The sequence below is a fragment of the Tachyglossus aculeatus genome (assembly GCF_015852505.1).
Source record: "Tachyglossus aculeatus isolate mTacAcu1 chromosome 12 unlocalized genomic scaffold, mTacAcu1.pri SUPER_6_unloc_1, whole genome shotgun sequence".
Taxonomy (NCBI): Eukaryota; Metazoa; Chordata; class Mammalia; order Monotremata; family Tachyglossidae; genus Tachyglossus; species Tachyglossus aculeatus.
The window spans coordinates 2,885,075-3,173,432 of NW_024044828.1; the positions used below are offsets into that span (position 1 = coordinate 2,885,075).

General features: G+C 46.2%; 1 protein-coding gene and 1 long non-coding RNA gene across 4 annotated transcripts; one reads left to right on the forward strand and one right to left on the reverse strand.

The window, feature by feature from the left end:
• Positions 1–21,971: 21,971 nt before the first annotated feature.
• LHFPL3 (LHFPL tetraspan subfamily member 3) lies at positions 21,972–215,379 on the reverse strand. Of its 3 annotated transcripts, none has more exons than XM_038741252.1 (4): positions 214,958–215,379; positions 79,482–79,718; positions 31,429–31,456; positions 21,972–24,171 (listed from the first exon to the last, which is right to left on the reverse strand). In XM_038741252.1, exons 1-3 carry the CDS (start codon positions 215,361–215,363, stop codon positions 31,440–31,442), a joined length of 660 nt encoding a protein of 219 aa, XP_038597180.1. In that variant the 5' UTR covers positions 215,364–215,379; the 3' UTR covers positions 21,972–24,171; positions 31,429–31,439. The 3 variants fall into 3 exon arrangements, with proteins under 3 accessions (XP_038597180.1, XP_038597181.1, XP_038597179.1); XM_038741253.1 differs by having other exon boundaries at positions 31,409–31,456; XM_038741251.1 differs by lacking the exon at positions 31,429–31,456.
• LOC119920973 lies at positions 212,279–226,884 on the forward strand. The gene is made up of 3 exons (XR_005448451.1): positions 212,279–212,364; positions 212,538–212,615; positions 226,799–226,884. It is a non-coding gene; the product is annotated as an uncharacterized LOC119920973 (long non-coding RNA).
• Positions 226,885–288,358: the final 61,474 nt, after the last annotated feature.

Below are 288,358 nucleotides of genomic sequence, written 5' to 3' on the forward strand. Positions count from 1 at the left end.
TCGTATTTATTGAGCGCTTACCGTGTGCAGAGCACTGTACTAAGCGCTTGGGAAGTACAAGGTGGCAACATATAGAGACGGGCCCTACCCAACAGTGGGCTCACAGTCTAGAAGTCACACAGACGTCACATAGAAACCCTCACCCGTGTTCCCAAAGTGGCCAAAGAGTCCTGCACCGCTCAGTACGGGCAGCTCGGTCCCTTTGCCCTTCAGTTTCTCACCAACCGCTCAATCAATCAATCAATCGTATTGATTGAGCGCTTACTGTGTGCAGAGCACTGGACTAAGCGCTTAAAACATAACATAAACAAATAAACCAAATAGGTTCCAAGTCTCCACAGTGACGGAGGAGTCCGAGAATATGTGGACTCCTTAAGGTCGCTAAAACCGGTGGGGATTTTGTCGGGTGAGAATGGGGGTGGGTGGCGAAGGTTGCCGACTTGTACTTCCCAGGCCCTTGGTACAGTGCTCTGCACACAGTAAGCGCTCAATAAATACGACCGAATGAATGAAGGTGGAGGAGATTCTGAGGGCTTGTGAACAAACAGCCGAGTGGTGGTTAGGGAGAGAAATTGAAATCCCTCCTCTCTCCCTTTGCCCTTCCCAAGCCGCGTCCTCCCATGGCCCTCACTCTGGGATTAACCATCTATTGAGCACCTACTGGAAGCCTGCCATTTTTGCAGAAATTCAATTTGACGGTTCCTCAGAAAAGACCCTGCGTATGGACATTCACAATCTCTCTCTCAAACACACACACACACACTCATACAGCCCTACACACCTCCACAAATCCACTCATACAAACACCCTACCGATTTTTGTTTCTGTCTTGTGTACCCGTCCTTGTCTTTTCTGTTGTCCCGGTGTTCTAGTTTTTTTTTAAATGACATTTATTAAGCTCTTACTATGTGCAAAGCACTGTTCTAAGCGCTGGGGAGTTTACAAGGTGATCAGACTGTCCCACGTGGGGCTCACAGTCTTAATCCCCATTTTACAGATGAGGGAACTGAGGCATGGGGAAGTGAAGTGACTTGCCCACAGTCACACAGCTGACAATTGGCAGAGCCGGGATTTGAACCCATGACCTCTGACTCCAAAGCCCGCGCTCTTTCCGCTGAGCCACACTGCTTCTCTTCTATTGTTTCAACACTCCTTGTGTGTCTGACTCCCTCTCCCCTCTAACAGTTTTCTACTCTGAGCCCCTTGAGGGGTAGGAAATGTGTCTAATTTCCACTGGTGTATTCTTTCACAGTGCTTAGGACAGTGCTCAGCACAAAGAAAGCACTTAATAAATACAACTACAGGCATGTGCACTCCAATACATCGACTCGTGCAGACTCCACCAACAAAGTTCTCCCCTCCCACACCCCAAAATATTATTGGGCATCTAAGAGCCAGAAGACTGGGCCCCCACCCCACAAAAAAATACTTTTTTCTGGCATAAAGAATTCTAGTATAAAGATCTAGAGAATTTAAATCTCCCCCTTTTAGACTGTGAGCCCACTGTTGGGTAGGGACTGTCTCTATGTGTTGCCAACTTGTACTTCCCAAGCGCTTAGTACAGTGCTGTGCACACAGTAAGCGCTCAATAAATACAATTGATTGATTGAGAAGCAGCGTGGCTCAGTGGAAAAAGCACGGGCTTTGAAGTCAGAGGTCATGGGTTCAAATCCCGGCTCCACCACTTGTCAACTGTGTGACTTTGGGCAAGTCACTTAACTTCTCTGGGCCTCAGTTCCCTCATCTGTAAAATGGGGATGAAAACTGTGAGCCCCACGTGGGACAACCTGATCACCTTGTAAATTCCCCAGCCCTTAGAACAGTGCTCTGCACATAGTAAGCGCTTAATAAATGCCATTAAAACAAAACAAAACAAAACAAAACAACAAAAAACCATCTGTAAATGGCTTTATGTGCAGGGCAGATGTCCTTGGGTCATTTTAAGTAGGTTTAATGAAAAACTCAGATCCTATGGAAGGAAAATGGGGGAACTTGGAGCAAAATTCTCTACTACAAAGGACCCTTTGTGCTTCATTCATATGTAATGAAATATTCATTTGCCTATTGCTGAATAGAAATTTGAATCTCATTTCCTTAGTTATACAAACTTAGGTTTGCCCAGAGATTCCCGCTCCAAAAATAACACTCTAAAAGCAGGTTTAAAAACTAGGTTCTTAGGGATGCAGAAATTTTCTGTGCATATGGGTTCAAGAATCACCTCTGATCTTGCTGTCAGCCGTGGCTCATTGTGAGGATGGCTCAGCAGGCATTTCGGACGCGGGATCCCACCTGAAGCCCAGAAAATCCTCTACGCTATCCGTGAACCAACGATAAGTTCCTCGTCCAAAGCTGGATAAAATAATTCGCAAATAAAGTTAATCAGCCTTTAGGATGTAAAACAACTTCTCGTTCTCAGATTATTCTACGGTGTTCCCCATTGAGAAGAAAATGAGAAAAGCATCGCTGACGTTCTTAATCATCTCATTAGGCACGAGGATGATCTAATTTATCTAGGACGCTTGTTTCAATGACTAAACTCATTTTCTTGGCTAGACAGTTGGGTTAGAGAGGCTTGGCATAAAGAGGTTTGTCCAGGAGGAGATAAACAAGAAAAGTTTGCGAATAAAATAAGGCAAGACAGCCACCCAAACCACGGCCAATCCCGTACATGGCAAAACCAACGCTTACTTTTTTAAACAAACAAAAATCCAAATTCAAATGTTCAGCTCTTTCTCCATGAGGTCATGTTGCTCCCCAGTTTGTGTCATTATCGGCAAATAGGGAATTATTCAGCTGCCAATAGAGATTGCTTTTTTACTGTCCTAAAGTAGCAGCGGGATAAGACCGAACGCTAGATAGAGACTGAACCCCGTCCTTAATCTGAATTTATTCTGAACTTCCCAAATGCCTAGCATGATAAGGGTTTAATGAATACTACTCTAGAGTCTGAGCTCCTTGTAGGCAGAGAATGTGGCTACCAACTCTAATAATAATCATAATAATAACGATGGTAATTATTAAGCGCTTACTCTGCGCCAAGCACTGTTCTAAGCGCTGGGGGAGATACAAGGTAATCAGGTTGCCCGACGTGGGGCTCACGGTCTTCATCCCCATTTTAAAAGATGAGGTAACTGAGGCCCAGAGAAGGGAAGTAACTTGCCCAAAGTCACACAGCTGACAAGTGGCGGAGGCGGCATTAGAACCCACGACCTCTGACTCCTAAACCCGTGGTCTTTCCACTGAGCCACTCTGCTTCTTCACTCCATTATACTGTACTGGGTACATGAACACTTGGTGCTCAATAAACACGACCGGTTGGTTGTATTTATTTAGGTAGAAAGTTGGCCTGACTTGAGGTTGATATTTGTTGAGCGCTTACTGTGTGCCAGGCACCGTTCTAAGCAGTGGAGTAGATACAAGCTAATATATCAATCGTATTTATTGAGCGCTTACTGTGTGCAGAGCACTGTACTAAGTGCTTGGGAAGTCCAAGTTGGCAACATCTAGAGACAGTCCCTACCCAACAGTGGGCTCACAGTCTAAAAGGGGGAGACAGAGAACAAAACCAAACATACCAACAAAATAAAATAGATAGACTAGATATGTACAAGTAAAATAAATAGAGTAATAAATATGTACAAACATATATACATGGTGGGACACAACCCACGTCCCACATGGGGCTCACAGCATTAGTCCCCATTTGACAGATAAGGTAACTGAGGCGCAGAGAAGTAAAGTGACTTATCCAAGGTCACACAGCTGAAGTGGAGGAGCCGGGACTGGAACCCATGCTCTCCTGACTCCCGGCCCGTGCTCTATCCACTAGGCAATGCTGCTTTTCACCGACATACTGCTGCTGCTTCTGACTGACTGATTTGGGGCCTTTTATTAGTAGAGTACTCAAAGACAGAAAATTATATAATAATAATAGCATTTATTAAGCACTTACTACGTGCAAAGCACTGTTCTAAGCGCTGGCACTGTTCTAATCAAGACTGCTTAAGAGCCCATCCACTGCTCTACCATAAAAACAACCAAAGAGGTACTTTCTGGATACAGGTGGTCTTTGGATGCAGGTGGCCATCGGAGCAAGTTTCCCTCTAATTCCATAATCGAAGCGTTATTCCGAAATCGTGGTGCGCGGCCTAATCGCAAATTACTCTGACAGTTGTTACTCTTACCCCCTTGGGACTACGGTGCAATTTTGGTGCACTAAAGCAGGTTTTTAACCAAGCCGGATTTTAGAGACACCAGGAGGCTGGCAAACGTTAATTTATAAGGAGAAAAATGATCTGCTCTCAGGTGAAGACTGGAAGAGGAGACAGTGAAAAGGGTTTCGGGTGAAGCCGTGAAGGAAATTTAGGCTTCCGGAATAAATTCCAAATGAACTTCACATCACGATTCGCTGTTCATGAGCAGTAACAGCATCAATGCTAAAGTCACAGCAGGCTTAAGATGGATTTAGGGGAAATTATTTAGCCACGGGCTTATTGAGGGTATTAGAGGGAAAATTGGATGGGACAATGAAGATTAGTTTGTAAATTCCTTGAGGGGAGCGACTTAAGCTATTGTGCTTTCCCAGGCAGGGAGTACAGTGCTTTACGCAAAGTAAGTGCTCAAAGAATATTATTGATTAGTTGATTAACAGGGGCCCTGTCTTCTACTTCTATGTTCCCAAGTCAATCAATCAATCAATGCCATTTATTGAGGGCTTACTGAGTACAAAGCACAGTACTAAGTGCTTGAGACACTACACTGTAATAATAATAATAATAGTAATGGCATTTATTAAGCGCTTACTATGTTCTAAGCGCTGGGGAGGTTACAAGATGATCAGGTTGCCCCACAGGGGGCTCACGGTCTTAATCCCCATTTTACAGATAAGGTAACTGAGGTCCAGAGAAGTTAAGTGACTTGCCCAAAGTCACACAGCTGACAATTGGCGGGGCTGGGATTTGGACCCATGACCTCTGACTCCAAAGCCCGTGCTCTTTCCACTGAGCCACGCTGCTTCTGTGATCCTTGCCCACAGGGAGCTTAGTCTTCAGTACAGTGCTCTGAACACAGTGTATACCCAGTAGAAATTCAAAAAAATTCTGATGAGGAAGAAGAGGAAAAGTAGGAGGAAAGATATCAATCAATCAATCAATCGTATTTATTGAGCGCTTACTGTGTGCAGAGCACTGTACTAAGCGCTTGGGTAGTACAAGTAGGCAACACATAGAGACAGTCCCTACCCAACGGCGGGCTCACAGTCTAGAAGGGGGAGACAGAGAAGAAAACCAAACATACTAACAAAATAAAATAAATAGAATAGATATGTACAAGATAAATAAATAGAGTAATAAATATGTACAAACATATATACATATATACAGGTGCTGTGGGGAAGGGAAGGAGGTAAGATGGGGGGATTAAGGGGGGATGAGGGGGAGAGGAAGGTGGGCAATCATCATGCAGTTCCTCAATCAGTCAATCAAAAGTATTTATTGAGCATTTACTGTGTGCAGAAAACTGAACTAAGTGCTTGGGAGAGTACAACAATAATAATAACAATAATGGTATTTGTGAAGCACTTACTATGTGCCAGACTCAGCGCTTCTCCGCTGTGTGACCTTGGACAAGTCACTTCACTTCTCTGTGCCCCAGTCCCCTCATCTGTAAAATGGGGATTAAGACTGTGAGCCCCATGTGGGGCAGGGACTGGGTCCAACCTGATTCCCTTGTATCTAACCCCAGCGCTTAGGACAATGTCTGGCACATAGTAAGCGCTTAACACACACCAGAAAAAAAAGGAGCTTCCAAGAGTCCTCTGTTATTGCCATCTTACCTCCTTCCCTTCCCCACAGCACCTGTATATATGTATATATGTTTGTACATATTTATTACTCTATTTATTTTACTTGTACATATCTATTCTATTTATTTTATTTTGTTAGTACGTTTGGTTTTGTTCTCTGTCTCCCCCTTTTAGACTGTGAGCCCACTGTTGGGCAGGGACTGTCTCTAGATGTTGCCAATTTGTACTTCCCAAGCGCTTAGTACAGTGCTCTGCACACAGTAAGCGCTCAATAAATACGATTGATGATGATGATGATTGCGCAGGGTCTTATTTTCTTATCAGGAGGATCACAGTTTACTTCGACACCTTTGTGAGCTGAGGTCCTTCTGAGTCTACACAGTGTAACTGGACTCTTCTTGGGGAGGGCAGCTGTTGACTCTGAGTCACAGAGGAAACTAAACAAAACAAAAACGTTTCCCTTAATGTGCTTTCCGTGTTTGGTAATATTTGCAGTTCCCCAAACAACTGTGGGTAGGCTGGCTGTTCCACGGAGTAGCTCCCAACATCTGCAGTTTGGAGGGCGAGCGCCAGCATTCATTCATTCAGGAAAAGCAGCGTGGCTCAGTGAAATAATAATAATAATAATAACAATAATAATAATAGCATTTATTAAGCGCTTATGTGCATATTATGTGCTTATTATGTGCATATTATGTGCTTATTATGTGCTGTTCTAAGCGCTGGAGCCCGGGCTTGGGAGTCAGAGGTCATGGGTTCTAATCCTGCCTCCGCCCCTTGTCAGCTGTGTGACTTTGGGCAAGCCACTTAACTTCTCTGGGCCTCAGTTACCCCATCTGTAAACTGGGGATGAAGACTGTGAGCCCCATGTGGGACAACCTGATTACCTTGTATCTCCCCCCCACCCTCGGTGTTTAGAACAGTGCTTGGCACATAATAAGAGCTTAACAAATGCCATCATCATTATTATTATTCAATCATATTTATTGAGCGCTTACTGTGTGCCAGACATTGTTCTAAGCGCTGGGGTTAGATACAAGGGAATCAGGTTGGACCCAGTCCAACCTGTGGTAAGCGCTTGGGAAGTTCAAGTCGGCAACGTATAGAGACGGTCCCTACCCAACAACAGGCTCCCAGTCTAGAAGGGGGAGACCGACAACCAAACAAAACACTTAGACAGGTGTCAAAATCGTCGGAAAAATAGAATTAAAGAATTAAAGCAGCCAAAGGATAATCGGATTGCCTGGTCAGGAGTCTCGGTATAAAGTGGGGAGGAGGGGCAATCAATCTGCAGCCAAACTCAAACCTGATCACATAGGTTCTTGGTCAGGGCTTCCGCGCTGCCGTTGCCGCGAATCCGGGTGGGCCTGGGCTTGGGAGTCAGGAGGACCTGGGTTCGAATCCCAGCTCCATCACTCGTCTGCTGTGTGACCTTAGGCAAGTCACTTCACTTCTCTGTGCCTCAGTTCCCTCCTCTGGAAAATAGGGATTAATACAGTGAGCCCCATGTGGGACAAGGAAAGCGTCCAACCTTATTATCTTGTATCTACCCCAGTGCTTAGAACAGTGCCTGGCACATAACAAGTGTTTAAAAAATACCGCAATTATTATCCTTTCTGGCCACGCAAGCCGGGGCTCTGCCGGAGAAACTGGTGGTCTCGCCAAGAAATTCAGGGGCCTGCACTGATAATAATAATAATAATAATGATAGTATTTGTTAAGTGCTTACTAGTGCCAAGCACTGTTTTAAGCGCTGGAGTAGATACAAGATAATCAGTTTGTCCCACATGGGGCTCACAGTCTTTAATCCCCATTTTTACAGATGAGGTAACTGAGGCCCAGAGAAGTTAAGTGGCTTGCCCAAGGTTACACAGCAGACAAGTGGCAGAGCCAGGATTAGAACCTTTGTCTTCTAACTCCCAAGCCTGGGCTTTTTCCACTGCGCCACGCTGCCTGACACATACAGTTACTATTATCATTTCCTCATCTGTGAGGTTGACCTCCAGTTTTCAGACAGGGAGAGCGGGGCTCAGAGAGGTAAAGCGTTTTTTCCAGAGTCCCACAGCCTCAGAGGTGGGGGCTCCTGGCTCTCAATGGAACGAAGCTCAGCCCCTCCACGTTTCCAGCCCCTTCTCTTCAGGCCTGGATCAAACCCATCTTCCGGCTTCCTCCAGGATTTATAATAATAATAATAACTGTGGTATTTGTGAAGTGCTTACTATGTGCGAGACACTAAGCGCTGGGGTAGATGCAAGATAGTCGGGTTGGAGACAGTCCCCGTCCCATGTAGGGTTTACAGTCTTAATCCCCATTTTATAGAAGAGGGAACTGAGGCCCAGAGAGGTCACCCAGCGGACACGTGGCGGAGCCGGGATTAGAACCCAGGTCCTCCTGACTCTCAAACCTGTGCCCTAGCCACTAAGCCTCGCTGCTGGGTTCTGCCCTCCCAGACCGAGCCCCTTCCTTCCTCTCCCCCTCATCCCCCTCTCCATCCCCCCCATCTTACCTCCTTCCCTTCCCCACAGCACCTGTATGTATGTATATGTTTGTACATATTTATTACTGTATTTATTTTGCTTGTACATATCTATTCTATGTATTTTATTTCATTAGTATGTTTGGTTTTGTTCTCTGTCTCCCCCTTCTAGACTGTGAGCCCACTGTTGGGTAGGGACTGTCTCTAGATGTTGCCAATTTGTACTTCCCAAGCGCTTAGTACAGTGCTCTGCACCTAGTAAGCGCTCAATAAATACGATTTATGATGATGATGATGATGCCCTAACCCCAGAGAGGTGAAGTCCTGCGGTTTCCCGCCCCAGGGCCCCAGAGGCCTCCACTCGGCGAATCCAGGACGAACATGGGCTCCCAAGGAGCCAAGTGTTGTCTACCCTGGTCCTGGGCCAGCCATCGGCCCTCCCGTCCCCCCTCCTCCTCCTCTTCCTCCTCTTCCTCTTCTGTCCTCTCCCCTCCTCCCCGGACCGGGCCTCCTCTGGGTTTCCAAGCCCTTCCCGTTGTCCGGAGCGAGCCAGGCCGAGGGCTGCGTGCCAGGCCTGCCCCCGAGGCTCCTGTTCTACAAGGTTTTGGCAGAAGCGGGGGGAACCTCCCTGCCTTCTGTGGTTTGTGGGCTCCGTTGCCACGGTTACCCCGGCCACGTTGCCGTGACACATTTCCTCTGTGCGAGGCCGCGGCGGGGGCGGACAGGGAGGGGTGGCTAACCCGAGCCCCGGCCTTGGCTCCGGCCAAGAGGCCTCCCCGGCCGGGCCTCCGCCCGGCGTTCCTCCCCAAACATCTGAGATTTGGGAAAGGGGGGGCCCAAAGTCGCCGCGGAAAGAAGGCCGGGAGGTTCCCTCCAGCTTCCCAGCCCTGACGGATTCGCTCCACGGAATGAGGAGGGGGAACTGGGAGGCCCTGGAGCCAGGAAGGGAGGGAGAGAAGGAAGGATGGAGGCGGCCCCGGCGCAACCGGGAAGGGGCCTTTGCTGAGCCCGAATCTCCCTCCCGGGCCTGGCCGGGCCCTGTCTTCCCACCCTGACCCATCCTCCGATTGAAGCCACTGGCCACAGAACCGTGGACGAGTCATCTGGGTTGCGCTCCTGAACACGGAGGGCTTTAGGGGAGCGGGAGGAGGGTAGCAACTCCACTGTTGGCACGTCAAGGGCCAAACATGGCTGCTGCCACCCTGCCTCTGTCCCTGCCTATCCCACACACGAGGTCTTTGGCCGGACCCAGGGGAAAGGCCGCTTAGCCAGCCCCTAGGGTTCTGCGGACGCGGTAGCCCGTGTTTGGGGAGAAGGCGAGAGGTGCTGCAGGGGGCACGGAGGGCGTCACACTTCTTCTTCTGTCTCCTCCGGCCTCGTCCCCCAGTACTCTGGTCCTGGGTCAAGTGACAGTGCCCAGGCAAGACAGTTGATAAACTTCTCTGCTTCTCTCCCTCTTTCTGCCTCCCACCTGCTTCCTCCCCTCCTGTAGTCTCTACTTTTCTGCCTCTCCCTTCTTCCCTGTATGTCCCTCTCCTTTTTCTCTTTCCCTCTCCTTTCCTTCTTCTCCTCCTTCCCTCTCTTCTGTCCTTCTTTCTCTCTCCTTCTCCTCTTCCTTTCTCTCCTTTTTTCTCTTCTCTCCTCTTTCTCCCTCTCCTCCTCTCTCACTCCTATCCTCCTCCTCTCTTGTCCTCTATCCCTCCCCTCTTTCTTCCTCTCCACTCTCCCTCTTCCTCCCCTCCCTTGGTCTCTGCTCTTTTCCCTCTTTCTTCCTGCCTGCCTGCCTCCTCCCTTCTTCCTCTTCTCTCCCCCTCTCCTTCCCATTTCTGCCTCTGCTTTGCTCTTTCTCTTCTCCCACCCTCTTTTTCTCCTCCCCCTCTCTCTCTCCCACCTTCCCAGTCCTGCCAATCCCCCCCAACCCCAGATGCTTTAACCCCTTCTCAGGGACTCTCCCCTCCCTATCTGGAAAACTGGGTGTTGGTGAGTCCCCTGAATTGTTTAGACTCCAAAGTGGCAGGATGGGGAGATGGGGGGGCCCCCCCCTCAGTGACCTGGTAACAATGGCTTGGCCCCCAGCCTATCTGCTTACTCTGCCTGCCAGAAGCTCTTGGATCAGGAAGATGACACCAGCATGCCAAGCCCCGGGCTTCACATCAGTTCTCAGGGGCCCTGCCCTTCCATTCATTCATTCCATCGTATTTATTGAGCGCCTTCTGGGTGCAGAGCACTGTACCAAGCACTCGGGAGAGTACAATATTACAGTAAACAGACACATTCCCTGCCCACAAGCAGTCTTACAGTTGAGAGAAGCAGCATGGCCTGGGGCAAGAGCACGGGTTTGGAGTGTCAGAATGTGTGGGTTCTAATCCTGGCTCTTTGTGACTGTGTGACCTTGGGAAAGTCATTTCTCCAGGCCTCAGGTACCTCCCAGGCTCTATCCACTATGCCATGCTGCTTATAGGACTCTCACTCTGGGCATGGGCCTGGGGGTGAGAAAGACCACCAGAGTGTAGCTAGGAGCAGTTACTCAGCAGGCAGTTTGTTTTTCATCATCATCATCATCAATCGTATTTATTGAGCGCTTATTGTGTGCAGAGCACTGTACTAAGCGCTGTAGGACACGTTCCCTGGAGCGGGGAACACTACTGGTAGAGGAAATTCAGTGTGAGATCCCCCCCCCCCCACCCAGGCTCCATCCGGGAATCAATCAATCGTATTTATTGAGCGCTTACTGTGTGCAGAGCACTGTACTAAGCGCTTGGGAAGTACAAGATGGCAACATATAGAGACGGTCCCTACCCAACAGTGGGCTCACAGTCTAAAAGAAGGCCACATGAGGGATTTAGCTTCCATCCTGGACTTGCAACTGGTCCCTGTTTAAGCTCCTGGGAACAAGCAGTGCAGCCTAGTGGGAAAAGCATGGATCTGGAAGTAAAAGGATCAGCAGTTTGCCGATTGTGTCCATTTGAGCAAGTCACTGACTTCTCTATGCCTCTGTTTCCTCATCTGCAAAATGGGCATTAAATACCTGTTCTCTCCCCGGCTTAATCTGTGAGCCCACTTTAGGCCAGGGCCTGAATCAAAGGCCCTGATTCCTGATTTGCTTTCCCTTCAAAGCCCTACTGAGAGCTCACCTCCTCCAGGAGGCCTTCCCAGACTGAGCTCCCTCCTTCCTCTCCCCCTCCCCACGGCACCTGTATATATGTTTGTACACATTTATTACTCTATTTTACTTGTACATATTTATTCTATTTATTTTATTTTGTTAACATGTTTTGTTTTGTTGTCTGTCTCCCCCTTCTAGACTGTGAGCCCGCTGTGGGGTAGGGACCGTCTCTATGTGTTGCCAACTTGGACTTCCCAAGCGCTTAGTACAGTGCTCTGCACACAATAGGCACTCAATAAATACGATTGAATGAATGAAATGAATGAATCTGACTTTATTATCTGGCCTAGTGGAAAGAGCACGGCCCTGGAAGTCAGAAGGACCTGGGTTCTAATCCCAGCTCCGCCACTTGTCTGCTATGTGACCTTGGGTAAGTCATTTTACTCCTCTAGTCCTCAGTTCTCTCATCTGTAAAATGGGGATTAAGACTGCGAGCCCCATGTGGGACAGGGACTGTGTTCACCCCTATTAATTTGCAACCACTACGGTGAACTCTCCCCCTTTTAGACTGTGAGCCCACTGTTGGGTAGGGACTGTCTCTATATGTTGCCAATTTGTACTTCCCAAGCGCTTAGTACAGTGCTCTAAGCGCTCAATAAATACGATTGATGATGATGATGAACTCGTTATGGGCCGGGAATGTGTCTGTTGAGAAGCAGCGTGGCTCAGTGGAAAGAGCCTGGGCTCTGGAGTCAGAGGTCATGGGTTCTAATCCAGACTCCGCCAACTGTCAGCTGTGTAACTTTGGGTAAGTCAACTTAACTTCTCTGTGCCTCAGTTACCTCATCTGTAAAATGGGGATTAAAAAAACCTGACAACCTGATCACCTTGTAACCTCCCCAGTGCTTAGAACAGTGCTTTGCACATAGTAAGCGCTTAACAAATACCCTCATTATTATTATTGTTAGAGTGTACTCTCCCAGGCGCTTAGTACAGTGCCTTGCATTCGATCCGAATGAATGCTTGGCATGTAGTAAGTGCTTAACAGAAGCAGCGTGGCTCAGCGGAAAGAGACCGGGCTTTGGAGTCAGAGGTCATGGGTTCAAATTCCGGCTCTGCCAATTGTCAGCTGTGTGATTTTGGGAAAGTCACTTAACTTCTCTGGGCCTCAGTTACCTTGTCTGTAAAATGGGGATTAAGACTGTGAGCCCCACATGGGACAACCTGATCACCTTGTAACCTCCCCAGCGCTTAGAAAAGTGCTTTGCACATAGGAAGCGCTTAACAAATATCATTATTATTATTATTGTTAGAGTGTACTCTCCCAGGCACTTAGTACAGTGCCTTGCAGTCGACCCAAATGAATGATTGAATGCTTGGAACGTTCTAAGCGCTAAACAGAAGCAGCGTGGCTCAGTGGAAAGAGCCCGGGCTTTGGAGTCAGAGGTCATGGGTTCAAATCCCACTCTGCCAATCGTCAGCTGTGTCACTTTGGGAAAGTCACTTCACTTCTCTGTGCTTCAGTTACCTCATCTGTAAAATGAGGATTAAGACTGGGAGCCCCCCCGTGGGACAACCTGATCACCTTGTAACTTCCCCAGCGCTTAGAACAGTGCTTTGCACATGGTAGGCGCTTAATAAATGCCATTATTATCTGGAGTCTGAGGTCATGGGTTCAAATCCCAGCTCCGCCAATTGTCAGCTGTGTGACTTTGGGCAAGTCACTTCACTTCTCTGGGCCTGTTACCTCATCTGAGAAGCAGCGTGGCTCAGTGGAAAGAGCAAGGACTTTGGAGTCAGAGGACATGGGTTCAAATCCCGGCTCCGTCAGTTGTCAGCTGTGTGACTTTGGGCAAGTCACTTAACTTCTCTGGGCCTCAGTTACCTCATCTGTAAAATGGGAATGAAGACTGTGAGTCCCACGTGGGACAACCTGATCACCTTGTAACATCTCCAGCACTTAGAACAGTGCTTTGCACATAGTAAGCGCTTAATAAATGCCATCATTAATATTATTATTATTATCTGTAAAATGGGGATTAAGGCTGTGAGCCCCCCCGTGGGACAACCTGATCCCCAGCGCTTAGAACAGTGCTTTGTACTTCCCAAGCGCTTAGTACAGTGCTCTGCACACAGTAAGCGCTCAATAAATACGATTGAATGAATGAATGCTTCGCACATAGTAAGCACTTAATAAATGCATTATTATTAACAAACATCCTTTTTTATTTTTTCGCATGGTCCACTTATCGATTATTATTATTATTATTATTACTGTTAGTAAGCGCTTAATAAATGCCATTATTATTAACATCCTTTTTTATTTTTTCGCGTGGTCCACTTATCGATATTATTATTATTATTGTTAGTAAGCACTTAATAAATGCCATCATTATTATTATTAACAAACTTCCTTTTTTATTTTTTCGTGTGGTCCACTTATCGATTATTATTATTAGTAGTAAGCACTTAATAAATGCCATTATTATTATTATTAACAAACATCCTTCTTTATTTTTTCACGTAGCCCACTTATCGATTATTATTATTGCTAGTAAGCGCTTAATAAATGCATTATTATTATTAACAAACATCCTTTTTAATGTTTTCGCGTGGTCCACTTATCTATTATTATTATTATTTTTAGTAAGCGCTTAATAAACGCTATTATTATTACTAACAAACATCCTTTTTTATTTTTTCACGTGGTCCACTTATCGATTATCATTATTATTGTTAGTAAGTGCTTAATAAATGCCATTACCATTACTAACAAACATCCTTTTCTATCTTCTCGCGTGGTCCACTTATCGACCATTATTATTATTATTGTTAGTAAGCGCTTAATAAATGCCATGATTAACAAACATCTTTTTTTATTCTTTCGCGTGGTCCACTTGTCGATTATTATTATTAGTAGTAAGCGCTTAATAAATGCCATTATTATTATTATTATTACCAAAACATCCTTTTCTACTTTTTCGAGTGGTCCACTTATCAATCATCATTATTATTGTTAGTAAGCGATGAATAAATGTCATTATTATTATTAACAAGCATCCTTTTTTATTTTTTCGCGTGGCCCGCTTATCGATTATTATTATTATTGTTAGTAAGCGCTTAATAAATGCCATTATTATCAACAAACATCCTTTTATATTTTTTCGCGTGGTCCACTTATCGATTATTATTATTATTATTGCTAGTAAGCGCTTAATAAATGCCATTACCATTACTAACAAACATCCTTTTCTATCTTCTCGCGTGGTCCACTTATCGACCACTATTATTATTATTGCTAGTAAGCGCTTAATAAATGCCATTATCATGATTAACAAACATCTTTTTTTTAATTTTTTCACGTGGTCCACTTATCGATTATCATTAGTAGTAGTAGTAAGCGCTTAATAAATGCCATTATTATTATCATTACCAAAACATCCTTTTTTATTTTTTCGAGTGGTCCACCATCATTATTATTGTTAGTAAGTGATTAATAAATGCCATTATTATTATTATTATTATTAACAAGCATCCTTTTTTATTTTTTCGCGCGGCCCGCTTATCGATTATTATTATTATTGTTAGTAAGTGCTTAATAAATGCCATTATTATTAACAAACATCCTTTTTTATTCTTTCTCGTGGTCCACTTTATTATTGTAAGTGCTTAATAAATGCCATTATTATTATTATTAACAAGCATCCTTTTTTATTTTTTCGCGTGGCCCACTTATCATTATTATTATTGTTAGTAAGCGCTTAATAAATGCCATTATCATTACTAACAAACATCCTTTTCTATCTTCTCGCGTGGTCCACTTATCGACCACCATTATTATTATTGTTAGTAAGCGCTTAATAAATGCCATTATCATGATTAACATCTTTTTTTTATTTTTTCGCGTGGTCCACTTATCGATTACTATTAGTAGTAGTAGTAAGCGCTTAATAAATGCCATTATCATTACCAAAACATCCTTTTTTATTTTTTCGAGTGGTCCACTTATCCATCATCATTATTATTGTTAGTAAGCGATGAATAAATGCCATTATTATTATTAACAAGCATCCTTTTTTATTTTTTCGCGTGGCCCGCTTATCGATTATTATTATTATTGTTAGTAAGCGCTTAATAAATGCCATTATTATTATTAACAAACATCCTTTTTTATCTTTTCGCGTGGTCCACTTATCGATTATTATTATTATTGTTAGTAAGCGCTTAATAAATGCCATTATCATTACTAACATCCTTTTTTATTTTCTCGCGAGGTCCACTTATCGACTACTATTATTATTGTTAGTAAGCGCTTAATAAATGCCATTATCATGATTAACATCTTTTTTTATTTTTTCGCGTGGCCCACTTATCGATTATCATTAGTAGTAGTAGTAGTAGTAAGCGCTTAATAAATGCCATTATCATTATCATTACCAAAACATCCTTTTTTATTTTTTCGAGTGGTCCACTTATCCATCATCATTATTATTGTAAGCGATTAAAAAATGCCATTATTATTATTAACAAGCATCCTTTTTTATCTTTTCGCGTGGCCCGCTTATCGATTATTATTATTATTGTTAGTAAGCGCTTAATAAATGCCATTATTATTATTAACAAACATCCTTTTTTATCTTTTCGCGTGGTCCACTTATCGATTATTATTATTACTGTTAGTAAGCGCTAACAATAAAAAAATGAAAAATAATAAATAATAATAATAAATAATAAATACTAATAAATCCCATTATTATTAGCAAACATCCTTTTTTATTTTTTTCGCGGTATCGATGATTATTATGATGATGATGATGATGATGATGACTGTGAGGCCTGTGGCCGTGAGAGGCCTGTGGCGGTGAGGGCCGGGCCGACCGGAAGTTGGGGGCTCCTCCCCGGAAGTGGGCCTGAGGAGCGGGGCTCGCGCCGCCGCGCACTTCCGGTGCAGCGCCGGAAGTCGCCCCGTGGCGCTGAGGCAGCGGGGTCACGTCGTCGCTGCGGGGGCGCTCAGTCTAGCCACACGCAGCCCCACCCACCCCGTCACCCTGCAGCCTCACCCCCATGCCTACGTCTGTGCTTTTTCTTTCCATTAATGTCCGTGACCCCCTCCAGACCGTGAGCTGTTTGTGGGCAGGGATTGCCACCGTTTACTTTCCCTGGCGGTTAGTACAGTGTCCTGCACACACACACACACACACACACACTGAGCGCTTAATATGAGCGAATGAACCCGCGGTCGAACGCCCTGCTCCCGCGGGTCGCCATGGTGACCGGGGCTTTCCGCCATCGGCCCGTACTGCGCAGCCGCAGTCCAGACACCCCCATCTCCCCCCCGCGGTCCTCGGCTCACCAGCGACGCCTTCTGGCCACGCCGAGCAGCCACGGCCTGCTCGGAGGAGCCTCCTTCCCCAATCCGCGGCTCACCAGCGACGCCTTCTGGCCACCAGCCCGCCCTGCGCAGCCGCAGTCCACGCCCTGTCCGCGACTCCCTAGCGACGCCTTCTGGCCACCAGCCCGCCCTGCGCAGCCGCAGTCCGCGACTCCCGAGCGCCACCGTCTGGCCAGCAGCCCGCCCTGCGCGGCCCGGCTCGGAGGCGCCTCCTCCCCCGTCCGCGGCTCACCAGCGACACCGTCTGGCCACCAGCCGGCACTGAGCAGCCGCGGTTTCCACGGCCTGTTCGAAGAAGACTCCTTCTGCAGCCCGTGGCTCACCAGCAACTCCGTCTGGCCACCGGCCCTCACTGCGCAGCCGCGGTGAAGGAGAAGCCTCCTTCCCTCAGTCCGCGGCTCGCCAGCGACGCCTTCCGGCCAGCAGCCCGCACTGCGCAGCCGCGGTCCACGGCCGACTGGAGACGCCCCGTCTGCGGCTCAACAGCGACACCGTCTGGCCACTAACCCGCACTGCGCAGCCGCGGCCGGCTCGGTGAAGCCACTTTCCCTCAGTCCGCGGCTCGCCAGCGACACCTGCTGGCCACCAGCCCGCACTGCGCAGCCGCGGCCGGCTCGGAGAAGCCACTTTCCCTCAGTCCGCGGCTCGCCAGCGACGCCTGCTGGCCACCAGCCCGCACTGCGCAGCCGCGGCCGGCTCGGAGCGGCCTCCTTCCCTCAGTCCGCGGCTCGCCAGCGACGCCTGCTGGCCACCAGCCCGCACTGCGCATCCGCGGCCGGCTCGCCAGCGACGCCTTCTGGCCACCAGCCCGCACTGCGCAGCCGCGGCCGGCTCGCCAGCGACGCCTTCTGGCCACCAGCCCGCACTGCGCAGCCGCGGTCCCCGGCTCACTAGCGACACCGCCTGGCCGCTCTGCCGCACAGCAGCCTCCCGCGTCCTTCCAGTGGTTTTCGGTCAGTCTGTCAGTCAATCAATCAATCAATCAATCAATCGTATTTATTGAGCGCTTACTGTGTGCAGAGCACTGTACTGAGCGCTTGGGAAGTACAAGCTGGCAACATAGAGAGACAGTCCCTACCCAACAGTGGGCTCACAGTCTAGAAGGGGGAGACAGAGAACATCAATCATGTCTATTCACTCAGTCATTCAGCCATATTTACTGAGCGCCTACTGTGTGCAGAGCACTGTACTGAGCGCTTGGAAAGTAAAAATCGGCAACATAGAGGGACACCGACCCAACAACGGGCTCCCAGTCTGGAAGCGGGAGACAGATAACAACGCCCACGTCCATCCCCTGGCCTGGAATGCCCTCCCTCTACATTCATTAATTCATTCAATGGTATTTATTGAGCGCTTACTGTGTGCAGAGCACTGTACTAAGCGCTTGGGAAGTGCAAGTTGGCAACGTATAGAGACGGTCCCTACCCAACACATATCCACCAAACTAGCTCTCTTCCTCCCTTCAATCAATCAATCAGTCAATCGTATTTATTGAGCGCTTACTGTGTGCCGAGCACTGTACTAAGCGCTTGGGAAGTACAAGTCGGCAACACATAGAGACAGTCCCTACCCAACAGCGGGCTCACAGTCTAGAAGGGGGAGACAGAGAACAAAACCAAACATGTTAACAAAATAAAATAAATAGAATAGATATGTACAAGCAAAATACAAAGCCCTACTGAGAGCTCACCTCCTCCAGGAGGCCTTCCCAGACTGAGCCCCCTTTTTCCTTTCCTCCTCCCCCTCGCCCCCCTCTGCCCTACCTCCTTCCCCTCCCCACAGCACTTGCATATATTTGTACAGGTTTATCACTCTATTTATTTTACTTGTACATATTTACCATTCCATTTATTTTGTTAATGATGCTCACAATGAGAAGCAGCGTGGCTCAGTGGAAAGAGCCCGGGCTTTGGAGTCAGCGGTCATGAGTTCAAATCCCCGCTCGGCCAACTGCAAGCTGTGTGACTTTGGGCAAGTCACTTCACTTCTCTGGGCCGCAGTTACCTCACCTGTAAAATGGGGAGCCCCATGTGGGACAGCCTGATTACCTTGCATCCCCCCTAATGCTTAGAACAGTGCTAGGCACATAGTAAGTGCTTAAAAAATGCTATTATATTACAGAAGAGTTGATAGTATTTTTTTTATTTCCATCCTAGTTTGTTCTGCTGCTGGTCTCTCCCTCAAGAATATAATTCTTGCAGACATGCGCTCCGTCGGTGGACACCTCTCCCTGAGCCACTTTAAAAGGTATCTTGTTTTACAAGCTCTAAGACGGGGAGGGGGGGACGCGCCGTTAAGCACGGCTCAAAGAGTTAAGACCCTTTCTTTTGGGTCTTAACCCAACTCCGCGAGTTCGAATCGCCTTTATATTGATGCGATGTATTGATATATTGAGGGCAGGAATGTGTCTGTGGTTATGTTGTACTCTCTCAAACGTGCTTTGCGCCTAGTAAGCGCTCAAAAAAAATGAATGAATGAATAAGCACTTTATTTCTTTCCGTCCTAGCTTGCTCTGCTGCTGGATTGCTTTTTTTTTTTCTTTTTTTCTTCCTTCCTTCCTTTCTCCTTTCCTTCCCTCCTCCCACCCTCCCTCCAGCCCATCCGCCTTCCGTCTCTCTCTATTCCTCTCCCTCTCTCCTTCCACCGTCAGAGAATCGGCTTCGGAATGATTTTTCCTATTTAGGGGGTCTGAAGACTCGGCCAAGAATAAAATTGTGCCAGGCGTCATTCCTGCGCAGGCCCCCGTCTAAAGCGCTCTACTGTGCAACCTTGCCCTCTTAGAGTTTCCTGGGCCTGGTAAAGCTTGTTGTTATGCATAGCTCAAGCTCCTCACCTCATATTTTGGCCAATGTGAGTTGGAATCTCTTTTGTATTATTTCTACAGTAAGGTGCGACGGTACAATTTGTCTTTCCCTCGCCGCTTGCTTGGCCGCTGGGCTGGACTGGCTAAACTGGGCTAGACTGGGCTAAACTGGATTACTCGGGGCTGACAGGCCTGTACTTGGCTGGGTTGGCTACCCTGGACTAGTCCGGTCGGGCTGGGTTGGCAGAAGGGTACTTGGCTGGGCTGGGCTGAGCCAGGCTGCCTGGAAAAAGGCAAAAAAGCCGCATTTCACGTCATTAATGCTTCATAGGTGTGTTTTTAAGAAGTAGCATCCGGTAGCATTCTCCACCCAAACATCACTCATTTTCATTTTAGGATCAGTTCCTTCCAGAGCCAGGCATCTAGGTTTTTTGTTTTCGTGATTTGTGGCAGGCCAGTCCCACCAGAGCGGGTGAGTCGGGTTGGATAGTTGTTTGGGATTGCTACAGGTTATTTGAAGGAACAGTGCGATGGCTGCCCTCCGTGACCTTGTACATGAATTTATCCAAACCCCTCTCGGGCTTAGAGATGTTTTTTTTGCCTGCGCCATCGTAAAAGTAAATTTCACAGGTTTATTTGGCACCCGTCCACGTCAAATTTCAGTGGCTGCCCTTTTGTCTTAGTGAGGGATTTCATGAGAAGTTTTTCCCACCCTGGCTACTGTGGTAGCCTTCAGCCACATCTCTACGGACTAAGAATCTTTTCAGTCCGTAAACCCTCCCCGAAGCCAATAGTCCTCATTGGCTACGCGGAGCTAAATGCTGCCGCAGCATTCGGTTTCCCAGGCAGCAAGTTGGGCGGCGTTCGACAAGGAAATAGAAAATCAAATGAAAAAGGCCGGCTCCTCCTTTGGGAAACTGTCAAAAGACCTTGGTGACAGCAGGAGACAGGCTTCAAACTTAAGGTCCAGAGGTGTGGGCAGGGATTGTCTCTGTCTGTTGCTGAATTGTACTTCCCAAGCGCTTAGTGCAGTGCTCTGCACACAGTAAGCGCTCAATAAATACAACCGAACGAATGAATGACTCCGGGAGGCCAGGCTGGCCGGACTGGGCTGGGCTGTGCGGGCAGGACTGGGCCGGCTGGAGTGAGCTGGGTTGGCTGTAGTGGTCTGGGCCGGCTGGAGGGGCTGGAAAAGGCATCCGGGGGGCAGAGAGCTGCTGGGAGAGAGCTGACGGTTGGGGGAGAGCTCACCTCCTCCAGGAGGCCTTCCCACACTGAGCCCCCTCCTTCCTCTCCCCCTCCCCACAGCACCTGTATACATGTATATATGTTTGCACGCATTTATTACTCTATTTTAGAGAAGCAGCGTGGCTCAGTGGAAAGAGCCCGGGCTTTGGAGTCAGAGGTCACGGGTTCGAATCCCGGCTCCGCCAACTGTCAGCTGCGTGACTTTGGGCCAGTCACTTCACTTCTCCATGCCTCAGTTACCTCATCTGTAACATGGGGATTAAGACTGTGAGCCCCGCGTGGGACAACCCGATCACCTTGTAACCTCCCCGGCGCTTAGAACAGTGCTTTGCGCATAGTAAGCGCTTAATAAATGCCATTATTATTATTTGTACATATTTATTTTATTTTGTTAATATGTTCTGTTTCGTTGTCTGCCTCCCCCTTCTAGACTGTGAGCCTGCCGTTGGGTAGGGACCGTCTCTAGATGTTGCCGACTTGGACTTCCCAAGGGCTTAGTCCAGTGCTCTGCACACAGTAAGCGCTCAATAAATGCGATTGAAAAAAAGAACAGGGGGAAGAACAGAGGGAGAGAGAAAGGGAGGTATTAGATGGGGGGGGGAGAAAAGAGAGAGCAGGGTGAGGGGCACAGAGGTGAGTGGCAGAGAACAGGAGGGCAGCGAACTGCATCTGAGAGCCGGGGGGCAGGGAGCTGGCACAGAGAAAAGGGGGGAAGAGAAAGGGGGACACAAAAGAGGGAGCAGCGGACAGGGCACAGAGGACAGTGGATAGAAAGCGGGGAGGCAGAGGACATGGGGAACCCTGTAATAGATTTATATTAAATCTCTCTCCCCCTCTGGATTGTGAGCTCCTTGTGGGCAGGGAACGTTTGATGTTATAGCGTACTCTCCCAAGCACTTAGTACGGTGCTTTGCACACAGTAAGCACTCAATAAATACATTAATAATAACAATAATAGTGTCCGATGATTGCTCAGTGGCAGAGCAGCTAGTGGAATCCAAAACCACAGGGATTTCGGGGGAGTGATATTTCTGCGGTCCTTGTTCCCAGAAACAAGTCAGAGACCTCACGCTCGTTCTAGGTCTTTCTATTCTGCAAAACTTCCAGGTTGACCTTCATCAGGTGCCGTAATGCCAGGCATACTTTTAAGTAACAAAAACTTCTTTTTATTTTTGTTTTTTTTACAGAAAGTCAGGTATCCCAACAATTTTCTTTACATTTCCTGGACCTTAAAAAAAATCACACACAACGTTCCGGACACAGTACCATGGCACGGAATGGGAAAGGGGGTCACTTTTAAAAAGATAAAAACGGACTTTCCATACTCGGTTGACATTTAACGATTTACAGGATCTGGAACAGTTGGCTTGGTGTATGTACAAATGGCACACGTCACTGACCGATCTACAGAGCCCGGGGATGGCGGCGGGAGAGGGGGGTCCGTGAAATTAGGTTAAGGTTGGATGGCGGCTAGTTTAGCAATCTGTCTAGAGGGTGCTTTGGCACTCTCCAACGTTTTGTTGTTCTCATTGGATTCCCTTGTGCGTCTTCGCCGTCGGGCCCGTCTGGACAATCGCAACCGGGATCTCCGGTCGGAATGGGAAATTCCCGATCCAGCGACGACGGCGCCCAAGGGGCTGGGATGGGGGGAGAAGACGGCCGACGCTCGTAGTTTGGGGATCAGTCACGGTCCGGAGCGGAACCGAGACTGGAAACCCCAGCTTGGGTGAAGGTGAACGGCGAAGGCATCGAACGATGCTTAGGGGACGGAGAAAGCCAATTTCCCCACCTCCGTCCTGCTAATTGCTTTGCCTGCCTTTCTAAGAGCGTGTTTCACCGACGTGGGGAGGTGATCAGCATCGGCGGAGGCGTCCCGTCCGGCACTTCCAGCGTCGATACTCTGCTTCGCTTTGGTCCGGGCCTTGACTTCGTACGCTTGGCCCCATGGTAGGGGTGGGGAGATGGGGCGACTGGACGATCAACGGGGATTTGCCGATTGAATGGCAGCCACCGGTGGGTTGAACGTGCAGGACCGTGTTTCTGGCCCATCCCTGTGGGCGGTTGAATGTGAGGATGGGGGGCGGAGGGGTGTCTTGAGGGTTGTAGCTGGACTTCCCAGTGGGCGGCGGGTGGGAAAGAGAGAGGAAGAGGAGGGATATTCCTAATAAGATTGGCTAACGGGACACCGTCGCCTCTCCGCGTCAATGAAACACACCCGAATGTTCTGAAATGACCTTTCTAAGTACTCTGATCTATCCCTAAGGCTATTTAATTACGAACCCTCCTATGTTAGAAGTAGGCGTGTTCGTTAGGCATCTTTTAATTGAAAAAAAAAAAGCAACGCTAGATTCAGGTCAAGTTCAATCTAATCTGGGAGTCATGAGGAACACAGAGAGGGGCGATACCTACTTTTCATCGACTATGCATACCCTAGGAAGAAATAAAAAAGTGTTTATTGAACAGCAGCCTCTATGTTACATCCGAGCGGTTGAGGGTTAATGGGTTGTCTACATTCTCCAGAAATCCCTCGATCCGGTTGCTTGAAAGGTAGAGAGGTCTAGGTTGCCGGGTGGCCCGGAGGCTCGCTTTGATCGTTCCCAAACACTTGCTTTCCGCAGAATCGGTCGACGGTATTTACTGAGCGCTTACTGCGTGCGGAGCACCGCGCCGAGCGCTTGGGAGAGTACGACGCAACAGAGTTGGCGGGCACGTCCCCCGCCCGCGGCGACCGGCAGAAGCACGGTGCGTGTCAGAAAAATTCCTCGGGATTAAGTTTGGCAGACGCCGTGAAAGTTGGGAGCTTTACATCGGTTAACTGAATACTTAGAAGTAATTACACGGGGAGATGAAGCAAGTGCGGAGATTGTGCTGGAAAAGAAAACATTCAGCCGTCTCAGACGAGAGGGGTTTTTCCACCGGCCGTCGCCAGGCTGGTCCAAGTTTAAAGCTGTTGGTGTATTCGGTTCAATTAAAAAAAGACGGTTTTACAAACCTCTTGGGCGCGTGTGTAGATTTTACCCGTCGTTCAGGCGACAACCACATCCCTCTTCCTAAATGCGTTCCCCCCCCGTGTGACTTCTCGCGCGCTTCTCTGAAGATCTTACTCGAGGACGGTCGCTAACGAGCTGGTGGTTTGAACCGCGATGGCGTTGCGATCTGGAAAAATCACTTGCCGACTCTGCCGGTTTGGGTGGAGACGGCGGGGGCTGGTGTTTCCCGCGCGTCGGCGATCGTCTCCGTCTGAGGTCCTCTCTCCCAAGCGCCTTGCCGTTGGATGTTGATGTACAAAAGCTGATACTCGTTTTGTTTTGTGCTCATTCTAGAGAATAGTGGCTTAGCAGAACTGCGCAAAAACAGAGAGAAGAAGTGTCACCGTTGACCAGAAAGACTCAACGAGGACGATAATAATAATAATGATGGCATTTATTAAGCGCTCACTATGTGCAAAGCACTGTACTAAGCGCCGGGGAGGTTACAAGGTGATCAGGTTGTCCCACGGGGGGCTCACAGTCTTCATCCCCATTTGACAGATGAGGGAACTGAGGCACAGAGAGGCCAAGTCTCTCACAGCTGACAATTGGCGGAGCCGGAATTTGAACCCATGACCTCTGACTCCAGAGCCCGGGCTCTTTTCCACTGAGCCACGCTGACAATGTCTGGCCAGCACGGGCCTGGGACTGAGGGTTTTTTTTTTTATGGTATTTGTTAAGCGCTTACTATGTGCCAGGCACTGTTCTAAGCGCTGGGGTAGATACAAAGTAATCAGGTCGGACACAGTCCCTGTCCCTCCTGGGGCTCACGGTCTTAACCCCCATTTTACAGATGAGGTAACGGAGGCCCGGTGAAGTGGCTTGTCCAAAGTCCCACAGCGGACAAGTAGCGGAGGCAGGATTAGAACCCAAGTCCTTCTGACGCCCAGGCCTGTGCTCTATCCACTGGGCCACACCGCTCATCACTTCTCGCCCCGCTGGTCGGCGGAGATGCACCCACAGGGTGGGGAACGGAGGGGAGGTAGGGAGGCATCATCATCATCATCAATCGTATTTATTGAGTGCTTACTATGTGCAGAGCACTGTACTAAGCGCTTGGGAAGTACAAATTGAATTTTTCTTCCCAAATGGGAATGGAAGGATGTGGGGGAGAGGAGGGAGAGGTCAGGAGAAGGGAGGGAGGAAGAACGAGGTGGGAGGTGGGGGAAGTGCCAGGCCAGAAGCAGTTTTAAAATCAGACTTTGACCACACCATCAATTTCCTCTTCTCCCACTCCCTTCTGCATCACACTTGAACTTGGATTTCCACCCTTTTTGTCCATCAATCAATCAATCAATCAATCAATCATATTTATTGAGCGCTTACTGTGTGCAGAGCACTGTACTAAGCGCTTGGGAAGTCCAAGTTGGCAACATATAGAGACGGTCCCTACCCAAATTGAATCCCTGTTTTAAAGATGAGGAAACTGAAGCACTGAAACTGTGCACTGAAGAAGACACGCAGGACAGTACTCTTTGCCCAGGATTCATTCATTCATTCAATCGTATTTATTGAGCGCTTACTGTGTGCAGAGCACCGTACTAAGCGCTTGGGAAGTCCAAGTCGGCAACATATAGAGACAACGGTCCCTATCCAACAGTGGGCTCACAGTCTAAAAGGGGGAGACAGAGAACGAAACCAAACATACTAACAGAATAAAATAAATAGGATAGATAGGTACAAGTAAAATAAATAAATAAATAGAGTAATAAATATGTACAAACATATATACAGGTGCTGTGGCCCTCTCTCACCCCCACAGCCCTTATGTCCGTATCTGGAATTTACTTAGTGATATTAATGTCTGTCTCCCCCTCCAGATCGTAAGCTTGCTGTGGGGAGGGAATTGGACTACCAACTCTGCTACATTGTACTCTCCCAAGTGCCCTGCCCTTGGTAAGTGCTCAATTAATATTATCGACTGCCCCTCGCCCCCCCCTCCATCCCCCCGTCTTACCTCCTTCCCTTCCCCACAGCACCTGTATATATGTATATGTGTTTGTACATATCTATTCTATTTATTTTATTTTGTTAGTATGTTTGGTTTTGTTCTCTATCTCCCCCTTCTAGACTGTGAGCCCACTGTTGGGTAGGCAGTCTCTATATGTTGCCAACTTGGACTTCCCAAGCGCTTAGTACAGTGCTCTGCACACGGTAAGCGCTCAATAAATACGATTGATTGATCGATCGACTGAGTCATTGCAGACCGTGGCCCTGTGCAGCATCCCGGGTGGCCTGGAGATTCTAGATTGCAAGCTCATTTCGAGACCGTAAGGTTGGATCCTGTCTACCAGCTCGGTTGCATTGTACTCTCCCAAGCGCTTAATGCAGTGCCCTGCACAGATAAGTGCTCAGTAAATAGCACGGATGGATGGATGGAGACCCGGACCCCTGGACCAGCTCCTGGGGGGCTTCTTGAGCTTTTCTGTCAACGTCCCTTGCAGGCTACGGACAGCATCAAGTGGCAAGGCAGGATCTGAGTGGAACTTGTGAGAAGAACGGATGGCAATAAAGCGTCGTGGCTCAGTGGAAAGAGCCCGGGCTTTGGAGTCAGAGGTCATGGGTTCGAATCCCCGACTCCTCCACATGTCTGCTGTGTGATCTTGGGCAAGTCACTTCACTTCTCTGGGCCTCAGTTGCCTCATCTGTAAAATGGGGATTAAGACTGTGAGCCCCACGTGGGACAACCTGATCACCCTGTATCCTCCCCAGCGCTTAGAACGGTGCTTTGCACACAGTAAGCGCTTAACAAATGCCAGTTATTATTATTATTATTAAAGGCTAGAGAGAAGCAGTGTGGCCTAATGGAGAGAGCAGGGGCTTGGTGTGGAATCCCCATTTTATAGTTGAGGAAACTGAGGCATGGAGCAGCTAAGTAACTTGCCCACGGTCACACAGCAGGTCCGGGCTTTAGCCACCAGGCCACACCGCTTCCTCTCGATGATGAGAAGAAGGCACTCCGGAGATGCTTTCGATGATGATCATCATCAATCGTATTTATTGAGCGCTTACTGTGTACAGAGCACTGTACTAAGCGCTTGGGAAGTCCAAGTTGGCAACATATATAGAGACAGTCCCTACCCAACAGTGGGCTCACAGTCTAAAAGGTGATGAAGGTGATGATGAAGATGTCAGGATCGGATCCTGGCTGGAATTCACTCGCTGTAACTTTTTCACTCATTCCGGGCCCTGGCCGGTGGCCACCAACCGGGAGTGAATCGAGAGAAACACGACTGAATGAATGGATCTGAAGAGAAGAGCCGAGGCCGGAAAATATCGGAGGGAATGGAGAGGAGCAGCATGGCCTAGTGGAAATTGCAAGGGTCTGGGCGTCAGAGGACCTGGGTTCTAATCCCGGCTCCACCTGTGTCCGCTGCGTGACCTTGGGCAAGTTGCTTCACTGCTCTGGGCCTCAGTTCCCTCATCAATCAATCAATCAATCGTGTTTATTGAGCGCTTACTGTGTGCAGAGCACTGGACTAAGCGCTTGGGAAGTACAAGCTGGCGACATACAGAGACAGTCGCTACCCAACAGTGGGCTTACAGTCTAAAATGGAAAATAGGCATTAAGACTGTGGGCCCCATGTGGGACAGGCGTCGCATCCAGCCAGATTAGCCTGAATCTACCTCAACGCTCAGTCAGTGCTTAGAACAGTGCTCTGCACATAGCAAGCGCTTAATAAATGCCATTATTATTATTATTATAGAGTGCCCAGCGCATAATGTCATCATCATCATCATCATCAATCGTATTTATTGAGCGCTTACTATGTGCAGAGCACTGTACTAAGCGCTTGGGAAGTACAAATTGGCAACATATAGAGACAGTCCCTACCCAACAGTGGGCTCACAGTCTAAAAGGGGGAGACAGAGAACAAAACCAAACATACTAACAAAATAAAATAAATAGAATAGAGATGTACAAGTAAAATAAATAAATAAATAGAGTAATAAATATGTACAAACATATATACATATATACAGGTTCTGTGGGGAAGGGAAGGAGGTAAGATGGGGATGGAGAGGGGGACGAGGGGGAGAGGAGGGAAGGAGCTCAGTCTGGGAAGGCCTCCTGGAGGAGGTGAGCTCTCAGCAGGGCCTTGAGATAAGTGCTTAACAAGTACCACTAAAAAAAGGCCACTCACAGAAGCTGCCAAGACTCAGTCAATCCTATTTATCGAGTGCTTACCGTGTGCAGAGCACTATACTAAGCACTTGGGAGAGTGCGCAGTAGGGGCCACTGAAGTAGCAGTAATAATAGTAGTAATATTAATTGTGTTTATTGAGCACTCTCTGAGTGCAATGCACCGTACTAAGTGCTTGGGAAGTCCAAGCACCGTGGGAAGGTGCACAGAGGAGGCTCACTGGAGCTTGTGGGCAGGGAATGTGTCTGTTTATTGTTGTGTTGGACTCTCCCAAGTGCTTAGTACAGTGCGGTGCACACAGTAAGCGCTCATTAAATGCAACTGAATGAATGAAGGTGGAGAACGGGGCAGAGCCTGGCTATGGATTCAGATCCTGACTGCAGATGGGGGGGGCCGCATTCCCTTGGGTAAGGTGGATGCGGACCGCCGGCCCCTTCCCCCCCCCACCACTTCCCATTTCCTATCCCCACCTCCTCATACTGGTCCTCTTCTAGTACGTCAGCCACCCCGCCGAGATCCACGGGACTAGGGAAACCAGAAGCAGCATCGCCTAGTAGAGAGCGCACGGGCCTACGAGTCAGAAGGGTGTGGGTTCTGATCCCGGCTCCGCCACTTGTCTGCCCTGTGACCTGGAGCAAGTCACTTCACTTCTCTGGGCCTCAGTTCCCTCATCTTGTAAAATGGGGTTAAGACTGTGAGACCCCCGTGGGACAACCTGATCACCTTGGATCCCCCAGCGCTTAGAGCAGTGCTTTGCACATAGTAAGCGCTTAACAAATGCCATCATTATTATTATTATTATTATTATTCTCTGTGCCTCCGTTACCCTATCTGTAAAATGGGGATTGAGACTGTGAGCCCTATGTGGGTCAGGGGCTGCGTCCAACCCGATTTGCTTGTATCCACCCCATTGCGCACTATAGATACACAGTAAGCGCTTAACAAATACCATTATTATTATTATTGTTATTATTATTATTATTATTATTATTATTCTCTGTGCCTCCGTTACCTTATCTGTAAAATGGGGATTGAGACTGTGAGCCCTATGTGGGTCAGGGGCTGCGTCCAACCCCATTTGCTTGTATCCACCCCATTGCGTACTATAGATACACAGTAAGCGCTTAACAAATACCATTATTATTATTATCATTATTATTATTATTATTATTCTCTGTGCCTCCATTACCTTATCTGTAAAATGGGGATTGAGACTGTGAGCCCTATGTGGGTCAGGGGCTGCGTCCAACCCCATTTGCTTGTATCCACCCCATTGCATACTATAGATACACAGTAAGCGCTTAACAAATACCATCATCATTATTATTATTATTATTATTCTCTTTGCCTCCGTTACCTTATCTGTAAAATGGGGACTGAGACTGTGAGCCCTATGTTGGTCAGGGGCTGCGTCCAACCCCATTTGCTTGTATCCACCCCATTGCGTACTATAGACACACAGTAAGCGCTTAACAAATACCACAATTATTATTACTACATATCTATTCTATTTATTTTATTTTGTTAATATGTTTGGTTTTGTTCTCTGTCTCCCCCTTCTAGACTGTGAGCCCACTTTTGGGTAGGGACTGTCTCTAGATGTTGCCAACTTGGACTTCCCAAGCGCTTAGTACAGTGCTCTGCGCACAGTAAGTGCTCAATAAATACGATTGTTTGATGGATTGATTATTACTAGAGAGACCTTCCATCCTGGCTGACCTCTTTGGGGGTTGGATAATAATAACGAATAATAATGATGATATTTGGATGGCTGACCTCTGTGGGGATTGGAGAATAATAACCAATAATAATGACGATACTCGTTAAGCTCTTTCTGTGTGCCAAGCACTAGTCTAAGCACTGGGGTAACTACAACTTAATCAGGTTGGACACAGTCCCTGTCCCACGTGGGGCTCACGGCCAAAGATTTTATCCCCGTTTTACAGATGAGGAACTGAGGCCCAGGGAAGTGAAGCGACTTGCCCAAGGACACCCAGCAGACACGTGGCGGAGCAGGAATTAGAACCCAGGTCCTTCTGACTCCCGGGCCTGGGCTCTTTCTACTAGGCCATGCTGTGTCTCCCAGTCTCACCGTTCCTGGGAAGCCACAGAGCCCTGCGCAAACCTTTAACTCATTCACCCCCAACACGCTCGTTTCCGAATATCAAGCCTCGAACTCAGGACCCTGATTATACGCCCGGCAGCACCCCATCCAGACCCGAAGGCTGAGGACACCAGGCTTCATTTCCATTAATCAGCTCCCGTAAGGTTGCATCGCTCGTACTAGGGCACGCTTCTATTTTTAATCCCGTCTGCCACGGGTACGGGTAAAAATAACCCTCATTTCATTGATCATGCAGGCAGTTCAGGAAAGAAGCTCTGTTTAAGCTTCCTCCGAGAAGACATCCCTTTACGAGCCCCGATTGTTTCTGGGAACGCTTTATTCTCCGGGCTGAAATGTCTTCCGTGATCAATCAATCGTATTTATTGAGCGCTTACTGGGTGCAGAGCACTGGACTAAGCGCTTGGGAAGTCCAAGTTGGCAACGTATAGAGACGGCCCCTACCCAACAGTGGGCTCACGGTCTAGAAGGGGTGTAGTTCGTGATATAGTTCAAGCGCTTAGTGCAGTGCTCGGCACACAGTAAGCGCTCAATAAATACGATTGATGTTGATGATGATATAGTTCGCTGGTGCCCACAGCTGCATCCAGAGAAGGGAAGGGGACATGTAGACACCACTGTGGCCGGTTGGAGAGTTGGACCGTGTTTCTCTGGGAAACGAGTGGTTGTCCGGACCTGTGGTTTCTGCTCTGATTTTTAGTCCCCTGAAGGCCGCAGGCCTGGCTAATTCTCACCCGTGTACTCTTCCCCAGTGCTTAAATCTAGCATTTTGCACGCGGTAAGGGGCCAATCAATCAATCATTGATGTTTATTGTGCAGAACACTGTACTAAGTGCCTGGGTGAGCACTTTTTAGACCGTGAGCCCACTGTTGGGTAGGGACTGTTGCCAACTTGTACTTCCCAAGTGCTTAGTACGGTGCTCTGCACACAGTAAGCGCTCAATAAATACGATTGACTGACTGATTGATTAATCCCCATTTTAGAGCTGAGGCTCAGAGAAGTGAAGTGACTTGCTCAGGGTCATCTAACAGACATGTAGCGGAGCTGGGATTAGATCCCCGGTGCATCCCCGAAGAAGCTTCAAATAGCCCGTCTGGGGCCTGAATTGCAGACAGGTAGGTAACCGGGAACGGAGATGGAAGGCCTACTCCGGCAAAGCGATCGTTCATGCCAGCCAAGTGCCCGGGGCAGGATGGCGGGAGCGAAGCAGAAGGCATGCAGGCTGATGAAGAAGCGTACACAACCCGGCTCACCCACGGCGTGCCCCCCCGGCGCACACTTACGCTATTCGGTCTCACGCTACCTTGGTTTGGGTTAAGCATTTCCGTCCTCTGAGCGGTTGCGAGGGAAAAACAGAAGGGTTAGGAGAAACCGAGTTCCGCCTCAGCCACCGTCGCCCGTCAAACCCGGCCCCATCCTCGGAGGCTTCGTTCTCTGCGGGAGAGAATTCCCAGGGCCTGGTCGGGGGGAGGGAGGGAGGGAGCCACAGATGGACCAGGAAACCTATTCAGTAGCCGTCCAGGATGCCCAGAAGAACAGGAGGGCAGGGCTAGCTGGGGTTCGGCGAGCGTCATCGACGGTAAAATTCCCCTTTCCACACCCTTCCTCCGTCCTGGAACTCTCTCTGCCTTCACATCCAACAGTCCGCAGCTCTTCCCGGCTTCAGAGCCTTTCTGAAAAAGCACCTCCTCCGGGAAGCCTTCCCCGATCCATTGCTCCTATATTCCCCAACTGCTACTTCAGCGCTTTTGTACCACTTGTAACCCCACGACCTCCTCTGGCACTTAGGGCCGTATTTTCATGCTCTGTTAAGCACTAATTCATAAAACATAGCCTCCTTTCTGTCTTCCTCCTATCTGTAAATTATTTTTTTTTGCGTCTACCTCCCTGGCTAGATTGCCAGCTCCTTGAGATCAAGGATCATATCTACTAACAGTAGAAACAGCGTGGCTCGGTGGAAAGAGCACGGGCTTTGGAGTCGGAGGTCGTGGGTTCGAATGCCGGCTCCGCCAGTTGTCAGCTGTGTGTCTTTGGGCAAGTCACATAACTTCTCTGTGCCTCAGTTCCCTCATCTGTAAAATGGGGATTAAGACTGTAAGCCCCCTGTGGGACAACTTTATCACCTTGTAACCTCCCCAGCACTTAGAACAGTGCTTTGCCGGTTGACTGTGTATTATAATAATGAATTTAAGGTTGGGATAGCAATCATGTGTCTGAAGTATTTCAGATCTCTAGATATTTTATTTTGTTAGTATGTTTTGTTGTCTGTCTCCCCCTTCTAGACTGTGAGCCCGTTGTTGGGTAGGGACCGTCTCTATATGTTGCCGGCTTGTACTTCTCAAGCGCTTAGTACAGTGCTCTGCATACAGTAAGCGCTCAATAAATACGATTGAATGAATGCACATAGTAAGTGCTTAATAAATGCCATTGTTAACAGTGTTTTACTTCTCCAAGCATTTTGTAGAGTGTTCTACGCGCTGCAGAAACTCAATGGCATTTGTCGAGAGCCCACTCTGCGCAGAGCGCTGTACTAAGCACCTGAGAGTACAATATAACAGTGTTAATAGTATTGATTATATGCCGATGATGTTCTCACTGCGTATCACTCCAGTGCAATAGCTGCACTGCATATCGCTCCAGTGCAGGTGACACTGCACGTTACCCCCGAGTGACCCTATGTGACAGTCATCAAGCAGGTCTCTCCAGTGTGAGAGTCCATACTGCCTGGAATTGCAGTGTGATTGTCATAATGCTGGTCATCCCACTGACTATTGTTCCCTGCCGCTGAATTAATCACAGAGAATAATAATAATCGTTAATAATTATGGTATTTGTTAAGCGCTTACTATGTGCCAGGCACTGTTCTAAGCGCTGGGGTGGATACAAGGAAACCGGGTTGGACACAGTCCCTGTCCCACACGGGGCTCGCAGTCTCAATCCCCACTTTACAGATAAAGTAACTGAAGCCCAGGGAAGTGACTTGCCCAAAGCCACGCAGCAGACAAGGGGCGGAGCCGGGATTAGAACCCATGACCTTCTCACTCCCAGATCCGTGCTCTCAGAGTGGCCTAGCGGAAAGAGCACGGGCCTGGGAATCAGAGGACCTGGATTCTAATTCTGGCTCCTCCGCTGTCTGCTGTGTGACCGTGGGCAAGTCATTTCACTTCTCTGTGCATCAGTTACCGCATCTGTGAAATGGGGATTAAATCCTCTTCCCTCCAATTTAGACTCTGAACCCCCACCCGTGGGTTGGGGACCTAGTTCAATAAAATTATCCGATATCTACCCCAGCACTTAGTACAGTGCCTGACACATAGGAAGTGCTTAACAAGTACCATTATAACAACAAAACAAAACAAAAAACAAACAAACCAACAAAAATAAAGCAAATGACTCCAGGATAGTGGCCAGACTATACCTTACACCAGTTCATCTCCCCCTCTAGACTGTAAGCTCACTGTGGTAAGGAAATGTGTGTTATATTGTTGTGCTGTACACTCCCAAGTGATTAGTACAGTGCTCTGCACACAGTAAGTGCTCAATAAACAGGATTGATTGATTGACTGATTGTTACAATAGTTCCACTGTTTATCAATCAATCAATCAATCGTATTTATTGAGCACTTACTGTGTGCAGAGCACTGTACTAAGCGCTTGGGAAGCACAAGCTGGCAACATATAGAGACAGTCCCTACCCAACAGTGGGCTCACAGTCTAGAAGGGGGAGACAGAGAACAAAACCAAACATACTAACAAAATAAAATAAATAGAATGACCCCGGGGTGTATCACCTTGCCTGTCTCTCAGGGAAAATTGTCCTTTATACCCTCCAGTGTCCCTATAGTCTCACTGAATATTAGCCCAGAGTGGTGCAGCGGATAGAGCACGGGCCTGGGAATCAGAAGATCATGGGTTCTAATTCCGGCTCCACCGCATGTCTGCTGTGTGACCCTGGGCAAGTCACTTCACTTCTCTGGACCTTAGTTCCCTCGTCGGTAAAATGGGGTTTGAGACTTTGAGCCCCGGGTGTCTGATCTGATTTGCTCGTATCCACCCCAGTGCTCAGTACAGTGCCTGGCACGTAGTAAGTGCTTAACAAATACCACAATGATTATTATTATCACTATTAGTCATCTGGCATTGGAAGAGATCTGGGAGGGGAGGACCAATCCTAGCAAGAAGGGATTGCTGGGGAAAATTCCCCCTTTTAGACTGTGAGCCCACTGTTGGGTAGGAACCGTCTCTATATGTTGCCAGCTTGTACTTACCAAGTGCTTAGTACAGTGCTCTGCACACAGTAAGCGCTCAATAAATTTGATTGATTGATTGATTGATTGAAAAAACACCAAGGGGCCCTGGACCTGTCTCCAGTCAATCCATCAATGGTATTCACTGAGCGCTTACTATGTGCACAGCCCTGTCCTAAGCGCTTGGGAGAGTACAGGGCAACAGAAGTAGTGGCCAAATTCCCTGCCCACAACGAGCTCACAGTCTAGAACCAAGTTTACAGCTTCTTCCCGGGGTCACACACATCCCACCTCTCGCTGGTCTGAGAACTGCCACTGGACAGTCATATTTCAAGGTATTTGCTAAGTTCTTACTGTGTGCTAAACTAAGCACCGGGGGAGATACACGTCACTCAGTCAGTCGTATTTATTGAGCGCTTACTGTGTGCAGAGCACCGTGCTACGCACTTGAGAGAGGACAAGAGACCAACAAACAGACACATTCCCTGCCCACAACAAACTTACAGTGTAGAGGGATTACAAGCTAATCAGGATGGACACAGTCTCTGCCCCACACAGGGTTTACAGTCTTAATCATCATCAATCGTATTTATTGAGCGCTTACTGTGTGCAGAGCACTGTACTAAGCGCTTGGGAAGTACAAGTTGGCAACATATAGAGACGGTCCCTACCCCCCATTTTACGGATGAGGTCATTGGGGCACAGAGAAGTGAAGTGACTTGCACAGCAGGCAAGTGGCGGAGCCGGGATTAGAACTCAGGTCCTCCGATCCCCAGGCTCATGCTCTTTCCACTCAGCTGTTTCCAACACAACTATCGTTTTACTATAAAATGTGTCAGGGTGTCTACCATCGTGTATGGGCTCTCTTGAGATCTTATGCATTTTCCCCAGAGTACTTACTCTCAATAATAATAATAATAATAATGATGGCATTTGTTAAGCGCTTACTATGTACAAAGCACTGTTCTAAGCGCTGGGGGGATACAATGTGATCAAGTTGTCCCACGTGGGGCTCACAGTCTTAATCCCCATTTTTACAGATGAGGTAACTGATGCTCAGAGAAGTTAAGTGACTTGCCCAAGGTTACACAGCAGACGTGTGGCGGAGCCAGGATTCGAACCCATGACCTCTGACTCCAAAGCCCGGGCTCTTTCCACTGAGCCACGCTGCTTCTCAATGATAAAGACTAGTCTGATGGATCAATAAACAGATTTAGTTGCATCAGTTGAGCCATGGGGCTATTTATAACACTCAAAGCAGAAGACCAGATGCGGTCGCTAGGCTTTCGTTGGAGGCACTCAAGCTTGATGGCTCAGCTGTCTCATTCATTAAAAAAAAATTAATGAGTATATCCTACTCGATGAGTATTTTCATTAAACAGAGCCCTAAGAATGTTATTTACCGTACTTGCCAACCTGCTTCCCGGGCGACAGAAGATGATCCTGGAAAGTATTAGCCCTGACGGATGATACTAGCTGACTTGTCCCGTGGAAGGTGCAGCGGTGAAATGAAAGAGAAGCAAAACTGAATTTTAATAAAAATGAGCTGAGAGGGTTTGCAGGGAGCCTGCCCTGCTGGATATTTGGATTGAACGTTACTTGGAGAACAATGTTTTATAAGTGATTATTTAATCCTCCCAGCACCGCGGGAGACAGGGAAGAATTATTATTTTCATTTTACAGATGGGGAAACTAAGATCCAGTGAGGTGAATTCAGCGGTTACGCAAGCCAGAGGCAGAGCCAAGGTTATTACGTTCACTGCACTGTTGCTCTCAGCTCCATCCGTGCTGTTGTCCCCTTTGTCTAATATAAAACCCTCCTTTTTATTGTATTTGTTAAGCACTTCCTACGTGTGAAACTCTGTACTAAGTGCTGGGGTAGACACAAGTGGACACAGTCCCTGTCCCACAATAGGGCTCACAGTCTTAATCCTCATTTTGCAGACGAGGGAACTGAGGCACAGGAAAGTTAAGTGACTTGCCCCGGGTCACACAGCAGACAAGCGGCGGAGCTGGGATTTGAACCCAGGTCCCCTGACTCCCGGGCCTACGCTCTTTCCACGAGGCCATGAGGACATCTGAGGCCTGTTCCCCCTCTTTTCTCCATCTCTCCTTCCCTTTCTCCCTCTCATCCTCCTTCCTTCCCTCTTTTCCGCCTTCCCTATCTCCCGCCCCTCTCCTGCCTTCAGTTCTTTCCCAAGACTTTTCTGGGTTGAGCAGAAAAGCGTCTCCGAACTCCTACTGCCTCCTCAGACTTTACACAGCATTTTCCAGTTTTGTAACTGTAGATCTAGTGAATATGTGCTGAATGGTACATCCCTCTGGACCGTAGGCTAGACGACAGTGAGGATGAAGACGATGCCAGTGATGGTGAGATTCCGTCCGCAAGTAAGAGCCTGTCTCAGCGCGTACCCTTTGCTCACATCCTGCCTCTGCCCCGGAACTCCCCCCTTCATATCCAACAGACGATTCTGTTGGTGATTTCTTAAAATCACCTCTTCTCCGAGAGGTCTTCCCCAACTAAGCTCTCATTTCCCTCCTGTGTCACCCTTGCAATTGGATTTGTGCCCTTTATCTCACCCAATTCTCAGTCCCACAGGACCTATGTACATATCCGTAATTTACCGTCTGTCTCCCCATCTAGACTTTAAGCTTCTTGTAGGCGGGGAACATGCCTTCTGACTCTGTTATAGTGACCTCTCCCAAGCACTTAGTAGTGTTTCGCACAAAGAAAGTACTCAATGAATGCGATTGATTGGTATTAGTGAGGCTGAAAAGACCAAAGTGGGAGTCAGAAGGACCTGGGTTCTAATCCCATCCCCCACACTGGTCTGCTGCGTGTCTGCTGCGTGTCCTTGGGCAAGTCACTTAACTTCTCTGTGCCCCAGTTTCCTCATCTGTAAAATGGGGATTAAGACTGTGAGCCCCATGTGGATCAGGGGCTGTGTCCAACTCGATTTGCTTGTATCCCCCCCATTGCTTAGTATAGCCACACAGTAAGTGCACCCTATGTGGGACAGGGACTATGGCCAACCTGATTATAGAGTGCTCGTAGAGTGCCTGGCACATAGTAAGCGCCTTACAAATACCATAAAAAAAGCGCAAAAGCCAGAAACTGCCTCTTGATTTATTTGCCCGTTAACCCATTTCTGCTCTGATGGGTCGATCCTGCAGAGGGCCTGTTCCTGTTTTCGAGCCTGCCTTTGAATATCCCAGTTTTCCTAAGGCCTCCCCCTCCGGGAGGGGAACTAATCTTCCAATTTCTGTTGGCCACGGTGGGTCTCTCAGCAGCACACCAACCGCTCAAAGGATTCATTCAGTCGAGTCCTTCGGCACAGATTGCCAACTCCTGCTCTGGATAAACATCAGTCAGTCCATCAATCAGTCAGTCAGTCAGTATTCGTTGATCAGTCAGTCCATCAATCAATAGTATCCGTTGAGCATCTACTATGTGCAGAGCATTCAACTAATTGGACTCTGCCTTTTCCGATCCCCTCAGGAATGTCCTGATCTGTTCTTTTGTTTTCAAGTTTCTGAGTAGCCTTCACCCTCCTCCATCGTACCTATCTTTGGGAGCCTCACTGGCCTGTCTCCATCGGGGGCTGACTCCCATAGAATATCGATTTACTTTCCTAGTCCCTGGCTGTGTTTTCCTCCAGCTTTTTCCTCATTTGAGAGAGGAGTTTCAGTGAGGGAGACAGCAGGGAGGAAGGAAGACTTTGTGGGATGGGGCTGTGTCCAACCTGATTAGCTTAGAACAGTGCTTGACACATAGTAAGTGCTTAACATACCATTATTATTATTATTATTCCTAATAATAATAATATATCCTCCAGGCGTTTGATGTCCAACCGGCTGAAGGGCTTGGATTTGCCTTGGTGATCAATCTACCTATCGATGGTTTTTATCAAGCGCTGACTTTGTGCAGAGGCCTCTCCTGTTCCCTCAGCAGAAGCCTGGATGGTATCAGCCGATCCAGCGCTCAGCGAAGCGACTGTATTATTGGATCCGCTTCCCCCTCCCCGCCAAGGGGCTTCGCTGCCGGCTGAGGATCTAATCAATAAGGTGCCGTGGCTCGGATCTGGGCATAGCTTAGCGGCTAGAGCACAGGCTAGAGAAGCAGCGTGGCTCAGTGGAAAAGAGCCGGGGCTTTGGAGTCAGAGGTCATGGGTTCAAACCCCGGCTCCGCCAATTGTCAGCTGTGTGACTTTGGGCAAGTCACTTAACTTCTCTGTGCTTCAATTACCTCATCTGTGAAATGGGGATTAAAGACTGTGAGCCCCCCGTGGGACAACCTGACCACCTTGTAACCTCCCCAGTGCTTAGAACAGTGCTTTGCACATAGTGAGCGCTTATTAAATGCCATCATCATCACAGGCCTGGGAGTCAGAAGGACCTGGGTTCTAATCCCGGCTCCACCACAAGTCTACTGTGTGACCTTAGGCAAGTCACTTAGCTTTCCTGGGCCTCAGTTACTGTGACTGTGTCCAGCTTAATAATAATAATAATAATAATAATAATAATAGGCATTTGTTAAGCACTTACTATGTGCAAAGCACTGTTCTAAGTGCTGGAGAGGATACAGGCTGATCAGGTTGTCCCATGTGGGGCTCACAGTCTTAATCCCCATTTTACAGATGAGGTAACTGAGGCCCAGAGAAGTTAAGTGACTTGCCCAAGATCACACAGCAGACATGTGGCGGGGGCGGGATTCGAACCCATGACCTCTGACTCCAAAGCCCGTGCTCTTTCCACTGAACCACGCTGCTTCTCTTAACTTGTATCTACCCCAGTTCTTAGAACAGTGCTTGGCACGTGGTAAGCGCTTTACAAGTGCCATAATTATTATTATTTCAGCCGCCCTCTTCTTAGTTTGGGGCTGATGACGATCTGACTCTGGGCCTTCTGTTTGAGTGGATATAATAATAATAATAATAATGGTATTTGTTAAGTGCTTAGTATGTCCCAAGCACTGTTCTAAGCAATGGGGTAGAACCACGCTAATCAGATCATTCCACGTGGGGCTCACACTTTTAATCCTCCTTTTACAGATGAGGTAACTGAGGCACAGAGAAGTGAAGTGACTTGCTCAAGGTTACATAGTAGACACGTGGCGGAACCAGGATTAGAACCCACGTCCTCTGACTCCCAAGCCCGCACTCTTTCCATCAAGCCGCAGCGGACGGGAGCCAGATCAATTTTTCTCCCCGTGCTGGGTGGCCCAGTGCTTTTTCCTTCTGCTTTTTGGCATCGCAGAGATCTGTGAGGGGAAGAAGGCTCCAAAGATGTCAGCCACTGGGGCCGTGACGATCCGTGGGGAGCCCCTCTTTATTTTATTCGGGGTGTGCTGTGATGGGGACCGTCGGGTCCATGACGAGGGCCTGGAGCTTCTGTTTCAGAGCCCAGGGTCAGTGGATGAGCACTCATGCCTCGGATTCGTCCAACGTCTCAGAAAAGGGTTTGACTGGTGCAGGAAATGGGCGACAGGACGCGTGTTAAGGGCTTATTAGACTAAAGAACGCTTAGTACAGTGCTTTGCACACAGTAAGCACGCAATAAAGATGATTGAATGAATAAAGAAATTCCCCTTTAAAACCCAGATGTCAGCCGATGTTGTTTTATTTGTTTTGGGCAGTCCCCTTTTCTAAGCATCTTTCTTCCTGTTGCGTCGCCTCCCGTTTAAGAGAGGACTCCAGGTAGAACCGCCTCTTAAATCTCATTTATTAAGCTGATTAGTGTGGACTCCCTTCTGAGTTCTGAAACTTCTTCCGTCGCTATAAAACCCGATCTCCGAAGCCGCTCCGGCGGCTTTAGCCCGAAGCAGACATTATCCTATAAATTACACTATAGATTTGCCCAGCATGGACTTAGGGACATTAAATATCCCATAAGTGCTTTAAAATTAATTTGATCTTGAATGGGGCTGGGTGTGAATGGGTTTCGACATAAGCCTTTCAATTTTACGCTCCACTTCAAAGCGCGTTCGGAGTGCAGGCCGTAAATCACCGGTTTTAGGACACGGCCACTCTGCCTCACAAAGAGATGTCGCTGACGAACTAGAGAAAGGAAGGGCTTCAGGGAGCAGAAATTCCAGTCTCTCCTGCCCCTTTGGCCCCTGGGGTTTGATATCCCTCTAAAGAGCCAGCCCGAAGCTTGGAAAAATGAGCTCTCTACGGGATGAGTTAATGACTGGTCTCTGCGGGAAACTTAGGTGTGCTGAGTTCCAAGTCTGCTCAAAGAAACAAACCAGTTCCTGCAGGATTTCAGCAAGTAGAAGGTAACTGATTTCTGGAAAGGATCGAGACTTTTACAAAGGAAATGAATATAATAATGGTATTTGTTAAGTGCTTAGGATATGCCAATCTCCAAATACAATATAAACAGATTAGGCAGCCCCGGTCCCACAAGGGGCTCACGGACTAAGTGTCAATCAACTGTATTTATTGAGTGCTTGTGCAGAGCTCAGAATTAAGCGCCTGGGAGTGTACAGTATAACAGAGGTGGTGGACAAGTTACCTGTCCCCAGCAAGCTTACAGCCTAGAGACATTAGTATCAATAAATTACTAATATGTACATAAGTGCTGTGGGGCTGACGGGCAATGCAAATCCAAGTGCAAGGGCAAATCCAAGTGCAAGCGACTGTGTCCAGCCTGATGATAAACTCCTATCTACCTTAGCGCTTAGAACAGTGCTTGACACATAGTAACGCTTAATAGATACCATAAAAAAAGGGAGGCTGATGCAGTAATCAAAGTCAGAGAGGATAAATGCCTGGATTAACAGGGTAGCGGTCTGAATGGAGAGGAAAGGATGGATTTTAGCGGGGGGGAAGGTTGAACCGACAGGATTTGGTGACAGGTTGAATATGTGACTAAACAGAAGGGAAAGCAGGTATTAAATGGCCATTTTACAGTTAAGGAAACTGAGGTCCAGAGAAGTAAAGTGACTTGCCCAAGATCACCCAGCAGGGAAATGGTGGAGCTGATACTAGAACCCGGGTCCTCCGATTCCCAGGCCTGGGCTCTTTCCATTTGGCCACGTTGCTTCCCAAAGAGCTTGTACTCTAACAGGGGGAGAGAAACATAAAAAAAATATATTTAAATACTTCTCATAAAGATATACTTCTCATAAAATGAGAAGCAGCGTGGCTTAGTGGTTAGAGCACGGGCCTGGGAATCAGGACCCGGGTTCTAATCCCGAGTCTACCACATGTCTGCATCACTTCACTTCTCTGGGTCTCAGTTACCCCATCAGTAAAATGGGGATTAAGAATGTGTGCCCCTGTGGGATAGGGATGGTGCCCAACCTGATAAACGTGTATCTACCCCAGTGCTTAGAATAGTGCTTGGCACATAGTAAGTGCTTAACAAGTACCATAATTATTACTAATCATTACTCCCAGCTGGACTGGTCACAATACAGAACTGCTCAGCATGGGAATGTATAAATTCACCAGTGCCCGAGTGGGCTGGTGGATATGTACAGCTGAGGGGGCTGGGAGAATCAATCAATCAATCAATCGTATTTATTGAGCGCTTACTGTGTGCAGAGCACTGTACTATGATCAGAGAAGGTCTGTTGGAAGACCTCCCCCATAGGGTGAAGACAATGCCAAGGTAAGGACCGAGTCTTCTGCTTTTATTGCACGTTCCCAGTTGTCTAGTACGGGGCAATCAGTCAATCAATGGAATTTATTGAGCGCTTACTGTGTGCAGAGCACCGTTCTAAGCGCTTGGGAGAATATGATACAACATCATGGGTAGATACGTGCCCACAACAAGCTCACCAGAACACTCAGTAAATACTTATGGTGATGATGATGATGATGTCTGTTTATTGTTACATTGTACTCTCTCAAGTGCTTATTACAGTGTTCTGCACAGAGTAAGTGCTCAATAAATACAATTAAATTGATATGAGTGATGCTACTGAGGATAATGATCTTATTTGCTGGCTTCTTCAGGGTTGTGTTTAGGGGCGGTGAATTTATGCCCTAATGTTACTAAGCAGCGTGGTCTAGTGAAAAGACCACGGGCCTAGGTGTCAGAAGGACATTCATTCATTCATTCAATCCTATTTATTGAGCACTTACCGTGTGTAGAGCACTGTACTAAGTGCTTGGGAAGTACAAGTTGAGGTTTTAATTCCGGCTCTGCCACTTGTCTGCTGTGTGACCTTGGGGTAGTTCTTTAACTTCTCTGGGTCTCAGTTTTCTCATCTGTAAAATGGGGATTCAATACCTGTGCTCCCTTCTACTTAGACTTGGAGCAACATGTGGACTGTGTCCCTGTAAGTATAAGTATGTCCCTGTTAAGCACACAGTAAGCGCTTAACAAATGCCAGCATTAAGGAGCTGTGCTTGGCAGGGATGTCATTGCTTGGCACTGAAATTTCAGCTGGCAATTGAATTTAAGGTGAGAAACAGCACGGTCTAACGGATAGGGCACAAGCCTGAAAGTCAGAAGGACCTGGGTTCTAATTCTGGCTCTGCCATTTGTCTACTGTGTGACCCTGGGCAAGCAACTTCACTTCTTTTGTGTCTCAATTGTCTCATTTGTGAAATGGGGATTAAGATGGTGAGTCCCACGTGGGACACAGGCTGTGACCGACCTGATTAGCTCGTATCTACCCCAGCACTTATTACAGTGCCTGGCACATAGTAAGCACTTAACAAATACCATTAAACAAACAAACAAAAAAGATTTTATGCTCTTAAACTGCCTTGGCTGTAATTTTGCATTCAGCATCAGGAGAATTCTAAAGAGATTGCTTTGGTTAAGATACCAAAAAATAGTACAATAGGATTCTTCCATAGTGTAGATTTGAACCCTTTCCTCTGTGCCTCCCCCAATGCAATTCTTGCTAACAAGTAACAAAAAAGAACAAACAAACTCTTCCAGGGATTTCTTTGGTTAACACAAGCACAGAATTTCAGAAGCTCAGAGTGGTAAGGGGCCTGGGGGCGGTTAAGTCATCTATCTATTTATTCTATTTATTTATATTGATGCTACTGATGCCTGTTTACTCGTTTTGATGTCCGTCTTCCCCCTTCTAGACTGTGAGCCTGCTGTGGGCAGGGATTATCTCTATTTGCTGCTGAATTGTACTTTCCAAGCACTTAGTACAGTGCTCTGTACACAGTAGGCATTCAGTAAATACGATCGAATCACCATCCTCATCAATCGTATTTATTGAGCGCTTACTGGGTGCAGAGCACTGTACTAAGCGCTTGGGAAGTACAAGGTGGTAACATCTAGAGACAGTCCCTACCCAGCAGTGGGCTCCCAGTCTAAAAGGGGGAGACAGAGAACAAAACCAAACATACTAACAAAATAAAATAAATAGAATAGATAGGTACAAGTAACGAATGAATGATTGAATGAATCTAATGCCCAGAGCGGAAGTTCTTCATAAATGCTGCTCCACCTAAGCCATCCGGTTAGTTATACAATCCCCAGCGCTGCCTTCGTTTCCTCTTTTCCCACTCCCTTCCGCATCCTCCTGGCACTTGGATTTGCTCTTTTTATTCACCCCACCCTCAGCCCCACAGCACTTACGTACTTCTCCGTAATTTATTTATTGAACTTAATGCCTTTCTCCCCCTCTAGACCGTAAACTCACTTTGGGCAGAACACGTCTACCAACGTCTGCTGTACTGTACTCTCGCGAGTGCCGAGTGCAATCCCTCGCCCCCAATAAGCACTCAATAAATGTGATTGATTGATTGATCTGGGACAGATGGGAGTCTGTTCTTCTCTCAGAGATCTCCAGGACGGAGATTCCACAGATCTCTTGGGCAGCTCTTTTCTTGCATTCAGTTACAAGACAGTATCGCTAACAGGGAGATGGCACCCACTGGGGAAAGTGGAAACGGACAGTGCCTGTGGAAATAATGGTAGGCCCCCCCTTTTCTTCCCCCTTGCCATTCGGGGTGAACGCTGCTCAGACACAGCCTGGCCTAGTGGAAAGAGCACAGGCCTGGGAAACAGAGGACCTGAGTTCTAATGACGACCCTGTCACCTCTATTGCCACAGCGGCTCATGTATATACTGGCCGTACAACGCTCCTTTTCCCCCTTACCTGTATCTGCGTCTGTGGTTCAACCTAATTCACGGGGGTTTCTTTACCCAATAATGAAAAAAAATGATATTAATATTGGTATTAGTTAAGTGCTTACTATGTGCCAAGTATCATTCTAAGCGTTGGGGTAAATGCACGATCACTGGGTCCCACATGGGGCTCACAGGCTAAGGAGAAGGGAGAAGAGGGATTGAATGAATTACATTGCCAACTTGTACTTCCCAAGCGCTTAGTATGGTGCTCTGCACACAGTAAGCGCTCAATAAATATGATTGAATGAATGAATGAATTATTTGTACATATTGAATGAATTATGTTGCCAACTTGTACTTCCCAAGCGCTTAGTACGGTGCTCTGCACACAGTAAGCGCTCAATAAATACGATTGAATGAATGAATGAATTACTTGTGCATATCTATTACTTGTACATGTCTATTCTATTTATTTTATTTTGTTGGTATGTTTGGTTTTGTTCTCTGTCTCCCCCTTTTAGACTGTGAGCCCACTGTTGGGTAGGGACCGTCTCTATATCATCATCAATCGTATTTATTGAGCGCTTACTATGTGCAGAGCACTGTACTAAGCGCTTGGGAAGTACAAATTGGCAACATATAGAGACAGTCCCTACCCAACAGTGGGCTCACAGTCTAAAAGGAATAATGGTATTTGTTAAGCGCTTGCTATGAGTGAAGCACTTGGTGGGGAAACAAGGTGATCAGGTTGTCCCACGTGGGGCTCACAGTTTTAATCCCCATTTTACAGATGAGGTAACTGAGGCACAGAGAAGTTAAGTGGCTTGCCCAAGGTCACACAGCTGACAAGTGGCGGAGTCGGATTCGAACCCATGACCTCTGACTCCCAAGCCCGCGCTCTTTCCACTGAGCCACGCTGCTTCTCTATATGTTTCCAACTTGTACTTCCCAAGCGCTTAGTACGGTGCTCTGCACACAGTAAGCGCTCAATAAATACGATTGAATGAGTGAATGAATGACTCCCCGTTTTGCAGATGAGAGAACTGAGGAACAGAGAGGGTAAGGGGTTGCCCAAAGTCACCCAGAAGGTAAAGGGCAGAACGGGGATTAGAACCCAGGTCTTTTGACGCCCAGGCTCTTTCAACTAGGTCACGCTGCTTCTCTGACAGTCCGTGGTCCCAGAAAAAGACGTCCTTGAGACCTTCACCGTATCAGACCCAATGGGCTCCTCACCCTCACCCAAACTTTGAGTTTGACGCCCAAGAGTGGCCCCATGAGTGACTATAGGCCCTTTATCTGCCTTATGTAGTCATAGTAGCCTCCGTTTGAGGAGCAAAGTGAGTTCCCCTGGGCTTTTTGAACGTTCAAAATCACACTTTCTTCTGTATCATCATCACTGTATTCTGTATTATCGTCATCATCATTCTGTATTCTTATCATTATTCTTAACTGTGGCGTTTAGGTGCGTAATACATGCCAAACACTGTAGTAAACACTGGGGGGGAGATACAAGATGATCGGGTACCACATGGGGCCCGCAGTCTAAGTAGGAGGGAGAACAGGGATTGAGTCCCCATTTCGCGGATGGATGAACTGCTGAGGCACAGAGAGGTTAAGTTGTCTGCCCAAGGTCACACAGCAGGGAGGTAAGCGGCGGAGAGGGGATTAGAACCCAGGTTCTCTGACTGCCAGGACCATGCTCTTCCAACTAGACTATGAAGACTGGGAGCCCCACGTGGGACAACCCGATCACCTTGTAAATTCCCCAGCGCTTAGAACAGTGCTCTGCACATAGTAAGCGCTTAATAAATGCCATTATAAAAAAATAATAAAAAATAAAAATCAATCAGTGTTATTTATTGAGTGCTGACTGTGTGCAGAGCACTGTACTAAAAGCACTTGGGAGAGTAGAGAAGCAGCGTGGTTCAGTGGAAAGAGCCCGGGCTTTGGAGTCAGAGGTCATGGGTTCGAATCCCGGCTCCGCCACATGTCTGCTGTGTGATCTTGGGCACGTCACTTAACTTCTCGGATCCTCAGTTACCTCATCTGTAAAATGGGGATTAAGACTGTGAGCCCCACATGGGACAACCTGATCACTTTGTATCCCCCCAAGCGCTTAGAACAGTGCTTTGCACATAGTAAGCGCTTAACAAATGCCAACATTATTATTATTATTATTACAATACAATGTTACTTGCCCACAGTGAGCTTCCAGTCTAGAGAATTAGAGCCATCACCTCTAATTTGTTGCCGATTTGTACTTCCCAAGCGCTTAGTACAGTGCTCTGCACACAGTAAGCGCTCAATAAATACGATTGAACGAATGAATGAATGAATCCCAAAGGGATTGGGGAAGCTGGTCAGTATTCTCCCCTGCAAAAACCTCACTCTCTCCTACAGTACTTCACTGCTTGGGATAAGTTACCTAAACCTAAGGCTTGAAACGTTCAGAGAGGAAGAAAGACTTTCATTTTTGCTAGGGAAAATAATGAAAGGAAAAAAATATTCCTTTAATAACTTTTCTTGCATAATTTCCCACACATTTGCAATTACGGATATGCAAATGGATAGCCTGGCACTCATTTGTCTTTGACAAACTGGGTTATCTTAATCAAAATGGAATCACATCTGCCTACGTTTTCATCCTTAACTAAAAAAAGGGCTGGTTTCACCGCTGCCAAACCAGGCAGACTGGAACAATCAATCAATCAATCAATCAATCAATCGTATTTATTGAGCGCTTACTATGTGCAGAGCACTGTACTAAGCGCTTGGGAAGTACAAATTGGCAACATATAGAGACAGTCCCTACCCAACAGTGGGCTCACAGTCTAAAAGGGGGAGACAGAGAATAAAACACCAGAACACACCAGAGACTCTGCCACTTGTCTGTTATGTGACCTTGGGTGGGTCACTTCATTTCTCTGTGCCTCAGTTTCCTCATCTGAAAAACTGTGAAGAAGACGGGACAGAGACTGTGTCCAACCTTGTATCTACCGCAGCGCTTAGCGGAGCGCCTGGAACATAGAAGCGCTTAACAAATACCATTAAAAAAAAAAGAGCAGGTTTGGCTGAAAAAGGTTGCTCAGTCTTTCTTGGGGTTCCCGTTACCTGGTGTTATTACTTATTACTTATTACTCTATTTATTTATTTATTTATTTATTTTACTTGTACATATCTATTCTATTTATTTCATTTAGTATGTTTGGTTTTGTTCTCTGTCTCCCCCTTTTAGACTGTGAGCCCACTGTTGGGTAGGGACTGTCTCTATATGTTGCCAATTTGGACTTCCCAAGCGCTTAGTACAGTGCTCTGCACATAGTAAGCGCTCAATAAATACGATTGATGATGATGATGATGGTGTTTCAATGGGGAAGCCTCCCTCTGGAAAAATCCCAGAAGGATTTCCTCCGACTCTTCAGACTCCCAAAGATCTGGGCTCCACTCAGTGAAAATCAAGCCACTCAGGACCGCTCCTTTTGACATAACTACCCAGAGTATTTGTAGAGTAAACCACAGGTGAGCCTGCTAATCACTCCTCTTTACAGCCCCACCGATTCTGCAGCAGTTTAAGGGTTAAAGTCACTTTGGAATATTATCTATAAATTGGAAATGGCCCAGACTCCCCAGGAAGCCCCTTTATCTTAATGGAACCGTTCCATGCCACGTAATTAAATTGAGTTGAGAGTCTTTTAGACTGTGAGCCCACTGTTGGGTAGGGACTGTCTCTATATGTTGCCGACTTGTACTTCCCAAGCGCTTAGTACAGTGCTCTGCACACAGTGAGCGCTCAATAAATACGATTGATTGATTGAGAGGTGGCTTAGAGGGCAGCTGTTATCTCACAGTCTTGCCTTTCCAGACCAGAGGCCCTCCCCCACAAGCCCGTCTTATCCTGGGGTACCTTGTTGATAATAATAATCATTTGTGAAGCACTTACTATGTACCAGGCACTGTACTAAGCGCCAGGGTAGATGCCAGGTAATCAGGTTGGACCCAGTTCCTGTCCCACAGAGGGCTCACGGTCTTCATCCCCATTTTCCAGATGAGGTAACTGAGGCCCAGAGAAGTGAAGTGACTTGCCCAGGGTCATATGGCAGACAAGTGGAGGAGCCAAGACTAGAACCCACTTCCTTCTGACTCCCAAGCCCGTGCTGATCCATCAGGCCACACCGCTTCCCGTCCTCTCCCCACCCATCAATCAATCAATCAATCGTATTTATTGAGCGCTTACTGTGTGCAGAGCACTGTACTAAGCGCTTGGGAAGTACAAGTCGGCAACATATAGAGACGGTCCCTACCCAACAGCGGGCTCACAGTCTAGAAGGGGGAGACAGAGAACAAAACCAAACGTATTAACAAAATAAAATAAATAGAATAGATATGTACAAGTAAAATAAATAAATAAATAGAGTAATAAATCCGTACAAACATATATACAGGTGCTGTGAGGAAGGGAAGGAGGGAAGGCGGGGGGGTGGAGAGGGGGAGGAGGGGGCACCCATGTCCTGCCCAGAGGAGCTGGTTGTTGAGAGAGGTCACTGTGGGTAGGGAAACAGTGTGACTAAAATTCCAGCTCCGCCACTCACCCGCTTGGTGACCTTGGATAAATCACTGCTCTGGGTCTCAGTTTTCTCATCTGTAAAATGGAGATTTACTACCTATCCTCCTTCTTCCTCAGACTGCGGACACGTGGACTGCCCATGTGGGACAGGGACCGTGACTTATCTAATAATAATAATAATTCAGTTTCAATTCAATCATATTTATTGAGCGCTTACTGTGTGCAGAGCACTGTACTAAGCGCTTGTTTATTAAGGGCTTACCATGTGCAAAGCACTGTTCTAAGCGCTGGGGAGGTTACAAGGTGATCAGGTTGTCCCACGGGGGGCTCACAGTCTTCAGTTTACAGTTGAGGTAACGGAGGCACAGAGAAGTTAAGTGACTTGCCCAAAGTCACACAGCTGACAAGTGGAGGAGTTGGGATTTGAACCCATGACCTCTGACTCCAAAGCTCTTTCCACTGAGCTACGCTGCTTCTCATTATAGTTATTATAATAATAATTATTATAATGTACTACCCCAGCACTTAACACAGTGCTCGACAAACCAATACTGTAATTATCATTATGGGCGGTAGGAAACTTTAAGATTTTACAAAGAATTTCAGTCTGCTATTAAGTTTACACCAATACTGTAATTATCACTGTGGACGGTTAGGAAACTTTAAGATTTTACAAAGAATTTCAGTCTGCTATGAAGTTTACACCAATACTGTAATTATCATTGTGGACGGTTAGGAAACTTTAAGATTTTACAAATAATTTCAGTCTGCTATGAAGTTTACACCATCCAGGCACCGCTTCAAGCTTCTGCCCCCCTGACTTTGTGGGAGGTGTTGGAAAGTAAAGCAGCATGGCTTAGTGGATCGAACATGGGCCTCGAAGTCCTGAGTCTAATCCCTGCTCTGCCACCTGTCTGTAGTGTGACCTTGGGCAAGTCACTTCACTTCTCTGGGCCTCAGTTCCCTCATCTGGAAAGTGGGCAGGGACTGTGTCCAACTTGTAGCTTGTAGCTACCCCGGTACTTAGCACAGAGCTTTGCATATTTAACAAAACTCATAAAAAAAAAATGAATCCCGACCTCCAAATACCCTTCTGCGCCTTCATATCTGGTGCTCTAACTCATGGATACGGGCGGGGATTGTCTCTCTTTATTGCTGAATTGTACTTTCCAAGCGCTTACTACAGTGCTCTGCACACTGTGAGCACTCAATAAATACGACAATGAATGAATGAACTTGAGCCCTTTAGCTGCTGAGGTGATTAGCAAGCCATCCATGCTTTAACCTGGAGAGAAATATTGAAGAAAAGCCCCCAGCTGCCTATCCGCTCATTTCAATTCCCCGCAGTCAAAGAAGGTGAAATTCCCTGGAGCTATTTTCCGTGAAGATAAATTAATGGGCTTCACGTTTCCCGCCTCCATTTCTTGCCCGATATCGAAATGCTCCTGAATTTTCCAGTTTCCAAATGGAACCCAGTCCAGCCTGTATGTGAGAGAGAGAGAAGCAGCATGGCCTAGAGGAAATGACACAGTCGCGGAACATTTCAGCCCCTCGGTTTCCTCATCTGTCAAATGGGAAGTTAAAACCCATTAAAATCCCTCTTACTTAGACTGTAAGCCCCGTGCGGGACAGGGACTGTGGCTGATCTGGTTACCTTGTATCTTCCCCAGTGCTTAGAACAGTGCTTGGGACACTCTAGACTGTTGTGGGCAGGGACTGTCTCTATTGCTGTATTGCACTTTCCAAGCGCTTAGTACAGTGCTCTGCACACAGTAAGTGCTCAATAAATACGATTGAATGAATACATATAGCAAGCACTTAACAAATAATATTATTATAATAGAATAAGTAGCAGGGTGGGCTAGCTTCCAGCAGGGCACTGTGGGATTTATTATTGTTATTAATAATATTAAATAATAATAATAATAATAAGGGCTTATGTACAGATCCATAATTTATTTAAATGTCTGTCTCTCTGCCGTAAACTGTAAGCTCCCTGTGGGCAGGGAACATAGCTACCGCCTCTGTTGTATTGTACTTTCCCAAGCATTCAGTACAGCGCTCTGCACATAATAAGCGCTCTGTAAATGCCACTGATGATGATGATGGGGCAGCATCCTGAACTGAGGCAGGGTCTGTCTGGAATTGTTTTTTTTTCCTGTGCTCAGAGAAGCAGTATGGCCTAGTGGAAAGAGCCTGGGCCTGGGAATCAGAGGACCTGGGTTCTAATCCTAGCTCTGCCAATTAATAATAATGATGGTATTTGTTAAGCGCTTACTATGGGCAAAGCACTGTTCTAAGCGCTGGGGAGGTTACAAGGTGATCAGGTTGTCCCACGGGGGGCTCACAGTTTTAATCCCATTTTACAGATGAGGTAACTGAGGCACAGAGAAGTTAAGTGGCTTGCCCAAAGTCACCCAGCTGGCAGCTAGCGGAATCGGGATTTGAACCCATGACCTCTGACTCCAAAGCCCGGGCTCTTTCCACTGACCCACACTGCCAATTGGTCGCTGGGTGACTTTGGGCAAGTCACTTAAGTTCTCTGTGCCTCAGTTTCCTCTACTGTACAATGGGGATTTAATACCTGTGCTTCCTCCTAGTTTGAGTGCGAGCCTCATGTGGGACAAGAACGGTGTCTGAACTGATTAACTTGTACCTACCACTGCTTCGAACATTGACATATAGTAAGCACTTAACAAAAATAATAATAATAATGATAGCAATAATGCTCAGGTCTAAGTAGGATCTTCTGCTTAGCATATAGCAGCAGTGTGGCTCAATGGAAAAGAGCCTGGGCTTTGGAGTCAGAGGTCATGGGTTCAAATCCCGGCTCTGCCAATTGTCAGCTGTGTGACTTTGGGCAAGTCACTTAACTTCTCTGGGCCTCAGTTACCTCATCTGTAAAATGGGGATTAAGACTGTGAGTCCCCTGAGGGACAGCCTGATTGCCTTGTAACCTCCCCTGCGCTTAGAACAGTGCTTTGCACATAGTAAGCGCTTAATAAATGCCCTCATTATTATTATTATTATACAGCATTTAAAAAAATAGGATGAAGAGAAGCAGGAATGTGGGTGTCCAGACTTCTAGACTGGTCAATGGCGTGAGAATGAGATCTCCCCTCTCGATACCCTTCTAGACCGCGAGCCCGTTGTTGGGTAGGTATTGTCTCTATTTGTGGCCAAATTGTACTTTCCAAGCGCTTAGAACAGTGCTCTGCACACAGTAAGCGCTCAATAAACACGATTGAAGGAATGAATGAATGACTACCCATCTCTCTCCTGCCCTTTTGGCCTGAAAATGCCCGAAATGTGTGTTCGTGTGGTCAGTACAGCCCATTCTCCGTAACTGCCTGCCTGCTCCGCTTTCGAGGAGAATTGAGATTAAGACCTGTCAGCTGCATCTGATTTCATGTCACTTTTATTCGATCCTTATGAAGGATCGAATAAAAGTGACATGAAATCAGATTAGGCCCAACGGGAACAGTTCTGCGCTTTGTCAGACGCCTGAGATCACGTGGAATAAAGGCTACTGAGGCCGGCGAGGAAGCAGCCATGTATGCCCCTCGCCGCTGCTTCCCCTTCCAGACTCCTGTGGAATATTCTATTTATTTTATTTTGTTAGTAGGTTTGGTTTTGTTCTCCGTCTCCCCCTTTTAGACTGCGAGCCCACTGTTGGGTAGGGACTGTCTCTAGATGTTGCCAATTTGTACTTCCCAAGCGCTTAGTACAGTGCTCTGCACATAGTAAGCGCTCAATAAATACTATTGAATGAATGAATGAATAGGGGGCCCCTCATGTGATTCCCCTCATACCCTTTGCGGTAGTCGGGCCCTAGTCCGGCTTGATTGATATGTGCATCTCAAGCGCTTAGTACAGTGCTCTGCACACAGTAAGCGCTCAATAAATACGATTGATGATCTAGACCGGGAGCCCGCTGTTGGGTAGGGACCGTCTCTATATGTTGCCGACCTGTACCACCCAAGCGCTTGGTACAGTGTTCTGCACACAGTAAGCGCTCAATAAATACGATTGAATGAATGAATGTATCAATCAGCGGCATGGTGTAGTGGCTACGGCACAGGCCTGGGGGTTAGAAGGTCAGGGGTTCGAATCCTGGCTCCGCCACTTATCTGCTGGCCAGTCACTTCACTTCTCTTTATGCTTCTCTTGTAACCTCAGTTTGCAGTTCTCTCATCTGTATAATGGGGATTCATTCACTCATTCAATCCTATTTATTGAGCACTTACTGTGTGCCGAGCACTGTACTAAGCGCTTGAGACTGTGAGCCCCATGTGGGACAGGGACTGTGTCCAACTTGTATCCACCCCAGTGCTTAGTACAATGCCTGGCACATAGTAAGTGCTTAACAAATACCATAATTACTATTAGTATTACATATCTATCTATCTATCTATCTATCTATCTATATATATACACATGCACGCACACATATATTATATATTTATGCATACATATATGTGTTTGTGCATAGTAAGTGCTTACAAATGCCATATATATGTATGTAGCATATATGCATATATATATGTACATACATATATACATACATATCGATCAATCAATCAATCGTATTTATTGAGCGCTTACTGTGTGCAGAGCACTGTACTAAGCGCTTGGAAAGTACAAATTGGCAACATATAGGCATTTGTAAGCGCTTACTATGTGACAGACACTGCACTGGGATAGGTCAGTCAATCAATGGCATTTATTGAGCTCTTACTATATAGAGAGCACTGTGCTAAGCACTTGGGAGAGTAATATACAGCAGAATTAGCGTATTCCCTGCCCACAATGAGCTTACAGTCCAGAGGCAGAGACAGACATTAATATAAATAAATAATTTATAATATATAATCTATAATTTAAAGATATGCTGTGGAGTTGGGGGCGGGGTGCATATTAAATGTCCAATGGCCACAGATCCAAGTGCATAGAAGGGAGAGCAAGCCGGGGAAAAGAGGGCTCAATCAGGGAAGGCCTCCTGGAGGAGATGTGACTTTGAAGGTGGAGAGAGTGGGGGTCTGGTGTCTGTAGAGGGAGAGACGGTTCCAGGCTAGGGGGAGGATGCGGGAATGGGATCAATAAATCAATCAATCGTATTTATTGAGCGCTTACTGTGTGCAGAGCGCTGTACTAAGCGCTTGGGAAGTACAAGTTGTCAATGTATAGAGACGGTCCCTACCCAACAGTGGGCTCACCGTCTAAAATCAGTGGTGAAATAGATGAAATAGAGGCCTAGTGAGTAAGCTGGACCTATAGGAGTGGAGAGTGCGGGCTGGGCTGGAGTAGGAGATCAGTGAAGTGAGGTAAGTTGGGGCAAGCTGATGGACTTTATCCACGTTGTGAAGGTAGGACCGACAGGATTTGGTGACGGACTGAATATGCGGGTGGAATGAGAGAGACGAGTCAAGGACAGTGCCAATACTAAAGGCTTGTGAGATAGGGAGGATAGTGGTGCTGTCTACAGTGATGGGAAAGACGGGGGAGGACAAGGTTTGGGTGGGAAGATAGAGAGTTCTGCTTCAGATATGTTTAATTTGAGGTGACGGCACTTATTGAGCACTTTAGGCAGAGCAGTGTGTTAAACGCTTGGGAAAGTACAACAGAGTTGGTTGATGGGACAAGGAGCTTACTGTCTCCAGGGGGAGAAAGATGCTAAAATAAAGTCCGGAGAGAGGACATAGTTCAGCATAAAGATATTTCATAAGTGCTGTGGGGCTGGGGTGAGTGCCAAAGTGCTTAAGGGCTACACAACTAAGTTGAAACATAGGAGGGGGTCAGTGTGGCCTGGTGGACAGAGCATGGGCTTAGAAGTCAGAAGAACTTGGCTTCTAACCCTTAATAACAATAATAATAATGCTGTTGGTATTTCTTAAGCACTTCCTAGGTGCCAGGCACTGTACTAAGCGCTGGGGTGGATGCAAGCAAATCAGGTTGGGCACAATCCATGTCCCCCGTGGGGCTCGCAGCCTCGATCCCCATGTTACAAATGAGGTAACTGAGGCACAGAGGAAGTGAAGTGACTTGCCCAAGATCACACAGCATGCAAGTAGGGGAGCCGGGATTAGAACCCACAACCTTCTGACTCCCAGCCCCTGCTCTATCCACTATGCCGTACTGCTTCTCCAAATAAATGCCCGCCAGTGAGGATGGGATGGGAACCCATGAATGCAGAGCCCAATGGATTAACAGTCCAGCGCCTTAACCACTCGGATACCTCGTCACTTGTCTGCTGTTTGACCTTAGGCAAGTCACTTCACCACTCTGGGCCTCAGTGACCTCATCTGCAAAAGGGGGATTAAGACTGTGATCCCCATGTGGGACAGGGACCGTGTCCAACCTGATTAATTTATATCTATCCCAGCTCTTAGTACAGGGCCTGGCACATCATAAATGCTTAACAAATACCAATAAAAAAAAGCGGGGCGTGGAGAAGAGAAATAATCTGTAAAATGGGAATTCAGTGCCCATTCTCCCTTCCCCTTAGTCTCATATAGTCAGAGACTATGTCCGATCTGTTTCAACTGTAGGTACCCCAGTGCTTAGCACAGGGCTTGGCATATTATAAACACTTAAATACCACAGAAGACTTCTTCACTCATTTCAGGGGAAGCAGATTGATTGGGACTGAAAAGTGACTGAATATTTTTTGCCGGTTTCCCAGCCTAAGGAGACCTCCTCCCTCCCCGAAGATACAGATTCCTCGCTGTCAGCTTAATTGCCAGGTCAAGTTGGAGAAAGTCTGTGAAATAATTAACAGATTTTAGGGAGAGGTTTTCTGTTAGTCTAACGGAAATGGGTCGCTGTATCGATCGCTTTCTGGGCAAGAAGTCTCGAACAGCGGACAGGAGACTCACAGTGGGGAAATCTGCTGGAGGGCCAGTGGATCACAAAGCCAATGTCTGTGAACTCTGGTCTGCAGTGGGCTCTTCTGGGCATAACCTTCAGTTTAATAAGTGGGGAAGAGATATCGGGAACTTTATTGTTTACTTTTCACATCGCTCCTGAAATCTTCTGATCCCCAAGCCATTTATGGTATCGACCCTGGCTAATTCAGCTTTTCCCCTCTGGGCTCTAAAATACTAAAATAATCTCCCTACCCTCAAAGCCTTATTAAAATCACATCTTCTCCGAGAGGCCTTCCCCAACTAAGCCCTTATTTCCCCTATTCCCTCTCCCTTCTGCATCATCCTTGCACTTGGATTTGTACCCTTTATTCACCCCACCCTCAACTCCGCAGCACTTATGTACATATCCATAATTTATTTATTCATGTTAATGTCTGTCTCCCCCTCTAGACTGTAAACTCCCGTGGCCAGAGACTGTGTCTACCCCCTCTGTTATTACTGTACTCTCCCAAGCACTTAGTACAGTATTCCGCAAACAGTAAGCGCTTAATAAATATGATTGATTGATCAAATGATAGAACAGGACAGGGATTATTACATAACGCTGCTTCATTCCCTCAGTGGCTGGGAGAAGGTCAGACACAGCATCTTTCAACCCTGGCTTGACCAAGCATCCCATTTTGGAGCTCTGCACATAGTAAGCGCTCAATAAATACGATTGATGATGATCTTGGGTGAATTTCTCCGGACAGTCAAGTTTCCTTACAAATTTCCAAAGCCCCAGCCTGACAGTGACGTCTGATGCTCTAAATGCGGTAGAGTACCCAGAATGAGAGGGTATTGGGGAGTACACAGAAGGAGAGAAAAGCATTCGGAAAATCTGTCCATTGGAGTTCACAGATTAAGAGAGAAGAATAAAATGGGTACTTTTTCAAGGAATTCACAGGAAAGAGTATGGCGTAGTGGAGTATACTCAATTCCACAGTGAGAGGCCTGCAGTCTTAATCCTTCTAGACTGAAAGCTCATTGTGGGCAGGGAATGTGTCTTCCAACTCTGTTGTACTGGACTCTCCCATAGCTTAATACGGTGTTCTGCACACAGCAGGTACTCAATAAAGACTAATGATTGATTGGCTGATCAAGAAACTCCACATGAAGGAAAACTAACTCTGTAATTTATGCTCTGTTATTCCTCCTCTTTGTAATTTATTTTAATGCCTGTCTCCTTCCTAGACTGTAAGCTTTTTGAGGGGAGGGAGCATGTCTACCAACTCTATTGTAGTGTACTCTCCCCCTGTGCTGTCCCACCACATTATCTTGCCTCTCTTCTTAAGAGAAGCAGCGTGGCTTAGTGGAAAAGAGCCCGGGCTTGGGAGTCAGAGGTCATGGGTTCTAATCCCTGCTCAGCCGCTTGTCAACTGTGTGACTTTGGGCAAGTCACTTAACTTCTCTGTACCTCAGTTACCTCATCTGTAAAATGGGGATGAAGACTGAGCCTTACGGGGGACAACCTGATTACCTTGTAGCTACCCCAGTGCTTGGCACATAGAAAGCGCTTAACAAATACCAACATTATTATTATTATTATTGCCTCTTCGCCAGTGCTTAGTGCAGTGCCTGGCACATAGTAAGTGCTTAGCATCTAAATAAACTGAACAAACCCAAAAACCCACATAGTGTAGTGTTCCACACTCAGAAAATTCTCGATAAATGCCATTGATTGATTGATGATTGATTAGTTCTCAACGTTGCGTGCATGAGAACAGGCGGCTTCTTCAGTAATGCAGCATCAAAAGCCAAACAGGTTTGTGTTGCCAGAGAATGTACCTCACATTCCCTGATTGCATTCCAGGCAAAACATGTATTGAAGGCACGAGTTAGGCCAGTCAATCAGTCAGTCGTACTTATTAACCGCTTACTGTGTGCAGAGCACTGTACTAAGCGTATGGGAGAGTACAATATAACAATATAACAGACACATTCCTTGGCCGAAACCAGCTTACAGTCTAGAGGGGGAGACAGACATTAATATAACTAAAATTACAGATAGGTACATAAATGTTGTGGGGCTGGGGGGGATGAATAAAGGGAGCGAATCAAGGTGGGGCAGAAGGGAGTGGGAGAAGAGGAAAGGACGGCTTAGTAAGGGAAGGCTTCATGGAGGAGATGTGCCATCAATAAGTCTTTGAAGTGGGGGAGAGTAATTGTCAGATATGAAGAGGGAGGGCATTCCAGGTCAGAGGCAGGATGTGGGCGAGTGGTCAGAGGTAAGACTGCATCTCTCTAGACTGTAAGCTTGTTGTGGGCAGGTGATATATCTGTTTATTGTGATATTGGACTCTCCCAAGTGCTTAGTACGGCGCTCTGCACGCAGTAAGCGCTCAATAAATATGATTGACTGACTTACTGAGATAGACGAGCCCTAGGTAGAGTGAGAAGGCTGGCATTAGAGGAGCAAGTATGTGGGCTGGGTCAGAGAGTAGTGAGGTGAGGAAAGAGCGGGAAAGGTGATCAAGGGCTTTAAAACAGATGATAAGGAGTTATGGTAGAACTGAGAGAACGAAGAAAGGGTAGAACATTCCCAGCCTGGAGCCAAAGGGCTTCAGAGGATGGAAAGGTGGAACAAACCAAGGATTGTGTGTGTTCAGTGACGTATCCATAATGGGATGTTTGAGCTCACTGAGGTACCTCAGAATAGGGCCTTGGACCTGCAGAAAACTGGGAAAAGTTCGATAAGCTACAGAACGAAGGAAGCACAAGGAGATTTTCAATATCCGAGTGAGCTTCCTCAGTGAAGGGAACTTGGTTTCTCATTTTCCGAGCTAATTTTTTCACCCCTGAAGTAATACATTTCTGACCTTGAATGGCTGGTGACGTTCAGATTAGCTCTGATTCAGCTGATTACGCTTGAAAAGCGTCTTGTCTAAGTAATTGGATTTTGTAAGTGTGACCGGGGGAACCCGAGGCTGCCCGAGGCCCAGTTCTGGGCTCTTGAGGGAGTTAAGTGCCCTTGGGAGAGTGAAGAACGACAGTCAGAGGAAAGGAGTCTTGCTCCTGTTTGAGCTACTTTTACTAGACTGTAAGCTCTCCTTCCAGACTTGGCAGAGTTCATGCTTATTCATTCATTCGCCTATTCATTCAATCATAATTATTGAGCACTTGCTGTGTGTAAAGTACTCTACTGAGCCCTTGGGAGAGTACAATGTAGTAAAAAGCAGACACATTCCCTGCTCACAGTCTAGAGGGGGGGACAGATATTAGTATACATAAGTAAATATATAAATCATCGATATATAGATAAATGCCGTGGGGCCGAGAGGGTGGATGCGATGCAGAAGGGAGAAGATGAGAGGAGGGCTTAATCAGGGACTTCTTGGAGGAGAAGTACCTTCAATAAGACTTTGGAGGTGGGGAGAGAGCAGTTGTCTGCCGGAGATGAGGAGGAAGGGCATTCCAGGCCAGAGGCAGGGCATGTGCGAGAGGTCAGTGGTGAGATGGACGAGATCGAGGTGCAGTGAGAAGGTTAGCATTAGAGGGACGAAGAGTGCGGGCTGGGTTGTACAAGGAGAATAGTGAGGTGAGGTTGGAGGGGCGAGGTGATGGCGTGTTTTAAAGCCAGTGGTTAGGAGTTTTGGTTTGTCTGCTTACAAACTCTATTGCATTGTACTCTTTCAAGTGCTTAATACAGTGCTCGGCACACAGCAAGTGCTAAATAAATACCACGGATGGACTGACTTCCCACTTTCCACCGTTCCGCCCGGACCCCCGACTCACTGAAATGGGAGAAAACCCCACTGAGAATTGTGGTGAGAGAGGCAGTCAAGGGACCATGTTGACAGTTCTCAGTCATGAGACCCACCATCTAACTCATGGGACTCACTATCTAACGGCTTGAGCGCACCATCTATTTTTTTTCCTATGATATTTGTTAAGCGCTTACTACGTGCCAGACACTGTACTAAGCCCTGGGGTAGAAGCAAGGTTGGGCACCGGTCTATGTCCCAAATGGGGCTCACAGTCTTAATCCCCATTTTACAGATGAGGGAACCGAGGCCCAGAGAAGTTAAGTGATTTGCCTGAGATCACCCGGTGGACAAGCGGTGGGGCCGGGATTAGAACCCAGGACCCGTGCTGTATCCAGTAGGTTTTATTGAGTTGTCCCGGTGTGCTGTTCCTCGGCACAGATTTTGACAGGTTTAGTACAGTGCTCTGCGCACAGTAAGTGCTCAATAAATACGATTGAATGAATGCATGACAGGCCCAGCAAAGCCTCTTGCAGGCTAAGTGACAGCTGCTTTGTGGCCATAGGGAGATACAATCTGAGTGGTTTCCTTGCCTCATCACTGGACTCAAATCCTGCAAAACCTTCCCTCCCACCATGGAGACAGAGCTCTGACAGCCTTCAGGTTTGAACACACAGAACCTGAAAGGGAGAGGAGATGACGGGCGGTGGGCATCTGGGAAAGGAATCAAGGGAAATAAGAGGAGAGGGGAGAAGGAGGAAGAGAGTAGGAAGGAGAGCAGGGAAAGTAAGGCTGAAATGTGACAGTGGCAAATCAGAGTCCGTTGTTTTCTTGGACATATGTACTGATGCTTTTTCGGTATCGCTGTTGGCTTTCGTGCTGGCTGAAAGGCTCGGAGTAACCACCACTATGACCGAAGGGGTTTTTAACTTTTCCTCTGCCCTGTCCCTTTCCCCTCCACCATCAGACTCCCCCCCAAGAGCCATTTCTACATCTCTCTTCTCTTTGAGCTCTTCCGTTGACTCTAGATAGGTAGTTCAATTAAGCAACTGATGGTATTTTTTGAGCACTTATTGTGTGCAGAGATAAGCACTTGGGAGAGTACTGTAAAATAAGTAGACACAATCCCTGCTTTTTTGTGGTGCTTGAGAAGGGTTACTCTGTGCCAAGCACTGTGCTGGGCACTGGAGTGGATAGGAGATAATCAGATCAGACACGGTCCCTGTCCCTCACAGAACTCACAGCCTGTTAAGACAGCACACCTTCTACAGGAAATAGAGACACAGAAAAGGTACTTTACTGTATGCAGAGCACTGTACTAAGTGCTTGAATTAGCAAAGAGTCTAACTTTAAAAAAAATGCCAGATGCTTTTCTCTTTTTTCCACTAAAACTTTATGTCTCTTTCTCTCCCTCATTCAAGCAATCAGTCAGCGATATTTATTGAACTGTGTGCAGCGTACTAAGTGCTTGGCAGTGTACAATTCAAGTTTGTAGATGTGTTCCCTGCTCACAAGGAGCATACAGTCTAGAGAAGGAGACAGGCATTCTTATAAATACATTACCGATATGTGCATAAATGCTGTGGGGCTGAAGATGGGCTGAAGTTTTCTCCTCTGCCTTTTCTCCTTCGGCCTTTGATTCTCCACTGCCTTAACCCCCTAACCCACTCTTCACTCTGCCATTCCCTCTCCTCTGCCTGCCTCTCCCTAGCTGGCTTTTACAGTCAGGGCTGGTTTTTCAGTAATGTTCAAGTGGAAACTCCAGTCTGAAGTCTTGCAAATTCCAAATGGGTGATTCAAGCAATAATCATAACAATGATTATTACAATAAAGAATATTGAGCCGGGAGCTGAACTCCACTCTGTGTTGACTTTGAGTTACGTGCATTAGGTCCCTGGGAAATAAGTGCAAGAAAAAAAACCAGAGTGAGGAAATTAAAGGTAAAGAGAAATTTCGGTTTCTAGGAAATGAGTTTCCACTGCCCCTCTAGGCACTCTAACTCTGATTCCCTATGCCTGAGACTGATAGTTCTCGAATGGAAAATGTCTCACTTCTGCTTTCCGATGCTCAGCTTCCCTGAATGTCTAGCTTGATCAAACAAGAAGTATTATACCTTTGGGGAATTCTGTATTCTATTGGAAAACAGGAAACTAGCTGCTCCTCCAGAGGCCAGCTACTTCTGTTTTCCCCTACTCCCTCTCCCTTCTGTGTCGCCCTTGAGCTTGGATTTGTACCCTTTATTCACGCCACACTCAGCCCCAAAGCACTTACACACATATCCGTAATTTATTTTAATGTCTGTCTCCTACTGTAGGAGGTAAGCTCTTTGTGGGAGGGGAATGTGTCTACCAAATCTTTTCACTAGGCCACGCTCCTTACCAATATAACAAAGTATAGTACAGTACAATATTCTGTATGCACAAGGAGCATACAGCCTCCTTGCTGACCTCCCTGCCTCCTGTCTCTCCCCACTCCAGTCCATATTTCACTCTGCTCCCCGATTCATTTTTCTGCAAAGACATTCACTCCATGTTTCCCCACTCCTTGCCCCTCTATCTCCACATCAAATAGAAACTCTCAACATCAGCTTTAAGGTGCTTTATCACCTTGCCCCCTACTATCTTATCTCCCTGAATTTCTGCTACAACGCAGCACATTCATTTCGCTTCTCTAACACCAACCAACTCACTGCACCTAAATCTCAACTATCTCCCCACCGACCTCTCGCCCATATCCTGCCTCTGGCCTGGAAGTCCCTTCCAATCACTTAGTACAGTGTCCTGCCCCCAGATAAGTGCCCTATAAATATAGTCAAGATGGGACAGGATAAGTGCTTGGATTAACGTGATAGAAGTTTGGATGGGGAAGGAAGGGCAGATTTTAGCGATGTTTTGGAGGTGGAACGACAGGATTTAGCGAGTGATTGAATATTTGGGTGGAATGAAAAAGATGAGTCGAGAATCACGCCAAGGTTACGGGCTTGGGAGATAGGAAGGATGGGAAAGTCTGGGGAGGACAGGGCTTGGGTGGGAAGATAAGGAGTTCTGTTTGGACATGTCTCTTCTTGGGACATCCAAGTAGAGATATCCTGAAGGCAGGAGGAAATGAGAGGCTGCAGAGAGGGAGAGTGAGGTCAGGGCCACATATGAAGATTTGGGAATCATCCTCATAGAGATGGTAGTTGAAGCTTTGGGAGTGAATGAATTCTCCAAGAGAATGCACAACTCCCATTACAATCCGGCCTCATATTTCATCCCTGTAACACCAAACTACTCACTGTACCTCAGTCTTCTTTCTCTAACTGTTGACCTCTTGCTCCGCACCAGAACAACACCACTGTCGCTTCAAATGGTGAGGCATGGATTTTTGGGCTGACAGTTGGTCCTAGAATACCTTGCACGAAGTAAGTGCTTGACAAGTACCACTATTATTATTATTAATTAATCAATCAATCAATCGTATTTATTGAGTGCTTACTGTGTGCAGAGCACTCTACTCTTAGTATACTATAATAGCACAACAGAGTTGGCAGACACATTCCCTGCTCATGACGAGCTTACACTCTAGTGGAGAGTTTACCATTTCCGCACCCAGCGAGAAGATGCTCAAGACAGGTTGCGTGAAATGGGAAATACTCACGAGAATCGTATTTATTAAGCACTTGCTATGTGCCAAGGATTGTACTAAGTATTGGGCTAGATACAAGATAGTCAGGTCACACACAGTCCCTGTCCCACATGGGGCTTGCAGTTTAAGTAGGAGGGAGAACTAGTACTGACCCCTCATTTTACAGATGAGGGAACTGAGGCAAAAGAAGCTAAGGATTTGTCCCAGGTTACAACGGCAGGCAACTGGCAAACCCAGGATCAATCAGTGGTAATCAATCCATCAATCAATGGTATTTATTGAGCACTTACTGGGTGAAGAGCACTTGGGAGAGTACAGTGCAACAGAGTTGGTAGACACGTTCCCTCCCCACAAGAAGCTTACAGTCTCTATGTTCATTCATTCGATCGTACTTATTGAGGGCTTACTGTGTGCAAAACACTGTACTAAGCACTTGGGAGAGTACAACACAACAACAAGCAGACAACATTCCCTGCCCACACGAGCTTACAGTCTAGAGGGGGATTACAGCATAGGCCCTCTGGCTCCCAGGCCTGTGCTCTTCCCACTAGACCACACTGTTTCTCAAAGCACAGGACTTAGAGGAGGTTTTCGCGCAAGACCGAAAAGGTTGTGAAGGACACAGTTTTCCAGCCTGAAAAATCATCAATCGTATTTATTGAGCGCTTACTATGTGCAGAACACTGTACTAAGCGCTTGGGAAGTACAAATTGGCAACATATAGAGACAGTCCCTACCCAACAGTGGGCTCACAGTCTAAAAGTCTAAAATATGTACAAACATATATACATATATACAGGTGCTGTGGGGAAGGGAAGGAGGTAAGATGGGGGGGGATGGAGAGGGGGATGAGCCAGAGCTTACTGTGTGCAGAACACTGTACTAAACACTTGGGAGAGTACGATATAATAAACAGACGTGTTCCCTGCCCAAACGAGCTGATGGTCTAGATGGGGAGATGGACATTAATATCAATAAGTAAATGGCAGATATGGACATAAGTGCTGTGGGGTGATGAATAAAATGCTGGCAAATCCCGAGCAGGTGCTGGGGGAAGGAAGCCCTCTGCAAAAGCAAGTGAAGGCAGCAGCCTCCAGCCGCTCACTGCATCTCCTCTCCCCCTGCGCTCCACTTGTCATGATTAAGGATGAGGGCACCCGAGGAGCGGAGCAGGGATTCTGACAAATGGGTTCCGCGGGGCCGTTGCTCTCTGCCCCTGACTCCTGGCCCAACCGATCCATCTCAGACTCGGCCGGATCGGAGCCGGGGAGAAGCCGTCTGAATCTGGGGGGAGTCTTGGGGCTTAGGATTTCCCGTTGACATTTGTCCCCTAGCATCTCCTAACATCAGCATCACTAGCCTAGCGTCAGCCCAGGTTGGGGCGAAGCAGGAATGGGAGCCCACGTATTGGGGTGCGGGCGTTTAGACCGAGGGAGGAATTTTGGTTGTCCCACGCTGAATCTGCCTCCGTGCCCTCTACTATTCAGCAGGGATGTACAGACCTGCACAGTGCTCTAGGGTCAGGGATTTGGGATGATCTCTGTGTGGTGTCATCCATCAAGCTGTGCCTTCGACGTAACTCACGTGATCAACTGTCGTCACGTCAGGTGGAACGGGATGGGTTGGCACATTTTTAACTTCTGAATCTTCCTAAGATCTCAGGACAGCAGTCTGTACCCAGGACAGTCTTCCCACTAGGCAATCTGACCGGGGAAAGCGTGCGGGAGGAGAAGTGCCTTAAAGGAGAGGAATGGCAAAGCCCATTAGGATCTCTAGAGTCCAGGAATTAGGCTGGAATTCCTGGTTTCCATCATGTCTGGGGTTCTGATGGCTTCTGTCTTTTTTTTTTTTAAAGGTATTTGTTAAGCGTTTACTGTGTGCTAGGCACCGTATTAAGCCCTGGAGCAGGTACAGGTTTATCAGGTTGGACACAATCCCTTGTTTCACAGAGTTCACTGTCTTAATTCCTATTTTAAAGATAAGGAAACTGAGGCACAGAGAAGCGAAGTGACTCACCCAAGGTTGCAGAGCCGGGATTAGAACCCAGGCCCTTCTGAGTCTCAGGCCCGTGCTCTAGCCGCCAGGCTACGCCTTCCTCCTCCTCCTGCTCTCTAGATCCTCCTTCAAAGGGGCTAGTGCTGGGTCTCTCGCAGAAGCCTTAATTAATGGATTTGGGCGAGCAGAATTCAGCAAGGAGCTGCCTGAAGCCATTAATCCTCTGTGCAATTAGCAAACCCAGCAGTGGGAGAGAAGCCATCAAACAAACTAAAACAAATAACCGAAACCAAAAAAGAAGCCCAAAGAGGCAGCCACAGCCTGAAGCACAAACAGAAGCAGAAGCCATCCTGAGCAGACTGTGGCAGTGAAATAATAATAATAATAATGATAATAATGATAATAGTAATAATAATGATAAGAACAACAACAATAATATGATAATTGTAGTACTTGTTCATCAATCAAGCAATCGTGTTTATTAAGCACTTACAGTGTGCAGAGCCCTGTATTAAGTACTGGGGTTGATACAAGATAAACAGGTCCCACACGGGGCTCACAGTCTAAATAGGAGGGAGAATGGGAATTGAGAAGCAGATATGGTGAAGCAGAAGAAGCAGTGTGGCCCAATGGATAGAGCACGGATCTGGGAAGGAACTGGATTCTAATCCGGGCTCCACCACTTTTCTGCTGTGTGACCTTGGGCTTAGTCCCTTCACTTTTGTAATTTATTTATTTCTTTATATCAATGTCTGTCTCCCCCTTCTAGACTGTACACTCATTGTGTAGACTGTGTAGACCCTTTTAGACTGTGAGCCCACTGTTGGGTAGGGACTGTCTCTATATGTTGCCAATTTGTACTTCCCAAGAGCTTAGTACAGTGCTCTGCACACAGTAAGCGCTCAATAAATACGATTGATGATGATGATGATTGTGGGCAGGGAATATGTCTGCCTTCCTCTGCCCCCCACCGCCAAGACTTTCAGCTTGTTGTGGGCAGAAAATGTGCCTGTTTATTGTTGTATTGTTCTCTCCCAAGCACTTAGTAGCGCCTACTGCTCTTTTCACTAGGGCACCCAACCAGAGAAAGCAAGTGGGAAGGGATAAAAAGTCCCTTAAAGGAGACAACTTGACCCATTTGCAAGAAACCAGTCCCTTGAAACAAGGAGATTTTTCTCCAGTGTCACTGTCGAAGACAAATAACATCCAGGTACAAGAGGCCTAACGAAGTCTTCATTCGACTTTCCCTGATAAAGCCAGCAGGTCAATTAATATCACCCACCGGCCTCTGCCTGTCACTGATAAGGACCAGTGCTATCTTTAGATCAGCGAATCAATCTTTAGAGCAGGGTGGCACGATTTTCCACCATGGACAGTAAGAAGAGTGATCTAGGGCTGCGGACTGGATTATAGCTTCATTATTGGTGTTTCACTCAGCCCTCGGGTGAGGGCAGAAAATGATGGAAAGACCTTCACCCATTTCTCATTCGCTTCCCCACAGCACCTGTATATATGTATATATGTTTGTACATATTTATTATTCTATTTATTTATTTATTTATTTATTTATTTATTTATTTAACGTGTACATATCCATTCTATTTACTTTATTTTGTTAGTATGTTTGGTTTTGTTCTCTGTCTCCCCCTTTTAGACTGCGAGCCCACTGTTGGGTAGGGACTGTCTCTATATGTTGCCAACTTGGACTCCCCAAGCGCTCAGTACAGTGCTCTGCACACAGTAAGCGCTCAATAAATACGATTGATTGACTGATTGATTGATTTCTGTCTCAGTTCCCACCTTGGCATTCCTCTGATCCTCGAACTGGGATGGGGGTGGAGGATAAGGGAGATGGAGGCCCCTTTCCTAGCTTGTCTGACATTAACCAGGGTAATGCCAAGTTGCGCATTATATTCCTTCATTCAAACATATTTATTGAGCACTTACTATGTGCAGAGCACTGTATTAAGTGCTTGGGAGAGTACAATGCAACAGTGGACACATTCCCTGTCCACAGTGAGCTTGCAGTCCTTTTCACCTTGCTTCCTGCCAGGCAGCTGATGGGCCTCAATCAATCAATCAATCAATCAAGAGAGCTGGCGGGGTGGAGGGGGTGGGATGGTGTGCTCTCTGGATTTTCCTCAGGCACTCGCACCTCCGTCCCTCTGTCCGGCCCCGGGCATCCCCCTCCCGTGCCCCCGTGGGCAGAAAGCGAGCCCAGAAGATGACACAAGTGGCTCCTAGTGAGTTGCCACGGTGACCCCTGGATATCCTCCTCTGAAAGGCTCAGCGAGGCCTCCTCTGATCGGCTCGCTGACCTCCCGGCCCGCCGTCCCCGTGGCTGGAAGACCGACCCTGGGCTGCGGCAGGCTGGTGAACTCACAGTGGACTCCCCAAATGACTGATTTGGGGCCAAAGCAAAGCTCTTTGGGTGCGGCAGATCTGCCTCCCCCAAGCCTGTCCCTTCTCCTAGTTCCATCTTAATAAAAGCACATCTCCTCCAAGACACCTTCCCCAACTAAGCCCCCATTTCCTCTTCTCCCACTCCCTCAGAGTCACCCTTGCACTTGGATTGGCTCCTTTTATTCACCCCTCCCTCAGCCCCACAGCACTTATGTTCACATCTGTAATTTATTTACTTATACTAATTCATTCATTCAATCGTATTTATTGAGCGCTTACTGCGTGCAGAGCACTGTACTAAGCGCTTGGGAAGTACAAGTTGGGAACATCTAGAGACGGTCCCTACCCAACAGCGGGCTCACAGTCTAGAAGGGGGAGACAGACAACAAATCAAAACATATTAACCAAATAAAATAAATAGAATACATATGTACAAGTAAAATAAATAAATAAATAGAGTAATAAATACATACAAACATATGTACATATATACAGGTGCTGTGGGGAGGGGAAGGAGCTAAGGGGGGGATGGGGAGGGGGATGAGGGGGAGAGGAAGGAGGGGGCTCAGTCTGGGAAGGCCTCCTGGAGGAGGTGAGCTCTCAATAGGGCTTTGAAGGGAGCCCTACTTATTAAGCGCTTACTGTGTGCAGAGCACTGTACTAGGCGCTTGGGAAATACAAGTTGGCAACATGTAGAGTGTCTGTCTCCCCCTCTAGACTGTTAGCTCACTGTGGGAAGGGACTGTGCCTGCCAATTCTGCTGTATTGAACTCTCCCAAGTGCTTAATACAGTGCTCTGCACACAGTAAGTGCTCAATAAATATGGACGATTGATTAATTGGACAGCAGGCCTTGTTCTCTTCCTCAGTCCATTCTGTCTCTATCTCGCTCCAATGGTCCCTGAGGAAATTGCCTGCCTAGACCAGGGCTGGAACAGCTGCACAGTTTCGTTTTCCCAACCGGGGTTCTAAGGCGGATCTAAATAATAATCAATAATGATGGTATTTATTAAGCTTTTACTGGGTGTCAAGCCCTGGGGTGGCCTAGTGGAAAGAGCACGGGTTTGGGAGGCAGAGGACCTGAGTTCAACTCCCGGCTCCACCACGTGTCTCCTGTATGATCTCGGGCAAGTCACTTCACTTCTCCGGGCCTCAGTTACCTCATCTGTAAAATGGGGAGCCTTTAAGACCTGGTCTAACCTGATTATCTCATGTCTACCCCAGTGCTTAGAGCACATAGTAAGCAGGTAACAGATACCATTATTATGATGATGATCCGATCAGACACAGGCCCTGACCCAAGCTGGGCTCACAATCTGAGAGGTAGGGAGGGCAGGTGTCTTCTCCCCATTTTACAGATGAGGCAACTGAGGCCTTGTGGTGACTAGCCGAAGGTCACGCAGCGGATCAGTGTCAGAGCCGGGTTTTCAACCTGGGTCTCCTGACCCCCAGACTCCTATTCTTTCCTCTAGGTCCTGACAAAATGGGAGAAAGGGCAGAAATGGGCATCTTCTTCTTCAGTCATTCCTTCAGTTGTATTTACTGAGCACTTACTGGGTGCAAAGCACTGTATTAAGTGCTTGGGAGAGAACAAAAAAGCAATAAACAGACACATTCCTTACTCACAACGAGCCTACGGCCTAGAGTGGGAGATGGACATCAATAGAAATAAATGAATAAATTACATCTTCTCGTTATGGGCAGGGAACATGTCTGCCTACACAGTTGTACTCTCCCAAGCACTGAGTACAGTGCTCCTCACATAATAGGTGCTCAAAAAATGCTATTGGTGATAGTGATAATGATCTTCCACCTGGGCAGAGGTCATTCCGGTCATCCTTACTAGGAAGAAACAGCGAGAGCGAGCGTGGTCAGCTCCATCGGCGGCACGGACCCAGGCTTTCCCGGAAGCTCTGACTGTCCGCAGTGGGGGGAATAATCAAAACGGAAAAATACCACAGTAAAAACGCGATAAGACTTTCCTCGCAGAATGAGCCCCGGGAATGAAACCCGAATCCCTTTCTGGGGGAGGTTGGAAAGTCAGAGTTAAATCTTTCAATCAATCAATCAATCAATCAATCAATTGTATTTATTGAGTGCTTACTGTGTGCAGAGCACTGTACTTGGGAAGTACAAGTTGGCCACATCTAGAGACAGTCCCTACCCAACAGTGGACTCACAGTCTAAATGGGGGAGACAGAGAACAAAACCAAACATACTAACAAAATAAATAGAATAGATATGTACAAGTAAAATAAATAAATAGAGTAATAAATCTTATCTTTCTTATCAGCAGTTCCTCTTGAGCAGAACAAATTCGGAGAGGCAGTTGCTTTGTGCTGCCATCTTACTCCCACCTGGGCCAGGCTGGATTTCCCAGCCTTCGCTGAGCTGTTGTCTTGAAGCCTCAATGCCAGAATTCAGGTCTCAAAAGGGCCTCACTGGGCTGAGGTCCTGAGCTGGTTTTAATTTTTTTAATGGTAGTTGTTAAGAACGTACAATGTGCCAGGCAAGTACTATGTGCTAGGGTAGATACAAGTTTATCAAGGTGGACACAATCCACGTCCCCTAGTGGGCTCAAGGTTTTAATCCCCATTTTACAGATGAGGGGAATATGGCACAGAGAAGTTAAGTGACTTGCCCAATTTTATACAGCAGGAAATGGCTCCCCTTTTCAAAGCCTTACTGAAGGCACATCTCTTCCGAGCAGCCTTCCCTGACTAAGCCCTTCCTTCCTCTTCTCCCACGCCCTTTATCGCCCTGACTTACGCTCTTTATTTTCTCCCCTTCCAGCCCCACAGCACTTATGTCCATATCTGTAATTTATTAGTTTATAATGACATCTTTTTTTCCCCTTTCTACACAGTAAGTTCATTGTGGACAGGGAATGTGTCTGTTAATTGTTGTATTGTACTCTCCCAAGTGCTTAGTACAGTGCTCTGGTCATAATAAGCGCTCAATAAATATGATCAACTGACTGATTGCTCATCAGTTCTCTTCAGTGGCAGCCTTGGGGGTTGTTTGTTACAGTCTCACTAAGGGATTCATGGACGCCTCATTCAACATTGAGGCTTTGGATGCCTCTTCAAAGACGCAGCCACCCCCGTTAAAATAAAAAATCCAACCAACCCTGGGGTCTCACCCCCCAGTAAAGTAGGGGGACGGAGACCCGAGCGTGGAGGAGTAAGTTAGCATTCATTCATCCTATCGTATTTATTGAGCACTTACTGTGTGCAGAGCACTGTACTAAGCGCTTGGGAAGTACAAGTCGGCAACACACAGAGACGGTCCCTACCCAACAACAGGCTCACAGTCTAGCAACACAAAGCAAGTGTTCAGTTAAACTTGGAGCAATCCGACTGCCACTCCAGTCTTGCTCTGAGCCGGGAAGTTTAATCGCTTGAATGAATCTGCTTTTCCCAAGACAATGTTTTCTCATATATGGGCACCGGCAGTTTGATTGAGTCCTCTGAAACGATTTCAAGCTGGGCTTCAGCCCTCCAAGGACAAATGGGCTCTCGTTCTTCCTGCTTTACAATAGAAATTGAAAGGTTACTCCCTCATGTGCTATACGGCCAGACTTGGATGGCTTCAAACTCTGTTTCGGAGTAGAAGCTGACCACCAGGCGCAATGTACTAGGGAGAGATTTCACCGAATAACCTGAGCTAAGAGGTTCCAACAGCAGACTTTCTCTCCACTTCTTTGGGCTGTTCAGAACAATCGTTTCCTGTTCTCGCTGTCTAGGGATTGAGGCTGATGTCAGAGGTTTTCGTTTGAAGAGCCAGGCCTCGCTGGGAGGGCCTGGTGTCCCGAGGCCTCTGGAGAAAAATTACACTAGAGTAAAGGAGGACACCGCTATGCTCATCTCTATTAGCCCACATGGGGTTCGTGGAGAAACAGTGTGGTTTATTGAATAGAGCACGGGCCTGGGAATCAGAAGAACCTGGGATTTATTCTCAGCTCCACCATTTGTCTCCTTGGGCAAGTCACTTCACTTCTCTGGGCCTCAGATCATTTGTAAAATGGGCAATAAGACTATGAACCCCTTGTGGGACAGGGACTGTGTCCAACCCAATTAACTTGGATATGATAATAATAATGCTGATGGTATTTGTTAAGCACTCACTACATGCCAAGCACTGTTCTAAGCGCTGGGGTAGATCCAGGGTAGTTGGGTTGTCCCACGTGGGGCTCACAGCCTTCATCCCCATTTTACAGATGAGGTAACTGATAGAGAAGTTAAGCGACTGGCCCAAAGTCACAAGCTGACAAGTGGCAGAGGCGTGATTAGAACCCAAGACCTCTGACTTGGAACGATCCGACTGCCACTCCAGCCTTGCTCTGAGCAGGGAAGTTTAATCGCTTGAATGAATCTGCTTTCCCCAAGACAATGTTTTCTCATATGCGGGCGCTGGCATTCTGATTGAGTCTTGGCACATAGTAAGAGATTCACAGATACCTTAAAAAAAAATGGGGCTTGAAATATATCAAATGCCCAAGATAAGGAGCACTACCAGAAAAACAGGATGCTGCGTTTAGAATATTTATTTTGTGGGACTTCTGGGGTAATATGTAAGGTCACTCAGGGATGGAGAGATTAAGTGACTCAGTAGAAAATTCATCAGCAGAGCTAAAATTGGAATGCCTAACTCTTCAGCTCCCAGTCTGAGGAGCAGTTTAGTCTCTCTTTCTCTCACTTTCCCTGCACGGCTTTGCGGAAAAAGAAACGGAGACTGGAAGCGGACAGGCAGGAGTCGTTCAGCCGATGAACGATTGATTGATTGATTGATGAAGGGTTTGGGAAGATTTGACTTTGGAGAATGAGACCAGAAGTTAAACATGCACCGTTGGGGGTTGGGGTGGGAAATCTGTGATCTAAATGTATGTTTGGACTATTCATTAAACTGGTCAGCCCAAATCGATACAGGCTAGGAAGAATGGGTTCAAGCCCAAATGCAGAAGGGCTCATTAGAGCATCTCTTAGTGCTAGGAGCTGAATTCGAGGTCACTCCAGTTTGGGATCTAGAAGCCAGGGCCCTTAAGATGCTTGAACTTCACTGTGTCTTCCCCCCGCCCCTTCCCTCCTCACCCCCACAATCAGTCAATCAATCAATCAATCAATCAATCAGTCATATTTATTGAGCACTTACGGTGTGCAGAGCACTGTACTAAGCACTTGAGAAGTACAAGTTGGCAACATATAGAGACAGTCCCTACCCAACAGTGGGCTCACAGTCTAGAAGGGGGAGACGGAGAACAAAACCAAACATACTAACAAAATAAAATAGAATAGATATGTACAAGTAAAATAAATAAATAGAGTAATGTCCATCCCTGTCCTTCTTTCCCACAGCCACACCAAACCCCTCAATCCCCTACATCACATCTCACTAGCTATCTTTCACCCTACAACTCCCACTTATGTATATATCTCAACTTGTACTTCCCAAGCGCTTAGTACAGTGCTCTGGCACACAGTAAGCGCTCAATAAATACGACTGAATGAGTGAATGAATGAATATCTGTAGTTTTGTTTATTTGTAATGATGTCTGTCTCCCCACTTCTAGAACGAGAGCTCACTGTGGGCAGGGAATGTCACTGTTTATTGTTGTATTGTACTTTCCCAAGCACTTAGTGCAGTGCTCTGCACATAATAAGTGATTAATAAATATAATTGAATGAATGAATGAATGCTCCCCGCCCCATCCCAATTCCCCAGAGGCTAGACTGTGAGCCCGCTGTGGGCAGGGATTGTCTCTATTTGTTGCTGAACTGTACTTACCAAGCACTTAGTACAGTGCTCCGCACATGGTAAGCTCTCAATAAATACGACTGAATGACTGAACAAAAGTTCACCTTCTACTGGGCTCTCTATTCCCCCATAGCCCGATTTCCAAACTTCTGAGGGGTTTTGATACTTTTCTCACCTTCCCTCTCTCCTTCACCACCCTTACATTGCTCCTTGGGGACTTCAATGTCCAAGTGTCCATTCCTGATTCTTTTTTTTTTTAATGGTATGCGTTAAGTGCCGACTATATGTGTCAGGTGTTGTGCTATGCCCTGGGGTAGATTCAGCAGAACTGGGTTGGATTCAGTCCCCGTCCATCGTAAGGCTCAAAGTCTTAATCTCCATTTTTTAGCTGAGGTAACTGAGGCACAAAGAGGTTAAATCAATCAATCAACCAATCAATCAATCGTATTTATTGAGCGCTTACTATGTGCAGAGCACTGTACTAAGCGCTTGGGAAGTACAAATTGGCAACACATAGAGACAGTCCCTACCCAACAGTGGGCTCGCAGTCTAAAAGGGGGAGACAGAGAACAAAATCAAACATACCAACAAAATAAAATAAATAGGATAGATGTGTACAAGTAAAATAAATAAATAAATAAATAGAGTAATAAATATGTACAACCATATATACATATATACAGGTGCTGTGGGGAAGGGAAGGAGGTAAGATGGGGGGGATGGAGAGGGGGGCGAGGGGGAGAGGAAGGAAGGGGCTCAGTCTGGGAAGGCCTCCTGGAGGAGGTGAGCTCTCAGCAGGGCCTTGAAGGGAGGAAGAGAGCTAGCTTGGCGGATGGGCAGAGGGAGGGCATTCCAGGCCCGGGGGATGACGTGGGCCGGGGGTCGATGGCGGGACAGGCGAGAAATGACTCACTCAGGGTCACACAGCTGACAAGTGGCAGAGTCAGGATTAGAACTCGGGTCCTTCGGATTCCCAGGATCATGCTCTATGCACTAAGCCATGCTGATTCTCACTCTGCTGATCTCCAGCTCAGCCCACCGCACCCACTCGCCAACTTCGATACGTGCTTGATCTCAATACCTCTAACCCCTCTAACCTCACCAACTCTGAAATCCCCCTCTCTGACGGTAACCTCCTCACCGGCCGTCTCTCGCCCGCTCCTCCTCACTGAAGAAATTTTACAGATGAGAAAACGGAGGCGGGGAGAGCTCAAGTTGCTTCCCTGAGGTCACAGAGCAGGCTGAACTGGGGACCAGACCCTAAGCAGCGTGGCTCAGTGGAAAGAGCCCACTGTTGGGTAGGGGCTGTCTCTATATGTTGCCAACTTGTACTTCCCAAGTGCTTAGTACAGTGCTCTGCACACAGTAAGCGCTCAATAAATATGATTGATGATGATGATGATAATGATGAAAGATCGCGGGCTTGGGAGTCAGAGGTCGTGGGTTCACATCCCGGCTCCGCCAAGTCAGCTGTGTGACTTTGGGCAAGTCACTTCACTTCTCTGAGCCTCAGTTACCTCATCTGTAAAATGGGGATGTAGACTGTGAGCCCCCCCGGGGGACAACCTGATCACCCTGTAACCTCCCCAGCGCTAAGAACAGCGCTTTGCACATAGTAAGCCCTTAATAAATGCCATTATTTTTATTATTACTATTATTACCAGCACATCTCCTCCAAGGCACATCTCCCCCAAGAAGCCTTCCCTGACTAAACCTCCTCTCCTCTTGTCCCTTTCAATCAATCAACCAATCAATCGTATTTATTGAGCGCTTACTGTGTGCAGAGCACTGTACTAAGCGCTTGGGAAGTACAAGTTGGCAACATATAGAGACAGTCCCTACCCAACAGTGGGCTCACAGTCTAAAAGGGGGAGACAGAGAACAAAACCAAACAAACTAACAAAATAAAATAAATAGAATAGATATGTGCAAGTATCCCTTCTGCACTGCCCTGATTTCCTCCCTTTCTCCACCCTTCTCCCAGCCCCACAGCACATATGTATATATCTGTAATTTATTTATTTATTGATATTAATGTCTGTCTCCGCCTCTAAACTATGAGCTCATCGTGGGCGGGGAAGATATCTGGTTGTTGTTGTGCTCTCCCAAGCGCTTAGTACACTGCTTTGCAAACAGCAAATGCTCAGTAAATACAATTGAATGAATGACTGGTACACCCCAATTTGGTTATGGTGGAACAGAAAGTAAATGGAGTTCTTTGGTTACCTGAGTTTAAATTGGTGATAAAAATAACTAGGAGGCTCAGAAACCATAACCAGAAAATGTGATTAGATGTGAGGTGAGGAAATTAAAACAACCGGTGTTCTCTCTGATCACATCTCTCTCTTTCTCTCTCTCTCCATTTTCTCTCTCCGTGTTTTTCAACGCTTCGAGAAGGTGAATCTCCCTTGTCGGGGCTCCAGGACTTCTGTGTTATTTCTGTAGCCAATTTCAACCCAGCGAACCGCGAATCTCATTAAATTTCCCACTGTCGCTATTTTGGGTCGATAACCGTCTCCCTAACCGATAGGCTGAAACCCGAAATGAGAAATCTCTTTGTGCGGTAAGGGTTAGAGCTCATAATAAACACCAGTTGGAGGCCCAGTGAATTTAAAGGCGTTCATTTTCCAAATCTTCCCAGGGGTTTACTGCAGCCTGACTTTGCCCGAGCCTCAGCTCCTCCGGTCCAGAAGTGGAGGCTGTGCTGGGTGGGGTGGGGGGCTTGGCCTGATGCAGCAGAGGAAGAGGTAGCCCCCCAATCTTTGCCTGTGCATGGGATCTTCCCTCTGTGTGGCCCCCAGGCCCCAGTCAGGGCTGCCGCAGGATTGGGATCAGCTTGGTGAAAGCCCCCAGATAGGGAGGAATCATCCCAGGCTGAGCTGGCGTCACTTTTGGCATGGTAGGGCTCTCCCCTCCCCTTCTTTCTGCTCTGGCAAGGGCTGGGGGGCTAGGGAGACCCTTACCTGGGGCTGGAGGATAATAATAATAATAATTGTGGTATTTTTTAAGCGCTTACTATGTGTACTAAGCGCTGCGGTGGATACAAACAAATCAGGTTGGACCATCAGGTCCCACCTGGGGCTCACACTCTTAATCACACTCACACTCTTCAGCGCTTTGCACACAGTAAGCGCTTAAGAAATGCCATTATTATTAATCCCCATGTAACTGAGGCACGGAGAAGTGAAATGACTCGCCCAGGGTCACATAGCAGACAAGTGGTGGCGAAGGGACCCACGTCCCTCTGACTCCCGTGTCCGCGCCCAAAGCGTCTCAGGTTTTGGTCTCCGTGTGAGCCGGGGACGCGTCTACCAACTCTGGTATCCGGTGCTCTCCCCAGGCACACAGTAAGCACTCAGTAAATACCAGTGATTGATTAATTGATCCTGAGAGACGCGTTCCTTGGAGGGTGAAGCTTCATGGCCGGGTGGTGGGAATTGGGAACCCCAGGAGTGTGCTGAGGGGTTAATTCACATAACTAATTAGCGCTAATTTGGGGTGTCCCTGAGCCCCGAACAAATGGCTCTCCTGAGGAGTCTGAGAACACCGCCCCAAGCCGCTCAATCCAGAGCCCCACGTCAAAGTCAGTCAGTTGCATTTACTGAGCGCTCACTGCATGCGGAGCACAGTATGACAACAAACACTTTCCCTGCCCACAACGAGCTTTCAATCTAAAGGGGGAGACAGACATTAATATAAAAGTCACACAGCACGGGAGGTCAACAAGGAGACACCGCCTCCCGTCTCCAAAATTCCAACTCAAGATCGGGGAAGCAGCGTGGCCTAGGGGATAAAACCCGGGCCTGGGAAGCAGAAGGATCTGGGTTCTAATCCCTGCTCAGCCACAATATCTGCTGTGTGACCTTGGGCGAGTTACTTCACTTCTCTGGGACTCAGTTACCACACCTGTTAAAACGGGGGTTAAGCCATGGGGCGCAGGGACTGGGTCCATCCTTATTACCTTATTCCTACCCCAGTGCTTGGAACTGTGCCTGGCTCATAGTAAGTGCTTAACGAATCCTATTAAAAAAAAAATCCGCCGCTTCCAATCGTCAGAGACTCCAGCTCTCCAACTGGAGCCTCCGCCCTGTCAGTGGCAGGAACTCGCTGGCCTCAAGGGGCTGACACATAGTAAGCGCTTAATAAAGGCCATAAAATCCACAAAACCGCCCCCAAAAAACGAAAGTTTCCAAGCTATCACATGCCTCCCCCGGGCCCCTTGCTGGTAGCTCTGGATAGCATCTTTTCCCCCTCTCACGGCCACGTCAGAGCTCTCTCTTGTCAGGACTGGCAGCTACACTAGCCCCCGGCTATAAATCGGAATTCAGTCAATCAGCAAATCTTGTTTATGGAGCCCTTAAAGTGTTCAGAGCACTGTACTGAGCGCTTGGGAGAGTACAATATAGCCATATACTAATTCTGGTTTTTGTTAAGCACTTACTGTGTGCCAGGCAATGTACTAAGCACCGGGGTGGATGCGATAATAATAATAATTGTGGTATTTGTTAAGCGCTGGCTGTATGCTAGGCACTATGATAAGCATGGGTGGATGCAAGGAAATAGGGTTGGACACGGTCCTTGTGCCACAGGGGGCTCACAGTCTCAAGCCCACATTTTACAGATGAAGTAACTGAGGCAGACAGAAGTGAGGTGACTCGCCCAAGGTCACACAGCAGACAAGTGGCAGAGCCAGGATTAGAATTCAGGTGGCTTAGCAGAGAGAGCGCGGGCTTGGGAGTCAGAGGACGTGGGTTCTAATCCCGGCCTCACCACTTGTTTGCTGTGTGACCTTGGGCAAGCCACTGTCCTTCTCTGTGCCTCAGTTACCTCACCTGTAAAATGGGGATTAAGACTGTGAGCCCCACATGGGACAACCTGATTACCTTGTATCGACCCCAGTCCTAGCAACAGTGCTTGGCACATAGTAAACGCTTACAAATACCATAGTTATTATTCCATAATAATAACATTCCCTAATATAATATAATATTCCACAATAATAATATTATTATTATTTAGACTGTGAGCCCACTGTTGGGTCGGGACTATCTCTATATGTTGCCAACTTGTACTTCCCAAGCGCTTACTACAGTGCTCTGCACACAGTAAGCGCTCAATAAATACGATTGATGATGATGATTCCAGTGCTTAGAACAGTGCTTTGCATATAGTAAGCGCTTAACAAATGCCATCTTTATTATTATTATTAGGTCGCTGTCCCACATGGGGCTCACAGTCTCAGTGTCCACATGACAGACACAACCCCCGCCCACAACAAGGGAACATCGCCTAGCGACTCCGGGAATTCTCCAGACCTCCGGGACCGTGATCAGGCCTCTGGCACGGTCACCAGTAGCTGGAGCCCGGCTAGCGTGGACAAGAGTCCCGAGGTGGGGGGCTACTGAGGAAAAATGCTCTGAATGAGTCTGAAGCAGACAACCTAAATGACGCAACGGAGCTGGGAACTCACCGGAGTTCACTGACCGAGGGGGTTAACCGAGAAGCAGCACGGCCTAGTGGGTAGAGCCCGGCCCTGGGGATCAGAAGGACCTGGGTTCTAATCTCAGCTTCGCCCGCTGGGTAACCTTGGGCAAGTCGCTTCGCTTCTCGGGGCCTCAATTGCCTCATCTGTACAAACTGTGAGCCCCATGTGGGACAGAGACTGCATCCGACCTGATTAGCTTGTATCTGCCCCAGAGCTTAGAACAGCGTCTGGCACATAATAAGCACTTAACAAATACCTTTTTTTTTAAAAAAAAAAAAGCAGGATAGGGGACAAAGGAAACCACCCAACAGCAAAAATGCTGCCTTTCAGGGCCATGAGGCCTAGTAAACTCTTTGTGGGCAGGGGATGTGTCTGTTTATTTTTATATTGCACTCTTCCAAGCGCTTAGTACAGCGGTCTGCACACAGTAGGTGCTCAATAAACACGATTGCCTGACTGACTGGAGCACTGTGGCCAGGCCAGTTAAAATGGAAGCGGGCAGTGTCCAACAGGGCAAACAGGTGACCCAGGGAAGCTGGAGACCGAGGACTCGCAGGCTCTACAGCTTCCAGCTCGAGACCTCTCGGGCCGCGGGGCGGGGGTCCCCCAAGCCTTCTCACCTTTGTTTTCCGCCTTGAGCTCCTCCGCCATCAGGCCGTCCTGCCGGTTCCCAAGCACGAACGCCAGGAAGGAGAGGATCAGGGCGTCCAGGATCCCGATGATGGCCAGGATGTAGGCCCAGCGGACCGAACAAGCCCCCAGCGTGTACTTGTCTGTCTTGTCGCCGCACATCCGTCTGACCTCGGCGGAATCCCAGCCGACCGGAAAAATCATGCAGCCGAGCACCAGGCAGGCAGCTTGGGAGAGGAAGAGAATAACGAGAGTAACCATTGTGGTATTTGTTAAGCGCTTACTAGGGGCCAGGCACTGTGCTAAACGCCGGGCTGGATAGAAGCAGATCGGGGTGGACGCAGTCCCTGCCCACGTGGGGCTCACAGTCTCACTCCTCATTTTACAGATGAGGTAACTGAGGCCCAGAGAAGTGAAGTGATTTGCCCAAGGTCACCCAGCAAACAAGTGGCAGAGCTGGGATTAGAACCCAAGTTCTTCTGATTTCTAGGCCCATAATCTATCCACAAGGCCACGCTATTTCTCGCTCCCCTTCTTTTGGAGGGTGGCGGGAGCCCGGATGTGAGATCTTTGGAATTCTCAATTTCCTGGGAGACCCTCCTCCTTCCCCCCACGTGGGCCAGCAGTGATCCAAGTGAACCCCAGGCCCTAGAAAGACGGGATTCACCGGGGACCTTGGAAATGTGCCCCTGATCCCAGGCCTGGGCCTTCCAGTGGGCGGGGGTCGGAGGGGAAGGCGGTTTCTTCAATCCCAAGAATTGCACAGCCACAGAAGGGGATGGTTGGAGTGATGCCCGAGAGTTTTTCCAGACATATTTTAATCCTTCCAAAGCCGATTAGGAGATTTTTCTCAGGATGAAAATTGCTTTCAGTTAAGAGAAAAGAAATTGATTTTTTTTTTTTTTTTTTTTTGCACTTAAGAGTGGAAATGATTTAAGAAAGAAAAAGGACATTGTGGTGCTAACTGAACAAAACAGATGCTCGGGAAATGTGAGCTTTGATGTCTCCTTTAGCCCCCGTGGGGCACCTTCAAGAAAAGGCCATTGCTGGATTATGATGACGTCAGCACCCTCGCTCTCCTCCCTTCCCCTCCCGCCGTCCCCCCTAACCCCAGCAGTGAGGGTGGGGATTTGGTTTGTAGACACGATAAAAGGGGGATTAGTTTCTGTTGCCGTTAATGCTAATAATACCGATTCTAATAATACTAATAACTGTGGTATTTGTTAAGCTTTACTATGGGCCAAACATTGTACTAACTGCTGGGATCGATACAAGATGATGAGAGCAGGTATTTCGTCACCATTTTACTACCATTCAAGCCAACAATCATCAATCAATCAATCAATCAATCAATTGTATTTATTGAACGCTTACTGTGTGCAGAGCACTGTACCAAGCGCTTGGGAATTACAAGCTGGCAACATATAGAGACAGTCCCTACCCAACAGTGGGCTCACAGTCTAGAAGGGGGAGACAGAGAACAAAACCAAACATACTAACAAAATAAAATAAATAGGATAGATAGGTACAAGTAAAATAAATAAATAAATAGAGTAATAAATATGTACAAACATATATACATATATACAGGTGCTGTGGGGAAGGGAAGGAGGTAAGATGAGGGGGATGGAGAGGGGGACGAGAGGGAGAGGAAGGAAGGGGCTCAGTTCAATGGTATTTATTGAGTTCTTACTGTGTGCAGAGTACTGTACTAAGCACTTGGGAGAGTGTACTACAACAGAGTTGGTAGACATGCCATACCCACAACGACTTTACAATCTAGTGCTGTTATTATAGCTCAGTGTCAATTCAGCCCAAAAGGATAGAGTATGTCTGACTCTCTGTGCACTTTGTCCCCATGGTATTGCACATGGAGAGTCCCTTGTGAGTTGTTTTGATTGGACAGGTACTTATCAGCCTCCGTATCGGGCAAAAACTCCAAACATTGGCTTCGAAGCTGTCCATCACCTTGGCCCTTCTTACCTCACCTTCCTTCTCTCCTTCTCCATCCCAGCCTGCACACTCCGCTCCACTGGCACTAACCTTCTCCCTGTGCCTCGTTCTCACCCGTCCCGCCGTCGACCCCCGGCCCACGTCCTACCTCCGGCCTGAAGTGTCCTCCCTCCTCAAATCCTCCAAACTAACACATTTCCCCCCGTCAAAGCCCTACTAAAGCTCACCTCCTCCGGAAGGCCTTCCCAGACTAAACCCCTGTTTTCCTCTGCTCCCCCTCCCCTCCCCATCACCCAGATTCACTCCCTCTGCTCTACTCCCCTCCCTGCCCCACAGCACTTGCATATTTATGTACATATTTATAATTATAATTCTATTTTTATTAATGATATTTATACATCTATAATTATATTATATATAATATATAGATATATATATAGATATATATAGATATATATAGATATATAGATATTATATATCTATAATTGATTAATAGGATTGATTAATCCTCATTTTACAGGCGTGGGGAAGTTAAATGACTTGCCCTGGGTCTCACAGCAGACAAGCAGTAGAGCGGGGAATAGAACCCAGCTCCTTTCACATCCAGGCCCGGGCTCTTTCCACTAGGTCACATCATGTCTCATGTACATATTTATAATTATAATTCTATTTTTATTAATGATATTTATATATCTATAATTCTGTTTATTTATAATGATGCTACTGATGCCTGTTTACTTGTTTTGATGTCTGTCTCCCCCCTTCTAGACTGTGAGCCCGTTGTGGGCAGGGATTGTCTCTGTTGCTGAATTGTACTTCCCAAGCGCTTAGTACAGTGCTTTGCACACAGTGAGCGCTAAATAAATATGATTGAATGAATGAATGAATGAATGCATCATGCCCAAGATCACAAAGCAGACATGTAACAAAGTCGGGATTATTCATTCATTCAATAGTATTTACTGGACACTTACTGTGTGCAGAGCACTGTAGTAAGCACTTGGGAAGTACAAATTGGCAATACAATTTGTATTTGTATAGCAATACAATATAATATATAATATATTATGTGTATATTGTATATATGTATATATAATATATTATATTATATACTACATAATATATTATGTATATATGCATATTATATTATATATTATATTTTGTATGTTATAATACAATATATTATATATACACATATACAATATACACATAATATATTATATATTATATTGTATTGCTATACGTTGCCAATTTGTATGTATATATGCATATTATTATATTATATATTATATTATGTATATATTATTATATAATATAATATATTATATATCCGCCAACTGTTAGCTGTGTGACTTAAGGCAAGTCACTTCACTTCTCTGGGCCTCAGTTACCTCATCTGTAAAATGGGGATTAAAACTGTGAAACCCCCGTGGGACAACCTGATCACCTTCTAACCTCCCCAGTGCTTAGAACAGTGCTTTGCACATAGTAAGCGCTTAACAAATACCATCATTATTATAATATATAATAAAATTAATTAATTATAATTAATATAATATAGTATATTATTATATATACATATATAATATTATATATAGCATATATAATATATTATATATAATATAATGTAATACAGTGTAATATAATCCAATGCAACAATACAAATAATCAGGATTAGAACTCAGGTCTTCCGACTCCCACGCCTATGCTCTTTCTCACACATTTGCAATACGTCATTGCTTTGACCCTTTGAAATCTGAATTCGTTCGGACTTTCCTTACCACTCTATCCACCTCAGTTTTATCCTTGAAACTTCCCCATCCTCTTCCCCACCTAAGTGCTTAGAAATATTATTATTATTAGTAGTAGTATTAGTTTTATCCAGCCTCGCTCTGGCAAGCCTTGAGGACATCCCAGGGGTTTGGAAGAGCTCTGCCACTGGTAATAAATGACATAACCGCAGCAGAGCAATAGACCCTCGATGATGTATCACTGCTTCCCGGCAATAAATTTGACGATGATGCTTCTTGGGGAGGCAGGCTCTGATTTAAAAAATGACACCGCTTTCTCGCCAAAGTAGACACATCATTCTTTGAGCCGCAAAGGGCCGGGTGGAGTCGAATGCCAGAGTTCAGTTTACTTATCAGTATATGTATATACATATCATATACATATCAGAGAGGTGAGGATGATTTTGTGGCAGAGGGAGCGGAGAGGAGGATGTGTTTCTTTCTGTGAAACTTTCAAATCCATGACGACCCCTCTGAGATTCACCCTTCCCCCAGACCCCAGGACTCTCTTTCTAGTCCCTAAATCCCCCGTGGGCAGGGATTGTCAATACCTATTGTTTTGTAGTGTAATAATAATAATTATTATTATTATTATTAATTATAATTAGACTGTGAGCCCACTCTTTTGGACTGTGAGCCCACTCTTTTAGACTGTGAGCCCACTGTTGGGTAGGGACTGTCTCTAGATGTTGCCAACTTGTACTTCCCAAGCGCTTAGTGCAGTGCTCTGCACACAGTAAGCCCTCAATGAATACAATTAATCGATTGATTGATGGATTGTGGGGAAGGGAAGGAGGTAAGGCGGGGGGGATGGAGAGGGGGAAAGATCAAAACACTCATAGCTCCGGAGGACACTCAGGCTAAGACTTTCCAGTTGAATTCTCACTAGAGAGTTTCAGAAAAATCTACTATAACTGCTTATGAGCAACAGGACCAGGCCCCCCCAAAAGCACATTTTATTTTCCTTTGACAAATAAATGACTCAACTTTAAATCATTCAAGTTTACCTGTAGCCACCCATCTTTAAAGATTGGGGCATATATTTGAAGGGAAAACGTTCAAAAATAATGAAATTAGCGTGCAGGCATTTTGATGTAATTATCAAGCTGGCACGCTACATATTTCAATTAGGCTTTTCATTATGATACAATTAGCTCAGCATTACACATTCCATTAAGGGTGACATAAGCTTTTCCTCTTTCTTTAACAGCCAAACAGGGTCACTATCTGCACCTTCCTTTCCTTGTGATTCAGGGTGCCGATTCCACCCTCAGAGAACTAAGAGACCTCAGAAGTAAAGATAACCATGATATAACATCCTTCTGTTCAAACAGGGTGTCTCTGTTGGTGTGATATGATCTGTTCGCGCTGAAGGGACTTAGGTGAAATGGAAATGTGAAATGAGAAGCAGCGTGGCCTGGTGGAAAGAATACAGGCTTAGGAGTCAGGGAATCAGGGTCCACTTTCTGGCTCTCCACTTCACTCATTTAATTATTCAATCGTATTTATTGAGAGCTTACTGTGTGCAGAGCACTGTACTAAGCACTTGGGAGAGTAAAGTACAACAATAAACAGACACATTCCCCGTCCACAACAAGCTTACAGACTAGAGGGGGAGACAGACATTAATATAAATAAATAAATTGTGGATATGTATGTATGTGCTGTGGGGCTGCGGGAGGGTGGGGGTGAATAAAGGGAACAAGTCAGGGTGACAGAGAAGGGAGTGGGGAAAAGAGAAAAGGAGGGTTTAGCAGGGAAGACCTCTTGGAGGAGATGGGCCTTCTCCTATACCCACAGCACCTGTATATATGTATATGTGTTTGTACATATTTTTTACTCTATTTATTTATTTATTTATTTTACTTGTACATATCTATTCTATTTTATTTTGTTAGTATGTTTGGTTTTGTTCTCTGTCTCCCCCTTTTAGACTGTGAGCCCACTGTTGGGTAGGGACTGTCTCTATATGTTGCCAATTTGTACTTCCCAAGCGCTTAGTACAGTGCTCTGCACATAGTAAGCGCTCAATAAATACGATTGATGATGATGATGATACCTATTGTTTTGTAGTGAATAATTATGGTATTTGTTAAGTTCTTACTATGCACCAGGCACTTTTTTTATGGTATTTGTTAAGCGCTTACTACGAGGCTGGCACTGTTCTAAGCACAAGGGTACGTGCAAAGTTATGAGATTTAGACACAGCCCCTGTCATTCATTCATTCAGTGGTATTTATTGAGCTGGTATTTATCTGAAGCCAGGGAGAGTAACTGCCTGGAGGATTTGAGGAGGGAAAGGGGGTTCCAGCCCCGAAGCAGAATGTAGCAAGACAGACGACACTGAGTACAGTGAGAAGGTTGGCATTTAGAGGAGTGAAGTGTGTGGGCTGGGTTGGAGGAGGAGGGTAGCAAGGTGAGGTAGGAGCGGGCAAGGTAATTGAGTATTATGTATATATATGTATATATGGTTGTACATATTTATTACTCTATTTATTTATTTATTTTACTTGTACATTTCTATCCTATTTATTTTATTTTGTTGGTATGTTGGGTTCTGTTCTCTGTCTCCCCCTTTTAGACTGTGAGCCCACTGTTGGGTAGGGGCTGTCTCTATGTGTTGCCAATTTGTACTTCCCAAGCGCTTAGTACAGTGCTCTGCACATAGTAAGCGCTCAATAAATACGATTGATTGATTGATTGATTGATTGATTGATTAATCCTCATTTTACAGGCGTGGGGAAGTTAAATGACTTGCCCTGGGTCTCACAGCAGACAAGCAGTAGAGCGGGGAATAGAACCCAGCTCCTTTCACATCCAGGCCCGGGCTCTTTCCACTAGGCCACATCATGTCTCAGTTTTTGGGCTTCCTATTCAACCCAAAGTCTCCGCTGAACGCCTCACTGATTCTTCAATACCGCACACCAAACCGGGCTTGTCTGCTTCTGCTGTTCTCTCTCCCTTCATAACTAGTGAAGATACTAGTGCTTGATACTACTAGCCATAGTGCTTGAGGGTATCTTCCACAATGCTTTGAAATGCTTCTTCTATCCATCAGTGGTATTTATTGAGTGCCTACTGTCTGCACAGCACCCTACTAAGTGCCTGGGAGACAGCAACAGAGTTAGTGGCTATGATCCCTGCCCACCAGGAGCCGACCATCGAAATGGGGGGGAGACCTATGTCAAATAATTTACAAACAGGAGAAAAAGGGGCTCTCTCCCGTCTTTAGCTGGTGACTGGAATTCCTTCGGGATCTTTCTCGTCGCTTGTGTCGCTCAGCTTGAGGGAGATGTGACAGACCTTTCTCCCAACTTGTACTTCCCGAGCGCTTAGTACAGTGCTCTGCACACAGTAAGCGTTCAGTGAATACGATTGAATGAATGAATGAATGAATGACTGTGTCCCATGGTGGCACTGTGGGTGATTTGTGCCCTGCTAGCCCATGTGGAGTTTGGTTGGCAAGTGATAGAGGTAATCAATCAATCAATCAATCAATCGTATTTAAATTGTAAGCCCCATGTGGGACAGGGACTGTGTCCAACCCAATTACCTTATATCTACCTTAATGCGATTGATTGATCTACCCCAGCACGTAGTACAGTGCCTTCCACAGAGTAAGCGCTTAACAAGTACCATAATAATTCATTCATTCATTCAACCGTAAGTATTGAGCGCTTACTGTGTGCAGAGCACTGTACTAAGTGCTTGGGAAGTCCAAGTTGGCAACATATAATAATAATTGTGCTATTCATTAAGTGCTTCCTTTGTGCCAAGCCCCATACTAAGCGCTGGGGTAGACACAGGACAAGTGAATCAGCATGGGCTTGGGAGTCGGGGGACCTGGGTTCTAATCCTGGCTCTGCCACATGCCACCTGTGTGACCTTGGGCAAGTCACTTAGCTTCTCTGTGCCTCTATTTCCTCAGCCGTAAAATGGGGATTCAACGCTTGTTCTCTCTCATCATCATCATCAATCATATTTATTGAGCGCTTACTATGTGCAGAGCACTGTACTAAGCGCTTGGGAAGTACAAATTGGCAACATATAGAGACAGTCCCTACCCAACAGTGGGCTCACAGTCTAAAAGGGCCGTGAACACCATATGGGATAGGGACCCTGTCAAACCTGATTAACTTGTATCTAACCCGGCATTCAGAAGAGTTTTACACACAGTAAGCGCTTAATACAAGGAAATCGGGACGGACACAGTCCCGGTTGCACGTGGGGCTCAACAGTCTCAATCTCTGTTTTACAGAGGAGGTAACTGAGGCACAGAGAAGTGAAGTGACTTGCCTAAGGTCACCCAGCAGCCAAGTGGCGGAGCCAGAATTAGAACCCGTGACCTTAGGGCTTCCAGGCCCCTGCTCTATCCGCTTCGCCATGCTAAGCAAATTGAGTTGCACAGTGTCCTCCCTTCTTCCTGCCCTGGGCCCTCCCATCTCTGGGTCTCTAGACTGTAAGCTCACTGTGGGCAGGGAATGTTTCTGTCTCCCAAGTGCTTACTACAGTAAGCGCTCAGTAAATATGATTGGGACTCCCTCTGGGCTGCATCCAGGGTCACGACCTCAATTCAGTCGTACTTATTAAACAGTTACTGTGTGCGCAGCACCGTACTAAGCACTTGGGAAAGTACAGTACGGCAATAAATAGTGACAATCCCCGCCCACAACGAGCTCACAATCTAGAGGTGGGGAGACAGGCATCAAAACAAACACACATCATCATCATCATCATCATCAATCGTATTTATTGAGCGCTTACTGTGTGCAGAGCACTGGACTAAGCGCTTGGGAAGTACAAGTTGGCAACATCAAAACAAATAAATAAAATTACAGATCTAGACGTAAGTGCCGCGGGGCAGGATGAGGGGGGAAGAGCAAAAGGAGAAAGGAGTGGGAGATGAGGAAAAGTGGGGCTCAGTCTGGGAAGGCCTCTTGGAGGAGATGGGCCTTCAATAAGGCTTTGAAGAGGGGGAGAGTACTTGTATATATGTTTGTACATATTTATTACTCTATTTTACTTGTACCTATGTATTCTATTTATTTTATTTTGTTAGTATGTTTGGTTTTGCTCTCTGTCTCCCCCTTCTAGACTGTGAGCCCACTGTTGGGTAGGGACTGTCTCTATATGTTGCCAGCTTGTAGTTCCCAAGCGCTTAGTCCAGTGCTCTGCACACAGTAAGCGCTCAATAAATATGATTGATTGATTGATTGATTGTCTGGCAGATTCTAGACTGCGAGCCCACTGTTGGGTAGGGAGCGTCTCTATATGTTGCCAACTTGGACTTCCCAAGGGCTTAGTACGGTGCTCTGCACACAGTAAGCGCTCAATAAATACGATTAATTGATTGATTGATTGATTGATTGATTTGAGGAGGGAGGACTTGCCAGGCCAGAGGCAGGATGTGGGCTAGGGGTCGGCGGTGGGAGTGTGCGGGCTGGGTTGAGCCATTTCCTTTTGGCTCTCACTTTGTAGCCAGGCTCTTCCCTTCCCCAGAGTTGGGATTGTCTGATCTTGAATGCTGAAGAAAGAATATTTCCCCCTCCACGGCCAAGGGAAAGGAACTGTGTGGCCTAGAGTACGGGCCTGAGAGTTAGAAAGACCACCTCCTCCAGGAGGCCTTCCCAGACCGAGCCCCTTCCTTCCTCTCCCCCTCGTCCCCCTCTCCATCCCCCTCATCTTACCTCCTTCCCTTCTCCACAGCACCTGTATATATGTATATATGTTTGTACATATTTATTACTCTATTTATTTATTTTATTTGTACATATCTATTCTATTTATTTAATTTTTTTAGTATGTTTGGTTTTGTTCTCTGTCTCCCCCTTCTAGACTGTGAGCCCACTGTTGGGTAGGGACTGTCTCTATATGTTGCAAACTTGTACTTCCCAAGCGCTTAGTACAGTGCTCTGCACACAGTCAGCGCTCAATAAATACGATTGATTGATTGATTGATCATACTTCCCAAGCGCTTAGTACAGTGCTCTGCACGCAGTAAGCGCTCAATAAATACGATTGATTGATTATCCCTGCTCTGCCGCATGCCGCGGGACCTTGAGCGAGTCACTTAACTTCTCGGAACCTCAGTTCCCTCATCTGTAAAATGGTGATGATGACTGTGAGCCCCACGTGGGACAACCTGATCACCTTGTATCCCCCCCCGCCAGTGCTTAGAACAGCGCTCAGCGCTTAGAACAGTGCTTTGCACATAGTAAGCCCTTGATAAATGCCATCATCATTATTATGTCAGCCATGTGACCTTGGGCAAGCCACTTCACTTCTCTGTGTCTGGTACCTCATCTGTAAAATGAGGATTAAGACTGTGAGCCCCATGTGGGACAGGGATGGTGTCCAGCCCAATTAATTTGTATCTCCTCTAGAACTTAGAACAGTGCTTGGCACTTAGGAATAATTTAACAAGTAGCATAATAATAATTATAATAATTATTACTAGTGTAATACTTAATTATTAATATTAATAATCATTAATTATTACTATTATTATTATTGGGAGAGAGTATACAGGTGGGAATTAGACATGGTCCGCATCCCCCAGGAGGCTCCCAATCGAAGAGAATAATGAGAAGGGACTGGAGACACATCGGGAATGACGGAATGTTAAAATCCTATCCAGACAAATGCACAAAATAAGAACCAAGTGAGTAGGGTTCTGTGGCTAGAGGGGCAGAAATCCAGGTTCCCGCATCCTGCATCCAGGATGCAGTCAGTAGAGATATGCCAGCCCAACGGAAAACCGTACGGAACGATAACCCTCGGGAATTTCACTTTGGGAGGGGGTGGAGGCCAGGGAGGTGGGAACCACCATCCCATTTCCCAGGCCGGAAGGATTCTGATAGCACTGGCATCTGGGAGAAAAGCAGAACACCCAGCACCTGGGATTATCGGACTGGAACAAAAAGGAAAGCTAATCTTCCTCCCTGAATCCCACACGCATTGAAGACGCAGCACTGCCCCTTGCTTTGGAAAATCCTTCGCCTGGGACCGGAGATAAAGCCATGGAAATTTCACGACGAATCGGGCCGCCTGGTTCGTTCCCCGCCCTCAAAAAAGTTTCCGGCATAAGCAGAATGGGTAGCTGAGCCCTGGCCCACGGTGACTTCTCTGGACTTCAGTCCGGGGCTAAATCTTTTTAGAAACAGCATGGCGTAATGGATTCAACAAGGGGCTGGGAGTCAGAAGGTCATGGGTTCCAATTCCTGCTCTGCCACTGGTCTGCTGTGTGACCTTGGGCAAATCAGTTCACTTCTCTGGGTCTCGTCTGTAAAATGGGTATTGAGATGATGAGCCCCACGTGGGTGAGCCCACTGTTGGGTAGGGACTGTCTCTATATGTTGCCAATTTGTACTTCCCAAGCGCTTAGCACAGTGCTCTGCACATAGTAAGTGCTCAATAAATACGATTGATGATGATGACAGGGACTGTGTCCAACCCGATTTGCTTATATGCACCCCAGCGCTGAATACAGTGCCTGGCACATAGCGCTTAACAAATACCATAATAATTGATAAATATCCACCCCAGCGCTTAGTACAGTGCCTGGCACACAGCGCTGAACAAATACCATAATAATTGATAATAATCTCTTTGGTGTCACCTGCCTGCCCCCAGACGGGTCAGCCCCATGGGTGGGAGTCACCATTACTGGGAAATAATAATAATAATTGCGGTATTTGCTAAGCACTTACTGTGTGCCAGGCACTATAGTAGCCATTGGGACTGATGCAAAGCAAATTGGGTTGGACACAATCCCTGCCCTACGTGAAGCTCGCTGTCTCAATCCAGTGCTTTGCACATAGTAAGTGCTTAACAAATGCCATCATTATTATTATTATCCCCATTTTACAGATGAGGGACCTGAGGACCACAGAAGTGAAGAGACTTGCCCCAGGTCACACAACAGACAAGTAGCCGGGATTAGAACTCATGACCTTCTAACTCCCAGGCCTGGGCTCTAGCCACTATGCCATGCTGCTTCTCAGTGGGCAGAGCACTGTACTGAGTGCCTGTTGGGCGCACTGTACTTACCGATCGTTTCCCATGATCGGAGCACTACACCCGCTATGTGCAGAGCAGTGTACTGGCCGACTACTGCGGGTAGAACAGTGTACTGAGTGCCTTTTGTGTGCGGAATCAATCAGTCAATCAATTGAGCATATTTAGTGAGCGCTTACTTTGTACGGAGCACTGTATTAAGTGCTTGGAAGACCATCTGGGAAGAGCAGAGCTCTATACTGAGTGCCTGTCGTGTGCAGAGCAGTGTACCGACCTCATGACTTAGTGGATAGAGAATCAGAAGGTCATGGGTTCAAATCCTGACTCTGCCACTTGACTGTTGTATGGCCTCGGGCAAGTCACCTCACTTCTCTGGGCCTCAGTCACTTCATCTGATAAATGGGGATCCTTCTAGACTGTGAGCCCACTGTTGGGTAGGGACTGTCTCTATATGTTGCCAATTTGTACTTCCCAAGCGCTTAGTACAGTGCCCTGCACATAGTAAGCGCTCAATAAATACCATTGATGATGATGATGATCGAGACTGTGAGCCCTGCACGGGAAAGGGACTATGTCCAACGTGATTCACTTGTATCCGCCCCAGCGCTTAGTATAGCGCCTGGCATATAGTAAGCACTTAACAGGTACCGCAATTATTATCCCTCTAGACTGTGAGATCATCGTGGGCTGGGAATGCGTCTGTTTGTTGTTGTATCCTCCCAAGTGCTTAGTACAGTGCTTTGCGCACAGTAAGCGCTCAATAAATATGACTCTACTGAGGCAGAGCAGTGTACTGAGTGCCTGAAGTGTGCCCAGCCCCCAACTCGGGTTTCCTGAGACAAATCAAGGCAATCACCACCCTCCAAGCTTACCCACTTCACCCCAAACCTGCCCGATGGACAAACCAGGGGCCACCAGAAACGGCAAATTGATTTCAAACTACTCCAGTTTAATCAAATCCAGACTTTCACCCACTCTTAAATATTTATGGGAAGGCTTTTGTGTCTGTTCAAATTCAAATCTGTTTCTATTTTCCGGATACGTGAGTCACAATATTTAGCCTGAAATCCAACTTGGCGCGTTCACAATAAAAGACCCGTCAAGGGAACTATTCTTAAAGGGCTGGCGTGGAGGGAAATTATATCCCGAATTGTCAAACACACCCGTCTCCGCCAGCCGGAGTCCACGGCGGTTGGGAACCCCCTTCGGGCTTCTGTTTCCAATAAACTCCAGCCCAGACTTGGTTCCCTCACGCGGTTTCTTTAAGAGGTCTATCTGGGATCTGGATCACTGGATAAACCAATCAATCAATCAATCAATCAATCGTATTTATTGAGCGCTTACTGTGTGCAGAGCACTGGACTAAGCACTTGGGAAGTCCAAGTTGGCAACGCATAGAGACAGTCCCTACCCAACAGTGGGCTCACGGTCTAAACCAGCTCGATAATAACAATAATAACAGTAATAAAAATAATAATTGTGGTATTTGTTAAGCGCTTACTAGGTGCCAGGCACCGTACTAAGCGCCAGGGTGGAGACAAGCAAATCGGGTTGGACACAGTCCCTGTCCCATTTGGGGCTCACAGTCATAATCCCTATTTTGGGTAGGGACTGTCTCTATATGTTGCCAATTTGTACTTCCCAAGCGCTTAGTACGGTGCCCTGCACATAGTAAGCGCTCAGTAAATACAATTGATGATGATGATGATTTTACAGATGAGGGAACTGAGGCCCAGGGAAGTGAAGTGACTTGCCCAAGGCCATACAACAGAAAAGCGGTGGAGCCGGGATTAGGACCCGTGACCTTCTGACTCTTTGGTCTGTGCTCTATTTCTATCCGGTATTTTGATTTTAATTGCTAATATCCCTCCACCTCAATCAATCATTGACTGATTGATCAATCAATCCATCAATCTTTTAGACTGTGAGCCCACTGTTGCGTAGGGATGTTGCCAACTTGGACTTCCCAAGCGCTTAGTACAGGGCTCTGCACACAGTAAGCGCTCAATAAATACAATTGATTGATTGATTGATTGATTGATCGATATACGGGAGTATATTACTTGTACATATCTATTCTATTTATTTTATTTTGGTAGTATGTTTGGTTTTGTTCTCTGTCTCCCCCTTCTAGACTGTGAGCCCGCTGTTGGGTAGGGACTGTCTCTATATGTCGCCAACTTGGACTTCCCAAGCACTTCGTACGGTGCTCGGCACACAGTGAGTGCTCAATAAATACGATTGATGATGATGAGTATCATGAGGGGCTGTGAGTACTTAAGTGCCTCTGACAGAAAACGCTCCAGCTTGGTCCTGGAGAAAAATGGCCACATTAATGGAGCTCACAGGGACCTAGTAAGGCAGGACAGAGTTGAGAATGGACACCTCTGGCAATTTTCCCTGGAAATCCTGGAAACACTTGATTAAGAAGCAGGCCAGCTTTGAAACAACTCCCTGCGCAGAATTGGCTTCTGAAGCACACTGGATGTTTTAGACATTTGCTTGTCCTCTTTTCCTTCGGAGCTTTATTAAAATCACCGCTCCTCCAAGAGACCCTCCTCTTCATTCCCCCCTTTCACTCTTATTTCTGCATCACCAAAGCCCTTACACCTGTACCCTGAAACCTCTGGATATTCACCTCGCCCTCAGCCCCGCAACATTTACGTACCCAAGAAGCAGCACGGCCTAATGGATAGCGCACGGACCCGTGAGTCAGAGGCCCCGCGTTCTGCTGTGTGACCTTGGGCGAATCCCTCAACTTCTCTGTGCCTCAATCACCCCAAAAATGAGGATTAAGACTGTGAGCCCCAGGTAGGACAGGGACTGCGTCCCACCTGATTATGAACAGTGCATAGTAAGTGCTTAATAAATGCCATCATTATTATTATTATTATCTTCTATCTGTCCCAGCGCTTAGTACAGTGCCTGGCACATAGTGAGCACTAAACAAATACCATAAAAAAAATTAGCCATCTTGCAAGCTACCTGTTTGGGCAGAAAAGTGGTTAGGTTTAGGGAAGGAGGGGATGCATTTAAGGACCTTGAGAAATAGTTGTGGGCAGGGAATGTGGCTGTTATTATGGTATTGTACTCTCCCAAGAGTTCAGTACAGTGCTCTTCACACGGTAAGCGCTCAATAACTACGATTGACTGACTAGTTGGCTCAGGTAATAATTTCCGTCAAGCATGCCAGCTTCCAGAGTCTGGTTTACATTCTGCCTTCTTCTTTCTGACACCCTATTAATAATAATAATAATAATGATGGCATTTATTAAGCACTTACTATGTGCAAAGCACTGTTCTAAGCGCTGGGGGGGATCCAAGGTGATCAGGTTGTCCCACGTGGGACTCACAGTCTTCATCCCCATTTTACAGATGAGGGAACTGAGGCCCCGAGAAGTGAAGTGACTTGCCCAAAGTCACACAGCTGACAGTTGGCGGAGCCGGAATTTGAACCCATGACCTCTGACTCCAAAGCCCGTGCTCTTTTCCACTGAGCCACGCTGCTTCTATTACTTCTATGACTACTACTACTACTAATAATGGCATTTATTAAGCGCTTACTATGTGCAAAGCACTGTTCTAAGCACCGGGAAGGTTACAAGGTGATCAGGTTGTCCCACGGGGGGCTCACAGTCTTCATCCCCATTTTACAGATGAGGGAACTGAGGCCCCGAGAAGTGAAGTGACTTGCCCAAAGTCACGCAGCTGACAGTTGGCGGAGCCGGGATTTGAACCCGTGACCCCTGACTTCAAAGCCCGGGCTCTTTCCACTGAGCCATGCTGCTTCCCTGCTAATTGTGGCACATGTTAGGCACTTACCATGTGCCAAGCACTGTATTGATGACCTCCACTGACAGTTCCAGGAGCAAGTGACTTGCCCAGGGACACCCGGCAGAAAGTGGCAGAACTGGGATTTGAACCCACATCCCTGTGGTTTTCCCTGCTCTTTCCACTGCTTTCCACGCTTCACCGAGTCCTGAGGGTTGAAGTGAATTTCTGTTCTTTTAGACTGTGAGCCCAATGTTGGGTAGGGACTGTCTCTATATGTTGCCAATTTGTACTTCCCAAGCGCTTAGTACAGTGCTCTGCACATAGTAAGCGCTCAATAAATATGATTGATTGATTGATTGATTGATTGTTGGGTCTCCTTTGTGTGGGCCGTTTTTCGGTGTGGACATTACCCAGATCACTGAGGGCAGACTCATTTTCTAGCCCATTCTGACTGTGAAGCTGGAGACGTTGCTAATTAGAGTCAGCGAAGCAAATTAGATTCCGTGTTGTGACTAAAACCCCCAGTTAATCACAGCCAGCCTTGGGAGGAAATGCTAAAGCTCGCATATTTAAACAGGGTTTCAAAATACGTCCTCCTCTAGAAATGTGACAGGGAATTTTAAAGGGCTGTTATGGATTACAGCATTGGGTCTTGAATTTTCACCTGCCCTCAAGGAGCAGCGGGGGCAGCGGGCCTAGAAGAAATTACCGATAGAAAGATGTAATAGAGTATAAATTCGTCATTGATATCTTACTGTCTGTTTCCCCCTCTAGACTGAAAGCTCGTTGTGGGCAGGGAACGTGTCTGACAACACTGTTGTATTCTCTCAAGCGCGTAGGACAGTGCTCTGTACCTAGTAAGTGCCCAATAAATATAATTGATTGATTGATAGGCGTGTCGGGAGGGGTTGTGAGTACTTAAGTGTTCACTAAAGTGGTCCACACAGTCGAAAGGCAGGGAGGTCCTTTCCACTGTATTTTGTGGGTCAGTTCTGGTATTGTGGAAATAGATGAGGATGGAGATTATGGGCAAAAATGATTGAATTAAGAAGTTCTTAGCAGCTGCCCAACAGAGTCAAAGTTCTTTTTAATATGCCCCTAATACACACACTTTTTATTACTCTCCCCTTCTTCACTGTCTTTTAAAATCACATCCCCTTTCAGTCAGTCATCATCATCAATCGTATTTATTGAGCGCTTACTATGTGCAGAGCACTGTACTAAGCACTTGGGAAGTACAAATTGTCATATTTATTGAGTATTTATTGTGTGCAGAACAAGTACTGGGGGGAATACAGTTAAGAATAAAGGGAGACATTCCCTCCCCACAACAAGCTTACAGTCTAGAGTGGGAGAGAGACGTGAAAAGAAACAGATTCCTTCCCTGATTGTTTCTCATCTCCCCATTTTATGTTCCCAACTGTCATTTCAGCACTTCTGCTCCTCACTCACTCACTCACTCACTCACTCACTCACTCACTCAATCGTATTTATTGAGCGCTTACTGTGTGCAGAGCACCGTACTAAGCGCTTGGGAAGTCCAAGTCGGCAACATATAGAGACGGTCCCTACCCAACAGCGGGCTCACAGTCTAGAAGGGGGAGATGGAGAACAAAAGAAAACATATTAACAAAATAAAATAAATAGAATATGTACAAATAAATAAATGGAGTAGTAAATACGTACAAACATATATACATATATACAGGTGCTGTGGGGATGGGGAGGAGGGGGAGAGTTAGGAGGGGGCTCAGTCTGCTCCTGATCAATAGTATTTACTGAATGCTTACTGTATGCGGAGCACTGTACTAAGCACTTGCGAAAGCACAATATAGGAGTGGGTAGACATTAACATGAATTACAGAGAGGGGAAATAGTAAAGTATAAGAATATGGGTGTATACTCCTCTAAGCACTTAACTACTTGCAAGCATCCTTCAACCCCAGGATACATACGTTCGTATCTTTATACGCTATTGCATCCTCAGATCTGAAATTTATTTTAGAGTCTGACTCCTCCAACTAGATTGTTAGCTCCTCTAGACTTAACACTCATTAGTACTCTCCCAAGCACTTAGTACAGTGCTCTGCATACAGTAAGTGCCCAGTAAAAAAGCAGAGAAGTCACATGATCTAGTGGATAGAGTGGATAATAATATAATAATAATAATGATGGCATTTGTTAAGCGCTTACTATGTGCAGAGCACTGTTCTAAGCGCTGGGGGGGATACAAGGTGATCAGGTTGTCCCACCAGGGGCTCACAGTCTTAATCCCCATTTTACAGATGAGGGAACTGAGGCTCAGAGAAGTTAAGTGACTTGCCCAAGGTCACACAGCAGACATGTGGCGGAGCTGGGATTCGAACCCATGACCTCTGACTCCAAAGTCCGTGCTCTTTCCAATGAGCCATGCTGCTGCTTCTCTATAGTGGATAGTGGATTGATTGATTGATTGATTGATTGATTGATTGATAGAGCACGGGCCCGGGAATCAGAGGGTTCTGAGCAGAAGGACCTGCCACTTGTCTGCTGTGTGACCCTGGGCGGGTCCACTTCCCTTTAAGCAGCATGGCTCAGTGGAAAGAGCCCGGGCTTTGGAGTCAGAGGTCATGGGTTCGGATCCCGGCTCCGCCAACTGTCAGCTGTGTGACTTTGGGCAAGTCACTTCACTTCTCTGGGCCTCAGTGACCTCATCTGTAAAATGGGGATGAAGACTGTGAGCCCTCCCGTGGGACAACCTGATTACCCTGTATCTCCCCCAGCGCTTAGAACGGTGCTTTGCACATAGTAAGCGCTTAATAAATGTCATCATCATCATAATTATTCTCTGATCTGATTTAAGCTAGAGTTGCTTTGTGGAATGAACTCATTGTAGAGCTAGTTGGTTGGACTTGAACCTCTCCGCTCTGGTCTTCTACGAATGCCCTGATTCGTCTACACTGCTGTGTTCATATCGTGTGTGAAAGGCCCCGTAAAGCTGAAATCTAAGAGTCCATCCTCTATTCCAAGAAAGCATGGCGGCAAAACTGTCACCTAACGGTACTGAAGAGGCAGGAAAACATGATGCGGTCTGGTAAATTGGGTTAGTAATTGATAAGCTAGAGAAAATTGTCTTTCCCAAATGATTCAATAAAGACTGCTCTCTTCTGAAATGGTCTGCCAAAGTTGGCGGGGAAGTTATCTGCTGTGTTGTGATCTTCTAAGCACCAAGTACGGTGCTCTGTACATAGTAAGCACTCACTAAATCATCATCATCATCATCAATCGTATTTATTGAGCGCTTACTATGTGCAGAGCACTGTACTAAGCGCTTGGGAAGTACAAATTGGCAACAGAGAGAGACAGTCCCTACCCAACAGTGGGCTCACAGTCTAAAAGGGGGAGACAGAGAACAAAACCAAACACACTAACAAAATAAAATAAATAGAATAGATATATACAAGTAAAATAAATAAATAAATAGAGTAATAAATATCATCATCATCATCATCAATCGTATTTATTGAGCGCTTACTATGTGCAGAGCACTGTACTAAGCACTTGGGAAGTACAAATTGGCAACATAGAGAGACAGTCCCTACCCAACAGTGGGCTCACAGTCTAAAAGGGGGAGACAGAGAACAAAACCAAATATCCTGACAAAATAAAATAAATAGAATAGATATGTACAAGTAAAATAAATAAACAGAGTAATAAATATCATCATCATCATCAATCGTATTTATTGAGCACTTACTATGTGCAGAGCACTGTACTAAGCGCTTGGGAAGTACAAATTGGCAACATAGAGAGACAGTCCCTACCCAACAGTGGGCATTGTCCCCATCCCCCTGCCTTACCTCCTTCCCCTCCTCACAGCACCTGTATATATGTATATATGTTTGTACATATTTATTACTCTATTTTACTTGTACATATTCTATTTATTTTATTTGGTTTATATGTTTTGTTTTGTTGTCTGTTCTCCCCCTTCTAGACTGTGAGCCCGCTGTTGGGTAGGGACCGTCTTTATATGTTGCCAACTTGTACTTCCCAAGCGCTTAGTACAGTGCTCTGCACACAGTAAGCACTCAATAAATATGAATGAATGAATGAATAAGACCGAGAGTCCCATGTGGGACATGGACTGTGTCCAACCTGATGATCTTGTATTTACCCCAGCACTTAGTACAGCACCTGGCACATAGTAAGCGCTTAACAAATATAAAAAAAATTGATTGATTGATTCAATTGTTTTCTCCCAAGTGCCTACTACATTGTAGGTGCTCAATATATAGGATCGATTGAGGTCATTGCATTAGCGTAAGCTGCCAAGGGAGCCTTAATGCCAGGCATTACTTGCTGCAGGCACTTGGTCCTTGGTGCTAGAAACTAGGTGTAGGATCTCAAAAGTGCCCGAAGCCATCTCAGAGCTCACCTCACCATCTTCAGGCAATCGTATTTACTGAGCGCTTACTGTGTGCAGAGCAGTGTCCTGAGCGCTTGGGAGACTACGACAGACCAGACACATTCCCTGCCCGCAAAGAGCTTACAGTGTAGAGGGGGAGACAGACGTGAACATAAATACAAAAATTACAGACGTATGTATGTAAATGCTGTAGGGCTGGGAGGGGGATGAATAAAGGGAGCGAGTCAGGGTGACACAGAAGGGAGTGGGAGAAGAGGAAAGGAGGGCTTAGTCAGGGAAGGCCTCTTGGGGGAGGAGACTTTGAAGGGGAGGAGAGTAATTGTCTGTCGGATATGAGGAGGGAGGGCATTCCAGGCCAGAGGCAGGATGTGGGCGACAGGTTGGTGCTGAGATGGATGAGATCTCCCCCAACCCCACCCTTCCATTCTTGAGCGACAGCAGCACCCCTCGGTTCTGAAACCGACTCTCCCCAAACACCTGATGATCTTTTAGACTGTGAGCCCACTGTTGGGTAGGGACTGTCTCCATATGTTGCCAATTTGTACTTCCCAAGCGCTTAGTACAGTGCTCTGCACATAGTAAGCGCTCAATAACTACGATTGATGATGATGATGATAGAAAATTCCACCTCCCCGCCTCTCTCCGGCTGGTTGGCGACCCCACCCTGACGCACATCGAGGTTGAAACCACAACCCAATTTTCCTCCCGATCGGCTCGGCCCGAAGTCATCATTTGCAGTGATTACTTTGCGCCAAACACTCCTATTGACCCGGTGCTGGAGACACCATTGATTCCGTGTCCTTGGGGTTTAATAATGGGAGTCCTCTCCCACACCCTGCACCTGAAATCAATTGAAACGGATCGCTGTTTACAGATGACTCCGAACACAGGACTGCTGCCACGTAGAATTGCGGAATGCTCGAGCGCAAGATCACCCCGGAGTTTTTTCTCTCTCCCTGGGGCCCACGGGCATGTGGAATCTGTGGTATTCATTCAGTGTTTACTATGTGCTGGGCACCATTCTAAGCACTAGGATAGATACAAGCTAATTGGGTTGGACACGGTCCCTGTGCCACATTCACAGGCCGCAGGAAGACCGAGGTGTTCCCTCATCCCCATCCTGGGGTCTCCCCACCCTGCCCAGAAATCCCCATGGAAACTCAGCCTGGGGTCTAGAGGGGGCCATCTTGCTGAAGAGGTTATTAATATTAAGGATGGTACTTGTTATGTGTCAAGCGCTAAGGTTAGATTCAGGATATTCAAGTTGGGTACAGTCCCTGTCCCACATGGGGGTCTCCTTTTCCTAATTTGTAAAATGAAAGAAAATATCTGTCTCCCTTGTACTTACACCGTAGGCCCGTGTGGGGCCAATTGCCAATTGGCAAATTATGTTGCCAATTTGTACTTCCCAAGCGCTTAGTACGGTGCTCTGCACATAGCGCTCAATAAATACGATTGATGATGATGATGACAGGGATCGTGTAAACCTGATTATCTTCTACCTACCCTACTGCTTAGTATAGTGCTCGGCACAAAGTGGGTGCTTAACAAATACTACAGAGCTTGTCGTGTCTTACGCTGTCGAGTCATTTCTCACCAAGAGCAGCTTCACAGTTACATCTCTCCCAGAACGCCCCACCTCATCTGCAATCGTTCCGGTGGTGAATCCATAGAATTTTCTCGGTCGAAATAAGGAAGTGGTTTAGCCATTGCCTTCTTCCGCGCAGTAAACTCGAGTCTCCACCCTCGACTCTCTCCCATGCTGCTGCTGCCCAGAACACGTGAGTTTTGTGAGCCCACTGTTGGGTAGGAACCGTCTCTCTATGATGCCAACTTGTACTTCCCAAGCGCTCAGTACAGTGCTCTGCACACAGTAAGCGCTCAATAAATACGATTGATTGATTTTGACTTGTAGTGGATAGCCTTCCAATAGCCAAGCTAGTAAAGGAATGGGTATGTCTCTTCATGACTCTCTTTCCCCCCATAGCCGCGACTGGTAGAAGACTGGAAACTCTCCAGGTGCAATCCTACAAATCAGGAAACTGAGGCACGGAGAAATGAAGTGACTTGCCCAAGGTCACCTGGCGGGCCAGGGACGGAGTCAGGATTAGAACCCAGGCCCTCGGACTCCCATGGCCCTGGACCAGAGGGTCCGGCTGGAGCTTCCCATCGGTTTCCTAAGCTGATTTCCACTCTGCCATCAGGAACAGTCCTTTGTGCCGGCATAGCCTAGTGGCTAGAGCACAGGCCTTGGGGTCAGAAGGTCACGGCTTTTAATCCCTGTTCCGCCACTTGTCTGCTGTGTAACCTTGCGCAGGTCTCTTCACTCCTCTGGGCCTCAGTTCCCTCATCTGGAAAATGGGGATTCACTACCTGTTCTCCCTCCTGCTTGGATTGGGCCCCATGCGGGACCTGATTTCCTTGTATCTATCCCAGCGCTTAATACAGTGCTTTCATTCAGTCGTATTTCTTGAGCTCTTACTGTGTGCACAGCACTGTACTAAGCGCTTAGCTCGGCACGTAGTATGCACGTAACAAATATTCTGATTATTGGGGAGCAGAGGAGCAGGTTCCCGGCCACGTGGACCCTGTTTCCCCCCCAAAAAAGGGGACTACTACTCTCACTCCAAATAATTTAGGAAAGTGCCCAGTCAGGGCAAGGGAAAATGTGTGGTTCCCTCAGTGGCCTCACAGGCCTGGGAGTCAGAAGGTCATGGGTTCTAATCCCAGCTCCACCACTTGTCTGCCGTGTTACCTTGGGCAAGCCACTTTACTTCTCTGGGCCTCAGTTCCCTCCTCTGTAAAATAGGGATTGTGAGCCCCACATGGGACAGGGACTGCTTGTATCCACCCCAGCGCTCAGTTCAGTGCCTGGCACTTTAGTGAGCACAATTATTATTATTCGTGGGTCTTTTCTCTCCTTTAAAAAGTAGAGTCAGGAAACGAAGAGGTGCGAGAGGAGAGGACGAGGAGGGATGAATGAAACGTCGGACGCGATGGGCACTGGGGGAAAGGGAAACCTGCGGCTGCTTCCCCTGCCCCTCTTCCCCTTCATTTTCTTCATTTTCTGCCTCTCGCCAAGAGGGATTCCAACCTTAACCCTTTCCTCAGATCCACTCGCCCTCAGTTTCCCTTTCTTTCAGCCTACCTCCCGGAAGAGGACGGATTTCCCATTTCCACTGGCTTCCCCCCTCCCCTTATTTCCCAGCCCCACCTCCTGCATGATCTGAATTTCGATGATCATTCTGGCACTCTCTGCATTAATTCTCAACCGACTGACCCTCTTCATCTGTAATTATTACCATGAAGGTTTGGAATAGCATTAAATTCTTCTCACTGACTGCATTAACTTTAAAAGGTAATTTGATTCATTCTGCCAGTCACTGGTCGGGAGATTTAACACCTCGCAGAATGTGTGCACTATCAGTATTTTGCAGGCACGAGATCTGAAAGATAAATGCAAGCCCGGGAGATTAGATGAGAGAGCCGGGTTGTTTCGCCGAAAGATTTTAAGTAATTTCGTTAAGCTTTAAAAACAGTGTTCTAAATTGTTTTTCTCGGAATTACAAACATATCATTCGTCCATATTCCCCAACAGCCCTGCTCTAATCATTTCTCGTTGCTGTGGAACCCGTGCATTGGGAGCTCACAGAAAAGGGGGATCCACCTGGGAAAACACTGGGACCTGGGAACAGCTAGAGTTATCACCTGCCTGTTGCAGACTAATAATAATAATAACGATAATCATAACAACAATAATAATTATTATTGTGGAATTTGTTAAGTGCTTACTCTGTGCCAGGTACTGTACTAAGTGCTGGGGTAAATATTATTTAATTGGGTTAGACACAGTCCATGTCCCACTTGGGACTCCCAGTTTTAACCTCCATTTTCCAGATGAGGTAAATGAGGCAAAGAGCATAATAATAATAATAACTGTGGTATTTGTGAAGTGCTTACTATGTGCCAGGCATTATACTAAGCACTGGGGTAGATACAAGCAAATTGGGTTGGACACAGTCCCTATCCCTCATGGGCTCACAGTCTTAATCCCCATTTTAAAGGTGAGGTAACTCAGCCCAGAGAAGTGGAAGGACTTGTCCAAGGTTGCACAGGAGACAAGTGAGAGAGGATCATCATCATCATCATCATCATCAATCGTATTTATTGAGCGCTTACTATGTGCAGAGCACTGTACTAAGCGCTTGGGAAGTACAAATTGATTGCAGGATTAGAACCCAAGTCCTTTAGACTCCCAGGGCCACGCTGCTTCTCACTGCGGCAAGCTCGTGTGTCCGTGCCAGGACCTGGGCATTGAGAGACTCTGGCTAACTTCTACCCGAAAGCTCAGATCGCACACCTTTGCTCTCAACACAACTCACCCAAAGCCTTTGGGCAAAATTGGCATCTGAGTTTCTGGGTGCATTCGGAGGTCCTATTTGGATGACACCTTCTTTGTCTCAGATGGAGCCCAATGCAGTGGTTAGCGATAGGTATTTTGCTTGCAAGGAGGGGGCCCTTTGTCATCGCGGTCATCCTTTTTTTGGCGGTTCGATTTCTTTCCGGCCACTCGGTAGCCGCAACCAAGAGCCCAGCTCTCTCCGCAGAGCCTAATGCATTTCAATAAACTTGTCACTTTATCGAGGCTACGCATGGGGAGTTTCGAAGATTTGTCTGTGCATTTCTAAAGCGTAAATAATTGGAGGCACTTTCCATCGATAAAGAGTTACGTGAGTTTCTAAATCTCCCTTCCATCGGCCTGAGAGACATTCTCGCTTCCAGTTCTTCAGACTAATCAGCCCTTTAGGATTCCCCCAGTTTATTTTTCCACATGGGAACTGGTTGGGGAGGGGTCAGGCTCTGAGGTGGATGGGGGAAGAGGAGAAAGCAGGTTAGCCCTGGGTGGACAGAGGAGAGGAACAAACAGGATTCCTGTTAGGTCCAAGCTGGTTAAAAGTGATGATAATTGTGTATTTGTTAAGTAATTACTATGAGCCAAGCATTGTGCTCAACACTGGGGTAGAGACAAGATAAATCAGGTCCCAGCTGGGTCTCAGAGTCTAAGTATCCACTCCCCATTTTACAGATGAGGAGACTGAGGCCCAGAGAAGTGAAGTGACTTGCCTAGAGTCACAGAGCAGGCGAATGGCAGAACTCTGATCTCTCTGTGGATGTGGGCTGTGATTCAGGGCCTCCCCATTTCCATAGTATCCCCCACTGATTTTTAGTTTTGACCCCCTAAGAGGTCGCTCTCAGGGTAGCCTCATGAACCGGACTTCAGACCTGAACTGATGTCAACCAAATCTCCATCACTGCTCTCTTTAGGAAGCAGACTGGCCTAATGGCAGCTCTGACGCTTGCCTGCTGTGTGACCTGGGGCAAATCACTTCACTTCTCTATGCCTTCATTTCCTCAACTGTAAAATGGGAATTCCACACCTGTTCCCCCTCCTACTTAGACTGTGAGTCCCCATGCGGGACAGAGATTGTGTCCAACCAGATTAATTTATAGCAGGAGGCAGTGACAGAGTTTGAGGACTCTTCCCTCTTCCTTCTTTCCTTCCTCCACCTCCTCCCCTTTGTCCTTTCGTGCTGCTCCACTAACCGGTGCCCCGTTCCACAGTGTCTGTTTATTGTTCATTCAATCGTATTCATTGAGTGCTTACTGTGTGCAGAGCACTGTATTGTTGCAGTGCACTCTCTCAAGCGCTTAGTAGGGTTCTGTGTGCACAGCAAGCGCTCAGTAAATACAACTGAATGAATGAACAGCTGAGCAGAATTTGCCTCGCCGTCCCCTGTCTTTAAATCCAGCCCTGGCCTGAGGAGATGAACAGTGTGTAGATGGGATCAAGCCGGAGTTACAGCGTGAAAAGGGGCCTCAAAGACAGCAAGGAATGCAATCTCATCACTCCCTGAGTTTATTAAAACTCACAAGCTTAATGAATCTCTGCCCATCGTAAGGCCAACTCAATAGCTGCATCCCAGATGCTCTCCAAATGAGGTGAGATGGAGTTCTGCTCAGAGGTGGGGACTAATAAAATTCCCTTTGGAGGCTGTAGTGAAGGAGCTCTGCTCCAGAACCGGGATGCTGGAGCTCCTTAAGGGACCGAGATGGTCCGCGAGTCTATTAAAACTCACAAGCTGAATGAATCTCTGCCCATCGTAAGGCCAACTCAATAGCTGCATCCCAGATGCTCTCCAAATGAGGTGAGATGGAGTTCTGCTCAGGGATGGGGACTAATAAAATTCCGTTTGGAGGCTGGAGTGAAGGAACTCTGCTCCAGAACCGGGATGCTGGAGCTCCGTAAGGGACCGAGATGGTGGCGGTCTGTTCAGGGCTGGGATGACGGAGCCGCTCTGTGCCTGGATTCCCCTTGCCATGCAGGGGAAAGTGACTGAATGAAATTAAACAGGCATTTCTCACCCAGTTCTAGCTAGCGAGGATGCAAAGATGGCTCTAGAAGACACTTGCAGATGGGAGGCTTAATTTATAAACTACCGGTTTCCTGCAAACAGCTTTGGAAATGTGGTAGGGTACATATTTTTATGTTGTTTCTACCCCCTCCTTGCTGAGCCTTTCCTCTTCAACTTATATTTGGTATACACAAAAAAGCATTTTCCTCTCTCTCCCTCACACAAACACCTGCATTCACACTCCCACACGCCCGCTCACACCCGCAAAACACACACCAAGAAACACGTGTTCCAGTCAAATGATAATCCTGCTCTCACATCCTCCCTCCTGTGTGAAACTCCTTCCCCCTTCATATGGTAATTACGGCATTTGTTACCCGCTTACTATGTGCAAAGCGCTGTTCTAAGCGCTGAGGGGGAATCCAAGGTGATCAGGTTGTCCCATGTGGTCGAAGGGAATGCCAAGCTGGTAGTCTGAACCTCAGAATCCCATCATCTGACACCTGGGTGGGACCTGCCGAGTAGTGGTAGTAGTAATAGTAGTGCTTTGCACATAGTAAGCGCTTAATAAATGCCATTATTATAATAGTAAGAGCATTAACAGCAGTATCAATAGTAATATTAATAGTATTAGCTTCGTGATCTGCAAGGACCCAGCCCCCTTCCCCTCGGCCATAGAAGCAGCCTAGTGGATAGAGCACGGGGCTGGGATCAGCTTTTAGACTGTGAGCCCACTGTTGGGCAGGGACTGTCTCCATATGTTGCCGATTTGTACTTCCCAAGCGCTTAGTACAGTGCTCTGCACACAGTAAGCGCTCAATAAATACGATTGATGATGATGATGATGATGATCAGAAGGGTTCTAATCCGGGCTCCACCCCATGTCCGCTGTGTGACCTTGGACAAGTCACTTCTCTGGGCCTCAGTTCCCTCATCTGTAAAATGGGGATTAAGACTGTGAGCCCTGTGTGGGACGGGGACTTTTTTCCGACCTATCACGCATCTACCCCAGTGCTTAGGACGGTGCCTGGCACATAGTAAGCGCTTAACAGATACAATAATAGTAGTAGTAGTAACAGTGGCGGATCTGGGTTTAGAACCCAGGTCCTTCTGAATCCACTGGTTGGTTGATGCCACAGGGCCTGGTTTGCCATTTTATTAGTTGCCACCATCATCACTACCTGTCACTACCGCCCTTCTCCAAAGCCCTTCTCTCCCGGCTGTCCCAATCCGGCTCCTCAGCCTCATCCCAAGAAACATCTCTCAGCAAGCCGTCTAAACCTGCTGCTCCAACTAGAAACTCCTAGGAGTGGTCGCCCCTGCAACACTCAATCAATCACCCAAACAATCAACAGTGGCATTCATTGCGAGCTAGTTGGGTGAAGAGCACTGTACTAAGCACTTGGGAAGACTACAATAAATAAATACAATCCCTAGCCTCAATTCATTCATTCAATCGTATTTATTGAGCGCTTACTGTGTGCAGAGCACTGTACTAAGCGCTTGGGAAGTACAAGTTGGCAACATATAGAGACAGTCCCTACCCAACAGTGGGCTCACAGTCTAAAAGGGGGAGACAGAGAACAAAACCAAACATACTAACAAAATAAAATAAATAAAATAGATACGTACAAGTAAAATAAATAAATAAATAAATAGAGCAATAACGGTCAATCAATCAGCCAAACAATCAACAGTGGCATTCATTGCGAGCTAGTTGGGTGAAGAGCACTGTACTAAGCACTTGGGAAGACTACAATAAATAAATACAATCCCTAGCCTCAATTGATTCATTCAATCGTGTTTATTGAGCGCTTACTGTGTGTAGAGCACTGTACTAAGCGCTTGGGAAGTACAAGTTGGCAACATCTAGAGACGGTCCCTACCCAAGGATCTTACAATCCAGTGGGGGAGACAGACATTAAATAAATTACAGGTAGAGGGAAGCAGCGGAGTAAAAGGATATAGACATAAACGCTGTTGGGGGGAGAATCAGGATAATAATAAAAATAAGTGTGATTTTTGTTTAGTTCTTATTATGTGCCCGTTTACTTTTTTGATGCCGATCTCCCCACCTTCTAGATTATGAGCCCATTGTGGGCAAGGATTGTCTCTGTTGCTGAAGTGTACTTTCCAAGTGCTTAGTACAGTGCTCTGCACACGGTAAGCGCTCAATAAATATGACCGAACGAATGAATGAATATGCCCAGCATTGTGCTGTGCACTGGGGTAGACATCATGCAATCAAGTCGGACACAGTTCTTGCCCCCTGATGCTCCGTCCTTAGTGTCTACAAACCCGATGCATGGGTGATTCAGAAGGGAAGAAAATAGGATGGGGAGATGAGAGGCTAATCAGGGAAGGCTTCTGGGAGGAGATGTAATTTTAGTAGGTCTTGGAAGATGGTGTAAGAAGTTGTCTGTAGGATATGAAGCAGCTTGGCTCAGCGGAAAGAGCACGGGCTTTGGAGTCAGAGATCGTGGGTTCGAATCCCGGCTCCGCCACTTGTCAGCTGTGTGACTTTGGGCAGGTTACTTCACTTCTCTGTGCCTCAGTTCCCTCATCTGTAAAATGGGGATGAAGACTGTGAGCCCCACGTGGGACAACCTCATCACCTTGTATCCCCCCAGCATTTAGAACAGTGCTTTGCACATAGTATGCGCTTAATAAATGCCATCATTATTATAATTATTCACTTCTCTGAGCCTCAGTTCCCTCATCTGTAAAATGGGGATTAAGACTGCAAGCCCCACATGGGACAACCTGATCACCTTGTATTCCCCCTCAGCGCTTAGAACAGTGCTTTGCACATAGTAAGCGTGTGACAAATGCCATAATTACCATATGAAGGGGGAAGGAGTTTCAAACAGGAGGGAGGATGTGAGCAAGAGATGGATGGTGGGAGAGAGTCATTCATTCAATTGTATTTATTGAGCGCTTACTGTGTGCAGAGCACTGTACTAAGCGCTTGGGAATTATAAGTTGGTAACATATAGAGACGGTCCCTACCCAACATCGGGCTCACAGTCTAGAAGGGGGAGACAGACAACAAAACAAAACACGTGGACAGTTGTCAATTCATCAGAATAAATAGAATGAGTAGGTTGGTATCAGAGGGGTGAAGTTGGTGAATTGTGTTTTGTAGAGATACAAGGAGCAAGGATAGGTAAGGAGGAAAGAGATGGCTAAGTGCCTTAAAGCCTGTGGTCAGGAGGTTCTCTTTGATCCTGAGAGGAATGGGTAATCATTGGAGATTTTGGAGTTAGGAGATAATAAGAATAAGAATAATATTTGTTAAGCGCTTACTAAATGCCAAGCACCATACTAGGCACTAGAGTAGCTACAAGATAATGAGGTCCCTTGTGGGGCTCACAGGATTCAGTAGGAGGGAGAGCAGGTATTGAGTCCCTCCCCATTTTGCAGATGAGGAAACCAAAGCCCAGAGAAGTCAAGTGATTTGCCCAGGATCACACAGCAGGTAAGTGGCAGAGCTGGGATTAGGACGCAGGTTCCCTGATTCCCAGGACCGTGCTCTTTCCACTTGGCCACACTGCCTCTCTAATGGAGGCAGAACAGTGTTTAAGAGAAACGATCCGGGCAGTCGAGTGAAATATGGACTGGAGAGGGAAAAGGCCAGAGGCGGGAAAGTCAGAGAGGAGGCTGATGCAATAGTTGAGATTCATTCAATCGCTCATTTCATTCATTCAATGAACGATTGAATGGGATGGGAATGGGAATGGGAATGAGAATGGGATTGAGATGGGAATGACGAGTGTTTGGACTGGCACGGTGGCAGTTGGGGTGGATGGAGATGTGAAGACAGAACCGACAGGACTCGGGAACAAGCTGCTTCTCCCTATTTTGACGGAGAAATCCAGCTCCTGGAGAGGAAGCTCGGGATCGGCCCTCCCGCACCCGAACAACTGACTTCTTAGCACCCGCAATTTCACAAATGCCGAGGGAGATTCCCACGTGAACAGGGCAGGACATGGAAAACCAAGAGCGAGCCTTCCCGAGTGAGAACAGTCCTCCCAAACAGTCGGGAACCCCGGGAGCTTCCGTGGCCAGTCAGGCGATGGTGGCAGAAGCATGGCTTCATTTGTGACCCCGGGGTGTGGGTGTCATGGGGTTGGGATTGCTGGGGGGCATCTCTACAAAGAGGGGGATCACCGGCAGCCCGCATGAACGCCAGGCTCACCTTTGCAACTCGGAAGTTAAAATTCTCCGCGTTAGGAGCGTAATGCAACTTTAGGCATCAGAAATCGTACCTTTCGGAAATCTGCAGAGTGCGGAGCGTTTCCCCGGAGGTGGGGGGATTCCCGACTCTCCCCTTCCTCCCTGGAGCCTTGGGTTTCCCCTCCTCAGGCCTTGTAAGTGGAGGCACCACTTCTGAGCCATGATGCCGGGTGTCGGGGGGCCGAGGAAGAGTGAGGCTGGACTTTATAGGACTTTATATGGACTTTATAGGCTGGACGTTTTAGACTGTGAGCCCACTGTTGGGTAGGGACTGTCTCTATTAGTTGCCAACTTGTACTTCACAAGCGCTTAGTACACATAAGCGCTCAATAAATACGATTGATTGATTGATTTGTAAAAATAGAAATTCTGGACATAAGTCCGGCACCAGATCAGCTCCAAACGGGGCTTTGGTCAGCTGAACACTGGTCTATCCAGTGTCAAACTGGATGCCTGGCCATCTACCTAGAAGCAACAACTCTGTCGTACTGTGCTCTCCAAGTGCTTAGTAGAGTGAACAAGCACTCAATAAATATAATTGATTCATTCATTCATTTAATCGTATTTATTGAGCACTTCCTGTGTGCAGAGCACTGTACTAAGCGCTTGGGAAGTACAAGTTGGCAACGTCTAGAGACAGTCCCTACCCAAGAGCGGGCTCACAGTCTAGAAGGGGGAGACAGAGAACAAAACATATTAACAAAATAAAATAAATAGAATAAATATGTACAAATAAAATAAATAGAGTAATAAATACGTACAAACATATGTACATATATACAGGTGCTGTGGGGAAATAGAGTAATAAATACGTACAAACATATATACATATATACAGGTGCTGTGGGGAAGGGAAGGAGGTAAGGCAGGGGGGATGGAGAGGGGGAAGAGGGGAAGAGGAATGAGGGGGCTCAGTTTGGGAAGGCCTCCTGGAGGAGGTGAGCTCTCAGTAGGGCCTCAGTTGATGGATTGACTGATTGACTAACTGATAGTGCTATCAGTGGAGTAGCAGCATGGCTTAGTGGATAGAGGAAGGGCCTGGGAATCGGAAGGACCTGGATTCTAATCCTGGCTCTGCCATGTGTCTGCTGTGTGACCTTGGGCAAGTTGCTTAGCGTCTCCTATCTCGTATCTACCCAGCGTGTAGAAAAGTGCTTGGGACATAGAAAGTGCTGAACAAGTACCATGATTATTATTATTATTGCTATGGCATTAACTGTATATATGTACATATGTTTGTACATATTTATTTATTTTACTTGTACATATCTATTCTATTTATTTAATTTTGTTAGTATGTTTGGTTTTGTTTTCTGTCTCCCCCTTGTAGACTGTGAGCCCACTGTTGGGTAGGGACCGTCTCCATATGTTGCCAGCTTGTACTTCCCAAGCACTTAGTACAGTGCTCTGAACACAGTAAGTGCTCAATAAATATGATTGGTTGATTGATTGATTGATTGATTAACTCTGTCCTTGTCCTGCACACTCCACCTCTCATTTAACTCCATTTTCCTGACTCGGTGAAAGTCTGGAGAGCACAAGGAGATCGGAAGAAGGACTGGTGGAAAGGCATTCCCTTGTTTCCCGTGGCACCCAGAACTGCAAACATCCTCAAGGCGGCAAGTGAGAGGAACAGCTGTCCGCACACCAAATTCGCATAGGTCGCATGCTCCCAAATCCCCCGGGAATCTTTCCCAACATACCAACTCGCCCCCACTTGGAAGTTTGCGAGTTCTGTCCTCCCACGGGGGGTTGGCATCCCAAATGTGGCGCTAGGCTCCGGGAAGCTCGAGTTCTAAGCCAAGTTTGGATGCTCACGTTGGGGGTGGCAGCAGTATTTGTATTTGGCCCCGGCACAGCCCCCTGCCTGGCTGCCTGCACGTGGGCATGAGAATGAACACAGCCCGCTCTCTTCCCCCGCTCCCCCTCGGCTGGCATGACGTCCCGGCTGGAACCGCGGGCAGGCAGGGAGAGCCTGGATATTAACGCTGCTGCGGATCGGGCCCTCAAGATTCAGGGGTTGGTCACTTGGGCCCCATTGGCATCATGGCCTGAACAGAGAGTCAGTCAGTCAACTGACTGACTGTGTGTAATAAGCGCTCGGGAGAGTGCAATATAACGATGAACAGACACCAGCTCCTCTATCAATCAATCAATCAATCAATCAATCGTATTTATTGAGAGCTTACTGTGTGCAGAGCACTGTACTAAGCGCTTGGGAAGTCCAAGTTGGCAACATCTAGAGACAGTCCCTACCCAACAGTGGGCTCACAGTCTAGAAGGGGGAGACGGAGAACAAAACCAAACATACTAACAAAATAAAATAGAATAGATATGTACAAGTAAAATAAATAAATAAATAGGGTAATAAATATGTACAAACATACATACATATATACAGGTGCTGTGGGGAAGGGAAGGAGGTAAGACGGGGGAGATGGAGAGGGGGACGAGGGGGAGAGGAAGGAAGGGGCTCAGTGTGGGAAGGCCTCCTGGAGGAGGTGAGCTCTCAGTAGGGCCTTGAAGGGAGGAAGAGAGCTAGCTTGGCGGATGGGCAGGGGGCTTCAATTATATGTTCCCTATCATCCAGTGCGGTATAGTGGATAGAGCACGGGCCTGGGAGTTAGGAGGTCATGGGTTCTAATCCTGGCTCTGCCACGTGTCTGCTGTGTGACCTCGGGCAAGTCACTTCACTTCTCTTTGCCTCAGGTAGCTCAGCTGTAAAACGGGGATTGAGACTGTGAGCCCCACGTGGAATGCCCTCCCTCTGCCCATCAGCCAAGCTAGCTCTCTTCCTCCCTTCAAAGCCCCACTGAGCGCTCACCTCCTCCAGGAGGCCTTCCCAGACTCAGCCCCCTCCTTCCTCTCCCCCTCCTCATCCCCCCTGCCTTACCTCCTTCCCCTCCCCACAGCACCTGTATATATGTATATATGTTTGTACGTATTTATTACTCTATTTTATTTGTACATATTTACTCTATTTTATTTTGTTAATATGTTTGGTTTTGTTCTCTGTCTCCCCCTTCTAGACTGTGAGCCCACTGTTGGGTGGGGACCGTCTCTATAAGTTGCCAACTTGTACTTCCCAAGCGCTTAGTACAGTGCTCTGCACACAGTAAGCGCTCAATAAATATGACTGAATGAATTGAATGTGGGACAGGGACTGTGTCCAACCCAATTTGCTTATATCTATCCCAGCACTTAGTACAATGCCTTGCACATAGTAAACGCTGAACAAATACCATAATAATAATAATAATAATCCAGTACAGTGCTCTGCACACAGTCCCCTCCACACAGCAGGTACCTAATACAGAGCTCTGCATTAGTAGGTGCCAGGGAGATGCTTTGCTCACAGGAGGTGTTCAGTACAGTGCTCTGCACACATGCTAGCAGTGCATTGCATACAGCAGGTGCTCAGTAACTGCTCCTGCTCCCGATTAACCGAAGGTTTATCAGGGTAGCCCACTGAGGGCTAAGAAAGGAGCACGGCTGGAAGCCATCCAGTTGCATGGCTGGAAGTTGTTGCCAACTTGTACAGTGCTCTGCACACAGTAAGGGCTCAATAATAAATACGATTGATTGATTGATTGATTGATTGATCCCCATCCTACGCGGTTCAGGAGAAACCCTCCCGGCCTACACTGGCCAGTGAGAAATCCCTAGACCTGTAAATTAATCCAGAACAGCAGGCCACCAATTCCAACCGTGCCAGAGAGCTGCTTTATGAATAATATTGAAGCTAAAAGCAGCACACTGGGCTGAGTGATGACTAATGGCCATCTATAAATACCTAGAAGGTGTAAACGGCAAGGAGAGAGGAGAATTATTTAGACCCATGCTGCCCGGGAATAGCGGAGGGGGCAGAAGGAAGGGAGGAAAGGGGCAGGGAGGGCTTGGCCCACACTAAGTGCTCAGCTTGTCAGTGAATCTGGGTTTTTATTTTGGTATTTGTTAAGCATCTACTATGGACCAGACACTATCCTAAACTCTGGGGTAAATACAAGCTAATGGGAGTAGATACGGTCTGTGAGTCCCACGTGGGGCTCCCGGTCTTAATTCCCATTTTACAGGTGAGGTAACTGAGGCCCAGAGAAGTGGAGTGACTTGGCCAAGGTCACGCAGCAACCAAGGGGCAGAACCGGGATTAGAATCCAGGTCCTCTGGCTCCCAGGCCCCATGATCTATCCACTAGGCCGTGCTGCTTCTCGGGAGGGGTTTATCAGGAGGAATTTGTGGTCAGTGGGAAGCACCAGAGCAGGATTCTGCTAAATGGCTCACAGGGCAGTAGTGGCCGTAAGAACACAAGACCAATCAATCCTCTTTTAAAAAAAAATTGTATTTGTTAAGCATTTTAACAAGTTAATCAGGTTGGGCACAGTCCCTGTCCCACGCAGGTCATTCATTCAATCGTATTTATTGAGCGCTTACTGCGTGCAGAGCACTGCACTGAGCGCTTGGGAAGTACAAGTTGGCAACATGTAGGGACGGTCCCTACCCAAAGGTCTCAAAGTCTTAATTCCCAGCTTTCAGATGAGAGAACTGAGGCACAGAAAAGTGAAGTGATTTTGCCCAAGGTCACACAACAGACAAGTAGCACAGCCCGGGTCCTTCTGACTCCCTGTGCTGTGTTCACTTCTCTTTTCTCTTCTATTCTCCTCTCCTCTCCTCTCTTCTCTTTTCTCTTCTCTTCTTTCTTCCCCTATTCCCTTCTCTTCTTCCTTCTCCTCTTCTCTTCTTCCTACTTCTCTTCTCTTCTCTTCTCTTCTCTCCTTTCCTCTCCTCTCCTCTCCCTTCTCTCTTCTCTTCTCTTCTCTTCTCTTCTCTTCTCTTCTCTTCTCTTCTCTTCTCTTCTCTTCTCTTCTCTTCTCTTCTCTTCTCTTCTCTTCTCTTCTATCCTCTCCTCTCCTCTCCTCTCCATTCTCTCTTCTCTTCTCTTCTCTTCTCTTCTCTTCTCTTCTCTTCTCTTCTCTTCTCTTCTCTTCTCTTCTCTTCTCTCCTCTCCTCTCCTCTCCTCTCCTCTCCTCTCCTCTCCTCTCCTCTCCTCTCCTCTCCTCTCCTCTCCTCTCCTCTCCTCTCCCTTCTCTCTTCTCTTCTCTTCTCTTCTCTTCTCTTCTCTTCTCTTCTCTTCTCTTCTCTTCTCTTCTCGTCTCTTCTCTTCTCTTCTCTTCTCTTCTCTTCTCTTCTCTTCTCTTCTCTTCTCTTCTCTTCTCTTCTCTTCTCTTCTCTTCTCTTCTCATCTTCTCTCAGCATGGCCTAAACTTCAATCACTAGGAGAAGAAGCCATTTCAAGACTGTGAGCCCGTTGTTGGGTAGGAACCGTCTCTATATGTTGCTGACTTGTACTTCCCAAGCGCTTAGTATAGTGCTCTGCACACAGTAAGCGCTCAAGAAATACGACTGAATGAATGAATGAATTTCAAGTGACCCCCACCCTGGGCTGACATGGAAGCACCAATAATCAATAAATTGTATTTATTGAGCGCTTACTATGTGCAGAGCACTGTACTAAGCGCTTGGGAAGTACAAGTTGTCAACATATAGAGATGGTCCCTACCCGATAGTGGGCTCACAGTCTAGAAGGGGAGACAGAGAACAAAACAAACAAAACAAAACTGTGTGTTGGGCACACAGTCAGCACTCAAATGAAAATAAGAGCTACGACAAATTGGGAGAGTACAACAGAGCACAGTTGGTTATAATGAGAATGATATTTGTTGAGCACTTACCATGTGCCAAGCATTCATTCATTCGATCGTATTTACTGAGCACAGACCACTGTACTAAGCGCTTGGGAAGTACAAGTTGGCAACATATAGAGACGGTCCCTACCCAACAACGGGCTCACAGTCTAGAAGGGGGAGACAGACAACAAAACAAAACATGTGGACAGGTGTCAAGTCATCAGAATAAATAGAAGGAAAGCTAGCTGCCCATCATTAACAAAGTCAATAGAATAGTAAATATGGACAAGTAAAATAAATAGAGTGATAAAACTGTACAAACATACATACAGGTGTTGTGGGGAGGGGAAGGAGGTAGGGCTGGGGGGGATGAGGAGGGAGAGAGCTCAGTCTGGGGAGGTCTCCAAACCTCCAAGCACTGTTCTAAGCACTGGTAGACACATTCCCTGCCCACAGTGAGCTTAGAGTCTACAGGGGGAGAGAAGTAGACGTCCCAGAGACCTCTCTGCTGATACGGCGGTCTTAACGACGGTAAGCACTTGCTATGTGCCAAGCCCTGCACTAAGCACCGCATAGAAACCCAGGCCTCTGTTTGGCTCGGCCCTGGAGATGGGAAATGGAGGTGACCCCGGGGGCCACGTGGCCCACCGACGTGGGAAATGGAGGTGACCCCGGGGGCCGCATCGCCCACCGAGATGGGAAATGGAGGTGACCCCGGGGGCCGCGTCGCCCACCGAGATGGGAAATGGAGGCTGACCCCGGGGGGAAATGGAGGCCGAACCCGGGGCCACAGCCACCTCCGGCCGGGGAGCGTCTGCCTGAGAGGGCAGCCTCCCTCCTCCGGTGAGTGAAGTGACAGATATGAAGTGACAGATGGAGGGGCTTTCCCACCTCAGCACTGTTAAAGCAGGGCCGTGGTGGGAGGCGCCTACTAATTTACCTCCCAGAATACGTTGGCCGTTGCCATCTGTGAATTCAAAGTGTTACACTCCACAAACTGTGCTAGGCAAATGAGTGAGCGACTAGGGACGCCAAGCACCTCTGAGTTTGGGAGAGTACAATATAACAGCGTTGGTAGATATATTAATAATAATAATAATAATAATTAGCATTTGTTAAGCACTTACTATGTGCAAACCACCATTCTAAGCGCTGGGGAGGATACAGGGTGATCAGGTTGTCCCACGCGGGGCTCACAGTCTTAATCCCCATTTTACAGATGAGGTCACCGAGGCCCAGAGAAGTGAAGTGACTTGCCCAAGATCACACAGCAGACATGTGGCAGGGTTGGGATTCGAACCCATGACCTCTGACTCCAAAGCCCGGGCTCTTTCCACTGAGCCACGCTGCTTCTCTACCTGCCTACAAGGAGCTGAGTTCAGGAGAAGCAGCGTGGCCTAGTGGCGCTTAGCACGGTGCTCTGCACACAGCAAGCGCTCAGTAAATACGATTGAATGAATGAATGAAAAGCATGGGCTTCGGAGTCAGAGGACGTGGGTTCTAATCCCTCCACCACTTGCCTACTGTGTGACCTTGGGAAAGTCACTTAAGGTCTCTGTGCCTCACTTACCTCATCTGTAAAATAGGGATTAAGACTGTGAGTCCCATGTTGGACAACCTGATTACCTTGTATCTACCCCAGGGCTTAGAACAGTGCTTGGCACATAGTAAGCACTTAGAGAAGCAGCGTGGCCCAGTGGGAAGAGCTCGGGCTTTGGAGTCAGAGGTCATGGGTTCAAATCCCAGCTCTGCCAATTGTCAGCTGTGTGACTTTGGGCAAGTCACTTCACTTCCCTGTGCCTCAGTTACCTCACCTGTAAAATGGGGATTAAGACTGGGAGCCCCCCGTGGGACAACCTCATCACCTTGTAATCTCTCCAGCGCTTAGAACAGTGCTTTGCACATAGTAAGCGCTTAATACATGCCATGACAAATGCCATGATTATTATTAGTACAGAGCTAGTAAGACTTAACAAATACCATCATTATTATTATTATTTCCCTTTCAATTTTTTTTTTTATCTGTTTTACCTAATTAAGAGAGAAGCTTATTTCACACTGTCATGGTTGGCTAATTAGGACAGTGACGGGAGTTTGGTTGAACTGCTTCTATTCTAGACTTATTTGAACACATGATTTCTTCCTTCCGCTTAGTCATCCATTCATCATCTGGGCTTCCTTTCCTTAGACATCATTTGAGTGATTCACCTCAGCCTCTGCCCTTCTCTCAGAGGATTTTCCGCTTCTCCCACCGATGAAACACGGGAGGATCTCCGCGGGAATCGGAAATCTTAGCCTGAGCCTCGGGGATGGGAACGTCCCCCGATGCCCTGAGCTCCCCACTTCCCAAAGAGGTCGTCCTCAGAGGGGTGAGGCGCGGAGGGGGGACGGGAGTGTCATACTTAATCAATCAATCAATCAATCAATCGTATTTATTGAGCGCTTACTGTGTGCAAAGCACTGTACTAAGTGCTTGGGAAGTACAAGTTGGCAACATACAGAGACAGTCCCTACCCAACAGTGGGCTCGCAGTCTAAAACGGGGAGGCAGAGAACAAAACCAAACATACTAACAAAATAAAATAAATAGAATAGATCTGTACAAGGAAAAGAAATAAATAAATAGAGCAATAAATATGTACAAACATATATACATATATACAGGTGCTGTGGGGAAGGGAAGGAGGTAAGATGGGGGTGGCAAGAAAGGTCAGTGAAATTCTTTTTTTTTTTCCTAATGCTCTTTATCAAGTATTTGCTCTATGCTAGACACTTTACGAGGCCCGACACAGTCCATGCCCCACAGGGGGTCCCCAGTCTTAATCCCCATTTTACAGATAAGGGAACTGAGGCCAAGAGAGGGGAAGCGGCGTGGCTGGGAAGCAGCGTGGCTCAGCGGAAAGAGCCCGGGCTTTGGAGCCAGAGGGCATGGGTTCGAATCCCGGCTCCACCACAAGTCTGCTGTGTGACCTTGGGCAAGTCACTTAACTTCTCTGAGCCTCAGTTACCTCATCTGTAAAAATGGGGATTAAGACTGTGAGCCCCACGTGGGACAACTTGATCACATTGTATCCCCCCCAGCGCTTAGAACGGTGCTTTGCACATAGTAAGTGCTTAACAAATGCCATTATTATTATTATTATTATAATGAAGTGATTTGCCCAAGGTCACACAGCCGACAAGTGGGCAGGGTCAGGATTAGAACCCGGGTCTTCTGATGCCCAGGGCCGTGCTCTTTCCACTAGACCCCGCTGCTTCCCAACACAGTGTGAAAATGCATTTGTGAAAGGCCTCGTGAAAACTCTCCAAATCCCGGGATCGTGTCTTTTCTCCTTGTGAATATTTCTCAAATGCTCCGTATATTCACGATGCTCTGCGTTCAGTAGTCACCCAATTCAGCACGTTGCACAAAGTGGCTACTCCAGTCAGTGCTCATCATCATCATCATCACCATCATCAATCGTATTTATTGAGCGCTTACTGTGTGCAGAGCACTGTACTAAGCGCTTGGGAAGTACAAGTTGGGACACACAATTGCTACTCTGCTGTGTGACCTTGGGCAAGTCGCTTCACTTCTCCGAGCCTCAGTTACCTCATCTGTAAAATGGGGATGAAGACTGCGAGCCCCACGTGGGACAACCTGATCAGCTTGTATTTTGAACAGTGCTTTGCACATAGTAAGCTCTTAACAAATGCCACCGTTATTATTATTGTTATTATTATTATTACTCCACACGGTGCTGTAGTACAGTGCTCTGCATACAGTAGCTGCCTAGTAAAGTGCTCTTCACACAGTAGATGCCCAGGTCAGTGCTCAGCACACAGTTGGTACTCAGTACAGCATTCTGCGCACTGTTCGCACTTAATGCAGAGAGGCAGCATGGCCTAGTGGAAAGAACACAGGCCTGAGAGTAAGAGGAGCTGAGTTCTAATCCCACACTTGCCTTTAGCGTGAGCTTGGGCAAGTCACCTATCGCTCCGGTGCTTCCGTTTCCTCGTCTTTAAAACAGAGATTCAATGTGGGTAGGGACCGTCTCTGTATGTTGCCGACTTGTACTTCCCAAGCGCTTAGTACAGTGCTCTGCACCCAGTAAGCGCTCAATAAATACGATTGATGATGATGATGAATACCCGTCCTTCCTCCTACTTAGACTGAGAGGGAAGAAATCTAAGAACGTGGGCCTGGGAGCCAAAAGGACCCCTCATCCCCTTGTCCCCCTCTCCATCCCCCCCATCTTACCTCCTTCCCTTCCCCACAACACCTGTATATATGTATATATGTTTGTACATATTTATTACTCTATTTATTTATTTATTTATTTTACTTGTACCTATCTATTCTACTTATTTTATTTTGTTAGTATGTTTGGTTTTGTTCTCTGTCTCCCCCTTTTAGACTGTGAGCCCACTGTCGGGTAGGGACTGTCTCTATATGTTGCCAATTTGGACTTCCCAAGAGCTTAGTACAGTGCTCTGCACATAGTAAGCGCTCAATAAATACGATTGATGAAAAGGACCCGTGTTCCAGTGCCAGTTCTACCACACCTTTTCTGAGTGACCTTGGATGGGTCATTTCACTTCTCTGTGCCTCAGTTACCTCATCCACAAAATAGAGATTATGACTGTGAGCCCCAAGAGGGATAGGGACTGTATGTCCAATCTGCTTATTGTGTATCTACCCCAGTGCTTAGAACAGTGCCTAATTGCATAACAAATACCATAAAAACAAACCGCAAGCCCTATGTGGGACAGGGACCATGTCCAACCTGATTAACTTGTAACTTCCCTAGTGCTCAGTACGTGGTTTATAGTAAGTGCAAATACCACAATTGTTATTATATGGTGCTCTGCACACAACAGACAGTACATTGCTCTGCACGTAGAAGACACTCAGTTAATTCTGCCGGCATTGAGACTCTCGGCATTTATCGTGGCTTTGGAAAATCACACCTGAGATAAAATTCCGCAGATGTCCACATCTGCCTAGCTGGGGTAATCCATCAAAGGATGGACCAGAGTTGCTGGGATATTACCACGTTACTGGTCCAGAAATTACCGCGGGGAGGAGAACCGAATTTTGGTTCCACGCCATAGCACCTGGATAGAGAAGCAGCGTGGCTCAGTGGAAAGAGCCCAGGCTTTGGAGTCAGAGATCATGGGTTCGAATCCTGGCTCCACCAATTGTCAGCTGTGTGACTTTGGGCAAGTCACTTCACTTCTCTGGGCCTCAGTTACCTCATCTGTAAAATGGGGATGAAGACTGTGAGCCCCACGTGGGACAACCTGATCACCTTGTAACCTCCCCGGCGCTTAGAACAGTGCTTTGCGCATGGTAAGCGCTTAATAAATGCCATTATTATTATTATTATTATTAAAGAGGGAGAAGATGCTCATTGGCTTGGTTTGTCCCCCTCTTCTCTGGGCCTCAGTTACCTCAACTGTAAAATGGAGGTTAAGTCTGGGAACTCCCTGTGGGACAGGGACTGTGTCCAACCTGATTAGCTTGTACCTACCCCAGCGTTTAGAACAGTGCCTGGCATATGGTAAGCATTTAACAAATACCATAAAAGCCCTCCCCCCTAAACAAAAAAACCCCCACCCTACCTCAGGAAATGGGCTACAAATGGCCTCTCCCAGCAGAACCTAGGCCGGGAGGATTTCACTGCGGTATTTGTTCCATGCTTATTACGTGCCAAGCGTTAACCAAGATAATCAGATCCCACATAGGGCTCGCAGACTAAGTAGGTGATAGAACAGACGTTGATTCCCCCATTCTGCAGATGAGGGAACTGAGACCCAGAGAAGCAAAGTGACTCGCTCAAGGTCTCACGGCAGACAAGCGACAGAGCCAGGATTAGAACCCAGGTCCCAGGCCCGGGCTCTTTAAATTGCTTCATCCAGGACGGCCTCACTGGCCGTCAGGCTCAGGGCTTCGGCTACCCCGTCTCCACGGAGAAGAGAAAGCATCATCTCCGTTGGTTTGGGATGGCAGAGCCATTGCGGTGAGGGGCCCGTTGCAGATTTCCTAGACCAACCACTGGTCCAAAGACAAAACAGCTCAGTCTGTTTTGTTAATTCCTTTTTATTGTGGGGGTTTAGCTCTAACTAATGGTATTAATTACCTCAACTGCATTTTCACCAGCAAGCGCACCCAGGAGTACCTCTTTTACCAAGTACTGTTTGCCCTGGAGCTGAACAGAGCTCGCTGAATGAATTGTGGCGAATGAAGTAGACTCCAGGAGGGCTTTTGCCAGCCTTGCTTAGTAGAAGAAGGAAAATTACACAACAGGGAAACAAGGAGCCCTAAAGTAGGCTGGGGAAGTCATTTCTCACTTCCTTTGTTCCTGCTCCACTGCTTTTCTTCCCACCCAAACCCTGATCTATCCACAAGTTTCCTATCACTACAGACAGCACCACTATCTTTCCTGTTTCTCAAGTCCTCAACCTTGGCGTTATCCTTCGCTCTTCTCTCTCATTCAACCCACATAATCAATCTATCATAAATCCTGTCGGTTCCACCTACACGACATCTGATCTGTCCTCTTGATTACTCTATCGGCCTCCTTGCTGACTATCTTTCCTGTTTCTCAAGTCCTCAACCTCGGCGTTATCCTTCGCTCTTCTCTCTCATTCAACCCACATAATCAATCTATCACTAAATCCCGTCGGTTCCACCTACGCGACATCTGATCTGTCCTCTTGATTACTCTATCGGCCTCCTTGCTGACCTCCCTGCCTCCTGTGTCTCCTTACTTGCGTCTCTCCTATTACAATCCAGTTCTCACACTTGGCTGCTCTAATGCCAACCTACTCACTGTACCTTGATCCTGTCTATCTCCCCTCCGCCCCCCGAACTCTAGCCCACGTCCTACCTCTGGCCTGGATTCCCCTCCCTTTTCATAACCGACAGACAATGGGTCTCTCCACCTTCGAAGCTTTATTGAAGGCACATCTCCTCCAAGAGGCCTTCCCTGACTAAACCCTCATTTCTCACTACCTTCTGCTTCACTCTGATTTCAGCCCCACAGTACTTACGTCCATATCCTTTATTTGTTTATTAATATTAATGTCTGTCTCCCCAGTAGACTGTGAGTTCATTGTGGCCAGGGAACACGTCCACCAACTCTTATATTCTTCCACTGCTCTGCACACAGTAGGTGCTCAATAAATATGATCGACTGATGATTAATAAATACTATTCCTCCTCCTCCTACTAGTACTACTATTAGATATCCACTGGCTACAGCTTTCTTAAAGCCAACAAATTGTGAATATGACATGCCACGCAGGCGGGTGTTGAAGGTTGGGCTTGCTCCGCTTGACGTTACATCCAGCAACAGCCTTGTCTAAACAGACCTCGGCTCCCATGAGGAGTAATGCGTTTTACCCTTCTTTGAGACATCGATCGCCTATATCCTTGCAGGCTAATGGATATCCTGCGGTTTAGGGAATAGAACATGGGCCCGGGAATCAGAAGGAACTGAGTTTTTAATCCCAGCTCCGTCACTTGTCTGCTGTGAGACCTTGGGCAAGTCACTTAACTTCTCCGGGCCTCAGTGACCTCATCTATAAAATGGGGATTAAGACTGTGAGCCCCACGTGGGACAACCTGATTAACTTGCATCTACCTCGGTGCTTAGAACAGTGCTTGGCACATAGTAAGTGCTTAACAAGTACCATTATTATTGTTATCCATTCTGGACCTGTCACTTGTCTGCTTTGTGGCCTTGGCTAAGTCACTTCACTCCTCTGTGCCTCAGTTACCTCATCTGTAAAATAGGGATTGAGACGGTTGAGCCCTATGTGGGACAGGGACTATGTCCAACCCGATTTGTTTGTATGCACCCCAGCACTTAGTACTGTGTCTGGCACATAGTAAGTGCTTAACAAATACCACAATTATTATTATTATTATTATTATATGACCACTACCACAGGTGTTTGGTTACCTGAAGGAATTGCCCCGCAAATATCCACAGGAGTCTTGCTTTGAGTAGCTGGCTAGCCATCTAGACTGTAAGCCCATTTTGCCTAGGGAATTGTACTCTCCAAGCACTTAGTACAGTGCTCTGCATACAGTAAACACTCAATAAATAGGATTGAATGAGTGAATGAATGAATAAGCTCATTGTGGGCATAGAATGTGTGTGTTTATTGTTGTTTTGTATTCTCCCAAGCACTTAGTACAGTGCTCTTCCCATAGTAAGCGCTCCAGATGTTTAGCGTCCCCATCTATTGATTCCATCCATTTGCCCTCAAGAGGCATTTATGTTTCAGGTAGCAGACTTTGATTCTTGAGTAGAATACCAATACCCTGGGCCTGGAGTGTTTCCTTTTTCCTCTGAAACAAAATCCTTCCAAGACACCTCTCAAATGCCTCCACTCTGCCTGGAGGGTTTGCATTGTTCGTGATTTTTCTGATCTCAGAGTTGCCTATCAATCAGCCTTCCGGGGGTTCACTGCAGGGAAGAGTCCCCAAAAGAAGCAACGCGGCGACAGAGAAGCAGCCTGGTGTAGTGAATAGAGCCAGACCTGAGAGTCAGAAGGTCATGGGTTCTAATCCCGGCTCTGCCCCTTGTCTGCTCTGTGACCTTGGGCACTTCACTTCTCTGTGCCTCAGTTGCCTCACCTGTAAAATAATAATAATAATGGTATTTGTTAAGCACTCACTATGTGCCACACAAGCAAATCAAGTTGGACACAGTCGCTGTCCTATGTGGGGCTCACCATCTCGATCCCCATTTTACGGGTGAGGTAACTGAGGCACAGAGAAGCAAAGTGACCTGCCCGGGGCCACACAGCCGACAAGTGGCGGAGGTGGGATTAGAACCCGTGACCTTCTGACTCCAAGATCCCTGCTCTGTTCACTATGCCATGCTGCTTCTCTAGGGAGACTGTGAGCCCCACATGGGGCAGGGACGGTGGTCCAACACAATTTGCTTGTCTCCGTCCCATATATGTATGTATGTATAGTATAGTATGTATAGTATAGTAGAGTATAGTGCCCGGCACATAGTAAGGACTAAATAAATACCATACCAAGGCCCTACTGAGAGCTCACCTCCTCCAGGAGGCCTTCCCAGACTGAGCCCCTTCCTTCCTCTCCCCCTCGCCCCCCCTCCATCCCCCCATCTTACCTCCTTCCCTTCTCCACAGCACCTGTATATATGTATATATGCTTGTACATATTTATTACTCTATTTATTTTATTTTACTTGTACACGTCTATTCTATTTATTCTATTTTGTTAGTATGTTTGGTTTTGTTCTCTGTCTCCCCCTTTTAGACTGTGAGCCCACTGTTGGGTAGGGACCATCTCTATATGTTGCCAACTTGGACTTCCCAAGCGCTTAGTACAGTGCTCTGCACACAGTAAGCGCTCAATAAATGCGATTGATGATGAATACCATACTTATTATTATTCTTTTAGAAGGCACTGATTGTGCCCCTCCAGGCATCTTTAGAAATCAGTGCTTTCTTCCTGGGTCCTCTTCCAGTCCTCCCTAAAGACGTGAGATAGCTTGGAGGGTTGTGGTTGGGGTGGGGTCTCTTGTCCCTTTGCTTCTGGGGTTGGGAAGACCCCTCAGTCTGTAAATGAGGGGTTCCAGGGCCCTGCGGGGAGAAAGAGGAAGGAGCAGGGATTCTGCCTCTAGGAACTTTCAGGGAATACGTCATCAACTCAATCTCCCTGGTGAAGTCAGACTGGATTCGCTGAGCATCGCTGGGATGCGGCTTCTGGTTCATTCTGTCTCGCCACTGACTCCTTGCCCATGTCATCATCATCAATCGTATTTATTGAGCGCTTACTGCGTGCAGAGCACTGTACTAAGCGCTTGGGAAGTACAAATTGGCATCATATAGAGACAGTCCTTACCCAACAGTGGGCTTCTCCCTCCGGCCTGGAACGCCCTCCCTCCTCAAATCCGACAGATAATTACTCTCCTCCCCGCTTCAAAGCCTTAATGAAGGCACATCTCCAAGCAGGCCTTCCCTTACTTACTAAGCCCCACTTTCCTCTTCCACTCCCTTCCGCGTCTCCCTTACTTGCTCCCTTTTATTCACCCCTCTCTCAGCCATCATCATCATCATCAATCGTATTTATTGAGCACTTACTGGGTGCAGAGCACTGTACTAAGCGCTTGGGAAGTCCAAGTTGGCAACATACAGAGACAGTCCCTACCCAACAGTGGGCTCACAGTCTAAAAGGGGGAGACAGAGAACAAAACCAAACATACTAACAAAATAAAATAAATAGAATAGATATGTACAAGTAAAATAAATAAATAAATAGAGTCATAAATATGTACAAACATATATACATATATACAGGTGCTGTGGGGAAGGGAAAGTGGTAAGATGGGGGGGATGGAGAGGAGACAGAGAGCAAAACCAAACATACTAATAAAATTAATAGAACAGATATGTACAAGTAAAATAAATAAATAAATAGACTAATAAATATGTGCAAACATATATGCAGGTGCTGTGGGGAAGGGAAGGAGGTAAGATGGGGAGGATATCTGTAATTTATGATCTCTATCCATGTCCATCTTCTCCTCCAGACTGTAAGCTCGCTGTGGGCAGGGAATGGGTCCGTTTATTGTTGTACTGTAGCCTCCCAAGTGCTTAGTCCGGTGCTCTGCACACAGTAAGTGCTCAATAAATAGGATTGAATGAATGAATGAACTGGCCATTAGGCATATACTCATTTAATAATAATGTTGGCATTTGTTAAGCGCTTACTATGTGCAGAGCACTGTTCGAAGCACTGGGGGGGGATACAAAGTGATCAGGTTGTCCCACGTGGGGTTCACAGTCTTAATCCCCATTTTACAGAAGAGGTCACTGAGGCTCAGAGAAGTGAAGTGACTTGCCCAAGGTCACACAGCAGACATGTGGCAGAGCCAGGATACGAACCCATGACCTCTGATTCCAAAGCTCGTGCTCTTCCCACTGAGCCACTCTGCGGTCGTTTCAAAATTAAGCACTAAAATCCAATTTTTAAGTGTCTTTTGTGCGCAGAGCGCTCTCCTAACAGCTTGGGAGGGCGTGCTACACATAAGCATGATTTCTGCCCTCAAGGGGTGTTTAGCCCAGCACGGGAAACAGACATTAAACTAAATTACGGATGGGAGACTAGATTTCTGGACCGTTCTTTGTTCTATCAAAGAATGTAGCTGCTGATGATATGAGGGGGTGGAATTATTGAAGTTAGATTTATTAGGGATCACAATAGTCAAAAGCTGCGCAAGTGGGAATAGTATGCAACTGCTGTGCCCAATTTTGCCTCATTGTATGAAAACAGTGAGAACCGATAAATCAAACAGCCCCAAGCTCTTACTTAAACATGGAATAATTTGGCTCTCCCATCTGTCAGTCTGGAGAAGGTAGAAACGTCCCCGGGGAGTGGCGGAGGAAATAAGCAAGCTCCCTCCTCCATCCTTCCTTTTCTGTCCCCCTTCTTCCCCCAATCCACCTTTACTCTGTTCTCCTGGCTTAGTGGCTAGAGCACAGGCCTGAAAGTCAGAAGGACCTGGGTTCTAGTCCCCGGCTCCTCCACGCGACTGCTGCGTGACCCTGGGCAAGTCACGACTTCTCTGTGCCTCAGCCGCCTCATCCGTAAAATGGGAATTAGGAGCGTGAGCCGCCCGTGGTGAGCCCACTGTTGGGTAGGGACTGTCTCTATATGTTGCCAATTTGTACTTCCCAAGCGCTTAGTACAGTGCTCTGCACATAGTAAGCGCCCAATAAATGCGATTGATGATGAAGGACCGTGTCCAACCTGTGTCTACTCCAGCTTGGCATAGAGTAAGCACTTAACAAGTATCAATAATAATAATAATTATACTCTTCCCGATTTTCCAGGCGAAGCAGGGCTGAGCCTGCTCTAAGCCTCCTCTGACTCATTCCCACAGCAGCTATTCTAACCGGGTCATTGTCATTTATTTATATTACTGTCCGTTCCCCCTCTAACCTGTAAGGTCATTGTGGGCAGGCAATGTGTTAACCAACTCTGTTGTATTGTACCCTCCCAAGGGCTCAGTATAGTGCTCTGCACACCGGAAGCGCTCAATAAATTCCATTAATGATGATGATGATAATGATGATGATTAATGATTAATTCATCATTAATAATCCTCATAAATTCCATTAATGATGATGGGTCCTGTCGGAACGGCCACCAGGCCCTGCCGTTTCTCTGTTCTGGTTCCATCTCCGGGGATGCCCCCAAATGGCACTATCCCCCTGGGCCACACACTTCACTCCCGTAATGCCAACCTTCTCACTGTCCTTCATCCTCGTTTATCTCACCGCCAACCTCTTGCCCACGTCCTGCCTCTGTCCTGGAATGCCCTCCGTCCTCCTATCCGACAGACGATTACACTCCCCCGCTTCAAAGCCCTATTGAAGACACATCTCCACCTTAGCCTTCCTTTTCTTCAACTCCCTTCTGCGTCACCCTGAATTGCTCCTTTCAATCAATCAATCGTATTTATTGAGCGCTTACTGCGTGCAGAGCACTGTACTAAGCGCTTGGGAAGTCCAAGTTGGCAACATATAGAGACAGTCCCTACCCAACAGTGGGCTCACAGTCTAAAAGGGGGAGACAGAGAACAAAACCAAACATACTAACAAAATAAAATAAATAGAATAGATATGTACAAGCAAAATAAATAAACAAATAAACAGAGTAATAAATATGTACAAACATATATACGTATATACAGGTGCTGTGGGGAAGGGAAGGAGGTAAGATGGGGGGGATGGAGAGGGGGACAAGGGGGAGAGGAGTCCCTGTTCCATATGGGGCTCACAGTCTTAAGTAGGAGGGAGAACAGGTATTGAATCCCCATTTTACAATTGAGATAGCTGAGGCACAGAGAAGTTAAATGACTTGCCCAAGGTCACACAGCAATTGGCAGAGCTGGGATTAAAACCCAGGTCCTCTGTCTCCCAGGCCCATGGTCTTTCCGCTAGGTCCCACCGCTTCTCTAAATTACCACGATTGAGATTGTTCCTTGGACCCCAAAGAGGACCAGATCCTGTGTATCTACCCCACTCTTAGTACAGTACAGGGGAAGCAGCGTGGCTCAGTGGAAAGAGCACGGGCTTTGGAGTCAGAGGCCGTGGGTTCAAATCCCAGCTCCGCCACTTGTCAGCTGTGTGACATTGGGCAAGTCACTTCACTTCTCTGGGCCTCAGTTCCCTCATCTGTGAAATGGGGATGAAGACTGTGAGTCCCTTGTGGGACAACCTGATTACCTTGTACCTACCCCAGCGCTTAGAACAGTGCTTTGCACATAGTAAGCGCTTAACAAATACCAACATTATTATTATTACAGTAAATTATAGTGTACTCTCCCAACTGCTTAGTACAGTGCTTTGCACACAGGAAGCGCTCAATAAATAGGACTGAATGAGCACAGCACAGTACCATAATTATTAAATCACGATCTGACTTAATGGGCATCCTTCTCCGGGTACAGAGTGAGCTTGCCCTACTCAACGGTGATCTCCAGTGTTCATGACAATTCCAAGACATGTCCTTTTTCCACAAATGGTCACCGGTCACAGACAAATGGTGACAGAAAAAACCCCAGCTTGAGTTACTGGTCACCATGAACGTGGAGACCTCGAGGCATTAAAGGCAATGGCCTGTCTCCTAAAAGACGGTTACTGTCTGCCCATCCGTAACCACTGAGACCGTTTCAAGACTTCCCAGCCTTCTCCCTTCTGACCGGAAAAGCTTCTCAGCTGAAATGGAGTTCCTCTGTGGGGTCCTTTCATTCACCGGCCTTTCGACAGAGATCTATAGTTCCTGGGACGATCGTGAATCCTAAAATTCAAACCGAAACGACGAGGCGGGGATCGTGCCTGCCAACTGACCTGCCCTCTCCCGAGCGCCTAGTAGTAATAATAGTCGTGATATTTGTGCGGCGCTTACTTAAGCTCTGCGGTAGAGACTGGGTAATCAGGTTGTCCCACGCGGGGCTCACGGTCTCAGTCCCCATTTTACAGATGAGGTGACGGAGGCAGAGGAAGTGACCTGCTCAAGGTCACTCAGCTGACAAGCGGCGGAGGCGGGATTGGAACCCACCACCTCTGACTCCCAAGGCCCGGGCTCTTTCCACTGAGCCACCCTGCAAATCGGGTTGGACACGGTCCCCGTCCCGCGTGGGAAAAACTGTCTTGCCCAGCTGCGGATTTGTATCTCGTAATGTCTCGGCCGGTTTGAATATGTCTGAATTATGGAATCAATGCCTGAGGAAGATGCTATCCCACGTCCACCTCTTCAGGCCCACGCATTCATTCATTCAATCGTATTTGTTGAGCGCTTACTGTTTGCAGAGCGCTGTACTAAATGCTTGGCATGAAACCAGAAACCCGAATGACTAGGAGAGGTAACCATCACTTCCAAATGTGGGATTCACTCATTCAATCGTATATTACGTATTTACTATTCTATTGATTTTATTTGGTTAATTTGTTTTGTTGTCTGTCCTCCCCTTCTAGACTGTGAGCCCGCTGTTGGGTAGGGACCGTCTCTAGATGTTTCCAACTTGTACTTCCCAAGCGCTTAATACAGTGAGCGCTCAATAAATACGAATGAATGAATGAATGAATGAATGAATCCTCCCTCTCAGCCCCACACCACTTACGTATTTTTTAATTTCTTTTTTTCTATTAATGTCTGTCTCCCCCTGTGGACTATAAGCTCATTGTAGGCAGGAAATGTATCCGTTAAACTGTACTCTCCCAAGTGCTTAGTACAGTGCTCTGCACACAGTAAGAGCTCAATAAATACAACTGACTCTACGGAGACTGCGTGCCTTATGTGTGCCAACTTGTACTTCCCAAGCGCTTAATACAGTGCTCAGCACTCAGTAAGTGCTCAATAAATACGATTGAATGAATGAATGAATGAATTTATTTATTTATGTTACTTGTACATATTTATTCTATTTATTTTATTTTGTTAATATGTTCTGTTTTGTTGTCTGTCTCCCCCTTCTAGACTGTGAGCCCGCTGTTGGGTAGGGACCATCTCTATATGTTGCCAACTTGTACTTCCCAGGCGCTTAGTACAGTGCTCAGCACACAGTAAGCACTCAATAAATACTACTGAATGAATGAATGAATGTGTGCTGCCCATGGGATGGGCAATAATCTCCTCCCACCCCTCAGACGACGACGACGATGATGACTGTGGTATCTGTTAAGCGCTCACTATGTACCAGGCACTGATCTGAGCGCCGGGATAGACGCAAGGTAATCAGGTTGGACAGTCCCTGTCCCACATGGGACTCACAGTCTTAATCCCCACTTTTCAGATAAAGTAACTGAGGTACAGAGAAGTGAAGTGACTTGTCCAAGGTCACACTGCAGACAAGTGGCGGAGGCGGGATTAGAACCCACATCTTTCGACTCTCAGACCCGTGGTCTTTTGGGCCACACTGTTTCTCACAAGCAGGCGGGCCACCACCCCGTCCTGGCAATATTGTGGCACGGTTAACTGCGAATGATATTTTCCCAAACTCTTTACTATATAATAAAGCAGGGTTGTATACGACTTTAACGGTGCTCCTTTTTAAACAACACTCCTTCTACTCATTTAAAAGCCATTAAAGAGAGGAAGCATTCAGAGCGGATAAGCTGTAATTCTTGAGTCATTAGGGAATGGATGATACCACAGAAATGCTAATGTGGTTTCTTTCATCTTAACATAACCTTTCTCCATCCGAAGTCATGGGCACATAGAATGCTATTAAAACTTGGTGCTGTAGCCAAATTGCTCTGTTGGGTCACCAGGCTTTTCAATAATGATAATAATAATAATAATAATAATAATAATAATGGCATTTGTTAAGCGCTTACTATGTGCAAAGCACTGTTCTAAGCGCTGGGGAGGATGCAAGGTGATCAGGGTTGTCCCATGTGGGGCTCACAGTCTTAATCCCCATTTTACAGACAAGGTGACTGAGGCCCAGAGAAGCCAAGTGACTGGCCCAAGGTCACACAGCTGACAAGTGGCGGAGCTGGGATTTGAACCCATGACCTCCGACTCCCAAGCCCGGGCTCTTTCCATCGAGCCACGCTGCTTCTCATTCGTTAAGCGCTTAGTGGGTATCAGGCACTGTACTAAGCGCTGGGGTAGGTACAAGATAATCAGGCCAGACACAGTCTCTGTCCCAAACTGAGCCCCCTTCTTCCTCTCCTCCTCCCCATCCCCCCGACCCCACCTCCTTCCCCTCCCCACAGCACCTGTATGTATGTTCGTCTGATGTATTACTCTATTTATTTTACTTGTACATATTTCCTATTCTATTTATTTTGTTAATGATGTGCATCTAGCTTGATTTCTATTTATTCTGATGACTTGACACTGGTCCACATGTTTTGTTCTGTTGTCTGTCTCCCCCCTCTAGACTGTAAGCCTGTTGTTTGGGTAGGGACTGTCTCTATATGTCGCCAGCTTGTACTTCCTAAGCGCTTAGCACAGTGCTCTGCACACAGTAAGTGCTCAATAAATATGATTGAATGAATGAATAATAATAATGGCATTTATTAAGCGCTTACTATGTGCAGAGCACTGTTCTAAGCACTGGGAAGCATACAAGGCAATCAGGGTGTCCCACAGGGGGCTCACAGCCTTAATCCCCATTTTACAGATGAGGTCACCGAGGCACAGAGAAGCGAAGTGACTTGCCCAAAGTCCCACAGCTGACAATTGGCGGAGCTGGGATTTGAACCCATGACCTCTGACTCCAAAGCCCGTGACTGAATGTCCCACCTGGGGCTCCTACTCTAAGAAGGAGGGAGACTCCATATTCATCATCAATCGTATTTATTGAGCGCTTACTGTGTGCAGAGCACTGTACTAAGCGCTTGGGAAGTCCAAGTTGGCAACATATAGAGACGGTCCCTACCCAACAGTGGGCTCACAGTCTGAAAGGGGGAGACAGAGAACAAAACCAAACATACTAACAAAATAAAATAGAATAGATATGTACGAGTAAAATAAATAGAGTAATAAATATGTGCAAACACATATACATATATACAGGTGCTGTGGGGCAGGGAAGGAGGTAAGATGGGGGGATGGAGAAGGGGACGAGGGGGAGAGGAAGGAATCTCCATTCTGGGTGCAGGGTCAATCGTATTTATTGAGCGCTTACTGTGTGCACGGCACTGTACTAAGAGCTTGGGAGAGTACAATACAACAGCCGCATTCCCTGCCCACCACGAGCTTACAGTCTAGAGCGTTGCGTGGACGGTCAGGCCCGCGGATTGAGACGTGGGAATTTCAACCGCATGTGGGAGAACCCAGAAATGGGTGCTAAATCTGTGCTTCCAGCCGGGGGAATGGGCTGGGCTGCTCTGAGCCATGGGCTACCAGGGCCAAGCTGGGCAAGGAGACTTGGCCAGTCTGGGCCTGGGAAAACCAGGAAAAACCCAACCCAGCCCCGTGAACCCAAGGAAGTAAGAGCTAAAGGATGGGAGACAAGCTGGGAGGTGCGGGAGCTGCAACTCTTCGCACAGGGGAGGGACCTAGGGGGAACTGGTAGGATAACAGATCCGATCAATCAATCAATCGGTGGCATGGAAGTGTGTGTGCGTGTGTGTGTAGCTGTCCTTCACAGTCTACATAGTCAAAGTGCTTAGACGACGCTTTCAAACTGTGAGCCCACTATTGGGCAGGGACCGTCTCTATATGTTGCCAACTTGTGCTTCCCAAGCGCTTAGTACAGTGCTCTGCGCACAGTGAGCGCTCAATAAATACGATTGATGATGATGATGATGACGCAGAAGAAAGAGCGAGCTGGGGAAAAGAGGGCTTAAAAAAGGAAGGACTCCTGGAGATGTGACCTTAATAATTTTTTGACTCGAAAATTATGGAGGGCTGATACACACACACACACACACACACACACACACACGCGCGCGCGCGCACACAATGCAACAGAGCATTTACAAAGTGAACGACCAGGAGCTGGTCATAAAGTCTGGCTTAGAGCACACTTGGTACACACTACATATCTATTCTATTTTATTTTGTTAGTATGTTTGGTTTTGTCTCCCCCTTTTAGACTGTGAGCCCACTGTTGGGTAGGGACTGTCTCTATATGTTGCCAATTTGTACTTCCCAAGCGCTTAGTACAGTGCTCTGCACACAGTAAGCGCTCAATAAATACGATTGATGATGATGATGATGATGGGGGTGGGTTTCGTTCCTTAATGGGTTGTTGTTGTGTTTTCAAATGCATAACTTTCTATTGTAGCGATTCATTCATTCATTCAATCGTATTTATTGAGCGCTTACTGGGTGCAGAGCACTGTACTAAGCGCTTGGGAAGTACAAATTGGCAACATATAGAGACGGCCCCTACCCAACAGCGGGCTCACAGTCTGGAAGGGGGAGAATCAAAACAGCTGGCGGGGGTGAGCTATACAAAGAGGAAATCCTCCTTCCAGCCATTAGGCCTGAATAAGCAATGTCCAAGCCTCACAATCCTGTGTCCTTGGTGCGTTCTGAAACTGCGCTAGCCTCGTTCTCCCAGTCGAGTTGGTATTTATTCCGCCCCCCTCACCCCCCTCCTCACAAAAGCCATTTTCTATTTCCGGGAAGAATGTTTTTCCACCATTCTTCGCCCGCTGGTGAATAGAGGTGGACTCCATTTCGATAATTACAGAACGAGGGGCTCACAAATAAGGCATTTGTTGTCTTTCACGAAGCTCGTGGGTCAAGGTCGGCTACCTGGCTGACGATGCCACTCGCTGTGCCCGGGGAACTGACGGCCGCTCTCTCCCTTCTTGTGGCACGAAATGCCACGCAGGCTTGCAATTTTGCACAAAACGGCCGAGATCGGAGACCATTTAAACATCCATTTAAACATATGTTGCCAATTTGTACTTCCCAAGTGCTTAGTACAGTGCTCTGCACATAGTAAGCGCTCAATAAATATGATTGATTGATTGATTTAAACATCCAACATTCCCCCAGGCTACTGTGTTCATTTTGCCGTCCATGATGCTGTTGCCTAGGCAGAGAGGCAGTACGGCCTAATGGAAAGAGCATGGGAGTCTGCCAGTGGCCTTCTGGGTGACGGGCAAGTCAATTAATCTGTCCATGCCTCGGTTTCCCCTTCTATAAAATGAGGAAAAGACAAAATGGGGAAAAGATTGGAGTCAGAGGTCATGGGTTTGCATCCCGGCTCCACCAATTGTCAGCTGTGTGACCTTGGGCAAGTCACTTCACTTCTTGGGCCTCAGTTACCTCATCTGTAAAATGGGGATTAAGACTGTGAGCCCCACATGGGACAACCTGATCGCCTTGTAACCTCCCCAGCGCTTAGAACAGTGCTTTGCACATAGTAAGCGCTTAATAAATGCCATCATTATTATTATTATTATACCTGATCTCCCTCTAGTCTGTAAGTTTGTTATAGGCAGGGAACACGTCTGCCAACTCTGTTATACTCTCCCAAGCGCTTAGTACAGTGCTCTGCACATAGTAAGCGCTCTGTAGACGCCTTTGATTATCTCCTTAGACTGTGGGCCCTGATAATAATTGCGGTACTTGTTAGGTACTTACTATATGTGAGGCCCTGGGGTAGATACAAGATAATTGGGTTGGACACAGAGCCTGTCCCATATAAGGCTCACAGTCTTAATTCCCATTTTCCAGATGAGGTAACTGAGGTCCAGAGAGGAGAAGGGACTTGCCCAGGGTCACACAGCAGAGAAGCGGCAGAGCCGGGATTAGAAACCAGGTCCTTCCAACTCCCAGGCCTGTGCTCTAACCACTTGGCCATGCTACTTCTCTATTAGCTAGAAGCTAGGAGTCAAGCGCACAAGGGTGAAATGCTAGAGAAGCAGCGTGGCTCAGTGGAAAGATCGTGGGCTTTGGAGTCAGAGGGTATGGGTTCAAATCCCGGCTCCGCCAATTGTCAGCTGTGTGACTTTGAGCAAGTCACTTCACTTCGCTGGGCCTCAGTTCCCTCATCTGTAAAATGGGGATGAAGACTGTGAGCCCCCCGTGGGACAACCTGATCACCTTGTAACCTCCCCAGCACTTAGAACAGTGCTTGGCACATAGTAAGCACTTAATAAATGCCATCATTATCATCATTATTATTATTATTATTATCAGGCCCCCTTGTCTTTGGCAGGCTCCGCCAATGTGACCAATGGGCTCCGCCAAGCCCAAGCCTGAGCTCTTTCCACTAAGTCATGCTGCTTCTGGCTTAGTAATAATAATAGTAATAATTACTAATAATGCTAATTATAATTATTGCTTATGATAATTACTACTAATAATACTAATAGTAATAGTTGTGATATTTGTTCTAACGATTTTGACACCTGTCTACATGTTTTGTTTTGTTGTCTGTCTCTCCCTCCTAGACTGTGAGCCCGTTGTTGGGTAGGGACCGTCTCTGTTGCCGACTTGTACTTCCCAAGCGCTTAGTACAGTGCTCTGCACATAGCAAGTGCTCAATAAATACGACTGAATGAATGACTCTGAGCTACTTGTCCCCAAACAGAATCCCTATCTACATTTGCGTGTTAAAGACAGAGCTGATTAGCAAAAACTATGCCGCCCAAGCGAAAACCAAGGCTGTTTACTGTGAAGGCCTCTGTTATTAGTATACACTGAAATCTGTTATTGATCACCCTCAGGCACTAATACAAGGGCGTCTTGAGATGCAAAGCCCAGTGGATTCTGTTCAGGTTGGACATAATCAGTGGTATTTATTGAGCGGTGATTGGCTGCAGAGCACTGGTTGAGGCTCTTGGAAGAGTACAGTACCACAAAGTAGACACTGTCCCTGCCCACATCGAGTTTACAGTCTCCAGGAAAAGAGAGGTGACAGCATTTTTAAATGAAATGTTCCAGCTGCAGCAATTCAGATCAATCAATCAATCAATCGTATTTATTGAGCGCTTACTGTGTGCAGAGCACTGTACTAAGCGCTTGGGAAGTCCAAGTTGGCAACATATAGAGACAGTCCCTACCCAACAGTGGGCTCACAGTCTAAAAGGGGGAGACAGAGAACAAAACCAAACATACTAACAAAATAAAATAAATGGAAGAGATATGTACAAGTAAAATAAATAAATAAATAGAGTAATAAATATGTACAAACATATATACATGTATACAGATCAGCTTTGCAGCGGTGAGCCAGGCTGAGCTTGTGAAGGGGCAGCTCCTTGAAGACACTGGGCAACCCAACAGAGACCCAACGTGGATTTATTGCGTACAAGTGGCATGGCCGAATGGATAGAGCCTGGGCCTGGGAATCAGAAGGACCTGGGTTCTAAGCCCAGCTCCGCCGCTTGCATGCTGTGTGACCCTGGGCCAGTCGCTTCACTCCTCTGTGTCCGTCACCTCACCTGCAAAATGGGGATTAAGATTGTGAACCCTATGTGGGACATGGACGGTGTCCACCCTGGTTTGCTTGTATCTACCCCAGGGCTTAGAACAGTGCCTGGCACATAGTAAGCACTTAACAAATACCATAAAAAAATTGCTCAGTGGGGCCGTGACTACATCAAGTTAAAGCTCTTGGAGTATGTAGAATATATGTGTGTATATATACATATATATGTATATATATATGCTCACACACATACATACATATATATTTTACAAGCACACACACACAGTGACTTTGGGTCCCACATTGGGCTTTTTAGACACCTAGACAGACAGACACACACACGCTGCATAGCTAAGTGGAAATGTCCCATTCCCAGATCTGTGCGATCTTGGGCGAGTTACTTAACCCTCTCAGACTCAGTTTCTTCATCTGGAAAACAGGAATTAAATACCTGTTCTCCCTCCCTCTTAGGCGGTGAGCCCCGTGTAGGGCAGGGACTGTGCCTGCTCTGACTGTAGTGTCTCAATCTCAGTGGTTTAGCATTGTGCTTGGGACAGGGTAAGTGCTTAACAAATGCCACTATTATTATCATGAGAGTCAGGACCAGCCCAAGGGGCACAGGCGGTGGTGCCAGGCTGGGCAGGTGGAGAGTTTAAGGACCAGGTGTTAAGCCTTAAAATGCTCCGCCCCTGCTTTTAATCTCTCCAGCCCTCTCCTTCACTGGTTAAACCTCTAAGGTGGATGTAATCCCGTTACACTTGGTCATTCTTTTCTAAGGGTAAGTGCTGTATATGTGTTTGTACATATTTATTACTCTATTTATTTATTTATTTATTTTACTTGTACATATCTATTCTATTTATTTTATTTTGTTAGTATGTTTGGTTTAGTTCTCTGTCTCTCCCTTTTAGACTGTGAGCCCACTGTTGGGTAGGGACTGTCTCTATATGTTGCCAATTTGTACTTCCCAAGCGCTTAGTACAGTGCTCTGCACACAGTAAAGCGCTCAATAAATATGATTGGTTGATATGTTAGTACATATTTATTACTCTATTTATTTTACTTGTGCATATCTATTCTATTTATTTTATTTTGTTAGTATGTTTGGTTTAATTCTCTGTCTCCCCCTTTTAGACTGTGAGCCCACTGTTGGGTAGGGACTGTCTCTATATGTTGCCAATTTGTACTTCCCAAGCGCTTAGTACCGTGCTCTGCACATAGTAAGCGCTCAATAAATATGATTGATGATGGTGGAGCTGGGATTTGAACTCAGGTCTTTTGACTCTCAGTCCCACGCTCTTTTCACTAAGTTATGCTGTTGCTGAAGCTGTCTGGATAATCAGTGAACCACAACCACCTCTTCAAGACTGTAAGTTTGTTGTGGACAGGGAACGTTTCTGTTTATTGTTGCACTGTGTTCTCTCAAGTGCTCTGCACATAGGAAGTGCTCAGTAAATATAACTAAATGAATGGTATTGAGTGCTTCCTGCATTCAGAGCCCTATACTAAGGGCTTGGGTGTTTCTTGTTCTTACTCCCTTCATTCCAGATTCCTTGCTCTCTGTGACAAAAGCCAGTCCTGTTCAGATCTCTTCCCCCCGACTTCTCATCACCCCCCCCAGATTAAACATTAACCCAGTTTAATGGATGTTAAATCAGCCTATTCCAAATGGCATCAGCCTTTTGCCCTGCTGGGTGAGTTAGTACTTACCTTTCTGGATAATTTGCAACACGGTAATGGAAACTATTTGTCATAGGCTGATAATTCATGCTAGGCTGTGAAAAACCACAGGCATTCTTATGGCCTCATCCATTCTTATTACAGTTTAGAAAACCAAAGTAATCCAAAGTTGGGGAGTATCAGAGCGGTGAGCAGATGTACTTAAAAGACACTTAAGAAAGTAATCACTAGGGAGCTGCTGTTTGTTCACATGAAGAAAAAACCAGTGTCTTATACAAAGTCACGATTCACCTTTTCTAATACATTAGTTTTCGTTGTAGTGCATGGGTCCTTTTTCAGTGGTAACAAAGTTTAATTCTGTCACTGAGTTCTGCTACCAAGGCACTACACTGTCTGATGATGCACAGTGGATAAAGTAGTAGAAAATGGACTTTTAAAACCCTGTATGTCCTTTGGAGAGTGAAAAACAAAATGTAGTGTTAGGTTTCAGACCAAAGAATGGTCCATGCAGTCGTGGGCATTTGAATGTTCAAATAATAATAATAATTATTATAATTTATTATTATTATTATTATTTATTATTAATAATATTAATATGGTTATTAGACTTGCTCCAACCATAGAGAGGCACATCTGGTTCTTAAAGCAGTTTCCCTGTCACTTCATAGCAGTGACAGGACTACTAATAGGAAATCCTGGAACCTAGTCAGGTACCTGTACTGAAGTAATAGCCATCTATTCCTTCAGTTGTATTTATTGAGCATTTACTATGTGCTGTACTAAGCACTTGGGAGAATAGAGTACAACAATAAAGAGACACGTTCCCTGCCCACAATGATCTTACAGTCTAGAGGGAAAGACAGACATTAATAGAAACAAAATACAGGTATGTACATAAGTGCTGTGGGACTGGAAGGGGGAATAATAATAATAATAATGATGACATTTATTAAGCACTTACTATGTGCAAAGCACTGTTCTAAGCACTGGGGAGGTTACAAGGTGATCAGGTTGTCCCACGTGAGGCTCACGGTCTTAATCCCCATTTTACAGATGAGGCAACTGAGGCACAGAGAAGTTAAGCCCGGGCTCTTTTCCACTGAGCCACGCTGCTTCAAGCGCTTACTATGTGCCAAGCACTGGCATAGATATAAGGTAATAGGCTGTCCCACTTGGGGCTCACGGTTTTCATCCCCCTTTGACAGATGAGGTAACTGAGGCACAGAGAAGTTAAGTGACTTGCCCAAGGTCACACAGCTAAGTGGCAGAGTTGGGATTAGAACCCATGACCTTTGACTCCCAAGCCCAGGGTCTTTCCACTGGGTGATGCAGAATCGAGTGGGAGAAGAGGGAAGGAAGGCTTAGTCAGGGAAGGCTTCGAAGAGCTCAGAAACAACTCAGCAGTGCAGTGGGAAATCTGGGATTGCCTCCAAGGGAAGGGTATTGGTTTGGCATTTCAGTGTCTTTGGACTATGTAGCCATCCTCAGGGAGAGGGGCTGAGATCCCTTCCTGTCCCGAAGAAACTGTCTTAGTATTATTCCTCAGTCACCTGGCCTGCCGTGCCCTCCACGGGTGGTGGAAGGCTGGGGCGGATAGGAGACTGGGAGGCCAGAAAGCCAGGAATCTGGCAGTCTGAGGAGCTAGGAGACTGAGAGCACGCAGTGAGTGCTCGGTAAATAAGACTGACTGACTGAGAGATGTGTCCAGGGAATCGCTATGGGTCAGAGATGACTTGACATCATAAGACAAAATTGACTAAAACCCAGGGGAAGGATCAGTGGCAGGGGGAGGTGGGTTAGCAGCTGTGAGATTTTTTCACTGAGGGACCAGTAGTTTTCCTCAGGACATAGACACCGGGAATTCCCTAATGAGTTCGGATCACACGCCACAGAGGGTGTGGATCGCTTTATTAAATATCCCTCACTCAGGATGGGAAAAGAATGGGAGGGAGAGTGGATTGCGAGGGAAAACCAGTCAGCTCCACCTCCGTCACCCCGCCTCTGCATCGTGCATTCTCCTTTGGCTTTCGCCCCTCAGAAGGATAGAGGCAAAGTCAACCAAATCATTTCCTTGTGCCAGAAGTGGATCCTCTCTGACGATCAGAAGTGGCCCTATCTCAATTTGAATCTGAAAGGAGTTTTCGCAGAGGAGATTAACTCCCTGTCTGCAGGGTCCTTGGCGGTCCAGCCCACATCCTGAACGCATCTCCCTTCAGGGCCCTCACAACCCAGCCAGAAAACCAATTCCGGGTTTGAACGTTCAAAGGAAACTTTCAGCCGGGGCCAAGAAATCTGAAGGTTTTTTTTTTTTCTTTCCCTGTGGATTAAAAAAAAAATCACACACCGCTTTCCTTCCAGTCCCAAGAATGGTAGCTAATGGTTTTTGAGCCTCCTCGGATTTTGGCCTCAGCGGTATTTCTATTAATTATGCTCATTATGACAGTATCAGAGATAGAGAAGCTAACACCCCAGCCGAGTGACTGGAGCTTTTGAAATACCTCACGTTGCCGTAACGGTTGTTGGAGCCGGTTGGGAACTATGCAGGGCGAAGAATTAGCCGGAATCTGTGGATTGACAGGCTATTGACTGAATAACAACCATTTTTCAGGAAAATGACTAAACAAGTATTTTCTTGATGAACGGTAATGTAACGGCTCTAAAGGAGGCATTTTGCTCTATTGGCTAAATAGCGTATGTTGACAAAAATGGGGTAATTATCGGGGCGTCATTACACAGCCCCCTGTGTGTCTGCCAAAGCACCAGGAGAACCTGCGGAGGCTGGGGGAAGTTCTTGGGATTTGGCTCCATTACAGCGAACTCTGGCAGCCCCGTGGTCTCACATGCGTCCTCTGTTCATTGAGAGAGCGAAAGAAAGGAGACAGTGGACATTCTATGTGGACATCTTAAGAGTTCCTTCCATTTCAATGAAACGGAGACAGATACGTTTCTGCTGAATTTGCATTCAGGTCCATAAAGGCCTTTTCGCTGTGTCTGTACTTAGGATGCTGGGAGCCAGGGATGTGACTTAGAGATTGAACATAATAATTATCGTTGTATTTGTACTATCACACACTGTGCTAAGCGCTGGGGGAGATACAAGGTAATCAGGTCGGGCACAGCCCCTGTCCCACATGAAGGGGGAGGGACAACAGGTATCAAAGCCATGAAATGCAGCACGGCTTAGTGGAAAGAGCCCGGGTTTGGGGGTCAGAGGTCATGTTTCTAATTCTGGCTCTGCCACTTTATATATATATATATATATATATATATATATATATATATATATAAAATGGCATTTATTAAGTGCCTACTATGTGCAAAGCACTGTTCTAAGCGCTGGGGAGGTTCCAAGTTGATCAGGTTGTCCCACGGGGGGCTCACAGTCTTAATCCCCATTTTACAGGTGAGCTAACTGAGGCCCAGAGAAGTGAAGTGACTTGCCCAAAGTCACTCAGCTGACAATTGGCGGAGCCGGGACTCGAACCCTTGACCTCTGACTCCGAAGGCCAGGCTCTTTCCACTGAGCCATGCTGCTTCTCTACACTTGTCAGCTGTGTGACTTCGGGCAAGTCACTTAATTTATCTGTGCTTGTTACCTCATCTGTAAAATGTGGGACAACCTGATAACCTTGTATCTACCCCAGGGCTTAGAACAGTGCTTAACAAATACCATTATTATTACTATTATTATTTTACAGATGAAGAAACCGAGGCAGAGAGAAGTGAAGTGACATGTCCAAGGTCACACAACAGGCAAATGGTGGAGCTGGGGTAAGAACTCAAGTCCCCTGACTCTCAGATGCCGTTTCCAGTAGGCCGCTGTGCTTCCTAGACAGAAAGAAAAACCATTTGGTTTTGAAGTGAGCGATGGAGGTTTCCCAAGAGAAAAGACCAGAACAGCCTACTTTGAAAGTGCTTCTTTCCCTAAACAAAAATCAAATTCCTACCAGGGTTTCGAGCCTAGAGAATGAATGGAAGAGAGAAGAAGAGGGAGAAAAGGGAGACTGGGAACAGGCTGGAAAGAATGATGAGTGTTTTAACTGTAGAAGCACGTTTTCGTTCAGTCAAGCCAGCTAGCAGCGAGATTCCCTGGCCAAGATGTAGGAAGGAGAAAGCAAGGTTAAAAACATGGCTCTGTTGTCACACATACAGAGCAGCTGCTAGGAAATCGTCAACATACAGTCAGTCAGTGGCATTTGAGTGCTTACTGTGTGCAGAGCACTGTACTAAATGCTTGGAGGAGAAGCATTGTGGCCGAGTGGCTAGAGCTTGGGCCTGGGAATCAGAAGGACCGGGATTCCCAATCTGACTCTGCCGCTTGTCCTCCGTGTGACCTTGAGGAAGTCATTTCACTTCTCTGTGCCTCAGTTCCCTCCTCTGGAAAATTGGGATTAGGAAGGTAAACCCAACGTCAGACACAAGCGCTTAGTACAGTGCTCTGCACACAGTAAGCGCTCAATAAATACAATTGAATGAATGAATAATTGCTCTCTACCTCTTCAAAGCCTTATTAAAGGCACACCTCCTCCAGGAAGCCTTCCCTGACTAAGCCTTCCTTTCCTCTTCTCCCATTCCCTTTTAGACTGTGAGCCCACTGTTGGGTAGGGACTATCTCTATATGTTGCCAATTTGTACTTCCCAAGCGCTTAGTACAGTGCTCTGCACATAGTAAGCGCTCAATAAATACGATTGATGATGATGATTCCCTTCTGCCCCACTCTTTCTTGCTCCTTCATACACCCTCCCTCCCATCCCCACAGTCCATATGTATAGATTTGTAATTTTATTTATCCATTTATTTACAGTAATGTCTGGCTCTCCCTTAGAATGTGAGCTCGTTGTGGACAAGCATGTGTCTGTTGTTAAACTGCGCTCTCCCAAGTGCTCAGTGCAGTGCTTAGCACACAGTAAGTGCTCAATAAATCCGATTGAATGAATTTGGGATACGGGCTGCTTCCCTCCTGGTTGGCCTGTATCAAGCTCAGTGTTTAGTAGAGTGCCTGGAATGTAGTAAGCATTTAACAGATACTATTAAAGGGTGGAAAAAAAGGCAGTGGCTTCAGGAAGGGCCCACAACACCAGTTATGGATCCTGGGACAACAGGGAAAGGGAAGAAAGGGTTTTAAGAATCAAGTAGTCCTTAAGTAAGGGGGTTGGGGGAGATGGGGGCAATAGAAGGTGGTGGAGAGAAAAGAGAGATTTTCTTCCCTTCACATCAATCAATCATTTATTGAGAGCTTTCTGTGTGCAGAGCACTATGTACAATGTATCAAGAGTTGGTAGACACATTCTCTACCCGTATGAACTTACAGTCCAGAGGGGGAGATGGACATTAATGTAAATAAATCGCAGACATTCACATACGTGTTGTGGGGCTGAGGGAAGGGAGAATAAAGGGAGCAAAAGAGAACGGGAGAAGAGGAAATAAGGTCTTAATCAGGGGAGGCCTCTCTAGACTGTTACAAGCAGGGGCTGTCTATTGCTGTAGTCTCCCAAACAATTGGTGCAGTGCTTTGCACACAGTAAGCACTCAAATATGATTGATTGAATGAATGAATGTGCCTTCAATAAGACTTTGAAGGTGAGGAGAATGATTGTCTGGGGTATATGAAGAGGGAGGGCATTCCAGTCCAGAAGTAGGATGCGGGCCAGAGGTCGGCAGCAGGACAGACGAGATTGAGGTACGTGTAACCGAAAGCACAAACTCCCTTGGACAGGACAACGTTAGTTATTTGATCCCTAGAAAGCAAAGCTCAGAGACCCGAACTCCACCACCAAGGACAACCAGTAAAAGATGTTTAAAATGGCCCCAGGAAACAGTCACTGCACACACTCTGAATTCTCAGTAGCAGTGGGGAAAAAAAAATCCACGTTACTTCACAAGCAGGCAGAAAGAGCCAACTCCCAAACTGTAATTTATTGGCCTGGTACTCCGGTCCTAGGCTCAGTTGTCTGCACAGATGTGTTTTTTAAAACAGGTTCCTCCTATTACTTATAAAACTGGAAGATCTTTTTTTAAGGGACTAGCTGTTACCTATGAATCATTGCCAGAGTTTTAAGGTCCCCATTTCCCTGGCTCTACCTCCCCATAACTGAGAGTTCCACTTGCTCTCCTCCCCACTCCCTCACCCACTCCCAAAACCCACGAATTGTGGAAACAGACTCCAAATCCTATTATTAGATTATTGAAGAATGAAATCAGCTGGAGACCAAATTACCTGCTGTTTGTACCATTTCCGGGTGGGAGGGAGCCTTATAATGAGGGTTTGAAAACCTGGAGCAAAAAAAAATGTGCTTGCTTACGCTGGGGTTGAGGTTGATTTTGCTATGCTACAACCCACCCCCAAAATCTGATAATAGTAATGGTCCTTATTAAGTAAATACTGTGTGCCAAGCATGCTGGTAAGTGCTGGAGTAATCAGGTTGGACACAGATAGTCCCAGTCTTTTGTGGGGCTCACAGTCTTAATCCCCATTTTACAGATGAGGGAACTGAGGCACAGAGAAGTTAAGTGACCTACCTCAGGTCACGCAGCGGACAAGTGGCGAAGCTGAGATAAAAATCCACATCCTCTGGGTTCCAGGCTTGTGATTTAGCCACTAGGCCACAGGGCTTCCCTGACTTTGTCCTGGTAACAGGGATATTACCCTTGGGGCACTCAGAAGGGATGGGCAACCCAGCAGGACAGTGGAGTATGAGAATAAGCACAAAAATCCTTTTATTTGAAGCCTCGGGATGAACTGAACCCTTATTGGCAGTCCTGCCCGAGTGAAAATTTGCTTGCTTTAAAGTCACCATGAGAGTAAGAAATATCTCCACCAGGTGACATCTTTGGCCTCGACTATGAGAGCTGTCTGGGTCATCAGAAATTTCAAAGCTGCCTCCCTGGGGTCCCATGGTCTGAGTGTTCGCTGTAATTACCGGGGGTTATTTATAGCCTTGGATCCGGCCAAAGAAGTAGTCACTGTTCAGGGGGGTCTCTTGAAGGCTGTAAATCCCTCCCCCAACCCCAGTTCTAACTAAACTCTGAAATACCCACCCACCATGAGAACAGTGGGGGTTTCTGAATCAATCAATCAATCAGTCATATTTATTGAGTGCTTACTATGTGCAGAGCACTGTACTAAGCACTTGGGAAGTACAAGATCGCAACATATAGAGACGGTCCCTACCCAACAGTGGACTCACAGTCTAGAAGAAGATATAGGGACATAGGAGAGGCCACAGGAGGAGGAGCACGGTAGTGGTTTAAGGAAGAAGAGATGGAGAAAGAAGAGACTAGGAGGGAGGAAGGTGAGGAGGAGTGGCAGTGGAGTAGGAGCCAGAAGACAAGAGAGGTGAGGAAAGGAGGGACTTAGTCAAAAAAGGCCTCTTGGAGGAGATCTGCCTCCAATAAGGCTTTGAAGGGGGAGACAGTCATTGTCTGTTGGATTTAAAGTGGGACGGCATTCCAGGCCAGGGGCAGGACATGGGTGAGGGATCAGCGGCGGGTTGGACGGAGAGATGGCGAGATAGATTTCATGCCTCTTACCAGTGACTGGCTACCATAATCTATGTTCGGGTGCTCTCATTAACTGCTAAAACCAAAAGCAGAGGGTCCCTTTCCCAGCAAACCGTTCTCCATTCATTCATTCAATCGTATTTATTAAGAGCTTACGGAGTGCGGTGCTTAGGAAAGTACAGTACAGCAAGAAGGAGTGATAATCCTTGCCCACAATGAGCTCACAGTCTAGAGAGGAGGAGACAGACATCAATCATCATCATCATCATCAATCGTATTTATTGAGCACTTACTATGTGCGGAGCACTGTACTAAGCGCTTGGGAAGTACAAACTGGCAACACATAGAGACAGTCCCTACCCAACAGTGGGCTCACAGTCTAAAAGGGGGAGACAGAGAACAAAACCAAACATACCAACAAAATAAAATAAATAGGATAGATATGTACAAGTAAAATAAATAAATAGAGTAATATCATAAATAAAGAGACATTGATATAAATAAATAAAATTACAGATCTATACATAAGTGCTGCGGGGCAGGGAGAGGGGGGGAAGAGCAAAAGGAGCCAGGTAGGGTGATGCCAAAGAAAGTGGGAGATGAGGAAAAGTGGGGCTTAGTTTGGGAAGGCCTTTTGGAGAAAGGGCATCTTCCAGATCCTCCCTGTACTTCCCTCAAAGCGCCTGACATCTTAGATTCTGCTAGATCCTCCCCAAGGCTGACGCTGCTGATGTGGACACCCACCTGCACCCAAGTCTCGGTTCCAGTTCCAACACCTTTATGGTATTTAAGCGCTTACTATGAGCCAGGTACTGAACTAAACTCCGGGGTAGACACAAGCTAATCAGGCTGGACACAGCCCCATCCCTTGTGGGGCTCACAGTCTTAATCCCCATTTACAATGCTCTGCACACACTAAGTGCTCAGTAAATACGATTGAATGAATGAATTTTACAGTTGAGGTAAAGTCAGTGAGACGCATTCACTTCAGATCATTGAAGTCCAAGCTTTAGGTGTCAGGCTACAAGCCACGCAGAAACACAATCAAGTGAAAAAGGGGGTGAACCGAAATATATCAGACAAAGCCAGGAAGAAAGATGCGTGTTGACAGCAATTCAATAAGGGGAAAAAATTGTATCATTAGGCAAAGCTTCCAGAAGGAACAAATGAAAAAAGAAGAAATAGGTTCTGACATCTAATGCAGGGATTTCTGATTGGGTACACTCCTATAATCAGATAAATCCAGGAAATGTGTTCGTGGAAACAGTCTGAGTGTCCAGGGAGAGGGAGAGGCAGGAAGGAAAAGATGAGCCATTGACGGCGGAATGAGTCTGAAAATGACTCCGGCTTTAAAACCACAGCAGCCCGGAGATGAAAAGCTGTGTTTGTATCTACACCTCGGATAATTTAAGGGAAATGCATTCGTCCTCCCAGATTCATAATGTTATCCAGGGATAAGTAGGGGGAATCTGAGGCAAAGATGAGGACTAGTTTGATGAAAATTTGAAAAGGGACTACTCTCTCTACAGATGAAGTATCAAATAAGCTTAATTAGCCTGGGATCCAAATGAGGCAATTTACTGTTGGAATCAATCAATCAATCAATCGTATTGAGCGCTTACAGTGTGCAGAGCACTGTACTAAGCGCTTGGGAAGTACAAGTTGGCAACATATAGAGACAATCCCTACCCAACAGTGGGCTCACAGTGGAAGTGACTAGGGTATACACAGTGTTGTTGGTCTTTTGCTCTGCCCCGCGATCAGTGGTGCTGTACTAAGCGCTTGGGAGAATACAATACCACAGAGTTGGTAGATACATTCCCTGCCCAGAAGGAGCTTACAGTTTAGAGGGGGAGATAGAGAAGCAGCATGGCTCAGTGGAAAGAGCACGGACTTTGGAGTCAGAGGTCATGGGTTCGAATCCCGACTCCACCACGTCTGCTGTGTGATCTTGGGCAAGTCACTTAACTTCTCTGGGCCTCAGTTACCTCATCTGTAAAATGGGGATTAAGACTGTGAGCCCCACCTGGGACAACCTGATCACCCTGTATCCTCCCCAGCGCTTAGAACAGTGCTTTGCACATAGTAAGTGCTTAACAAATGCCAATCATTATTATTATTATTATCTTAAACTGTGGATATGTACGTAAAACCAACCTAACCAACTTTTGCTGCTAAAACCCAGTACTGAACCGGGCGGTATGAAGTGCTACGTGTCAAGTACCGTTCTAAGCTCTGGGCTCGATACAAACTAACCAGGTTGGACAGAGTCCCTGTCCCTCATAGGTCTCCCCGGCTTAATTCTCATTTCACAGATAAGGTAACTGAGGCACGGAGAAGTCAAGCGGGCCGGTGGCAGAGTCAGTGTTAGAACCCAGGTCCTTCAGACTCCTGGGCCCATGCTCTAGCCCCTAGACCATGCTGCCGTGAGACACGGTTTAGCTGGAGCCAACTGGTTTGGACTGATTTTCCCTTCCCGATCCAAATTATTTTGGAGACGCCGCTCCTGCCGGCTCGGCTGCCCGGCTCCTCTGAGAGAGAGCTCCTCTGTGCTGCCATGAAAGGCTGCCCTGTTCCAGCTCCCACGCAGGGGTGACCGCTGCCTTTGTGAGATACGGCAGGTGGTCCTCAGGCTCCCGGGCAACCCCTGGCAGCCGCCGGATGGGCCCCCGCCTCTCCGCGGGGACACCGGAGGCTGAGCTGCGGTGAAGGGCAGCTCCTTTCTCTCAGGACACCTGTCCTGTCCCGAGGCCAAGAGGTCAGCCGCAATGACAGGAAGCCAAATTGGAAGAGGACGCGTCCTCCCCGCCTTTGGAGAGGGGAAAAGCATTCAGGGGCGGGCCACTGAACCCCCTTCGGGCCCTGCCCTCGGCCTCACCATCCACTCTCAGTGTGGCTCAGAGCATGAGCCTCGGAGGGAGGCAGATTCGGGTTCTAATCTGACTCTGGGCAAATGGCTTCACTACCTGTGCCTCAGTTTCCTCAACCGTCTCTGTCCTCCCTCCTACTCAGACCGTGTGTGGGGTGGGGACTTTGTCCCGCCTGATGGACTCATACCCACTCCAGTGTTTAGAACAGTGTTTGACACACGGTAAGTGCTGAACAAATATGATAAAGAGGAAAATATCAGTTAGTCCTAGAACAGTGCTGGGCTTGTAGTAAGCGCTTAACAAATGCCATAATTATCATTTAGTGAGTGCTTGCTGTGTGCAGAGACTGTACTAAGTGGTTGGGAGAGTACAGTGTAGCAGAGTTGGGAGACACATTTACAGGGAGTGCTTAAATATAAAGAGGAAAATATCAATTAATGCTAGAACAGTGCTTGGCTTGTAGTAAGCACTTAACAAATACCATAATTATCATTTATTGAGTGCTTACTGTGTGCAGAGACTGTACTAAGCGGTTGGGAGACACATTTACAGTGAGCACTTAAATATAAAGAGGAAAATATCAATTAATCCTAGAACAGTGCTTGGCTTGCAGTAAGCGCTTAACAAATACCATAATTATCATTTATTGAGTGCTTACTGTGTGCAGAGACTGTACTAAGCGGTTGGGAGACACATTTACAGTGAGTGCTTAAATATAAAGAGGAAAATATCAATTAATCCTAGAACAGTGCTGGGCTTGTAGTAAGTGCTTAACAAATGCCACAATTATCATTTATTGAGTGCTTACTGTGTGCAGAGACTGTACTAAGTGGTTGGGAGAGTACAGGGTAACAGAGTTGGGAGACATATTTACGGGGAGTGCTTAAATATAAAGAGGAAAATATCAATTAATCCTAGAACAGTGCTGGGCTTGTAGTAAGCACTTAACAAATGCCATAATTATCATTTATTGAGTGCTTACTGTGTGCAGAGACTGTACTAAGCGGTTGGGAGAGTACAGTGTAACAGAGTTGGGAGACACATTTACAGGGAGCGCTTAAATATAAAGAGGAAAATATCAATTAATCCTAGAACAGTGCTGGGCTTGTAGTAAGTGCTTAACAAATACCACAATTATCATTTATTGAGTGCTTACTGTGTGCAGAGACTGTACTAAGTGGTTGGGAGAGTACAGTGTAACAGAATTGGGAGACACATTTACAGTGAGCACTTAAATCATCAATCGTATTTATTGAGTGCTTACTGTGTGCAGAGCACTGTACTAAGTGCTTATATATTAAATATAAAGAGGAAAAATATCAATTAATCCTAGAACAGTGCTGGGCTTGTAGTAAACACTTAACAAATGCCATAATTATCATTTATTGAGTGCTTACTGTGTGCAGAGACTGTACTAAGTGGTTGGGAGAGTACAGTGTAGCAGAGTTGGGAGACACATTTACAGGGAGCGCTTAAATATAAAGAGGAAAATATCAATTAATCCTAGAACAGTGCTTGGCTTGTAGTAAGTGCTTAACAAATACCATAATTATCATTTATTGAGTGCTTACTGTGTGCAGAGACTGTACTAAGTGGTTGGGAGAGTACAGTGTAGCAGAGTTGGGAGACACAGTTACAGTGAGCACTTAAATATAAAGAGAAAAATATCAATCAATCATATTTATAAATAATGATGATAATTGTGGTATTTAAGCGCTTTACTATGTGCCAAGCACTATACTAAGCACCGGGGTGGATACAAGCAAATAGGGTTGAACACAGTCTCTGTCCCACGTGGGGCTTAGTACAGTGCTCTGCACACAGTAAGTGCTCAATAAATACGATTGAATGAATGAATGCACCCCCATTTTACAGATGAGGGAACTGAGGCCCAGAGAAATGATGTGACTTGCCTGAGGTTACACTGCAAACAGGTGGAGCTGGGATTCGAACCCATGACCTTCCAACTCCCAGGCCCGTGCTCTATCCACAGTGCCACGAGTGCTTACTGTGTGGAGAGCACTGTACTAAGTGGTTAGGAGAGTTAGGAGAGTGGTTAGGAGGTTAAGAGAAGCAGCTGTGGCTTAATGGAGAGATCATGGGCTTTGGAGTCAGAGGTCATGGGTTCGAATCCCAGCTCTGCCCCTTGTCAGCTGTGTGACTTTGGGCAAGTCACTTCACTTCTCTGGGCCTCAGTTCACTCATCTGTAAGATGGGGACTAAGACTGTGAGCCCCATGTGGGACAACCTGATCACCTTGTATCTTCCCCGGCGCTTAGAACAGTGCTTTGCACGTAGTAAGCGCTTAACAAATACCATCATAATAATTACAATAATAATTATAATAATAATACATTATTATTATTATATGTTGCCAATTTGTACTTCCCAAGCACTTAGTACAGTGCTCTGCACACCGTAAGCGCTCAATAAATACGATTGATGATGATGATTACAATGTAACAGAGTGGGGAGATGCTTTCCCTGCCCACAGCGAACTCCTTTCCGTTCTCCTCGCCCACCCTAGCCGCGGTTACACCCTGCATCCGATTCTTTCCGCGAGTTCCGAAATTTACTTCCACGGTTCATTTTCAGCCTCCACGTTTTTTTTGGAATAAAGTCCCTGGCATCTCCCAGTGGCAACCGTGATTTTTTCTTTTTTCCACCCCATCTACCGTCTCGCAGTGACTCTCTCCTCTACCTCACCTCCACTGGGGTCGGGTTGGTTGGGGGTTCATCATCATCAATCGTATTTATTGAGCGCTTACTGTGTGCAGAGCACTGTACTAAGCGCTTGGGAAGTACAAATTGGCAACCTATAGAGACGGTCCCTACCCAACAGTGGGCTCACAGTCTAAAAGGGGGAGACAGAGAACAAAACCAAACATACTAACAAAATAAAATAAATAGAATAGATATGTACAAGTAAAATAAATAAAGAAATAAATAGTTCATGGCGTCGCATTCGATCCCTGCAGAGCCCAAGTCCTGCCCCGCTTCCCCCCTCGACCTCTGGAGAAACACTGGGGCCTAATAGATAGAGCGCAGGCCTGAGAGTCAGAAGAACCTGGGTATCTCCCCCTTTAATCAATCGTATTTACTGAGCGCTTACTGTGTGCAGAGCACTGTACTAAGCGCTTGGGAAGTACAAGTTGGCAACATATAGAGATGGTCCCTACCCAACAGTGGGCTCACAGTTTAAGCTGTAAATTCACTGTGGGCAGGGAACACGTCTTCCAACACTGTCGTATTGCACTCCTCCCTAGACGTTAGTAAAAAAAAATAATAATAATAATAACGGCACTTGATGATGATGGTGGTATTTGCTAAGCACTTACTACGTGCAAAGCACTGTTCTAAGCGCTGGGGAGGTTACAAAGTGATCAGGTTGTCCCATGGAGGGCTCACCGCCTTAATCCCCAGTTTCCAGATGAGGTAACTGAGGCACAGAGAATAATAATAATAATGAGTGCTTACATATTGAGCGCTTACTGTGTGCAGAGCACTGTACTAAGCGCTTGGGAAGTACAAGTTGGCAACATAAAGAGACGGTCCCTCCCCGGCAGCGGGCTTACAGTCTAGAAGGGGGAGACAGACAACAAAACAAAACATATTAACCAAATAAAATAAATAGAATAAATATGTACAAACAAAATATAGTAATAAGCTAAGAGCTTGGATTAATAATAATAATAATGGCATTAATATTAATAGCATTTATTTAAGCACTTACTATGTGCAAAGCACTGTTCTAAGCACTGGGGAGGCTACAAGGTGATCAGGTTGTCCCACGGGGGGGCTCACCATCTTCATCCCCATTTTCCAGATGAGGTAACTGAGGCCCAGAGAAGTTAAGCGACTTGCCCAAAGTCACCCAGCTGACGGGGAATTTGAACCCATGACCTCTGACTCCAAAGCCCGGGCTCTTTCCGCTGAGCCACGCTGCTTCTCAATTGTTAAGTGTTTACTTGTTAAGTGTTTACTGTCGGCCAAGCACCGGGATAGCTACACCTTAAGCTGGTCAATAAATACCATCGGTTGAATGAATGAATGATTGGTCAGCTCTCTGGAAGAGACTTTGATAAGTATTATTCTATTTATTTATTTGTTTTGCTTGTACATATCTATTCTATTTATTTTATTTTGTTAGTATGTTTGCTTTTGTTCTCTGTCTCCCCTTTGAGACTGTGAGCCCATTGTTGGGTAGGGACTGTCTCTATATGTTGCCAACTTGGACTTCCCAAGCGCTTAGTACAGTGCTCTGCACACAGTAAGCACTCAATAAATGCGATTGATTGATTGGTTGGACAGAGTCCCTGTCCCACATTGGGCTCACACTCTTAACATGCCCATTTTACAGAGGCTCAGAGAAATAAAATAATAATAACGGTGCTTAAGTGCTTACTATGTGCCGAGCACTGTTCTAAGCGCTGATGACTTGCCCAAGGTCGCACAGCAGATGTGTGGCAGAGCAGGGATTAGAACCCGGGTCCTTCTGATTCCCGGGCCCATGATCTAAGCCACGTTGTTTCTCAGGGGCGCTCAATAAATACCACTCTTTGATTAGCGTGCAGCTATGAGAGTACAGTCACAGTTTGGCGGGTGGTCTGTCTCCTTGGAGGAAAAAGCCCTCCCTTCAGGAAACCCAATGGAAATTTACCCCCGTCTCTCTGGGACCCATTGTGTCTTTGAAGAAACACCCACGGCCCACCAAAATCACACCACCTCTCCCTTTCCTTTCTTTCCTGAAACAAAAAATAAAAATTCGATTGTAAACATCAATTACAAGAGTAGATAATCGCTGTGGCAATCATAAAGTTTCTAGACCGCTGCTCTCTATCCTAGCCTGTGAGCCCGTTGTTGGGTAGGGATTGTCTCCATCTGTTGCCGAATTGGGCTTCATCATCATCAATCGTATTTATTGAGCGCTTACTGTGTGCAGAGCACTGTATTAAGCTCTCGGGAAGTACAAGTTACTTTCAATAAGTACTTTCCAATAATAATAATAATAATGGCATTTATTGAGCGCTTACTGTGTGCAGAGCACTGTACTAAGCTCTTGGGAAGTACGTTACTTTCAATAAGTACTTTCCAATAATAATAATAATAATAATAATAATAATGGCATTTATTAAGTGCTTACTATGTGCAAAGCACTGTTCTAAGCGCTGGACACTTAGTCCAGTGCTCTGCACACGGTAAGGGCTCAATAAATACTATTGAATATTAGCTCTGTCTTGGTGCAAGAACAGAAGGTAATACCACTCCAGTCAATCAGCCGTATTTATTGAGTGCTTACTGTGTGCAGAACACTGTACTAAGCACTTGGGAGAGTACACTAAAAGAGAGGTGGGAGACATGTCCCCTTCCCACAGTGTGCCTTCAACAGTAATATGCATTATCAGAGAAGCAGTGTGGTCTACTGGCTAGAGCAATCAATCATCATCTATCGTATTTATTGAGCGCTTACTGGGTGCAGAGCACTGTACTAAGCGCTTGGGAAGTACAAGTTGGCAACATATAGAGACAGTCCCTACCCAATAGTGGGCTCACAGTCTAAACAATCAATCAGTCGTATTTATTGAGCGCTTACTGTGTGCAGAGCACTGTACTAAGCGCTTGGGAAGTACAAGAGCACAGGCCTGGGAATCAGAAGGACCGGGGTTCTAATCCCAACTCCGCCACGTGTCTGTTGCGTGACCTTGGACAAGTCACTTCTGTCTCTCTGTGCCTCAGTTCCCTCATCTGTAAAATGGGGATCGAGACCGTGAGCCCCAAGTGGGAAGGGACAGTGCCCAACCCGATTAACTTGTATCTACCCTAGCGCTTAGAACAGTGCCAGGCACATAGTAAATGCTCAACAAATACCTTTTTTTAAAAAAAAATCCTAGCCTAATTTAATTTCCAGGAGGTTGGGTTGTAACTTCTCCCCATCTCTCTCTTCCTCTCAGATTCTCTCTCTAAATGTGAGTCTAAACTCTCCACCAAGAAGAAGAATGATTACTAAACACTGAATTAGGAAATGATTACAAAAATTTCAACTTTCACCTCTGGTTTGCATCTAATTTAAATTCATTTCTAGAATTCTACACAGCTGAATGCAAACCATGACACACAGCCAGCTAAAAACAGTTACGTGTTCAATGAGAGTGTTTCATGTGTTCAAAATGCTCCTGATTATGCGTGCAAAGTGCAGTAACATTTACAAAATGTTTGTACATGTTTATTACTCTATTTATTTTACTTGTACATATCTATTCTATTCATTTTATTTTGTTAGTATGTTTGGTTTTGTTCTCTGTCTCCCCCTTTTAGACTGTGAGCCCACTGTTGGGTAGGGACTGTCTCTATATGTTGCCAACTTGGACTTCCCAAGCGCTTAGTACAGTGCTCTGCACACAGTAAGCGCTCAATAAATACGATTGATGATGATGATGATAAAAATGTGATAACGGAAATAATGAAAATGTAGTTGCATGTTTGAAATGCAAAGCTCATCGCTATTCGAAAACTGATTCAGCCTGCTCACTGAAATTACACACAATATGAGCAATTCCTGGGAAAATGAGGCACAAATGAAATCATGCCACCCATTGCTTTAGCAGAGGAACAGATCCAAAGTGGGTAATAGAAGTAATGAAAATTTGGAATTAAAATAGTGAAAATTTAAAGCAAACTTTCAAACATCCCTTCCTCAAATGAAATCATGCCACCCATTGCTTTAGCAGAGGAACAAATCCAAAGTGGGTAATAGAAGTAATGAAAATTTGGAATTAAAATAGTGAAAATTTAAAGCAAGCTTTCAAACATCCCTTCCTAATTCGGTGTTGAGCCACCTATTTATTAGGCATCTTTTTTTTTTTCACTCCAGGAGCCTCAAACTGGGCTTTTGAAATTAAAAAAGCTTGGGTTGGTTCCCCCAGTCACAGGGAAGAGAGGCCATCGAAGAGAGGCAGATGCCACTCATGTTCCGAGCTGACGATGGGTTGATTCAGCTTTGGCGTGGATAAGTGGAGTAAGGAAACCTGGTTTCCTCCACTTGCCTGTTGAGTGACCTTGGGCCAGTCACTTGATGGTTCTGTGCCTCAGTTTCCTCATCTGTAAAATGGGGGTATAATACCTGTTCTCCCTCCCCCTTGGAGTGTGAATCCCGGGTGGGACAGGAGCCGTGCCTGAGCTGTTGCTGACTGCTTCCGACAGTTATAAGTGCTTTGCACGCAGTAAGTGCTCAGTAAATATGATTAAGTGAATGCATGGTCACAACTTCTCTGTGCCTCAGTTACCTCATCTGTAAAATGTAAAATCTGTAAAATGTAAAATCCGTAAAATGTAAAATGGGGATTGAGACTGCGAGCCCTCTTTGGGACAACCTGGTCACCTTGTAACCTCCCCAGCGCTTAGAACAGTGCTTTGCACATAGCAAGCGCTTAATAAATGCTGTCATTATTATTATTATTATTGTATCGACCGCAGAGAAGCAGCGTGGCTCAGTGGAAAGAGCCCGGGCTTTGCAGTCAGAGGTTACGGGTTCAAACCCCGGCTGTGCCAATTGTCAGCTGTGTGACTTTGGGCAAGTCACTTCACTTCTCCGGGCCTCAGTTACCTCATCTGGAAAATGGGGATTGACTGTGAGCCTCCCGTGGGACAACCTGATCACCTTGTAACCTCCCCGGCACTTATAACAGTGCTTTGCACATAGTAAGCGCTTAATAAATGCCATCATTATCATCATCATCATCAGAGAAGCAGCGTGGCTCAGCAGGAAGAGCCCGGGCTTTGGAGTCTGAGGTCATGGGTTCGAATCCCGGCTCCGCCACATGTCTGCTGTGTGACCTTGGGCAAGTCACTTCTCTGAGCCTCAGTTACCTCATCTGAAGCGCTTGGGAAGTCCAAGTTGGCAACGTAGAGAGACGGTGGGCTTACAGTCTAGAAGACTAGAAGAACCCCACATGGGGTTCACAGTCTTCATCCCCGTTTTGCAGATGAGGTAACTGAGGTGCAGAGAAGCGAAGTGACCTAGGGTCGCGCAGCGGGCAAGGGGCAGAGCCGGGATTAGAACCCAGATCCTTCCGACTCCCGGGGCCTGCTCTATTTCCGCCGGTTTTTTAAATTTGAATCACCTAGCGTCCCTCCGTCTCGCTCCTGCCGTCGAGGTCTGTGTCCCGTGGGACGGCGAGGGCAGCAGACGGGCCCGGGGCAGATCGGTGGGGTCAAAGATCCTCGCGGAGCCGGGCCCTGGGTTCGGTGGACTTCTGCAAAACGGTCAGTAGCCAGCGACGCCACGAGCCGGGGCGTGGGACGGCGTGAGCGGTGGGCTGTCTGGTGCCCGCCAAGGGCCCGCGGGAGCCCCTCTGACCTGCCCGTCTACGCTTTGTCCCGTCAACCAGGATTCAGGGGGCAGGATTCAGGATCCAGACTGCCTGCGCCCCATAAATACGATTGAATGTACAGGCCACGGCCTTCAGCGGGCTGGTGAGCGCTTAAAATATACAGTAGGGCCCTTCAAGAGCTCACCTCCTCCAGGAGGCCTTCCCAGACTGAGCCCCTTCCTTCCTCTCCCCCTCGTCCCCCTCTCCATCCCCCCATCTTTCCTCCTTCCCTTCCCCACAGCACCTGTATATATGTTTGTATATATTTATTACTCTATTTTACTTGTACATATCTATTCTATTTATTTTATTTTGTTAGTATGTTTGGTTTTGTTCTCTGTCTCCCCCTTTTAGACTGTGAGCCCACTGTTGGGTAGGGACTGTCTCTATGTGTTGCCGATTTGTACTTCCCAAGCGCTTAGTACAGTGCTCTGCACATAGTAAGCGCTCAATAAATACGATTGATGATGATGATGATGATTCAGTCATTTGTATTTTTATTTATTACTCTATTTGTTTATTTATTTTATTTGTACATATCTATCCTATTTATTTTATTTTGTTAGTATGTTTGGTTTTGTTCTCTGTCTCCCCCTTTTAGACTGTGAGCCCACTGTTGGGTAGGGACTGTCTCTATATGTTGCCAATTTGGACATCCCAAGCGCTTAGTACAGTGCTCTGCACATAGTAAGCGCTCAATAAATACGATTGATGATGATGATGATGATGTAAATGGGGATTGACTGTGAGCCCTACGTGGGACAACCTGATCATGTTATATCCCCCCAGCGCTTAGAACAGTGCTTTGCACATAGTAAGCGCTTAACAAATGCCATCATTATCAGCATCATTATAGTAAGTGCTTAACAAATACCATAATTATCACTATTATTATTATTATTATTATCATCATTATTATAGTAAGTGCTTAAAAACACCATAGTTATCACTATTATTATTATTATCATCATTATTATAGTAAGTGCTTAAAATACCATAATTATCACTATTATTATTATTATTATTATCATTATTATAGTAAGTGCTTAATAAATACCATAATTATCACTATTATTATTATTATTATTATCATCATTATTATAGTAAGTGCTTAATAAATACCATAATTATCACTATTATTACTATTATTATTATTATCATCATTATTATAGTAAGTGCTTAATAAATACCATAATTATCACTATTATTATTATTATTAGAACATCAATTTGAACGTCGGCTCTTTCAGAAAGGTTCTCCCCCCGTGGCATCGAGAGAGAACTCAGCCCCGCCAGCGACGCTGGCAAAAGGTGAGCCTGCCCCTGAAGCTACCCTGACCCCCATCCTGCCTCTCTCCCGATTCAGCCAAGGTCACTGAGTCCTTGCAGAAATCTAAAAACGTAAGCAGATCCTTCGGTGGCTTCAGGTTCTCAGCCACAGCTGCACATTTACAAATGGCTCCGTTTGTTCCCTCCTCTTTCAGAAGACAAAACCCCCCTAATGAATTGCACGCGGTGTCTTGGCCGTGTACTGCCTGTCGTGGTGGTGGTGGTGGCGGCGGCGATCCTCGTGGAGCTAAGCGCTTAGTACAGTGCTCTGCACACAGTAAGCGCTCAATAAATACGATTGATGATTGAGGATGGAGCTCCAGGCTCATGCTGCTGAGAAGCAGCGTGGGGAGAAAAGCGGAGTGGACTAGTGGATAGACTGTGAGCCCGCTGTTGGGTAGGGACCGTCTCTATAGGTTGCCAACTTGGACTTCCCAAGTGCTCTGCACACAGTAAGCGCTCAATAAATACGATTGAATGAATGAATCATCATCATCAATCGTATTTATTGAGCGCTGACTATGTGCAGAGCACTGTACTAAGCGCTTGGGAAGTACAAATTGGCAACATCTAGAGCCAGTCCCTACCCAACAGTGGGCTCACAGTCTAAAAGGGGGAGACAGAGAACAAAACCAAACATACTAACAAAATAAAATGAATAGGATAGATATGTACAAGTAAAATAAATAAATAGAGTAATAAATATGTACAAACATATATACATATATACAGGTGCTGTGGGGAAGGGAAGGAGGTAAGAAGGGGGGGTTTGGAGAGGGGGACGAGGGGGAGAGGAAGGAAGGGGCTCAGTCTGGGAAGGCCTCCTGGAGGAGGTGAGCTCTCAGCAGGGCCTTGAAGGGAGGAAGAGAGCTGAATGAATGAATAGAGCCCGGGCCCAAGAGTCAGAAGGACCTAGGTTCTAATCCCATCTCCACCACTGTTGTGTGACCTAGGGCAAATCACTTCCCTTCTCTGGGCCTTGGTTCCCTCAACTGAGATTAAGACTGTGAGCCCCTTGTGGGACAGGGACTGTGCCCAACCCGTTTTGCTTGCGTCTACCTCAGCGCTTAGTACAGCCTGGCCTGGCTCACAGACTGTGAGCCCTCTGTGGGACAACCTGATCACCTTGTAAACTCCCCATTCATCATCATCAATCGTATTTATTGAGCGCTTACTATGTGCAGAGCACTGTACTAAGCGCTTGGGAAGTACAAATTGGCAACACATAGAGACAGTCCCTACCCAACAGTGGGCTCACAGTCTAAAAGGTTAATCAGGTTGATCCATTCATTCCATTGTATTTATTGAGCGCTTACTGTGTGCAGAGCACTGTACCAAGCACTTGGGAAGTACAAGTTGGCAACATATAGAGACGGTCCCTACCCAACAGTGGGCTCACAGTCTAGTATTACGGGCTAAGCACTGTGCTAAGCGGTAGGATGGACAGACCGGGTGGGGGGGGAGCAGGTGTACTTAGGAGCATGCCTGCCCCTGGTTGGCCTCCAGCGCTTAGAACAGTGCTTTGCACACAGTAAGCACTCAATAAATGTCATTATTATTATTATTATTACATAGGAAGCGCTTAACAAATACCACGATTAATATGATTATTGCTGGGTGGCCTTTATACTTGGAGTGCCCGCACTTGATGGAAAAGTTCACCCTCTGGATTCACTCATTCTAACATATTTACTGTGTGCAGAGCACTGTACTAAGCGCTTGGGAAGTACAAGTTGGCAACATACAGAGACAGTCCCTACCCAACAACGGGCTCACAGGCGGTGAGGTGTAGGACAGACAGTTCTGACCACACCGTGTGCATACGTGGTGCTGGTGTGTTCGCCGTCGGCTGGCCCGGCTGTGTTTCAATTCTTACGCCTTTGTCTCACAATCCTCTTGGAGCTTTAGCTCAAAAAAACAGCCACTCTTTTCTGGATCGCGAGGCCTATGGCCGACGGGTCCGCCTTGGTCGTCTCCCAGCTTTCTGGATCGCAGGGAGTGAGGCTTGACCTCGCAGGGCAGCTGAGTGGGTTGGGCAAAGTCTCAATGCCCCCCCAAAATAGGCTTCGTTTCTTTTTGGTTCTGTCTTGCCATTTCAGGTGGAGTATGGCTCACACGTTATGCCGTTGGGGCTGCTCACGAGCCGAGTGCGGTGTTCTGGTAAATCTAGTCATCTGTTTGGGATCAAGGGTCGGAATAGTGCTGGGGGGGAACATACCCCCTTGCCCTGAACCCCGGGAGCCCGGCTCCTTTGAGCAGAACTCTTAGCGAAAGATACCAGCAGCCCCCCACATCCAAGAGACGCAGGGTGAAAGAGAATACGCCTAGGAGTCAGAGGACTTGGGTTCTAAGCCCGGTTCCACTGATCCTGTATGACCTTGGGCAAGTCAATTGACTCCTCCGTGCCTCAGTTCCCTCATCTGCAAAATAGGGATTCAATCCCTGTTCTCCCACCTACTTAGGCTGTGGACCTCATGTGTGCCCTGATTACTTTGCAACTACCCCAGCGCTTAGTACAGCACATACTGAGTGCTTAACAGATACTACAGTTATTTTTATTATCCTATCCCAGCTCCGCCACGTCAGCTGTGGGACTTTGGGCAAGTCACTTCTCTGGGCCTCAGTTCCCTCATCTGTAAAATGGGGATGAAGACTGTGAGCCCCCTGGGGGACAACCTGATCACCTTGTATCCCCCCAGCACTTAGAACAGGGCTTTGCACATAGTAAGCGCTTAACAAATACCATTATTATTATTATTATTATTATTATTATCTGAAGGAGCCTAGACAATAACTTTGGTCCTCTCTCCTTTTTTCTTCCTGAAGTTCTGGGTCGTTTGAAATGTCATTGGCCCACGTTCCTCCCTGAGGAAAATGCAGCTCGGTTCAAGTGGTGCTCAGCACTTTCTTCATCACGCCTTCCCCCTTTCTTCATTTCCTGCTCATTATTATTATTATTATTATTATTGTTATCTGAAGGAGCCCAGACAAAAACTTTGGTCCTCTCTCCTTTTTTCTTCCTGAAGTTCTGGGTCGTTTGAAATGTCATTGGCCCACGTTCCTCCCTGAGGAAAATGCAGCTCGGTTCAAGTGGTGCTCAGCACTTTCTTCATCACGCCTTCCCCCTTTCTTCATTTCCTGCTCATCAGGGTTTGCGATTAATAGATTTGATTGCACAAAACACAATTCACCTTGTGTCTGAGTCATGGGGAAATTCCTTTTTCAGCAAAGTTAAAAAAAAACAGTGAAATGAAAGACTTCAAACAGAATGTTCCATCTCCCCGCAGCCTTACCCTTTTTACATAAGACTCCGCACAACGCCATTTCTGGATTAATTCCACCGTCTGTCCAGCTCAGGACTCTGCCCCTCAAAGCAACATCAGGACATTCAGAGGAGCCTGGAGCTTGTATATTCCCAAGTGCTTAATACCGTGCTCTGCCCACAGTAAGTGTCTCTCCCAGATGCCCACCCTTACTCTGAAATTAAGCAGATTAAGCTGGAAAGACAACAAGCCTGGAAGTCGGAGGACCTGGGTTCTGATCCTGTCTCTGCCATATTCATTCATTCATTCAATCGTATTTATTGAGCACTTACTGTGTGCAGAGCACTGTACTAAGCGCTTGTGTGAATTTAGGCGAGCCACTTCAGTTTTCGGTGCCTCAGTGACCTCCCCTGTGATACGGAGATTCAATGCCTGTTCTCCTTCCTACTTAAGAATAGTAATAATTGTGGTATTTGTTAAGGGCTTACTATGTTCCAGGCACTGTACTAAGCGCTGGGGTGGATACTAGCAAATTGGGTCAGACACAATCAATCAATCAATCAATCAATCGTATTTATTGAGCGCTTACTATGTGCAGAGCACTGCACTAAGCGCTTGGGAAGTACAAATTGGCATCACATAGAGACAGTCCCTACCCAACAGTGGGCTCACAGTCTAAAAGAGTGGGCTCACAGTCTAAAATCCCTGTCCTACGTGGGGCTCATAGTCTCAACCTCCATTTTACAGATGAAAAATCTGTAAAATTTAGAATGTGAGCCCCATATGGAACCTGACTTTCTTTTCTCTACCTGAGTGCACAGTACAAGCTCTTGGCACAAGGGCTTAACAAAGACCACAGTTATTAATTTAGTTTAGGGAAACTCCCGTGAACTACGATGAACCATAGATGCCACCCGAGCCCAACGGCAAAAGTTTCGTCTGACTCACGTAGTTTGGACGTTTGGTAGTGGGGGAATGGTGGTGATCAAATCCAGGCCTATGGGTAACGGAGACCAAAAAGACCCTAGGCGCCCTTCATAGCCACAAGTTTGGGTGCTAACAGCTGCAGTTAGGCGACACTGCGACAACAACCCAAAGAAATTGACAAGTGCCAAGGGGCTACTGTCCTCTCTCAATCTCTGGCCAAAAGTCGGAACCATATTGCAACTCCTCCCTTGGGTGATGTTCATTCATTCATTCAATTGTATTTATTGGGCGCTTACTGTGTGCAGAGCACTGTACTAAGCGCTTGGGAAGTACAAGTTGTGAGGTTCCGTGTTCAATTGGTTGAACCCAGATTAAACCAGAGTTTAGTGGTGTTTGACATTATGGAAAATACAGTACCAGAATGATTGAAGATGGAGGTGGGGCGTGCTGGGAGAGACGTGTCCATTGGGTTGTTATGGATCACAGATGACTCGATGGCATAAGAAAAGACAATATACCTATAGGTATATATGGTATATAAAATTCCATATAGGAATTTTATGTTATTTTCCCATAGGGTCTGGAAGAGCCTTTAATTTAGAGAACTGAAGTCTGTCTAGGAGGCAGTTTTTCCCAGGATACGGCCGTTCATGAAACAGCCAGATTTCCAAGGCACACAACCCGGGGTATCACAGGGTATGAGAAGTAGCGTGGACTAGTGGAAAGAGCCCGGGCTTGGGAGTCAGAGGTCGTGGGTTCTAATCAATCAATCAATCGTATTTATTGAGCGCTTACTATGTGCAGAGCACTGTACTAAGGGCTTGGGAAGTACAAATTGGCAACACATAGAGACAGTCCCTACCCAACAGTGGGCTCACAGTCTAAAAATCTAATCCCGGCTCTGTCTCTTGTCAGCTGTGTGAGTTTGGGCACATCACTTCTCTGGACCTCAGTGACCTCATCTGCAAAATGGGGATGAAGACTGTGAGCCCTGCTTGGGGCAACCTGATAACCTTGTATCTTCCGCCAGCGCTTAGAACAGTGCTTGGCACATAGTAAGCACTTAACAAATACCAACATTATTATTATACGTTCAGAGGGCCAAATGATAGTTTTGTGCATGTGCAGGAAATACACTTAAAGAAATCTCCAAATTTTGTATTGCTTCCTGTTTCCATGGGGGGAAAGGAGCAAAGAGACGGACCCTCCCGGTGGCGCTATACGCAACTCAAATCGGCCTCTGGGATGGTTCATTTATTTTTCATTCATTCGGTCATATTTATTGAGCGCTTAAGGTGTGCAGAACACTGTACTAAGCACTCAGGAGAGTACACTATAATAAACAGACACATTCTCTGCCCAGACATATAGTAAGTGCTAAATACCACTAAAAAAAAAAAAGTCCTCTGGCTCACAGGCCCATGCTTTTTCCACTAGGTCAGACTGCCTCTCTGGAAAAGGGTAAGGGTATGTCAAAATGATTAGAAGGTCACTGGAACTCAGGCCAGCATTCTAGCCCAGAGCACGGCCCACAGCCACTAAATAACCCGCCCCACCTTCCGACCCCCATCATATCCTCTTTCACTACCGAGCCACGGACCAGAGATCACGGCTAAGTACCGTCGGCCTCTCCGAAATAAGCCTCCGTGTTCCAAACACGACTCACGATCCCACGAGTTACATTTCCAACTAAATAATTTCACGTCGAGCTTCACAACACCCTGTTTCCTCTCCAGAACGAGGCCCGTTTTTCCGCGAATCATTCCGGATTGCACCGAGCCCGCCAGCCTTAGTCGTTTTGCCTCTCTGATCGTGTCTTTCTTCAATTGTCTTGTACCGCATTGCTAATTTCCCATTTAGCGGCTTCCTGGTTGACTTATTAAGGCAGTTTGGTGATTATCTTCTTGCAATACATATTCATCACTGTTGGATTAAATACGGTCTGTACATATCATCCCCACTGCAGTGAGATCGGGCAGTATTTATGCCATTTGTATGAGTTCATTCTGACTCTCTTTAAATAAGGCCTGGCTAAAGTCATCAATATTTTCGGTGTACGTTTTAATGGCGATAATCATTTTGATTTGCGGATGACGGTTCCCGTTAGTCACTAAGTGGTCCGTTCTGGCACTGGTCTGTGAGCATAATTTATAGACAAGAATGGAGAAGGGATTTCAACCCTTCTTAGGGAAGCTGAGAGGCCTAGTAGGAAAAGCCCGGGCCCGGGAATCGGAAGGACTTGGGTTCTAATCCTAGTTCCGCCACTTGTGTGAACTGGGGCAAGTCACTTCACTTCTCTGTGCCTCAGCTACCTCACCTGTAAAATGGGAATTAAGACTACGAGCCCCACTGTGTCCAATCTGATTAGCTTGTATCAACCCCAGTGCTAAGTACAGTGCCTGGTACATTGTAAATGCTTACCAACTATCATTATTTATCCATTTATTTATATTAATATCTGTCTCCCCCTCTAGACTGTGAGCTCATTGTTGGCAGGGAATGTGTCTGATGATGATGGCATTTGTTAAGCACTCACTATGTGCAAAGCACTGTTCTAAGTGCTGGGGAAGATATAAGGTGATCAGGTTGTCCCTTGTGGGGCTCACAGTCTTAATCTCCATTTTATAGATGAGATAACTGAGGCATAGAGAAGTGACTTGCCTAAAGTCACACAGCTGACAAGAGGCAGAGCCGGGATTTGAACCCATGACCATGTCTGATTTTATATTGTACTCTCCCAGCGCTTAGTGCAGTGCTTTGCACACAGTAAGTGCTCAATAAATATGATTGAGTGAATGAATCATGGAAAAAAAGCAGAGGGAATCAAACCATTCACTGAGAACACTCCAGCACCCTAGACAGCCCAGTTTGAAGGTGGAGACCCCTTTCATGAAGCTCTGTCAGTCACCAAGCCTCCCCCCGGCCCCCCTTCCTGGGGGTGAAAGGTTCTTTGGCCTGCATGGATCCAGGGGAGATTTTGCACCACCTTCTCTATACTGTAAGCTCATTATGAGCAGGGAATGCTAACTCTTTTGTATGGTACTCTCCAAAGCGCTTAGTACAGTACTCTGCACCTAGTAAGCCCTCAATAAATACCACCGATTGATTGAGTCTACTGAGTCCATAGAGACTCCTTAGAGGAAGCATTTGACCTAAAGAGGGGACCGGGGACAGAGGACCGTCAAGAATCCCCAAACCCCAGATGAGATGCACAATAATCATTTTTTGTATTTGACAAATGCTTACCATATGCAGGCTCTGTATTAAGTGACGCAGTAAATGCAAGAAATTAATGTCAAGCTCAGTCTCTTGTCCCACAAGAACTCACAGTTTAAGAGAGAGACCTGGTTTTGAATCGCCATTATTACAGATGAGGGAATTGAGGCTCAGAGGAGTGAAGTGACTTGCCCAAGGTTGTGCAGCAGTTGAATGGCAGAGATGGGATTAGAACCCAGGTCCTTTGACTCCCCAGGCCTGCATTTGCTGGACCAGGTCTCTCTGCTCTGGGGCTCCCACAGGATGCCCACTGAGAGCTGCCACCTCACCAACTCTAGGGGTGTTTCAGGGGCCCAGATCTGGTGACGAGAAGAGGGAAGATCTGTGAGACTCCAGGGGCAGGAATCTGTGCTAACGAGGCTCTGGCTTGTCCAAGAAGAGCATTTCATTTCCATCTAGAGGGGCCTAAAGTCATAGGCTTTCCATGCCAACCCTGCCCTGTTAATGAAGACCAAGTCAGTGGGGCCTGGGAGAAGGAGAGGGAGAGAGAGAGAGAGAGAGACAGACAGGGAGAGAGGAGGAGAGAAGGAGACAGAGAGGAGGAAAGGCAGAGAGAGAGAGCTAAAGTGATAGGCTTTCCCTGCCAACACTGCCCTGTAATGAGGAGCAAGTCAATGGGGAGTGAGGGGGAGATAGAGGGGAAAAAAGGAGGGAGGAAGACAGAGATAGATGGTGGGAGAGAGCTAGAGAGAGGGAAAAGGGAGAGAGAGAGAGAGAGAGCACAAGAGAGCTGGCTGGCCACCACTCATACAATATTAATTTATCATTCAGGAAAAGGGATCTCAAATGCCATGTTTTTGCTTCCACTTGAAGCTTCTTTGATAGTAAAATGGCTTTGGAATTCTGAAAAATCCTAAGGCCTAAAATTGTAGAGCGCGGTAAGGCAGTACAGTGCTACCAAAATTCCAAACCAGGTAAAGAAAGGGAGTCAAAAGTTTCTGAACCAGTGGCTTTTCTGATACACAGGGTCTTATCTTCATGAAAAGCGTCCCCTTGTAGGCTATAAGCTCCTCATGGGCAGGGAACGCGTCTGTCAAATTAGTCGTATTTACTGAGCGCTTGCTGTGTGCACAGCACTGTAATAAGTGCTGGGGAGAGTAAAATACAAAGAAACCTGACTACCCAAGTGCTTAGTACAGTGCTCTGCACACAGCCAACACTCAATATTTACCATTGATTGATGATTGGGGTTTTTTGCCCCCCCAGAACCGGAGCAAAGTTTGAAAGCCAGAGCAGACAATGGCCAGAGAATGGTTAAAAGTGTGTGTGTGTGTGTGTAGGTGTCTGTTTCAGCAGAGGGCTCAGAAAGATTGATGGATCAATTGATTAATAGTTTTTTCCCCCCAGAAACCAGAGCTAAAGGAAGATAGTATGAGCAAACATACTTGGCGGGCAGACAGCAAGTAAATGGGGAGTCACTTTTGTTTAGCAGAGGCTTCAGAAAAATTATGATATCTAGATGTCGCATCACTAACTGTGAGGGGGAAGGCAAAGAGCAGAGGCCAATGAACTGCAGAGGGAATTTCACAGAATTGAAGGAATGTCAAGAGGGCATTCATTTTTCCTGTTACCCTCTCACTTGGATCCAGTTCATCTCCAGTAGCCTCAAATATGAGCCCCTCTCACTCTGAAGACCTTTTAGCTAGTAATTCAGATAATTAATTTTAATCATCTCTACAAACTGAACACCGAATTGCAAACACTGAACAATTGAAAGATCGGTGAGCCTCAAAGCAAATGTTGTCATCAGACCCCTCTAAAAGACGGTGGGAAAAATGACTAACTTCATAACTAGCCAGAACAGGTGGAAATCTGCAATAGAAGATCAAACAAAACCGCTTATAGGTTTGATTTGTTGATTAAGCCTTCCTAGGGCCTTTTCTTTTCATTCCTGAGACCCTTCCCTCATGGTTCAGTGACTGAGAGCATATTTACATTCTTCATCCTGGATTCCTGGACCGTTGTTATTTCAATCTAAGGGAAATACGTGAGGAGTCCCTCATGAACAATCCCCCCAACCAGCCCCCTTACTTTTTTTTAATGGTATTTATTAATCGTTTACTAGGTGCCAGGCACTGTACTTAGTGCTGGGGTAAATACGAGGTCATCAGGTTGGACACAGTCCATGTCAGTCATTCATTCAAAAATATTTATTGAGCACTTACTGTGTGCAATGTCCCACATGGAGTCACAGTCTTAATCCTCATTTTGTAAATGAGGGAACAAAGGAACAAAAAAGTGAAGTGACTCGCCCAGGGTCACGCAGCAGACAATTGATGGAGCCGGATTAGAAACGACGTCCTTCAGACTCCCAGCCCCAAGCTCTATCCACTAGACCGTGCTGCTTCTTAAATTGTTGTCCATGAGCTGTTGAAGAATTACACAAACAATACAAAACCGTTCTCCCTCCTACTTACACTGTGAGCCCCTTGCGGGACAGGGACTGTGTCTGACCTATTTCGCTTGTATCTACCCCAGCGCTTAGAATGGTGTTCAATAAATACCATTAATTCATTGATTGGAACAGAGTAAGCACTTCCCAAGTGCCACACTAAAAATAGTCATAGTCAGAAAGAGATGCATGGGGGGAAAGAGAGAAATGCACAGAGGAAGAGATATGGAAAGGAAGGAGGGGCAAGCGAGGGAGGGAGTCTAGTACAGTGCTCGATATTCAGGAGGGGTTCACTAGTGACACTGTTGAAACTATTGAGTCACTGCTGAATGACTTGCTGCTCATTTTGCTCAATCAATAGCATTCTCAGAAATGAACCCCACTGCCAATCAATCAATCTTAAGCACCTAGTACAGTGCTCTGCATTCAGTAAGAGCTCAGTCAGCACCAATGGTTGATGATGCACTTGATAGTCACCTCAGCCTCACAGCACTTATGTACATATCCATAATTTATTTTTATTAATGTCTGTTTCCCCCTCAGACTCTAAACTCTTTGTGGGCTAACTCTTTTGTACTCTCCCAAGTGCTTAGTACAGGGCTCTGCGCACAGTAAGTGCTCAATAAGTATGATCAATAGATTGATTTCTCAGCCCACAGGAAGCGCTCAATAAATGCCATAAATGCCATTGATTAATTCTCTCCTCCAGGAGGCCTTCCCTGATTCATCCCCTCACCCCATTTCTTCTCCACCCACTGCTTAAGCACTTCCCAGTCACCTAAGCACTTGGGTACTTTCACCCTCCACTATCACTGCACTTATAGACATATATTTCATCTCTAATACTTCCTTCTACCTGCATTTCCTACTTGTATCAGTTTCCCTGGCTAGACTATAAACTCCTTGATGGCAGGGACTGTGCTCACCCCCTCTATTGTACTCTCCCAAATGCTTAATACAATGCTCTGCACGGAGCAATCATTTAACAAATGCTATTGATTTGATTGGTTGGCTTTTTCTTTCAGTCTTTCAATAGTGTTTCTTGAGCACTTACCCTGATCTAAGTGCTTGGGAGAGTACGCTAGAATAAAATCCCCTAAATGCCTTTCATTTTTGGGGGGGTTCTTCCCCAGATTCTGGCCCTCTAATACTGGTTTTTTTCATTCGGGACGAACTCCATTCGACCACCAGTCCTCTCGACGGAGAGTGCAGGAGTCAGGATTTAGCCCCAACCACCAATTCCTATTTTATCTCCCTTCTGGAAGATTCCGACTCTTCCCAGATTTAGTTACTGCAGAGCACCTGACACTCAGCGTTTGAGTCCCCGCCCCCATCCCTGCCTCAAACAACACTGGCTTGGGTTTTGATTTTTGATGCCCGTCCACCTCAGAGATTACAAATATTTTTCTTCTCTGCTGATCTTTGTCCTTTTCTACTTAGCAAATGCTAATTATTTTCCAGTGCTTTGAGCGGCGCTGAAATTGATTTCGCTGTTTTGTTTAACAACAGAGTCAGCCGCGCTGTGATGCCAGCTATATTTTCTCCAGCCCTAACAATTAGCAGGCGAACAGCTCAGGGACTAGAGTGATTGCGAGCTGCTGTCAGCAAAAGTGTACATAATAATAATGATAGTATTTGTCAAGTGTTCACTATGTGCCAGGCATTGTATTAAGCACTGGTGTGGATACAAGCAAATCAGGTTGGACACAGTCCCTGTCCCACGTGGGGCTCGCAGTCTTAATCCCCACTTCACAAATGAGGTAACTGAGGCACAGAGAAGTAAAGTGACTTGCCCAAAGTCACACAGCAGACGAGCGACAGGGTTGGGATTAGTACTTATGACCTTCTGATTCCCAGGCCTATGCTCAGTCCACTAATAATAATGATGGTACTTGTTAAGCGCTTACTATGTCTCTATATGTTGCCAACTTGTACTTCCCAAGCGCTTAATACAGTGCTCTGCACACAGTAAGTGCTCAATAAATACAATTGATTGATTGATTACATGCAAAGCACTGTTCTAAGCGCTGGGCAGGTTACAAGGTGATCAGGTTGTCCCACGGGGGGCTCACAGTTTTAATCCCTATTTTACAGTTGAGGTAACTGAGGCCCAGAGAAGTTAAGTGACTTGCCCAAAGTCACACAGCTGACAGTTGGTGGAGCTGGGACTTGAACCCATGACCTCTGACTCCAAAGCCCGGGCTCTTTCCACTGAGCCACGCTGCTTCCCCAGCACTGTGCAGTGCGGCTTCCATGATTCCCAGGCCTGTGCTCAGTCCACTATGCCATGCTGCTTCCATGATGCTGAGGAAGAAGCGCGGAAAACTGAAGAGAAAAAGAATATTGACTTTGGTAAGGAGAGCAGAATTCAGCAAACCTTCGGGAACTGAGCGGGATCAAGGACGATGGAAGATAGCCTGGGAAAACCGGAAGTGTCAGGAACTCTGGAAGTTCTCTAAGAAAACATGTGACCAACACGGGGTGTGGTCACTCAATAGCACAGACCATCTCACCCGGGAGAATTTTCTCAGGTAACCAGACGTGCTAGCGCTTAGAACAGTGCTTTGCACATAGTAAGTGCTTAATAAATGCTATTATTATTATTATTGTATATGCCCTCCCTCTGCCCATCCGCCAAGCTAGCTCTCTTCCTCCCTTCAAGGCCCTACTGGGAGCTCACCTCCTCCAGGAGGCCTTCCCACACTGAGCCCCTTCCTTCCTCTCCCCCTCGTCCCCCTCTCCATCCTCCTCATCTTACCTCCTTCCCTTCCCCATAGCACCTCTATATATGTTTGTACATATTTATTACTCTATTTATTTTACTTGTACATATCTGTTCTATTTATTTCATTTTGTTAGTATGTTTGGTTTTGTTCTCTGTCTCCCCCAACAGTGAGCCCACTGTCGGGTAGGGACTGTCTCTATATGTTGCCAACTTGTACTTCCCGAGCACTTAGTACAGCGCTCTGCACACAGTAAGCGCTCAATAAATACGATTGATTGATTGATTCCAGCTTTGTTCGTTCATTCAATCGTTTTTATCGAAGGGGCACTGGGGTTACTCCGACTTCCTTCCCTCTCAGCGTGCTCTCTGCCCCCTGAAGCCAAGCAGAGCCCCACATCGTGGCAGGGGGTTTTCTAGTTCATCTCTGTGGCCTTTTTAGAATTTGAAGAAGAAAAAAAAAGCCACTTGTTTGTGCCGCAGCCTGAGATCTCTCCGATTCTGCCGCAACGCTCTTCATTCTTTCTGCTCTGCCTCCTTCCACCTTGCTCCGTTCTTCCACACTGATTATCCTGATTTTTAGAGTAGCCTTTTATTTTCAATTATTTTGATTCTCCCACTTGTGGGGTTTCTAGCCACCCAGTGAACTCGTTCTACAAAACCGGAAAATCAAAACGTCCCCGTCGTCCCTCTGTTCCCCGTCCACTCGGCTGCTAGATGAAATCTGACCGTGGTAAGGGCCGACACTGCTCCAGAAGGGAGGGGAGAGGTGGGAAATGGGGGAGAGATGGAAGAATTATTTTATATAGTGCTCTGCGCTCAATAAATACAACTGATTGACTGAGTACCTACTTTGGACTGTACTAAACTCTTGGGAGACTACAGTGGTGGGAAAGACAGAATGCCTCCCTTCAAGGAGGTTGTGATCTCTCTGGAGAGACAGACAGATGCAAATCATCTGCCGTTAGTGGAAACAAGAGGAAGGACAAAGAGAGAGCCGGCAATGACAAGTGCATGGAAGGCGAATAGATGGATCAGTGAGTGAATAATAAATAGTGTAGTAAATTGGTCTATCTATAATTACAACAGGGTGCTATATATACATACATATATATATACATACATATATATATATATTGGGGATTAAGACTGTGAACCCCAAATGGGACAGGGACTGTGTCCAACATGATTAGCTTGTGTCTCCACCAGTGCTTATTTCAATTCCTGGCACAATGTAAGCATTAGCAAATGCCATTTTTTTTTAAAGATCCAGGTCCTCTGACTCCCAGCCCTGTGCTCTTTCCACTAGGCTCTGCTGCCTTGCTGTTTGTCTTCACCTTGTAACCTCCCCAGCGCTTAGAACAGGGCTCTGCACATAGTAAGCGCTTAACAAATGCCGTTACTACTACTATTATATATATATTCTTAAGGGCTAAGGGTGCCATTGGAATGACACAATCCACACTTATCTTATCCCGCCTCGACTACTGCACTGAATCCTGCATTCTAATCCTGGCTGTGCCACATGTCTGCTGTGGGACCTTGGGCAAATCATCTCATTTCTCTGGGCCTCAGTTACCTCATCTGTAAAATGGGGATTAAGCCTGTGAGCCCCATGTGGGTCCCTGACTGTTCAACCCGATTACCTTATATCTACCGCAGTTTTTAGAACAGTGCTTGGCACGTAATAAGCACTTAGCAAGTACCATAATCATTATTATTATTATTTATCCATGCTGACCTCCCTCCCTTGGGGCTCTCCCCACCCCAGTCCATACTTCGCTCTCCTGCCCGGATCCTTTTTCTACAAAAATGTTCAGTCCACGTCTCCCCACTCCTCAAGAACCTCCATTGGTTGCCCATCCACCTCTGCATTAGACGGAAACTCCTTACCGTAGGCTTTAAAACCCTCAATCAGCTCACCCCCATCCACCTCATCTCATTTATCTCCTACTACAGCCCAGCCCGCATACTTCAGTTCCCTAGTACCAGCCTGTTCACCGTATCTTGATCTTGCCTATCTTACTGCTGACCCTTCGACCATGCGTGTGTGTGTATGTGAAAGTAGTCAATCAATCAGTCGTATTTATTGAGCGCTTACTGTGCACGGAGCACTATACTAAGCGGCTGGCAGACACGATCCCTGCCCACAAACGAGTTTACAATTTAGTAGGGGAGGCAGATGTTGATATAGATTCAGATTTTAGACTGTGAGCCCACTGTTGGGTAGGGACTGTCTCTATATGTACTTCCCAAGCGCTTAGTACAGTGCTCTGCACAAAGTAAACGCTCAATAAATGTGATTGATTGATATAGATGAATAGATTATGGATATGTACCTAAGTGCTATTAGGTTGAGGGTGAGGTGAATCAAGGGAACAAATCCAAATGCAAAGGGTAGTGAGTGCTTTTTTATGGCATTTGTTAAACGCTTACTATGTGTCAAACACTGTTCTAAGCGCTGGGGTAGATAAAATTTATTTAGGTCAGATGCAGTCTCTGTCCCGCCTGGGGCTCACAGGCTAAGTAGAAGGGGGAACAGGAGAACTATGTGGGGAGTGTGTGTATGTTTAAATATATGTATTTTGCTTTCCACGGACCATTGTCAGCTTTCTGAGCATATTTGTCAGAGCTCTGAATCAATAAGAATTGTAGCACTTCTGTTACGGGATTCCTTTGAGGCAAGTAAACGTCGTAGTTATTATTAAGTTATTAAATGTCATCCCAGTTGTCATTTTTCACCTGATCTGAAAAACAGTCACCCGGCTGTCAGCCAAGATTGGTTTTGGCCCCGTGGAATCAGTTGCTGGAGGAGGAAGCGGGGCGGCAGCAGCAGAGGGAAACCGTGAGAAGCGGTGTGGCCTCGTGGAAAGAGCACGGGCCTGGGATTCAGAAGGACCTGGGTTCTAATCCCGACTCCACCATTTATCTCCTAATCAATAAATCAAATCAATAAATCAATAAATCAATCGTATTTGTTGAGCACCTACTGTGTGCTGAGTACTGTGTGCACTGTACTAAGCGCTTGGGAAGTCCAAGTTGGCAACATATAGAGACAGTCCCTACCAAACAGTGGGCTCACAGTCTAAAAGGGGGAGACAGAGAATAAAACCAAACATACTAACAAAATAAAATAGAATAGATATGTACAAGTAAAATAAATATCTGTTTATCTCCTTTGTGACCTTGGGCAAGTCATTTCACTTCTCTGGGCCTCAGTTATTTCAACTGCAAAATGGGGATTAGTACCGTAAGCCCCATGTGGGACAGAGACTGTGTCCAACCTGATTAACTTGTGTCATCCCCAGTGCTTAGAACAGTGCTTCTCACATAGTAAGCATTTAACAAGTAACATAATAATAATGGTATTTGTTAAGCACTTACTCTGTGCGAAGCACCGTTCTAAGTGCTTGGGGGGGCGGGGGGATACAAGGTGATCAGATTGTGCGATGTGGGGCTCAGAGTCTTAATCCCCATTTTACAGATGAGGAGAGAAATCAAGTGACTTGCCCAAAGTCACGCAGCTGACAAGTGGTGGAGCCAGGATTTGAACCCATGACCTCTGACTCCCAAGCTCATGCTCTTTCCACTGAGCCACTGTGCCAGCTTTCTGAACTGCAAAATACCTCAATACCTGTTCTCCCTCCTACTTGGATTGCGAGCCCCATGTGGGACAGGGACTGTATCCAGCCTGATTAACTTGTATCTACCCCAGTGCTTAGAACAATGTTTGACGTATAGTAAGTGCTTAACAAATACCATTAATATATATATATATATATACACATATACACACACATATATTCCTATATATTAATGGCATTTGTTAATAATAATAATGATGGCATTTGTTAAGCGCTTACTATGTGCAGAGCACTGTTTTAAGTGCTGGGGGGATATAACGTGATCAGGTTGTCCCACGTGGGGCTCACAGTCAATCCCCATTTTACAGATGAGGTAACTGAGGCGCAGAGAAGTTAAGTGACTTGCCCAAGGTCACACAGCAGACATGTGGCGGAGCCGGGATTCGAACCCATGACCTCTGACTCCAAAGCCCGGGCTCTTTCCACTGAGCCACGCTGCTTCTCCTGAGCCACGCTGCTTAAGCACCTACTATATATGTAAACAGATTGGATACAGTTCCTGTCCCACCTGGGGTTCACAGTCTAAGAGTTAGGAAAAGCAAGTACCTTATCCTCAATCTACAGATGAGGAAACTGAGACTCAAAGAGACTCAGAGAGGTGAAGTGAGTGGCCCACGGTCTCACAGCAGGCCAGTGGTAGAGCTGGGACCCACGACCTTCTGACTCCCAGGTTGGTTGAGCACTTACTACATGCAGAGCGCCATACTAAGTGCTCGGGAAAGTACAATACACCAAGATAGTAGACATATTCTATGCCGTGAAGCGGTGAGTGTGTGATCCAGCGCTTAGAACAGTGCCTTGCACATAGTAAGCGCTTAATAAATGCTATCATTATTATTATTATTATCTAGCAGGACCGAAGAAGTGAATTTTTGACAGGTGACTCCTCCTTAACACCTCTCTGCACTCAGAGGCTGTCCTGCCTGCAGGTCTGAGGCCTGACTGGGGCAGGAACTTTGTCCAATCTGTTTATATGGTGCCAAGCCCAGTGCTTTGCACAGTGCTAGGCACATGGTAAGCATTTACCGAATAACACTGTGATGATTATAATACAGTCGTCATTGGCATCACTTTTGGGACCACAAGCCAGCACCATCTTGTATTCCTGGAAATTACTTTTCTCAAGGTCTTGCGTGTTTTTAATATTTCACACATTCTGATGGTCTTTCAAATGAAGATTTTGAGGAAAGGGGTATCGATTCCTTTTTTTTAATGGAGAGAAGGCAGGGCTTAATTTGCAGTGGAAGTGCCAGGGCTCTGAACTGCCAATTCCAGAGATGCCAAGGCTACGAACTGGCGAGCCCCAGCATAAATTAAGCATTAGTCCCTGATCCCTAACCCCCACCCCGCCAGGCCCAGAGAGTAAAGGGGTAATTTAGAGCCCTCCTGGGAACATGAGTCCGGTGACAGGACACCTCTCTCAGTTCAGGGATCTGTAACTTGGGCTGCGACACCGTCTTGCTGCAATTTGAATCCGTCACCCAGATCAAAGAACTAGCCGGATGGCCAGATTTTATTTTTCCTTTCATAAGTGAAATGAGGTTAGGAACTGCCAATCCAGAGTTGTGGGGGGGCACATATTAAGTGCTGATGAGGAAATTGAGGCCCGAAGGTGCTGAGAGAGAGGTTCAGAGATTTGCCCGAAGTCACACAGCAGGGACAGGGGTTCGTATTTCTAGGGCTCGGTGGGAGTGGTTAGAGGGAGAAAGAGGGAGTTTAAAGGACGTAACTTCTGCACTTAAGTCTCTCACCCCTCTTCTTTGCCCCCTTTTCCCACCCCCAGTCAATCAATCAATCAATCAATCGTACTTATTGAGCGCTTACTGTGTGCAGAGCACTGTACTAAGCGCTTGGGAAGTACAAGATGGCAACATATAGAGACAGTCCCTACCCAACAGTGGGCTCACAGTCTAAAAGTGCCAGAGTCCTGGCAGACCTGGGCCCACCTTGGGGACCAGGCTGTCTAACAAGACCGTCTCTCTGGGGAGAGCGCCTGCAAGGATGAGATATGGCCTAGTGGGCTGGCCTGGGATATGGATGTGACCTAGTGGAGATGGCCTGGGACTCAGAAGGACCTGGGTTTTAATCCCAGCCCCTCCACTTATCCGCTGGGTGACCGTGAGTAAGTCACTTAACTTCTCCAAGCTTCAGTTATCTCATCTGTCAAATGGGGATTAAGACTGTGAGCCCCATGTGGGACAGGGACCGTGTCCAACCTGACCAGCTTGTGTCTATCCCATGCTTAGAAGAGTGCTTGAAACATAGTGAGCGCTGAACAAATACCATCATTATTAATATCATTGTTATTAATTCAGAGAGGGTAAGGGGAGGCAGGCTGTCTCCCATACTGATTTTAGATGATTTTTCACATTCCCAGTTCATCTGCCTGATTAAAGCTGCAGCTAAACCTTGGGGCCGCACAGAAACCTGCTTCGAGTTTTGCCAACAGTGGCCTCTCAAGTTCCAGAACTGGCCTCTGACAACTTTTCTGATGGGTCAAGGCTTCCTCAACTTCAGTTTTAATAATTATGGGAGTTGTTAAGCACTTAGTAGGTGCCAAGCACTGTTCTAAGCCCTGGGGTAGGTACAAGGTAATCAGGTTGGACAGAGTCCCTGTCCCAGATGGGACTCACAGTCTTAAACCCCATTTTACGGATGAGGGAAGTGAGACACATACAAGTGAAGTGACTTGTCCAAGATTACACAATAGATATGTGGCAGAGCTGGGATTAGAACCCATGTCCTCTGATTTCCAGGCCCGTGCTCTTTCCATTAGGCCACACTGCTTGACCTCAGACTGTTTTTCGCGCCTGGCCTTTCTTAATCAGTTCATCAATTGATGATATTCATCATTTTCAGAACACTGTACTAGCCATATAGGAGCAGACAATAGAGTAAGTAGACACTGTGCTAGTTGCTGGAGAAAGACAGAAGAAATGGCATGATTCCTGCCCTTAAGGAGCACACTGAATGATGGCAAAGACAAGTGGACATAAATTGATGAAGATACAATAGTCAAAAAAAGCTTAGGAGTGGGTAAGGATTATAGACAGAGGAATAAATGGTAGATATACAGTTGTCCTTCAGATGTGAAATGGACAACGTTGGCGGCAAAGTTCACTTCTCAGCTTTTGTACTCCCTAAGTCGTAATAGTAATAACAATAACGATGGTATTTGTTAAGCGCTTACTATGTGCCGAGCACTGTTCTAAGTGCTGGGGTAGATACAAGGTCATCAGGTTGTCCCACGTAGGGTTCGCAGTCTTAATCTGTCTCCCCCTTTTAGACTGTGAGCCCACTGTTGGGTAGGGACTGTCTCTATATGTTGCCAACTTGTACTTCCCAAGTGCTTAGTACAGTGCTCTGCACACAGTAAGCGGTCAATAAATACGATTGATTGATTGATTAATCCCCATTTTACAGATGAGGTAACACAGGCACAGAGAAGTTAAGTGGCTTCCCCGAGGCCACACAGCAGACAAGGGGTGGAGCCAGGATTGGAACCCGTGTCCTCTGACTCCCAAACCCATGCTGTTGCCACTAAGCCATGCTGCTTCACAGGCAAATGGGGGAATCTACAGTCCCACACACAGTGTGCACACAGAAGGACAGATGATAGCGAGATAGGAAAGACCTTCACACTATCGCTAAAATCCACCCTTTCCTCTCCACCCCAACTGCTACCACATTAATTGAGAAGCAGAGTGGCTCAGTAGGAAAGAGCCCGGGCTTTGGCGTCAGAGGTCATGGGTTCAAATCCCGGCTCTGCTGACTGTCAGCTGTGTGACTTTGGGCACGTCACTACACTTCTCTGTGCCTCAGTTCCTCATCTGTAAAATGGGGATTAAGACTGTGAGCCCCACCAGGGACAACCTGATCACCTTATAACCTCCCCAGCGCTTAGAACAGTGCTTTGCACATAGTAAGCGCTTAATAAATGCCATTATTGTTATTAATCCAAGCTCTTAACCTGTCCAGAACCTCCAGTGGTTGCCCATCTACCTCCGCATCAAACAGAAACTTCTCACCAACGGCGTTAAAGCAGTCAATCGCCTTGTCCCCACCTACCTCACCTCACTGCAACGCTGGTCACACAGCTCGCTCCTCTAATGCAGACCTACTCACTGTACCTCCACCTCGTCTATCACACCGCCGACCACTGGCCCACGTCCTACCTCTGGCCTGGCACGCCCTTCCTCCTCATATCTGACAATTACTCTTGTCCACTTCAAAGACTTATTGAAGGCCCATCTCCTCCAAGAGGCCCTCTTTCCTCTTCTCCCACTCCCGTCTGCGTCACCCTGCTTTTCTCTCCCTACTGCTCCCCAAGTCCCTCATCCGTAGGAGTGTTCAAAAACAAATGGAAAATTAAAGCGTCTTTCCCAAACTCAATCTTGTGGGAATTTCGCATGTACCCGCCTCTGCTATTTAGAAAGCACCTCCCCTTTAAGCAGTCACTATCTCTGGAACCCAGAAACACTGACTAGCGTCCCACCGAGAATCAATAGAAAACTATAAATGAAATCAGTGCTCTGTCCAGAGGATCTCCTCAAACTGTGTTGGCTTTAAGACAGCAGACAGGACGGTGCTGGGGTGAGGAGGTAGGTAGGGGAAGGTCAAAAGGGAAATGCTTCGTTTCCTCCAAGGTGGCATGTTATTAATAATATTAATAATAATAATGATTATGGGATTTGTTAAGTGCTTACTATGTGCCAGGCACTGCAGCGCTGGGATGAATGCAAGCAAATCAGGTTGGACACGGTCCCCGTCCCATGTGGAGCTCACAGTCTTCATCCCCATTTTACAGATGAGGGAACTGAGGCCCAGAGAAGTGAAATGACTTACCCAAGGCCACACAGCAGACAAGTGGCAGAGCCAGGATTAGAATCCAGGTCCTTCTTATTTCCAGGCCTGTGCTCTATCCACTAGGCCATATTGTTTCTTCAGAACTGTATTTTCTGTTAGTATCCAGCTGCAGCCCTCTGACCCTCCCAGGATTCTCTCATTCTGCTCCAGGCAAGCAATGGCAAATAAACTCATATTTCACAGATTACCCTTCCTAAAGTGGAGCCCCAACTGGTCCAGAAAAGGGAAACACTGTTTTTTTTTTTATAGTTTTTTATGGTGTCTGTTAAACGCTTCCTATTTGCCAGGCAACTGAACTAAGCACCGGGTAGATAAAAGCAAATCAGGTTGGACGCAGTCCCTATCCCACATGGGACTCACCGTCTTAATCCCCGTTTACAAATGAGGTAACTGAGGCCCAGAGAAGTGAAGTGACTTACCCAAGATCACACAGCAGATCGGTGGCAGAGCCAGGATAAGAACCCAGGTTCTTCTGATTCCCAGGTCCGTGTTCTACCCACTAAACCACACTGCTTCTCAGCATGTACCTACACCAGCCCTTAGAACAGTGTTTGACACAGTATAAGCGCTTCACAAATACCATTAAAAAAACCAGACACACCGAGTGGATTCATTCATTCATTCAATCGTATTTATTGAGCACTTACTGTGTGCAGAGCACTGTACTAAGCGCTTGGGAAGTACAAGTTGGCAACATATAGAGACGGTCCCTACCCAACAGTGGGCTCACAGTCTAAAAGTCTAGAAGGGGGAGGACAGACAACAAAACAAAACATATCAACAAAATAAAATAGAATAGCAAATATCATCATCATCAATCATATTTATTGAGCGCTTACTGTGTGCAGAGCACTGTACTAAGCTCTTGGAAAGTACAATTTGGCAACATATAGAGATGGTCCCTACCCAACAGTGGGCTCACAGTCTAAAAGTCTAGAAGGGGGAGGACAGACAACAAAACAAAACATATTAACAAAGTAAAATAAATAGAATAGCAAATATCATCATCATCAATCGTATTTATTGAGTGCTTACTGTGTGCAGAGCACTGTACTAAGCACTTGGAAAGTACAAGTTGGCAACATATAGAGATGGTCCCTACCCGACAGTGGGCTCACAGTCTAAAAGTCTAGAAGGGGGAGGACAGACAACAAAACAAAATATTAACAAAATAAAATAAATAGAATAGCAAATATGTACAAGTAAAATAAATAGAGTAATAAAAGACGTAGCCTAGTGGCTAGAGCCCAGACCTGGGAGTAAGACGGACCTGGGTTCTAACCCTGGCTCTGCCCCTTGTTTCTGGGTGACCTTGAAGGAGTCATTTCCCTTCCGAGTCCCACCTCAGTTGTAAAATGGGAATTAAGGCTGAGAGCCCCACGCGGACAGGGACTGTGTCCAATCCGATCAGCCTGCATCCACCCCAGTGCTCAGTACAGTTCTGGCACACAGTATAAGCACTAAACCAATACCATAAAAAGAAAAAAAAAAAAAGACGCGGCATGAGAAATATCGCCATGTTAAGGTGAATGTTCTTTCCATTTTAAAATAACAAGGGTCAGAGGTCTCACCAGCGCCTACGGTTCTGGAAGACTGTAGGCTCGTTGTGGGCGGGGAACGTGTCTGTTTATTGTTGTACTGTCCTCTCCCAAGCGCTTAGAACAGTGCTCCGCACACAGTAAGTACTGAATAAGGACGACTGAAGGATGTTTGGCAGCAAGCCGATGGCAGAGTCTGGTGTGTTTCTGACCCCACAGAGGAACTCCGCTTCAGCTGAGAAGCTTTTCCGGTCAGAAAGGAGAAGGCCGGGAAGTCTTGAAACAGTCTTAGTGGTGACGGATGGGCAGACAGTAACCGTCTTTTAGGAGACAGGCCATTGCCTTTAATGCCTCGAGGAGCAGCCGGGCTCCATGTTCAGGGTGACCAGGAGAAGCAGTGTGGCTCACGAGAAAGAGCCCGGGCTTTGGAGTCAGAGTTCATGGGTTCAAATTCCGGCTCCGCCAATTGTCAGCTGTGTGACTTTGGGCAAGTCACTTCACTTCTCTGGGCCTCAGTTCCCTCATCTGTAAAATGGGGATGAAGACTGTGAGCCCCCCATGGGACAACCTGATCACCTTGTAAACTCCCCAGCGCTTAGAACAGTGCTTTGCACATAGTAAGCGCTTAATAAATGCCATCATTATTTTATTTTATTAACTCAAGCTGGGGTTTTTTCTGTCACCATTTGTCTGTGACCGGTGACCATTTGTGGAAAAAAGACATGTCTTGGAATTGTCATGAACACTGGAGATCACCGTGAGTAGGGCAAGCTCACTCTGTACCCTGAGAGGGATGCCCGTTACGTCAGATCGTGTTTTAATAATTATGGTACTGTGCTGCACTCATTCAGTCCTATTTATTGAGTGCTTACTGTGTGCAAAGCACTGTACTAAGCAGTTGGGAGAGTACACTATAATTTACTGTACTAAGAGTTGGGGTAGATACACAGGATCTGGTCCTCTTTTGGGGCCAAGGAACAATCTCAATCGCGGTAATTTAGAGAAGCAGTGGGACCTAGCGGAAAGACCATGGGCCTGGGAGACAGGGGGCCTGGGTTTTAATCCCAGCTCTGCCAATTGCTGTGTGACCTTGGGCAAGTCATTTAACTTCTCTGTGCCTCAGTTATCTCAATTGTAAAATGGGGATTCAATACCTGTTCTCTCCCCTACTTAAGACTGTGAGCCCCATATGGAACAGGGACTCCTCTCCCCCACGTCCCCCTCTCCATCCCTCCCATCTTACCTCCTTCCCTTCCCCACAGCACCTGTATATATGTATATATGTTTGTACATATTTATTACTCTATTTATTTATTTTGCTTGTACATGTCTATTCTATTAATTTTATTTTGTTAGCATGTTTGGTTTTGTTCTCTTTTAGACTGTGAGCCTGTTGGGTAGGGACTGTCTCTATATGTTGCCAACTTGTACTTCCCAAGCACTTAGTACAGTGCTCTGCACACAGTAAGCATTCAATAAATACGATTGATTGATTGATTGATTGACTGTGTTCAACCTAATTGTCTAGTACCTACCATTTGACACATAGTAAGTGCTTAACATGTACCATCAAACAATCTGGTTTGACACAGTCCCTGTCCCACATGGGGCTCACAGTCCAAGTAGGAAGGAGTAGGATTTAATCCCTGTTTTATAGACGAGGAAACAGAGGCACAAAGAAATGAAGTGACTTGCCCAAGATCCCACACAGCAGACAAGTGGTGGAGCCAGGATTAGAATCCAAGTCCTCTTAACTCCCAGGCTCGCACTCTTTCCACTAGGCCATGTTGCTTCTCTAGGTCATAGCTAATGTCGTGTAGTGAATGGTTTAGAATAATTTATTTCAGCCTCGCTGATAAATGTCTACCTATGCTAGCCCAGTTCCCAAACTACCTGTTAGGACACAGACCAGCTATATGCTAAAATAAATAAAACAAGCCCCCTTTTCTACAGACTCCTTATAAATCATCACTAGCCCCGGGCAGGTGGGCAAACATCTCTCTGTCAGCAATTCAACTGGGAAAATTAGCTTTCTGACTGCCAAACACAGTGGAATGAAAGATATCAGTATTGTACAGAAGAAACCTCCATTTTCTCTTCACAGAGACCATTCCTAGTGACACGTTAGGACCATTTAATGTGAACGGTTCATTCACTCACTCATTTAATCGTATTTATTAAGCGCTTACTGTGTGCAGGGCACTGCATGTAGAGCTTGGGAACAATGAAGAGTGACAGTCCCTGCCCACAGCGAGCTCACAGTCTAGAGAGAGGGAGACAGACATCAATACAAATAAATAAATAGAATTGCAGGTATATCCAAAAGTGCTGTGGGCTGGGAGAGGGGGGAAGAGCAAAGGGAGCAAGACAGGGCGACGCAGAAGGGAGTGGGAGATGAGGAAAAGGGGGGCTAGGATGTTGGCCAACATTGGAGGAGAAAATCCAAACCAATTATGGTCTTTAGCAATGTGTTACAGTGCCCTGCCCTTTCTATAATCCAGGAGGATGTAGAACGTGTGTGTTATCTTAACCAGTTGTAATTCAAGGGAGCAGATTCGATGTGTTTCATTCTTTATGTCAGCAAGGACCTTGGCTTTCTTTGGACACCTGTCAGATTACACAGAGAGTTAGAGTCCGGATGGGCGTTATCGAACTACATCGCTTGCTTCACTCTGGTGGGATCGGGAAGGATACAAGCGGTTGTATCAGCTAATAAATCCCTTCGGCCAACCTGCCGACAACAGCGTAATAAAAATAATAACAAGAATTGTGGCATTTGTTAAGTGCTCACTTTGTGCCAGACACTGTTGTAAGCACTGGGGTACATACAAAGTAATCAGATTGGACACAGTCCCTGTCCCACCTGGGACTTACAGTTTCCATCCCCATTTTACAGACGTGGGAACTGAGGACCAGAGAAGTGAAGTGACTCGGCCAAGGCCGAGTCCTGCTCCCCATCCCCCCCGGTCTTACCTCCTTCCCCTCCCCACAGCACCTGTATATATGTACATATGTTTGTACATATTTATTACTCCATTTTACTTGTACACATTTATTTTATTTGGTTCATATGTTTTGTTGTCTGTCTCCCCCTTCTAGACTGTGAACCCACTGTTGGGTAGGGACCGTCTCTATATGTTGCCAACTTGTATTTCCCAAGCGCTTAGTCCAGTGCTCTGCACACAGTAAGCGCTCAGTAAATACGATTGATTGAATGAATGAACGAAAAGGTCACCCAGCAGACATGTGGCAGAGCCAGGATTAGAATCCGCATCCTCTGACGCCTAGGCCCGCGCTCTTTCCACCAGACCATACTGCTTTAGACGATCCAAACCCGAGGACCCACTTCAGCAGCTAGAGTAGGGTGTCCTGGAGTCTTGAAGTTGACCTGCCTATCCTGGTGGGGAAAGTGGGAGTCTGTCGTGTATGAAGGAGAAATGAGTTCGAGGCCAGAGAGAAGACAATAATAATAATAATAATGGCATTTATTAAGCGCTTATTATGTGCAAAGCACTGTTCTAAGCGCTGGGGAGTTTACAAGGTGATCAGGTTGTCCCACGTGGGGCTCACAGTCTTAACCCCCATTTGACAGATGAGGTAACTGAGGCACAGAGAAGTTAGGTGACTTGCCCAAAGTCACACAGCTGACAATTGGCGGAGCTGGGATGTGAACCCATGAACTCTGACTCCAAAGCCCGGGCTCTTTCCAATGAGCCACGCTGCTTCTCAAGGGGCCGGTGGTTAGATAGATGAGATATTAAGACCGTGAGCCCCAAGCGGGACAGGGCTCTGTCCAACCCAATTGGCTTGTAACCACCCCAGCGCTCAGTACAGTGCCTGACACATAGGAAGCACTTGACAAATATCATAATTATCGTTATCGAGCTACAGTGAGTAGTTTCAGTGGGTAGCAACAGGACAGCAGCATGGTAAGGTAGGAGGGGGCGAGCTAATTAAGTGCTTTGAAGACGATGGTAAGAGGTATCGTAGAAAGTAGTGTAAATGTATCAGGAAGAGCGAGCTGGAGGAATAACTGAACAGACAAATAAAAATATATCTGGGAACATCAGATGGCAGATTTAGCTTGGTAGCTGAGGTTCAGATAAGCCATCAAAGAGCTCAGACTTTAAAGCAGCTATTATTACAAGTCTGTTTCCTGTTTTGCTTCAGCGAATACAGGTCAACCTTTAAAAGTAATTGTCTAGCGAAACCCACCCGGCGATTCCTACGGGACTAATGGTCTTCAACCCTCGCCACCTCTGCACGGGGCAAGTCCAGCTGGGCCCACGTCACTGACTCCACTTGTACCTCACCAGCACGGGCCGGGTCTGACTCGATAGCCCCACTAATGAGAGGAGGATCGCTAGCTGGGGATTTTTGATTCTAATTCAGCCCACCGGAAAACCTCAGGTCAGGGACAGTCAAAGAGGGAACTGGGGGGCTAAGACTGGGCCCTTATCTCCGTGTCCTGAGAGCCGCTTCCTAAATTTGACCTGGTCGCGAGCCTTTGCCCAGGAACGATGGACCTCTTCTGTCCTTGCCCCCCGTCTCCCTTTATCCGCCGCCACCCGGCCTGGTCTCCCCGCTGAGGATTCACGGGGCAGGGGAACGGGAAGGGTAGGGCGGAGGGGTGGGAACGCCTCAAATGCTGGCCCTTGGGCAGAGGTGCTGGGGTGGCCTTGAAAACAAGACTGGTGGTGTTAAGTGACTCCCTACTGTTGGGTCTTGGCTGCCTTGGGCAATCCCTATTAACATAATTAATAATAATAATAATAACAGCATTAGAGAGTGCACCCCCAAACCATGAGAATGAAAGTCCAGGAGGGCAGCCGTAATAATAATGTGTGGTATTTGTTAAGCGCTTACTGTGTGCCAGACACTGGACAAAGCACAGGGGGGGATACAAGCAAACGGGGTTGGACACAGTCCCTGCCTCACATGGGGCTCACAGTCTCAATCCCCATTTTGCAGGGGAGGAAACTGAGGGGCAGGGAAGTGAAGTGACTTGCCCAAGGTCACACAGCAGACAAGTAGCGGAGCCGGGATTAGAACACATGACCTTCTGCCTCCCAGGCCGGTGGTCTACTGCTACCGCAAGCCTCCTCCTTCGGGCTACTTCCAGAAATAGAATAGTAAGCTGTGAGAACCATTGATCTGACCTTTCAGTGGGTATTGATTTTTTTTTTCATGGTATTTGTTAAGCATTTACTATGTGCTAAGCACTGGGGTAGATACAAACGAATCAGGTTGGGCACAGTCTGTGTCCCACCTGGACCTCTCAGTCTTAATCCCTATTTTACAGATGAGGGAACTGAGGCCCAGAGAAGTGAAGTGACTTGCCCAGGGTCACACAGGAGACAAGTGGCAGAGCCAGGATTAGAACCCAGGTCCTTCTGACCTGGCTCAGGCTCTTTCCACTAGGCCTCGCTGCTTCCCTTAATAATGTTGAGTGTTAAGGTTATCATCGGGCCTTGGTTGGACCCAATACTGACTTCATTCCCATTTTATCTCTGACATAAGAGATAAAATGATCAGGCCCAAGGTCAGTCAATCATATTTATTCACTCATTCATTCGTTGTCGTATTTATTGAACGCTTACTGTGGGCAGACCACTGTACTAAGCGCTTGGGAGAGTACAAGACAACAATAAACAGGCACATTCCCTGCCCACGGTGAGCTGACAGTCTAGAGGGCTTACTGTGTGCAGAGCACCATACTAAGCACTTGGGAGAGTACAATATAACAGATACGTTCCCTGCCCACAATGAGCTTACAGTCTAGAGAGGGAGACAAACATTAGTGTAAATAAATAAAATGAAAGATATATACACAAGTGCTGTTCATCCTAGGATTCCATCTCTGACAGCGGCACCTGGATTCTAAGAGGAACAGGATGCTGGTTACTCTCCTAGACACCCATCCTCTTAGGGATGGACCATCTTAACATTCCCAACTTTTCTTTTCTTTCTTTTTTTTGGTGGTATTTGTCAAGCGCTTCCTCTGTGCCAGGCACTGTACTAAGCACTGGAGTAGATCCAAGCTAATCAGGTTGGACACAGTCCCTGTCCCACGTGAGGATCACAGTCTCTTCACCTTCATTTTACAGATGAGGGAACTGAGGAACAGAGATGCGAAGTGCTTGCCCAAAGTCACCCAACAGACAAGTGGTGGAATGGGGATAAGAACTCAGGTCCTTCTGACTCCCGGGCCGGGGCTCTCTCCATTAGGCCGTGCTGCTTCGCTTAATAACCCGTTTTGGAACTATTGCCTGTGAATTTATTGAAACCTTTCTTGAACCTTCTAGTTCCGGCATTATTAGATTGTTTGAGCTTTACAGAGACTAAAGACAGTATTGCCTGGAGCTCCTGAGTCCAACCCTATCATTCATTCCTTCGATCGTATTTATTGAGCACTTAGTGTGCAAAGCACTTTACTAAGCACTTGGGAAGTACAATTCAGCAACAAATCCATCCTCCTTTAGCCTTCGCTGTGCTAAAATACATGGGGCTTATAGTCTGAAGAGAAGGGAGAACAGGTATTTAATCCCCATTTTGCAGATGAGGAGACTAAGGCAGAGAAATTAAGCAACTCTCCAAGGTCACACAGGTTTCCTGATTCTCTGCCTTATTCTCTATTGCTTCCACCATGATTAATGACTGTTTTTGGCCTCCCAAACACCAAATCTCCAAAGTGGTGATGCCCCAGATTCATGCCAGAGTGCGAAGTTGACACTATGGTCTCAAAAAATTCTCACGGAGAAGAGGAGGAAGGGGCTGGGAAAAGAGCAGCTGAAGAGCAGGAATGGAAATCAATCAGTCAATCAATCAATCAATCGTATTTATTGAGCACTTACTGTGTGCAGAGCACTGTACTAAGCGCTTGGGAAGTACAAGTTGGCAAGTTGGAAAGAAGCATAGTACCCAAGGGGCTGAAAGAGAACACACAGAATCTGCCCATCAGATTGTGCATTTTTCTTCACAACCCAAGCTTAAAAGGGTAAATCCCAATTCAGGTGCACAGTTATGCTTCAAAGCTTCCTTGGCTCTCCACCTTCAAACTCTTGAGCTCCAAGAAAAAATACAGATTTAGAAGTGAGCTGTCAGTACATAGGCTAGGCCCAGGACATAAGGGAAAGTTGAACCAAGCCTACCCACCCTCCAGCTTCTCTACTAGTCTTCCTCCTCCTCTTATTCCTCTTTTTTTAATGGAATTTGTTAAGCACTTTCTATGTGTTGGGCACTGAACTAAGTGCTGGGGTAGTTACAAGCTAATCGGGTTGGACACAGTCCCTGTCCCACATGAGGCTCACAGCCTTAAGCTCCATTTTACAGATGAGGGCACTGAGGCCCAGCGAAGTGAAGTGACTTGCCCGAGGTCACGCAGCAAACAAGTGGCAGAGCCAGAATGAGAACCCTGGTCCCCTGACTCCCAGTTCCATTCTCTTTCCAATGGGCCTCACTGCTTCTCTTCCTCCTCTTCTTTCTCCTCCTCCCTTTAAAGCGCTTAGTACAGTGCTCTGCACACAGTAAGTGCTCAATAAATACAATTGATTGATTGATTTAAACTTGTCCTCCCCCTTAGTGCTTATCTTTCTCCTCCTAGTCCTCCTTTCCTCCTCTTCTTAGTTCTTCGCCTCTTCCTCCTCCTTCCCTTCTCTTTCTCCCCTTCGCCCTCCTCCTACTCCTCCTCATACTTGTCCACCACCTCTTAATGCTTATTTTCCTCCCCCTCCTAGCCCTTGTTTTCCTCTTCTTCCTCCTCTTTTTCTTCCTCCTCCTCCTTCTCCTCCTGCGCTCTACCCATTAGACCACACTGCAGAGCCTTGTGTTTTCCTCCCAGTTTCCTGTGAAAACAGGCTCTGTTTTCCAGTCATGGCACTCCTTGAGAGTAGCTGAGACTGAGGAAGTTGGACACTTAAAAATAAAAATGATGGCTCCAAACGACTGGCTATGAAAGTATCCCATGCCATATCCCTACCAGACTGGGGATGGACCAATCAATCAATCAATTGTATTTACTGAGTGCTTCCTAAGTGCAGAGCACTGTACTAAGTGCATGGGAGAGTACAACAGAATTGGCAGACATGGTCCCTGCCCATAACGAGTTTTCAGTCTAGAAGGGAAGACAGACATTAATGGACTTGACTAAGCCCTCAATCAATCAATCAATCAATCAATCAATCAATCATATTTATTGAGCACTTACTGTGTGCAGGGCACTGTACTAAGCACTTGGGAAGTACAAGTTGGCAACATATAGAGACAGTCCCTACCCAACAGTGGGCTCACAGTCTAGAAGGGGAAGACAGAGAACAAAACCAAACATACTAACAAAATAAAATAAATAGAATAGATATGTACAAGTTCAATAAATAGAGTAATAAATATGTACAAACATATATACATATATACAGGTGCTGTGGGGAAGGGAAGGAGGTAAGATGGGGGGATCAATCAATCAATCAATCATATTTATTGAGCGCTTAATGTGTGCAGAGCACTGTACTAAGCGCTTATTTCTCTCCTCCCACTCCCTTCTGTGTCACTCTGACTTGCTCCCTTTATTCACCCCCCCACCCAGCCTCGCCGCACTTACGTCCATATCTGTCATTTACTTATTTATTTATATTAATATCGGTCTCCCCCTCTAGACTGTAAGTTCGTGGTGGGCAAGGAATGCGACTGTTCATTGTTATATTGTACTCTTCCAAGTGCTTAGTAAAGTGCTGTGCACACAGTCAGCGCTCAATAAATACAGTTGAAAGAATGAATGAATAAATTGGTAATTTACAATATATAATTTAAAGATATGCTATATAATTTAAAGGCCGGCTGAAACAACCTGATTGTCCATCTTAAAACCGGATGCATAGCCGTGTCACTAGAGAAGCAGCATAGCCTAGTAGATAGAGCACAAGCCTGGGAGTCATAATCAATCAATCAATCCATAATCATATTTATTGAGCGCTTACTGTGTGCAGAGCACTGTACTAAGCGCTTGGGAAGTCCAAGTTGGCAACATATAGAGATGGTCCCTACCCAACAGCGGGCTCACAGTCTAGAAGGGGGAGACAGAGAACAAAACCAAACATACTAACAAAATAAAATAAATAGAATAGATAGGTACAAGTAAGATAAATAAATAATCCCTGCTCCGCCACTTGTCTGCTGTGTTACCTTGGGCAAATCACTTCAGTACTCTGTGCCTCAGTTACCTCACCCGAAAAATGGAGATTAAGACTGAATCCTGTGAGGGTCGGGGACTGCATCCAACCTGATTTTGCTTGTATCCACTTCAGCGTCAGGTACATAGTAAGCGATTAAGAAATATCACAGTTATGATCATCGTCGTTATTATATGATTGTGCCTAGCACAGTCAACGGGGGATGGTGAAGATGAGGATGAATCATTATACTAAAAGACCTTTTCTTCCCATCCCTCCTGCTTTTTCCCCTCTGTCCCTATCCCTTCCACTACCCCAGGGAGTTGTTCCTTATTTCAGGTTTGAAAGCCCCGGCTGAGAAAACTATCCCGGTTCCAATCCTCCCAAGATCACCCTTTCCTTCCGCGATTACCTTCTCCGCATAACCTGTTCCCCCATCTGGATGGAATCTGCTGTCTTTATTCATACACGAATGAATAATTTAGCACTTCAGCAGGAACACAGAATCAAACCTAAGCTTCGGGAAACATATAGGGAAAGGACTACTGTCATTTGATAAAAAAGACCCGTTTTAAATTTGAAGAAAAGTGGAATCCCTGGCGTTAGCTTCCGTCCGCAAGCGATCCGCCACCCAATCCCACCTCAGGGCCCCGAGCTCCATTTTGACATTTCCCACAACACTGCAGTGTTGAACGCCAGACCCGCCAATATCAACTGCAGCTGTATTTCTTCTAAACCCTCACAGGGACACTCGTAACTTCCTACCGCAGCGCTCAATTGGCATCAGTTCCATGGCCAATTCCATTTATTCCTCTTTGGCTTCTGGGGCGTTTCCTCAATTTGGAAATTTGGATGGTATTTATTGAGTGCTTACCGTGTGCAGAGCACTGTACTGAGCACTTGGGAGAGTGCAGTCCAGCAGAGTTGGTAGACACGGTCCCTGCCCTCATTGAGCTTAAGGTCCAGAGGAGGAGACAGACATTAAAATAAATTACAGAAACCAATCATTGGTATTTACGGATATATATATTGCCAACTTGTACTTCCCAAGCGCTTAGTACAGTGGTCTGCACACAGTAAGCGCTCAATAAATACGATCGATGATGACGATATGGAGCACTTACTGTGCACAAAGAGTAAGGATGTGAGTTGTAATCCTGGCTCCGCCACTTGTCGGCTGCGTGATCTTGGGCGAGTCGCTTCACTTCTCTGGGCCTCAGTTTCTTCAACTGTAAAATGGGGATTCAAAACCTGTTCTCCCTCCTAATTAGACTGTGAACCCCCAGGGGGGGCAGGGACAGGATCCAGCTTGATTAACAGTGTCTACCCAAGCACTTAGAACAGTGCCAGACACATAGTAAGAGCTTAAAAAATGCTGTGTGAAAAGAAGGTGCCAAGAAGAAAAGCAGTGTGGTCTGGTGGAAAGAGCACGGAAGACAGGTGTCTGGATTCGAATCCTGGCTCACCTGTTGTGGGACTTCGGGCAAGTCCCTTAATTTCTCTGTGCCTCAGTTTCCTCATCTGTAAAATGGGGATTTAGCACCTGTTCTCCTCCCCTACCTTAGAATGTGAGTCCAATGTGGAACTGGGACTCTCTCCAAACTGATTATTTTGTATCAAGGGCTTAGTACTCTGTGTGGCATACAGTAAGCACATAAATACCACAGCATTTATCTCTGTTATACCAGTACGGTATTCTGCACGCTTTAGAGAAGCAGCGTGGCTCATCAGTGGAAAGAGGCCGGGCTTGGGAACCAGAGGTCATGGGTTCTAATCCCGACTCTGCCACATGTCTCCTGTGTGACTTTGGGCAAGTCACTTCACTTCTCTGGGCCTCAGTTCCCTCATCTGTAAAAGGGGGATTAAAACCGTGAGCCCCACGTGGGACAACCTGGTCAGCTTGTATTCCCCCCAGCGCTTAGAACAGTGCTTTGCACATAGTAAGCGCTTAACAAATGCCATCATCATCATTATTATTATTACTTTAGGCATGCAGTACAACTCCGCATACAGTTAATGTGCGGTCCAGCTCTCTGCACACAGTAGATGTGAAATACAGTATTCTGCAAACAGAAGTTGTGTAGTATAGCCTTGCACACACAGTAATAATAGGAATTATGCTATTTTTTAAGCACTTACTGTGTGCTAGGCATGTAGTAAGTGATTAGTACAGTGCTCTGCACACAGTAAGCGCTCAATAAATACGATTGATGATTGATGATGTTGACTGTATTAAGCGCTAGGGTGGATATAAGCAAATCGGGTTGGACTCTTTATTTATTTTACTTGTACATATCTATTCTATTTATTTTATTTTGTTAGTATGCTTGGTTTTGTTCTCTGTCTCCCCCTTTTAGACTGTGGGCCCACTGCTGCATAGGAACTGTCTCTATATGTTACCAACTTGTACTTCCCAAGCGCTTAGTACGGTGCTCTGCACACAGTGAGCGCTCAATAAATACGATTGATGATGATGATGACAGAGTCCCTATCCCACGTGGGGCTCAAACTCCCAATCCCCATTTTCCAGATGAGATAGCTGAGACCCAGAGAAGTGAAGTGACATGTCCAAGGTCACACAGCAGCCAAGTGGCTGAGCTGGGATTAGAACCCACGACCTTCTGACCTGGCTCTATCCACCGTACCACGCTGCTTTCCCAGTAGATGTGCGGTAAAGTCTTCTTTACACAGAAGACCTGCCCTACGGTCTTCTGCACACAGTTGATGCACCAATAGTCACTTCTAGACTGTGAGCTTGTTATGGGCAGGAATGTATCTGTTTTTTGTTCTACTGTACTTTCCCAAGCGCTTAGTACAGTGCTTTGCGCACAGTAATATGATTGAATGAATTAATAGATTTGCAGTCCAGCCTTCTGCACACAAGAGATGTGCGTTACCGCCTTCGGCACACAGTAGGAACTCCATAAGCATTGTTGCTGCCGCTAATAAAATCTCCCTTCTGGGAGCGGTCTGGCGATTCTTCCAGTTATTCCGCAGCCAGAAAAAGCTGGCTAACGACGGAGCCGGCTGTTGGAAGTAGACTGTTGCTGGCAGAGCCTCTTCCCTTTCAGTCAGGCCATCCCCCTGTTCACGTCCCACTTTGAAGCCGCTTCTCCCAGCTGCTTCGGAGCCTCGGTGCCCTGTATGCTCCCTTTCTTCCTGTGGAAAATGAGGATTCAAATACCTGTTCTCCCTAAGGTGGCGAGGCCGGGGGCGGGGGTGAGCAGGGATTGTGCCTAATCGGATGGAAACTGCCCCAGAATTTGGCTCAGTGTTTGACACATAAGCGCTCAACAGATATCACAGGTATCACTGAAGCAATTAAAAAAAATGTATGGTATTTGTTAAGCGCTTCCTATGTGACGGTACTGTTCTAAGCGCTTGGGGTAGACCCAAGGTAATCAGATTGGACACAGTCCTTGTCCCACAGGGAGCTCACAGTCTCAATCCCCATTTCATAGATGAGGTGACTGAGGCACAGATAAGTGAAATGACTTGCCCAGGGCATGTCTGGTAGACTTCTGGATGCTGTTCTGTCTAGGCTCCCTCCCTCACCCACACAGGATTCAAAATCTGACGGATGCCAAGAAGCCTGGGAGAAAAATGATGCAAATACAGAAGTCTGCTCCAAATGAGGAGCTCTGGAGTAACTGTTAATCAATCAATCGTATTTATTGAGTGCTTACTGTGTGCAGAGCACTGTACTAAGCGCTTGGGAAGTACAAGTTGGCAACATATAGAGACGGTCCCTACCCAACAGTGGGCTCATGCAGAAAGCATGCAGAAGCATGCAGAGAAGCAGCGTGGCTCGGTGGAAAGAGCACGGGCTTTGAAGTCCGAGGTCCTGGATTCGTATCCCGACTCCGCCAACTGTCAGCTGTGTGACTTTGGGCAAGTCACTTCACTTCTCTGGGCCTCAGTTCCCTCATCTGTAAAATGGGGATTAAGACTGTGAGCCCCCCGTGGGACAACCTCATCACCTTTTAACCTCCCCGGCGCTTAGAACAGAGCTTTGCACATAGTAAGCGCTTAATAAATGCTATCATAAAAAGCCTAAAAACATCCCTCTTCCCTGACATGGCAGGAATCCCACGTCAACTAGCCAGTGATCTGAGTCGACTGTTAATGCTGCTGTTTAATAAAATAGCCATTACCATAGCAGCCTGACATCACCGATTACAGTAACACAAAGACAAAGAGAAACACTGCACGGTGTCACCTAGCAATATCACGGGGGGGTTTCTAGGAGAATTTGTAAACGTGAGAAAAGATTCATTTTCCAAAACTCTGGTTTTCCAGCTTCAGTTCTGCTTCATAATCACTCTCTTTGGTTGCAGGCACCAATTTCCTCTTCTCTGAAGGATCACTTATCAATAGAAAACATAACAAAGGAAAAGAGGCAATGCCACATGCCCCTTTAAGGTTTGGAAAGTGGTGGTTAGACTGTGAGCCCACTGTTGGGTAGGGACTGTCTCTATATGTCGCCAATTTGTGCTTCCCAAGCGCTTAGTACAGTGCTCTGCACATAGTAAGCGCTCAATAAATACGATTGATTGATTGATTGATTGATTGGTTAGGAGGCATGAGGTATCTCTCAAGACACCATTTTATTATTGTCCTGAGAATGACCAATTTGATGATTTCTTGCCGGATGCTCAAATTTATGTTTTCTTTTTATTTTTTTAATGGTATTTGTTAAGTGCTTACTGTGTTTCAGGTGCTGTATTTTGTGCTGGGGTATACGTAAGCTAATCAGGTTGGACACAGGCCACATCCCAGATGGGGTTTACAGTCTTAATCCCCATTTTACAGATGAGGTAGCTGAGGCACAGAGAAGTGTAGTAACTTGCCCTGGGTCACCCAGCAGACAAGTGGCAGAGCCAGGATTAGAACCCATGTGTCTCTTTCTTCCAGGCCAGTGCTGTATCCACTAGGCCGTGCTACTTCTCCTGAACTTAGCTTTTTGTGGGTAAGGAATATACCTTCCAACTCGGTTATATTATACTCTCCCAAGTGCTCAGTACAGTGCTCAGCACACAAGTGCTCAATAATAAATCCAGTATTTGTAAAGCACTTGCAATGTATCAAACACTGGGGTGGGGGTGGGGGGGGAATAAAGACAACAGTAATAATAATAATGGTATTTATCCAGCACTTACTATGTGCCAAGCAGTGTACCAAGCGCTGGGTTAGATAGAAGATCATCAGATCCCTCTTGGGGCTCACAGCCTAAATGGAAGGGAGAACGTGTATTCAATCCCCATTATGCAGATGAGGGAACTGAGGCAAAGAGAAATTCAGTGACTTGACCAAGCTCACACAGCAGGCAGCCAGGTTTAGAACCCAGGTCCTCTGACTCCGAGCCCTGTGGTCTTTCCATTAGGCCATGCTCAATGAATATGACTGATTGAAATACAATTGATTAAAGAAAGTATCCCTTTCTATAAAACCCAAACCAAATCAAGTAGAATTTAGTTGGGACCCTGGAAACCTATATCCTTCTTTGTCTCTCCCCTACTTCTATCATTATCACTATTATTATCCCACCCCGTGTCCCCCTCTGAAAAGGACACACAGCATGGGAGGGAATTTTTCTCCTTAAGATGGTTCCGGATTTCCATATTAAAAAGAAAAATGATGTTTTATATGGGTTTGGAATGAGAATACCACTCAGCTCTGATTTGGCTCTCAGATCTGAGAACTATCCTACTTTCTGACTAAATCGTTGATTATTCAAAGGACGATCCGGGGGAGACCTTCCGCAAGTGTGGAAGAAAGTTGCACTTTTAAAAATCAGTTCTGCAGTAGTATCCAAAGAAAGACGGAAGCAATTGTCAAATTAATATACATTAACGATCACCCTCCTTACAACTTCCTTACCTCGGAACTGAGTCTAAAAACGTATTAAATTCAATCCGCTCTGTCAATACAATATTAAGAGTTCCCAAGGCAATGCTAATGTGTTTTATCGAACAGCAATGCGATGTGTATTCTGTTTTGGATTTACTGTTTAGCCCTTGATGTCACTGCCTTTTACCGTACCTTAGTGCCTGATAGGGTTGCAAGGGGAGAGGAAGCCAGGGGAGCTGTGTTTTCGGAATAGAAGTTGAAGAAACCTTTCACACTGAGCTAGTGAGAAAGATTATGTGCTTTTTGCAGGCTGGTTCGCTCGTCGGGACAGGTTCTTCTCCCTAACCCCGCCCGAAGACTCTTAGAAGCAGCGTCAGAAGGACCTGGGTTCTAATTCCCGCTCTGCCACTTCACTCATTCAATAGTATTTATTTAGTGCTTACTGTGTGCAAAACACTGTACCAAGTGTTTGGGAGAGTACAATATTACAATAAACAGGTACGTTCCCTGCCCACAACAAGCTTACAGTCTAGAGATGAGCTTACTTGTCTGCCATGTGGCCTTAGACAAGTCACTTCACTTCTTAAATTCTTAAATTCACATTTAAATTCTTAAATTCATATTTAAATTCTTAAATTCACACTTAAATTCCTTCACCTGTAAAATTGGGATAAAGACTGTGAGCCCAGAATGGGACATGGACTGCGTCCAACCTTGTATCCATCCCAGCGCTTAGTATGGTGCCTGGCACATATTAAGCACTCAACAAATGCCATAAAAAATGATGCCTTGCTCACTCTCATCTTTGAGTTGAAAGGATGCGGGACGGCGATTGGACCATGTTCATAGAGGAGCATATTTATTTCCTCTTCGAGGGACTCCCCTTGGAGACCCACATTTACTGTTTGCAAAAGAAGCCTGGGGATCCTTCAGAAAAGGAAACCAGTCTGTAGAGGCAGAGCCTGGGAACCTGGGGGCCTGTGGTTCAAAACATAATATATGCCCATCACCAGTTGCTTCTCAGTCAATCAATCGATGGGATTTATTGGGCGCTTACTGTGTGCAGAGCCCTTTACTAAGCACTTGGGAGAGTGCAATATCACAGAGTTGGTCATTCCCTGCCCACAATGTCCTCCCGCTTATATTCTTAGACTGGGCACCCCCTCGGGGCCAGTGACCTAATCGATCAATTAATCAATCAACTAATCATAATGATTGGGTGCTTACTGTGTGCATATGCTGTACATATGTATATATACTGTATATATGTATATATGTTTGTACATATTTATTACTCTATTTATTTTACTTGTACATATCTATTCTATTTATTTTATTTTGTTAATATGTTTGGTTTTGTTCTCTGTCTCCCCCTTCTAGACTGTGAGCCCACTGTTGGGTAGGGACTGTCTCTCTATGTTGCCAACTTGTACTTCCCAAGCGCTTAGTACAGTGCTCTGCACACAGTAAGCGCTCAATAAATACGATTGATTGATTGATTGACTGCAGAACACCTGCCTTAGTGCTTGGGAGAGTTCAAAATAGCAATATAACTGAGTTGATAGATACATTCCCTGCCCACAACAAGGTTACTGTCTAGACACTAGGCCCGCCTAAACCCTCCCTAGGTATTCTTTCCCATCACTTGGTACACAATGAGCACTTAGTAAGAGCTCACAACATTTATGGAAGCCCCCTCATATGCTACTATTTCTCCCGCCTGTAATTTATTTTAACGTTTGTCTCCCCCTGAAGACTTGTAGGGAGGGAGCAGGTCTATCAGCTCCGTTTTGTTGTACTTTTCCAAACGCTTAGCTCAGTGCTCTGCACCCAGGAAGCGCTCAACGAATACCTGTGATTGATTGTCACTCTTGCCACTACAACAAGCTTTTGCACTGAGCTCTTCCAGTAAGGTTTCCTGCACATAGTAAGCGCTCAATAAATATGATTGATTGATTGATTGATTGATTGAATGGAATGGTCTATTTCAAAAAGTCTGGTAGGTAGAGAGTGGGTTCTCAAACTTTTCCAGCCTACAAGAATCCCAGGGGAGCAGAGTTTGAGGGGTGAGGTCTGGGTGCCCAACTGTACTGGTAAAATCCTTGTGGGAAGCAGCATGGTGTAGTGGATAGAGCACGGACTTGGAAGTCAGAAGGTCATGGGTTCTAATCCTGGCTCCACCGCTTGTCTGCTATGTGACCTTGGACAAAGGAACTTCACTTCTCTGGGCCTCAGTTATCTATATGTTTGTACATATTTATTACTCTATTTATTTTACTTGTACATATCTATTCTATTTATTTTATTTTGTTAGTATGTCTGGTTTTGTTCTCTGTCTCCCCCTTTTAGACTGTGAGCCCACTGTTGGGTAGGGACTGTCTCTATATGTTGCCAATTTGTACTTTCCAAGCGCTTAGTACAGTGCTCTGCACATAGTAAGCGCTCAATAAATACGACTGATAATGACAGGGTAGGGGCCTGGGAGTCACAAGGTTTGCTGCCGCTTGTCTGCTGCATGGGGACAGGGTAGAGGCCTGGGAGTCACAAGGTTTGCTGCCATTTGATTTTGTTCTCTGTCTCCCCCCTTTTAGACTGTGAGCCCACTGTTGGGTAGGGACTGTCTCTATATGTTGCCAATTTGTACTTCCCAAGCGCTTAGTACAGTGCTCTGCACATAGTAAGCGCTCAATAAATATGATTGATGATGAGAGGGTAGGGGCCTGGGAGTCACAAGGTTTGCTGCCATTTGTCTGCTGCGTAGGGACAGGGTAGGGGCCTGGGAGTCACAAGGTTTGCTGCCATTTGGTTTTGTTCTCTGTCTCCCCCTTTTAGACTGTGAGCCCACTGTTGGGTAGGGACTGTCTCTATATGTTGCCAATTTCTACTTCCCAAGTGCTTAGTACAGTGCTCTGCACATAGTAAGCGCTCAATAAATACGATTGATGATGACAGGGTAGGGGCCTGGGAGTCACAAGGCTTGCTGCTGATTGTCTGCTGCATGGGGACAGGGTAGGGGCCTGGGAATCACAAGGTTTGCTGCCATTTGTCTGCTGCGTAGGGACAGGGTAGGGGCCTGGGAGTCACAAGGTTTGCTGCCATTTGATTTTGTTCTCTGTCTCCCCCTTTTAGACTGTGAGCCCACTGTTGGGTAGGGACTGTCTCTAGATGTTGCCAATTTGTACTTCCCAAGGGCTTAGTACAGTGCTCTGCACATAGTAAGTGCTCAATAAATACTATTGATGATGACAGGGTAGGGGCCTGGGAGTCACAAGGTTTGCTGCCATTTGTCTGCTGCATGTGGACAGGGTAGGGGCCTGGGAGTCACAAAGTTTGCTGCCATTTGTCTGCTGCGTAGGGACAGGGTAGGGGCCTGGGAGTCACAAGGTTTGCTGCCATTTGGTTTTGTTCTCTGTCTCCCCCTTTTAGACTGTGAGCCCACTGTTGGGTAGGGACTGTCTCTATATGTTGCTAATTTGTACTTCCCAAGCGCTTAGTACAGTTCTCTGCACATAGTAAGCGCTCAATAAATACGATTGATGATGTTGGGGTACCGGCCTGGGAGTCACAAGGTTTGCTGCCGCTTGTCTGCTGCATGGGGACAGGGTAGAGGCCTGGGAGTCACAAGGTTTGCTGCCATTTGATTTTGTTCTCTGTCTCCCCCCTTTTAGACTGTGAGCCCACTGTTGGGTAGGGACTGTCTCTATATGTTGCCAATTTGTACTTCCCAAGCGCTTAGTACAGTGCTCTGCACATAGTAAGCGCTCAATAAATATGATTGATGATGAGAGGGTAGGGGCCTGGGAGTCACAAGGTTTGCTGCCATTTGTCTGCTGCGTAGGGACAGGGTAGGGGCCTGGGAGTCACAAGGTTTGCTGCCATTTGGTTTTGTTCTCTGTCTCCCCCTTTTAGACTGTGAGCCCACTGTTGGGTAGGGACTGTCTCTATATGTTGCCAATTTCTACTTCCCAAGTGCTTAGTACAGTGCTCTGCACATAGTAAGCGCTCAATAAATACGATTGATGATGACAGGGTAGGGGCCTGGGAGTCACAAGGCTTGCTGCTGATTGTCTGCTGCATGGGGACAGGGTAGGGGCCTGGGAATCACAAGGTTTGCTGCCATTTGTCTGCTGCGTAGGGACAGGGTAGGGGCCTGGGAGTCACAAGGTTTGCTGCCATTTGATTTTGTTCTCTGTCTCCCCCTTTTAGACTGTGAGCCCACTGTTGGGTAGGGACTGTCTCTAGATGTTGCCAATTTGTACTTCCCAAGGGCTTAGTACAGTGCTCTGCACATAGTAAGTGCTCAATAAATACTATTGATGATGACAGGGTAGGGGCCTGGGAGTCACAAGGTTTGCTGCCATTTGTCTGCTGCATGTGGACAGGGTAGGGGCCTGGGAGTCACAAAGTTTGCTGCCATTTGTCTGCTGCGTAGGGACAGGGTAGGGGCCTGGGAGTCACAAGGTTTGCTGCCATTTGGTTTTGTTCTCTGTCTCCCCCTTTTAGACTGTGAGCCCACTGTTGGGTAGGGACTGTCTCTATATGTTGCTAATTTGTACTTCCCAAGCGCTTAGTACAGTTCTCTGCACATAGTAAGCGCTCAATAAATACGATTGATGATGTTGGGGTACCGGCCTGGGAGTCACAAGGTTTGCTGCCGCTTGTCTGCTGCATGGGGACAGGGTAGAGGCCTGGGAGTCACAAGGTTTGCTGCCATTTGATTTTGTTCTCTGTCTCCCCCCTTTTAGACTGTGAGCCCACTGTTGGGTAGGGACTGTCTCTATATGTTGCCAATTTGTACTTCCCAAGCGCTTAGTACAGTGCTCTGCACATAGTAAGCGCTCAATAAATATGATTGATGATGAGAGGGTAGGGGCCTGGGAGTCACAAGGTTTGCTGCCATTTGTCTGCTGCGTAGGGACAGGGTAGGGGCCTGGGAGTCACAAGGTTTGCTGCCATTTGGTTTTGTTCTCTGTCTCCCCCTTTTAGACTGTGAGCCCACTGTTGGGTAGGGACTGTCTCTATATGTTGCCAATTTCTACTTCCCAAGTGCTTAGTACAGTGCTCTGCACATAGTAAGCGCTCAATAAATACGATTGATGATGACAGGGTAGGGGCCTGGGAGTCACAAGGCTTGCTGCTAATTGTCTGCTGCATGGGGACAGGGTAGGGGCCTGGGAATCACAAGGTTTGCTGCCATTTGTCTGCTGCGTAGGGACAGGGTAGGGGCCTGGGAGTCACAAGGTTTGCTGCCATTTGATTTTGTTCTCTGTCTCCCCCTTTTAGACTGTGAGCCCACTGTTGGGTAGGGACTGTCTCTAGATGTTGCCAATTTGTACTTCCCAAGGGCTTAGTACAGTGCTCTGCACATAGTAAGTGCTCAATAAATACTATTGATGATGACAGGGTAGGGGCCTGGGAGTCACAAGGTTTGCTGCCATTTGTCTGCTGCATGTGGACAGGGTAGGGGCCTGGGAGTCACAAAGTTTGCTGCCATTTGTCTGCTGCGTAGGGACAGGGTAGGGGCCTGGGAGTCACAAGGTTTGCTGCCATTTGGTTTTGTTCTCTGTCTCCCCCTTTTAGACTGTGAGCCCACTGTTGGGTAGGGACTGTCTCTATATGTTGCTAATTTGTACTTCCCAAGCGCTTAGTACAGTTCTCTGCACATAGTAAGCGCTCAATAAATACGATTGATGATGTTGGGGTACCGGCCTGGGAGTCACAAGGTTTGCTGCCATTTATCTGCTGCATGGGGACTGGATAGGGGCCTCGGAGTCACAAGGTTTGCTGCCATTTGGTTTTGTTCTCTGTCTCCCCCTTTTAGACTGTGAGCCCACTGTTGGGTAGGGACTGTCTCTATATGTTGCCTATTTGTACTTCCCAAGTGCTTAGTACAGTGCTCTGCACATAGTAAGCGCTCAATAAATACGATTGATGATAAAATGAGGATTGAGACTGTGAGTCCCATGTGGTACAGGGACGGCGTCAACCCAATTTGCTTGTATCCACCCCGGCGCTTAGAACAGTGCCTGGCACACAGTAAGCACTTAACAAATACCACAGTTATTATTACTACCGACTTTATTGTATTTGTATTCATTCATTCACTCAATCGTATTTATTGAGTGCTTACTCTGTGCAGAGTGCTTGGGAGAGGACAATATAAAGACAAACAGACATATTCCCTACCCACAATGAGCTTACTCTCCTAGGACAGTGCTCTGCACACAGTAAGAGCTTGAGAAATATAATTGATTGATTGACTGTTCGATTGGCCACAATGGTGACATTGGAGGAGCTCAGTGGTCCCTGGACCTTGTTTGTGAAGACACAACTTTATGATCTTTTGACCTCAAAACCCTAAAGGTCAGGGGACAGGTGGACGGTGGTGGGGGGGTGATGTTTTTGTTTTTGTTTAGTGTCTTTCTCATGCTGGCTTGTTTCAAGCCTTCTGCATATTATCTGCCACCCAGGATGAAAACGTATTTTTTCCATTGAACACCTCGATCACAGTGTCCGTTATACCCTTTTTTAAAGGATTTTCACCACAAATTTTCCTTCTCGGTAATCGGAATTTGCTCAGCGTTTCTAACAGTGATGCAAAGTTTAGCTATGCACTCTGTCCAACTGCCAATGTAGTTCTAACCTCGCTCTTAGCCATTGATGTTATCAACTTCTGCGGACTTTTCCGTCTCAAATTTCCTCAGTGTCTTTCCCATTCCACTCCACCTTAGCTGAGAAGATATTTGTGTTGTATTTCTTTTTTGCCCTCATTCTCCCGTGACCCTGTCGTTCTTCACAGGACCTTGTTTGGTTTGGCTGCTTTTCAAACACTGGGCCCATTGTCGGGCCAGACTACAAATGCCCAGCACTTAGAACAGTGCTTTGCACGTAGTAAGCGCTTAATAAATGCCATCATTATTATTATTATTATGTCCCAATACCATACTGCAGCATGGCTCTTTGTATCTTTCCTTTATCAAATTTATTGCTGTTCTTCACTCAGCTCAGAAAACTCACATTTTAAAGAAAGTCCACAGGCTATAAAAATAAACATGTGTCATTGGCTAAGATGATACAAAATGGTTTTGGATACTGGTTCCCTCTCCCTCCCTCTTAGACTGTGAGCCCCAGGTGGGCCAGAAACTGTGATCTAATCGTATTCAACCCTACTCCAGCACTTCACACATAACACATACTTGACACATACACTAAACACACATTTGGTACATTATAAGTGCTTTCACAAATACCACTATTAATATTATTACCTCCCTGATCATTTAATCAATCTTTGCCATATACAGCCTCTCCCCATTCCTCCTCATTACTTTCTCTTCGACCTTAACGAGGAGGAGGGGACTTCAATGTCTTAGTCTTTCCTTACGATCAATTAAAAATCCCATTTTTTGGTAGAGAAGAATTCAGATTCATTGGTGTAGGTGCGGGCCATAAAATTCCACTGTGGAAACAATCTCAGCCAATCCTTTCATTCGTTCCGTATCCAGAATTGAGATTCTTGCTGGGACTTTATTATCTCTCACCCTCTTTTCCCACCAAAATGACCTAAAAACCTTTCCCTGCCTTGTTCATCTCCATTCACTACTTTGACTACAGGCACCAGGTCATAACCTACAATGAAAAATCTGCTCCTATTTCCTTTTCCCGTTTGAAGTTTTGCTGTCACGGAGACGCAACATTCCGACCCTCGGAATTACGGTTTATCAGGTCATCGTCTTGTGCTAAATTAAAGCCGAATGGCAAAAGTACTAGTGTCGCTGCTGCAATCTTAGACAGTGTTTTGTGCAAGTTTGAGAGTTTTTTAAAGAAAAGGATTGTGGAAACACCTTGTTAACACTGTAGTACAGGAATAGTCTGTTAAGTGCACAAGCTTCTTTGCACAAAAATCCACTGTCTGCGTTTTTTGGAGACCTTTTTTTTTCACAGATGTTCACTTTGAAGTCGTTCTGTTTAACGGAATTGTTTGTTTTGACATATAAATTAATATATTTTCCAACGTCTCTTCAACTGGCACATCGCTTATGTCACTTCTTTTAAGAAAACGGAAATGTATAAGTTGCTAATTTCAAAAGCTTCCTTGTAAATCCAGCTTGCTGCACGGAAGACACAGTACGAACCTTAAGAAGGGTAATGAACTAAAGGGATTTTTTTTCAGCAAGGTCACCATGCTATCTCCACTGGCGCAATACAGAGTCATATTAAAATCAGAACTTGGAATAGAAAGGTTGTTTGGGGAGAGGGGGTGTATTCCTAAGAGGAACAAGAAAGGTCATTTGGGAGGGGTCTTGGGGGAAGGGTGTGGATTCCTTAGTCGGACACCCAGGAGAGGATGTTCTCTGAGTTTGACCGCTCATAGAAATCCAGAGCTTCTAGAAGAAAACCATATAGCAAAGGAAAACAAATAATGCAAAAGAGTCCCAAACCATGCCAAAAACAAACAGCAGGAATAAAAGGTCATCTCAGCTCCACCACTTGTCAGCTGTGTGACTTTGGGCAAGTTACTTCACTTCTCTGTGCCTCAGTTCCCTCATCTGTAAAATGGGGATGAAGACCGTGAACCCCACGTGGGACAACCTGATCATCTTGTATCCCCCCCAGTGCTTAGAACAGTGCTTTGCACATAGTAAGCGCTTAATAAATGCCATTATTATTATTATTATTATCTCCAGCTTAAAGGTAGACTCTCTTGTCAGTGACTGGGAAGACAGGGGAGATGGGGCCTAGTGCCCCGGTTCTTGCCCTGGTTCTGCCACTTGCCTGTCGTATAACTTCTTTGTGCCTCAGTTTCCACATCTGTAAAAAGGGGATTAAACAGCTGCTGTCCCTCTCCCTTGGACCGTGAGTCCCGTGTGGTCCTGGGCCTGTGTCCACTCTGATTATCTTGTATCCACCTCGGCCCTAACCACCGTCCTTGGTACACTGAAAGGGCTTAACAAATACCATTGGTCTTATTAAAGTTGGACGCCCTGGCTTGTCAAGGGTGTGCAGGTGTTGAGCATTTTTTGAGAGTCATGGCACATCAAGACAAAAAAAAAACCCGCTACTTTCTTCCTTCTTCGGCATCCCGCTTGAATCCCAATCACGTAACAAAAGGTACTACTTTGGGCTGAGAAATAGAAGTAGAGGCAGCAGTGTGTTTTATTGCACGCTGATGAATGTCAGCCTTAAATCTCATCTCCCCCCGAATGACTCCTGACTCCGTGGCTCAGTGGAAAGAGCCCGGGCTTTGGAGTCAGAGGTCATGAGTTCGAATCCCGGCTCCACCACAAGTCTGCTGGGTGACCTTGGGCAAGTCACTTCACTTCTCTGAGCCTCAGTTACCTCATCTGTAAAAATGGGGATGAAGACTGTGAGCCCCACGTGGGACAACTTGATCACATTGTATTCCCCCCCCCCAGCGCTTAGAACAGTGCTTTGCACATAGTAAGCGCTTAACAAATGCCGTTATTACATCGGGGTCATCGGCAAAAGCGAATGGACTTCAGCTAAAAGCTGGTGAGGCAGATGGAAGCTGGATGGTAAGAGAAAGCAGCTAGAATAAACTGCCAGTGAAAGACTCAGCTCTCCAGCTTCACTCTGCCTTTTTGACCCCTGGGGGGCTGGCCAGAGAGTACCCCCAGCTTCCTTCTGTACCCTCTGCATTCATCTTTGGGACCACCCCTCTTTCTTTCTTTTTTTTTTTAAGCGCTTACTACATACCAGGCTCCGAACTAAGTGCTGGGGCAGATACAAGCTAATCAGGTCGACACAGTCCTTGTCCCACATGGGGTAACCCTCATTTTACAGGTGAGGTAACTGAGGCATGGAGAAGTGACTTGCCCAAGATCACACAACAGGCCAGTGGTGGAGACGGGATTAGAACCCAGATCCTTCTGAATCCCAGGCCTAATACTATTACTAATGATAGCATTTGTTAAGCTCTTACTATGTGCAAAGCACTGTTCTAAGCGCTGGGGGGATACAACGTGATCAGGTTGTCCCGCGTGGGGCTCACAGTCATCATCCCCATTTTACAGATGAGGTAACTGAGGCTCCGAGAGGTTAAGTGACCTGCCCAACGCACACAGCAGACATGTGGCGGAGCCGGGATTCGAACCCGTGTCCTCTGACTCCAAAGCCCGTGCACTGAGCCACGCAGGCCTGCGCTCTATCCACCGGGCCACACTGCTTCTCAGGTGTCAATTCCTTCACTTGTCAGCCTGTACGTAGGAGTTCGTCCGGGTGTACATCATCATCATCATCATCAATCGTATTTATTGAGCGCTTACTCTGTGCAGAGCACTGTACTAAGCGCTTGGGAAGTACAAATTGGCAACATATAGAGACACTCCCTACCCAACAGTGGGCTCACAGTCTAAAAGGGGGAGACAAAACCAAACATACTACAAAATAAAATAGAATAGATATGTACAAGTAAAATAAATAAATAAATAAATAGAGTAATAAATATGCACAAACATATATACATCCCAGACTTCTGCAAAACACACCCAGCTGTTCAGAGACTTGCCACATGGCCTAGTGGAAAGAGCATGAACTCTGCCATTTGACGGCTTTGTTGCCTTAGGAAAGCCACTTGACTTCTCTGGACCTCAGTTTTCTCATCTGTAAAGTGGGGATTACATGCCCATCTTCCCTCCCCTAAAGACTGTGAGACCCATACGGGATGGGGACCTGTCTGATTTTGAATCTGCCCCAGTGTTTGGCACATAGTAAGTGTAGCCCCTCTGAGGGGAGGGGCTGTGTTTAATTCCCTCTTGTGTACCCCTTCCCAGTGGTTAGTACAGTGCTCTGTGCCAAGAAAGTGCTTAATAAGCACTACTACTGTGCTTAAATACTAGTATCATTTATCATTTTTTGCTGCTCGGAAAGTGACACAGAGCAGGCTTTCACTTGTTTTTCTTTTCTTGAACGGTATTTGTTAAGCGCTTACTATGTGCCTAGCGCTGTACTAGGGGGTAGATACAAATAAATCAGGTTGGACAAAGTCCATGTCCCTTCATTGGTTCTTTTTACATGAATTCACGCTGGCGTATTCCTGATACTATGAAAAACTGGATTTTCATGGAAGGACATGGACCCTTCATTGGTTCTTTTTACATGAATTCACGCTGGCGTATTCCTTACACTATGAAAAACTGGATTTTCATGGAAGGACATGGACACTTCATTGGTTCTTTTTACATGAATTCACACTGGCGTATTCCTGATACTAGGAAAAACTGGATTTTCATGGAAGGACATGGACCCTTCATTGGTTCTTTTTACATGAATTCACACTGGCGTATTCCTTATACTATGAAAAACTGGATTTTCATGGAAGGACATGGACCCTTCATTGGTTCCTTTTACATGAATTCACACTGGCGTATTCCTTACACTATGGAAAACTGGATTTTCACGGAAGGACATGGACCCTTCATTGGTTCTTTTTACATGAATTCACACTGGCGTACTCCTTATACTATGAAAAACTGGATTTGCTTTACAGATTAACAGTACCATGTATTATCAGCGAAGCAGCGTGGCCCTGTGCACAGAGCACAGGCCCGGAAGTCAGGAAGACCTGAACTGTAATCCCGGCTCTGCCGTTTGTCAGCCGTGTGACCTTGGGCGAATCCCTTCACTTCTCTGTGCCTTAGTTACCTCATCTGTAAAATGGGGATGACGACTCTGAGCCCCACATGAGACAGGGACCATGATCAACCGGATTCGTTTCTATCTTGGTTCAGTGCCTGGCATGTAGTAAGCACTTAAAAATTCCACAATTATCATTATTAGATTTGTTTTACATGCCTTTTCTCCAAATGCACCTGGATAGCAAAGGATTTCTGTATTTGTTTAGCGCTAGTTCAGGGCATGGCATATTACAAAATGCAGATTGACACTCAGCAGCTCCCAGATTTCAACTGGCATAAAGGACCAACTTCATTCCTTAGGGTTTCATGACCAGTTGTCCAAGAGTTGCTGAGGTGAACTAGGTTTCTTCCTCCCTTATCTAGTAGCAGTTATTGTATTTATTAAGTGCTTTCTTTGTGCAGGGCACTAAGTGCTGGGGAAAAATGCACAGAATCAATCAATCAATCGTATTTTTTGAGCACTTACTGGTGCGGAGCACTGTACTAAGCGCTTGGGAAGTAAAATGAAACACCATCTCTGGCCCTCAGTGGGCTCATAACCTAAGAATAAGGGAGGAGAAAAGTCCTGGACAACAGACACACAAGGAAGACTGAAACATTAAAAATACCAAAACAATATAAAAGACAATGACAATGATGCATACAACAAGAGGGATCAATCAATCAATCAATAGTATTCATTGAGTATTTACTGTGCTCAGAGCCCTCTGTACTAAGTGCTTGGGAGAGTACAATAGAGTTAATACTCAAGATTCCTGCCCTCCATGAACTTACAATTAAATTACAAGTATGAGGAAGCAACAAGGAAGCCTTCCCAGACTGAGCCCCCTTTTTCCTCTCCTCCTCCCCATCCCCCTGCCCTACCTCCTTCCCCTCCCCACAGCACCTGTATATATGTTTGTACAGATTTATTACTCTATTTATTTTACTTGTACATGTTTACTATTCTATTTATTTTGTTAATGATGGGCATTCAGCTTTAATTCTATTTATTCTGCCGACTTGATACCTGTCCACATGTTTTGTTTTGTTGTCTGTCTCCCCCTTCTAGACCGTGAGCCCGTTGTTGGGTAGGGACCATCTCTATATGTCGCCAACTTGTACTTCCCAAGTGCTTAGTACAGTGCTCTGCACACGGTAAGCGCTCAATAAATACGATTGAATGAATGAATGATCGAAGTTTAAAGTTAATAGTTAAAGTTAAAAGTGGCATTTGTTAAGTGCTCACTATCTGCCAAGGACTGTACTAAGCACTGAGGTAGAGACAAGATAATCAGTTCAGACACGGTCCATGTGGGCTTCACCATCTAAGGGATAATCAGTCAATGAGTTAATCATCCGTATTTTTTGAGTGCTTACTGTGTTCAGAGCATTGTACTAAGCGCTTTGATGAGTACACTATAGTGCAGTCGGTAGGCATGTTCCCTGTCCGGATAGATACAAAAGTGCTACCAGGAGGGTGTCGGCGGGGAGGAAGGGGTAAACACTCAAGTGCCTTGAGATGGAGATGGAGATTTTGTTAATATGTTTTGTTTTGTTGTCTGTCTCCCCCTTCTAGATTGTGAGCCCGCTGTTGGGTAGGGACCGTCTCTATATGTTGCCGACTTGTACTTCCCAAGCGCTTAGTACAGTGCTCTTCACACAGTAAGCGCTCAATAAATACGATTGAATGAATGAATGGAGGCACAGCGAGAAAGTTGGCACTATTCATTCAATAGAATTTATTGAGCGCGTACTGTGTGCAGAGCACTGTACTGAGCACAGAGGAGCAGAGTGTGCGGGCTGGGTTGTAGAAGGAGAAAAGCAAGGTGAGGTAGGAGGGGGCAAGGTGGCGGGCTGCTTTAAAGCAAATGGGGAGGAGTTTTTGTTAGGGTTTAGTGGCTAGGGCACGGGCCTGGAGTCAGAAAAACCTGGGTTCTAAAGCCGACTCCACCACTTGTCTGCTGTTTGAGCACTTTCCTATCTCCACGTCCTGCCTCTGGCCTGGAACACCCTCCCTCTTTATCTGCGACAGACAATTCCTCTCCCCCTGTTCAAGGCACATCTTGAAGGCACATATTGAAGGCACATCTCCTCCAAGAGGCCTTCCCAGACTATGCCCTCCCTTTCCTCCTCTCCCACTCGCTTCTGCATCACCCTGACTTGGTGTTCCCTTTTGTTCTTCCCCTCTCCCAGCCCCATAGTACTTATGTACGTAGCTGTCATTTTATTTATATGTATTCATGTCTGTCTCTCCTCCCCTCCCGCCCCTAGACTGTAAGCTCTTTGTGGGCAGGGAATGTATCTGCTTATTGTTGTACTGTACTCTTTCAAGTGCTTAGTACAGTGCTCTGCACACAGTAAGCGCTCAATAATAATAATAATGATGACATTTATTAAGTGCTTAATATGTGCAAAGCACTGTTCCAAGCGCTGGGGAGGTTACAAGGTGATCAGATTGTCCCACGCGGGGCTCACAGTCTTAATCCCCATTTTACAGATGAGGGAACTGAGGCCCAGAGAAGTTAAGTGACTTGCCCAAAGTCACACAGCTGACAAGTGGTGGAGCTGGAATTTGAACCCATGACCTCTGACTCCAAAGCCTGTGTTCTTTCCACTGAGCCACGCTGCTTCTCTTCTCAGTAAGTACGATTGAATGAATGAAACTAAGCCACGCTGCTTCTCGTTCACAGCAGAGAGCTGTAAAAGTTCCCTTCTAAACTCATTGCTGAATGTACTGTTGCATATAGGCTCTTTAGACGTTAGCATATCGCGATTTATAGCCGCTCTACTAGAAAGAGCTCTAATAACTGTGTTTTTTTTCTTAAAGTGCTTACTATGAGTCAAGCATGGGTCTCTAAGTGCTGAGGAAGATATAAAATCATCAGGTTGGCCACGGCCCCTGTCTCACACAGAGCGCGCAATCTAGGTAGGAGGGAGAAAAGGAATTGAATCCCCATTTTACAGATGAGGGAACTGAGGCCCAGAGAAGTGAGGTGACTTGCCCAAGATTAAAGAGCAGGCACGTGGCAGAGCCAGGATCAGAACCCAGGTCCCCTGACTTCCGAGCCCTTGCTCTTTCCACTAGGCCAAGCTGCTTTTCTAACACACAAGGAGATCAGTGGATTTTCCAGGGAAACGACGCATTCCCAAAATGCTTAATGAAGAAACACAGGTTAGCGCGGATGAATTTCGGCCGGAAAGAGCGTAAGGACTGTTGATGATTGAAAAGCAGCATGGTTTCAGACTACGGGGTTTTGAAGCCAGTTCATATATATAGAACATTTCTTGCACGATATAATTAAGTCTACCAAATGGAAAACCGTTTCAGAAGCAGCAGTCATTAGAGAATACGCTTTCAGAAATCTTCACTAACAAAACGAAGCAAATTCCATTATATCTGTCCTCGATTTGGTTCAGTTTGGAGATCGTAAATCAATAGTACGCCTTCACTATCACCCAACCCTTAAATGAGATTCATTTCTGATTGATAGAAAATGTGTTTTAAGAAATCCACGTTTATCAACGGATAGGGCACCCCCAAATCACCACTGGAGATCTACACGGATACGACCTCTACATCTCCTTAGGTGAATTGAGTCTCCTACAACTCCCGTTTAGTAATGAAGACCTCAGCATGTTCATACAAGAGAATGAGAAAGAAGAAGAGCAGACATCATTTTCTTCAGGTCTGGCACACGGTCTACTCATTCGAAGTTCTGGGGGGCCTTTTTAGGTTTCTACCTAAAATGGGGACAACCTGATCACCGTGTAACCTCCCCAGAGCTTAGTACAGTGCTTTGCACATAGTAAGCGCTTAATAAATGCCATCATTATTATTACTGTTGCCCCACCTAGCCTTTTACATCTTCTTTAAGACTCTGTGAACTACTGAGGCAGTTCCCAAAGCACCCAGAATAACGAGTGAGGAAAACAAGGAGGAATAATAGAGTTCTACGGTGATCCCAGCTGGTTACAACCGAAAAGCTGTGAACTTTTTCCAGAGCTGTCTTCCCTATCTAGAGTTGTAATATGCTTTTTTCTTTTTTTTTTCTTTTTCTGCTACAAAACCTCTCAGAGCATGAAATCTGTAAGGACACGCAGCTGAGGCACCTCTCATCGGAAAAGTTCCAGGCTTCCGGCTGAATGAGATGGCTGAGAGTGAGCTGAATCACCAAGTCTAAATAGGTCAGATAACACAGAAAAATTAAACTAGCAGCCCAGGGTCAAACCTTCCCCCAAACGCCTCGCATCACGCGTGCTTTTTCTCCACAGGACCAAACCGGGGGGGAGGGTCGAGACCGGTCCTGGGAAATGTTTCCATAACGTTAGCCATTTCTGAAGCTCTATTTTTCCATCAGAAATGGAAGCGGAACAATGCGGCTTGTACGTTGACAGTGGATCGGCTAAGGAATCGGAGAGGGAAGAAAGACGAAAAGGTAAACGGGGCAGAGGGGACAGATGGGCATTGACTCACTTGCCCGTGTTCCATACTCAGGGCCTGCAGAGCTTCTACGGGCCGATCCCGACCGACTTTACGGGACGGAAGCAGAAAATGCCTCCCACAGATTCCCACCTCCGACGGGATTCCCCTTTCAAGTGCCAAACCGATCCTCTAAGACATAGTGCCAAACCCCACTGCGGTCAGCTCCAGAAGGAGATAGATAACTTAACGTCTTGCCAGCTCTAAAACCCAACTCTGTGTGAACCCTGTTGGCCTGCCCAGAGAGCATTTCCTCTTCTTGAAGGAAACACCTTAGAAGCTGTCCACCGAAAATCAATCCATCCCTTCCTGACACTTTCTGCTGCCCCTTCCCTGGTCCTAATCTAGAGGAGACCTACCTTTGGCAGGCCTGATCGGGGGATGCCACTTAGTTAGGGCCTCACTAACCGGCCGAGGGGTGAGAGGAAGAGGAGAAGTGGAGGAAGGGGATGAGCCAGGAGGGCCAGAGTGGGAAGACGACCCGGAGAGACCCAAGCAGAGAGAGAAAACGAGACAGACCCCCACCCGCCCGCCCCCCTACTCTTTTCAGAGTGACTAAGAAATCACTTTTCCCTGGGGCTAGAAATTGCTCTGATGGGAATTGTATTTTCCATGTCTTTTTTTTCCTCCTGCCTCTTATGAACTGGCAGGAATCTTCCAGGGGGGGTCCCAGAGTGTCACAGAGCCTGTCTCCCAAATCTCATTCCCCAACCGGCTAGGGAAGAAAAGTGACCGTTCCCCCTCCCCTTTGCCCTGACCCCAGCTGATCTCTGGCCACCGGGGGACCACCAAGGAGCTCGGTCTTTTCCCGAGAAAATGTAGGGAACGGAACAGAGCTGGAATCTGTCTTCCACCTGGATGAAGGGGGGAGGGAGGGAGAAGGGAATAAACCCACCAGATCCAGTCCCCTGCTCTGGGCAGGAAAGAGGAGGGGCCGGAGGGAGGAGGAGGAGATGGAGAGGAGGGAGAGGGGCATCTCCAGAACCACCCCACTTGGCATCTTTCCCCACAAGCCCCTTCCAGCCCCCCCCCCCCCACGCCTAGATTTGCACCCCGCCTCTCCTCTCCGGTTGCACCCCGACAATTGCTCCCGGCCACGGTTCAGGGGGCCCTGATGGGGAAGGACCAGCCTTCCCCCCGCCTCACCCCCTAGATTAAGTTTCCACGCACGCACACGCATCGACCCCATTTGGGGAGGGGTCCTGGAGGCCCCCAAAGGACCAGCCTTGCCCCCCCATCCCCCAGATTAAGTTTCCCCGCACGCACACACCTCGCCCCCATTTGGGCGGCAGCCCCAATCTCCCTCCCTCCCTCCCTCTCTACTCCAGGCCCCTTCCCTTGGGTCTCCCCCAGCCTCCAGCCCCCCAACTCCTCCCTCTCCCTGACCTTCCCCCAGCCTCCAGCCCCCCCACACCTCCTTCCCCCGACCCTTTCCCCGCCTCCAGCCTCCCACCCCCCTTTCCCCAGCCTCCAGCCCCTCCACTCTCGCTTCCCAAGACCCTTCCCCAGCCTCCAGCCCCTCAAACCCTCCCTCCCTCAGACCCTCTCCCTGCCTCCAGCCCCCCAATACCTCCCTCCTCCTGACCCTCCCCAGCCTCCAGCCCCCCAACTCCTCCCTCTCCCTGACCTTCCCCCAGCCTCCAGCCCCCCACACCTCCCTCCCCCGACCCTTTCCCCGCCTCCAGCCTCCCACCCCCCTTTCCCCAGCCTCCAGCCCCTCCACTCTCGCTTCCCAAGACCCTTCCCCAGCCTCCAGCCCCTCAACCCCTCCTTCCCTCTGACCCTCTCCCTGCCTCCAGCCCCCCAATACCTCCCTCCTCCTGACCCTCTCCAGCCTCCAGCCCCCCAATACCTCCCTCCTCCTGACCCTCTCCAGCCTCCAGCCCCCAACACCTACCTCCCTCCCCCAGCCTCCAGCCCCCCTACTCCCCTCCCTAAGACCCTCCCCAGCCTCCAGACCCCATCCCTCCCCTCCCCTTCCCCCAGCCCCACCCCCCCCCCGACCCTCCCCAGCCTCCAGCCCCCCTCTCCCCCTTCCCCAGCCTCCAGCCCCCCACCCCCTGACCCTCCCCAGCCTCCAGCCCCCCACTCCCCCTTCCTCCAGTCCCCCACCCCCTGACCCTCCCCAGCCTCTGGTCCCCCACCTCCCATTCCCCCAGCCCCCCACCCCCGACCCTCCCCAGCCTCCAGCCCTCCTCTCCCCAGCCCCCCACCCCCTGACCCTCCCCAGCCTCCCCCTTCCCCCGGGGGTCCCCATGCCCCCATCCCCCCCCACCCCGCCCCGTCCCGTCCCCCCACCGGAGGTGAGCTGCATCCAGGCGCAGATCTTGTAGACGGTGGCGGTGTTGCAGAAGAAGAAGAGGGCGAAGCAGGCGATGCAGGCGACGGTGAGCATCATGGAGAGGCCGATGAAGAAGGAGGCGGCCTGGAAGGCGGCGGAGGGCAGCGTGGCCAGGTCGGCGAAGGTGCCGCGGCAGGTGAGCTCGCGGCCCGGCCCGCCGCCGCCCACGCAGTAGTGGAACAGGCCGAAGTAGCCGGCCTGCGGCGTGTCCACCCCGTCCCCGATCCAGTAGGGCTGGATGAAGCACACCACGTTGACGATGGCGAAGCAGATGGTGAAGATGGCCCACAGCACCCCGATGGCCCGAGAGTTCCGCACGTAGTTGCTGTGGTACAGCCGGGCGGCCTCCTGGGCGGGCAGCATCGCGGAACACGGACACCCGGCCCCGCTCCCGACGCCAGCCTTCTCCTACACCGCCTCCTCTTCCCCTCCTCCCTCTCCTCCTCCTCCTCCTCCTCCTCCTCTCCTCCTCCTCCTCCTCCTCCTCTCCCCCTCCTCTCCTCCTCCTCCTCTCCTCTCCTCCTCCCCTTCCTCCTCTCCCTCTTCCCCCTTCCTCCTCCTCTCCTTCCCCCTCTCCTCCTCTCCTCTTCTCCTTCTCCTCTCTCCCTCTTCTCCTCCTCCTCCTCCTCTCCTCTTCTCCTTCTCCTCTCCCCCTCCTCCTCCTCTTCTCCTCGTCCCCTCCTCCTTCCCTCCTCCTCCCCCTACTCCTTTTCCTCTCCTCCTCCTCCCCTCCTCTCCTCCTTCTTCCTTCCTCCTCTCCCTCCTCCTTTCCTCTTCCTCTCCTCCTCCCTTTCCCCCTCCACCCTTTCCCCCTCCTCCCCTTCCTCCTCCTCTCCCCTTCCTCCTCCTCTCCTCTTCCTCCTCTCCTTCTCCTCCCCTTCGTCCCCTCCTCCTCCTCCCCCTCCTGCTCCCCCCCTCCTTCCCTTCCTCCTTCTCCTCCTCCCGCCCCTTCCCCCCCCAATCCACACGTCCCTTTCCCGCCCCCCAGGCACGCCCCTGGAGTGTCCTCCCCGCAGCTCTTACTCCAGGGCTCCGCACCCGCCCCCAGGGGGGAGGGGGACCCAGGCATCCCTTCCCCTCGCAGAGAGCGACCCCCCACCCTACCACTCCGGAACCTCGGCACAGTGCTCCACGCACAAACACCCCATAAATGCGATCGAATAATGATAATAGTAATGCTGCTGCTGCTGCTGCTGCTGCTGCTGCTGGTGCTGCTGCTGCTGCTGCTGATGTACTAATTTAAATGCTCACTATGGGCCGGTCATTCATTCATTGATGATGATATTCGTTTAAGCACTCACTATGGGCCATTCATTCATTCATTCATTCATTCGTCTTTGTTGGGCGCTCACTGTGTGCAGACCGCTGCACTAAGCACCCGGGGTGGATAGGGGCCAATCGAGTTGGAATGAGTGAATGAATAAGGAGCTGACTTCATTTCCCCCGTCCCCCAGATTGGGAGCCCGTTGTGGGGTAGGAATTGGCCCCATTTGTTGATGAATTGTACTTTCCAAGCGCTTAGTACAGTGCTCTGCACACGGTAAGCACCCAATAAATGCGATTGAATGAATAAATGAATGAAAGGGCCTTCAAGGTGGGTAGAGGAATGTTTCTCTAGGAGTAATGGGGGAGTGAGGGCCAGGCCGCAGGGCTTGGGGGGCAGAGGGGTTAGAACAGAAATCGAAGTGTACAAATGCGAGAAGGCGAATGATTTCATAATAATAAGGGTATTTGTTAAGTAGTTACCATGTGCCAAGCCCTATTCTAAGCCCTGGGATAGATACAAGGTAATCGGGTTGTCATCATCAATCGTATTTATTGAGCGCTTACTGTGTGCAGAGCACTGTACTAAGCGGGGCTCACAGTCTTCATCTTAACTTCACTTAACTTCTCTGTGCCTCAGTTACCTCACCTGTAAAATGGGGATTAAGGCTATGAGTCCCACGTGGCACAGCCTGATCACCTTGTATCCTCCCCAGCGCTTAGAACAGTACTTTGCACATAGTAAGCGCTTAACAAATGCTGTCGTTATTATTATTATTATTCATCCCCATTTTACAGATGAGGGAACCGAGGCACTGAGAAGTTAAGTGGCTCACCCCAGGTCGCACAGCCGACACGTGGCAGAGCCGGGATTAGAACCCACATCCTCTGACTCCCAAGCCCGGGCTCTTTCCACTAATCCTCGCTGCTTCTCTACATAATCAATCAATCGTATTTATTGAGCGCTTACTGTGTGCAGAGCACTGTACTAAGCGCTTGGGAAGTACAAGTTGGCAACGTATAGAGACAGTCCCTACCCAACAGTGGGTTCACAGTCTAAAATACAGGACGGATATGTAAGTAAGTGCTGTGGGGTTGGCGGGGTTGGGGTTGGGGGCTCTGTGCACATTAAGCACCCAATAAATACTATTAACTGACTTACTAGTGAATAAAGGGAGCAAGTCAGGGTGACGCAGAAAGGAGTGGGAAAAGAGGAAAGGAAGGCTTAGTCAGGGAAGGCCTCTTGGAGGAGGTGTGCCTTCAATAAGGCTTTGAAGCGGGGGAGAGTCATTGTTGGATATGAGGAAGGAGGGCATTCCTAGGCATTGGGCAGAACTTGGGCGAGAGGTTTAATAATAATAATGATGGCATTTATTACACACTTACTATGTGCAAACCACTGTTCTAAGCACTGGGAGGTTACAAGGCGATCAGGCTGTCCCACGTGGGGCTCACAGTCTTCATCCCCATTTTACAGATGAGGTAACGGAGGCCCAGAGAAGTGAAGTGACTTGCCCAAAGTCACACAGCTGACAAGTGGCGCAGCCGGAATTTGAACCCATGACTTCTGACTCCAAAGCCCGGGCTCTTTCTGCTTAGAACAGTGCTTGGCACATAGCGCTTAAATGCCATTATTATTACGATTACTACAGATGAGCTGGAGGTACAATGAACTTTAGGTTAGCATTAGAGGAACAAAATGTGCGGGCTACGTTGGAGTGGGAGATTTTAGTGAGGTGAGGTAGGAGGGGGCAAGGGGATTGAGGGTTTAAAAGCTGACGGTGGTGAGGAGGGGTTTTTTTGATGCTCAGGTGGATGGGCAACAACTGGAGGGTCTTGAGGAGTGGGGAAACATGGCCTGGGGCAGGGGAGAGGGGAGGGGCAGAGCCAGGGGCAGGGACAGAGCACTAGATAGGATAATAATAATAATGATGGTATTTATTAAGTGCGTACTATGGGCCAGGCACTGTACTGAGCACTGGATAGAATGGGGTCACAGCGGCTTGGGTTGTGGGGTTGGAGACAAGGTGGGAAAGCTCGCTGTGGACAGGGAATATGTCGGTTTATCATTATCATCATCATCAATCATATTTATTGAGCGCTTACTGTGTGAAGAGCACTGTACTAAGCACTTGGGAAGTACAAATTGGCAACATATAGAGACAGTCCCTACCCAACAGTGGGCTCAAAGTCTAAAAGGGGGAGACAGAGAACAAAACCAGTTCATCAGTTTATCAGTTCATCCTACTCTCCCAAGCGTTTAGTACAGTGCTCTGCACCCGATAAACACAATTGAATGCATGAATAAGGAGCTGATTTCAGAAGGGCTTTCATGGTGGGTCGAGGAATGTTCCTCCAGGTGTGATGGGGGGAGGGAGCACCAGGCGGGAGGGGGGGACAACCGAGGGGTTGGTGGGGAGCGGGACGGGAACGGAAATCAAAGCGTACAAATATGAGAAGGAGAATGATTTCCTAGACCAATGCATGAGATAAAAAAAGATTGGGGTCCTTGAGGACCGCAAGCTGAAGAAGCCTAAGAAATAAAACTAGGGGTGAAAGAACAACCACGAAAACGGGATGCCAATAGGAGTACAGAAATGTAGACTCTAAAAACTTAAAGCTCTTGTGCACAGGGAACATTTCTACTAAGTCTGTTGTATTGTACTCTCCCAAGTGCGCTACAGTGAGCTACACCCAGTAAGTGCTCAATAAATATCACTGATAGGTTCATTCATTTATTCAGTCGTATTTATTGAGCGCTTACTGTGTGCAGAGCACTGTACTAAGCGCTTGGGAAGTACAAGTTGGTAACATATAGAGACGGTCCCTACCCAATAGCGGGCTCACAGTCTAGAAGGGGGAGACAGATAACAAAACACATATTAACAAAATAAAATAAACAGAATAGTAAATATGTACAAGTAAAATTGATCATCATCAATCATATTTATTGAGCACTTACTGTGTGCAGAGCACTGTACTAAGCGCTTGGGAAGTACAAATTGGCAACATATAGAGACAGTCCCTACCCAACAGTGGGCTCACAGTCTAAAAATTGATGGGTTAATTGATGGGTGAAGAAACCAAGGAAAACTGCAATCATGTCTACAACTGGTGGATATCACAGTTAGTGAAGCATCATCCTCCATCCCTGACTACCCCTCTAGTAATACTTTATGGACCACTTGTTTCTGAATTTATCTAAAGCCTTCTTGAATCAACTGGTATTTTCAGCCGCACAATCTACTCCGGTAACAAATTCGTATCCCGATCTGGGGGAAATGGCGTTTCTTTTTGCTGGTTTTCAGACTTCCACCCTCAAGCTTCGCTCCTGGTATTTGAGGGACTGGGTGAATCACAATTCTCTGTTTGCCCCATCATTCTTTTCTGGTATCTGTGAAGGGTTTACTATGTGCTGGGCACCGTACTGAGCACTGAATTAGGTTACACGACGATCGGTTGGACACAGTCCCTGTCCCACGTGGGGCTCGCAGTCTTAATCCCCATTTTGCAGATGAAGTAACTGAGGCCCAGAGAAGTAAAGTGACCTGCCCAAGGTCACACAGCAGACAAGCGGCGGAGCCGAGATTAGACCTGAGGTCCTTTAGACTCCCCTCTCAGACTCTTCAACTTAGCCTCAAACAGAAACCGCTCGGCCCCAGTGATCATTTTGGTTGCCTTTTTCTGTACTTTCCCCAGCAATGTCATGCCCTTCACAGGATTCCCGGTTGCAGGCGTACTGTGGTTTTTATACAGTGGTAAAAACGGTGCCTTGTATTTTGTTTTCTGTGTCCTCTCTGTGCTTATTATGGAGAGGAGAATGACAAATCTTTCTCCATGTCCACAGAAGACAGGGAAGAATAAACAACCCAAAATTGCAATCTGAGAGATTTAGATTAGATTTGACTAGGTAGTTGACATCTCTGAAGATTGTTTGACTTTGGAATGGATAACCGAGGGAGACTGCAAAATCTGCAGGGGCGTCTTTAAAAATAAAATGTCGTAAGGTCCTCGGCTAGTCTGAAAACTCCTTGAGGGCGGGGGTTAAATCTATTTACTCTGTTGTACTCTCCCAAATGCTTGGTACTGCAGGTGCTCAGACAGTATTGTTGAGCGATCGATAGATGTTCCTTTCTAGAATGAGGTATTTCGAGAAATACCTGAAAACAAGGGAATGTATGAGATGCTAAACCAATTAATCAGTCGTATCCACTGACTGCTTACTGAGTACCGAGCACTGTACCGAACCCTTGGTCCTCCTACCTTGTTGACACTTTGCGGACCTTTCGAGATTTCTCCTCACTTTGTCCCCTGGGAAGAAGACAAGTTTGTGTCTAGGAGGGAGCAGAAGACCTCGGGGTCAGACAGCTTTCATTCATTCAGTCGTATTTATTGAGCGCTTACTGTGTGCAGAGCACTGTAATAAGTGCCCGGGAGAATACAAGATAACAATAAAAAGACACATTCCCTGCCCACAACGAGCTTAAAGTCTAGAGGGGGAGACAGACATTAATATAAATAAAGAAATTATAGATATGTGCATAAGGGCTGGGAGGCTGGGAGGGAGGATGACTAAAGGGAGAGAGTCAGGGTGATGCCGACGGGAGTGGGAGAAGAGGAAAAGAGGGCTTAGTCAGGGAAGGCCTCTTAGAGGAGATACCCCTTCAATAAAGGCTGTGAAGGCGGGGAGAGAAATTGTCCGTCGGATGGCAGCCCTGGCTGACTCTGTAATCAATCAATTAATCAACTATTTTTATTGAGCACTTACTGTATGCAGAGAATGGTGCAACGTGCTTCAGAGAGTACGATATACCAATATTACAGGCACATTACCTGCCCACAGTGAGCTTAAGGAGAAAACCCGCTCTTCTTTCCAAAACATAATCCCTGATGCCGTGCGTTTTCCAACAGGGTCCGATCCCTTTCCTGGTAAACCCAAGGATACTGACCCCCAGTTTGCGATCTCCTCATATTTAGGGATGGTTTGGCAGCTTCCTTGGGCCACTGCAGATGGGAACCGGCGTCACCGGTGTTCAGACCTGCTTCCCGAGTGGCCGGAGAGAGTCTGCCTGATTGGCAGCTGCTGAGGAGGGGTGGGACGGTCCCTCTGCACCGCCAGCCGCTCCCACTCTGGATCCTGCCCTGAGCTTGCCGGGAAGCAATGGGGGAAGGTGGGCAGACAAGGCTTGGGATCAGGAAATCACCCAATCTTTTCCTTCATGATGATCTCAGAGGATTGGCTCTGAGGTAGCTCTTCCGTGGCTCTTCCGTGGCTCTCAGGTGGCTGCAAAGTGTCTTTAGCAATGCAGGGTTCCAGTGATGATAATAATAAATAATTATGGTCCTTAAGTGTTCACTACGTGCCCAGCACTGTTCTAAGCACTGGGATAGATACAAGTTAATCAGGTTGGACACAATCCACGCTCCACATGGGGCTCACAGTCTTTATCCCCATTTTACAGAGGAGGGAACTGAGGCACAGAGAAGTGAAGCGACTTGCCCAAAGTCACGCAACAGACCAGTGGAGAAGGTGGGATCAGAACCTAGATCCTTCCGACTTCCAGGCTCCTGCTTTATCTGCTAGGCCATGCTGCTCTCTGGAAACATGGAGATGATGATGGCATTTTTATTAAGCGCTTACTATGCACAAGGCACTGTTCTAAGCGCTAGGGAGGTTACAAGGCGATCAGGTTGTCCCACCGGGGGGCTCACGGTCTTCATCCCCATTTTCCAGGTGAGGTCACTGAGGCACAGAGAAGTTACGTGACTTGCCCAAAGTCACACAGCTGACAGTTGGCGGAGCCGGGATTTGAACCCGCATCCTCTGACTCCAAAGCCCGGGCTCTTTTCCACTGAGCCACGCTGCTTCTCACGGAAGATCATGGAAACCCAACTAATAATAATATTCATGCTATTTGGTAAGCGCTTACTATGTGCCAGGCACGTACTAAGCGCTGGGGTGGATACAATCAATCAATCAATCGTATTTATTGAGCGCTTACTGTGTGCAGAGCACTGTACTAAGCGCTTGGGAAGTACAAGCAAATCGGGTTGGACACGGTCCCCGTCCCAGGTGGGGCTCACGGTCTCAATCCCCATTTTACGGATGAGCTAGCTGAGGCACAGAGAAGTGAAGTGATTTTGCCTACGGCCACACAGCAGACAAGTGGAGGAGCCGGGATTAGGATCGAGGTCCTTCTGACGCCCAGGCCTGAGCTCTATCCACTAGGCCATGCTGCTCCTCGGCCTCAGCCCCACCGAGGCAGACCCCTGCCCTCCATTCACGGAGCCATGCCCCACAGAGTTGACCCACCCCAGCCATCCAGACAGGCAGGGAACATGTCTCTTTGTTGTCATATTGTACTCTCCCAAGTACTTAGTACAGTGCTCCGCACACAGTAAGCGCTCAGTAAATACAGACTGTGAGCCCACTGTTGGGTAGGGACTATCTCTATGTGTTGCCAATTTGTACTTCCCAAGCGCTTAGTACAGTGCTCTGCACATAGTAAGCGCTCAATAAATACGATTGATTGATTGATTGAATGAATGAACAACGTCTCCACACTCATGCCCATCGGCGCTATTCTTGCGTCGTGGTGCCGAGGCAGCTGAGAGTGTGGGAATCTGGTCTTCAGGCTCTAGGCTGTAAGTTCGTTGCGGGCAGGGAATCAATCAATCAATCAATCACTTGTATTTATAGAGCGCTTACTGTGTGCAGAGCACTGTACTTGGGAAGTACAAGTTGGCAACATATAGAGACGGTCCCTACCCAGCAGTGGGCTCACAGTCTAGAAGGGGGAGACAGAGAACAAAACCAAACATATTAACAAAATAAAATAAATAGAATAGATATGTACAAGTAAAATAAATAAATGGAGTAATAAATATGTGCAAACATATATACAGGTGGTGTGGGGAAGTGAGGAGGTAAGATGGGGGGGATGGAGAGGGGGGCAAGGGGGAGAGGAAGGAGGGAATGTGAATACCAACTCTCTTATGTTGGACTCTTCCAATCCCTTTGCATACGGTAAGCACTCGATTACGGCAGGGAACGTGTCTGTGCTGATTCATTCATTCAATCATGTTTATTCATTTCTATTTATTGAACGCTTACTATATGCAGGTACTTGTACTTCCCAAGTGCTTAGTACAGTGCTCTGCACACAGTAAGCGCTCAATAAATACAATTGAATGAATGAATGAATATGCAGAGCACTGTTTTAAGCACTTGGAATCAATCAATCAATCAATCGTATTTATTGAGCGCTTAATGTGTGCAGAGCACTGTACTAAGTGCTTGGGAAGTACAAGTTGGCAACATATAGAGACGGTCCCTACCCAACAGTGGGCTTGGAAGAGTATGATATAACACTGAACAGACACATTCCCTGCCCACAACGTTCTTATAGTCTAGAGACGAGTTCTTGTATCGTACTCTCCCAACCGCTTAGATATTGCTCTGCATATAGTAAGTGCTCAATAAATATGATTGATTGATTGTTTGAACTCCGTCAGTGGCTCAGCATGATGGAAAGAAAGATGTGTTTTCCCTCTCTTTCCTGTCTGGTGGAGGCGAGAGGATAAGATTGTCCTGCCTTACACTGGTTGGGGATAAAAGCACATTTGGAAAAGGCAACAGGAGTCATTCACATTAAATAATGAGTAGAGAGCTCTGCCACCAGCAGGACAGATTTGCAAACCAGGAGCTGGAAAACCCAAAGACACTAGGTCTATTGGGAGGCATTTCTCCCCAGCTGCCACAAAGGGACAGTAAAAGGACTAGAACAGTGCTTTGCACATAGTAAGCGCTTAAAAAATGCCATCATCATTATTATTATTATTATTCCATATGGGCCAGACTAGGAACGGGGCCGCTGCAACGGCCTCTGTGAATCACCAAGACCACCCTGGCCACTGCAGAAATGGTCACAGGCTCCGGAAGGGAGCCCGCACCTTCCCTTCATTGTCATCATCGTCACCTTCATCCTCATCGATGGCATTTACCGAGTGCTTACTCTGTTGCCGAGCACTGCACTAAGCGTTTGGGAGAGTACACGCAATACGACAGAGTTAGTAGACGCATTCCCTGCCCACAGTGCCATTTCGATGATGGAGTCTCTTGTCGAGGATGTCGGTTGCCCATCGGAATTGAGGGATTAAGAGTGTGAGCCCCATGTGGAACCTGGACTGTGTCCAACCTGATTGACTTTTATCTACCTCAGCACTTAGTACAGTGTCTGGCACATCGTAGGCACTAATAAATACCACTATTATTAATATTATTATTATTGGACCAAGGTTATTGTGGGAAGGGAACATGTCTACCAACTCTGTTCCACCACCCAAGTGCTCAGTAACAACAATAACAATAATAATGATGGTATTTAAGTGCTTACTATGTGCAAAGCACTGTTCTAAGCGCTGAGAGTGCTCTGTATCCAGTAAGCCCTCAATAAATATGATTGATTGACTAATTGACCAGTACCATGAATGACCAACAGATTAGTGGGAAAGAGAGGAGTGGATTTTTCTCTACTTCCACCCCACCTCTGCTTGCCAGGTCCTCCTCCTCCTCATCAATCGTATTTATTGAGCACTTACTTTGTGCAGAGCACTGTACTAAGCGCTTGGGAAGTACAAGTTGGCAACATATAGAGACAGTCCCTAACCAACAGTGGGCTCACAGTCTAAAAGGGGAAGACAGAGAACAAAACCAAACATACTAACAAAATAAAATAAATAGAATAGCTATGTACAAGTAAAATAAATAAATAAATAGAGTAATAAATATGTACAAACATATATACATATACACAGGTGCTGTGGGGAAGGGAAGGAGGTAAGATGGGGGGGATGCTGTGACATTGCTAGTGCTCTCTGGCTCAATCCCCTGCTCAGTCCCCAGGCAGAAGAAGAATAGAGCTCACTCTTTGGCTCTGGTGGAATGATGGAAGGAAGTAAGGATGGATGGATGGATGGATGGATGGATGGATGGATGGATGGATGGATGGACAATTGCGGGGAGAAGGTGGTCCTCTGTAGGACTTGACCTCAAACTGAGGGTTTGCCACCTGGCTACTCAGACCCCTTCAACATTAATAATAATAATAATAATTGGCATTTGTTAAGCGCTTACCATGTGCAAAGCACTGTTCTAAGCGCTGGGGAGGATATAGGGTAATCAGGTTGTCCCACATGGGGCTCACAGTCTTAATCCCCATTTTACAGATGAGGTAACTGAGGCCCAGAGAAGTTAAGTGACTTGCCCAAGATCACACAGCTGACATGTGGCAGAGTCAGGATTCGAACCCATGACCTCTGACTCCAAAGCCCGGGCTCTTTCCACCGAGCCACGCTGCTCTGCTTTTCTGCTTCTCAGGGACTGTCTCTATATGTTTCCAACCTGTACTTCCCAAGTGCTTAGTACAGTGCTCTGCACACAGTAAGTGCTCAATAAATACGATTGATTGATTGATTGATTAGTGGTGAGAGATTGAAAAAGGACCACAACCACCCCCCCGACCCTAGTCCATTCTTCTTTTCTAACACCCCTCATGGGAGGATGGAAAAAGAACCACTAGCCCGCCCCACCCAAGTCCATCTCAGGCAGGGCTATGTTACTCTTTCAGGCTTCTTCTGCTCCTCTCGGCTATAAGCTCGTCCTCTAGACTGTACACTCACTGTGGGCTGGTAATGTGTCTGCTCTACTGTTATATTGCACTCTCCCGAGAGCTTAGTACAGTGCTCTACCTACAGTAAGCGCTCAATAAATGTGACTGAACGATTGACTGAACTATCTGACACTTGTCACAGGAGGATGGAAAAAGTATCAGTAGCCTATCCCATCCCAGCCCATGTCAGGCAGGGCTAAGTTACTCTCTTGGGCTGCTTCTCACAACAAAAGGATGCCGCTTCTTCCAACTCTTTTGAGAGACCAGCTCCCACGCTGGCACCCAGGGAACACTGTTCCCGAGAACAGGCTCCACTTTCTGCCCCTTGTCGGATCCCACCACTACTGGTTGTGTTTCCCCGTTCCACATGAAGCAACTGTGTCTCTCCGGCGCATTCACAGTGTTCTGGTGACTGAACCACCGTCACGTTGGTCTCAGCCAAGCTCAGCCCATGTATTTCTTAAACTGACTACAGTCCTACTTGTCAGTGTGGCGCCTTATAAATCAATCAATCAATCAATTGTATTGAGCGCTTACTGTGTGCAGAGCACTGTATTAAGCGCTTGGGAAGTACAAGTTGGCAACATGTAGAGATGGTCCCTACCCAACAGTGGGCTCACGGTCTAGAAGGGGGAGACAGAGAACAAAACCAAACATATTAACAAAATAAAATAAATAGAATAGTTATGTACAAGTAAAATAAATAAATAAATAGAGTAATAAATATGTACTAACATATATACATATATACAGGTGCTGTGAGGAAGGGAAGGAGGTAAGATGGGGGGATGGAGAGGGGGAGAGGAAGGAGGGGGCTCAGTCTGGGAAGGCCTCTTCAATTCCCTCTTCAATTCCTCTTTCTAGTACAAGGACCCCGGAGAACAGAACGGAACAGACCAACTCTCTGATGTACTTCTTTGGGAAAACCCAGAACCCAAAACCCAGAAGCCTGACGGGTGAGAATATCATCATCCTTTCCTCTCATAAGCTCCCAAATGTGATGTGATCTTTGGCTCCCTTTTCTTTCATTTGCTTCCCGAATTCAGTCTCAAAGTAATACAATTTCATTTTGTGGATCTGCCCCCCCCCCCTTCTATGGTCACACAGCTCCCAGGGGCAAGTTTTCATTGCCTCCAAATCTGGTTTACTAGAATAGTCTGGAATAGTCTAGAATTACTAGAATAGGGCTTACTGACTTTCCAGCCTCCATCCTCTCCCTTGTTCAGTCTGTCCTTTATTCAGCTGCTGAGTCCCAAGCCCGTGCTCTTTCCACTAGGCCATACTACTTATCTATGGACATAAATCCTTGGGGACTGGGGAGAGGTTAGAGTGGAGTGAATATCAAAATGCTTAATGGGCGCACCCAAGTGCATAATGGCTTGATGGAGGAGAATGAAAGAATGCAGGCCCCCCCGAGGGCCTTCAAAGGAGAAAGGTCCCTAATCACCAAGACTCCCTCCACCTTGGATCCTGACCATTGTCACATCGGCTGCCTGTGGACACAGGGAAATTAGTGGGGATTCCCCAGAAAGGAACATAAACCATCTAGAGACGATCTGGACCTGCCGTCAACACGGCTGTTGAAGGAGAGAATTTGCAGCTGTGGGCATGGATAGTTTGGAGGGGGAGAGGGGAACGCTCAGGATAGAGAGGACGAGGAGAAAACTGACCTTTTATTATCTTTCACTACAAGAAGAGTTTCAGCATCCCCATTCTTTCCCAAGTGAAACCTTATTCAAAACTCTGGTTCTCCATTTTTTTTGGCTGAAAAGATTCACATGCTGATAAAATGGCCCAAGAGAAGCCGGGCCCATAATGGATTTTTTTAGTAGGCCGTACACAGAGACGGTATATTATCTTGTCTGGCTGGGAATGTGTTATCAGAAATGTCAACCATTTAGTGAACGAAAATAGCCGGGGGAGGAGGACGGGGTCACTTAGTCCTGCATGATTTGGAAAACCCTGAAGGAGGAACACTTTGAATGTTTGATCCATTTCATGGTATATGGTGATAATGTCATTTTTGGGAGTATAAATCAGTATATGTAGAGATATGGCTAGATATGCAGCTAAGTGACTTTCAGGATTCAAAGATAATATGAGTTTTGGTGAGAACTTATCAGTTTACGTATCTGACTGATAAGCACAGTATGTCATCAATCAATCCCTTCTGCGTTGTTGGTGGGTAATGTTGCACCCTTAAGCTGTATCATTTGCTGCCCACAGTTCCTTCCTCTTCATGGTGCAAATTCCCCACATCCTCTACTCTAAGAGTCACCTTATCTCTAATTGCTACAAACCAGGCTGATCTTTCTGCTGCTCCTGTCGTCCAGCTGTCTGTAACCATGTGCTATTATCCACATTTTACTTCACAATGTCTTTAAACCATCCCCTCACTTCAGTTCCTTTACCATAGCATTTGGTCAGCTCTTACTATGTGTCAAGCACTGTGCTAAGCGGAGGGGTAGGTTCATCAGGTTGGACACAGTTCACCATCTAAATTGGAGGGAGGAAGATTTAATCCCCATTTTCCAGAATAGGTAACTGAGGCCCAGAGAAGTGAAGTGACTTAACCCCACGTCACTCACGGTGGGCAAGTGGCAGAGCTGGAATTCGAACCCAGGTCCTCCGAATCCCAGGCCCGTGCTCTTTCCACTAGGCCACGCTGCTTCAGTTCACCATAAAGCGGGTGATGGGTTAGTCTGCTGGCATCCGTTCTCGTCCCGAATACCACCCAATGAAGGTGCAAGGTGTAGACAGTCAGTCAATCATATTTATTGAGGGCTTACTGTGTGCAGAGCACTGTACTAAGCACCTGGGTGAGTACAATATAACCTAAACATACACTTTCCCTACCCACTATTCATTCATTCATTCATTCACTCAATCGCATTTATTGAGCGCTTACTGTGTGCAGAGCACTGTACTAAGCACCTGGGTGAGTACAACATAACATAAACATACACTTTCCCTACCGACTATTCATTCATTCATTCATTCACTCAATCGCATTTATTGAGCGCTTACTGTGTGCAGAGCACTGTACTAAGCACTTGGGAAGTGCAAGTTGGCAACATATATAGACGGTCCCTACCCAACAGCAGGCTCACAGTCTAGAAGGGGGAGACAGACAACAGAACAAAACATATTAACAAATTATTACCCTATGAGCTTAGGGTAATAATAATAATAATAGTATTTTTTAAGCGCTTAATATATGCCAAGCACTGTTCTAAGTGCTGGGGGAGAGACAAAATAATCAGGTTGTCCCACGTGGGGCTCACAATCTTAATCCCCATTTTACAGATGAGACAACTGAAGCACAGAGAAGTTAAGTAACTTGCCCAAAGTCACTCAGCTGACAAGTGGCGGAGTCTGGCGGGGCCGGGATTAGAACCCACGAGCATCGTTGCTGGACTGACCGCGTCCAAGGGCCTGACTATTTATGATCTTGTCATAAATATGGCTCAGAGGTGACACTGATAGAACGATTCCGGAAATTGCCTACGACAAACTCGGTCAGCCCATGAGTCACAGGTGTGTAGAAGTCAGGGTGCTACAATTGATCTACAGACTTTCAGTATGGTCTGTTGTTTGATGTCACACTCTTGTCAGGGAACAACCTGAAGGAGATACTGCCTCCCAGGAATGATTAGAGGAGGCGGGAGGTATGGAGGTGGATCGGCCGACTTCCTGAAGCCCCTTCCTGTTCCACATTTTAATGAATTTCATTAGCTGGATTATTGCCACTGGATCCCCAATTCTGGTCCCTGAATATCTGAAGGCATTTAAGACTGAGAAGGAGTGCGGCCTAGCAGAAAGACCTGGGGGGGCAGAAGACCCGGGTTCAAATGCCGTCTATGCCACTTGCCTGCTGTGTGGCCTTGGATAAGTCGCTCAGCTTCTCTGTGCCTCTCTTTCTTCAGCTGTAAAATGAGCTGTCCTCTCTCCCTCTAAGACGCTGAGCCCCATGTGGGACAGGGACTCTGTCCAACTGGATTAGCCTGTATCTACCCCAGAGTTTGAGTGCCTGGCACATAGTAAGCGCTTAACAAATACCACCAGTGTCAAACTGGATGGTTAGCCATCCTAGGTAAGGCAAACACCGTGGTGATTCCTAGGCCACGGGGGGTGAGATCCAATGGGTGAGAAGTTAAAAGGAGGCCCAGTTGAAAAGCGTGTGGGTCACTGAGGTGAAGTGGGAAAAAGCGACCGTGAGGCAGACGCCATTTTACCAGCGTGGGAAGGTCGGAGGGACGGCCGCTCGGGTCCCACTTATTTCAAAACTCGCGTTTGTTTCTGAGACAGGAGATTAAATTGTAAATATTGTGGTTTGGAATTTCTAAACCATCTGCGGCGTGATCCCCACTCCCTAGAGCCAGGGAATCTGAAAGAGCCAGGAGAGTCTGGGAGGCCAGGGGCTCCATGTGCAGTGTGCTCGTCGCCATGGCAACGGCCTCCGCCATGCGCCGCGGCTGTCGTTCCAGAGGCACACAAAAAAGTCTTTAACTTTTCTATTTCTCTTCTTATTCCTGTCGATTTTTTGCCTCCTTGCCCCGGTAACTAGCCAAGCTCGGAGGAAGATGATGTTTGACGCTTGTAATTGGGGAGGACTGATGTTCCCTGCTTTAGGAAACTCAGGTTTTACCAAGAAAGACAAGAAAAAGATGACTTGAGGAATTGTTTTCAATTTAAATGTAATGTGTGTCACAGTAGAATCCCACGTAACGCAGTTTACTCTCCATCAGCACCGCTTATAACTTCCTGAAGATTGGATGATTGCTTGAAATTGACGCAGCATTTAATGTACTCCTTGCAGTCGGAGAAATTCCTCAGGGTTCTGGGGGAGATCCTCTCTAATGTCAAATAGATGTTTTTTTCACAAGTTGGCTGCAGTCAGTGGATGATAATGCCTTTTTGCAGTTCAAGCAGTGGTCCCCCAAATCATTTACGTTTCCCCTCAAAATGCTAGACTTTTGCAAAGGTTGAGTTGGTGGTCCTTAAGAGGAAGGATCGCCCACATCATTCACTTGGAGTAAGTTTCAACAGTCATTTCTTCCCTCAGCCAGCTTGTTTTAATAATTGAGGTAATAATAACGATCATGGCATTTGTTAAGCGCCTACTATGTGCCGAACACTGTCCTAAACGCGGGGATAGATACAAGATACTCAGGTCCCACATGGGGCTCACAGGCTAAAGAGAAGGGAGAACAGGTATTGAATCCCCACTTTGTAGATGAGGAAACTGAGGCATAGAGAAGGGACATGACCTGCCCAAGGGTGCACAGCAGATAAGTGGCAGAACTGGGATTAGAATCCAAGTCCTCTGACTCCTAGGTATGTGCCCTTTCCTCTAGGCCATGTTGTTACTCACATAACAAAAATAGTAAGCTCCATTCTCCTCTTCTAAGCTGGAAGAGTAAGTATGTTTTTTGTTTTTTTTTAAATGGCATTTATTAAGTGCTTACTATGCGCAAAGCACTATTCTAAGCACTGGGGAGATTACAAGGTGATCAGGTTGTCCCACGGGGGGGCTCACAGTCTTAATCCCCATTTTTACAGATGAGGTAACTGAGGCACAGAGAAGTTAAGTGACTTGCCCAAAGTCACACAGCTGACAACTGGCGGAGCTGGGATTTGAACCCATGACCCCTGATTCCAAAGCCCGTGCTCTTGGGGTGTATCCTCTGCCTTAAAGGCAGAGATATTGGAGAGATACTTGTCATCTAGGAGCTGCTTGTGGTCTTAAAAGTGCATTCACTGTGCTACTCAGTGGTTCACCAGTGACATTTGCCAGTGTTTGATTTCTTCAGAATGCTGTAGAGTTTGGGAAGGATATGGTGGGCTGGTAATCATAATATAATAATAATAATAATAATAATAATAGACTATAAGCTCATTGTGGGCATGGAATGCTGTTTATTGTTACATTGTACTCTCCCAAGCACTTAGTACAGTGCTTTGCACACAGTAAGTGCTCAATAAATACACTGTGAGCCCCATGTGGGCTACAACCTGATTAACTTGTATGTACTCCAGCACTTAGAACAGTGCTTGACACATAGTAAGTGCTTAACAAATAAGATTAGTATTATTATTGTTATTATATGGCCTCTTGGAGGAGATGTGCCTTCAATAAGGTTTGGAAGGTGGGGAGAGTGTCTGTCGGATAGAAATGGGGAGGGAGTTCTAGGCCAGAGGCAGGTCTTGGGCGAGAGGTCAATAGTGAGATAGACGAGATTGAGGTATAGCGAGTAGGTTGACATTAGAGGAGCGCAGTATGTGGGCTGGGTTGTAGTGGGAGATCAGCGAGGCGAGGTAGGAAGGGGCAAGGTGATTGAATGCTTCAAAGCCGATGGTAAGGAGTTTCTATTTGATGCAGAGGTGGATGGGCAACCCCTGGAGGAGTGGGGAGAGGCCTTACCAGACTGAGCCCCTTCCTTCCTCTCCCCCTTGTCCCAGTCTTCATCCCCCCCATCTTACCTCCTTCCCTTCCCCACAGCACCTGTATATATGTATATATATTTGTACATATTTATTACTCTATATATTTATTTATTTTACTTGTACATATCTATTTATTTTATTTTGTTAATATGTTTGGTTTTGTTCTCTGTCTCCCCCTTTTAGACTGTGAGCCCACTGTTGGGTAGGGACTGTCTCTATATGTTGCCAACTTAGTACAGTGCTCTGCACACAGTAAGCGCTCAATAAATACGATTGATGATGATGATGATGAGGAAACATGGACTGAACATTTTTGTAGAAAAATGGTCCGGGCAGCTGAGTGAAGTATGGACGGGAGTTGGGAGAGCCAGGAGGCAGGGAGGTCAGCAATGAGGCTGATGCAGTAATACATTGTTGGAACCACATAAACACATGGACTCAGTCCACTGTGGTTGGTATGCTGCTTGGCGAGAAAATGTTCAGTATCTTTTGCCATAATACAAATGGCATCAGGATCCTCTGAAAGAACAGTAGTGCTAGAAAATAGAACATGATTAAGAACATAACAACTCAAGAGATCCCAGTAGTGGATCAATCAATCATTCATTCATTTAGTCAATCATATTAAGCGCTTACTCCGCGTGAAGCTTGGGAGAGTACAATATAACAATAAACAGACACATTCCCTGCCCACAGTGAGCTTACAGTCTAGAGGGGGAGACAGGCATTTCAGATATGTAGCCCACTGTTGGGTGGGGACCGTCTCTATATGTTGCCAACTTGTACTTCCCAAGCGCTTAGTACAGTGCTCTGCACACAGTAAGCGCTCAATAAATGCGATTGAATGAATGAATGAATATGTACATATGTCGTGTATTTTTCGGTATTTATGAGAGCTTACTAAGTGCAGAGTGCCATACTAAGTGCTTAGAAGAGTACAGTGCAACAGAATTAGCAGACAAGTTCTCTGCCCACAACGAGCTTACAGTCTACCAGGGGAGACAGATACTGACATAAATAAATCATTTATAACATTTAATTTCAAGGTATGTACAGATATATAAGGAGATTTATAAGTACGGGTGTAGCAGATCAGATCCAGCAAATACCAACCTGAGTATTCGGTTCCAAACAGTAGGGTCAAGATGCTTGGAAGAACTGTGGGATGACTGTCCTCCTGGATGTCCATCTCAATGGTTCAGATGGCCCATCTAACATCCCTAACTCTTCCTTCTACATCCCTAAACTTTCCCACTATGGACTGCTCATCCATTTATAATTTTTGTCTTCCTCCCTAATTCCTTTTCTTTTTGTATTTGTTGCCCACTTACTATGTGCCAGGCACTGTACTACGCAATAGGGTTGATCCAAGCTAATCAGGTTGGAAGGGGCCCACGGTCTTAATCCCCATTCTACAGATGAGGGAACTGAGGCCCAGAGAAGTGAAGTGACTTGCCCAAGGGCACACAGCCGGCAAGTGGCAGAGCCAGGATTAGAACCCAATCTTTCCGACTTTTAGGCCTGTGCCTATCCTTTAGGCCATGCTGCTGAGTAAACTCGTTTATTTCAAGAGTGGCCCAGAGTTTGCAGAGATTCATGAAAGAGTAAATGGTTCAAGATGGGCTCGTACTCAGGAAGGCGAAAAAAAAGATAAAAGAGTTGTCCACCATCCACTGCAGCACCAAACACAGTTATAGCCTTTTTAGCTTCTCTTCTGAAGGTAAAATATCACCTCAACTGCACAGACTCTTCCCTGGAACTCTACTGTCCAAAATTTTTTTTATCATTTTACCACTCTCCTCAGGACCTTGTCTAAATTTACTTTTATAAGCCTGGGCTTGAAACAAAGCCCTTTGTTAGTGGAAAATGGATTTTCACATTATTCCAAGGAATTAGGTTTCAAGTTCAACACCGATCTTACTTTTTCAGCTGGAGGAAAGTCTTCCTGTATTCTAAAGTCCGATTTGAGTCTTAAAACTTCCATTCAGTGGATAATAATAATGGCGTTTATTAAGCGCTTACTTTGTGCAAAGCACTGTTCTAAGCGCTGGCGGGGGCTACAAGGTGATCAGGTTGTCCCACTTGGGGCTCACAGTCTTCATCCCCATTTTACAGATGAGGTAACTGAGGCACAGAGAAGTTAAGTGGCTTGCCTAAGGTCACACAGCTGACAAGTGGCGGAGCCGGGATTCGAACCCATGACCTCTGACTCCCAAGCCCGCACTCTTTCCACCGAGCCAGGTTGAATTTTAATCAGAAGCTGTTTGGGGGGAATCAACCAAATTGCTCCGTGCTCAGTGATTGCAGCAACGATTAGCTAACGGGCACGATCCCCACAACTTTCTGATACAAATTAGCGATGCAGCAGGAAAATTGAGAGTTCAGGTGTCATGAGGAGTTACCCGAATTGAAGTTGTCAAGCAAAAATATCCGTGATCAACTCGGCTCCATTAAAAAAAAAAACACAAAGGAAAAACTGATTATCTGCCAAGTGGAAAAGAACGAAATCATTGAGGGAATAGCGTATTTTCATGCTCGTAAGAGCTGCTTATGAAGAACTGTCAGCAAAAGTGATGAAAACTGAAAGATAACAATCAAACTTCAGGGTCGCCTTGCGTGATATGAATGACCTCAGTTTAGCCTTCAAGGGCATTTGGCAGCTACAGTCTCCATTTGACCCTGGACACAGCTCTCCATTTCTCCTGGAGATAATAATTATGGTATATTAAGTGCTGACTATGTGCCAACCGCTGGACTAAGCACCGGGGAAGATACAAGATAATCAAGTTGGATACAGTCCCTGTCCCACATGAGGCTCACAGTCTAAGTAGTAGTAAGAAAGCGCTTAGTACAGTGCTCTGCACACAGTAAGCGCTCAATAAATACAATCAATTTAAGTAGCGTGGCCTAGTGGATAGAGCACGGGTGTGGGATTTAGAAGATGCTGGGTTCTAATCCGGAACTAAAATAGGCAGACGTGAAATAGTCTACAGATTCGTAGAAGTGATCAAATAGTGAAGTGTGCAAAATGATAGGTACAACACTGCAGTGAGACATAATGAAGGTCAAAGCGGTGAGAAGATAATAATTCTGGTATCCGTTAAGCACTTACTATGTGCCAGGCACTGTACTAAGTGCTGGGGTGGCTATAAGCAAATTGGGTTGGACACAATCCTTGTTCTACTTGGGGCTCACCGCCTCAATCCCCATTTTCCAGATGAGGTAACCGAGACACAGAGTAGTGAAATGACTTGCCCACGGTCACGCAAACAGACAGGTGGCGAAGTCAGGATTAGAACCCAGGACCTCCTGACTCCCAGGCCTGGGCTCTATCGACTAGCCCATGCCGATGTGACCTGTACGTTGGGAGTAAGAGAGACCTGGAGAGAAGGACAAGCTTCTTGGGCAGGTGGAATTTCACAGAAGTTTTGAAGAAGGGGAGAACTGCGATATGGTCAGTTTAAAGGAGGAGTCCCAGTCAGTGGTCTCTCTGATCTCCCATCCTCATGTCTCTCCCCACTTCAATCCATACTTCATGCTGCTGCCCGGATTGTCTTTGTCCAGAAACGCTCTGAGCATGTTACTCCCCTCCTCAAAAATCTCCAGTGGCTACCAATCAATCTGCGCATCAGGCAGAAACTCCTCACCCTGGGCTTCAAGGCTGTCCATCCCCTCGCCCTCTCCTACCTCACCTCCCTTCTCTCCTTCTCCAGCCCAGCCCGCACCCTCCGCTCCTCCGCCGCTAACCTCCTCACCATGCCTCGTTCTCGCCTGTCCCGCCGTCGACCCCCGGCCCACGTCCTCCCCCAGGCCTGGAATGCCCTCCCTCCGCATATCCGCCAAGCTCGCTCTCTTCCTCCCTTCAAGCCCCTACTGAGAGCTCACCTCCTCCAGGAGGCCTTCCCAGACTGAGCCCCTTCCTTCCTCTCCCCCTCATCCCCCTCTCCATCCCCCCATCTTACCTCCTTCCCATCCCCACAGCACCTGTATATATGTATATATGTCTGTACATATTTATTACTCTATTTTACTTGTACATATCTATTCTATTTATTTTATTTTGTTAGTATCTTTGGTTTTGTTCTCCATCTCCCCCTTTTAGACTGTGAGCCCACTGTTAGGTAGGAACTGTCTCTATATGTACTTCCCAAGCGCTTAGTACAGTGCTCTGCACACAGTAAGCACTCAATAAATACGATTGATTGATTGATTGATTGATTGATTGGTCTAGACCTGCTGCCTCCACTTTCTCTCCTCCAATTCTCTCTTCGATCCCCTCCAATCTGGCTTCCATCCCTTCGCTCCACCAGAACTGCCCACTTGGAGGTCACCAATGATCTCCTTCTTGCCAAATCCAATGGCCTCTACTCCATGCTAACCCTCCTTGACCTCTCAGCTGCCTTCAACACTGTGGACCACCCCCTTCTCCCGGACCCATTATCCAAACTCGGCTTCACTGATGCTTCCTCTCCTGGTTCTCCTCTTATCTCTCTGGCCGTTCATTCTCAGTCTCTTGCGTGGGCTCCTCGCCTCCCTCCACCCCTGCACCTGGGTGAGTCCCTCAAATCTCACTTCTGGGTCTCCTTTTCTCCATCTTTTTTTTAAAATGGCATTTATTAAGTGCTCACTATGCGCAAAGCACTGTTCTAAGTGCTGGGGTGGTTACAAGGTGATCAGGTTGCCCCACGGAGAGCTCACAGTCTTAATCCCCATTTTACAGATGAGGGAACTGAGGCCCAGAGAAGTTAAATGAGTTGCCCAAAGTCACGCAGCTGACAACTGGCGGAGCCGGGATTTGAACCCATGACCTCTGACTTCAAAGCCCGTGCTTTTTTCCACTGAGCCACACTGCTTCTCTACAGTAGCGGGCATCCATCTACACCCACTCCCGTGGAAAACTCATTTGCTCCCACGGCTGCAACTGCCACCTCTATGCAGATGGTTCCCAAATCTACATTTTCAGCCCTGATCTCTCTCCTTCTCTGTAGTCTCATATCTCCTCCTGCCCTCCAGACATCTCCACTTGGATGTCCTGCCAACACCTCAAACTTAACACGGCCGACACAGAACTCCTCATATCGCTCTCCAACTCGGCCTTCTTCCTGACTTTCCCGTCACTGAAGACAGCAACACCCATGCTCCCTGTCTCAGTGTTATCCTCGACTCATCTCATTCAACCCACATACATAATCTGTCACCAAATCCTGTCAGTTCAACCTTCACCACATTGCTAAACTCCACCCTTTCCAATCCAAACCAACTGCTACCGTGTTAATCCAAGCACTTATCCTATCCCTCCTTGATTACAGCGTCAGCCTTCTTGCTGACCTCCCTGCCTCCTGGCTCTCCCCACTCCAGCCCATACTTCATGCTGCTGACCGGATCGTTTTCCTACAGTAACATTCAGTCCATGTTTCCCGACTCCTCAAGAACCTCCCGTGGTTACCCACCTACGTCAGCATCAAACAGGAACACCTTACAATAAATAGACTTTAAATCGCTTAATCTCTTTGCCCGCTCCTATCTTACCTCCCTGATTTCCTACGCTCATTTTGCTCTTTTAATGCCAACCTACATGCTGTATCTTGATCTCATCTATCTCGCCGCCGACCCCTAAGCCTCTTCCTGCCTCTGGCCTGGAACTCCCTCCTGCTTCATATTGGACAGATCAATCAATCAATCAATGAATCAATCAATCGTATTTATTGAGTGCTTACTGTGTGCAGAGCACTGTACTAAGCACTTGGGAAGTACAATTGCAGATGATCACTCTCCCCAGCTTCAAAGCCTTATCAATATCGCATCTCCTCCAAGAGGCCTTCCCCGATTAATCCCTCGTTTCCTCTTCTCTCACTCCTTTCTGCCCTGCCCTAGCACTTAGATTTGTGCCCTTTATTCACCCCGCACTACTTATTTTGTCTTTCAACAGTATTTGTTAAGCACTTACTATGTGCCATATAGTTCACAGGGCTGTTCTAAGCCCTGGAGTAGCTACAAGCTAATTAGGTTGGACATATTCTGTACCCCACATGGGACTCGCAGTCCTAATCCCCATTTTGTATATATATATATGTATATATGTTTGTACATATTTATTACTCTATTTATTTATTTTACTTGTACATATCTATTCTATTTATTTTATTTTGTTAGTATGTTTGGTTTTGTTCTCTGTCTCCCCCTTTTAGACTGCGAGCCCACTGTTGGGTAGAGACTGTCTCTATATGTTGCCAACTTGTACTTCCCAAGCGCTTAGTACAGTGCTCTGCACACAGTAAGCATTCAATAAATATGATTGATTGATTTTATGGATGATTGGGGCACAGAGAAGTTAAGCGACTTGCCCAAGTTCGCACAGCAGAAAAGTGGCAGGGCCGGGATTAGAACTCAGGTCCTTCTGATCCCTAGGCCCCTGCTCTATTCACTAGGCCATGCTGCTTCTCTGTGTACGTTTCGATAACTAATCATTTATATTAATGCCTGTCTCCTCGCTAGACTGTAAGCTCATTGTATTCAAGGAACGGGCCTACCTACTCTGTTATATTATACTCTCCCATGCGGCTTAGCACAGAGTAAACATTCCATAAATACGGTTGATTCGTTGATGATTTTGCTTTTGAAACGCTGCTTTGAGCTCAATTTTAAATGTATGACTTCCTCAGAACTTTGCCCCAGGAAAATTAAAATATTTCAGAAAATGGACTAAATCTCCATTTGTGAGATGTTGAGAGGGAAATGTGAAAGAGAACATGTAGTCAGGGGATTATATAATTTACCGGTCTTCTCTTTGTGTATTTATTTCCTTAATTACTGCATTGTAATGGAGCATTAGACCAAGGCTTTTGAGACAAGTGGTACTGAAGGATTAACAGGGTGAAGGCCTGGCCTCGGTAGAGATGGAAAGGGTGAAGACACAGATTCTGCTGCCACACATCAGTCCTCGACGTGGCAGAAGAGACGCTGAAGTTTCGTTTTTCCCTTTGAAACTAGGACAGAACCACCTTTGGTTTCTCGTTTGGCAGAGTGGCTTTGTAGTCTGGGTACTGAGACCTTATATTTACAAGAGGTCATTGCCACCATAAATGAATTAAATGGCAGAATGTAGGTGGCTAATTGAACCTTGATTATTACAGAAACAGCATTCCTACTCATCCTATTCATTTTAAATCAGAACCTTTATAATAATAATAATAGTGATAGCATTTATTAAGCACTTACTACGCGCAAAGCACTGTTCTAAACGCTAGGGACTTCTAGACTGTGAGCCCACTGTTGGGTAGGGACTGTCTCTATATGTTGCCAGCTTGTACTTCCCAAAGTGCTTAGTACAGTGCTCTGCACACAGTAAGCACTCAATAAATACGATTGATTGATTGATAGGGAGATTACAGGATGATCAGGTTGTCCCACAGGGGGCTCACAGTCTTAATCCCCATTTTACAGATGAGGTAACTGAGGCACAGAGAAGTTAAGTGGCTCGCCCAAAGTCACACAGCTGGTAATTGGCAGAGCTGGGATTTGAACCCATGACCTCTGACTCCAAAGCCCGGGCTCTTTCCATGAGCCAAGCTGCTTCTCTTTATCAAACTATTCCCTGTCCATGGCCCTGGGGCAGTAAAAAATACTCAGTTTTTCCAGTTTAACCCAGCTTTCCCAAACATCCCCGCAGAACGTGTTGGGTCCAGAATTGTACCTACTCTAGTTCTGCGCTGAGGATGATATCTGTGTGGGAAACAGGAACAATGGATTCTGGTTGGGATTGGTGACCATGGCGACTGATGAATGGAAACATTTGGTGGGGAAATCCCGGGCTCTACCTCGAGGCTCAGGGCTGGCACGGAAAAGTCATCTTTTCCCAGGCCTGGGATCCTTCCACTAGGCCAGGCTGCTTCTTTGAATAGGAAGGTAACCTTGATGCCAAAGCCACTTCTATTTGAGGAAGCTGCATTATGCACCTCTCGACTGCTCTGAGGGCTAAGATTGGAAATGGAATTCTTCATTTCCTGTCCCTAAAAGTTGCCGATGCGACACTGCCATGAAGTGTTAATATGAGCTGTTAACTTCTCACCCACAACTTGACTCTGGAGTAGAATGCCCTCTTCCTTCACATCCGACAGGTGATCGCTCTCCCCACCTTCATTCATTCATTCAGTCGTATTTATTGAGCGCTGACTGTGTGCAGAGCACTGGACTAAGCGCTTGGAAGCAACAGATAGAGACAATCCCTACCCAACAGCGGGCTCACAGTCTAGAAGGGGGAGACAGACCACAAAACCAAACACCTTCAAAGCCTTACTGAAGGCACATCTCTTCCTAGAGGCCTTCCCTGACTAAACCTTCATTTCTCTTCTCTCACTTTCCTCTGCTTCCCCTTTATTCACCCCTTCCTCAGCCCCACAGCACTTATTCATTCACTCATTCATTCAGTTGTATTTATTGAGCGCTTACTGTGTGCGGAGCACTGGACTAAGCGCTTGGGAAGTACAAATTGGCAACATATAGAGAACAGTCCCTACCCAACAACTGGCTCACAGTCTAGAAGGGGTAGACAGACAACAAGACAAAGCATGTGGACAGGTCATCAGAATAAATAGAAATAAAGCTAGATGCACATCATTAACACAATAAATAGAATAGTGAATATTTACAAGTAAAATAGAGTAATGCACTTGTCTGTTATTTATTAATTTATATTAATGTCTGTCTCCCCGTCTGGATTGTAAGCTCTCTGTGGGTAGGGAACAAGTGTAAAATGGGGATTAAGACTGTGAGCCCCCCGTGAGACAACCTTATCACCTTGTAACTTCCCCAGCGCTTAGAACAGTGCTTTGCACATAGTAAGCGCTTAATAAATGCCATTAAAAAAAGGTGTACTAACTCTGTTCTACTGTACTCTCCCATGCACTTAGTACAGTGCTCTAAGCACTCAATAAATACAACTGGTTGATTGATTGATTGATGAACAAAATACAAGGCATTATTGGAGAGAAAGTCAGGGACATAAGGTAGTAAATTAGGGCTGCTACTGTTATAAACGGGCCATTCTTAACCAATAGGATGTGGGTGTGGAAAGGGGATCCAATACCTGTTTTCTCTAAGCAGCCTGTTGCCCCTGTCAGAAATAGAGAACTCAACTGGACAGGTCATTGGTTTCATAATAACGATGGCATTTATTAAGCGCTTACTATGTGCAAAGCACTATTCTAAGCGCTGGGGAGGTTGCAAGGTGATCGGGTTGTCCCACGGGGGGCTCACAAACTTCATCCCCATTTTCCAGATGAGGTAACTGAGGCCCAGAGAAGTGAAGTGCCTTGCCCAGTCACACAGCTGACAGTTGGCGGAGCTGGGATTTGAACCCATGACCTCTGACTTTCCACTGAGCCACGCTGCTTCTCATCTAGGAATGGCGTTGCTTTTCTTCTTAAGTAACCAAGTGTTGCCAAATCCTCCTCTCTCAGCCTTACTAATTGATCTCCCCCGTCTCTAGCCATATTGAAGGTCCAAAATGGATTTTTCCAGTTGAAATATTGGCACTGCGTTCTTGGCTTGCCTGGTTTGGCTAGTGTAAGCGATGGATTCGTTTCATTCTGATGGGCCGCTTCCCGGGCTACTTCTCAGGCCTGGTACTTGACACCATTTATTGTAATATGTGTTGCCGACTTGTACTTCCCAAGCGCTTAGTACAGTGCTCTGCACACAGTAAGCGCTCAATAAATACGATTGATTGATTGATTGATTAATAGGGGCCTGCCCACTGACTCCTAGGAAATAATGTGGCATTCTTTGTCCAATTCCCAGGAGAGCGGGAGCTACAGAATCCGGGCTTTGATAACACATGCCATCCTCAAATCAAAGAAGCTGCATGGCCTCGTGGCGAGAGAGCAGGCTTGGTAGTCAGAGGATGTGGGTTCTAATCCAGGCTCTGTCACTTGTCTGCTGTGTGACCTTGGGGAAGTCACTTTACTTCTCTGTGCCTCAGTTGTCTCATCTGCCAAATGGGGATTACAACTGTGAGCCCTCTGTGGAACAGGGACTATGTCCAAACCGATTTGCTTGTATCCACCCCAGAGCTTAGTACGGTGCCTGGTATGAAGTAAGCACTTAACAAATGCCATTATTATTAACAATAATAATGATGACATTTATTAAGCGCTTGTGATGTGCAAAGCACTGCTCTAAGCGCTGGGGAGGCTACAAGGTGATCCGGTTGTCCCACGGGGGGCTCACAGTCTTAATCCCCGTTTGACAGATGAGGTAACTGAGGCACAGAAAAATGAGGTGATGCCCAAAGTCACACAGCTGACAATTGGCAGAGGCGGGATTTGAACCTATGACCTCTGACTCCCAAGCTAGTGCTCTTTCCCCTGAGCCATGCTGCTTCTCTGTTATTATTATTATTGATATTATTATTATAGTTATCCATGGCTCAGTGGAAAGAGCCCGGGCTTGGGAGTCAGAGGTCGTGGGTTCGAATCCCGGCTCCGCCACTTGTCAGCTGTGTGACCTTGGGCAAGCCACTTCACTTCTCTGGGCCTCAGTTACCTCATCTGGAAAATGGGGATTGTTACTGTGAGCCCCACGTGGGACAACCTGATCACCTTGCATCCCCCCAGCGCTTAGAACAGTGCTTTGCACATAGTAAGCACTTAACAAATGCCATTATTATTATTATTATCATTATTATTATATTTGGGCTATTTTAGGCCATGAAGATCGGGAAGGAAAGGTACAAGAATTCTTTATCACTGGCCCACCACAAATTCTCTCCTCTTGTCTCACGGGCCCTTAACGAACTGCAAGCTTTATATAAGAACCTCATTCTTGTCTGTACTTGTTGATAAATCCCAAATAAGGACACCAACTAAAACAAGTGTTTAGATTCCTGTTCCCTTAGGTAAAGCGAGCAGGAGCCTGGAATGAACACTTCTAATTGCAGTGCATTTCCAATGGAGTTCATCCATCACTGACCTTATATACTTAACCCATGCCATTTCTTAAGGCTTTCCAACTTTAAGTGCTTGTGAACATTCTTCTCTGTAGACAAATAAAATAGCCTACGTAGTCATTTTCCTTCATCAACCTTATTGCTTTTAGCATTTAACCAGTAATGCTAAATCCCTTCAAGGCCCTACTGAGAGCTCACCTCCTCCAGGAGGCCTTCCCAGACTGAGCCCCCTCTTTCCTCTCCCCCTCCTTCCCCTCTCCATCCCCCCCGCCTTGCCTCAATCAATCAATCAATCGTATTTATTGAGCGCTTACTGTGTGCAGAGCACTGTACTAAGCGCTTGGGAAGTACAAGCTGGCAACATATAGAGACAGTCCCTACCCAACAGTGGGCTCACAGTCTAGAAGGGGGCCTCCTTCCCTTCCCCACAGCACCTGTATATATGTATATATGTTTGTACGTATTTATTGCTCTATTTATTTATTTATTTTACTTGTACATATCCATTCTATTTCTTTTGTATATATGTATATATGTTTGTACATATTTATTACTCTATTTATTTATTTATTTATTTATTTTATTTGTACATATCTATTCTATTTATTTTATTTTGTTAATATGTTTGGTTTTGTTCTCTGTCTCCCCCTTCTAGACCGTGAGCCTACTGTTGGGTAGGGACCGTCTCTATATGTTGCCAACTTGGGCGTCCCAAGCGCTTAGTACAGTGCTCTGCGCACAGTAAGCGCTCAATAAATACGATTGATTGATTGATTGATTAATGCATAATAGAAAATAGTAAAAGTAGGAATAAAAGCGTGAGTGCTTTGTTAACAAATACTGCATTATTATTATATTATTACATTGCTATTATTATATATAATATAGTATTATATATAATAATATAATAATATATCGTAATATATAAATATATAACTACATATATAAATACATAATTACATATATTATACATATAACATATAATATATAAATAATATAATATAATATAACATGATATAACATAATATAATACAATATAATATATTATATAAAATAATATTACATAAAATAATATAATACACAATTATATTATATAAATTATATTATATTATATTATATTATATTATATTATATTATATTATATTATATTATATTATATTATATTGTTATGTAATATTATATCATGCTACATTATATTATATTATACTATACTATATATTATATATGATAATAATAATAACAACAATAACAATAATAATAAAACACCCTGATTGGAGACTCCAATCATCCAATCATCACGATCCACAGAGGGCGGATGGTTTCATAACACTGCCACCTACTGTGTCAGACATAAATTGCAAGAAGAATCGTTCAAGTACTGTAGACGTCACTTTCATTCATTCATTCAACCGTATTTATTGAGCGCCTACTGTGTGCAGAGCGCTGTACTGAGCGCTTGGGAAGTCCAAGTTGGCAACCTATAAAGGCGGTCCCTACCCAACAGCGGGCTCACAGTCTAGAAGGGGGAGACAGACAACAAGGCAAAACATATTAACAAGATAAAATAAATAGAATAAATATGCACAAATAAAATAAATAAATAGAGTAATAAATATGTACAACCATAATGCATATATACAGGTGCTGTGGGGAAGGGAAGGAGGTAAGTTGGTGGGGATGGAGAGGGGGACGAGGGGGAGAGGAAGGAAGGGGCTCAGTGTGGGAAGGCCTCCTGGAGGAGGTGAGCTCTCAGTAGGGCCTTGAAGGGAGGAAGAGAGCGAACTTGGCGGATGGGCAGAGGGAAGGAGGGCACTCCAGGCCAGGGGGAGGACGTGGGCCGGGGGTCGACGGCGGGACAGGCGAGAACGAGGCACAGTGAGGAGGTTAGCGGCAGAGGAGCGGAGGGTGCGGGCTGGACTGTTTTTCCCTATCCTATTTTGCTTTTTATTTTATTTTACTCTTTTTTATTCCCTGTCCTATTTTATTTCTTATGTTTCCACACACTTGCGATGGACCTACAACCTAAGACACTTCTTCCAAGAGGCCTTCCCAGACTGAGCCCCCTTTTTCCTCTCCTCCTCCCCATCCCCCCAGCCCTACCTCCTTCCCCTCCCCACAGCACCTGTACGTATGTTTATACAGACTTATTACTCTATTCATTTTACTTGCACATATTTACTATTCTATTTATTTTGTTAATGACGTGCATTTAGCTTTAATTCTATTTGTTCTGATGACTTGACACCTGTCCACATGTTTTGTTTTGTGGTCTGTCTCCCCCTTCTAGACTGTGAGCCCGTTGTTGGGTAGGGACCGTTTCTATATGTTGTCGACTTGTACTTCCCAAGCGCTTGGTACAGTGCTCTGCACACAGTAAGCGCTCAATAAATACGATTGAATGAATGAATGAGTGACATCATTACCAATGGTATTTATTGAGTGTTTACTCTATGCAGAGCACTGTACTAAGATACAGTAGAGTTGGTAGTCACGTTCCCTGTCCACAGTGAGCTTGCAGTGTAGACGGGGAAACAGACATTAATATAAACAATGTATTTGAACACAGACCACTCTGAGAAGCGGCCTCTATATGTTGCCAACTTGTACTTCCCAAGCGCTTAGTACAGTGCCCTGCACACAGTAAGTGCTCAATAAATACAATTGAATGAATGAATGATGGAGCACGGCTTGGGAGACAGGATTCTAATCCTGGCTCTGCCACCTGTCTGCATTGTGACCTTGGGCAAGCCACTTACCTTGTCTTTGTCTCAATTACCTCATCTGAAAATGGGGATTAAGAACGTGAGCCCCATGGGAGACATGGACTGTGTTCAACCTGGGAGTCAGAAGGTCGCAGGTTCTGATTTTAGCTCAGCCAGTTGTTCATTGTGGAACCTTGGACAAGTCATTTCACTTCTCTGGGACTCAGTTATCTCATCTGTAAAATGGGGATTGAGACCGGGAGCCCCATGTGGTATGTCCAACCTGATTTGCTTGTATCCACACTGATGCTTAGTACAGAGTACAGTGTCTGGCACATAGTAAGCACTTGCTGAAATACCTTATAAAAATAGTAACTGAAATTCAGAATTGAACAGGATTTAGGTGGTGAGATGACTAGAATGATGATGATGGTGATGGTATTTATTAAGTGCTTAATAAAGTAAGTATGCGGTTAACACATGCCATCATCATTATTATATTAAGCGCTTACTATGTGCAAAGCACTATTCTAAGCCTTGGGGTGGTTACAAGGTGATCAGGTTGTCCCACGGGGTGCTCACAGTCTTAATCCCCATTTTGCAGATGAGGTCACTGAGAAGTGAAGTGACTTGCCCAAAGTCACACAGCTGACAATTGGCAGAGCTGGGATTTGAACCCATGACCTCTGACTCCAAAGTCCATGCTCTTTCCACTGAGCCGCACTGCTTGTCTTATGTAGAATCTCAACATAAGGTTGCCTTAGGTTGCAAGAAAGCCAGTCTCTTTTAGAAGAGGAAATTGGACCCCTTATTCTGAAATCAATCAATCAATCGTATTTATTGAGCGCTTACTGTGTGCAGAGCACTGTACTAAGCGCTTGGGAAGTACAAGTTGGCAACATATAGAGACAGTCCTTACCCAACAGTGGGCTCACAGTCTAAAAAGAGGCCAAGGGCTTGATGTTGTCAGTCACTGATGAGAATCGCCTTGTGCAGTAACAGAATTGTATTTTTGGGGGAAAATATAAAGGTGACAGGGAGACCATCGACCTGTCAATCTAGTTTACAAGGTGCTTCAAAGGAAGTAAAGCAGTAATAAGGTATGAAATTAGTTCTTCTCCAACCAAATTATTAGGGGAAATAAAAGTTTACCTTCCGAGAAGGAGGGAAAACTCCCTGACTCTCACAGCAGTTTTCAAGTCCTGCTTGAGGGAATAGTTTGACAAATAAACGTTTATGAGAGGATTGTCTTTTGACCCTGTGCCACTTTTATATACCGAATCAGACAATAAAAAGAACGCGTGTTCTATGCTAAACCTCCGTCTTGCTGGGGAAATACTTGAAGAACCATGGTCATTTTGCTCTGTTGGCCTTTCAGTGAAGTGTGATCCTTTTACCGCTTGCATTGATTTTTCAGTTATTGTCTGGTGATACACAATACAGATGACACATTTCAGTTTCCGCATTGGCAAGCCGCACCGATAAGCAAGATCAATATCCCGACGGCTGCATGCATCAGAATCGTGAAGTCTTAATGCCGAGATGTGATCTTTAACAGGCTTGCCATTTCGAACGTGTCCTGCGTAACGGATTTCCTACCCCACTGAATTCCTAAATTCCGATGGTCCTCAGCAAAAGCTGGCTGAGTCAAAAACAATCTCATCCCTGGGCATCCTCAGCATTTTTATAGTTATTTAATTGAACATTCGATTGTGTATCTATAGTGACTACTATTTTAGACTACTATTTTAGACCGTGAGCCCACTGTTGGGTAGGGACTGTCTCTATATGTTGCCAACTTGTACTTCCCAAGTGCTTAGTACAGTGCTCTGCACACAGTAAGCGCTCAATAAATACGATTGATTGATTAAGCAATAATATTGCTGTGGGTGTAGAGCGACAGAAGTAACTTTGTCTCCACCCCCCTAGACTCTAAGCTCATTGTGGGCAGGGAATGTATCAGTTTATTATTGCATTCTACTCTCCCAAGTGCTTAGTATAGTGATCCACACACGGTAAGTGCTCAATAAATACAATTGAATGAATGAATGAATAATTGTGGTATTTATTAAGTGCTTACCATGTGCCAGGCACTGTTCTAAACACTGAGGTGGATTCAAGCAAATCGAGTTGTACACAGTCCCTGTCCCACATGGGGCTTACAGTCTTAATCCCCATTTTCCAGATGAGGGAACCGAGGAACAGAGAAGTGAAGTCAGCCGTCCAAGGTCACACAGGAGACAAGTGGCAGGGCCAGGATTATAATAATAATAATAATGGCATTTATTAAGCACTTGCTATGTGCCAAGCACTGTTCTACGCACTGGGGAGGGATACAAGGTGATCAGATTGTCCCACATGGGGCTCACAGTCTTCATCCCCATTTTACAGATGAGGGAACTGAGGAACAGAGAAGTGAAGTCACCTGTCCAAGGTCACACAGCAGACGAGTGGCAGGGTCAGGATTAGAACCCACGTCCTTCTGTCTCCCCGGCTCTATCCACGAGGTCATGCTGCTTCTCAATAACCTGACTTCTCAAGTAGTAGACACGCTTCCTGCCCGTGAAGCAGCATGGCTCAATGGAAAGAGCACGAGCACGGGAGTCAGAGATCGTGGGTTCAAATCCCGGCTCAGCTGTGTGACCTTGGGCAAGTCACTTCACTTCTCTGTGCTTCAGTTACCTCATTTGTAAAATGGGGATGAAGGCTGTGAGCCCCACATGGGACAACCTGATCACCTTGGATCCACCCCGGCGTTTAGAACAGTAAGCGCTTAACAAATGCCATCATTTGTTGGCATTGAGCCCACTGTTGGGTAGGGACCGTCTCTATATGTTGCCGACTTGTACTTCCCAAGCACTTAATACAGTGCTCTGCACACAGTAAGCGCTCAATAAATACGATTGATTGATTATTATTATTATTATTATGGGGAAGATAGACACTAGAATGAATTACAGGCGAGGGGAAGGACTAGAGTTTCAAGATGTGGACATCAGTGCTGTGAGAGGGTGTGACTGTATAGGCAGAAATGGAAGATTCCCTCTTGCCAGAGAAACAGTGTTGCTTAGTGGTTAGAGCACAGGTCAAGTAGATGGAGTCAACCAATCAATCAGTCATATTTATTGAGCACTTACTGTGCGCAGAGCACTTTACCAAGTGCTTGGGAGAGTCCAATGCAACAGACACATTCCCTGCCCCACAGTGAGCTTACAGTCCAGAGGGGGAGGCAGACATTAATAAAATAAATAAATTATAGATATGGACGTAAGTTCTGCGGGGCTAGGAGGGGGGAGTAAATAAAAGGAGCAAGTCAGAGTGGCGCAGAAGGAAGTGGGAGAAGAGGAACGGAGGGCTCAGTCAGGGAAGGCCTCTTGGAGGTGATGGGCCTACACTTAGGCTTTGAAAGTTGTGCCAACTTGTACTTCCCAAGCGCTTAGTACAGTGCTCTGCACACAGTAAGCGCTCAATAAATACGATTGATGATGATGATGATGATGAAAGTGGGCAGGGGAATTGTTGGATACGAAGAAGGAGGTTCCAGACCAGGACTTGGGTCACCCAATAGACAAGAGGCAGAGCAGGGATTAGAACCCAGGTCCCTGGCCTGTGGTCTACGCAGTAAGCCGCACTGCTCCTTGTAATCAATCAATCGTATTTATTGAGCGCTTACTGTGTGCAGAGCACTGTACTAGGCGCTTAAAGATAAAAGGCCCTTTCAGGGATGGAACCCCTGACCTTGGCGTGAATGGCACCACGTTCTAACCGAGTTTACCTACTGGCCCCGTTTATTCCATCACACTGAACGAGAGATACAAATACCGCAGAATACGTAGCATGCAGTTGAATTATGCTGAAGAGAAAAAATATAATCACCATGCAAAAAAAAAATTCTGATGCAAACTATTATTCCGAGTGCAGGGTGGCAATAGTTTCATTACTCAGTATTTTATGGCTTAATCATATTCCTGGGCAATAATATTACCGTCGCTATAATAGTCAATGATATTTTATTACTAGATGATGCACATTACAAATAATAATTGCTACAGCTTCATCGGCTGTCTCTTCTGGTCACCATGCTTCCGGCATTACAAGGAAGACCTTCGGTTGAAGTGTGTATTATCTAGGCATATAATAGACCGGGGTAGTGAAATTTTAATTCCCTCCAGGAACCTCAGTACTTGGTTGATAATAATACCCTTCTTTTTCTAATGAATGGAAAAGGTAAACGCAAATTACCTTGGAAGCAAAAGCTCAATTTAACTGGCCTTATTATAGCAAAATTTCCAGTCTTCAACTTCATCTTGTGCAATATAGAGAGGAATTGTTTTCATCAATTTGAAAGGGGAAAAAAAAATCTAATGGTGGGCAAAATGGTTGAACTGTGAAATGAACTGTGATTCAGAAATCTTCAAGGCTGACAGGAAAATGTAGTGATTGAGAAGATAAAAAAAATCAATCAATGGCTAGACTGTGATCTATCAAAATAATAATAATAATAATGGTATTTGTTAAGTGCTTACTATGTGCCAAGCACTGTTCTAAGTGCTGGGGTTGATAGATACAAAGTAAGTGGGTTGTCCCAGGTGGGGCTCACAGTCTTAATCCCCATTTTACAGATGAGGTAACTGAGGCACACAGAAAAGTTAAGTGACTTGCCCAAGGTCACATATCTGACCAGTGGCAGATGAAGAATTAGAACCCACAACCTCTGACTCCCTAGCCTGTGCTTTCCATGCTGCTTTCCACTAAGCCATGCTGCTTCTCATAGAAAGGGTGATGATCAGATTGCAAGTATTGCCTCATAAAGGACTGTGTCCAACCTGGTTAGCTTGTATCTATCCCAGTGCTTAGTACGGTGTCTGGCATATAGACACCGGCCGCTCATTCTCGGTCTCTTTTGCGGACTCCTCCTCCCCTTCCCATCCCCTTACTGTAGGGGTTCCTCAAGGGTCAGTTCTTGGTCCCCTTCTGTTCTCGATCTACACTCACTCCCTTGGTGACTTCATTCGCTCCCACCGCTTCAACTATCATCTCTACGCTGATGACGCCCAAATCTACATCTCTGCCCCTGCTCTCTCTCCCTCCCTCCAGGCTCGCATCTCCTCCTGCCTTCAGGACATCTCCATCTGGATGTCTGCCCGCCACCTAAAACTCAACATGTCCAAGACTGAACTCCTTGTCTTCCCTCCCAAACCCTGCCCTCTCCCTGACTTTCCCATCACTGTTGACAGCACTACCATCCTTCCCGTCTCACAAGCCCGCAACATTGGTGTCATGCTCGACTCTGCTCTCTCGTTCACCCCTCACATCCAATCCGTCACCAAAACCTGCCGGTCTCAGCACCGCAACGTCGCCAAGATCCGCCCTTTCCTCTCCATCCAAACCGCTACCCTGCTCGTTCAAGCTCTCATCCTATCCCGTCTGGATTACTGTATCAGCCTCCTCTCCGATCTCCCATCCTCCTGTCTCTCCCCACTTCAATCCATACTTCACACCGCTGCCCGGATCATCTTTGTCCAGAAACGCTCTGGGCATGTTACTCCCCTCCTCAAAAATCTCCAGTGGCTACCAATCAATCTGCGCATCAGGCAGAAACTCCTCACCCTGGGCTTCAAGGCTCTCCATCCCCTCGCCCCCTCCTACCTCACCTCCCTTCTCTCCTTCTCCAGCCCAGCCCGCACCCTCCGCTCCTCTGCGGCTAACTTCCTCACCGTGCCTCGTTCTCGCCTGTCCCACCATCGACCCCCGGCCCACGTCATCCCCCGGGCCTGGAATGCCCTCCCTCTGCCCATCCGCCAAGCTCTATCTCTTCCTTCCTTCAAAGCCCTACTGAGAGCTCACCTCCTCCAGGAGGCCTTCCCAGACTGAGCCCCCTCCTTCCTCTCCCCCTCCTCCCCCATCCTCCCCGCCTTACCTCCTTCCCCTCCCCACAGCACCTGTATATATGTATATATGTTTGTACGTATTTATTACTCTATTTATTTATTTTACTTGTACATATTTATTCTATATATTTTATTTTGTTAATATGTTTTGTTTTGTTGTCTGTCTCCCCCTTCTAGACTGTGAGTCCGCTGTTGGGTAGGGACCGTCTCTGTAGGTTGCTAACTTGTACTTCCCAAGCGCTTAGTTAGCAGGACCTCCAAGTGGAAGAGGGGCTTTCTCTGTCTTCTTCATTCCCTCCTCGCTGACCTGCAAAACTATTTAAGCCCCACTGCACCCACTTAGGTACAAGAAAGTTTTCATAAATATTGACTCATAAGAACTAAATTTAGCCTCTCTTCCCCCTTTGTTTTTCTCTCTCCATTTTAACCAAGAATTCCTCGGTCTTTGACTTCTGCGGATGACTTGAAAATGCCTGGAGTGACTGCCTTTTTTAACTCCCCCGCCGTTAGCCAAAACGCTCCGTAACATCCCTTTAACCCAGTTCAATTTTCTAAGTAACACGCTTCCAGAATAAGTAATACAGAACCGGGCCATTTCAGGACCAACAGCTAGGTCGTGCACCAAAGCTGAAATAAATGCAGTAGGAAAATATCCTTTCGAAGCAGGAACAAAACTACCAAAGGGTCAGTTAGGGAGGCTGGTCAAGGGTCCTGAGAGTGTGAGAAAAGCCCGCTTTGTCCGTGCTCTAGTCCTGGGACTATGATGAGCCCGAGAGCTTTTGAGTCTTTTTGACTTCTCTTTTTCCTCTAGTAATAATAATAAAAATGGTGGTGGTACTGTGATAATAAGGGTACTTGTAAAGCGCTTACGACTCTCTCAGGGTCACACCTGGAGAGTTTCCAGTCCTCTACCAGTCTCAGCTATGGGAGGGAGAGTCAAACAGAGGACTGTCCATTCCATCCCTAGCTTGGCCAGTGGCTAGTGAGTGGCCGGCAATCTGCTACAAGTCAAAACTCACCTGTTCTGGGCAGCAGCAGCAGCACGGGAGAGGGTTGAGAGTGGAGACTGTAGTTTACTGTGTGGAAGAAGTCAATGGTTAAGCACTTCCATATTTTTACCAAGAAAACTCTATGGATCCCCTACCAGAACGATTGCAGATGGAGGTGGGGGGTTCTGGGAGGGATGCCCCTTCCTTCCTCTCCCCCTCGTCCCCCTCTCCATCCCCCCCACCTTACCTCCTTCCCTTCCCCACAGCACCTGTATATATGTATATATGTTTGTACATATTTATTACTCTATTTATTTTACTTGTACATATCTATCCTATTTATTTTATTTTGTTAGTATGTTTGGTTTTGTTCTCTGTCTCCCCCTTTTAGACTGTGAGCCCACTGTTGGGTAGCGACTGTCTCCATATGTTGCCAATTTGTACTTCCCAAGCGCTTAGTACAGTGCTCTGCACATAGTAAGCGCTCAATAAATACGATTGATGATGATGATGATGATGACAGTCTAAAACAAGACAAGATTAAGTGCTTACTATGTGCCAAGCACTGTTTTAAGATTTGGGGTAGCTACAAGTTCATCAGGTTCCAAATGGGGCTCCAAGTCTAAGTAGGAGAGAGACCAGGAATTGAATCCTCATTTTCAAGGGAAGCAGCGTGACTCAGTGGAAAGAACCCGGGCTTGGGAGCCAGAGGTCGTGGGTTCTAATCCTGACTGCGCCACTTGTGGGCTGTGTGACTTTGGGCAAGTCACTTCACTTCTCTGGGCCTCAGTTCCCTCATCCGGAAAATGGGGATTAAGACTGTGAGCCCCAAGAGGGACAACCTGGTCACCTTTTATAATGGCATTTATTAAGCGCTTACTATGTGCAAAGCACTGTTCTAAGCGCTGGGGGGATACAAGGTGATCCCCTTGTAACCCCCCCAGCGCTTAGAACAGTGCTTTGCACATAGTTAAGAGCTTAACAAATGCCATCATCATCATCATCATTTTCCAGATGAGGATAGTGGGGTGACTCGCCCAAGGTCACAGAGCAGACAAGTGGCAGAGACGGGATTAGATGGGGGAACTGAGGCACAGAGAAGTGATTTGCCCAGACATGTGGTAGAGGCAGGATTAGAACCCAGGTCCTTCTGACTGCCAGGCCTGTGTTCTACCCACTAAGCAACGTTGCTTCTGTGCTGGGGCAGCTACAAGATAATCAGATCTGACACTGTCACTGCCACCCATGGAGCTCACAGTCTTAAGCAGGGGAGAGAATAGGAGTTGAATCCTCGTTTTCCAGATTCGTTCATTCATTCAATCGTATCTATTGAGCGCTTACTGTGTGCAGAGCACTGTACTAAGCGCTTGGGAAGTCCAAGTTGGCAACATATAGAGACGGTCCCTACCCAACAGTGGGCTCACAGTCTAGAAGGGGGGCTCACTGATGAAGATAGTGGGCACGGAGAAGCGAAGTGACTTGCCCAAAGTAAGAGACTGGATGAGAATCCAGGTCTTCAGGCCTATGCTCTTTCCACTAGGACTCACTGCTACCCAGTGGCATATGTGATTTCTAGCCTGTGAGCCCATTGATGGGTAGGGACCGTCTCTATATGTTGCTGACTTGTACTTCCCAAGCGCTTAGTACAGTGCCCTGCATTCAGTAAGCACTCAATAAATATGATTGAATGAATATGTGATACCTTGGAGTTTGGGAGTCGAAAACAGGGGAACTGTGAGGCGATTCATTCATTCCACCTTATTTATTGAGCGCTTACTGTGTGCAGAGCACCGTACTAAGCGCTTAATAGTGCAGAATGGAGAGTGTGGCCTGGGGTACAGGTGGAAAAGTGACTGGCAGAGAGCTTCAAGCTCACAGAAAGAGTTTCAATTTGACCAGAGAAGCCACATGGCTTAGTGGATCGAGCACAGGCCTGGAAATCAGAAGGACCTGGGTTCTAATCCCAGCTCCACCACACGCCTGCTGTGTGATTTTTGTCAAGTCACTTAACTTCTCTGGGCCTCAGTTCGCTCATCTGTAAAATGAGGATTAAGAGTGTGATCCCGATGTGTGGCATGGATTGGGCCCAACCTGATTAGCTTGTATCTACCCCAGCACTTTGAACAATCCTGGGCACATAGTAAGCGCCTAAGAAATAGCATAATTACCATTATTATTAACTGAGTTGTGGCTTGGAGTCGCCAAAGGCTACCGAGGAGGAGGGGAATGATGTGAGCGGATCGATCGGCCCTGGAGACAGGTGATTTATCATCATCAATCATATTTATTGAGCGCTTACTATGTGCAGAGCACTGTACTAAGCGCTTTCTTGGAGCCTGCAAGGCAGGGAAATCAGTAATGAGGCTGTTGGGGTCATCAAGCCTGGGAGTTTGTAAAAAATTTACTTCAGAAACCCAGACATCCATAACTATGGTAGCGATTCATTCCTGAGAACTCCGGCCGGCCTGGGAAGGGAATTCCCGGGAGTCAGTGTGGCCCCGGGGCCATGAGGAGATAACCACTTCTGCTGCCTGGCCTCAGTGACTCTACCTGTCCCTGCCCGGAGACCTACAAGGTCGCCCAACTAAATGGAATGGAAGCCTATTTATTGAGCGCTTAAAAAGCCTATTTATTGAGCTCTTACTGTGTGCAGACCATGATACCAAGTGCTTGGGAAACACATTCCCTGCCCACCACCAGCTTACGGTCTAGAGGGGAAGGCAGCATGACCTAGTGGGAAGTAGTGTGGTCTCATGGGAAGCAGCGAGGCCTAGTGGAAAGAGCATGGACGTGGGAGTCTCAGGGACCTGGGTTCTAATTCCGACTCTGCCACATGTTTGATCTTTCACAGCATTTATGTACATATAATAATAATAATAATAATGGCATTTATTAAGCACTTACTATATGCAAAGCACTGTTCTAAGCACTCGGGAGGTTACAAGGAGATCGGGTTGTCCCACTTGGGGCTCACAGTCTTCATCCCCATTTTACAGATGAGGTAACTGAGGCACAGAGAAGTTAAGGGACTTGCCCAAAGTTACACAGCTGACAAGTGGCGGAGCCGGGGTTTGAACCTATGACCTCTGACTCCCAAGCCCACACTCTTTCCACCGAGCCATGCTGGTAATTTATTCACTTATATTAGTATCTGTCTCTCCATTCATTCATTCCATCGTATTTACTGAGCGCTTACTGTGTGCAGAGCACTGTACTAAGTGCTTGGGAAGTACAAGTTGGCGACATATAGAGACAGTCCCTACTTAACAATGGGCTCACAGTCTAGAAGGGGGAGACAGACAACAAAACAAAACATGTGGACAGGTGTCAAGTCGTCAGAATAAATAGAAATAAAGCTAGATGCACATCATTAACAAAATAAATAGAATAGTAAACATGTACAAGTAAAACAAATAGAGTAATAAATCTGTACAAACATATATACAGGTACTGTAGGGAGGGGAAGGAGGTAGGGTGGGGGGATGGGGAGGAGGAGAGGAAAAAGGGGGCTCAGTCTGGGAAGGCCTCCTGGAGGAGGTGAGCTCCTAGTAGGAGAGTCTCTAGACTATAATAATAATAATAATGTTGGTATTTGTTAAGCGCTTACTATGCGCAGAGCACTGTTCTAAGCACTGATAAGCTCTTCGTGGGCAGGAAATTTGTCTGTTATTACGTTATATTGTACTCTTCCACGCACTTAGTACAGGGTTCTGTACAAAGTGACCATTCACTAAGTACGATTGACTGACCGACTTCTGCGTGACCTTGACCGAATCACTCCCCTTCTCAGTGCCTCGGTTCCCTCCTCTATAAAATGGGAATTCTGTATCTGTTCTCCCTCCTACTCAGACTGTGAACCCCACGTGAAAACCCCTGAATATCTGGGATCTATCCCAGCACTCAGTATAGCGTCTGGGACACAGTAAGTGCTTAACAACTATTCCGATTAATTGCAGCCCTGACGGAAACAGCCCACCAGAAAGAGGAGGGGGGTCCAGAGCCGGAGGCCAAACTTATCCATGAGTCTCCCCACTCTGTGCTTAGTACAGTGCCCTGCCCTGAGTAAGAATTAAATACGGTGGATTGACCAGTTGACGTGGCGGCGAAACGGCTTTGCCAGTCCGAGCCCCGCTCTGAGCTCCAGGCGGCTATCATCATCATCAATCGTATTTATTGAGCGCTTACTATGTGCAGAGCACTGTACTAAGCGCTTGGGAAGTACAAATTGACAACATATAGAGACAGTCCCTACCCAACAGTGGGCTATGCCAGATGAATCTGAGGGCTGGAAATCTGTTCCCCAAACAAGCATATGCCTCCGTGCTATTTGATGAAATGTGGGCTGCTGCACATTGTGAAGTTCATAATTACACATCTTTTTAAAGAAAATATTTGAGTTCAATAATTGACAGTGTGCCAAGCTGGAATCCTTTTCAAAGCTACTCTTCCAAGCGCTACACAGAGTAAGTGCTCAATAAATACCATTGATGGGCTGATGGAAAATAGTCCAGGCATTTTTTGCCAAGCCACGGGAGAAGCCCCACTGGACTGTAAGCTCCTAGAGGGTAGGGATTGTGTTCATCAACTCTATTGTACTCTCCCAAGTGCTTAGTACAGTGTTCTGCACACAATCAGTACTCAATAAATACCACTGGTTGGTGGGTTGACTGATTACGAGAGACCAGGGCATTGATGAAGGGAAAAAAATAGGCTCTGAGGAGATGGCGGGGGGTGGGGGGGTGGACTTGCTGTTCATAATTCATGCTTATTATTATTATTAACAATAATAATAGTAATATTTCTAAGGCTAATACAGCTGTGTGTTATTTCAAGGGACCGTCGTAATCCTAGTTATAATCTGTGATGTAACTTTAGATAGCTTAGCTCAGTTTAAAGAGCCCGGGCTTGGGAGTCAGAGGTCCTAGGTTCTAGTCTCGGCTCTGGCACTTGTCAGCTGTGTGACTTTGGGCAAGTCACTTAACTTCTCTGTGCCTCAGTTACCTCATCTGTAAAATGGGGATTAAGAATGTGAGCCCCACGTTGGACAACCTGATTACCTTGCCTCTCCCCCAGCGCTTCGAACAGTGCTTGGCACATGGTAAGCGCCTAACAAATGCCATTATTATTATTATTATTACTATACTGATGGAATAAAAGCAGCATGGCCCCGTTGAAAGAGCACAGGCCTGAGAGTCAGAGGACCTGGTTCTAATTCCAGCTTGGCCATATGTTTATTGTGTGAACTTGGGACTTATCTGTGCCTCAGTTCCCTCATCTGTAAAATGGGGATTAAGACTGTGAGCCTCAGATGGGACGTGGGCTGTGTCCAATCTGATTAGCTTGTATCTACCCCAGCATTTAGTACAGTGCCCAGCACATAGTAAGCCCTTAACAAATATCATTTAAAAAAAAAGACCTAATTTTCAAGCGCTTAGTTCAGTGCTCTGCCCACAGTGGGTGCTCAATAAATCCACTGATTGGTTTTGTCGCAGAACCCAGAAAAACTCATTTATGCCCAATCTTCCCAACTGTAATATTTGCAGTTTATATTAAACATACCCTCAGTATTGTCACTGCAACTCTTCTACGAGTCTCTACTTGTGGATTCTTAGTTATAACAAATGGTATTTTTGTAGAACTCTTGTGGTAAATGGTAAAAAAAACAGTTCCGTGCGGTCTTGAGATCCTAAACTGCTAAACTCCAGTGCTTTGAACCAAGCTCCATTTACTTAACGTTTAAAACCACAAACCAGCACTATGAACGCAGAGTTAGAGCTTGGGAGACTTTCTTCCCATTGGCTCCACTCCTCAGCAGAAATTTTCAGAGCGATGTCTGAAAATCCCAGGGGATTTTCTGGGCTGGACTCCAAGGCTTCATTCATTCATTCATTCATTCATTCATTCATTCGTATTTATTGAGCGCCTACTGTGTGCAGAGCACTGTACTAAGCGCTTGGGAAGTACAATTCGGCACGGGGACATTCCCTACCCAACAACGGGCTCACAGTCTAGAAGGGGGAGACAGACAACAAAACCAAACAAGTAGACAGGTGTCAGTGCCATCAAAAAAGATAAATACAATTATAGATATATACAAGGCTTGCTCATCTCACATCTCTGCCAAGACCCGATCAATCGATCAATCGTATTTATTGAGCGCTCACTGTGTGCAGAGCACTGTACTAAGCGCTTGGGAAGTACAAGTCGGCACGGGGACAGTCCCTACCCAACAACGGGCTCACAGTCTAGAAGCGGGAGGCAGACAACAAAACCAAACAAGTAGACAGGTGTCAATGCCACCAAAAAAGATAAATACAATTATAGATATATACAGGGCTTGCTCATCTCACATCTCTGCCAAGACCCGATCAATCAATCGATCAGTCATATTTATTGAGCGCTTACTGTGTGCAGAGCACTATACTAAGCGCTTGGGAAGTACCCTTCACATGATACCCTTCACATCTTACGTGGCCCCAAATGGTGGCTTTTCCACCCGTTAGCTCTTTGAAACCCGTCTCCCACCCCGTCGTTATCACCCCTAAAATCCCTGCCCCTTTTACACCCCCACATTCCAAGTGGGAAAAGTTGGCACCGGTGGTGGCGATTGTGATAAGGCCGAAAAAATGGGAACCGGCGAGCCGTTACAGTGGTGAGGGCTTCATTAGAGAGGAACGTAATCAGGGATGTGTTCAAATCAGTCAGTGACATTTATTGAGCATTTACTGTGTGCAAAGCACTGGGGAGAGTACAGTGCAACAGAGCTGATAGATGCATTCCCTGCCCTCAGTGAGCTTACTGTCATTTTCCCCCTCCTTTCCACTTCTCCCATTCCCTTCTGCGTCTCTCTGACTTGCTCCCTTTTCTCATGCCCCCGTCTCAGCCCCACAGCGCTTTCGTCCATATCTGCCATTTATTCATTCATATAATAATTATGGTATTTGTTAAGCGCTTACTATGTGCCAAGCACTATTCTTGTCTGCCTCCCCCTCTAGACTGTCAGCTCACTGTGGGCAGGGAGTGTGTCTGTTTATTGTTAAATCGTACTCTCCCAAGCGCTTAGTACAGTGTTCTGCACCCAGTGAGCTCTCAGTAAATACAGTTAAATAAATCAATGAATGACTGTTACTTGTAATTCCAGGTTTATTTGAAATATTTGTGCCAAAGCTCAATTTTGGAATTCTAAATCAAACCCAGAGCCCACCGTTGGGTAGGGACTGACGCTATATGTTGCCAACTTGTACTACCCAAGTGCTTGGTACAGTGCTCTGCACACAGTAAGCGCTCAATAAATTCGATTGATTGATTTGGTGACTGCTGTATGGTATTTTCTGAAGTCCTTCAGCCTATCTCTGCCTGGGCTCACAAATCCCTTTCTCTTGGTTTACCCTCCTTTCACCCTAAACGTGAGATCCAGAAAAAGAGAGCTTTAGATCAATCAAACTGCATTTCTTTTTCCTTGGTGTTACCACAAGACAGAGAAATCATTTTAACCGTGTAAGGGAAAAAAAGCCGAAACTGGATTTCTTCCTTTAGCATCTATTTCGACCGGGCTGAGTACGCGAGCGAGTCCACTTTCTGTATTAAAAGACAAAATTCCCAGGCTTGGCCCTGTAGTCAGTTATTCTAGCCACGCTTCTTCATTAGAATTCAGCTTGCCGTTTCAGGTTCCCATAAATCTCTGCCGGATGCTGGCGGGCCGCCACATCAAACCGTTTCTTCTCTTTACCAAATAAATGATAAAGCATGTGTCCCTTCAAAAATCCCCTCAGAAAATATAATTTGATCTCATGTAAGCTTTCACAGGAGTAAAGTTTTTCATTTTCTAAATTAGGATGGAGTGAAACAGTCCTGACTCTGGGATTATTCATCTACTTGCCGTTTAGACTGGTAAACCAGATTTATTCAAGACCAGAGAACGGATTCTAGCCGCAATCTTTGTCTCAACTCAGGATCCTGCAAAAATGTTTCTTTTCCTGATCCCGTTGTTTGCCAGACGTGTGAGAGAGCATAATTAATATCGGGTTCAGAAACCTAAAGGGACATTATTATAGCTTTAATTAGAACCATCTAATTAATACACAAAGATCTGCTCTGTTCTCTTTTATCTTACTGCTCTTTTAAGGTGGCTGTTCATCTGGAATTCAGCTGGGCGGTCCGGTTTTCAGTTGGCACATTCCCTCTGTAGACTGGGAATCAGACAGACCTGGGTTCTAATCCCGGCTCTGCCACTTATCGGCTGCGGGGCCTTGGGCAAGTCACGTCACTTCTCTGTGCCTCATTCATCATTCAGTCGTATTTATTGAGCACTTACTGTGTGCAGAGCACTGTACTAAGCGCTTGGGAAGTACAAGTTGGCAACATATAGAGACAGTCCCTACCCAACAGCGGGCTCACAGTCTAGCAGGGGGAGACAGACAACAAAACAAAACATTTATATGTTTATATTTATATGTTTATATTCCAAATAAAATAAATAGAATAAATATGTACAAGTAAAATAACCTCAGGTACTCTCATCTGCAAAATAATAATTATGGTATTTGCAAAGTGCTTACAACGTGCTAGGCACTTTACTAAGCACTGGGGCAAGCTAATCAGGTTGGACACAGTCTCTGTCCCACATGGGGCTCACGGTCTCCATCCCCATTTTACAGATGCGGTAACTGAGGCGCAGAGAAATGAAGTGCCTCTCCTAAGGTCACCCAGCAGAGCCGAGGTTCGAACCCATGCCCTTCTGACTCCCGGCCTATGCTTTTTCCACTGGACAGTGCTGCTGACCATGAGCCCCATGTGAGACATGGACTGGGTCCAACCTGATTAGACTGTGAGCCCACTGTTGGGTAGGGACTGTCTCTATATGTTGCCACCTTGTACTTCCCAAGCGCTTAGTACAGTGCTCTGCACACAGTAAGCGCTCAATAAATACAATTGATTGATTGATTGATTGATTAGCTTGTATCTACCTCAGCACTGATAACAGTCCCTGGCACAAATACCATAAACAACAACAACGTGGAACCAGATGCCTTTTTATGTCTGTCTTAGCGTGTCTGGTGCCCAACTCTCCCTCCGCTATGACCCTTAAACCCGAGTTCTGTGTCTCGGGCAAGTTGCTGGACTTCACACGGGTTTGGGAGGGGAATGCAAAAACTTGGGAGCGATCGGTGGGTGTTGGGAGCCCCCAGAGAAGCGCTCAAGAGCTGGGATGCTACTTGATGAACGGGGTGGCCTTCCGCAGGACGATGGCTGTGTGACAGCATGATGATGACGGCATTTGTTAGGCGCAAAGCACTGTTCTAAGCGCTGGGTAGGATACAAGATGATCAGATTGTCCCACATGGGGCTCACGGTCTTCCTCCCCATTTTCCAGGTGAGGCAACTGAGGCCCAGAGAAGTCAAGTGACTTGCCCAAGATCACACAGCTGACAATTGGCGGAGCCGGGATTTGAACCCATGACCTCTGACTCCAAAGCCTGTGCTCTTTCCATTGAGCCACGCTGCCCGCTGTGTGACCTCGGGCAGTCAATTTAACTTCTCTGTGTCTCAGCTACCTCACCTGTAAAATGAGGATTAATACTGTGAGCCCCAAGTGGGACAGGGAACGTGTCCAACCTAATCAGTGTCGATCCCCCTCAGCCTTCTATAATAATGGCATTTATTAAGCGCTTACTATGTGCAAAGCACTGTTCTAAGCGCTGGCACTGTTCTAAGCGCTGACTGTGAGACCATTATTGGGTAGGGACCATCTCTATATGTTGCCAACTTGTACTTCCCAAGCACTTAGTACAGTGCTCTGCACACAGTAAACACTCAATAAATACGATTGAATGATTGAATGAATGACCCCCACACTTAGTACAGAGCGTGGCACATAATAAGTGTTTTAAAAATTCCAAGAAAACCAAAAACAGCAACAAAAAAAATCCCCCTCTGAGACCTAACACATCCTTGATCTTCTTGTAAAGAGCTGTAGTTTTGGGAAGGGAAATTCTCTGGTTACCAAGAACTGCTCAAGAACAGTCTATTGACACCTATCAGATCCTAACTTTCCTGCACATTGCTTCAGCCATAGTATATGAATCTCCTTTCCCTCTTTGAGAACAAGATAATAATTCTAGTTGTCCTTCACATTTGTTATAAGCTATTGCTCCTATGCTATCCAATTCTCCCGAATCTGCTCTCTAAAATACTTCCACTCATTTTATAGCTACTGCCAGAATAATTTCCTCCGCTCTAATGAAGCTAAAGTATTTATTTATCAGCTACAACCATTGACTCCAAATTTTTTGGTGTTTTGAACATTGGTATCTTTCCCTTAACATCACACTGCACTACTGTGGGTAACTTGAAGAGGCTTCTTGGGCTCCTGGTATTCACGAGGACTGTCAGAGGTCGGTCACCTTATGGTCTTCCCCTTCTGACAACGTCTTTTCCCAGACGATTGTAAAGGAAAGTTTCCCAAATGGCAGATTGCAGAGTCTTCTCACATTATGAAGATCCAAATACCCAGCACACATGTCCATAGCCACCTCACTGTTTTGACTGTATTAACCTTTTCTAGGTGATGGTTGCTCCTGCACCACCGTGTGAGGTGTCACTCGAGGAGACATATTTTGTATTTCTCTAATTATAGAACTACCTCGAACATGACAGTCACTGCCTGTAATTACTCACATCAGTTTCCTCAGAATATTTTTTTTCCTCCAAAAACATGAAATACATGATCAGGGTTGACAGCTTGGTCTAAGATTGAACAAAAAAAAAATGACAATTTTCCCCAGCTTAAAAATTGTCTCCTTTCTCACCTCTTTCATCCCACCTGCTCTTCCCTTACCCTTAAGCTTACAGTCTAGAGAGTCTAGAGCATTCCTGAAACTCTCCCCTATACATGAATCCTGGGTGCCAAAGGAGATGAGTTAAATGGATAGTTCAGGATGAGGATAACTAGATGATCAAAAATTATTTCCAAAAATTGGGGGAGGGAAAAAGGGGAATGAAACTTGTTGCACCTCCACTGTCTGTTCTGTTAATTAGCATCTTGGTTAAAACTGTAGGCACCATTTCCCTCAATACATCAAATTTATTGACCGTCTACTGTGAGCAGAACACTGGGCTGAGTTCTTGAGAGAGTTCAACGGAGATAAATGATCTTACAATCTAACAGAGGGTAGGATACAGCGAGAAGGAAGAAGAGAATGGAAAGTGGCTGGAAGTGCTTAAAAAGAGTTTATAAGTCAATATTTATAGACGTGTTCCAGATGCTGTGAGTGAGTAAGTGCTGAGATGATGTGAAGTAGCTAGGTGGTGGTTGGGAGATTATGACTTGAGGAAAAGAAAATTAATTGGGGAAGACTCCTGGAGGAGGAAGGTTTTCAGAAGAGCTTTGAAGATGAACAGAGCCAGGGTTTGGAGTATTTGAGATTTGAGAAGCAGCATGGCTCAGTAGATAGAGCACAGACCTGGGATCAGAAGCATCTGGGTTCTAATCCTGGCCCTGCCACTTGTCTGCTGCGTGACCTTGAGCAAGTCGCTTTACATCTCTGGACCACAGTTACTCCATCTATAAAATGGAGTAACCGCTTATTTACAGTGCCTGGCACATAGTAAGCACTTAACAAATACCATAGTTATTATTATTATTAATAATGATAAAATGGGGATTAAAACTGTGAGCCCCATGTGGGGTAGAAACTATCTACCCCAGTGTTTAGTACAGCGCCTGGCACACAGTAAGCGCTTAACAAAAAACATAAATAAATAAATTAAATTGAAGAAAATGGGAAGGGGTTTCAGGCAACAGGAAGGGAAGGAGCAAGGTGTCAGAGCGAGACTGAGGCACAATGAGTAGGTAAACTCTAAAGTGACAAAGAGTGCAAGGACTTGGAGAATAGAATGGATAAGAGTGAGAGCTGATAGAGGGTTAGGAGCTTTTCAAGTACAAATTTGCTTTAGGGTTCGGATGTCTTGATCGGTGCTGAAGTTCAACATCTATGCAGTCAACGGTGTTTCTTCTGAAGTTCAATAACGTTTCAGTGGCTCATTTGTTGAGAATGGTGTCTTGATTCTTAAAAATCCAAAGGCATCATTCTTCAATCTTTTGAATTGCTGAGGCTCTGCTACGGGCCCTCGTCCAGAACACCTAAAATCGAAAAGGGGTGAGTTTAACAACCTCAATCTGACATGCACCCCTGATATTCCAAGTCATAGCAATATGGCCATGTTGGTCTAACATGGTTTAAGGCAAGGAGTTTCTGTTTGATGGGCAACATGACAGGTATTGGTAAGCAGCAGAGTATAAGGATCTGTCCATAAAATGCTATGAGTATCCAAATGCTTAATGGATACTGACCCAAGTGCCTGGGTGACACAGAAGGGAGGGAAAATAAGGTGGGGAGATGAGCAGGATATCAGGCCAGATTTCCTCATTTTAGGGGGACTTTGAAGATGTGGAGATTGGTGGTCTGTGGATTATGAAAGGGGAAGGTTTCCAGGCAAGAGGTCCATGGTGAGAGGGTCAGGGCTGAGGTTCATTGAGTAGGGCGGTTGCCATCCTAATTAACTTGTACCTACCCCAGAGTTAAGAACAGTGCTTGGCATGTAGTAAGTGCTTAACAAGTACCATAGTTATTATTTTCATTATTTCTAAGTGAGTGGGCTGGACCTCTGTGAGAAAGGATGAGAAAGAGGGGGAAGTCTTGATTAAGAGGTTTAAGGTCTGGTGTTAGAAGGGGAGGTGGATGGGCAACAATTGGAAGCTTTTGAGGAATGGGAGACGTGCACCAAATGACTCTTCAGAAAAATGATCGGGGCAGCAAAGTGAAGCATGGACTGTAGTGAGGGAGAGGCTGGAGGCAGGGAGGTCAGCTCGGAGGCCGATTGCCCTGGGTGGGACAAGGATTGTGTCCACTCAGATAGTAATGTGCCTATCCCAGTCCATATCATTATTATTATTATTGCCTTATGCTGCATCAAGGCATAGCATGCTTTCTGGGATTTATACTATGCGCTGAGTACCATTCTAAGTGCTGGGATAGAGAAGCAGCATGGTCTAATAGATAGAGCATGGGCTTGGGAGTCAGAAGGTTGTGGGTTCTAATCCCAGCGCTGCCACTTGTCTGCTGTGTGACCTTGAGCAAGTCACTTCACTTCTCTACGCCTCAATTCTCTCATCTGTAAAACGGGACTAAGACTGTGAGCCCCATTTGGGACAGGGACGGTGTCCAACCCAATTATCTTGTATCTACCCCAGTGCTTAGGACAGTGCCTGGCACATAGTAAGTGCTTAACAAATTCCATAATTATTAGATGCAAGGTCAGACCCAGTCCATGTCTTACATGGGGCTCACAGTCTAAGAGGGAGGGAGGACAGGTATTTCATCCCCGTTCTACAGATGAGGAAACTGAGGCTCAGAGAGGTAAAGTGACTGGTCCAAGGTCACAGAGCAGGCAAGTGAGCCCACTGTTGGGTAGGGACTGACTCTATATGTTGCCAATTTGTACTTCCCAAGCGCTTAGTACAGTGCTCTGCACATAGTAAGCGCTCAATAAATACGATTGATGATGATGATGATGGGGGGGGCGGGATTAAAAGCGAGGTCCCCTTGCTCTCAGGCCCATGTTCTCAGGCCCACTAGGCCCCATTGCCTCTGTTGTCGGGGGACAGCATGTACATCTTCTTATCTGATATATGGGGTATCCCTGAGTGACCACCCTACCCTTGATGGAAGAGTTAAAATGCCCCACCATTAGGAGAAGCCCCTTGTTGGAGACACATTCTCCTTCCTTTCACCTCCTTCCCCACCACACTCACTCTTCAATCAATCAATAGTATTTATTGAGTGCTTACTGTGTGCAGAGCACTCTTGTCAGTCACCCCTGCCACTCAGCTCAGAGTCAGCCAGTCAATTGTATTTATTGAGCACTTACTGTGTGCAGAGCACTGTACTATTTTAGTTGGGAGAGTAAAATACAGCAGTAAACAAACACATTCCCCGCCCGTAATGAGATTACAGTTTAGAGGGGAAGACAGACATTAATTACAGATATGGGCATATGTGCTGTGGAACTGGAAGGGGGGATGAATAAAGGGAGAAAGTCAGACCAACACAGAAGGGAATGGGAGAAGAGGAAAGGAAGGTTTAGTCAGGTAAGGCCTCTTGGAGGAGATGGGCCTTCAATAAGGCTTTGAAGTAGGGGAGACCACCGAGGTGGTGGGAAGAAAGTCGGACGTGAATGGATGGGAGAGGGAGATGGACTCATTGTTCATATCAATACTCCCTCCTATTCTCATTTCTGCGAGGAAATGTCCTGAAGAGGGCAAGAGGGCCAGGGTGAGTGTTGTAATCCTGCTCCAAATTCTACCCAACATGGCATTTACTCCAACCCAGGATTCTCCAAACAACGAGCGAAGGACATCCAGTCCCGGTTTTGAAAATCTGTCTTCCATATGCTTCTGTTTGAGCTAGAAGAGAGTTTCACAAATGTTTCCAAAGTTATGCATCTTTCCTTTCGTCTTGAAGAAATGTGCCGTTTCCCAAAATGTTGGACTTATTGTCTGACATTTTCTCCAAGTTCACAGTCTGATAAGGTGCTTCTTGGGCATTTACTAATTTATGGGGAAAACATTTACTGAGATTATAATGAAAGCACTAGGAACTCAGCTTTCTCTCCGTCTAAATCACAAACTTCTTGCCAGGCTAGAATTGTATGAGGAAAATGAAAAGTATAAAATACCCAAATCATATACCATGCCCTGTGTTACTGCTGGAATGCTCTTTATAACCTACTTTAATTTTTAATATTTTAAATGTACCAAATGTTGACACTGTCATCACTTTTGGAGTAACATTCTAGTTATCTATTAATTTCTATCAAGTGCCCTTCATCAGAGTCAGACCAAATTTTCAATCTATTACTGGCACAGTCAAGTTCCCTTGCAGGATAAATAAGACATAATCCTTGATATTTACACTTTTAAAATGGTTTTACACTGCTAACCCCATTGGTTCAAACATATCTAAACTATCTCACAGATCTATGTATTTATACTCTCTCAAGAGCTGAGTACAGTGCTCTGTACATAGTAAGCGCTCAGTAAATATCATTGATGATAAAGGTCTATGGGGTTGTAGTTCAGATACTAAGTGAAAATTTTCTTGAATATTTTTGTGAACCTAATATTTGAATTATGAATCTTACTCTTTAGCAGAATGGGAAAGCCAACTTTACTTTCCCTCTATCTGACTGATTTTGCTTTTATTTTTGCAACCTCCCTGCCCCCCACAATAGACATGTTGGACTCAATTCTGTGGATTCAGTTTTATGTATGTCAGTCTTTGGGTCACACTTGTAGAAAGAGCATGTTGCATAAATTCTTTGTGAAATCAGTAATGATCTAATACATGATCATTGAAGAGAATAAAATGAAATTAAGGTAGTATAGAGAGCTAAGTTTGTAATGTTTTTTTTCAGAAAGAATGTGAGGTGGTGGTGGGGAGGGGGAGTTTCCGTTTGGATGGGAGATGGTTCGAGAGTTCGGAAGGGAAAAGGGCAGAAAAGCGAGTGAGGGAAAGACAGAGAGGAAGAGAGGAAGAGAGAGAGAAAGAGAAAGTATCGGACACAGATACACACATCCCACACACCTTTCACAAGTACCAATACCTCCTACATCAGCAAACACACACATGCACATTCATTCATTCAATCGTATTTATTGAGCGCTTACTGTGTGCAGACACTGTACTAAATGCTTGGAAAGTACAATTCGGCAACACAGACCCTACCTATGTAAACTGACCCGATGTCTTGATTTGGGTGGGAGAATAGTAGTAGTAATAATAATTATGGTATTAAAGTGCTTACTACGTGTCCAGCACCGTTCTAAGACGTGGGGTAGATAAAAGCTAATCAGATTGGACGCAGTCCCTGTCCCACGAGGGGCTCACACTCTTAATCCCCGTTTTACAGATGAGGTAACTGAGGCCCAGAGAAGTTAAGCACTTGCCCAAGGTCACAGAGAGGACAAGTGGAGGAGCCAGGATTAGAACCCAGGTCCTTCCGACATGTAGGCCCGTGCTCTATCCAATCACTCCCCCCCCCACACCACTCCACTTTGGGCCAAGAAAGCGGGAGAGAATCCTGATGACTGTGGCCACAAATTTGGCAACAGAGGGGCAGCCCAGTAGGGAGAAGGAGAACAGATAACGGAGTCAAAGAGTCAGCATGGACTAGTGGTTAGAGCACGAGCCTGGGAGACAGAAGGACCTGAGTTCTAATCCCAGCTCCGCCACTTGTCTACTGGATGACCTTGGGCTAGTCATTTCACTTCCCTGGGCCTCAGTTACCTCACTTGTAAATTGGGGATTAAGTCTGTGAGCCCCCTATGAGACAGGGACGATGTCCACCCTGATTTACTTGTACCTACCCTGTACTTGGTACAATGTCTAACACATAGTAAGCGCCATACCATAAAAAAACCATATTTTTACATATACAATAAAAAATACCCAAGTCCTAGTCCTAAGTAGTCCTAAATCCTACATAAAAAAGGACAGTGACTGGAGTTTCTGGCATATCCAGAATTGTGTCATCTGGTGGCACTCGGAAATCAAACCAATGACTCAGAAGGGCCAGGCTTGATATCATCATCATCATCATCATCAATCGTATTTATTGAGCGCTTACTATGTGCAGAGCACTGTACTAAGCGCTTGGGAAGTACAAATTGGCAACATATAGAGACAGTCCCTACCCAACAGTGGGCTCACAGTCTAAAAGGGGGAGACAATATACGCAATCAGCCTTGATTCCTGCTGCCCCTAACCCTCTAGCCCTTCCAGGGGCCACCATTGGCCCACATCCCCGGGCAAACTGCAAGAGGTAGAGTATTCTTCTCAGTGAATATCGCTGAATTTTGCTGTCATAAATAGTACAAGAAAAATGAGAGTAATGAGTTTTGGGATAAGGAAGCTTCTTTTGCCTATAAGCAGAAGAGAAATGTAAAAATATACAAAAATTTGTACTGCTTTTTCATGGGAAAAAAAGTGTAGTTTAAGCGCTAAGGGAACTAATTTCCCCCAAATTAAATGGTCTATAAAATGTGCAGATAGGCAAAAAAGGGGAAATAAGAACAACAAAGGCCTCAAATATATGTATGTGTCATCTAGTTAGAAAATGGGTCAGGGCTATTGGTGAAAAAGTTTCCTTTAATGAGGTAAATGAAGATGATAGAATTTCTGTTAAGAGTACCATATTTAGTAACACAAATTTTACATGTTCTGTCGTGTTTTCTCTTCACTGAGGCACCATTACCTTTTGACTTGGTACCCATTTAATTCTTGTGCCATTTGCTTAGTAGTAGTAGTAGAAAAATAATGATGGCATTTGTTAAGCACTTACTATGTGCAAAGCACTGTTCTAAGCGCTGGGGAGGATTCAAGGTGATCAAGTTGTCCCACGGGGGGCTCACAGTCTTAATCCCCATTTTACAGATGAGGGAACTGAGGCACAGAGAAGTTAAGTTTCTTGCCCAAAGTAGTAGAGCAAGCTTTCCCCAGTCTTTACAACCTTAAGTAGTATTATGTCTTTTTAAATGTGTGTTAAATTAAAGTAATGTGAATTTTCTCTAGAAATGCAATTTTGCAAGCTTAAAAAGAAGTAATGTGAAAATAATATCTTGCTGTGGAAAAATTAACCCCATTGTTTTTCCCTCTTATATTGATTAAATTTCATTCTTCTATTGAATTTTTTATATTTCACTACACAAATCATTTGCGGTTATCTTTTGATTATGTATCTTTATTGCTTCTCTTTCCTCTCTGGTGTTTTATATTAAAAATGCATCTACTTCACTGTAGCTTCAGGAAATCAACCTAAATTTCTGGGCCTTTCAAAAGTTTGGTCATTCAAAATGTCCAGTGCTTAGTACAAGGCCTGTCTTAACAAGTACCAGAAGAAAAAATGCTATTGCATATATCTTCTCATAGCTATTAACTGCCAAATGGTGAGGTATTTCCTAGGAAGCTGACGTGTCTCATATAAGACATTTATGTAAGAGAAACAGCCTGGTTTATTGGATAGAGCACAGGCCTGGACGTCAGAAGGACCTGGGTTCTAATCCCAGCTTTGCCATTTGTCTGCTCTGTGACCTTGGGCAAGCCACTTCACTTCTCTGGGCCTCAGTTACCTCATCTGTAAAATGGTGATTAAAACTGAGAGCCCCACGTGGGACAGGGATTGGGTCCAACCTGATCAGCTTGTATCTTCCCCAGTGCTTAGTACAGTACCCGTCACACAGTAAGCATGTAACAAATACCCTAAAAAGTTATAAAGTTAACATTTAGAATGTACTAAGTGGAAAAAATATTTACACTTTTGCCAACCTGAAATAAAGGTTTGCAAATCTGGTGGGATTAGGAGTAACCTGTGCCTGGGATTAAGGGTTTCGTGCAGTGCTTTGCACACAGTAAGTGCTCAGTAAATATGATTGAATGAATGAGGTGGTGGGGAAAGGGAAATGGGAAAGTCGGTGGACTATTTCTGTGGAAGAAGAGAGGAAATGGGATGGTTTATCCTCCTCACTTCCCCAATATACACACACCCCGCCCTCCTTTTAAAGAGAGTGGGATAGTTTCTGGCCTCCCACCTCAGCTAGCCTGTGGGAGCCCAGGGAAGAACAAATGACTTAAATTGATGTTAATTCAAGAGATCCGGTTTGACCCATAGTTTGGACATCCACGATCATGGTGAAATCAATCAATCAATCAATTGTATTTATTGAGTGCTTACTGTGTGCAGAGCACTGTATGAAGTACAAGTTGGCAAAATATAGAGCCAGTCCCTACCCAAGCAGTCACAGAGCTACTTGTAGGCAAGGAATATGTCTGTCTGTTGTATTGTGCTCTCCCAAGTGCTTAGTACAGTGCTCTGCCTACAGTAAGCGCTCCATAAATATGATTGAATGAATGAATGAAATTAACGGAAGAATTTTGTCATTTGCGACAACATCTTCAAGTAGGAAGGATGATCATATGTACTATATCCCAGTTGCAGTTGATGAAAAAAAACACGCAGAAGCAATGTAAAAATGAAATGTAAATGAAGTGTAAAAATTCAGGTTAGGCCAAGTTAGAAAAAGGGTGAGTCCTATAATATAGTTGATGGAACCTCTTCAAACAAACTAATTGTTCCCAGGGTCATTATCACTCTGTGATTAAAAAAATAATAATTAGTAACTCAAACCTTTCAGGATAAATAAAAATTAAGAAGGCCGTTACAGTTGTCATAAAAATAAAGGTTTTTGCTTTATTCTTCTAGACAAGCTAACATGCTCTTTTCCCTAGTGAAACTGAAATAGGTGTGAAAACAAAAGTCACATAAGATGTAATAATACTAATTATGGTTCTTGTTAAGCGCTTACTGGGTGCCAAGCACTGTTCTAAGCACTGGGATAGCTCAGATTAATCAGATTGGACACAGTCCCAGTCCCACATAGGGCTCACAGGCTTAATCCCCATTTTACAGATGAGGCAACTGAGGCACAGAGAAGTGAAGTGACTTCCCCGAGGTCACAGAGCAGATAAGTGGAGGAGCGGGGATTAGAACCCAGGTCCTTCTGGCTCCCAGGCCCGTGATCTGGTTCTCCAGACAAAGGACATATTTTTCACAGGGAATTAATCTTCAAGTTGATCCGACCTCTATTCTGATTGTCAGGAAATCCTTAGAACTCAAGACCCTTTCCCCAAATTCTGATTTGAGTAAAAAGAGTTGAAGGGTAAGTATAAACTAGAGAAACAACCCTCAAGGTTTATTCTGATAGCTGTTACCTTGTATTATACTTTATAGTGCAACTTGACTATTCTTGCTACAATTGATGAGATGAGATTAATAGCATGCAGTTGAAACTCGGTAAATTGTCATAAAGATCAGGAAAACTATTATTTTAGCCAAATAGCATAAGAGAAGTCATTAAAACACCCGGGTCATTAGTTACAAACATCTAGCCTTGCCAAAACATTAAATTATTTGGTTACTTGCTTCTAAGCCTCAAATGTCACAACACCTGCTGACATAATGGGCCCAAATTGCTTTTCAGTTTCAAATGTCACCGAAACTGGAAGTCTTTGAGAATAAAAGTGAATAAAATAGGGAAGGCAAACTCTTTAATGACAGCCATTTTCAAGGGCAGTCGGCCTATTATTGAGGATAAAATGGAAGTGATGGAAACCCCTGCTAAGGGGCAAACACTGAGTACTTTCCTGAATTCTTGACTTAATTTATTAAATAAATACATACATCGTTTTAAAGGCTGGAGAAAAGAAAATCAATACAGAAAAGAGGAGAATATTTTCTTTGGTATTTCTATCTTTGTGCTTTTGACTCTCTCCCCATTCATTTGTAAAGTCCTTGAGAGCAGGGGAGAGATCTTTTCCTTTTTTTAAAATTGTACTCTCCTGAGGGCCTAGATCAGTGCTCTCTATAGAGTGGGAGTGCGGCTCAGTGAATGGAGCGTGGATGTTGGAGTCAGGAGGACCTGGGTTCTAATCCTGGCTCCATCACAGCTCTGCAGTGTGGCCTTGGGCAAGTCACTTCACTTCTCTGGGCCTCAGTTACCTCCTCTTTAAAATAGGGATTAAGAGCATGAAACTTCTCACTCTCGGCTTCAAGGCTGTCCATCACCTCACCCCCTCCTACCTCACCTCCCTTCTCTCTTTCTCCAGCCCAGCCCGCACCCTCCACTCCTCTCCAGCCATTAACCTCCTCACTGTGCCTCGTTCTCGCCTGTCCCGCCATCGACCCCTGGCCCATGTCCTTCCCCTGGCCTGGAATGCCCTCCCTCCACACATCCGCAAACCAGCTCTCTTCCTCCCTTCAAAGCCCAACTGAGAGCTCACCTCCTCCAGGAGGCCTTCCCAGACTGAGCCCCCTTTATCCTCTCCTCCTCCCCCCCACCAGGCCCTACCTCTTTCCCCTCCCCACAGCACTTGTATATGTTTGTATGTATTTATTACTCTATTTTACTTGTACATATTTACTACTCTGTTTTATTAATGATGTGCATATAGCTATAATTCTATATATTCTGACTGTTTTGACACCTGTCTACGTGTTTTGTTTTGTTGTCTGTCTCCCCCTTCTAGCCTGTGAGCCTGTTGTTGGGTAGGGACCATCTCTATAGGTTGCCGACTGGTACTTCCCAAGCTCTGCACACAGTCAGCGCTCAATAAATATGATTGAATGAATAAATGTGGGACAGGGACTGTGTCCAACCTGATTAACTTGTTTCCACCCCATTGCTTAGAAAAGTGTTTGGCACAAAGTCAGTGCTTAATGAGTACCATTATTATTATTAGTAGTAGTAGTAGTAGTAAATACAGTTGAATGAATTAAAAACAATATTGGATAAAGATATTCTTTCTCAACATGAAGGAATAACTTGGACTCCCCAAGCGCTTAGTACAGTGCTGTGCACACAAATGTGGGACAGGGACTGTGTCCAACCTGATTAACTTGTTTCCACCCCATTGCTTAGAACAGTGTTTGGCACAAAGTCAGTGCTTAATGAGTACCATTATTATTATTAGTAGTAGTAGTAGTAGTAAATACAGTTGAATGAATTAAAAAGAATATTGGATAAAGATATTCTTTCTCAACATGAAGGAATAACTTGTACTTCCCAAGCGCTTAGTACAGTGCTCTGCACACAATAAGTGCTCAATAAATATGATTGAATGAATGAATGAATGAATGAATGTGGGACAGGGACTGTGTCCAACCTGATTAACTTGTTTCCACCCCATTGCTTAGAAAAGTGTTTGGCACAAAGTCAGTGCTTAATGAGCACCATTATTATTATTATTAGTAGTAGTAAATACAGTTGAATGAATTAAAAACAATATTGGATAAAGATATTCTTTCTCAACATGAAGGAATAACTTGGACTCCCCAAGTGCTTAGTACAGTGCTGTGCACACAATAAGCGCTCAATAAATATGATTGAATGAATGAAAGTGGGACAGGGACTGTGTCCAACCTGATTAACTTGTTTCTACCCCATTGCTTAGAAAAGTGTTTGGCACAAAGTCAGTGCTTAATGAGTACCATTATTATTATTAGTAGTAGTAGTAGTAGTAAATTCAGTTGAATGAATTAAAAACAATATTGGATGAAGATATTCTTTCTCAACATGAAGGAATAACTTGGACTTCCCAAGAGCTTAGTACAGTGGTCTGCACACAATAAGCGCTCAATAAGTATGATTGAATGAGTGAATGAATGAATGAATGTGGGACAGGGACTGTGTCCAACCTGATTAACTTGTTTCCACCCCATTGCTTAGAACAGTGTTTGGCACAAAGTCAGTGCTTAATGAGTACCATTATTATTATTATTAGTAGTAGTAGTAGTAAATATAGTTGAATGAATTAAAAACAATATTGGATAAAGATATTCTTTCTCAACATGAAGGAATAACTTGGACTTCCCAACCGCTTAGTACAGTGCTCTGCACACAATCAGCACTCAATAAATATGATTGAATAAATGAATGTATGTGGGACAGGGACTGTGTCCAACCTGATTAACTTGTTTCTACCCCATTGCTTAGAAAAGTGTTTGGCACAAAGTCAGTGCTTAATGAGTACCATTATTATTATTAGTAGTAGTACTAGTAAATACAGTTGAATGAATTAAAAACAATATTAGATAAAGATATTCTTTCTCAACATGAAGGAACAACTTGTACTTCCCAAGCGCTTAGTACAGTGCTCTGCACACAGTAAGCTCTCAATAAATACGATTGAATGAATGAATGAATGAATAAAGACCTTTCAAGAAAATTCCAGAAGCAGAAGCCCGCAGGTTCCCAGGCAAGGTTAGACTCCCGCCTCAAGGCAGGTTGGATGATCTGACCTGGTTCCAAGACCCAGTGGGTGGGGGCTCTGAGTTGGGAATTTGAAAGTACGGGACCCTGAAGAGGGAGGGTTTCCATGCCAATCAAAGGAAGGGCTTCAAAACAGCCAATTTCACCACACTACATCTGCATAAAGCAGAGCTGGACTGTTACCTATGAACAGGCTAGTTTGGGAGCCAACTTTGCAACATTAAGCAAAACTTGCTGATGAAAGACAGCTAATAAAGGAAGGTGCCAGTTGATTAAAGTTTTTTTAGTGATATGTGTTAAGCACTTATTGTGTGCCAGGCACTTAGGACACTTAGTAGATCCACTATCCACTTGGGGTAGATCCAAGCTGATCAGGTTGAACACAGTCCCTGTCCCACATGGGGCTCACATTATTATTCCCCATTTTACAGATGAGGTAACTAAGGCCCAGAGCAGTGAAGTGGTTTGCCCAAGGTCACCCAGCAGACAAGTAGCATATCTGATTAGGTTAGTCAGATCTTCTGCCTCTCCTGCCCGCGCTCTTTCCACTACCCTTCACTGCCTCCACCAAGCCAAGTGGCTTCTAAGCCAATTGTTGTGATGTTGTGGTACTGCTACGACACTCATCCATCCTCTCTCACCCAAACCACGTCTTCCTGAAATGTCCACATTCAGACGGACTCCCTCCGTACTTCCTCAACTCTCAAAGGATGGCAGAGGGCAGTCATAGTGTGTGGCCCCATAAAGGCTGAGCGCAAGGGGATCGTATCTCCTCACTCTGGGAAAGGGCACTTGCCAGGAGACTGTGAGATAGTGCTTTAATTACCTTTAATAAAACAAATGAAATAAAATGCATGTTTAATTCCAGTTGGTTTTGTGAGAAGAATACAGTCGAGGAAAGACTAAAGGGCTGACCTCTTCTGGGTGGTTATTCCCGTCACAGTGAAGGGCAGTGATTTTGTAATTCATTTCCTTTCGCTCACTGTGGGCAGGGAATGTGTCTGTTATATTGCACTCTCTCAAGTGCTTAGTACAGTAAGCACTCACTAAGTATGATTGACTGACTGACCCTGCAATTCTTACTACAAAATACAATTGTCTTAACTGTAGACATAGACTACCTTTAAATCGCTCAAGAAGAGACCATCAAATGATAGGAAACTGAAATATTTGGTGTATTTTACCTGAGCAATGCTTTCTACTTATAATAATAATAATAATAATGGCATTTATTAAGCGCTTACTATGTGCGAAGCACTGTTCTAACTGCTGGGGAGGTTACAAGGTGATCAGGTTGTCCCTCGGGGGGCTCACAGTCTTCATCCCCGTTTTACAGATGAGGTAACTGAGGCACAGAGAAGTTAAGTGACTCACCTAAAGTCACACAGCTGGCAATTGGCAGAGCCGGGATTCGAACCCATGATCTCTGACTCCAAAGCCCATGCTCTTTCCACTGAGCCACGCTGCTTCTCTATTGTTACTTGTTACTATGAGAGTTAGCACATGAATTAGCCAATATTACAGCACTTGGAAAATAATAAATTTTCCAATGAAACCAACATTTCTTTAAATTTGAAATAATGAAGTCAACTTGACATTTGATGATGCAATATATCCTTGCATCATTGTTACTTTTATATGCATCTACTTCCACCTCAAGCAAACTTGATAAAATGATCAACAGCGCATAACAAGATGATCTAAATATATGTAAGATATTTTGGTATCAGTTAGTAAATTTCCACACTCAAGACACAAATAAACATTGTCAGTGTTTATGGAGGGTGTCATAAAAAGGTGTAAATTGAAACGAATCATGTTGCGAACACTTTGCTGTGGAGCACGGATGCGATCATTAGCAACTAAAGCTTGTGACTTTTGATTTTAGTGCGATAATGAGAACGAAAATAAGTTCATAAATCTACGTAGCCAGCGGGTGCCTGAACGGATGGCTTCCTTTTTATAACTGAGAATTTCGGCGTGGTTGATGTGGGCAGGGAATGTGTCCATTTATTGTTATAGTGTACCCTCCTAAGTGCTTAGTAGAGTGCCCTGCACCCAGTAAGTGCTCAATAAATATGACTGAATGAACGAATGAATGAATGACTAGGGATCTGGAAACTCCCATATCACTACGCCATTAGGGCCACCTATAAAAACCATCAAAAATCAGTTTTTCATCTCTCACCTTCAGGTTCAAAGGAGGTCATCAGTCAATGGTGTTATTGAACGCTTACTGCGTGCAGGGCATGATACTCAGGATACTCAAGTGATCAGGAGAGCACAATACAGCTGATTTGGTAGACTTGTTCCCTGCCCACAAGGAACTTACATTCTAGAGAGGGAGACAGACATTGCTATAAATAAATAAATTGCGGATATGTATATAAGCGTTGTGGGACTTAATGCGGGTGAATATCAAGGGCTTCAAGGGTACAGATCCAAGTGTAGAGGCAATGCAGAAGGGAGAGGGAATAAAGAAAAAGAGGGCTCAGTTGGGGAAGGCCTCTTGGAGAAGACGAGATTTTAATAAAACAGTAGATAATGTCCTTAGATGTGCATTTAGTGTCAGACATTTGTTTAGCTTAATACAGGTCCGAGTGAAAAAATGGATATTTCCCTTGGAAAAACCTCAGCCTATTTGTAAGCAAGTGTCCTTTGTATGTTCTCTACAGGGCACAGCGTGCTATTTGCATCTAGTGGAAGCCTCAATTATAGACTCCGTTACAAATGCTGTTACTAAAATTTATGAAACTACTATTTAGTCCTGGTAATGGTAGTTATTAAATGTTTACTTTGTGCAGATCAGTGTACCAAACGCTGGGAAAAAATTGAATGGGTGAAAATGAGCTGTGATCCCTGGCTCTGAAGGGGCTCATGACCTGAGAATAAGGGAAGGGAGATGGGATGGGCAACATTGATTAATTGGTTCAATCTTATTTATTGAGCACTTGCTATGTGCAGAGCACTGTACTAAGTGCTGGGGAGAATACAATATTACAACAGACACATTCCCTGCCTACAATGAGCTTACAGTCTAAAGGGGGAGACAGACATTAATACAAATAAATAAATGACAGATAAATACACATCACCATTTAAAACATCAGGAAACTGAATCCCGGATGAATGAAATGTTCCACCACAGCAACTCCATGATTGGAGTGAACACTTCTTAATCCCCACATCTGCAATTTTTAATACAGATTTAATTGAAATAATGAAACAATTAGAAAGTTTGCTGGTTATTTCTAGTTGTAGGAGTAGCATGGCAGATTTCCTGACCTAATCGAGCACATTTTTTACATTTCCATTTTTTTTTTCATGGTATCTGTTAAGTGCTCACCATGTGCCAGCCACTGTTCTAAGAGCTGGGGTAGATACAAGTTAATCAGGTTGGACACAGTCCCTGGCGTGGCTCAGTGGAAAGAGCGCGGGGTTGGGAGTCACAGGCCATGGGTTCGAGTCCCACCTCCCCCACCTGTCTGCTGTGTGACCTTGGGCAAGTCACTTCACTTCTCTGTGCCTCAGTTCCCTCATCTGTAAAATGGGGATAAAGACTGTGAGCCCCACATGGGACAACCTCCTCTCCTTGTATCCCCCCAGCGCTTAGAACAGTGCTTTGCACATAGTAAGCGCTTAACAAATACCAACATTATTATTATTATTATTCATTCAATCGTATTTATTGTGTGCAGAGCACTGTACTAAGCGCTTGGAAAGTACAATTCAGCAATAAAGAGAGAACCCAGATGGGGCTCACAGTCTGAATCCCCATTTGACAGAGGAGGAAACTGAGGCACAGAGAAGTGACATGACTTGCCCAAGGGCACCCAGCAGACAAGAGGCAGAGCAGGGACTAGAATCTGAGGCCTGGACTCTAGGTCGCAGTGCTTCCTGTTGCTTCCACTGGACAGTCTGGCAATCATCAATCGTATTTATTGAGCACTTACTGTGTGCAGAGCACTGTACTAAGCACTTGGGAAGTCCAAGTTGGCAACATAGAGAGACAGTCCCTACCCAACAGCGGGCTCACAGTCTAAAAGGGGGAGACAGAGAACAAAACCAAACATACTAACAAAATAAAATAAATAGAATAGATATGTACAAGTAAAATAAATAGAGTAATAAATATGTACAAACATATATACATATATACAAGCAATGCAGATAATGTCTATAAACTCAACGCTCCCTCCATGCTACACAAGTTCAAGGCTGCAGGGCAATTCTCATCGGGCCTTGCTCCCCCCAAAAATGACCCCCCACTGTACAGTGCTCTGCACACAGTAAGCGCTCAATAAATACAATTGATTGATTGATTCCCTCACCCCCGCACCAGACCGATAGGATGGCATTTAGCAGGATTTATCTCAGCTGCTCTGAGACCAGCTGCAGCAGAGCTAGGAGACTCTTTTAGACTGTGAGCCCACTGTTGGGTAGGGACTGTCTCTATATGTTGCCAATTTGTACTTCCCAAGCGCTTAGTACAGTGCTCTGCACATAGTAAGCACTCAATAAATACGATTGATGATAACAGGGTAGGGGCCTGGGAGTCACAAGGTTTGCTGCCATTTATCTGCTGCATGGGGACAGGGTAGGGGCCTGGGAGTTACAAGGTTTGCTGCCATTTGTATGCTGCATGGGGACAGGGTAGGGACCTGGGAGTCACAAGGTTTGCTGCCATTTGGTTTTGTTCTCTGTCTCCCCCTTTTAGACTGCGAGCCCACTGTTGGGTAGGGACTGTCTCTATATGTTGCCTATTTGTACTTCCCAAGTGCTTAGTACACTGCTCTGCACATAGTAAGCGCTCAATAAATACGATTGATGATGAGAGGGTAGGGGCCTGGGAGTCACAAGGTTTGCTGCCGTTTGTCTGCTGCTTGGGGACAGGGTAGGGGCCTGGGAGTCACAAGGTTTGCTGCCGCTTGTCTGCTGCATGGGGACAGGGTAGGGGCCTGGGAGTCACAAGGTTTGCTGCCATTTGGTTTTGTTCTCTGTCTCCCCCTTTTAGACTGTGAGCCCACTGTTGGGTAGGGACTGTCTCTATAGGTTGCCAATTTGTACTTCCCAAGCGCTTAGTACAGTGCTCTGCACATAGTAAACGCTCAATAAATACGACTGATAATGACAAGTTAGGGGCCTGGGAGTCACAAGGTTTGCTGCCATTTGTATGCTGCATGGGGACAGGGTAGGGGCCTGGGAGTCACAAGGTTTGCTGGCGCTTGTCTGCTGCATGGGGACAGGGTAGGGGCCTGGGAGTCACAAGGTTTGCTGCCATTTGATTATGTTCTCTGTCTCCCCCTTTTAGACTGTGAGCCCACTGTTGGGTAGGGACTGTCTCTATATGTTGCCAATTTCTACTTCCCAAGTGCTTAGTACAGTGCTCTGCACATAGTAAGCGCTCAATAAATACGATTGATGATGAGAGGGTAGGGGCCTGGGAGTCACAAGGTTTGCTGCTGATTGTCTGCTGCATGTGGACAGGGTTGGGGCCTGGGAGTCACAAGGTTTGCTGCCATTTGTCTGCTGCGTAGGGACAGGGTAGGGGCCTGGGAGTCACAAGGTTTGCTGCCATTTGATTTTGTTCTCTGTCTCCCCCTTTTAGACTGTGAGCCCACTGTTGGGTAGGGACTGTCTCTATATGTTGCCTATTTGCACTTCCCAAGTGCTTAGTACACTGCTCTGCACATAGTAAGCGCTCAATAAATACGATTGATGATGACAGGGTAGGGGCCTGGGAGTCACAAGGTTTGCTGCCGTTTGTCTGCTGCTTGGGGACAGGGTAGGGGCCTGGGAGTCACAAGGTTTGCTGCCGTTTGTCTGCTGCATGGGGACAGGGTAGGGGCCTGGGAGTCACAAGGTTTGCTGCCATTTGATTTTGTTCTCTGTCTCCCCCTTTTAGACTGTGAGCCCACTGTTGGGTAGGGACTGTCTCTATATGTTGCCTATTTGTACTTCCCAAGTGCTTAGTACACTGCTCTGCACATAGTAAGCGCTCAATAAATACGATTGATGATGGCAGGGTAGGGGCCTGGGAGTCACAAGGTTTGCTGCCATTTGTATGCTGCATGGGGACAGGGTAGGGGCCTGGGAGTCACAAGGTTTGCTGGCGCTTGTCTGCTGCATGGGGACAGGGTAGGGGCCTTGGAGTCACAAGGTTTGCTGCCATTTGATTATGTTCTCTGTCTCCCCCTTTTAGACTGTGAGCCCACTGTTGGGTAGGGACTGTCTCTATATGTTGCCAATTTGTACTTCCCAAGCGCTTGGTACAGTGCTCTGCACATAGTAAGTGCTCAATAAATACGACTGATGATGAGAGGGTAGGGGCCTGGGAGTCACAAGGTTTGCTGCCATTTGTCTGCTGCATGGGGACAGGGTAGGGACCTGGGAGTCACAAGGTTTGCTGCCGCTTGTCTGCTGCGTAGGGACAGGACAGGGTAGGGGCCTCGGAGTCACAAGGTTTGCTGCCATTTGGTTTTGTTCTCTGTCTCCCCCTTTTAGACTGTGAGCCCACTGTTGGGTAGGGACTGTCTCTATATGTTGCCAATTTGTACTTCCCAAGCGCTTAGTACAGTGCTCTGCACATAGTAAGCGCTCAATAAATACGACTGATAATGACAGGGTAGGGGCCTGGGAGTCACAATGTTTGCTGCCATTTGTCTGCTGCATGTGGACAGGGTAGGGGACTGGGAGTCACAAGGTTTGCTGCCATTTGTCTCCTGTGTAGGGACAGGGTAGGGGCCTGGGAGTCACAAGGTTTGCTGCCATTTGGTTTTGTTCTCTGTCTCCCCCTTTTAGACTGTGAGCCCACTGTTGGGTAGGGACTGTCACTATACGTTGCCAATTTGTACTTCCCAAGTGCTTAGTACAGTGCTCGCACATAGTAAGCGCTCAATAAATACGACTGATAATGACAGGGTAGGGGCCTGGGAGTCACAAGGTTTGCTGCCATTTATCTGCTGCATGGGGGCAGGGTAGGGGACTGGGAGTCACAAGGACTGCTGCCATTTGGTTTTGTTCTCTGTCTCCCCCTTTTAGACTGTGAGCCCACTGTTGGGTAGGGACTGTCTCTATATGTTGCCAATTTGTACTTCCCAAGCGCTTAGTACAGTGCTCTGCACATAGTAAGCGCTCAATAAATACGATTGATGATGACAGGGTAGGGGCCTGGGAGTCACAAGGTTTGCTGCCATTTATCTGCTGCATGGGGACAGGGTAGGGGCCTGGGAGTCACAAGGTTTGCTGCCATTTGGTTTTGTTCTCTGTCTCCCCCTTTTAGACTGTGAGCCCACTGTTGGGTAGGGACTGTCTCTATATGTTGCCTATTTGTACTTCCCAAGTGCTTAGTACAGTGCTCTGCACACAGTAAGCGCTCAATAAATACGATTGATGATGATGATGATAAACAATCGTGCCGGGCACCTCCTTCCATTCCTTTCGATTCCTCATGCCTGGTGTGGCAGGGGTTGTCTCTCTTTATTGCCGAATTGTACTTTCCAAGCACTTAATACAGGGCTCTGCACCCAGTAAGCGCTCAATAAATACGACTGAATGAATGAACGAGTGTGAATGCGAAGGCATCTGACTTGAAGACGGGTTCTGGTTGAGCAATTCATCTTCCAGATGTTTGTGTAGTAAAATAATTAGAGGGGATGTTTTTACCAAGTCTCATGTAATTCAGGCTCCCAGACTGAGCCCCTTCCTTCCTCTCCCCCTCATCCCCCTCTCCATCCCCCCCATCTTACCTCCTTCCCTTCCCCACAGCACCTGTATATGTGTATATATGTTTGTACATATTTATTACTCTATTTATTTATTTATTTATTTTACTTGTACATATCTATTCTATTTATTTTATTTTGTTAGTATGTTTGGTTTTGTTCTCTGTCTCCCCCTTTTAGACTGTGAGCCCACTGTTGGGTAGGGACTGTCTCTATATGTTGCCAATTTGTACTTCCCAAGCGCTTAGTACAGTGCTCTGCACATAATAAGCGCTCAATAAATATGATTGATGATGATGATGATGATCAAACAATCAACAGTATTTATTGCGCACCTACTATGTGCACAGCACTGAACTGAGCGCTTGGGAGAGTATAATCCAACAGAATAGCACGGTACAGTAGATAGAGCACTGGCCTGAGAGTCCGAAGGTCATGGGTTCTAATCCTGGCTCTGCCACTTGTCTGTTATGTGCCCTTGGGCAAGTCACTTCACTTCCTCTGTGCCTCAGTTACTGCATCTGTAAAATGGGGATTGAGATTGTGAGCCCCATGCAGGACAGGGATTGTGTCCAACCCGATTTCCTTATATCCACCCCAGCGATTAGTATAATAATAATAATAATAATGACATTTATTAAGCGTTTACTATGTGCAAAGCACTGTTCTGAGCGCTGGGGAGGTTACAAGGTGATCAGGTTGTCCCACAGGGGACTCACAGTCTTCATCCCCATTTTCCAGATGAGGTAACTGAGGCACAGAGAAGTGAAGTGACTTGCCCAAAGTCACACAGCTGACAATTGGCGGAGCTGGGATTTGAACCCATGACCTCTGACTCCAAAGCCCGGGCTCTTTCCAATGAGCCACACTGCTTCTCATGTGCCTATGCCTCTCAGTATAGTGCCTGGCATATAGTAAGCGCTTAAAAAATACCACAATTATTATTATTATTATCATTAATTAGGAGACATTAATTAGGAGACATGTTCCCTGCCCATAATGAGCTTACAGTCTAGAGGACTGTAAGTAAATTCATTCATTCATTCATTCAATCGTATTTATTGAGCGGTTACTGTGTGCAGAGCACTGTACTAAGTGCTTGGGAAGTACAAGTTGGCAACATATAGAGACAGTCCCTACCCAACAGTGGGCTCGCAGTCTAGAAGGGGGAGACAGACAATAAAACAAAACATATAAACCAAATAAAATAAATAGAATAAGTATGTACAAGTAAAATAAATAGAGTAATAAATATATACAAACATATTTATTTTAGACTGTGAGCCCACTCTTTAAGACTGTGAGCCCACTGTTGGGTGGGGACTGTCTCTATATGTTGCCAATTTGTACTTCCCAAGCGCTTAGTACAGTGCTCTGCACACAGTAAGCGCTCAATAAATACGATTGATGATGATTGATGATATATACAGGTGCTGTCAGGAGGGGAAGGAGGTAAGGCAGGGGAGATGGGGAGGGGGACTAGGGGCAGAGGAAGGAGGGGGCTAATAAACTAGGTCTATTTTCCTAGCTATGTCTGCTTGGGCAAAAGAAATAAAATAAGAAATTAAATCTCCAAGCCCTCTGACTAACCTGCGAACAGAAGCCTTCTTCCCTCTAATTCCGCCTTTCTGAGAGAATCCATTGATGGTTTTGCTTCTCTCTTTTGCAGATGCCATTCACCCCCACCCCAGCCTTTGGGTAAATCAGTGGAAGGCCAAGGATCATTAGGTTTTTGTTCTTTTTTTTTTTCCTCAGTTCTTTAGGATGGAAGTGGTAGCCAGTAGGGCAAGGGAAAGGGGCTGGGAGGCTGATATGGAGTCTGTCAGTTAGGCAGCCAAGCCGTGATGCCGTTATATTCTCTGAGGGAAGGGCTGAGTAGGAAAACCAGCTCGGAAAAAGGATTTCAGGTTTTTCTTCAAATGGTTTCTCGTTTGTCCAGGCGGACTCGTGGGGAGGCTTTGGGTTTCAGGTTTGTTTTGCTCTATAAAGATTTGTTGTAAAAATAGAGGCTCGGTGCTGAAAAAAATGTAAAAGGCATTTTGACATGGGCAGCCATTTCTTCCGTCTCATGTTTTCCGGTTCCACTGCAAAACGGTTCAAGTTTTGCTATTACAGGGGGATTCTTAATGGGTAAAATGATATATGCTGTTTGATATTGCTTACAGCACTGGACTTTTTAAAGGTATTTGTGAAGGGTTTACTAGGTACAGGCACTGTACTAAGTGCTGAGGTAGATGCAAACAAATCAGGGTGAACACAGCCCATGTCCCATGTGGGGCTCACAGTCGAAATCCCCATTTTACAGATGAGGCCCAACTTGTATTTCATTCATTCAGTCGTATTTATTGAGCGCTTACTGTGTGCAGAGCGCTGTACTAAGCGCTTGGGAAGTACAAGTTGGCAACATATGGAGACGGTCCCTACCCAACAGTGGGCTCACAATCTAGAAGGGGAAGACAGACAACAAGACAAAACATATTAACAAAATAAAATAAATAGAATAAATATGTACAAATAAAACCAATCGATAGAGTAATAAATACGTACAAACATATATACATATATACAGGTGGTGTGGGGAGGGGAAGGAGGTAAGGCGGGGGGATGGGGAGGGTAAGGAGGGGACTTAGTACAGTGCTCTGAACACAGTAAGCGCTCAATAAATACGATTGAATGAATGAATGAGGTAACGGAGGCACAGGAAAGTGAAGTGACTTGCCAAAGATCACACAGCAGATAAGTGGCAAAGGCGGGATTAGAACCCAGGTCCTCCGACTCGCAGACCCGTGAGAAAATATTTGGATAAACACTTCTTGACTGTCCTTTTACTATAAGTTCCTTGAGGGTGTGGAACTTGTCTACTTTATTGTACTCTCCCAAGGACTCATTAGAGTGCTCAGTTTGCATTGATTGATTGATTTCTGGACCATATGCGAGCATCTTGCTATCACTTCATTGCTCTGGGAAGGGTCAAATGGTCAAATCAGTTATCAGATATTACACAGCGACTGCAGTCTTCCAGGACAGGGTGTAGGGACACGATTCTTACTTGGCTCAAAGCTGGGCCAGCATACATCATCATCATCATCAATCGTATTTATTGAGCGCTTACTATGTGCAGAGCACTGTACTAAGCGCTTGGGAAGTCCAAATTGGCAACATATAGAGACAGTCCTTACCCAACAGTGGGCTCACAGTCTAGAAGGGGGAGACAGAGAACAAAACCAAACGTATTAACAAAATAAAATAAATAGGATAGATATGTACAAGTAAAATAAATAGAGTAATAAATACGTACAAACATATATACAGGTGCTGTGGGGAAGGGAAGGAGGTAAGACGGGGGGATGGAGAGGGGGATGAGGGGGAGAGGAAGGAGGGGGCTCAGTCTGGGAAGGCCTCCTGGAGGAGGTGAGCTCTCAGTAGGGCCTTGAAGGGAGGAAGAGAGCTAGCTTGGCGGATGGGCGACACCCCCAGATATTGATGAGTGTACCAGAGACGGGGCACTCCCTCTTCTAAACCAACACAATTTAGATGTGCACATTCAGGACAAAGAAGCTCAAACTTCACGGATACTTTTCATCCATTTGTTCAGTTGAGCACTTACTGTATGCACAGCACTGTACCGAACACCTGGGAGAGTACAATTCAACAATAAACAGACACAATCCCTGCCCACAACAAGCCACAACCAAAGTACAGAGAGAATGATCCCATTCCCACAGGAAACTCCCCGGAGAATTCCACGGACCTCCTGGGAAGTGTCTGCCTTTCGCTCTTTTCTGTTTCTTTCAGAGCTTACCGAGGGGGTGAGCTCTTTGTTCAATCGTCTCTGGAGCTCTGACCACAGGATCTAATTCCTGCCGGGACACTTCAGATACCTCCGGCAGACATGTCACGCAAAGATCCAACGTTAGCCTTTACATCAGTTCCTGGTACTAAGCTCAGTTACTTCCTTTCAAAGGCTAAAAGTACCTAAGAGATACTTCTTGAAGCAGCAACTGTAATAAAGCCCTTTTTGTGCAACCCTGCACTATAACACTCCCTATGAGCTCCCCCTAAACACGTTTAAAACTCCCTATGAGTTCTCCCTTAAAGTTTCTTCATTTCCTCCTTTCAACTCCCCTCACCTCAACCCTCCAGTTCATATATAAGAAGCAGCGTGGCTCAGTGGAAAGAGCCCAGGCTTTGGAGTCAGAGGTCATGGGTTCGAATGCCGGCTAAGCCGATTGTCAGCTATGTGACTTTGGGCGAGTCCTTCACTTCTCTGGGCCTCAGTTACCTCATCTGTCAAATGGGGGTTAACACTGTGCACCCCCGATGGGACAACCTGATCACCTTGTAACCTCCCCAGCGCTTAGAACAGTGCTCTGCACATAGTTAGCGCTTAATAAATGCCATTACATATATAGAGAAGCAGCGGGGTGCTGTGGATAGAGCACGGGGCTGGGAGTTAGAAGGTCGTGAGTTCTAATCCAGGTTCCGCCAGTTGTCTGCTGTGTGATCTTGGGCCAGTCACCCCACTTCCTCTGTGCCTCAGTTACTCCATCTGTAAAATGGGGATTGAGACTGCGAGCCCCATGTGGGACAGGGACTGGGTCCAACCTAATTTGCTTATACCCACCCCAGTGCTTAGTACAGTGGCCGGCACATAGTAAGCGCTTAACAAATACCATACCATACCAAATACCATGAGAAGCAGCGTGGCTCAGTGGAAAGAGCCCGGGCTTTGGAGTCGGAGGTCATGGGTTCAAACCCTGGCTCTGCCAGTTGTCAGCTGTGTGACTTTGGGCAAGTCACTTAACTTCTCTGTGCCTCAGTTACCTCATCTGTAAAATGGGGAT

Excerpts from the sequence above, each read along its gene's own strand:
- LHFPL3 (XM_038741251.1), bottom strand. The coding sequence starts at position 215,363 with ATGCTGCCCGCCCAGGAGGCCGCCCGGCTGTACCACAGCAACTACGTG. Across the intron at positions 79,719-214,957 it reads CTGGATGCAGCTCACCTCCG|CTGCCTGCCTGGTGCTCGGC; the intron begins GTGGGGGGACGG and ends TCCTCTCCCAAG. Across the intron at positions 24,172-79,481 it reads GCTCAAGGCGGAAAACAAAG|TTCTGCTAAGCCACTATTCT; the intron begins GTGAGAAGGCTT and ends GTTTTTGCGCAG.